Source organism: Alosa alosa, chromosome 11 (genome assembly GCF_017589495.1).
Source record: "Alosa alosa isolate M-15738 ecotype Scorff River chromosome 11, AALO_Geno_1.1, whole genome shotgun sequence".
NCBI lineage: Eukaryota > Metazoa > Chordata > Actinopteri > Clupeiformes > Clupeidae > Alosa > Alosa alosa.
The window spans coordinates 2,771,057-3,059,414 of record NC_063199.1 but is presented as its reverse complement, the minus strand read 5'-3'; the positions used below and the strand labels follow the sequence as shown (position 1 = coordinate 3,059,414).

At 40.0% G+C, this 288,358-nt stretch overlaps 16 protein-coding genes across 26 annotated transcripts in view; 7 read left to right on the top strand and 9 right to left on the bottom strand.

Annotated features, from left to right (window-relative positions):
• The window catches only part of alx4b (ALX homeobox 4b), a 17,885-nt gene extending 7,373 nt beyond the window's left edge, over positions 1-10,512 (bottom strand). Inside the window, 1 exon segment of the mRNA XM_048257668.1 lies at positions 10,167-10,512. Within this exon segment, the coding sequence (XP_048113625.1) occupies positions 10,167-10,512 (346 nt within the window).
• A 25,659-nt stretch (positions 10,513-36,171) lies between these two features.
• Positions 36,172-40,093, bottom strand: lmo2 (LIM domain only 2 (rhombotin-like 1)). Of its 3 annotated transcripts, none has more exons than XM_048256100.1 (4): positions 38,993-40,093; positions 38,616-38,874; positions 37,630-37,845; positions 36,172-36,790 (listed from the first exon to the last, which is right to left on the bottom strand). In XM_048256100.1, exons 2-4 carry the CDS (start codon positions 38,678-38,680, stop codon positions 36,571-36,573), a joined length of 501 nt encoding a protein of 166 aa, XP_048112057.1. In that variant the 5' UTR covers positions 38,681-38,874; positions 38,993-40,093; the 3' UTR covers positions 36,172-36,570. The 3 variants fall into 3 exon arrangements, with proteins under 3 accessions (XP_048112057.1, XP_048112056.1, XP_048112055.1); XM_048256099.1 differs by having other exon boundaries at positions 39,047-40,093; XM_048256098.1 differs by having other exon boundaries at positions 38,616-40,093.
• A 14,907-nt stretch (positions 40,094-55,000) lies between these two features.
• On the top strand, positions 55,001-72,877 carry caprin1b (cell cycle associated protein 1b). Its single transcript, XM_048257574.1, has 18 exons — positions 55,001-55,150; positions 56,280-56,459; positions 57,941-58,003; positions 58,357-58,443; positions 59,563-59,801; positions 61,948-62,030; positions 64,744-64,905; positions 65,082-65,134; positions 65,279-65,362; positions 65,540-65,707; positions 65,960-66,068; positions 66,172-66,233; positions 66,384-66,494; positions 66,785-66,928; positions 67,863-68,016; positions 71,044-71,247; positions 71,524-71,630; positions 72,285-72,877. The coding sequence occupies exons 2-18, from the start codon at positions 56,280-56,282 to the stop codon at positions 72,369-72,371; spliced, it is 2,097 nt and encodes a 698-aa protein (XP_048113531.1). The 5' UTR covers positions 55,001-55,150; the 3' UTR covers positions 72,372-72,877.
• A 1,612-nt stretch (positions 72,878-74,489) lies between these two features.
• tmem17 (transmembrane protein 17) lies at positions 74,490-76,507 on the top strand. Of its 2 annotated transcripts, none has more exons than XM_048257752.1 (5): positions 74,490-74,721; positions 75,060-75,163; positions 75,603-75,716; positions 75,800-75,965; positions 76,064-76,507. In XM_048257752.1, the coding sequence occupies exons 1-4, from the start codon at positions 74,607-74,609 to the stop codon at positions 75,959-75,961; spliced, it is 495 nt and encodes a 164-aa protein (XP_048113709.1). In that variant the 5' UTR covers positions 74,490-74,606; the 3' UTR covers positions 75,962-75,965; positions 76,064-76,507. The 2 variants fall into 2 exon arrangements, with proteins under 2 accessions (XP_048113709.1, XP_048113708.1); XM_048257751.1 differs by having other exon boundaries at positions 74,492-74,721; positions 75,800-75,943.
• Positions 76,508-76,538: 31 nt separating this feature from the next.
• Positions 76,539-91,348, bottom strand: agbl2 (AGBL carboxypeptidase 2). Its single transcript, XM_048257750.1, is given in 23 exon segments — positions 76,539-76,968; positions 78,789-78,917; positions 80,858-80,999; positions 81,388-81,602; positions 81,724-81,757; positions 81,945-82,079; positions 82,440-82,485; positions 83,181-83,261; positions 83,348-83,443; positions 83,546-83,612; positions 83,725-83,846; positions 84,082-84,182; positions 84,415-84,541; positions 84,931-85,090; positions 86,345-86,487; positions 86,572-86,907; positions 86,910-87,213; positions 87,302-87,446; positions 87,840-87,947; positions 88,603-88,788; positions 90,484-90,621; positions 90,798-90,861; positions 90,989-91,348. Coding segments are annotated over 23 exon segments (3,099 nt in total). The 5' UTR covers positions 91,025-91,348; the 3' UTR covers positions 76,539-76,784.
• A 5,785-nt stretch (positions 91,349-97,133) lies between these two features.
• On the bottom strand, positions 97,134-114,619 carry fnbp4 (formin binding protein 4). Its single transcript, XM_048257163.1, has 15 exons — positions 114,440-114,619; positions 113,244-113,321; positions 112,834-112,964; positions 111,589-111,760; positions 110,234-110,381; positions 109,979-110,087; positions 107,966-108,283; positions 107,575-107,770; positions 102,727-102,824; positions 101,789-101,893; positions 99,888-100,021; positions 98,758-98,912; positions 98,392-98,626; positions 97,851-97,986; positions 97,134-97,318 (listed from the first exon to the last, which is right to left on the bottom strand). The coding sequence occupies exons 1-14, from the start codon at positions 114,615-114,617 to the stop codon at positions 97,854-97,856; spliced, it is 2,190 nt and encodes a 729-aa protein (XP_048113120.1). The 5' UTR covers positions 114,618-114,619; the 3' UTR covers positions 97,134-97,318; positions 97,851-97,853.
• A 2,960-nt stretch (positions 114,620-117,579) lies between these two features.
• lrrc10 (leucine rich repeat containing 10) lies at positions 117,580-119,935 on the bottom strand. Its single transcript, XM_048257632.1, has one exon. The coding sequence runs from the start codon at positions 119,285-119,287 to the stop codon at positions 118,427-118,429; it is 861 nt and encodes a 286-aa protein (XP_048113589.1). The 5' UTR covers positions 119,288-119,935; the 3' UTR covers positions 117,580-118,426.
• Positions 119,936-121,262: 1,327 nt separating this feature from the next.
• On the top strand, positions 121,263-134,928 carry cnot2 (CCR4-NOT transcription complex, subunit 2). 3 transcript variants are annotated; one of them, XM_048257689.1, is made up of 15 exons: positions 121,263-121,343; positions 123,216-123,338; positions 123,571-123,643; positions 123,814-123,961; positions 124,144-124,326; positions 124,846-124,925; positions 127,065-127,190; positions 127,301-127,425; positions 130,038-130,158; positions 130,489-130,645; positions 131,787-131,848; positions 131,967-132,016; positions 132,305-132,405; positions 133,392-133,536; positions 134,624-134,928. In XM_048257689.1, exons 2-15 carry the CDS (start codon positions 123,228-123,230, stop codon positions 134,708-134,710), a joined length of 1,569 nt encoding a protein of 522 aa, XP_048113646.1. In that variant the 5' UTR covers positions 121,263-121,343; positions 123,216-123,227; the 3' UTR covers positions 134,711-134,928. The 3 variants fall into 3 exon arrangements, with proteins under 3 accessions (XP_048113646.1, XP_048113645.1, XP_048113644.1); XM_048257688.1 differs by lacking the exon at positions 121,263-121,343 and adding an exon at positions 121,370-121,469; XM_048257687.1 differs by lacking the exon at positions 121,263-121,343 and adding an exon at positions 122,430-122,944.
• Positions 134,929-136,300: 1,372 nt separating this feature from the next.
• washc4 (WASH complex subunit 4) lies at positions 136,301-161,402 on the bottom strand. Its single transcript, XM_048257374.1, has 33 exons — positions 161,232-161,402; positions 160,506-160,645; positions 158,851-158,904; positions 158,675-158,740; positions 158,525-158,570; positions 154,142-154,209; positions 153,839-153,921; positions 153,714-153,756; positions 153,466-153,569; positions 153,087-153,207; positions 152,859-152,982; positions 152,526-152,653; positions 152,256-152,416; positions 151,315-151,441; positions 147,850-147,975; positions 147,628-147,735; positions 147,268-147,414; positions 142,611-142,690; positions 142,364-142,469; positions 142,162-142,278; positions 141,866-142,034; positions 141,460-141,614; positions 141,299-141,373; positions 141,082-141,186; positions 140,778-140,912; positions 140,519-140,627; positions 139,476-139,542; positions 139,059-139,145; positions 138,822-138,969; positions 138,642-138,738; positions 138,320-138,516; positions 137,618-137,714; positions 136,301-137,405 (listed from the first exon to the last, which is right to left on the bottom strand). The coding sequence occupies exons 1-33, from the start codon at positions 161,290-161,292 to the stop codon at positions 137,344-137,346; spliced, it is 3,513 nt and encodes a 1,170-aa protein (XP_048113331.1). The 5' UTR covers positions 161,293-161,402; the 3' UTR covers positions 136,301-137,343.
• Positions 161,403-161,808: 406 nt separating this feature from the next.
• slc41a2a (solute carrier family 41 member 2a) lies at positions 161,809-169,740 on the top strand. Of its 2 annotated transcripts, none has more exons than XM_048256067.1 (11): positions 161,809-161,861; positions 164,113-164,556; positions 164,641-164,748; positions 165,025-165,096; positions 165,207-165,351; positions 165,584-165,730; positions 165,830-165,977; positions 166,153-166,232; positions 166,924-167,055; positions 167,582-167,730; positions 168,107-169,740. In XM_048256067.1, exons 2-11 carry the CDS (start codon positions 164,257-164,259, stop codon positions 168,290-168,292), a joined length of 1,467 nt encoding a protein of 488 aa, XP_048112024.1. In that variant the 5' UTR covers positions 161,809-161,861; positions 164,113-164,256; the 3' UTR covers positions 168,293-169,740. The 2 variants fall into 2 exon arrangements, with proteins under 2 accessions (XP_048112024.1, XP_048112023.1); XM_048256066.1 differs by having other exon boundaries at positions 161,816-161,861; positions 164,094-164,556.
• A 616-nt stretch (positions 169,741-170,356) lies between these two features.
• On the top strand, positions 170,357-181,075 carry amn1 (antagonist of mitotic exit network 1 homolog (S. cerevisiae)). Of its 2 annotated transcripts, XM_048257482.1 has the most exons (8): positions 170,410-170,458; positions 170,647-170,711; positions 171,910-172,045; positions 177,415-177,544; positions 177,719-177,936; positions 179,022-179,078; positions 180,692-180,803; positions 180,935-181,075. In XM_048257482.1, exons 2-8 carry the CDS (start codon positions 170,683-170,685, stop codon positions 181,006-181,008), a joined length of 756 nt encoding a protein of 251 aa, XP_048113439.1. In that variant the 5' UTR covers positions 170,410-170,458; positions 170,647-170,682; the 3' UTR covers positions 181,009-181,075. The 2 variants fall into 2 exon arrangements, with proteins under 2 accessions (XP_048113441.1, XP_048113439.1); XM_048257484.1 differs by lacking the exon at positions 170,647-170,711 and having other exon boundaries at positions 170,357-170,458.
• Positions 181,076-181,311: 236 nt separating this feature from the next.
• etfbkmt (electron transfer flavoprotein subunit beta lysine methyltransferase) lies at positions 181,312-182,974 on the bottom strand. The gene is made up of 3 exons (XM_048257485.1): positions 182,452-182,974; positions 182,127-182,257; positions 181,312-181,954 (listed from the first exon to the last, which is right to left on the bottom strand). Exons 1-3 carry the CDS (start codon positions 182,709-182,711, stop codon positions 181,605-181,607), a joined length of 741 nt encoding a protein of 246 aa, XP_048113442.1. The 5' UTR covers positions 182,712-182,974; the 3' UTR covers positions 181,312-181,604.
• On the top strand, positions 182,876-187,716 carry kxd1 (KxDL motif containing 1). Of its 2 annotated transcripts, none has more exons than XM_048257486.1 (5): positions 182,876-183,565; positions 183,777-183,879; positions 186,611-186,763; positions 186,846-186,892; positions 187,159-187,716. In XM_048257486.1, exons 2-5 carry the CDS (start codon positions 183,785-183,787, stop codon positions 187,398-187,400), a joined length of 537 nt encoding a protein of 178 aa, XP_048113443.1. In that variant the 5' UTR covers positions 182,876-183,565; positions 183,777-183,784; the 3' UTR covers positions 187,401-187,716. The 2 variants fall into 2 exon arrangements, with proteins under 2 accessions (XP_048113443.1, XP_048113444.1); XM_048257487.1 differs by lacking the exon at positions 182,876-183,565 and adding an exon at positions 183,612-183,630.
• A 1,713-nt stretch (positions 187,717-189,429) lies between these two features.
• Positions 189,430-206,567, top strand: ergic2 (ERGIC and golgi 2). The gene is made up of 14 exons (XM_048256391.1): positions 189,430-189,756; positions 190,094-190,262; positions 195,650-195,758; positions 195,920-195,966; positions 196,073-196,140; positions 196,244-196,284; positions 197,298-197,399; positions 198,532-198,627; positions 200,466-200,521; positions 201,142-201,240; positions 201,340-201,437; positions 202,369-202,531; positions 202,645-202,724; positions 205,073-206,567. Exons 2-14 carry the CDS (start codon positions 190,157-190,159, stop codon positions 205,136-205,138), a joined length of 1,131 nt encoding a protein of 376 aa, XP_048112348.1. The 5' UTR covers positions 189,430-189,756; positions 190,094-190,156; the 3' UTR covers positions 205,139-206,567.
• A 771-nt stretch (positions 206,568-207,338) lies between these two features.
• On the bottom strand, positions 207,339-209,802 carry si:ch211-127m7.2. Its single transcript, XM_048256392.1, has 3 exons — positions 209,380-209,802; positions 209,181-209,277; positions 207,339-208,979 (listed from the first exon to the last, which is right to left on the bottom strand). Exons 1-3 carry the CDS (start codon positions 209,487-209,489, stop codon positions 208,713-208,715), a joined length of 474 nt encoding a protein of 157 aa, XP_048112349.1. The 5' UTR covers positions 209,490-209,802; the 3' UTR covers positions 207,339-208,712.
• Positions 209,803-218,054: 8,252 nt separating this feature from the next.
• met (MET proto-oncogene, receptor tyrosine kinase) lies at positions 218,055-280,708 on the bottom strand. 3 transcript variants are annotated; one of them, XM_048256389.1, is made up of 21 exons: positions 279,989-280,708; positions 275,918-277,115; positions 259,927-260,118; positions 258,039-258,173; positions 255,521-255,694; positions 255,242-255,396; positions 254,825-254,927; positions 254,497-254,633; positions 252,412-252,576; positions 250,430-250,523; positions 245,000-245,221; positions 240,659-240,805; positions 240,348-240,504; positions 238,879-239,019; positions 238,393-238,629; positions 237,063-237,143; positions 222,651-222,823; positions 222,304-222,413; positions 221,578-221,743; positions 220,981-221,117; positions 218,055-220,623 (listed from the first exon to the last, which is right to left on the bottom strand). In XM_048256389.1, the coding sequence occupies exons 1-21, from the start codon at positions 280,066-280,068 to the stop codon at positions 220,413-220,415; spliced, it is 4,215 nt and encodes a 1,404-aa protein (XP_048112346.1). In that variant the 5' UTR covers positions 280,069-280,708; the 3' UTR covers positions 218,055-220,412. The 3 variants fall into 3 exon arrangements, with proteins under 3 accessions (XP_048112346.1, XP_048112345.1, XP_048112347.1); XM_048256388.1 differs by having other exon boundaries at positions 222,651-222,832; positions 279,989-280,705; XM_048256390.1 differs by lacking the exon at positions 238,879-239,019 and having other exon boundaries at positions 222,651-222,832; positions 279,989-280,707.
• Positions 280,709-288,358: the final 7,650 nt, after the last annotated feature.

The following is a 288,358-nucleotide window of genomic DNA, read 5'->3' as shown; positions in this document are numbered from 1 at the left end:
TGCGACACACACACACACACACACACACACACATACTCACACATACACACATGCACATGCACATGCACACACACACACACACACACACACACGCACACGCACATGCACACACGTACACACACACACACACACGCACACACACCAAACACTCTTGAACCTGGCAGACAGTACTTGCATACAAGACAACAATGGTCTCCAATGGATTCCTGCCAGTGTTTGAGTTAACCCTCAGTTGACCAGATTTATGCAGTCCCCGAGCCCTCCAAAAAAGCCCTCATACTGCGATAAACTAAACACAGTACTGTGAATAAACAGCTCCAATAGTCGACTGACCTGTACCCGGGCCTCTGTGAGGTCAGTCCTCAGGGCGAGCTGCTCGCGGGCGTAGACGTCGGGGTAGTGCGTCTTCTGGAAGACTTTCTCCAGCTCCTCCAGCTGGTAGCTGGTGAAGGTGGTGCGGTTGCGCCTCTTCTTGCCCTTGTTGCTCTCGGCCTCGCTCTTCTCCATGGGGCTGGTCAGCTCAGAGCCGGGCCGCTCCGAAGGGCCTTTCACACCCGGGTCCTTCACGTTGAGGTAACTGCCATCCATCCCCGTGGGGTCAGAGCTCGGGGGCAATTCTGAGTCTGTCAATCCAGTGCCGTCTTTACCTATATGGGGTCATTAACAGAGATGTTAGGAGAGGACACAGTTGGTTGGTAAGTTGGTTACAAAAGTAATGATATCAAGATTTTTTGGTGTAAATGTGTCAGCCATGTGGTCGATAATGAGAGATATATCCATAAACATCCATTGTAAAAACCAACAACAAAACATAAAATTGTACAGATAAATAAGGGCATGGACAACCAATCACATTGTTGAGTCAATATGAATTCTATTACATAGGCTGGAGCAGCAATCAATGCTGTCTGCCTATGCTCCAGTGCCCAGTATCTTCCAACTGAGTCAAATGCCACTATAGTGCCACTTTAAGCTCCATGCCTACTCCACAGTCAAAAGCCAAGCCTCCTCCACACACGCACTGCTTTACTTTTTGTCACCCGAGATTTCAAGAGAGACCGTTCTGTCACAGACCTCTCTTTGTCCCGCTCTTTTAAAAAATACAGTTTTATATGGCTGAATCAAGCGCCCTCGCTCTGTGTACACAAATAGCCGTATAAATAAATCATCCAGGAGGGGTCTGGTTTGGATTCGGGAGCACAGCACTTTTCTGTCAGACACCGCAGAGGCTGCAGCCAATTCCTGCAACCTGTCAGAAACAGAGATGGGAGTTTTTTTTTTTTTTTTTTTTTTTGAGACTGTACTGGCCCCCACAATGGCCCCACCTGCCCAGTGCTGACACATCCTGTTGCCCCTGGTGGAAACAGGCATATTTACATGAATGTATTTTTTCCTTGTCCTTTGCTTCTTTCAAACATAAGTGTTTACTCAACTTTACTCAACTGCAGTGCGGTAGTAGTGAGGGACATGGTGAGGGAGAACTAGAGACCCGGAATGGCTGTCTCCTGTCTGTTGTTGTGTGCTCCACCATATTTGGAGCAGACCTCCTCTCCTCTCCTGAGGAGTAGGAGCAAGAGAGGGAATGAAAGACTGATTCTGTCTGCTCCTCCCCATGTCAAGCCCAGCACAGACAAGAGGCTTGCTTTTGTCTGTTCACAAATGTGTGGCGCCTGGCCGTGAGAACAGTTTCATGTGGGTCCAAGCGTATAGTTGGGGCTTTAGCAGAGATAGAGTGAGAGTACCGTTTTTACTGATGTGAGGTTCCCCCCTCTGTTCAGACACCTAAGTGATCCAGCAGGGGTGAGACAATCCCCCGGAGGATAGGGAGAGTACAACTCAGGACATCCAGCTGGATGCAGTGATCTCATCCGCATGTCACTCACCTACGCTGACCACACGTGCTAGCCTCCTATCTAAATTACCTGTTTCCTCTCACTCTCATTTCAACACCTTTAATCGTTGGTTTCATTGTACTTCTCTTACTTCCTCCCTCCCTAGTTTTCTCTCTCTTTCTCTGAGACTCTATCCCTCTCTCGCTCTTATGGTTTGGATACTAACTGAAGTGCAGAGAATGCACATTGTCTTCATATTTCAAAGGTGCAACCAGTGAGGCGTCCAACACATGAGGACCAGCCCTGCATTCCCCCTCCTCAGTCCCTTTCCCCTCCAAAGACTTCCTCTGCCTTTGCTCGGTTCCTCCAAGGATTCCTGGCATGGCAGCGTGAGGATGCTTGTGGTGAACTCTTCAAATCCCCACTCTTTAAAGTCTCAGAATCCGCACATTGATAGTTGTGCTGAATCTGCTGCAACCAAACAATGTGTTGAAACAGACCCAGAGCACATTTTTCACTCGGAGCCGAGGCTCCCAAAGTGTTGCTTCAAGTTCTCGCACTGACAGCAGACTAAGTCAGGATTTGAGAGCGATTCTCTGAACATTTTTGTAGGTTTTGTAGGATCCAAAAGAATGCCATTCCTACACTCCAGATGGATCAATTAGCTGAAACCAGTGTTGAGATGAACATGGAGAAATCAATTTTCAGATGAAGAAGAATCACTGCCATCTGATGAGAAATGTGGCTTTAGGTTTCTAGACAGATCTCCTGAAATTACATATGACAATGCTTGATAATAAACCAGCCTGTGTGCTATCTGTGGAGGGTATTTTCATGCACTTGTCATTCCTTGGAGGAAATGAAATTATGCCGTAAGGGAACCGTCTACTTCCCAAGTCCTCTTTCGAATGGTGTATTCCCAGTTTAAGCCTTCCAATTGCTCACAAACTGGAGATTGGCAACTTGAACCTGAGAGAACAATGACGACGAGGCTCACCTCTGTACATTGGCAGACCCTTTGAGTTAGCATAGGTCAAATGTTTAAGGGGGTCAGACATTTAATCACTGTTAGAAACAAGAGGAAAACATCAAAGTGTAATTTAACTGGCTGTTAAGCGGCAGGACGTCCCCTCTGCTTTTATGGAGAGTGATGGGCAGGGTCAGCTAAAGGCAAATTAAAGAAACGCTATAAATTAGGCACTCTTAAGATGCCTGGGAAGGGTTAATGACCTACCATTCCAAAATTAAAGGACGTTTTTAACACACATATAAACTGAGGGCTTTTTTTTCTTCACCAGTGACTGTTAAGCGGGCATGGACGGCCCTAGATCATCTGGCACAACTGAGAAAATATGTTAGCAGTTCGGCAACTCTGTCTTTTTAGTGTGTGGTGATTTCACAAATAGTTTTCTAAGATTTGTTTCTTTGCTGTCATCTAGTCAGCCAAACCTATAAGTCTGGGGAGACTGTGTGTTGCTTCATACAAGAATGTGTTATGACTTCAAATCCTTGTAAAGCTACATTGTTTTTTCCTTCACTGCTGATGTGCAAGGAAGGACTCCATCTGAAATCCCTTTTTTCTGTTTCTGTCTCAGCCTTACAAGATGCAGTAAAACAAGTTGCTATTGTCAAATGTATGCGAGCAAGACACAGGTAGTTCTGAAGTTCCCAGATGTTTCCAGCAGAAGATCTATGCCAGCAGATTGCACAGGAATGCAGATTCCATGGGAAACGAGCGGTGTTTCCGTTAAACTGTAGAATGTGATAAATTGCCTCTCATAAGACACCCCTGTCCTATAGAGATCTCACCCAGTCAGGTTTCAGAACATGACTGGCATTGATCCAGCATGCTGTGTCCATCTATTCAACAATGAGGAGCATTCTAGGACACAAAGCAACAAAAAGAGCTGGTAAGAGGTGTCCTGTTCACGGCTGAGTTGTCCTGCATGTGTTCAATGTTCCCCTGTTCTTACAAACAAAAGGTTTGATCTGTGGCTCTGATAAGGTGGAATTTTTTCATCAACGTCAGGGGTATTTGTTGCAGCAGTCCATATTTGATTTATCATGTCTTTAAACCATTTACAGCTTACTGTTATGACATCATGCAATCATCAAGCTCAGGTTTTTGGAATACTTCCCAGTGTGCTTTGCACAAACAATTTGTCTACTCCCATCGAAAAAGAATGTATGGAAAACGCAATTTAGCCTCCAGGGCTTTGGTAATTTGTGTGGTTTTGCACTCACTTGAAAGTTCTGGTCCTCTGATAGCATTCTGGTATTGCACTACAGCACTGCACTGCCCGCGCTTGGCTTGGCTGAATTTGTGCAAAATCACCGGAGCTGGAGGGGAGCACGGAAACTTCTGTGGGTCCCACAAAAAATGCCAGTGTTAACCCAGAGGACAGGATCTCTGCACGTTTACCACCTGGGTAGAACTACAAAAATCACTCTTTCTCTGAGAAAGCGAGGGAAGAGATAGAGGAGCAGTGTATTTCTGATAGAGCAGTTCTCAGAGAAGCTGAAGTCTCACCATGCCTGAGTCATGACGGGCAGGAAGGCAGATGAGCAAGAGACAGATGAAACAGTTATTGTTTTGGAGTGGTGATGTGCATATGTGTCAAGTGGGGATGGCAGGCCGCCATGCTTTGTTAACATTAAGAGTGAGAAGACACACACACTCATATGGTGACATACAGTTATAAACATACTGTATCTAAATACTCCTGACCTTCCCGCACACACACACACACACAAACACATACACACACACACAAACACACACACACACACACACAGACAGACACACACACACAATCAATATATCTGTAATCTGCAAAAATAATTATTATAATAATATGGCAGACAGCTCATCTCCAAAATTAAAATGCTTGATAAACATCAATCAATAATGTACATGACTACATGGAAAACATGGAAAACAAACAAGTTGCTCTACATTTTCCAAAGCTTACTCTCATATGCCACAGATGATCAGAGGAAACTTGTTAAAAGTTGTCAGTTTTGTGCGTTGAAGCGACAACGTCTATGATACCTTCACCTTATCCTACTGCCCAAGTCTTTTCTCTTAATCTCTTCCCTTGTCTTTTCCTTTGCACATATATGTTTGCCTTCGCTGAGTCTACATCACATTTTTCTTTTTCACAATATGGTAGTCATCAGCACATACACTACCCCTGACATCATCCTCCAGATCCTTAAACACATACTTACAGTGTGCCCTTTTGACAGGATGTCTTTGAACTTATGCTTTGTGAAGCTCCTCCAGCTCCCACGCTGGTAAAAGTATGTATTCTACTCTGTGTCCCATTGAACATGCCTTGCCTTTCGAAGATCATATGTGAAGTTTAAGAATCCTATCTTCAAAATAAATATGATTTTCTGGGAGCAGATATCTCCAATCTGCATGACCAACCGCTCACTGAAATGCACATGGAAAACTCAGAAATTCATATGTGAACCAAAATGTGCAACTTTCAGTTCAATGGCTTGGTTTAAAATAGTAAATCCTGTTTGTATTCTCCAGTCACGGTTTCTGTCTCATTAATATTGTTTTTAGGGTATCAGGAAAAGTGACTTGATTTTGGTCCGAATAGTGTAGCTGCAGCTTCTCTTCTCAACCATCTGACAACAAGCCAATCAGGCGCTCCTCAGAATTTCCAGTGATGCTTCAACTCTGCAAGCATTTTGCTGTTTCTGCGCCTGTCTTCGCTCTAGGCTCTCAGTCCAGCACAGTGACAGCTCAGAACGCTTCTCCTGATGTTACATAAATACCGTGTACCGTGATGTAAGGGAAAATGCATGTTCATATTTACACAGCCCAAAAATACAAATAAAAAATAAAAATGCAGAAACACACACTGGCGCATCTGTCAACCAAGGCTGCATTAACACCTTGAGGAGCCTGCTTGGATTTCTCCAATCACTCCAAAGTAAGCTCTCCCTAAACAACCTGTTTCTAACTGTGTTTATTGATGTGGGGCATTATTTAAGGCAGGGTTACGCAAACCAGTCGCCCCATGTCATTTCAGGGGGAGTCCCTAAGGTATTGGGGGGGCTATACTCTTTGAGTATGAATAATGGTTTTGGGAGCATGAGCTAGCACATCTGCCACAGATTAATAGCAAACTCTCCTGTAATGTTGGCCTGCTTTCCTGTCTACTCCTGAGTGCTTGACCGGTCTGTGCCTTTAGATTTTAATCAGCACTCTGGTCAGGTACAGGCCGTCACTCTGCATGAGACTCCTCCTGTTCGCATCCCTCATCCCCACAGGTAGGAGTTCCATAGGTGTACCACCCACTTTTGTCTGCTATGGCATCAGTGTAGCAGTTTCACAAAGATCTTTGGCCTTCCATCGAAAGTCTCACACTCATTTGACCTATTCGATATCAGAAATGCCACAATAGCCACAATGACCTCGCCCATACATGCAGTCTTTAAAACAAAACTTAAAACGTAAGCGCTAAATAGCAGTGAATGAAAAGCATCATTTGCCAGGATAATTGTGGTGCAGGTGTGCTCCAGCAGAGGTGTGAACATATAGTAATACCCACTTGCACTCCCATGCCAAGTGCTTTACATTTACCAGTACTGCTATTATTCTTAATTCACAGCTCCCTCCAATAATTGTAAGAAATGTGTTTCCACTTTTGTCAGGCAGTACAAAGCAGAGGCTCAGCACATACTTAATCCTTAAAGTCTAGCTTGTCTTCCCGTTTAGTCTCAATTATTTGTTGAATGCAGAACTTTCTCCTATCAATTATAGTTACCCCTGCCAGGTGGGACCACGATGTATTTTAAAGGTTGTGCTGACCACAGGTAGGCCTATGGCAGCATTTCTCAATATAGCCCATACCTCCAGGCAAAACCGGCCACTTCCTGCAGGAACCATGAGCATTTCTTTTTTGGCTTACAGGGCATTATTCAGGTGGATGTCACTGCACGGGTTGAGTTCAGACTAGGCCTAGCAGTTGTGCAACAGTCTATCTTGCAGTGACTCCAAGACCACAGTTTACAAAAAGCCTGTTAACGCTTGAGGCTTTGGCCATCTCCCAGCACAACCATCCTCGCTAAAAAGATGTAATGCATGCATCTGGCTGACGCCTTGACTCCACTTAAAAACAACAGCATAACGCTCCACATGGGAGACGTTCCGTCAATAATGACTGCAAATCGCTAATTGTGCTTGCCAAATATCCTGCTGTTGAGAGCTGGCTTGCTCCACTTTTGCTAGTGGTAGCACAATGTTATGAATTCATGGCAAAAACACTCAGAAAACAAATAGTGATCAAAATTAGGCTATAGAACATGGTTAGAAAATTTGTGAGAGGGCAGTTGCTCATTGTATGACAAGTAATGACAAAACCAATCCATTCTTAGTGATTAAGTATAAAATATCAATGATGGCTGATAACACTGCAGTTTGACGCACCAATCGGAATGTAAAGTCTATCTGTCAATAACAACATTTATGCTTATCTACTTTTTTCTATATATTTTATGTCGTTTATTTTACGAATCCTATAACAGTTAATTAGCCTGAGCCAAACACTGAATGACAATGGTTAACAACATCAATAATAATAATAATAATAATACATATTTCAGTTTTCAGCCACCAACACTCCATAAATTGAAGAGTTAATTCGCTATTCCACATTTTTTTTATGTATTCCTGTCTTTAGTGGCTTCAACTTAAATCTCCCAAGGCCCTGTAAAAAAGATGAAGTAATTCGGGAAGATAAGAGTCGTGCATTCTCTTCAAATGTCGCGTATTTGTTCACCAAAGCGCGGTCTATTAAAATAACATCTGCACAACAGTCCGCCTTTAAAACGCATTTTATACTTAAATGTAAATGAAGATGAGAGACAAGAGGAATTGATTGGTTTTGCTTTATATGGTAATTAAAAGTGTATTAAAATACCGCAATGTCACGTTCACAATATCTATTTTGCTATTTGTTCATATTGCGTTAGTAACCCTATTTAACTTGTCTTTATTATTATTATTATTATTATTATAATTATAATTATAATTATTATTATTATTATTATTATTATTATTATTACTAGCATAATAATACTAATAATGATAATAATAATAATATCAATGTTATTGCCTTGTGTGAAGTGTAACAGCCATAAGGAACTGCCTTCAGCATGGACATGTCTAATGGATAATTTAAGGCGAGAGTAGCCCCACTGCGCATAATGCTGTCAATCCCAAAGATTTATTGTGAATTTCGCGACTTCATCAGCCTGCTTATTGTATTAACAACGTGAACAGGATTTGATTAAAAGGGAGTAGCCTATTCATCCTTTCCTTTTACAGTAGGCTAACTTTAATTTAAAGTATTGTTCATATATTTACTTAAAGAAAACAAATAGTGATCAAAATTAGGCTAACATGGTTAGAAAATATGTCACCTTATGCAAAGAATCCTAAAATGGCCCTGCATCTTCTCGTGTGCTAACACAGGAGTCTATATTAAGCATGCAGTTTTCATTGGGTCATGATAATTGATATTGATCACAGGTCTGGTCCAACAACTAAAAATGATTTTTTTCTACTCATCACATGAATGAAACGGGTAGTGAATTGTGAATTGTGTTTTGCTCTGTTTTACCGTCATGCAGTTTATTTCCATTTCATTATATTTCCAACATTATGCAATTTATTTCCATCTCCATTTTGAATATTTCCATGCGTCTAGGCCTGCTATTTTACATACATTTTAGACCACAAACTAATATACTTTTATAAATCAATGCTTGTTTTACCTTTCATCCATGCATTTTGTGAATTGCAAAGCCTGTCCTTGCACTTAGATTTCAACTTATCAAATCAGAAGCGGCAAGCAAAGATGATTTCGATCCATAATCTAAGCCGAATTTTCATGCATGATGGATATACCCAAATAGGCTTGGCACATGGGAAAAATGTATGAATATTTGTAAGTAAGCCTGTGTGTAACAATAGAGAAAATACGCGATATTATGCTATCGGCTATATTATAATTGTTCTATAACCTGTTCCCATCTGCTCGCATTGACCAACTTTTCACACGCCCCTTGTTTGCTTTCTATTCTTAAGGGCCTCGACCTTTTAGGCTATGGTCAGTCGTCTTGGTTTTATGTTGTCAGGATTAATACTAGCCTATTTAAAGTAATGTGATGTTAGTAAAATTGCTACATTTCGAAACGTATCTTCATTTTCTGTTGAACTGGTGGACACACTAAACCTGCGTGTTTTACATTATCTCCTGATTTATGACCACGGTGAAGGGTTTTCATGCTCTTTTGGTCCTCAGAAGATCAGATGATCATGAAACATGCCATTTTCTTTTGTGACTGAAAGAAACCATATTACGTGGAGACGCTTTTCTCTGTGCACAGGCAAAATCAGAGTCGGCACTATAGTTTATCCGTCTTTTTAGGCCTTTTCGCTGGCCTGCTCTTTCCTGACAAAGCTACTAAAATGAGCATAGTAAACATCTGTGTAACAGATATAGACACAGTCAATCATTGTGCAAATTAGCCCAGAGTGTGTATGGTAAATATATCATTTCTGAATAACATATTCACTGCCATGATAAATCAATTGCATCGGCTTTATTGCTGTGGTAGTGATTGGGCACACTGCATGTAAAATATAGCGCCATAAGGACTCAAGTAGGATGTGCGAAACAACACGGGTAAAACAACGATAGCCAATAGGCTATGTTATTAAGTTCAACAGTGGGCCATGGTGACTGCAAACTATTATGAATCAACACTATTGCCAATTCTATTTCGAAAGATGTTTTAATATCTTAAAGTAAAGTTCAAGTGAAAGCCTGTGCTACTTGTTACCACGCCGACGCATAGTGTTTCTATTGCTATCTGCAAACTTGTTAATTCAATTGTCTGATTCATTTCCAATAATGAGGATTGTAGTCCAGATTATCGCATTACTTAATTCAATTTCATTGTCGAAGAGAAACGTCAATGGTGAAGTCAATGATGTCGTCCACATAGCGTTAATTGTGTTGACGGCTAAATGAGGTTGTACAATAAAGCAAATATGATTAGATGCAGCAAGTGAATGACAGCCAACGTAATGATAGACTACTACTGCGAAATCGGAAAATGGTTGCAGGCGGAATCACATTTAAAGACCCCGGCCACTAAGAAATCCCGGGATAACTTCTGCGAGAAGCCATTACCATTTCGAGCCAGACATATTCTCACAATAACAACGTTCTCGTATACAAACAGTGAGCATAAAAAAACAGTATCAATGCAGTTTTATTTGAGAAGGAGTCTGGAAGAACGTACCATAGCAGGAGATGAGTGCGCCGTTGTGCCCGCTGTCCTGGTGGAGTTTGTTGCCTTCCGGGGGTGTTTTGCAAGTAGGTCTCTGCATGAAGAGGTGGTATTTGTTAAAGGTGCCTTCCCCACCCGGCGCATCCAATGACTGGCACTCCTGTTGGAAAGGACTCCGCGACTTCTCCCCGTAAGCTTGACCTTTGCTGGGGAGGAAAGCGGGGCTGTATTTGTTGTCACTTGGCTGGAATGTCCTGAAAGGATTGGCCTGCTGATCCCTACCTTGCGCCGTGGACGGGCTATAATATGAATCCATGGATGTCATATCGCAGTATGAAACGCACGTATCTGCGTTCATTCCTAAAAAACTTGGTAGCAAGTACGTCCAAACTTTTTTTCTGTCTTTCCTGAAGAACGCCTCACACGCTCATGCACAGACAACCACGCACTCGCATGGATTCACACACGCACGCACACACGCACGCACACACCCACACTGGAGCAGCAGCTGGAGTTGGTTAAAAATGATTCCGATGTTTTCCAGAGACTAGGCTGAGCAAATGCTAAAAAGCCCCCTTAAGGTTTAGTGGGGTAACAAAATGCGTGTCTACAGAGGATGCTGCGAATACGGCCCCTACCATACTACTCAATGTACCACTCGAAACGGAATGAAGTCTTTACCCAATGTTGCTGTGTAACTTAGACGCGATAAATAGGGAGGTTAGGCCATTGCACACAGGAAAAGAGGGACACTATTTTTTTCTACAAACACGTGGGACACACAACACATGACATTAATGCGATTAAGACTGAATATATAACTGACACAACTTGCAGAGGGAGGGCGCGTGTAATCGTTCTGAGATTCTGAGCTTGTGTAAAAATAAATCTGTATTAGAGACAAGAGAGGATTTTTGTACACATCTGGATGTGACTGTTTTTTGTCATTCAGTGTCAAAAGGAATACTCAAATCCCACATTTGTTTCATAGGAAACAACATGTTGGAAAGCGATGTCAATGTTTTAAATTTGGGCGATGCTTGAATAATCTTTCAGATGTAGCCTAACTTTGTTTTTACGCAATCCGCAAACCCCACTTAATGCACGTTCCATGTACGGTTCCCTTAATAAATAAGCCATAGGGTCCGCTGATAAAGAACCACCTAACCCTGCATTTGGGCCTATTAGCCCTATATTTTCAATATTTTTTTTATTAAGGTAAGATACAAAGTACTACAACAGTAGCACTTTTAAACTTACATAGTCGATCAGGTGTTTAATTGATGACAATTACTGTCAAAGGCATCACATCTAAACATGCGTTGCGTTATTTGCTTCTGACTATTGAGTATGAAAAATACTTTTCCAGACATTAATATATAAACGGCAATCTTGGCTTGTGGTAGCCTATTAATTGCAAAACAATTTGCAAAGACCGACGCGTATGGCACGTTTAGGTTTCTTACTGGTGCCCCTAAAATCCCAGTGCAGATTGGGATCAGCTAGAAAACACGGCAGAATTATAGGATTGTAGGCTATCTCTCATTTTTCGTCTTCAGTAAGAAGGTTACTCGACAAAAACATCAAATGTAGTTTCTCAGCATGTCACCAGTCAATTTCCCTAATGTCATTCTGCGTTTGCAACAGAACACTCGGATTCTTCTCATTTTCTAATTTATGATAAGATGCTTTAGTGAGTGGAGAACCAATTGGATTGCAGATTGGACTGATCGGCCACATTTTGTCCCTGTCTAATCTTTAGACTATTTGTATGATCACTTATTAACTAACCTTTAGACTGACGGGAATATAAATAATCATATGTTAATCCACGAAAAACCTTTTGACATTTCTTCCTTTTTGTCGGCGACAGTGGATTACTATTTTGCAGAACCAATTCAACGAATATTACTTGTGTTATATTTAATGCATTTGGTTAGTGTTTCTTCAACCAGTGTATCACTTCGCAAGTCAAAGAAATAGGGTTATTCTGCTATTGTATGGGTTTGTTATTCCATGTGCATTAGCTCCGTGTATTTTAATGTAAAACGACAGAACACCCTTATTAGCACACTTGTATTGTTATATTTATTGCAATAAATGTATTATTTTACAGCCCTCTGCACACAAAATGTATCGCAAAAAACGAAGTCGCAAATGGCTACAGCTCTTGTATCTGGTCTGATGTGATTATCTGTCTCTGTTTTATTATGACATGTCATGTGTAAACGTTATAAGCATTATAAGGTCTTGCCCTACACAAATTAAATTTAGGCCTATTATTATTATAATCTGAATAGACTACACTATACTATTATAGGACTATTGTGTTCTGTACCAGTTTCCTCCTTATTTAAATGAATAATAAATAAAAAGCAATTTATAAACATAACATTTTATGTCTTAGGAGATACTGTCATCCTATTTATAGGTATAGGTAGGAAGCTGCTCTTTTATTAGTGGACTGTTGTCCTCCTAGATTACACTGGAGCAGATTAGATCAGTCCAGGTTCTCATTTCATTTGTCACTGGGCTAAATCTGAGCAGGGAAAACAACTGCCAACGAGGGGGTCGTCAGGAGTTTTTCACTGAACATGGCAGCTGTGTTTCTTTAGGTTCTCCATTACATCTGTTACTTTGTATATATGTACTACAACACTGGGTAGTCTTAACCAGGGCTGCTACTAACTGTTTGTGATATATGTTATTCATTACACATGTATGATCAACATAACCGTATTCAGTTCCATTTATATCTTTACTAGAGCATAGGCAAGCTTGCCTTCATCTGAATGGTGGTAGACATTATGCAATTGTTATTACGTAGGCCTATAAATATGATGTATATCATGATGTACAATTCTAGCTATTCAAAATGAATCATATAATATTGCTGATGTCTATTACAAGGAGAGGGTATACACTGTCTATATGCTTTTGTTCAAATCAATATAACCTTACTTCCCTCCTGTAAACATCAAACTACATACAACTCTAACAAACTACATACAAATTCTAACAAATAATATTTTTTGTCAGAGCATGAAACTTATTCATTGGAACCAATAATAACAGCACATAAAGCACATTTGCCTCACTGTTCTTTTATGCTTTTCTGTTTCTTCTCTTATTTATTTATTTATTTATTGAAGAAGTATTCATTTTAAAGGGGTATAGTCATTAGAATAGAGCTAGCCATAAGCCTGTCTGGGAAGAAATGCTTTGGTTAAATATAAGATATAGAGCCCCAAAGTTTTTGCAGTGAAAGAAAAATGGTGAAAATGGTTGGTCCCTTGCCCACAGTGGAGTCACTGGTATTACTGCTGGCACCTCTCATGCTGTGCAGGTATTCATTAATGAGGCTTTGAATGTATGTTGTTTTTCTATAATTGCTGACCACCATTAAATGTAGTGTTTCCCCCAGCCAACATAATGAGACAGATTTGGCAGTAAAGGTACAATTCTCTTTTTGTTTTAGTGATGAGTGTACCCGATGTTAGAAGGTCACAATGCAGCATTGAGAATCCATTTGTTGTATGAGGCTGCAGTAGGAAATGCTAAATAATGGAGTTCAATATTCAATGTTTTCAAATACTGTGTTCACTTTATGATGATAGGAGTTTAGCAAATTCTGAATAACATTAGAAAATAGTCTCCTTATGTATTTTTACGACAGATCTGGACAGAATGAGGAGAACGAAGCCATTTTTTTTAAAAAAGGGAACTCTGTGTCTACTTACAGAAAACTAGCCTTTATGAAGTGTACTGTCCTGTTGCATACAGCATTTTTACTTTTATGTAGAATCATGAAAAGGGAATCAAGAGGACAGGTTGTTCCCATCAGTTTCTCAGCCGTGTCAGCCTACTCCACCAGGTCAGAGACCAGCCCAGCGCATTGAGCAATAGCCTGGAGCACAGTTGTCTTTCTCTGGCCTATGACTGCAATAACAATCCAATGTTACAGGGAGGGATTCATCTACAGTGTTCTACATCAGTAAGACTCAGACGATTAGCTTAGAGGACGCTAATTAACAAAGAGACAAAACAAAGATTTAATGTGTGTAACACAAACATCGTAACAAGGAACTATGATGAAACTGTAAGTTACCATAAGGTTTTGTAGGCCAGATATTTTCCTTCACTCTGCTAATAAGTCCTCCCAAAAGATTGTGGAGGGAAAGCTAGTCAGGAAAAAAGAAAGAAAGAAAAATATTGTTCTTTCATTACATTTATTTAATGTTTCTATTATATTGCTACTTTAATATTGCTAATAATAAAAGCTGTAATATACTGTGGTCTTTTCCCTTATAGTTGAAGTCTCTCAGCTTTTTACAAAGACTTAAAAGGTATACTTAGAGATGATTACTTGGTACAAGTGTTTCCCAAACCATCTCTTAAAACGTAAAATGTTTACTAAAGACATAGTTTTCTTAGTGCCATGACCGATGCCTCTTAATCGAGTAGGCTACTACAGGACTGAGGTAGGAGCTCATTTAGTTTATGAAACCACAGCCACATCGCTTGTGTTGGGTCAGACATTATGGTGTGACTGAAAGGAATACCTCAATGCGAGAGAGGAACTGCAACTGTAGGTCCTTTGAAGAAAGCATTTGTTTAAAATATCATGGTTGAATGACACACTGATCTGTGGTGACTTGGTTATGACCTAGTGGTATGCTTTGTGTTAACTCACTTTCTTTCTCTCTCCCTCCCTTCTCTCTTTCCCTACTCTGTATATGTGTGTGTGGTTAGTATGTAGGCCCCTAAAGTGCAGAGACAGAGAGAGATTGGTTCAAGGATTTATATGAGACCTTGGAGCAGTGTAGGAAGTCAAAACAGACACTATAAGTGAACATCTCTCAAGGCATCTCAGCTCTGTACATATGCTCAATGATAATACTGCTCACATAAAATTCATGGTTAAACCAAACACACTCAATTTTATTTATGTAAAGGTATTTTGTTCACACATACACAATCCCATTCAGGTTCCATTGGAAAACAATTCAAAGTTTACAGTATTAGATGTGTGTTTCCTAGAGCCTTCTTGACACTGCTTCATTTTAAGTTTCCCAGAGCATCTTTGGCCAAGATACACCTTCAGTAAGACATGCTTCTATGGTAGGTCGGGATTATTCTTATCTATGTTTTCATAATTAAACCGTTTCAAGCTGTGTCAATCTCTAGTGCTATGCATTGACTGCAGTGTAAGACCAAGTTTTTGCTACATTACATTGTTTTGTTTCATTAGGCTACACAATAAAAAAACATGGATATTAATCAGCCCTTCATTTGTATTCCTTATAAGCTTCAAGCATACAGCTGTCTATATATAACTTCAACTTTTGATGTTCTTTCTAATTATGACCACCTGAGCGCCAATCTGAGTCATGCCCATCATACTCATGCACACTTAAATCCAATTGGAACTTGATCGATTTCAGAAGCATGCACTCAGCCTCTTCAGGTATATGTTGGAAGGTGTCTCTCAGAAAAACATGGACATGTTATAGTTGTGGATAAGAGCGAATGCTTCATAGTATAAACAAACACCTATATTCAGTCTTCATGGGATAGATAGTGTTGTGATGTGCTCATATTATAATACATTCTCAAATAGATTAAAAGTCTGCACGTCAGAAATTGTCCATCAGACACAACACCCTCACTGGCCTTGGCATCACTGTCCCCTCTCACTGGGACAGGGAGGAAGACATAGCCATAGAGAGGGAGAGCAAGAGAGAAATGAAGAAATATGTTCCCTCTTATGCCAGTGACAGACACCAGGACTGGTCTTGGACCCTGTGAAGTCAGGCCAGCCTCAGCTCCTGATGTCGGACTAATTAAAGGAACGCTGAGAATTTGTGAAATACCAGCTGAACTTCAACAAATAGCCATTCAGTCCGCACCCAGTATCCCCGCACAGAGGAGGCCTATATGGGCCAGCACAGATGGAATCAGTCAGTCATTTGTACCCGGCTTTATTTGATACTGGCCTTTCTGAGTTTATCACACTCCACTTAAGTGCTATCTTGACCTTGTTTTGTTCTACCAGTCTGCATGAGCAATCACAAGAAAAAATGTTTGATGTGCCCTCAAAATTTCCATTGGCAACAATTCAAGGAGCAAACATTAGCACCAGGCCACATCCTAATTTTAACCTCTTAACGGATAGAAATAGTATTATGCGTTGGACAGTAGCTACTTTGAAACTGTAGTCAAAGCACTCACTGAAATCTTGACAGAAGCGTTCATTCTATAAACATATGAATTTCTCAGGAAAATTATATTTGTATATGTAAGTTTAAGACTTATTGTGATAACATTTTGAGATCAGATTGGAATTAAACATCTACTGTGCTTATCTTGAATTAATCTATGCAACACAATGTAAGACATATGCAATTACATCTCTTTCAATCAAAAACTGTAAAACTATTATATTATAATTTCAACATGACAGATCTGAATATATTTTAGGTTTATATAATGACTGATTATTAGGAGCTGTTAAGTAATCAACATAATCTCATAGAGTATACATATGATAACACATTTGAAAAAAATGTATTCTGGATTCATTGATGGTAACTCTTCGCTTTTGGTCAACTTCATGCAAAAATCCAACACTCAAATCAATATGCTTTCAGCTGATTAAGGAGTTCATTTTGTATGTGATAAAGCAATCATTTTAGTTGACTTCATTTGATTTATTAAATCGATTTTTCCAGATAGCTGTTTTATCTGGACGGCACAAGATAGACCCATTATATGGTGGCAGTTGGACATATATTTTTCTGACTAGAAACATTGATGATCTAGTTTGTATTATGTTTCATTATGTTTAATAGTGTTTTTAAATCAAATTGAGACAATGTCTGAGAAGACTAGTGTTTCTCACAAAGGTGGATGTTATTGTGTAAATTTAGCTGAATTGAACTTACATAAATACCACAATGCAAGTAACACACATGGAATCTCGCGCAAAAATAATTTAAATAACCACAGAGCCACATTTCAGCGCATTACTTCCTAGTGGACAGTGCTTTGAGCTGGAGTGCCTCCGTCTGGCAAACTGTTAAGTAGCCTCCCTAGCTACAGTGTTGACTTCTCACTGTGGTAACTAGACAGGCCAAGACATAACACAGGGCATCACACGCCTGTTTATCGGCATCCCAAAGCCAACGTTGCTCAGCGATGCTCATTACTTTGTCATCGTTGACTATGTAGTGCGTGTCATCATCACAATCGCCCACCCTATGCGCCTTTGTTGACGACGCTGAGGTCATGCTGCGATTTTTCAATTTGTGCATCCACCATACGCAGTGACAATCTGTGTGAAACTTTAATTCCCCGCTTCTTTGAGGGGCTTTTCAAGTGCACGATATTCAGTCAGTGTCTGATTCATCACAGAAAAAGGACTCACTCTGTGTCTGTGTGGATGACAAGCGGATGCTGCGTAGGATGCACACAGTGACCTCTACTTACATGGAACGCAAAGATCTAGCCCAGTGCTTTTTTTTTTTTTGTTCACAGGGCTGGGCCTTGTCCGGAGGGGCCTGTAGCAGTCAATCCCTCTCCCCTCTCTCTGTCTCTCAGAGAGGGCCGTCTCACTGCCCCTCCATGCCGATTCTTATGTGAAGCTGAAATTGGTTTCACATGAGTTGGGCACAGACTGCGTCAGCAGATTCTCTGATCAAATTAAACAGGGAGGAGGGTGGGGGTGGTTGGGGGTGTGGAGGGAGGGGAGAAAAAGAGCCAGTGGTTGTACTGATCTTTAATTTAATAAACAGTGCCACGTCTAGAGACAGAAAAGTGCACTATTCTGTCTGCATCTGAGCACTCGTACACAAGCAAATATGCCTTAGTGGAGAAACACACAGGGATGCTCTATGTCTTACCTCTTAAGCACAATTGTAACTTCAAGTTAAAAATAACAGAGACCATTCTCATATCATACTTAATTAAGTTCCTGAACCTCATATACTGTGGAGGAATCACTTATAAGAGAACTGACAGACAGGTCTCACTTGCAAAAAAAAAAAAGATGTTTCCCATATGTGGCAGGCATTCTCATTTTGGCAGCCCCCTCAAGTGCAACAATCCCTACAGTGATATGATCTGTTGGGGAAATCATCGAGCTTCATTAAATTCAGAGCACACACCACTCAGAGGCTCAGAGAAATGAACAGACGAGGGGGGCATGTGCAACAAATTGAGGTCTTGTCATCTGTATTTTCTTTTCCACTCACCAGAGATCATCAAAGAGGATGAACAGTGTGTTAAGTGCCCACTGAGAAGAACTCAGTTCACTTGTGTTGTGAAGCAGAGACAGAGTGGACAGAGAGGTTCATGGTTAGGATTGTTTTTTTATTCACAATATTTGACTAATATGACTAATTCATGATACAATGTTGCTTTAATGTTATAATTTGATCATTTGACATGATCTTCAGTGTTATTCAGCAGAGCGTTTTTTAATTTACAAAACACCTGTCCAATGGAATCACTATTATTGTAATCACTTCAGTTAGTATGTGAATTGCCTGTGATTTCTATAATGGCTTTAATTTTTGGAGAGATCAGCAGAAAAATTGCCCAGGAAATCCCAAGGCTTGTTTAAGTACTTTTGTTTTTTACCTCATGCTTGAAAAGTAGTAGAAGCTTCAAACAGGCATTTTATAAATAATATTCCCTAAGCACTAAGGCATCCTCAGTTTGAAAACATAACTCACTTAGGGAATTAACTGTAATAATTACAGTATGCAAACATATATGATATTTATCTCTTCTTCAAGCATTTCTTTGTCCCCAAAAAAAAGACGACCTCAAACCTATATGCAGTGTACATAGGAGTACAATTATGTCTGTTTTTAGACTGAAAGGAAACAGAAAACTCTGGGACATCACAAAATGTTTACTTTTGGTTGCAATGAGTGTCATGTGATTTTGCTGTACGTCCTTCTGATAAAAAAAAAAAACATTTAACTGTATCAGAAATGTTACTTAATTGTTTGAATATATATACATAACATTTAAAAGAGCTGTATTTTCTCTGTCTCTTTCTATCTGACTGTGTCCTCCCCTGTGTGTGTGTGTCTGTGTGTCTATGTGCATGCGTACCACATGTCTACAAGTATCTTATGTGTACACCTAATTGGTATGTGTGCGTGTGTTTTCTCTGGTATCTCTCTGTGTTATGTGTGTACCATTGTCACATTCAAGTACTGTGCTGTCATGCATGTATATTATGTAGACTGGATTAACATTTACTGGTGAAATCATTCTAACATGTCCTTAGTAAATGTAGAAGGTTCACTATTCTAAGTCTGTGATGCTGTCAGATAATGTGGAAAAGTGGAAACGGTGAGCTGAGTTTATGCTCCTCTTAACTCATCATTAACACCTACAGTATACGAACGATTCAAGCCCACAGGCATAAACCACCCTCAGACAGTCACCAACAGACAAGGTAAGAGCTACAAACAAACATCCAAAATGCTCTCTGTGTCCCTGGTTGTTCTTCTTACTTCATGTGATGCGGCCCTTCCTGTGTGTTTGGACGGTAACTGAATCCTGCTTGTGTGCTGACCCGGCCTGATCTTCCCACAGCAGTGGAGGGCCGAGGGATCCGCTGGGTACTGGAGAGGCAGGGCGGGGAGGGAGGCCTGGGGCCCAAGGAGCAGGCCTCTCAATTAGAGTTCAGCGTGGCCAAACAGAGCCTGTCCAGCACGCCTCCACACAGACAACGCTCTGCATTCCCCCAAAATGAGCTTCTTTTGGGATAAAAGGTCGGTGTGATCTCACAGGGTGACCCATAACCCTGCTATGTTTTCATAGAGGGAACCTTGATCCCAGGAGCTTTTCTTCTCTCTCCCTGTCTGCTCTGTGAGGCTCTGTAGCAGGTTCTGAGAGAGAGACAGAGGCTGTGCTGAGGGTGGTCAACCTGACTAATAAGATCCTTGTCCTGTGTTTGGCTTGTGGCACAGGAAGACAGGCCCAGAGCCTCCCAGATAGGCAATCAATAGCCACAGGGCTGACCTTCAACCCTATAGGTCTAGAGTCTCGATCAGATGTTGAGGTTGTGACCAGTCGACAAATCTCAGAAAGAGAACCTCTGAAAAGGTTGCAAAAAGTGACCACATTACAAAAAGAACAATTAATGTGAATTTCCTTCATGTTAATTGGTTAAACTTTTAAAGTGAAGAAACGTGATTTTCCTTTGACAATGACTTTTTGGTTGGATTTTACAGTAACATGTATGTGTAGACATGAGCACTGTGACAGAACACAAGGAAGGAGGCTGTCTGTGGTGGTTTACATGTCAGTTGTGTGGAAAGGACCTGTCAGCAGGAAGTTGTTAGTTAGGGTTATCTCCATGCCATAGAGAGGCTGCTGACACCATGATGTACACAGCTACTGGTAGCCCACCCTAGATGTATGAAGAGGAGACTCTCAAAAGATTGCTCTGGGGATTCCTTCAGTGACTGCCACACATGCTTTTTGTATCTGGGCCAAAAGGAACCTCTTACCATGTTCAAAAATGTAAGATCCAGAAACATAGCATTCTTGCTACTGACAACCTATGACAGCCATTTATGTGTAACTTTGGGGACAAAAGTGCACCCAGTGATTTACAGTCTTTTCTCATTATGAGTTCTCAAGGAAACTCCAACATGTTCAGAATATATACTGTATTGCATTATCAAACATGAATAAGCCTTTCACCCTAACCCAGAGAAATCAAAAGTAATGCAAATTCCAGCTTTATTAGAAACAGTCCGGGGAACTTCCTCCACTGCCACCAGGGCTACCATCACCCTTCACAATCCAGCTCCAGGGCCTGGGCTAATCAGATTAGGGATGGGGCCTCTTGTGTGGGTTTAGCAGGAAGAGGATGCCCATCAGGGGCAAGTCAGTCAATCAAAAAGCTCAGACTCAGTACTCTCCAATTTAGCATCTCCAACGTAGCATCATCAGTTCAGTCCTTAATAACTATTCTATTGGTTAATTGATATTTTATTAATATTCAACTATGGTATTGTTTGCTTCAGTATGTTGTTACCTTTTTATATTAGGTTGATTATGTATGTTCTTGAATCACTTGAATCCTTAAATTGTCTATATAATGTCATTAGACACAATACTAATTGTTAGTGCCTTGCAGCAGCAATCCCAGTAATCTCAGTAATTACATTAATACACAGGATTAGGTTATAATCCCTTGTGCCAAAATCCAAGGTAAAAACACATGCCCCTGCCCAAATCAACTTTAAAAAAAGCACGCTAACCACCAATCTGCCAATCAATGGTCACAAACACAAGACAAATGGCCCATCTAATAGCAGTGTGCAGCATGTCATTGGGGTTATCAAATGGGCACCCTCATTCACTGATGTTTCGTTAAATTAGGCCCACGACACCTCATGAAGGCTTAACAGTGAAACCAGCGTCCTGGAGACACTCCCCTACATGTTGCCACCTTTGCTACATTGAAATATCCAATATATATATATCCAAAATTCTCTTACCCAACCTAGGCATGGTCTAGGTTGGTTAGGTTGGTCCATATCAGAATTCACAATTACAGAATCAGAAATCAACTTGTGTTAAATATTTCCAACTTAACTAAATGTAAATTATGAAAAGAGTGAGTTTTGTGTTGTGCTCAAAGATTCTCATATTTGCTTAGTAACAGTCTCTCTCATTTCCACACTCATGCTATACAACTCTTACCCAGAGTTGTTTATTGTCTATTTCCCAGATTGAAGCTCAGTGCTGCCAAGTCTCAGACACACCTTCAAATAGTATGAAAAGGTGTATTATAACTTTAAATATTCTGCCAGTGTTAAATGTGACTGAGCAAATCTGAGTTAAAGTGTTCCTTTGGAGATGAGATAGCCCACTTGTGTTAAGCCACAGACTTTCAGATGGTTGTTTGTTTTTTCCTGCAGAGATTTTAATTGGCACTGTTAAACTCTCTCACATACTTATTTACGTCTGTAAAGTGGTGTTGCTCCCAGTTAATGACAACACAGGCAGCAATTAGACGTAATAGCACTTTAAAACAAACACAAAAAGTAAGTCTTTGAACAGAAAAGATGGCCGCCTCCTATAGCCTCCCATTCATTGTAGCATTCTCTCTCCTCACTAAAGGGTCCTATTTTATACATAATAAAACAAGTACAACTAAAGTGGTCACAGAGTTTGAATGGAAAAATCTTGCACAAGTTAACACAGAGAATTAAGTCGTAGATCATAAAAGTGATCAGTCTATCTACATGTTTTTATATTTCTATCTATTTCTCATGATGTAGTTCTGAGGTGAAAGGTCAATGGATCTCATCCTCTTCATTCCTGAAAGAGTGAAAGGGATTCATGTGTCTTCCCCGCACCTGCACATTCATTTGTGTTGTTTTTTTTGCCTGCTGAATGGTCTCTGTCTGTTTACCCATCCGAGTTGCATGTTTGTACTGATGGGATCATATGGAGCCAGGCCTCTCCTCCGAGCTGCTCCAGGTACTGCAACATCACTGACCCCTGGACCCGAGGTCGCAACGAGAGGAGAGAACAGAGGAGCCTTCTCATGCATCTAATGCCTTGGAATGTCCTGAGAGAGACAAGAAAGGGCCTCTTTCATATAGGCCATAATCAGAATCATGCTGCTTGAGTTAATTTTGGGAGGACACTTGTTGAACAAGTGCCTTGTCTCCATTCAGATGGCTGAGAAAGGGTAGCGCAGGGAGACTGATGCGTCGTGTCCCACTCACCCCTGGACACGGACATAAGACGATTAATGCCCACAGAGTTTAACCCCATCAGTCGACCACCCCCAAACTCCACTCGCTAGACTTTGCCAAACTTTGCGTCCAATACCGGACAGATGCCCGTGCCAACATTACATTCTTCCGGCAAAATTCCATAGGCATACAATGATCGTTGTGTCCATTTACATTCAAACAAAGGGGCGGTATTGCTTGGCACAGTTTTTAACAGGAATTACGGCAACACTCTGGTGCATTAGATTACTCTTGGAATGAAGGAGATGATCCAACTTTTATATTTAGGCTGAGAGCTACAATCATTTGTCCAAAGCCTTGTAATAATGCCCTGCCTGGAGACTCCTCGGAAAACAGCAGGAGAGTAGTATGAGTGTACCCTTAAAAAAGCACTAATGGCATCCAACATTCAGGTTTCCAAAGCAAACGGAGGTCTCGCAAACTTCCAGGGGTTGTGAGATGTATCAATAAAAACTTGGGGGGAAAATCATCAATTAACATAGTGAGATAATGTTCATGCTGTTTGGGGAAAATCTGTTTTTTATGACTTTGTGTGTTTGTTTTCTTCCTTGTATGTTTTGCTGGAGTATTTCAGTCATAGTTTGTAATGGGCTTGTTATCATGTCAGCTATGTGGGGCTGGCCTATTGTTTTCTCTTGTCAAATTAGGGAAAGTAAACATAAAAGAGTTCTGGGCTAAACAAACAAGATATAGAAATCCTCTTCCAGGTGATTCAACTGTATGTTGAAATCTGTTGACGAGTCATTACTCTGAAATTCTTTAAACATAATGTGGCAAAACATAGATACCACTGAATGATAATAATGCACGTATATGGAATCACTAGAGTCCTCGGAATCCTCTCATGGATTTCAGGTGTTAAGCGCAGTCTCAGACCCAACCATCTGTCTTCAACCATTTAGCCATACTGCCTTGTGATGGGCAAGGCTTTAATGACAATCATACAAAAATAACTAGAATATTCATTCCTATGGCTAAGGTCCTGTGTGTGTTGCTGGTAAAGGGAATTGCATTTTGAAGCTCTAATACTTTTCCCAAGCCTCCCCCTGGCCTCAAACATGTCAGTTATTATGATGCCGAGATCAGAGCGCATAGGGCACGATGGGGAAAACCCATAATGGTTACGAGAGCGAATGCTTGTGGAAACACCAAGCCACTAACATTCCCCAAGGAATATCATTCAGACGCCAGTCAACAGGACCTGATCATGGGCCCGCCGACAGCTGAGGGGAAGTGGATGCCACCGAAGCGTGAACTATACGTGTTGGGCTCCAGAGCGGGTCACGATGGACAGAGGCATTTAGGTGCAGTCTGGCCACTGGCCAGTTGCCCAGCAGGCCCCATGATTCAGGCCTTGAGGTTGCAGCCAAGGCCGGGGGTCACAAACAAAGGGCTCACTGAGCCGTGCTCCCTGCTTTACGCCTCAAACTCACGCGCACTGCCCTTCGATCGCTTATTGAATTACACTTAATCCCTCAATTGATGTCACATGGAAGCACAACGAGAAAAAAAGGTCCTCAGCCAAGCCACTGGTCTTGAAATAACTGTTTAAGTGCTACTTGAGAGCTGTTTTGGTTCTGAAAGTTTGTAATCTTTCATATGAAAAATAGCACGGGCAAGTGCATTTCTGTCACAGTTAACCTATACGATAAAATTATATATGTTGCATTCTGACTATGTATGATTATGAGCAAGCTCACACACATTGCATATGTCTTTGCATATATTATATGAGATAGAATAAATCAGACGTTTGAAAATACACTTGTATTATGTATTCCATCCTTCGTCTGCATCACATGGACCTGCCTCAGGCCCTTTGAGGCAAACCAAGTACAAAAGTGATCAGTCAGCTGAGTGTGTACCCTCAGCTTTGCATAGTCACTGTCCTCTGATCTCGTAGGTCTACATCACATATTTCTTTGATATGAATTACTGATGACATATTGATGTAAATACCATGCCTCAGTGAATTTCTGATATCATCAAGTTACTTTTATGACTTAGTTTGCTTGATTCATTTTTTAATAGGAGACTATAATGTCACAAATATTGCAACCTGGCAAGATTTTTTCAAATAAAGTCAAATAGCTAGAATATGCTAGAATAAGCTAGAATCTTGAATGGTCCTCTTATTCCTCCCAAGATGCAATTAAGTAATGGGGGTATATTTATCCAGCAGGCTATAGCAATGGGCAAAAGACAAGCCAACAGTCTCTCTTAAACAGTGTTTATGTCAGAGAAGCTGTTTTGCTTGTGTGATCATTTTGGATTGATTATTGAGAGAGAGCCTTGATTGTTTTCAGGTTTATATCATTAATTTGCTCTTTTCGACCCAAAACAGTCCTTCAGAGTTCACAGAGCCATATTAGTCCAAATTCCCTTGTATTAGTGTTCTGGTTATAAAACGTTTCCTATGACTGTAACTCATTTGATTTCTGGTATGTCACCCTACATTTACTGAGCTATTCCTTCATCTGCCATATGGGCAAAGTTGAAGAGACACAATACCTCTGAGCAGAGCTTTACATCACTGGCTAACTGAAATTAAACTCCCAATAACATCATTTCTACAAACCTTTTCTGTGGACAAAGGTTTCAATTACTGTTTTCATAGCTTTTCTAAGCAGGAGTGTTCTTTGAAATGGTTCACCGCCATTATGAGTCTTGAATCAAGGTCTGTTAGTGGAAATAGATTTTTGGAAAAAAGCTGTTGTGTTTGAACTGTGCTGTTCCTGATCAAATAGGTGCCCTAAGCCCTTACTGGTGTATTAACAGGGACAGAACAGAAAAGGGAAGTTTCCCCCCTGGCCCCTGCCATATTAGTGCTAATTCTAGGGGGGTGAAATTCAAGTTCAAGCTGGGCTCTGTAGAGCACCTTTAGATCTACCCATATGTTATGGTAGCCTGGCAGACACAAGACTGATTCTCAAATCTCAACTGAGATTTAGACTTGGTCTGAGGGTGCTTTGTTCACCTCTGGTTTCCAAAGGGTAAAGTAAAACCTAAATGACATTAAACTCTTACCAAGTATTTTTGGAAACACAGTATACACATCATCTCTTGAATGCAATTGTTGACTCAATTCTAAAGAAAGCACAAGTCTTTGTCGTTTAACACTGATGCCATAAGCACAGCCATAGGTACTGATCAACACTGCTTACCTTACTCCTCTGTCTGTCATCATATGAAGCCCGCCCCATGCCGGATAAGCTGTTATGATTGGTTCCTGGGTTTTTGATCATTTGGAAATCAGCTCGAATGGGAAGGTGGTCAGATGGACCTGTAGAGCACATTAAACTGCGCTCATGGATTTGCCTGGGTTCACCCAGCAATGTTATGTTAACCTGTATAGATACAAATTGAATTGTAGTATTGGTGTGGTCTATTTTTGGCACTATATTGTTGAGTTACACCACCAAAGGAGATAATTTGGATCTGCACACATTACAACCTCGGCCTAAAGGGAGCAGAGGGACAAAACAAATAACACAGTGTTGTGCTGAAAAAAATAGTTCAACATGTCCTCAGTCCCATCTCAGATGAGAGAGAGGGGCCGTGTGAGGGGTGCTTTGGGAACATACCTCCCATGCGTGAAGGTCGGTTGGAATCTGTTCCCTGGTTCCTCCAAGTAGTTTAACTCAACTGTTTGCCAATCACTGTCATATGCGTCAAACTCTAAAAGTTATTTGCCATATATATATATGGTCTGGTATGTACACAGTCTCAACATGCGCGATGGACAGATAGAGCATCTGTGACGATCTGCCAATTCATACACTTTGTTGAGTTGAGTGCAGAAAAAAGTGCCTTTTGTTGTGTGATTTTTTATAGAACCTTCTTCCACACTGCTTGTCAAGAACACCATGTGATATGCTTCCATGCCTGCAACTTCAAGTGAGTTCTCATGAATTGAAAAGCCAGTTCTCCTACAAAAGGTCTTGCCCATACACTAATATATCCAGTATATAAGTTTGGTATCATCCTCCCTCCTCTGTCCTGATCTGTCTCTCCCCGTCGTGACCTTTTCTCTGTCCATGTGTGTGCGCCACATGCTCTCCAGCGCAGCCCCTAATGAGAGAGCAGCCCGCTGCTGCTGCTGCAGGGGTAGCGCTCACCGCGCTGGGAGGAAATGGGGCCTGGCATGTTGACTCAGGAGAAAATCCCTGTGGACCTCTCAATGGGCCGCTATTAAAGTTTAATCGCCCCACTCATCCCCGAGAGCGGAGGGGATCGCTGGGTGGCTGGGCCCGGGGAGCATCTTCGCCGTGAACCCACTGTGGACAGAACCACTGACCAAGGATGAAATGCAATATCGGAGATTTCAGCAAGGACTCTCAGTCATGTTCTCTCTCTCTCCCTCCCTGTTTCTCTCTCTCTCTCTGTCTCTCTCCCTCACTCTCTCTCTCTCTAACCAGAACTATCAGTGCCGCTGTGAAGCCAAGGACGCTCTTCTTTGCAGGCAAAGTGGGTTTTGCGGAATGAGGGGAAGATGTTTAACGTCAGAACCAGGCCTGTTCTGCAAGTCTCTGTTTGGTGCGTCTGAACATTGTTGTGAGAGCCTTTGCATAATGGACACTGATGGGTCTTAATTCCCCTCTGTGCTTTTGTGTCTGAAGATTGCGCAGAGCCATTTTCCAGGGCCATGGCATATGCCAGAGAGGAGGAAAAAGAGGGAGTTGAAAAAGAACCGGGCTTTCATGTCAAGACACTTTGATTGTGTTACAGATTGGTTCCAGGTGAACCAGCTCCTTAGGACGTGGTGAGAGGAAAGTTGTATAAGATTGGAGACAGGATGGCATTCTTTAATTCCAATGTTGTGTTAATCAGTGTGTGTGTGTGTGTGTGTGTGTGTGTGTGTGTGTGTGTGTGTGTGTGTGTGTGTGTGTGTGTGTGTGTGTGTGTGTGTGTGTGCTCTTACTTGTGTATTTGTATGTGTAAGCATGCAATTTAATGTGTGAACTTAAATTGCAGGTGGTTGAAAGTATCAGTGTCATACAGAAACTGGTGAGAATTTATGGTTCATTTAAAATTTCTATATCAATCTGTTTGTGTGGGGCAGGGGTGCTTGAGTGAGTGTGTATGAGTGAGTGGGGGTGTGTCAGCCAAAATTGCACAGGTACATGGACAGTTTGGTGATCAAACCAGCTTTCATGGTCTTCTGAAGCCCAGAGCACCTTTGCCTGGCATGCGAGGTCCAGTGCTTTGTTTTAGGCTGATTAGAAGCAGGTCTAGCGTGGGAAGTCCAATTAGGAAGGGAAATTGCAGTGTGCCCAAATGCAGCAATGCCAAGCCCTTGCCATTTACCATCACTTACCTGCACTTGAAAATGGTCCCAGGCACTGCAACATCTGTATGTATTTTGAGGAAAGAATAGCCTTTTTCCACAATCCTAATTGGACCTTCCCCTCACTTCAGTGAATTACTTATGCCCCATTTTTTTAAGAGAACAAGAAAGGAGAATGAACAAGTGATTATTCCTTTTTATATTAATGATATGGTGGGGAAGTCATCAACTGGACTTCAAAACAAAAGCGTCCACCATAAAATATCCCTGTGAAAGTCAACGCGAGGAGCATAATTCCCTCTGTCACTTATATGGCAATTCCCTACTCCTGCTGTCTCACTGTGGCTTGGCACCTCAGTGCAATCCAATTAGAAGCTGTTGAACAAGTTGTTTGCAATATTGTTTTAACAGAGCTATTGCTGAGAAGAACAAAGATGAATACTGTTTGGGGATGGTTTCTGTCTGGAAAGGTGATGGAACTGTCTTCCCTCTTATACATTTCTTGTTAATGGGAGACACCCCCCCTCTCTCTCTCTATCTCACTCTCACTCATTCTCTCTTTCTCTTTCCCTGTCCGTCTCTCCTCTTCTTTCACAATGACCACTGCACAGCAAGGCCACACAAACTACAGAGACTGTGAGACCTGCTGTTGTTCAAAGAGCAGTCTGGGGATCTGGAGGGACTGATGCGGTAATGAAAAGAACATAAAGGCCTTATTCCCAAGACAGCCAGGCCAGGCCAGGGCAAGTCCCACAGCCAAGGTTCACACCTCTGGTCCTGCCAGAGTCATATCTCTGGCTCCAGCGTCGACATCACTGATGAAGTCATTTCCTGTATGAGCTTACTCTGATCACACATAGAGTCCCAGATGTCGTGATCAGGAGCCAGTCTACATGCAGATGTTGGGTCCATGCTGAAATACCCACACTGTAGATCAGGATGAGATGAATGCCTGAATGCCTTTTTACCAAGACAGGTCATTTCAATGGTTGGATGAATTCTTAAATATGGGTTATTATTAAATGGGTATAGATTTTTTAATTAATTTTAATTAATTATGTACATATGCATTACACCTAACAGTCTATGAATAATAAACTGATAACCTTTCCTTTAAAACACTGACATTTGTCCTGTGAACACAATACATTTTAAAGGATCGTATAACATATTACAAGAGCTTTTGACTGCTTGGCAACTGGCGTAAGGCATCTGGAGAAGTTTTTGGATGGATGTAATGGTGAAAGCTGAGATTATGTTAAATAGCCTTTTATATCTAATATTAGCAAGCACTGAAGTGGAGATGAGCAAACAATGAAGCAACCTGTCACAGTGACAGTGTGATGGAGGAGGTGTGTGATGACGGAGAGAGATAAGGATGAGGAACATCAGAGAGACCCAGAGTGCCGCAGTGATGGGCTGTGTTGGTGAGGAATGGAGAGGCCCAAGTGATGGATCGTACAAAATTCCCAGGATAATGAAAACCATTTATTTCGACATTGTTGGACAGAGCCGGGTTTAGCACTGTTCTTCTGACTCTGTAAATCCCGGTCCTCACGTTTTCAACTTTGACCTGCAACCAATTTCCGCCTTGGGATGGCCGCAGACTGTGCGGTGCTTAAAGGAATGTTTAGCGTGTTGCCATAGAAAGAATAAAATGTAGTCCCTTGTCCAAGTATGCAAAATAATAACTCAGTGGTTCCCAGAATACATCACAAGACCTCCCTTGATTACAGTATTATCCATATTTTGTGTGGTCTCCCCGGTTCAAAGGAGAGCAGATGCATGCAATTATTACTCTACGAGAAGACGCTCTGCGAACAAACAACATGGGGGTAGTGTGTCTTCTGTCTGTGTGTGTGGAGGGTGTGTGTGTGTACAACTGACTGCACATGTGAAGCACCACCACAGAGAGACTTGATTTTTTTTTTCCGTTTAGCATAGTTTTAAGTTCAGTCTAAAAAACGTCACTAAAAAATGTCCCGAAACGTCACATGTGGTGAAAAAAAAGAAAAAAATTAATGGAGCTCTAGTGTGCGGACTTCTTTGTCATTTTGTCATTTTAAGTTCAGTCTAAACCCATCACCCATCGCCCACACACCTACCATGCCCAGGGCTTCCTTGGCTGTTATCTGGTTCAATCTTCAGACACAACATTACGGGTGACCCCTCCATGTGCTCCTGACTCAGTGGTGGCAGCTGACTTTCTAATCACACAGGCAAATCTGTGGAGGTGAGACCCTTTCAGACAGCCTGCCTGACTGACCTGAGACCTTACGGAAGAGAGGCGTCTCACACCAGCCCACTAGTGCCAACAGCTGGAGACAGCAGCGCCAAACCAAAAGAAGCAAAGACCCACCCCAAACTGACATGGCTGCAAAAATTGACAAAGATTCATCCCAAATTGACGAGCAAAAGAAGCTTCTTGTGTGGTGGAAGGACCCACACCAAAACAGAGCAGTATTTTTCCTCTGTTTGTGTATCCCTCCATTGGCACGTGTCTTTGAAAAAAAGGTCACCCTGATTCAGCTGTCATTTCTTGTGTGTCCAGAATGGTATGATTAGAATTTAAAAACTACATCACAAAAAAAGAAAACAGGGAAATATTAACACTGGTATCAACAACAACAAAACTGCCATACTGCCTGCTTCGGATTGAGAACATTGCAATATTCTTGGCAGGGTCTGCTGTTGTTGATGTTTACAATAAGATGCTTTGTGTCTCAAGGGAAACCATTTTTCTTCTTCTACTGAAAAAAACCTTTGAACATGCTCACATTTTTAGCTGAATGAAGCGTCTGGTATGAATCTATTCTGCACACAGTCAGAATCCAGTGATGTTGACGGTCCCAAGTCATTTCTTGAAAAGGAAAGGGACACAGTAATTTTGCCTCTGAGAACACAGACTAGAAAGGTGCTCTGAGGGGCTTATCCAGTAGCACAAAAGCTCTAGCGAGTCTCTGAACACTCTCTCCTCGCTGTGAGGGGGGCCCAGGGGGTGAATCTCCATGCACACTGTCCTTGGGTCAGCTGGAGCCAGCAACCCCTCACATATGGTGATCATTTGAGAGAGAGAAAACGACTTGCTATCCAAGAAACATGTGTAAAAGCCATCGACGGGATTGTGAGAGATTTACATCCAGCGGCAGAGCTGCGTCAGCATTTGTTCTCATCTGTTACACCCCCCCCCACACCCATGTTTGTGAGAGAATGGGTGATGGGAGGGGGTTGATAGTGTCATTTGATCCGCCATCCTCTGAAGTTGATGGGAGTGTGAAAGCCTGCCTACTCTTGTCTCACACAGACACACACACACACACACACACACAACCATCAATGATCCTAAAATGTCCACTCATACACTTAGACACATAGCCGCCCAAGTACACATGCCTATCAACAGTGATGTCAAAACTGATCACCTCAAATCATGCCCTTAAACATTAATCCCTCCAGAAAACTCTCTCTCTTTCTCTTCTCGGCAAACGCCCCATCCCCTACCTCCACAGTCACACACACACACACACACACACACACACACACACACACACACACACGCACCCAATCATAAGCAGGGGAGTACATTTCACTCTTCAGATGCCTGGTGTAGGGCCCTACTTGCTTTATCACTGGGGTGATGATGCTTTGAGAGGGAGAGTGAAAATCACAGCCTAACCGCATGCTAATGGCCTGGCCCGCCTCTGCCTTCTCCGTTTGCACGCGTATGGCTGCGCGCTGTGTGATGGATGTCTGTGGTAATCATGGTTATCCTGCCCAGTCCTCCAGCTGGGCACCATGTCAGACCAGACAAGCCTGGACGCTCACATGTGGCAGGCAGCCACCGGCTCCACATAGTGATTATCTTTATAACTTCTGTATTATGAGAAACAGTCAGCAAGAGATTTCAAAGATTCATTTTTGCTCTAATGCAAGTCCAGTGTGTTTCAAGCAGTCCTGTAGAATGTGTACAGCTGTCCATGGACGCATGCAGGTATCTTGCTTGTAGATTTATTTGTCTGGTCCTGAAGAAGCGATTCTTCCAAAAAGACACAAGGGCGCTGTCAGAATGCCTCAGCTATGCGACTTGGGTTTCAGATGATGTCAAAGAAGCCCTTCATGTTGTGTTTAATTTTTGTCTTCTTGATACTCTGAGGATGGATTGAGATAGGACGAGGAAAGAAAGCAAAAGAAAAGACATACATCAAGTGGGAGAGATTGGAAATAATCAATTAAAAAAAGACAGAAAATAATGTGCGCAGACTTGTGCAGTTTCAACTTTTAGGGAGTATTTTCAGGAAAAACAAACGAAGACAAGAGGTGTGAATGTGAGCCAAAGGACACAAATGAGAGAACACATAAAGAAAGACGCACCGCTTGGGGAAGGGAAACTGGAGAGGACTGGGGATAAGATAAGAGCGCTAGAAAAAAAAAACGAGAAAACCCAGAAGAAGACACTGGGGCCCCACCATCACTTATAACTCTAGCGCAGTGCACAGTCATTGGGTTCAAACATATAACAGTGAGAGCAGTGCATGATGAACTATTATTACTCACCACTCAACACTGTTAATGCAGAGAGATGCTGTTTGCACCCAGCAGCATGCAACGCGCCATCTAGACTGCTCAGTTGAGACTGCTGCTGCCTCCAAAGTTAATCTGAAATAAAAGGAAGACAATGTCTGAACGAGAGGACCCCCACGTTCTCCCTGTTTTTAACTACATGGGACTCATGAAGTGCAAATGCAAAGTCTGAATATGTTCTGAAGGATTACTCTGAAGTTGTCAGTTTGTACATGCTGCAGATCAGTTATTTGACATTGACGATTGCTAAATCTATAGCACTGACATTTGCCTAGGCATGTGATTTGTATTCAGGAAAGGGATACAAATATATAGGTATATATATGTATATGAATATGTAGGTTATTCAGTCAATCATTTACAGCTAATTATCATATAGGCAAACATGTCACTTGAGTTTAAATAAGAACAAAACAATTCACAGACACAAAACCTTTTTCATCCATTTGTATTAGTAATCATTCATACTGCATGTATATCACATAAAAAACACAAGAAGCCTAAAATCACACCACCTCAAATGTTTGTTAGTCAGAGGTATTGTGCCCTCTGCTGATCAAAACATATATTTGTGTCTACCTTGAATATCTTGTTTTTAGTTCTGTCTCTCATGTGTTTCTGTGTGTGTGTGTGTGTGTGTGTGTGTGTGTGTGTGTGTGTGTGTGTGTGTGTGTGTGTGTGTGTGTGTGTGTGTGTGTGTCTGTGCGTATGTGTGTGTGGTGTGCCTGTGAGTGTGTATGTTTTTGTGCCTGGCGACACAAGTAGACAAGCTGCAGGCCTCTCTTGTACACACAAACACGCAGCTACACTCCCTTCCTTGTGTGCAGCTGTGGCAGGGGTGAGAGAGAGAGAGAGAGAGAGGAGAGAGAGAGAGAAAGAGTGAGAGAGAAAGAAAGAGAAAGGGAGAGAGAGAGAGAGAGAGAGAGAGAGAGAGAGAGATGACACAAGACACACAGTGAAGGAGCCCAATGTCTGAGTCAGTGATGGCTTCTGGTAAAGCTCAGCTCCAGCCTGGTGGTTAGAGAAGCAGATCCATAGGATTGAAAGCAGCTCCCCCTGCAAACACAGACCCACCCACCCAAACACCACCCCAATGCTGCCCTCTGAGTCGGTGGCAAACCCAAATGGATCCTGTGGCACGATGACAGAGAAACGAGTCTCCAAGTCACCTTGAACTTCATGAACTCCAGGGATGGGTGGGCCAGCAATATCTGGATCAAGGAACCTGTCAACATACATACAACAGATGCAGAATGGTATGTTTAGATGTCACCAAAGGACTCCAGGTCTTCAAATTCAATCAATGACATCTGTGTCTGTGGGTGTTTTTGAGTGATCTACAACAGAGTTACTGCTTGCTGTACTGGTCATATTTGTACATCGAAATACAATGTATGTACTATTTATGTATATGTAATATTTATTATTTATAATACAAGATCTTGTGTGTGACTATTCAACACTGTATATATTTTTTGTCTATGTTGGGATGGTGCGATATTTTTTGTCTACGTTGGGATTGTGCAATATTGATATTTTTAACACATGTCAGAATTCACTAAATTGATTGTGTGCGGATCATCCCATATTATTTGGAAACATCCAATACAATCCATACTATTACACACACACACACACACACACATATATATATATAGAGAGAGAAATAAAAGCTATAATAATATATATATAAAGACAGATTGCTAAAACATTACTTGGCATGTTTCACAGAACAGGGGAGAGGCCCTGGACAAATGGAATCAAATCAAGGAAACAAGCACACAGGAGTAAGATGGATGATACTTTTATGGACCCAAAAGGTAATGACGATTTCCTGTCAAAGCCATCACTTTGATTATTTGCAGGCTGTGATCGCAGTTTCTCTGAGATATTAGACATCTGTGTGCAGGGCTCAGACCAGCACTGAAACAAACCACTCTTCCTGCTTTACATGCCAGTCACTGCAACCTCTATTGGATGTCCTGCAAAGCCTGTTTTAAAATACACACAGAAATATCTTAGAGCTGATAGCTAAGTAGATATTCCCTTTGTGTTTCAGACTTCTCCTGTCTCCTGAACTACTGCCTAAAAACTAGCTCCAGAGAGAGACGACTCGAGTGTAGCTCCAGTCTTGTACATCCAAATCTTCAATTGCTTGATGGCATCTGTTGGTTTTGCCACTTCCTAATGTGACAGTCACAACTGCTCACAGGACCTTGCATGAACATGCTGATAGACACAATTTGCTATGCAAGCACTTCTCTTCCCGTTAAGAACTGAGAGCTAATTGAGTGTTATTCATTATTACATAACATTGGACAGATGATAGCATGGTCAGGTGGAGCTGAAAGTAGAAAGGGTCACCAGTACAAAGATTAGCAAAATGAGATCTGGTTGTAATGACATGGCAGGAAGTTCATCTAAGTACTGAGTTTCATTTCTCTATTTCTGAAGTAGCTGTCTTTAAGCGTCCCCCTCACAGGAAACTTTTGACCAACTGGGACCAAGAGTTTGTATGTTTCAAAGTCAGGCAATGCTTGAATTGTGAATTCAAAGTTACTACTGAAAGGTTTCCCCTTCATGTCCCTGATTATGGACTCTCCTCAACAGTGTCAGTGGTCATAAATCCGCCTCATGATGTGATGATGTCTGAAGGTAAACTGGTGTGAACTCCTTTAAATGTAAGACAACTATGGAAATGCAGACAGCAAGGACTGGGAAGTAGGGGAAAATCTCCCCTGCAATTATTTATCTTCAAAAAGACATTTGCATGCAGCGAGAATGTTTAATTTACAATTATAATTTAGGTGAAACTTTCCTTTCTGTTTAATGATCACTTCCCCTCCACACCCAACACATAGCTCCATACAGATAACTTGTCTTTGTTGCATTGTTTGTTTGTTGTTGTGTTTCCTTGCCTTCCTACTATGTAAAGCGACCTTGGGTTTGAGAAAGGCGCTATATAAAATAAACTTAAAAAATATTATAATTTATTATAAAGTCAGTTTCATGGAGGATTTCCACATTAAATTACAGTGAGGAGAAATACCCATGACAACACAAGATTTTGTAGTAAAACAGAGATGCCAAATAAAATCCTCTAGTGACCTCCTCTGGTGAATGAAAGAATAGCAGGAAGTGCTTCCACAGAATGTTGTACTACATTCTTCTTTTGAATGATAGTGATTTTGGTAGATGCCATGTTTTTCACCCCTACCAGTAAGTTTGCAATTGCATATTGCAGGCATCAATCATAATAGTAAATATGACAAAATAACAAGATTATTTTCCAGTACCATGTCATTATATTTTTTAGTATTTTGCTAAGAAATAACATTATAAAAACAAATAACTGTAAACTTATTTATTTGAACATTTTAACAAAGTTGTTTCAAATGTTATAGACAAGTAATAAGGATACTCATCAGAAGCTGTCATCTCTTACAATATTTACATCTTTCAACAAAACTCAAATGACTTGCGATGCAGCATTATTGCCTATATCAAAGCACTGTCCTTTTTGCATTCAGAAAGACAAGCCTTTACTAGGGCCTCGTGTCTTGTGGTGTGAGTGCTGGTGAGCATTCTTGTCAACCTGGTGACAAGCCAGCGCTGAAGCTGCCCAAGTTAGCTTCTTTCGGAGATTTCAAAAGTAGCACACTTTTCATACCGCTTCTTCAACACACCGCTATGCATCTGAGGTGGCAAAGGGCTAAATGGAGAGGCGACACGATGCAAAAACATTCCCCTACATATTGCTGTTGAGCTTTGTCCACTCAAAAATATCCTGCTCACAAACAATGTCTGTGTTGATGAGCAGGTAACGGTCTCCCACACAGAAATGCTTCTGGCAGGCTGCACACTTGAAGCACTCCAGGTGGTAGACCTTGTCCCGCACTCGCATGGTCATCTCAAAAGCACGGATCCGCTTATCGCAAGACGCACAGAGCCCATCCTGACCAAATAGCCTGCAGGAATAAGAGAGAGTGTGTTAGGATGAACACTCTATGTGAGATTGGAGCAAATATTTTGCATATGGTTATTCTGGGTTTGAATATGTTGATTTATTGATACTTTTTCATGGATTTCAAAAAGATTCCAAGTATGTAACCTTTGTTCCACTATTGAGTACAGTAAAACACCAGTATCATCAATCTGTCACAGCACATTGATACTAGGCTTGTGCAATACCCTATCCCTAGAGATTAGTCCTTATCTTTTTATGCAAACACAATACGATTTAGTTACTTACTCAATATATTATTACTCTGTTACTCTACAACAATAGTCATATCATCACCAGATTCCTTATGTCTCTACTGTACCTTCCAGGTCGGACTAGAAGAATTCTTAACCCCTCTGACTTAACCCTTTTTCATATCATCAACATGGCCTGCATTGCCATCTTTCCAAAATAAAGCATTGTCCATTCAACAACTTGTCCTATCAGGTGCTTTGAATTACAATATAGGTTTTATACTAACAGTGTATGTTTGTTCAGGTTGTCATAACCAATCAACAACCCATTTGTCACTTTGTCAACAAGGAGAAATGCATAGAGACTTAAGTAGAAGTACAGACAGACTATGGTCAACTTTTGTTCTCTATTCATTGCCAGGAAGTTGAAGGTTAGGCAAGCTTTTGACAAGCATGTGTAAAAAGCTGATAGTTAACTTCTACTTTTACGTGTATGGGCCATAACAAATCTTTTGAAATGTATCAAATGTGTGCAGGAGACAAAGCATTTCAGAAGAACCCAGCTGTGAAAAGACTTGAAACAAAGAGATATTAGTTGTAAGTAGCCTACCTCAGGTAATCTCGTCGGCACAGCTTGCGTCCCAGTTTGTAGTAGAGCCTCCGGCCAACCTCGCCAAGGCGGCATCCACACAGGTCACAGCTCAGGCAGTCCTCGTGCCAGTACTGTTCTATCGCCTTCAGGAAGAAACGGTCGCCAATGCTCTGCTGGCAGCCACCACAAGTCAGCAGCGATGGCGGCATCTGGAGGACCTCATCAACTGGCTCCCTGAGGAAATGAAGCCGGTGTGAATGAAGAAGGCACAAAAGATTGACTGTGCTCCTACTATGCTTGAGCTAGTATGTTGAGTTCATGTCATTAATGTTTCCCCTTTATTTGCATTGAATGCACAAACACAGTGACTGGTTCTCTCGTGCTTCCTACAGCCTATGATGGTGTAACCAACAGTTCATTACACTTTAAGGAAGTTCAGGTTTGTCAGACTAATTTTAATATTTCAGGGTTGTGGTACATGAAACATAAGTGTCAAAATAAAAATGTTGAATGCTGGATTGAAATATAATTAAACAGTTGAACCATATACTTAGGCTACAAAAGTAGGCTTTATGGTCAGTGTAATATGCTATCATATTTCAAGAATATTAATTTTGTCAGTTCAAGCTTTTCTTCATGTTCTTCTTCCTTCTGATAGTAGCCTATCTGTGTTGTATTAATTGTTCCATGTCATTTCAATCAAGTTTTTGAAAACCCTTTCATAGCCATGGTCCAAAATTCTGTAGGCCTAGTTAAGTAGCTGCAGTAAATGCGCAGCTGAAAATGTGGACGCTGAGGTTCACAGAAGAGATGTGAAACAATGTAGGCGGCTAGTGGTTAGGCTATATCAAATTCTGTGACTTCGTTGTGTTGACCACTGGCAAGCTCGCAGGGCAAACACAAACTCTACAGCCTATGTCAAGTGCAGTTTAGATGGTCCCTTGTAACCTGACATGCATTAGAAAAATTAGACTACGTTACTACCAAATGGTTCTGGTACTCACTCGTTTGTCTCCAATGTCTTTCTTTCAATTGTAGATGCCATTCCAAAATGCTTCCGACAGAGCATCAAGCTGCTCTCTGAATAATGTTGCACACTGAGAGCACACCCCCTTTCTCCTTTACATTTAATTTCACGATTTAAAATCGCGGCATGGCATAACGCATCCTTGAGTGTGGTGCGTTTTTGAAAGCAAATAGGGCTAGATAGAAGAAAGCACCTGTCCAGCTACTCAGCAGTCAGTGGATGTCATGATTCCGTCCCTGTAAAGAATTAGATCAGTTAATTATTGCTCTATTAAGAATAAATGTTCCCATTGCAATCCGTTGTTAACACTGTCAACGTAATGTCTGTCTAGCTCTGTGATAATTGATAGACTACCGTATGCCAATTTCCCTCAAGGGTCAATTTTGTGTTTTGACCAGGGGTCTGTACCTGCGATAGGCTATTGACGAATAGACCCGCGCGTTTTTTACGTCCTTGTTATCCCGCGTAATGTTTCTCTGAGAGAGGAAAATCTGTCCCAGTTATTCTACATCAGGTATTTTTAAATGGCCCTGCCCCCTCGGGTTCTGGTTTCGTTCGCCTCTTCCTGCTCACGACTATTTGACAATGGCAGGAAATTGCTCTTAAAGAGGCAGATAGCTAAGCTACAGACTGGCAATGATCACACAGAAATCGGCTATGGAGTCGAGTCGTCGTGACTATAGGCTACTGGGTATGCTACAGCCTAACAGATCACGACTTCAGATCTTATGTTCAGCTGCTGACTGTATGTTCAAAACTTGGTTGTAGGAGGCTCAGATGTGAAGCGATAGATGTGCTTTTTTATTATGCCCATCACATAGCTTAATCGACTACTAGCCTGCCTAATTCGCTATTGATATTTTCTTAGGCCTCCACCGAGATTTTAAAGTATTTCAAATAACGTTTTAGTTGCAATGGAAAAGTCACTAATTTCACATGGGCGATGTGTTTTTCTATAGGTTTCCATGTCAATACAGCTGCAGCTTCCTATGCTGTTTCCTGTTTTGAGTTCTTGGTGTTTATAACTTTATTTTCCTGATGATATTTTTGTTTCTCAGCCCTCATATATCAGCAACATCCAGACACAATGAACTTAGCATTTATCAGCACTCAGCAATCAGCACATAACTGCCTGATTTCCCCTCAATATGTTTTATTAGGCTGACATGAATTTAACAAATACAGTAGCCTAGATTTATCAATCCATTTGACAGGCCTAATTGTAAAGGGGTCTAAGGCATGCAAAAGTTCTGATTTAACTGCTTAAATGTATTTAATGTAAAATAATTTTGTAGATTAGGTTGACAGTATCACCACACTAGGCCTACTTGTTTTTCAAAACACATTACTGTTATGATATATGCTCATTCAACAATTCAACTCATCAAATACACACTTTCTGCTACCGAAAGAAACAGAAAGAGTAAGAGTTGTTTTTTCAGTGTGCGTGTGTGTGTTTTCTTTTTTCAGTCTAATCTATCACTGTACACTCATCTTCAGTTTGTGCTGTTGGGGGGCAACCTCTGTTATCTCCTGCCAGACCCTTGGGGCTGCCTGATGGTGTTGCGGGCTGAGTTTGCTGTTGAACTGGGCTTGCAGATAAAGAACCAGCCATCTAAATGCTTAAGTGATCCCATACACTGGACACCAGTCCATGCCAGCTCCTCTGAGCGAGAGAAGCAACAAGAGTGGCCAACTGGGATGTGCAGCCAGAGTCCAATGTAGATCAAACAGATCCAGGAGTTTTCCACTTCCACTTGTGTATATGTGTATAATTTACAGAAAGCTTTCAAATTTCGCAGAATTAAGAAATAAAATCATGAAGTGTGCCTTACAGGTCATTATCATGAACCTGTATGATGGAAGCTTGAAAGTCCTTATACGGATGTCTTGGTGCAGGGGTGGGAGTGGCATACAAACCAAACCTCGAGCAATAGCAAAATACTGTAATCATACATTTAGCTGTATTTGGGCAAAATGTTTATTACCTCTAGAGGCCTCATAATATTGAAACTAGAGACTCAAAAACTGTTTCCTGCTGGACAGAGCAGCCTGAGAAGCTGTACAGGATGCATGAGTTTTGGCAGGTTGTGGCCTGAGACTTCCTGGTGTCCTGGCCTCGCTATCCTGCTTCATCCTGATAGGCGGGGTTCACCCCAGATGGCACACCTGATAGGAGCATTGGGGCTTCAACCAGTCCCACAGAAACCCCTGTCTGTCAGTCTCGCTATGTGGTTAGGAGGCGGGAAAACCCTTCTCTGGCCCTCCGATTTCCTCTTCATGTCACACAGGAGATGATGGGTCCGAAATGATGGATATTTTCTTGTGCTGAGAGTTGACAGTGCTATAACAGAAACTGGTCTGACCAGCAAGAGGGTTGGATAGAAAGGATGTGACAGGGGGGTGACAGGTGAATGATAGGTGTGTTATATATGCCATAAACCATTAAAATTGGTTTAAAGATGATACAAACTTTGGTTGCCTTTAAAAAAGTGGTATAAATGGCTATGATACCTATATTATTATCAAGTGCTTTACAATGTCACTGAGAGAATTTACTTTGCATTTCACAAAATGTTGGATAATGATAATGAAATAAACAATGCGTTTAATAGGAGTTTCATCTGATACACATAAAAAAAAAATAAGGATAGACTTTCTCTCAGCCTATTATTATTCCTGAAATGAGCTCTAGATTGGTCACATTGCCTTGGGCCAGTGGGAGAGATAATTTCACACGTCATTGTTACTTTAGACGACTTATTGTTTGACGCTGCATGGAATTTCCGGCCATGCGCCTGTGGAAAAAAACACTTGCATGGTGACATTTTCAAGCCTATTTTTTTTGAAGGTGTGATGGTAGGACTTGTAGGACTCAGTGCTAATTACATATTTATCAGTTGTTTTGGCCTGGAGGAGATGTGGTAATCCATCACTAGCTGATTAGAGGTAACAGACTCCTTTCCTGTAAGTAGCGGGCCAAGCATATTGTTGACTCTCCGATAGCACATTCTCTGGAACACAGCAATTGTGAAGCAACTGTTTCCTGTCTAATCTGAAGTAAGATGATTATTGGCTCCACATTGAGTACTGTGTCACTTGACCTGGCAGCTTTGATGAAGGGAAGACCCAAAACTGATCATTCTCCACCCTCTCCGGTCTGCTGTAAGCAGGACGCCTGGACAGTGGGTAGGGGTGCCCTGCACTCTGATTGAAACAAAGCCTGCGGAAATGAGTCACTCGTTGAAGGGAGTTTCTCATGGGATTCTCCACTAATCTGTATTATCCCCTCAAAAACATGCTTTCAATAGGACAGTGCAATCAAAGAGCAGTGCAGCCATGTTAACTGTTTCCTGTATTTGCCTCCCTCATATGGGAGCAGATTCCACATTCCTTGTCTCTGTCTTTTATTTGCACAGCAGAATTTCACAGACAAGAAAAGCCCAAATCTAAATTTCAAAACCTTACCATTATAGATAGATAGATAGATAGATATACTTTAATTATCCCACAGGGAAATTCAGTTGTTTCAGCAGCCTTAAGAACATACAGCAAGCACACATACTGTATAGTCATAAACAAAAAATTACTTTCACCCACAAGACATAGCATGTGGTAGCCGTCAAGGTACCATACACATCCAAGTACTAAAGTGTAACTGCCTAATAAGACATGAATCAAGACAATTGCCTCCATATTAGATATAAAAGATTAAAAGATAAGTCATCTCTCTACTCAAAGGAGAGTCGTTGTACAGTGCTATTGCGGTGGGTAAGAAAGTTTTCTTATATCTGTCCTTACTGCAACTGAGTTGGCGAAACCACCAACTAAAAACACTTTGTTGTTTTGCCAGTGTACCGTGTAGGGGATGTGATGCATTGTCCATGATGTGTAACAACTTCTGCAACATCCTCCTGTCCACCACCAACTCTAGAGGCTCTAGTAGTCCCTAGCACAGAGTCTGCTTCCCTATTTAGCTTGTTCAGTCCGTTAGAGTCACTGGCCTTGATACTGCTACCCCAGCAGATGACAGCAAAGAAAATTGCACTTGCTACCACAGACTGATAAAACATTTGTAACATCTTAGTGCACACATTAAAAGACGTAAGCTTCCTCAAGAAATAGAGCCTGCTTTGATTATTATAATTATTTGAAATGATTATTGTAAAGCAAATGCTCTCTATATCTTTTATAAAAAATGTTCCGGTGTTTCAGCATAGTTTATAAAATACATAAGTGCATTGATTGTTGAGAAATGGGACAAAACATAGCAGTTATGCTATCAGGTTAAATCAAATTTTACATTGTAAATAGAAGGATTAATAATAGAATCAACTCATCCTAAATTCTTAAATCTGTGACACAACTTCTCATGTCCAGATGATTTCAATTATTCATAAATACATTTCGACAATGATTCCAGGAGACTTTTTCATGAGAAAGAAACAAAAAAAAAATGTAAAAATATTTTATTGAACAAGATTGCTTCCCAAATCACACTGTTTCACAGAATCCACACTTAAGAAAAACATCAGACAAAATTTTATAATATTATACAATATAAGAGAAACTGTCAATCTGGAGGTTCCCATGAAAGAGATTGTGTGGTTTAATCACCACATTACAGATTATACTGAAATATATGAATCACCACATAGAGATTATACTGAAATATATGCATGCAACCTAATTTGTCATATCAGGTTTTGTCTCATTTTTTTTTAATAATCTGTGAGAAGTTATTGGTAGGGCAATTATACTGTCAGATTCCCACCTTCTTCAATATGCCAATACTGTTGACATTCTGAAAGCAGTCAAATTGATATGAGTCTGCACAGCCAAAGCAGGCTGCCATATAGGCACCTGGAATAGCTCTCTACTGCCCCCTGCTGACTGAAGCTGGCAAAATAACACTACAGTCACCATGCACAGGAACCAATGAAATCCATTCTGTTGACAACAAATGTGATAATATTTTCATTTTATCATAGCCCCTATTTATTATTTATTTCATTATATGTATTTATTATTATTTATTTACTTATTTATTTATGGCAATCACACAGTTTTCATGGTTAAACAGTTCAATATGACTGGCCAATATTTAGAACATGCTAACTTTTTGGGAAATTAGCTTATTTGCCTTATAGTCTACTTCAGAGTTAGATAAAAAGAGACACCCTTCTCCTCTCTGTGCATGCAATAACCCACGGAGTCTGACACTAGCCTAGCTGAGCATAATTAACAGGAAGTGGGTTACACCAGTTAGCATATAGCTCCCAGCTATGAAATAAACAACGAAAATATATAAAAATAGACAAATATGGACAACAGCAGTGCATAAGCTAGAGAACAAATGTGTACTAAAAATGGCCCCCAAAAAAAAAAAAAAAAAAAAAAAAAAAAAAAAATTGTCAAAGTTCTTTTCTTTGTTTTGTTTTTTTCCCCCCTCATCAACTTACTGAATTTTTGGTAAACGATTCCCGGGACACCAAAACATTGGCGTAGGCTACATGAAACTTGGTGGGCATGTAGCCCCACTGGACTTTTACAGAATTTTTTTTGTTTGGTCCCCATGGCATTTCAACTTCTCAGCCTCTGGGGGTATGCCAAGTTTCGAGAAATGTCATCCATGGGAGGCCATACAATTATATTAATTTAAATCGCGACACTCATATCCACAAACCTGTGTCGCGGTGTGAAAAGGCAGATTCGTGACACACCCCATCTAATGTTTCCTGCAGTGCTTTGTAGCTCATGCGGCCTTTTACTGTCTATGGGCCACATAAGCAACACATCTCCTGCCTTACTTACCGTTATGTTACAGTAAATAAATAAATCATAATTTTGTAGCTTTCATTGTATTACTATGTGTGCAACTTTACCAAACAGTAGCCTATAGAAGTAAACCCCCTTTCCTTGCTCTACTCTCTCGCTCATCTCTCGCATAATGGACACTCGCCACTCGTATGCACATTTAATCCAAATAAAACATTCACAATCGTGAAAGCAAGGACGCACAGAAGACGACTAGCTAAATTACTATTAAATCCGGTTAGTATCATTAGCATGCTGCACACATCTGTTTAAAACTCTAGCATCCAAGTTGACGGATTATCTCAATGCCAATGTTTTCCAAAAGGGCCTGTCCCATGGAGAAAAAGTATTACCTTCAAACTAAACACACATGGGGAAACTGATCAGTCCAACCACTAGACAGACTATGACAGGCTAGCCCACTGTGCTACTTTGTTTACAATATTTCTAGGCTTCAACCTGAATCAATCTGATTTAAAGAGGTAGAGCTAGAAATAGTAGGCTATAACCTGCATAAAGTGTGCCGTCATGAATATCAGAAATTCAGTATTCTCTCTTTATATCAGGATATAATATAATACAGATATACAATATTATATTCTAATCCTCTGGTGTTCCAAGGTAGGCTAGTGAAATATTATTTAATAAAATGTCTACCCCCAAATAAATAAAGAGTTTGGTGTATTGTTACAGCCCTAATATACACACAAACACACACATGCATGCAAACACACACACACACACACACACACACACAGGTACATGCACACACACAAAAACACGCCGCACATGCACGCGCATACACACACACACTTAAAGACACACGTGTGTACTCACACACACACATGTACGCATACACATGCACGCATGCTCACACAGGCACGCATACACTCACATGCACGCACACACACATAAACACACCCACACGCATACACACATAAAGACACACCCACACATAAACACACACACACACACACACAGACAAACACACACCATTACCCCCCCAACACACAGACACTCACAAGCGAACACACACACATACACACAGAAGCACACATATACACAAAAGCAAACACACACATGCATACACTCATTTACATGGAGTAGGAGATGAAGACAAATTGAGAAGCGTGATATATTTTTGTGGAGAAATGTGCAGGACTGAGCGGCGGTCATATTTTGTACTGCTATGCAGTTAACCTTGGTCATTTTGCAGACGTTTTTTATCCTAAGGAATTACCAGAGCATGAAAATGCAAAAAATATGATTTAAATATCATACGGAGTAAAAACAAATAATTCAGATATAGTTACAATAGTGTGTCTAGGGTACATACGATGGTTGTTATGCCAAATTAAGTGGTTTCTATACTGGTTGCTAGGGTTATCCTGTATGTTGCTATGGTGGTTGCTAGGTTGACATTGTGGTGGTTGCTAGGCTGTTGCTAGGGTATTTATCATGGTTGCTATCCTGTTGCTAGGGTACTTGAGGTGGTTGCTAGGCTATTGCTAGGTTAGTTGTGGTGGTTGCTATGCTGGTTGCTAGGTCAAACTCCTTGGTTGCTATGTTGGTTGCTAGATTGTAACTGTGGAAGTGGTTGCTAGGCTGTTGCTAGGGTATTTAACATGGTTGCTAGGCTGTTGCTAGGGTACCTGAGGTGGTTGCTATGCTGTTGCTAGGTTAGTTGTGGTGGTTGCTATGCTGGTTGCTAGGTTAAACTCATTGGTTGCTATATTGGTTGCTAGATTATAACTGTGGAAGTGGTTGCTAGGCTGTTGCTAGGGTATTTGACATGGTTGCTAGGGTATCTGACATTGTTGCTAGGCTGTTGCTAGGGTAGTTATGGTGGTTGCTATGCTGTTGCTAGGGTACTTAAAGGGGTGGTTCAGGATTTTGGACATAGGACCTCATTTCCAAGTAAGCAAGTGTGATATTTATCAGTGGAGACCGTTTTCAACACGTTTCATCCAGTCCTTCTAATTGCAGAGTTAATGAGGTGCTAGGCTAGCGCCAAGTCAGCGGTATGTGCTAAGCCTGCCACTAAAACAGTCTTACCTACTCTAAAGGACACTTTCGAGGCAAATTCCAGACAATCGATGTAAATGTCTGTGCTGATAGAATAGTGTAAGAAATACAACTACCCTCGCATCGCGTTGCAATAGTTATACTTTGTTCCCTGAAGTTGGTAGTGGTCATTTTGCATCTCCGCGGCGGACTGATATTACCAAGGCTACTACTAGGTATCCCCATTGGAGTGTGCTTTACTGTTTACTTTTTGGCGCAGTACTACTAACTGGAGCAAGTATAATTCCGCTGCTGCTAAGACACTAGTCCCTCAAAATAAATGCGATCGTTGAAATGCAAGGATAGAATAATGTTAGAAATAAAACTATCAATACAGACATTTACATCGATAGTCTGGCGTTATAATTTATTTGCCTTGGGTGTACTTTGGAGTGGGTAAGACTGTTTTTAGTGGCAGGCTAGCACATACCGTTGACTTGCGCTAGCCTAGCACCTCACCGAACTCTGCAATTAGAAGGACTGGATGAAAGCGTGTTGAAAAGCGGTCTCCACTGATAAATATCACACTTGCTTACTTGGAAATGAGGTCCTATGTCCAAAATCCTGAACCACCCCTTTAAGGTGGTTGCTAGGCTGTTGCTAGGTTACTTGAGGTGGTTGCTAGGTAGATGAGGTTTAATGTAGTTGGAATGACTGAACAGTTAAATAGATGGATCGTTTAAATGGTTATATTATTTGCTAGGTAGATGAGGTGTAATATAGTTGGAATGCCTGAACTAGGTAAATGAGGTTTAATATAGTTGGAATGACTGAACAGTTAAGGTGGATAGTTTAAATGGTTAAATTATTTGCTAGGTAGATGAGGTTTAATATAGTTGGAATGACTGAACTAGGTAGATGAGGTTAAATATAGTTGGAATGACTGAACAGTTGAACAGTATTTTTGCTTTTAAATCTATGTATATTTTAACCCTAATTTGTTTTTAGGGCATTTTCACTACCTTTATTCATAAGGATTTATTCTGGTCGTTGTAAGTGCCACACACATTATATATTGGGTTTTTTTCCAGCAGAATCTAGGCTATCCAGATCTGCCATCATTTCATGTATTAGTACTAGCATTGATTTTATTTTGATTTTTAAATAATTAAAATATAAAAAGCGTATTATAAAAAATCTTATATTTTGATATGTCTCACCACAGCAAGCTCATAGCTCTACATGCATTTCATGTGTGTGTAGGGCAGACTGTCCTGAATCTGGCAATGTCATTGCCATGGTGGAGGAATTTTCTGGGGCTGAGCAATTTACAGACATATGTGGTGTATGCCTTACAGAAATAGTGATTAGTGATTTAATGACTTTTCTGCGCTCCATATCTGTGACACGAACTGATCTGACCTGACTTGACCCGAGTTTACGTGTACTCATGATTCTCTACAACTTTTTACTGAATTGCCATGAACAAAGTAGCCTAAAGACAAAAAAGGTGTTTATTTGCCGAACAAATTGGGATGCAATACGAGTCTTGAATTGGATGCCATGCAGGAATTTGGTAGGATCTCAAAACCGGATTATGAATATTCTTTGCCATAGAAAACACACAATAGCGTTGGATTATAAAACATGCTTTGCTACAAAAACAGACAAAAACGTGAGGTAAGTCGAGCTATATGAAGTTATTATTTGGCTGTCACTTCGTGTGTTTTATAACCCAGAAGGATGTACTTGATATCAAATGATAGCTCCGTGTCTCCTCTTTCTTCTGACATGCGTGGCATATCTATCCGATCACAGGTCCGCGAGTAATTCAAACGAGGGTAATGGGTGTGCAGCATTGGTTTTTGTACATGACGTAATTATTTTGTAGTCACTTCGTCTGATTTCATAAGCCAGAAGGATCAACATACTTGTTATCAAATGATAGCCCCATGTCTCCTCTTTCATCTGATATGCTTGTCATATCTATGCGTTCACGGGTTCGCGAGTAATTCAAATGAGTAATGGGTGCGCAGGTGAACGCAGAGAAGTAAAGACTGTAAATATGGTGCAATTTGATTTAATTTCATGATTTTTATTTTCATACTTTAACGTACAGACAAGTGCGTTGTCTCATTGGAAAGCCCCACTTCAGCTCTGTCACACAATAAAGGTTTCATCTCGCTGCGATGAACAGTTGCGGAGCAATGTGTGTTTTTTGACGCACTTTGCGTCAATCGGGTTCTAAGGGTTAAAATCTCACGTACCCCCTTGAGTGCCTTCACGTACCCCCATTTGAGAACCACTGGTTTAAAAGGTTAAATCATTTGCGAGGTAGAGGAAGTTTAATATAGTTGGAATGACTGAACTATGTAGATGAGGTTTAATAAAGTTGGAATGACTGAACAGTTAAATAGGTGGATAGTTTAAAAGGTTAGATTATTTGCTAGGTAGAGGAGGTTTAATATAGTTGGCCAGAGCTGGCCATATTTCTCGGCCAGAGCTGGCCGTATTTCTCCACAACAGGTAGCTTAGGCTAAACTTCATATGCATCGCTAACTTCAGCTAAATATGTTACATTGGTTAGAGAGGTATTTTTTGTTTTCACTGTTTCCGTAATGTGTAGCTGGGTCATGGTTGGAGAAACGTTAAAGCAGCTGTCTTCATTAGGCTACATCTGGCAACCCAGAAGAGGCTCGCGTCTGGTAGTCTTGAGAACGTTCACCAGTGTTTTGATTTTGGCCTACAGAACGTTCGGTAACAATCCTACAAATCGCACCTTTAAAGCCTGAGACTGGCAGTTGATCCAGGTGGCCTGACCACCTGGCATAGGATTCTAATTGCTTAATGGCTCTATTGTGATGTCATCAGCCCAATGTTAAGTCTATAGGGAAATTGAGTAGTTTTTAATTAATAGTTTAAAAAGTATAAAAAAAAAAGTTACAAAGATGAAACATACATAGCACTCAAAAGTAAGACCTACGTAACATTGTTTGAATGAAGTTTCTACCTTAAACGGTTGAAGCTGCATTAAACGCGTTAGAAGAAGAAGCAGCCTAGGAAGAACAGTACAGTGCATTTTCATGCACTGTAATAAGAACAGCGATAATAGTCCATTGCATTTACATGCAATGCAATAAGAACAGCGATAATAGTCCATTGCATTTCCATGCAATGCAATAAGCAAGGTGGTTCAGTGAGCAGGCCTATTGTGTAGTAGGTGTAATAGCCTACTGTTGAAGTAGGTCTAATCGTTTTTTTTTTTAGCTAGATGGTCGGTCAATGGTTTTCTTTTTTATTGGTTGGTTAAGTGGTCCTTCGCCTGAAAAAGTTTGAAAAACACTGTACGTAGACCCAAGTATTAATGTTTTACTCCGCCACGCTAGATGGCGATATGCGCCCAAACGCAAAACATTGCCCAAACACTCCGTATAAGCTAACTTGCTAGCGAACTTTCCATATTAGCTTACTTGCTAGCAAACTTGGCATCATCAGTGTAACTAGTTAAATAGATGACATTATTTGCTAAACATTTTCTTATGGACATTCTGGGGATGTTAATTTGTATATGTATAAGAGAAGCTTCAACTTCTAGGTATGTAGTTTTGTGTTGCAGCCACAGGGTTGCAGCAACAGCACGAAGACTAGCCTACAGGAAAGCTGCTGCACATGAAGTCTTTCGGAATATTTTAAAAACGTAACAGCTAGATATTCTGTCTTCTCATTTTGTAGACGAAAATGAAGAGAGATTTTATCTTAGTCTTGTCTTTTTTCGTCAACAATAATGCATCTTAGCATGCATCTTAGTCTGTGTTTCAGGACATTAGTGCAGTCTCGTCATCTTCTCATCTTAGTCATGAAAAAAAAGGTCATTGATGAACATCTTATCTGACAAAATTAACACTAGCCTACATTTCTGGCCAGGTCTGAACTGGAGTCCTTTCTTGAAATTGTTAAAAGATTGGATAACAAAAAAGCTACAACATCGCTTAAACATTACAATAATGTTCTTGTTAATTCCCCTTGTTGATTGGCTTTTCTTTTCCTGTTTTTCGTTTCATTTATTTACTTATTAATTGTTGTCTTTGTTCTGTGCAACTTGTAATTTTATTTTGTATAATTGTAAACGTACTGTTTCACTTTTGTATTATCTTCATTTGTATGTCATAGATAGATAGATGGATAGATAAATCTAGGTAGTAGCATACAGACAACAACACACACACACACACACACATTCACTGACAGCAGAAAAAGTAATTAAAAGTAGATTGCAATGATTGAGGCAGGGACTGAGCCTGTGATTCTCTGTGCATAGTAAGGTAAGGTAAGGTGCTCTGTGTGAGTGAGTGCCATGGTGAAAATGCCATGTGTGAGTGAGTGCCATGGTGAAGCAAATGAGTAAGTCAAACAGTGCAAGAATAAAGTCTATATATCTATATATAACTATATTAAAGAAAAGGTATAAGTGTGGCCACAGTTTGGCTGTGGCATGGAGGGAGGGGTTATGCATGTGCTAATATAGCACGCAAACAGTGAGGCAGAAAGACAATGGTAAAAAGTGGCTAGTGGACAGACAGTATCCAAACATGGAGGGGGTGAAGAGGCAGACAGACTTCTTTGCATAGTCCATCTCTCCTCTCCCCTTAAGTCAGTGTTTCTCAAACTTTTTTTCTGGGGACCCACTTTTTAAAAATGACAGACTATCGCGACCCAACTGACTGTGGTAGTTAACAAACTAGATCCTTATAGAAAGCTGTTAGCTTTCCTAAGCTATATAAGGTATAAGGAACCAATGAGCTACAAATTCCCATTATGTTATTGTGTAGCTAAGTACCCTGTGAGTGAGACAGCTATAAGTTAGTGTCTTGAGAGTGAGACAGTTGTCTGTGTGACTTTCTGAGTCACTCCTTAGAGCAGTGGTTCTCAAACGTTTTCTTTCATTCCCCACTTTGATCAAGGGGGCATTCTCGAGCCCCACCTGTCCCTCATCGCTCTAAGAAAGTGGTAGGTCAAGCTTAAAATTGTCAGATTTATTGAAATAATGACAAGTTCTAAATATATCCTCTTCAACAGAGTTAAAATCAGTTGGTGCTGCAGATATAAAAATAAATAAATAAATAAATAAATAAATAAATAAATAAATAAATAAATAAATAAATAAATACACATATTTCTGTTTTCCAGCAACATATTAGGAAGCATAGGCCATTTTACAGCATTGTACAATATTCAATGAAATACCAACATGCTGCATTAAATGGATCCATAATCCAGTCATACAGAGCACTGCTGGTTGGGAAATATTTTTTAAATAAACTTTGCAGGGATGTGATGTAGGCCTACTGTTTAACACATGGGAATCACAAGAGGCTGCCGAATCAGACGTTTCAGCGATTTCGCTCAGAAATCTCAAAGGCATAATCCTGTAATAAATCTGCTGGGTAGGAAAAGGTCCCCCTCTAGCGACCCCCTTTGTCCCTTCCCCCCTGAGACAACTCAGAGAATGGGTAGACCCCACCCCACCACGGACGGTACAAAAGTAGCTTTATTTATTCCACAAGCACAGCCCGGCAGCTCCGGACATTATAATTAATCAACTGACAGATGATTTGGGGGGGGATCCTCACTCACAATCCGTGCAAAACAGCAATCCAATAAAACACAGCAATTCATAAACACCACAAAGAGGAAAACATCTCCATTCGGGTATCACAGCACACCATTCCAGTGTTCTCAATAAAAGGTTCCCTGCACCCCCGTCACTAATAAATTATATTGCACAAGAGTTACCCGACTTTCAATTATAAAAACAGACACAGATACATATTAGTCAAATGAGTTATTAAAAGGGAGACTTCCCTGCTCCCCGAGACCCTCCCCTCGGGCCTGATGGCAATGGACAGCGAATTGAACCTTCAGGTGGCCAGCGAGGTTCCAGTATGTAAATTCCAGTGTGTAAGTTCCAGAATGTAATTCCAGTATGAAAGTTCTAGTCTGTAATTCCAGTATGAAAGTTCTGGGGAGTTCGTGCAGGGGCAGTCCAGTAGTCCAACTCGCCCGCCAGTCGCGGCGTTGGTCTAGGTTTTAACAAAGGCCTATACTAAGGTTTCCTCCCCCCCTACAGCTATCTTCACTGGCGGCGATCCTACTGACCGCGACCAACACAATTCGTACCCGGTTTTGACCAACGCTCCCCCAGCGTTCCGCCTGGACGCTCCAGATCAGTCTCGGACTCTCTCTCCCTCACGTTGCTCATCTGCATGCTCATATTGTCTCCTACCCAGGTGAGTCCAATTAGGGCAATCAATTAGGCATCAAACGCTCCCTCATTATCTCCAGGCATTGCCCCCTCAGTTTACCACAATACTGTCGCCATGAGGCGCCTGTCTCATACCTCAAGTTTTTTTGGTGAATGCAGTAATCTTATTTGCTAGGTGAGGTAGGTGCTTGTCTTTGCCTTGTAACTGGACATTTAACTCATGTATCGCTAAAATATATCAAATATATCGCTAAGATAGGCCAGCTTCGTCAAGAAATGTTCATTAGTGAACGTACTTGCAGATTCAAACATGCGCTCTTCCTCCAAGAAGAGGCGACTCGGAGCTCAAACACGCGCGACAGCACTTTACCTCGGGAAAGCCACCTTGCCTCGCTGTGAAACAGTACAGCCTTTTGGTCAGCTACCATCTCTTCGCAAAGTGCGGAGAATAGACGCGCTTTTAAGGACCGGGTTTTGATGAAATGTATCACTCACAACAACGTTCAAAATCTCATGTAGGTCGGGACTAACTAAGCTGCCTTGACACGAGCGCTTCCCTATGAATAACACAGTGCGTCCATTGCGCATCGGGTGCTACCTGGTCCTAGGCTACAAATAAAAAATAAAATAAAATAAAACTCCTGTTTTTCACGTCAGTTCGCGCCCCACCTGGCATGTCTCCGCGACCCAGTAGTGGGTCACGACCCACAGTTTGAGAAACGCTGCCTTAAGTGAAGCAACAGTTCAATGGCTCAGGGGACAAATTACTTCCTCAGTCTGTCTGTTGTGCAAGGCAGTGAGTGAAGTCTCCAGCTGATCAGGCTCTTCTGCTTAACAATAGTGCTGTGGAGTGGGTGATTCATTGTCCAAGATGTTGATCAGTTTGTTCAGGGTCCTTTTGTCAGATATTGAAGTGATGCACTCCAGTTCAGCTCCCACTACAGAGCCAGCTTTCCTTACCAGCCTGTGAATTCGCCCCGCATCCTTCTTCTTTGTGCTTCCTCCCCAGCATACCACTGCATAGAAGAGGACGCTGACAACAGACTGGTAGAACATCCTGAGGAGCTTGCTGCACCCATTGAAGGGCCGCAGCCTCCTCAGAAAGTACAGCCTGCTCTGCCCTTTCTTGTAGAGTGCGTCAGTGTTGGCTGACCAGTCCAGTTTATTGTCCAGGTGGAGACCCAGATACTTGTAGGTGCTTACTACCTCCACATTGACCCCATCAATGGGGACTGGTAGCAGAGTGGGCTTAGACCTGCGGAAATCCACCACCATCTCCTTGATCTTTGAAGTGTTGAGTTGAAGATCCTCCACCAGGCTCCTGTACTCCTCCTCCTGCCCGTTCCTGATACACCCCACAATTGCAGTATCGTCAGAAAACTTCTGCATGTGGCATGACTCGGTGTTGTAGCAGAAGTCAGATGTGTACAGGGTGAACAGGACTGGAGAGAGCACAGTTCCCTGTGGCGCTCCGGTGCTGCTGATCACAGTGTCAGAGACAGTTCTTCAGTCTGACAAACTGTGGTCGCTCGGTCAGGTAATCTGTAATCCAGGTTACCAGGTGAGCGTCCACACCCATCTGCAAGAGCTGTCTCCCAGTCTGAGGGGTTGGATGGTGTTAAAAGCACTTGAGAAATCAAAGAACATGATTCTCACAGCACTTTTCCCCTTGTCTTGTAATTCTCAGACATTTGCAACACAACACAGTGATATCCCTGCCCATAGTGTCCAAAAAAGGTTAATAATTTTTGTGTGCACAAGTGAATGATACAGAAAGTTATTATGTTGTGTGCTAAAATGAGTTATCTTGTGGGCACAAGATAGCCTATAATACATATTTTAAAAAAACTGTTCCAGCCATCTATGTGTCTGATTTGAACTTTGTTTCTGTTTCCATGCCTAAACATTTGGGGTGGGCAACTATCAAACATACCCAGGTATCACAAAATATTTGCAGTTACAGTAAATGTTTAGGTTTAACCAGAGAAACTATGCAAAATCATTAAGTCACTCCCATAATGGCAGCACGGCAAAAGTAAGTAAGTAAGCCTACTTCAAGTGCACTGGGCTACTTGTGCAAATACAGTGTAAGTACTTCATCGCCAGTCTGGCAGTAATAGTGCCATCAATTCGAGCTAAGATAATTTCAATTCATTTCGTGGAGAAAATGTAACACCACACGCGCATATGAGAAAGACGATTTACGAAATGTCCTACTTCAGCTCTGGCACATCGAGGGCAGCTTTCCAAAGGGCCCTTCTCGTTATAAAGCGTTTACTCCCCCTCCAGTCGATCTCAGTTGTCGGTGAGGCCGGCGGGGCGGATCCCACAGAAAATTGAAAGAGAAAATAAAGCAACACAACTAAAGCCAAGGCTATTTTGACTCCAGTCGATTATTCAACTCCCTTGTGGACAGATTGACCAATAAGGTAGTAATGGGTACAAACTTAGTTACCCGTTCATCAGTAGTAAACTGGTAGTGTTCAAAATGTGAAAAGTAACATAGTCAAAACGTTGCTTGTTAGCATGTATGGCTAGCCTATTTGCTACTAACCATTCTGCTAACATTAGCTTGCTAGTCAGTTTGACTTCGATGAGCGCATTGCGTTTTATGTTAAATCGTGAGACATGTCGCTGAAATCCAAGATGATCGTATTACTAAGATATCTGTGTTTGTCATACTAATCACAAGTTAAGTGTTAATGAACTGTATATGTAACATGTACTTTAAAATTCACATTAGCCGGTAAAGTAAAACTACCCGATAATATTAGCGTCTTCGTGCTAGTTAGCACAGCATGCTCTGGCTACTAGATACCATTTGGTAAAGAATGAGCTAGAACCTTGTGTAGGATTGGACACGCCGAATGTGGACACTGGACATACGCTTCTTTGCGGGATCTTTCCCCTTACGTTTCGTTAACACCCTGAAAAGGCTGTTCAGACATAGACATTACAATTGATTTTTAAGTTTGACGTCAATGAATGGCTAGGAGTGAAAATCGAAGAACTGATGCTCCTTCATCGATGATGGCTGCAGTCTTCGGTGCCTCGCGTCAACGCTAACGCTATCGTAACAAAACGTAGTTTAAGATCCTCAGAATTGATTATCGTTTTAATACACAATTCTGGATCGAGCTATTTATGCGTATCTACAAGTGAAACAAAACGAATGTTGTGTAATACACTTGATCCTGAATTAGTAACGGGTTCGTTTAGCTTCAACTGGCCTTTGGGAAGCCAGCATCCACGGGATTGCGCATTTGGGCATATCGCTTTGTGTAGCCAGTTACGAATACGATGATGTAGATGGAATGGTGTGAAGGCCTTCTGCTGGTTTTAACCTTAACTCATCCATCTACTTTTATCAAAGCTTTTGATCGGAGCGGTGATCATGTTTGATTCGGCTATAGATACATGGTCATAGATACATAAAGTGGAGTGCCTTTTAAATGTTTCAGCAGCACTCTGGATTTGATCGACATGAACACTGCTTGTCTCTTCAACTTAAAGTGTTTTTGGATACCTTTCCATTCTGATCTGTCAATGTGTTCACAGATGCCCTCAGCGACAAATGGCACCAGGACTGTCAAGTCCGCCAGCCCGGAGGTGGGATCCGCTCCTGGATCAGCGGGCCAGATCCTCATCAATAACCAGACATCTGGAGGCCACACAGAAGCCATGAAGCAGGTGTTGGGTATTATTGAGAAGAAAGTCCGCAACATGGAGAAGAAAAAGGTATGTGCTTTCTTCATGCGTTTGTAAGAATGTCACATCATTACATGTACCACAAGATGGTCTTCGATTAGAGAAAAAGTGCTGAAGTTAAATCCGACAAGTGTAGATGTAGCTAGGCTGCTAACTAATGTTAGCCAGAACTACACGGAGTGACATGGCTCATAGTACTTTATCAATTGTTTACATACGAAATACGAATGTGTTGCAATCAGCATACTGTATATGACAGCTTTGTACGTTTTGATAAGTCTATCATTTGGTTTGGAACTAAGCGCTTCGGGAAAACGGCACATGGGCCAAAACTAATATGGCGGCGCCTCTCCCCCAAAACATGAATGATGTATGACGATTTCGATTAGAAATAATGTCAAACTTGGAGTACATTTTTTTTTTTTTTTTATGTATGAATTAAGGCAGCGCTACGCATTCAAGGTAGGCAGTGATTTTGCTGATAATTGTAATCTTTTCGCTGTGAGTATGATGTGCGTACGACGCTGTGCTGAGATGCCAAGTCTCTGAATAACAGTGCTGTATTACGGCAGGTGCGTGTGTCCTCGTACGTAACGAAGTTAGACTGCTTAAGCGCCTTTGGACAGCATTCTGTGTTTGGCACAGATCTGCAGTCAGGAGTTTCAGCATGGTTACATTGCCATCTTTAAATTGTTCATAAAGCTTCCCGTGTAAATTGGTGTCTGCACTACACACACTATATTTTGCACAATACAAATGTCAAGCTTTGTGTTCCCGCTCTAGCTGCATTGCATTATCTGTTCAGGTGTATTTCCATTAAACCATGAAGTTAAAAACTTATTTTTTTATTTTATTTAAAATATGAATTCTGAAAATAACTTATGTATAACTCGTAAAAAGTTTTATTTTAGTTCCCAGTTTTAATGGTCTAATTTTATGTGTGTATTGGACTTAAAACTGTGTTCATAATTGCTTATAGTGGCTCTGTAATTTCCTGTGACCAGGTGCTCTTGTGTAAGCTGCTTGTTCTGCATATGAGCCAAATGTTAGTGCACAACATTTAACAGATATGTTTCAGTGCATTGTTTTTTTTTTTGCTGCTCACACAAACTGGGAGTTCACAAAATGTTCATAATGGTCCTTTGTGAGTGTGAGCAAGTGCGCTGTGTATCACGGGTTGATCTTCCAGACAGAGGCTTTTCCTCAGATTTACTTGCCAGTGCTGCTGATGAGATTATCTCGAAACACGCTCTGCTCGGACCTGAGCTTTTCATTTTCACTGCAAAGAGTTTTAATTTGATCTGAACAGACTTTTTCTCCATCCTGCCATCTGAAATAAATATTTGTTTGGTTAACCCCTTGCAACAATTTAATAATCCTGTTGTCTTGAAACAACATTTTATCTGTCAGTATCGCGGTGTACTGGTTTGATCATACTTGTTGTGTGATATTATGTCAAAATGTAACTTTATTTGAGTGCTAATCTGAGCATGGTGCCTTTCTCTTTGTAGGGCAAGCTGGATGACTACCAGGCCAGGCATAACAAAGGAGAGCGTCTCAACCAGGACCAGCTGGTGGGTGAAAAAAACTATTGTTCCATGGCAGGTTGTCCTTTGCTCAGCTTCAGTGAGCTAAAAAGCTTCCACTATGTACATGCTTGTGCTTTATGTGAGAACTAAATATAAAGCTAGAGCTCTTTTTAAATGTTCATCCGTCATTGATTACTTTGGTAATGAAATGTCTTGATTTGTATCATTTCATTTCAGTCATTTCGTTAATTTTAGTTGAGAGAAACTCCCGTTCTTGGAAATGAGGCAAGCTAGTGTCATGTGGTCTCACAGCATTTTGTAGCTGCTGTGCAGTCCATTAATTCTGCTGCCGCTGTTAATGCTTTCTAACCTTTTTCCTTCTCATCTCATCCTTGTAGGAAGCTCTTTCAAAGTATCAAGAAGTGACTCATAACCTGGAGTTTGCCCGGGAGCTGCTGAAGAATTTTCTGGCATTGGGGCAAGATGTAAGTACATGGACAAGGTTCTGGATTTCTATCTGGCCTGATGTGAGCATGTTACTGTAGGTTAGAAATAGTCTGGAAGAATATCTGTATTCCACACTTTGATCAGACTGTTTGTGTCTGGTTTCTGACGGTGTGTTCTGATTTTGACTTTGGTTCATGACCTAGTGTTTTCAGTGATGTTGATAGGCATACAGCATTTTTTCAGCTGCACTGGCTTCTTTGAAATAGCTGTGTACACTTCAAGCATCCTCTTGTCTCACAGCAAATGTCTTGAAATCTGAATTGTTCTGTGAATTGATTATGTAAGGGATAATGGACGACACGGTGGTCTGTTCACAGAAGTTAATGCACGGTCGAGGTTGTAAACGGCCCCGACGCGAAGTGGAGGCATTCATTTCTGTGAACAGACCACCGTGGAGTCCATTATCCCGCTTATTCCACTGTTGCCACTTGCGTTGAGTTCATTTCCTGTTACAATTTAAACGTTTTAATCGCTAAAACTGTCTTGTTTGTAGAACTAATTTCTTCTGACACATATCAACTAATTTCTCAACTTGCAGGACAAACTGCCACTACTGTTAATAGTTCTAAATGGATGGTTGCTACGGCCAAAGGCCAGTCGTTAGTTCTATCTCTCCCGTTGTCAAGCGGGCGTATCCCAAGATTCGGATGAACTTTAGCTTTGAAACATCGCTATTTTACTTAGCCTGCTGTCATCCATCTAGCTAAAAGCCACCTCCGTCATATGCTACAATGTTGCCATGTTCTGAACGTCTGCATTTTACAGCTCGGATGCAACGTGACTTCATTTATACTTCACAACGAGTTTGGCGAATTAATATACAAGTGTGATGCGGCCAAAAAAATGGATCTACTTCATAGGTGTGCAAATAACATACGGTTAATGATCGTTCTAAATTACATAGGACAATGGGAAATTCAACCAAGCAGTGGAATAAGCTGTGGTTATATTTGACTCATATTTTATATAAAAAAATATGGCCCTTTTTTTCTCTTTAGGCACACTTTGTTGTCCCCCTCCAAATATGTGTGTGCATGGCTTTGGTTTAATCTGTGTCTGTGAGGCGGATGGTCACTGTCGCTCCTGTCCCCACCCAGATTCAGAAGGCGGTGAAGAAGACGAGCAGGCGGGAGCAGCTGCAGCGGGAGGAGGCCGAGCAGAAGCGCCTGAAGAAAGTTCTGGAGCTGCAGTTCCTCCTGGACCGCTTGGGGGAGGAGAGCGTGAGGCAGGAGCTGTTGCAGGGGGCAGGGGGTCCCTCACTGCTCAATGAGGGGGACCTTACCGCTCTGGACGAGTTCTACAAGTTGGTGGGACCTGAACGTGACCAAAACATCAGGTAAGAGCAAGGGGGTATTCCATCAACCTCGCTAAAGGCTAAACCTGGCTTATTTCGATAAGTCTCGCTAATTGTAGTGAGAATTCCGTTCCATTAATGAGGTTAACGTGAATCCCAGCTTGGTAACTATGGGAATTTATGCCACAGAACTAACCTGCTCCGTAGCAGGTTAACATTCAAGCTAAATTAAGCTGTGCTGCAAAAAAAAAACAATCAGTCGGAAAATGAGTCCAGAAAGATGGTTCCGTCAACCTGTGCTTTCGTCACCTGTAGCTTACAACTTCAAAAATAGAAGTAGGCCTAGAAATGTTTTTTCCGACAGTGTCGCCAAGCATGGATTTACACATCCACTTGCTCCAAAGAATTTATGAAGATTATGCGACTGAAAATGTTTTAACTTCACGTGCGTGTGGTTCTAGGGATCTTGCTAGGCCTACTCTACGCATACGTTCTGTGGGGGTGTAACATGCAGCGAGACGACACGGCAAAGGAGTTATATTCTTGCGTGTTCACAGGTTCGCTTCCCACACGAAATATTAAGGCTACATAGCTTATCACCTTGGTAATGACTTTTTTTAGTTATACTCTTTAATGAGACATATACTGTTGATAAAGGGTCATGCACATTTGGTAGGCTGTTCATTGACAGTAGTATGCTTTGCCAGTGGGCTATATTATATCTGATGCAAGCCAAAGGATAATTCTGTAGGCCTATAGGCAGCTAATAATTAAAACCGCTTCATGTGTCGACGATTGTTCATGAATGTCAAATCAACTGTGTGCTACACAGATTAAATACTAGGCATAAATGACAAATTGAAAGCCATATTGCATTTCAGATAATTATATTTCAAACACTCTGGGACTTATGGGAGACAATACTATTATGTTAATACTAGTTTATTTTATGACCACCTAGATTACTGTGAAAGAGTTCACTCCAAATTATTATCTAAGAACGTAGGCTATAGATAGTTTTGAATATCCATATGCCAAAGTTGTTTTTAGTTTATAGTATTTATTCATTCACTTTTTTATTTCAAACCATTAGCATTGTTGTTTTAAATGTAGGCCTATGTTTTTATTATTCTCCCATTTCTGTAGGCAACTATTTTTTTTTTTTTTTTTTTTTCTCTCGATGTTAAATTTGATGACTTTCGATGAAAATCCTGTAGATGGCGCTTGCCAAATCGAACAGAAATCGTCTGGTATTGTCTTAATTTTATGACATGTATCCTCTTTTCGTCAATCTACTGTTTTGGTCTACTGTTCTACCCAGAGGCGATTCTAGAGTCTGTGGGGGCCCCAAGCAAAAATTCCAAGGGGGCCCTACCGACAAGTGTTATCACCATTATGTTATACCACCATTAGGTTATTATGTTAAATAATAAAAATACAAAAAGCGTATTATAAAAATTCTTATATTTTGACATGTATCTCACCACTGCAAGCTGGACTTGCCTTACATGTGTGTGTAGAGCAGAATGTCCTGAATCTGGCAATATCATTGCCATGGTGGAGGGATTCTCTGGAGCTTAGCAATTTACAGACATGTGGTGTGCGCCTTACAGAAATAAATGGCTTTTTTTTTTTTTTTTATTTAGTGATTAAAAATGACCTTTCTGCGCCCCGTATCTGTGACAGGAACTGATCTGACCTGACTTGACCCGAGTTTGTGTGTTCGCCTGTGTGTGCCTATATGGTGTATGCACTCATCATGATTCTCTACAACAACTTTGTTCATTGCCATGAACAACTCAAGTTTACTGTGATATGTGCAAGTGACTGACAAATTGACATGATTTGTTTGAAGTTATAGAAGTTACATAGTTAGAAAAGGGGTTGATATTAAAAGATCAATCCAATATTGAAGTAACACAAGCAGTTTTGGACCTGAATCATTTGTTTACCCCTGATTTCACAGTTAACTGCTCATACACCTTCTTTTTACTTTTTATTTTGAAGTGAGTAAATATTCTTGTTTGTTAAAGGTGGTACAAGGAAACATTTGTTTTTGTTCCTGAATCTTTTTTTTGGTATTTGGTAGATGAAACAAGACGAGTGGCTGGTCTCATTGTTCTTCTTTTGGTAATGCTGTATGTCTTTTTGCCTACGGTTTTGTGCTATCTCTGTTTACCACTCTCAGGTTGACTGACCAGTATCAAGAGGCATCACAGCACTTATGGGAACTGTTGGAGGGGAAGGACAAACCTGTGGCAGGAACCACATGTAGGTCAAAAAGCTCTATTGCTCCATCTGTTCTGCAGGGTTTTCACGGTCATGGAATTTCTAGAATACCATGGAATTTTAGAAAGTCTATTCCAGACATGGAAAATCAGGGAATTTTATCATTTTAGGGCAAAGTCATGGGATATCAGGGAATTTTGTTATAGCAATTGAACATTTACTTGCCAAAATACATTAATACAAATATTTCCATGAAGAACTGATGTAAATCTTGTTATTTGCTTTACTGCTTCCTTGAGTATTCCAACTTTTGTTTATTCAATGTCTGTTTATTTAATGCCTATTTATACATCTCCCACTTAGAGTAAAATATTCTTGAACGCTATACGTTAGTAAATAGTAAGTCATGAAATTTCATTTTTTTTGTCAGGGAAAAGTCATGGAATTTTACATTTGACCCTGGTTCTGAAAGGCCAGTCGCTACCACTTAAATGTTTGTTACTGTTGGGGAATTGTTCTTGACTTTGTCAAACTCCGTTGTGTGTTGCTTTTAGATTTTAAGGCTTTTTTCAGGTCTACATTAATCTTTCTTACACTTAAATCACAAGCATTTTCAAAGTTAGAAAGAGAGCACAATACAAACATATGAGATGGATGAAACAGATGATCAGAGCTTTAACTTGTAATCATTAAAAGGTGTGTCACTAAGCCTTACTTCAGATTCATCATACTGGAACAAAGAAACTGGGGATTTGCGGGGGGAAAAAAAGAGTTGAGGTAGTCAATGTGCATGAAAGACTAGAAGGGAAAGAATGCGTGCCATGGAGGTTTTAAGAATGGTCTGTCTGGAGTGGTTTGACTGCACTGCAATATGGTAGATCTTGATGTTGAGGATTACAGTTGTCCAGATTCAAAATAAGTGCCTATAGGCCCTAATCTTCCTGCTATGATTTTAGTCAGGTCAGCCTGTAGAGTTATGAGAGTACTGCTGATTGGTTATCCATCATATGCCTTAGATATAACGATGATCCATTATTTGCACTATACTTCTAGCAGACTTGCATAATTTCATTAGGAACCATGTTTGAATACTGCATCAATAACTACATCACTTCTATACGGCCATAATATGAGGTGTGGTAAGGTGTTGAACCCATCATCACTGTAACTTTTAGAATAGTGCTGCTATCCTCATGTAGGTCAAGTGCCAGTGGGTACAATGTGCTATTGTAGGAAAGGATGGCTCATTGAAAAGCATCATTGCTTTTACAGGAGTGTGGGAACTCCTGTATCGAGTCAAACGTCTTGTCTTATTCTCTTACGGCTTCTACACGAACTGAATTGTGGGTCCGTTGCGTCGCATTTCTCCTGTCGCTCGCGTTGAGAAGTTCAGCTGTTGCTGCACCGACAGACGGCACCGGCCAATCAAGCCATTCGACGGACGCCACCAACCAATCAAATTATGCGTTGATGGAAATCAACTGTGTGTAGAAGCCGTTACAGACTCTGTTTTCTGCTCCGAACAGACACCATGTTGGATTTTAGAGACCACAGTGTTGCATTCTGAAAGTATTGGGGTCATAGAGATTAGTATATTGTATGTCGCAACCCATTCCCCTTGTAAGCACTCGGTGTGGAGTGGTATAGAGGCTTTTCTGGCCGAGCTGAGCGGCACTGTGTTGCATTGTGCTGGTGGTCAGTGTAAAGGCGCCCGCCTCTCCTGACTCAGCACGGGGGCAGTGTGCCAGCTGCCTGTGCCCAGTGGCCTGGCCGCACCGGACCAGCACACCAGCAGGAATAGGACCAAAGCATCTTTTAGACCCTCCTGCTGACCCTAGATGGCCTGACCAGGCTTGGCCTCTCTCACTCTGCTCAGATTCCCCCCACCCTGCCACTCGCCATCCAGGGATAACTCCGCAGCAGGTGTTGGTGTCTCGGGGAGAAATATAAATACATATGGAGGACGTGGACAACATGACCGTGCCTCTTTGGACATGAAAAATGCTGACCAGCTCTGTGCAGTAGTAGTAATGGCATGAATACTTTAGCAACAAATCAAGTTACTTTGTGGTCTGTTAAATGAACCTTAAATGAGTCTAGCAGCTTATCTTGTACAACGAATGAATTGGCCATGTTGTTGCTCATTTAGGATGTGCTCACATATGCTCGTTCAAATTGAACTCCACAGTGGAGCAATTTTTCTTAACAAATTCCTTGAATATGCCAGACATAGAAATATTGCCTCTACAATGTCCATGGAGCACACTGAAAGGGACAGCGTGGCATATCAACAAAGATCAATGATTATTTTTCTAAACACACATTGTGTAGTCTAAGGAGAGACTTATCCAGTCAGTGCTTGGTGTAGACTGGTTGTACAGATCAACAAAAGTGCTGGTGGAATGGCAGCATAATTGGATTTCCATGTTTTAGGTCTTGTCCTCCACAGTGGAACTCATGGCCTCTTTCATGGTTCACACCATTTACTAGTAAAATACTTCACCATTGCACCGCACCTTCCCAGTAGAACATGTGACTATTGTCAAGGGAGGAGTAACATGGATGTGTCTGGATCCATTTCTCACCCAAATGACTGAGTGTAGTTATGGCAAAGACCAAAGTATGATAAAGAGGTCATCACAAACAAATAACGGATATGCTCTTGACACAACTAAATAACTCTAAATTACTGGTTAGTGAGGTTTTTTCTTTGTATTTAGTCTATACCTTATGAGATTCTTCTCTTCTCTACCAGACAAAGCCCTTAAGGACACCCTGGAGCGGGTGATGCAGAGTGGTTATTTTGACACGGCACAGAACCATCAGAACGGAGTGTGCGCGGAGGTGGAGGAGGAGGAGCAGGTGACGATGACGGCTGTGGAGTCTTCAGAAGCGGAGGAGCAGGCTGTGGACACAGGTCTGGTTCAAGACTACTCATGAGCGATGGCACTTTAGCACAGTAGTCTAACACAGTAGGACTTGCATACAATAAGCAGCATTAGGCTCGTCATAACAATGTATTTAAATATGTACTTCCTAGTAGCACTGTCTTGTAGCCTTTCACCTTCTCAAATATCATTGTATTATTTCCAGAGGGTGAGCTGGTGGAGGAGTATGCAGAGCCGTTAGCAGTGGAGGCAACAGAGGTGAGTAGTGTTGAGCGCTTATGTTCCAGTCTTCCCTTCCTCTATTCCATGAATACACCAGCATGCCATGGCAGATAGCATTTATCTCTCATAAGTATGAAATTTTTTCCCCTTTGTAGCCTAATATTGGTGTTCTGCTTGCAGTTTGTTAACAGACAGTTCATTCCAGAGAGCACGTACAGCAACAGCAACCAGGAGCAAAGCGAGGAGTGGAGTTCTGAATCAGAGGTACACCTACCCATTTGTGTTAACACTGAAGTCACCTATCTATTCTCACAATATGACATGAGGACACATGTATTGTCTTCTGGTGGTCAAACATGGTCTGCTCTGGGAGATGGGATTGTGTAACTTTTGTCCTAGTCCTATGCCTCATCTGATCAGGAATTATCTTGGATTTTGTAGGCGGTGAGTTCGCTGCAACCGCCCGTTCAGACGGCCCCTTCTCCCGTGGTGTCTGAACCCCATCCGCTGACCACGGTGACTCCCACGCCCCCCGCGGACCCCATCCTGCGGAAGCAGGTGGTGCAGGACCTCATGGCGCAGATGCAGGGGCCCTACAACTTCATGCAGGTAAGAGAGCGTCCTGACGGACCAACACATGGTGCGTTATCTGGCCTGGCATTATGCTGTCAACTCTTATTATGATGATGCTAGTGTTATTCTGGCATGTTCTGGCACATTCCCATAGATTTCGGGGCAACATTCCTTCTGGAGAACTTTAATCATTATCACATCGCAAATTACACACAAGAACTGGTATTGTGGTTGCCCATGAAGTTGCAATGTATCATCTGTAACTGAACCTCCCCTGTTTCCCTCCAGGACTCTATGCTGGAGTTTGACGGCCCACCCATTGACCCTGCCATTGTGTCCGCACAGCCTATGAAGCCTGCGCAGAGCATGGACATGCCCCAGATGGTTTGTCCCCCAGGTTGGTATTGCAACTGGTTGCGTTAGTAGGACTCACTTTTACCTGTAATGATTTTGCCATTTTTGAAGTTGTGGTGGTGATGGGATTTGTGTCTCTCTCGTAGTTCATCCAGACACGCGCCTTGCACAGCCCAACACTGTTTCTGTACAGCCTGAACCAACACAAGTGAGTGGAGAGAAATGTTTTATTGTTTATTAAGAAACGTTTTTTTGTGAACAGTGATCACCATTTTACCACAAGTCTCAAATATGTTTCTGATGTATAGGAGGGAATTAAGAGGTCCTCAGTATTTGATTTGGTTTTGTTGTTGTCCAGGTCCCCATGGGCGCTCCCTCACCAGAGGCCTTCTCCACACCATCCCCCATGTATCAGTCTCCCCACCCTGCTGACCCACGACCACAGCCTGAAGCTATTGACCCCATCCAGGTAAGCTCTCCAGAGCACACGGCGCTAATTGAACATTTTCTCGTTTGGGACAGGCTTCTTGTCTGATTGTTTAATTGTCTGCTACAACGTGTTCTTTTGGTCTGTGTATCCAGGCCTCCATGTCCTTGTCTGATTGTCTGCTATAACGTGTTCTTTTGGTCTGTGTATCCAGGCCTCCATGTCCTTGTCTGATTGTCTGCTATAACGTGTTCTTTTGGTCTGTGTATCCAGGCCTCCATGTTCTTGTCTGATTGTCTGCTATAACGTGTTCTTTTGGTCTGTGTATCCAGGCCTCCATGTCCTTGTCCACAGAGCAGCCCCCTCCCTCTGCTCTGCCCCCCGCCTCCCAGACGCAAGTGTTCCAGCCCAGCTCCAAGCCTTTGCACAGCAGTGGCATCAACGTCAACGCCGCACCATTCCAGTCCATGCAGACGGTGGGTGGAGTCACATCATGTATTCTGTTGTTGTGTGTGTGTGTGTGTGTGTGGGGGAAAACATGGCATGAAAATTTAATTGGTATCAACATTTGATGGTTAACTGTTTAAACATAATATAAATACTATCTGTGTACAAACTAACCAGTTCATTGGTAAGCCTGCAATGCATTTATTTGGTCACTTCTGTTTTAATTTACTTCTAATCTTTTTTCTTCTAATCTTTTAACTGAAGTGTTCGTCCACAAAATGACATTCAAAATATTTTGTATTGGACTAGTGACTCTTGGTGTCTGTGGACAGTGGTCACCCACACATGTGATTTATCCACCAGGATTTCAAGTGTTTGCTCAAATCTGTAAATGTATTTCAGGAGTATGGAAGGAAGGGTGTAACAGGGACTTATCAACAACCTATTGTGAAACTGCACCGTGTACGGCATCTTTAATGTCGATTGAAAAGTGGTGTTGCTATTGCTTTTGCGTTGGTGGATAAGAAGAGTGAGTTGGAACGGCAGCATTTTAGTCCAGATTTTCCAATCCTGGCAACATCTTAGAACAGCGCTGAAACTGAGCTCATTTGTCATCTTTGGTTGTATAAAAGGGGATTTTGATGATCCAGACAATGCTTATCTAAGATTATAAGTTCAGAAGAACTTGAGCCTGATTATACTATTCAGTGTTCCCACGCACCCTGAAACACAGGAGGTTCAGTTGAGGAAAACCCCTCAACCCTAGAGAGATAAATGGCAAATATCATTGTTATATCTTGTTAACAAATGAATGTCTTTATTTCTATAACTCTTTTGGTTGTCCATAATGACTAAATTTTCTGATTGGTTAGAAATGATGAGCCCAGGATGTTTTATTGTGAACAGTGATCACCATTTTTGCCAATTTCCTCTAAACAGTACCTGTCCCTCTGACCCTCTCAGGTATTCAATCTCAACGCGCCTGTGCCTCCGGCCAATGAGACGGACTCCCTGAAGCAGCCCAGCCAGTACCCGAACAGCTACAGCCAGGGATTCAGCAACCAAACGCAGCACCCACTGGAGCAGCCAGAGATGCAGCCGGACCAGCTGCAGTCTGGTGAGCAGGGTCCCTGAGCAAAAGATGACAATCAGCCACTTAAATACCCTAATGCAAGCTTATTTTGTGCACTTGCAGTGCAGTATGTTTGCTTTCATTTTGGTGACCAAAAACCCTCTGGTGTGCATGCGGATTGTCTCAAGTGTTTAAAATGAATGAACCATATAAACACATATATCTGATATGGGCCACTCTCAAAAGTAGATGTAAACAGGCAGTCCAAAAAATCGGATATAGGCGGAAAATTGGAACAACTGCATCAGGTGCATCAAGGCCTGCCGGTGTAAATGCAGCCTTTGGTTCTGCCTATGTGGGGTGATTTGTCAGCATCTATCTATAAATTGCAGGAACGTGTGTGTGTGTGCCGCTTATCTGACAAACTTCGCCCGATTGATTTCAGACTTACCAGGTGTCTCGCTACGGGCACAAGTAAGTGCAGTGCCAAGTTTGACGTTTTGGATAAGAAATGCAAAAGATATCGGTAAATATCTGTAAAATAGGCACATATTGGCTTTCACCACTCTACTGTAGCCACTCCCCCATCTGTGTGTTTGTGTGTTAACCACCGCACATGTACACACATAGGCACGCACACATAAAAACACACATGCAGGCAGACACACACACACACACACACACACACACTCCATTACCCCCCACACACACTCAAAAGCGAACAAACACACACAGAAGCACACATACACAAAAACAAGCACACACTCATTTACATATACAAAAATAGGGGATGGAGTAGGAGATGGAGACATTGACAAGCGTGATTTATTTTTGAGGAGAGAATGTGCAGGACTGGGCTGTCATATTTTGTACTGCTCTGCGGTACAACTACTTATAATATAATATTCAGTTTTAAATGCTTAGCTGAAATAATGTTTTCCCCATCTTATTTTTAAAGGTCCCCTGTGTAACGTTTTCAGTTGTTTAACAAAATCAACATTTCACATACATAAATGTGGCCCCATTCATGTTTAATTACCACCACCAACAACTCGAAGCATACCTATTGGCTTAGAAATCCTCATTTACATTTACATAGCGCCGTGTCGACTAGCCATGTACATGCGCCATGTTAAAATACCGGTGGCCAGCAAGGGACATAATATGCGAAATACAGCTCAGTCTTTGGCGTCTGCATGCATAGAAAAACATTAGCTTGGATTCATCTGCAGAATTTCCTTACATTCAGCAATGTAAGTTCAAGCCCATTTTCTACAAGTCATATCTTCCTAACAGTCCGACAATGAAATTGTATCTTCCAATGAAATAAATAGAGAAAAATAACTTTGTTTGTGATCAGTCACCAGCTCACTTGACCACAAAGTTGCTGAACGTGTTATTTCAGTTTAGTTTGCAACAATATACAAGTCCTTAGCTGCAGTAGCCTACTAGCCGTTCCCATTCACTTTCAGTTTACTGTGCTAACGATAGCTAGCGAGCTCGGTCCGAAAGCGTTTCATTGGCATCACACACAAGCAAGGTAATAAAATAGTACACAATGTTATTAATGTTATTGCTTATTCAAGCGTAACTCACCAAAATGCATTCTAGGGTTTTTTTGTGAATGTACCCCGAGTCAAACTTTCATGAATGGGTGTCGTAGGGGCACTACTATTTCGATACATGGTTGCGTCAAAATTGCTATTTTTAAAACACTAAGAAGGCTCGATACCTGAAACTTTGATCGAAGTATCAACAGTGTCTCTACACATGAACTTGAGCATTGAGAACATTGTTAGTGTACACATAGTTTACTAAAAAGAGAGGTTTTTGACAACTCACTCCTCGAATGGCATGATTGCAGCGAGCAGAAAACCCAAGTGAGTTGTTCAAAACCTTTCGTGTACACGAACAATGTTCTCAATGCTCGAGTTCATGTGTAGACACTGATGATGCTTCGATCAAAGTTATATGTTGTGTCGAGCCTTCTTGGTGTTTTAAAAATAGGGATTTTGACGCGATCATGTATCAAAAAATGGTTCCCATTCAAAACTCCATTTGACCTAAAAACGACAACACGGACAAGCTTGAAAGTGGCGCTTCAGACGTAATTATGCTTTTAAACGAAAGTTTGACTTGTGTACATTCACAAAAACACCCTAGCGTGCATTTTGGCGAGTTACGCTTTCAGAGAGAGGTTTATCCTTCAATGTGCTAGGAGTCCAGAACTAGTGTCAGTTTTGATGTGTGACAGCTCCCGTAGTTCTAAACGAGACGGCGCTTGAGAGGTTGGTTGCTATATAACTTCTAACCACTAGATGGGAGAATTTCTTACACAGGGGGGCTTTAAAGCAAACCTACCTGCGGCCATATAATTGGGCTACAGGTTTTCTACAGGAATATCATGTTTGAACGGACACTGCTCTAGTGTATTGAATTCCAGCACAACTCCTTGAACTTGAGATTTTGTTCCACTAGTATGCCCCCTCACATGGCAGTCTGAACAGATGTGGTTCTAGTTGCTAGTTAAAGGGTTAATGTCCCTGGGTGACCTTCTCAAGGCTCAGACTTGAGTCCCCTCAGACAGTCTGTTGAAAGGCCTGATGTTCATGGTTCACTGATTCCACCCAGTGTAATAAAGCTTGAGCAATCTACAAAGCACTTGGCAAAAACAAATGTTCAAAAATGGCAGTCTGGGCCATGAAACAAAATGGGCAGTTGGGGTGTTAGTGGAGTTCTGATTTGTTTTAAGGGTTGTTTACATGATATTTAAACCAGCAGAGTTCATGTCTGGAAAAAAAACTGGATAAGTCATGGAATTTGTGGCCTGGAAACATTTTTGAAAAATAAATACACCCGTCAAGTTTTGGGGGGAAATAATGGAGATTTGCCTCACACAGTGTAATAATAAGTGGTTAATTTATTCAATGAGAAATCTAATTTTGAACAACATTGTGACTGTGTGCACCCTGATCTTCCTTTACACTTGGATCAGTATAAGACATGTAGTGTTTACCATAAATCTGTCCAGTGTATTTCAACTGTTTTGTCGTTGTGTCCTTTCCCCTGTAGTGGTTGGAGCTTTCCACTCTCAAGACCAATCACTCCCCAGTGCAGGAGGCCACCAAACCATGTCTCCGCAATCTGCGGGACAGGGCACCGGGTTCGGCCGACCCGCCCAGTCTTTCTACAACAGCAGAGCCATGTCACGTGGCGGGCCCAGAAACTCCCGTGGCATGATTAATGGCTACAGGGGACCGTCCAACGGTTTTAGAGGTATTAAGCCAAATGGCAGACAATCTAGAATTTGTCCTTAGAACTTTTTTAATTCGTTTTTTATGAACACTTTCGCTCCACAAACTCTATGTTTTATGACTACTCCGCAGTATTTACTTTCTAAAGCATCGCTCTTAAGGGTTGAGTGATAAAAACGTAAAAAATGTACAGAAATTGAGTGATAAAGGTAATTTTGTTTCTGTGAAATCTTGCGAAAAATTTGCTGTATAGTGTCTATCAAACAGCTTTTTTTAATGGTGTTCTGTATCCTCTTAGGCGGGTATGATGGTTATCGCCCTCCCTTCTCCAACACTCCAAACTCTGGCTATGGACAGACCCAGTTCAGTGCACCACGGGACTACTCCAACAGCAACTATCAGAGGGTAAGTGCTGCTCTTGATGGCTCCTGAACACAGTGAAGAATGCTATCAAAATTGTCTCCTTAATTCCAAATGGAGACACAGTTGACCGAGTAGATTCCAGTGTAGTTAAGAGCAGGTAAAACTTGAGGCTGGCTTGCGAAAGAATAGTTCTTTATTCTGGATGTAACAACAGAGTTCTGGTAACCCTGTTGTACGCACAGCACAGCAGTGTTGCAAGGTGAAGCCAAGGTAAGAAACTGAAGCAAAGATCTGGGAAACTCCTGGATAATTATAATACCAGAATATACATTCACGTCTGGGGTCAAATTGGAGGGGGGGGAAACAGGCAGTGATATAGCCTTATTCAATAAAGACGTCTCTTGTGGGGGAACAATTAGTTAGGTACACCATTTGCTATTGTAAGGTGACATTCTGTCTGCTTACAATAATCGTCCTGTCCCTGCAGTTTCTGCAGTATTAAACAAAGAACCAAAAGAATGACATACAGAAAACCACTAAAATCTAACAGTGAGGACCTCAATTTTAACGATTTATTCCAAAGTTTTGAAGAATGAATTCAGGTTTGTGACCATCTCGCTGTAGCTGAAATGCACTGTGGCTGCTCAGGTTGAATGTGTGACTTGGGGGTTAATCCACTTCTTTTTCTCTCACCAGGATGGCTACCAACAGAACTACAAACGTGGAGCCGGCCAGGGCTCCCGTGGCTCTGCTCGTGGCAACTCTCAAGCCATTCGCACCTGAGGACCTGGCAGACTGACCACTCAGCCCACATTGAACATTCAAAAAATTGCATTTTATCCCAGTTCACCCCTTTTCTTTGTTTTTTGTTTTGTTTGTTTTTATCATCAGTGGTATCTTTTCTCTTCTGGCACCTCTCGAGTAAGCCTGCTTTGACGGTATTTAAGAAAAAAAGAGAACCATTTTAATGAGTCTGAACACAAGCAAAGCTGAGGATACTCAGTTTCAATATTTTAAGCCTGTGTTTGTATCAAATATTCCTGTAAACTTGAAAGATTTCATTAATTTATTTTTTTGTATAAAATAAAAGCAAAAATACCTACCACTGCTGGTCTAAACCCTGGGAGTACTTTTTCTGTCCCCCTTTTTTTTTTTTTTTTTTGTTCTTGCCCACTCGTTTTAGTTCTCAACACACTTATTTTCTTTTTGGTACATTTTGAAGAAGCTCCCAATCTCAGTTTGTAAATTGATGTTGCTTCAGAAGTTTCAATAAAGATGTGTTGCATTAACCACTGTCTCTGTTTGCTGTGCAGTCTTATTGAATTTTGAATTTCTTGTAGTTTAGAAAGTGAGTGACGTTAGACATCACTTCTGTTTTGTACAATTAAAAAAAAAAAAAAAAAAAGCAAGTTGTGTACAAATCACTTCAACAGAGTACATATAAATATTGGAAAAGGATTGCGACAGCTAAAATGGCCAATATGCAGAAAGATGAATAAAATGCTGCCCAGCATTCTCTAAACATCAGGGAACGTTCCCAAAAGGTTCCTTGACAGTTGCACAAAAACAGCTGTAAGAGGACGTTCCAGGAACGTTCTCTGAAGGCTACACAACATGATACCTTTAGAGGATGTTCCCAGAAGGTCTTCTAAAGGTGTAGTTATGTGCAGAATAATAGCAGTATGTTTTTAAAAATTGAATAAAGCTCAATCCTTAGAATAGCTGTTAATTCCATAATATCAAGCATTGGGAACACCACATTCAATTTCAAATCGAAACATGACCAACATTGATCAAGTTTGTTATACCTTTAAAGAAGAAAGTGAAGAATAAGGAATGTTGGGCTGTTCAAAAAAAACAGTGTGTCTCAAGCTTTACTTTGAATCACTGCACTTATCTAGTTGCATTACCATTATTTCTGAGAGTTGCTGAACATCTGTGTTGCATGAGTCGACCAACTAATGGCACCTGTGAACAGGTATTCCAGCCCAGGACGAATTGAACTACATTCCACAATTCCTCTGCATTTTTTGGGTTTTGCCTCAGAAACCGCATTTTTGATGTCACCCCACACGTTTTCTATAGGATTGAGGTCTGGGGATCGGGCTGGCCACTCCATAACGTCAGTCTTGTTAGTCTGGAACCAAGACTTTGCTCGCGGTGTGTTTTGGCTCATGTTGAAACACCCATTTCAAAGGCATTTCCTCTTCAGCATAAGACAACATGACCTCTTCAAATGTTATGATGTATTGAAATTGATCCATGATCTCTGGTGTGCGATAAATACGTCCAACACCACAGTGTGAGAAACATTCCCATAACATGAATTGATGATTGAAGAGAATGCTTACAGATCTAAGCGTCCTATTTCCCTGATATAGCCTAGGCCTATTCTAAACATTTGGAAATGTAGGCATAGCCAACATAGGCTACAGTCCAGTAGAGCAACAGCACTTTGATTCCAAGTGAGAATCCGTCTAGCTCAGGTGTTCCCAAACTTTTCCACGACAAGGCCCCCCAAATACCATTAGGTTATGTTCAAGGACCCCCTTGATATGTTATTAAACCCATCAACAATACTACGGCAAATGAAAAAATACACTAAGCTAATCCTAATAATTATTTTAGCCATAAGCACTTCGTGATTGAGCATACAGTGTATAAAAAATGCATTTGGGGCTTTCTGCTATATGAGAGCTATCACTCTACTATTATTCCCAGTCATTATCATCATATATATTGTTCAGATATGCAACAAATTATTATAATGGCATTGTATAAAAACCCTCATAGTAATAGGTATATTTTACATTTTTAAAATGTATTTATTTGTTGCTTTTATGTTTCCTTACAACTTGCTGAGGCCCCCCTGACACCCCCTTGCGGCCCCGGCCCCCACTTTGAAAACCACTGGTCTAGGTGACTGGAGTCTGTTGCTTACACGCCCCCATCATCCATACTACGCTCGAGGGAAAACCGTCTGCAGTTTGTCTCCACGGTTTCTATGTGGATGGAAACATGGATCTACCTGAGCCGTTAAGGCAACGACTGGGAGGACTCACAAGAACCGTGTTTATTGACCAGAATCGTACACAACCAACGCCAGAAGATCAATGTGTTTTTCTGAGTAAAGGTAACTTAACTGCAATTCGAAATAAAGATAGCATCTAAACAGCGGAGGGACTCATAATGAGCGCAAGTTAACTTAGGCAGATGGGCTGCCTCGGCAGCAAAATAGCAATTGCTAGCTGGCAGATTTGTGTAAAACTTTAGTGACCTGTCACATTTGCTGATTTATTTGTCGTGGCTCTTGAACGGTTAACGTTTAAGTTGGATAGCGTCAGTCGGCTAGTAGCTATGCCTATGGACCAGGCAAGCTAAGCTAGCCTGCTATACTAGTTGGTTAGCATGATAAACATTGCTCATTGGTATCCCTAACAATAAGCACTCCCCATGTTCTGAACTTCTTAGACGATGAAGTTGTCTCCAGTCTCCCTCTTCAGATGTCCCTTTACTTTAACCTGTGGTTTTTCCCTATGTGGTGGGTATGTGAAGTCATCATGCTCCACCTAAAGGTACGGATAGGCTATTTGTCTGTTTGTTAGTCCTGTCCTGTTGATTCACAACCTTTTTGTTTCCAAGGCCACCAGCTGTGTCCACCGAAATATTCCATATGTGCACACTCGTCCAATGCAGTTAGTTAAACATTCAAAACCAACTTTCTCCGTTCCAATAATCTTCAAATATCACGACATAATTTCCACATCGACAGATCATAAAACGTCTATTGTATGATATATGTATTCGTTTATTTCAATTACGTATTATCCTGCTTGAAACTTTATAAAAGGGTCTCATTTGTTACTTTGAAAGTGCATAGGTGCTATAATCTCAAATCAAGGCCTCCCTGACAGCTGTGAGTCAGACCCCCATGTTGAGAACATTAAGAACCCTGCTGCACAAAATGGATCTCCATGTTACTTGAATTCCATCTAACATGTTTCTCCCATGCAGTATCCAGTCCTTCCTGACTACTACAAGTTTATTCTGGTGACTGTCCTAATATTGATGACCCTTATTGAGGGAATTAGGCTTTACCTTGGCTATGTTGGAAACTTACAAGAGAAGGTACATTTATTTCTCTAGAGTAAACATTGTTCGTCAAATGAAATAAAACTGAAATCATTTAACATCTGGTGCTTCCTCTACAGGTACCAGAGCTGGCTGGCTTTTGGTTGTTGAGTCTACTTTTGCAGTTCCCTCTCATTTTGTTTCAACTTTTTAATGAGTCCATCCTTGTTCAGCCACTGGAAAGAGGGGTCCATATAGTGCTGTCCTTGTTCGTTCTTACAGAGGTAACGGGCGATTTGTAAGCTGGTCAGTTCACTCTTCAAAAAGTTGATAGTTTTTATTTAACTAATTATGTTTTCTTATGTAAAAGATAATTGATTTATTTTTGCCCTTTATCTGTACAGGCTCTGTCAGGTTTTGTGGCCCTTCGAGAAATGGTACATCACACAGAAAGCCATTTCCATCTTCAGCAGTTCGCTGGTGTCCAGGAGCTGAGAACATGATTGAGAACTATCAGCAGTGGAGATTTACTAACAGAACGATCACTCTGCACTAATTAAGTGTCCTTGTCATTTTTACATAAATCATTCATGGAGAATGCATTAAACATTTAAATAGAGCTTTTACATTAGTTTGGTGAAGATCATATTGCCAATGAATTTCAGTGGAATTGAACAGAATGGCTTCCAAGGAAATTCATATCCACATGTAAATATCTGAGTGGCCAGCAAGTATCAAAGGTTTTATTTCTTAATTTAATATTGTAAAATAAATTATTTTATTTGTTGAATACAACAGGGACAAATAAATCATAATAATGTTAAATAAACAGACCAACAAACTCAAAAGCAATGGTTGTGTGTTTATTAACAAAAATTAAGTATAGTCTACTGCATACCTCAACAAACAAGTCCTGTGTATTACTAATACTAATTGTGCATTAGTATGTATATACAAATGTGCATTTACCCAAATTATAAAATAAAATAAAATCTACCTGCTCCAATTTGTGTCTGGGTAAAGGCAATACCAACACACATGCATCTGTGCCACCCTTACCTAAAGTACCAGTAGGACTGAGATGTACACTGAAGATAGACCATGCTGGCAAACTTGATCATCAACTCAGTACTTAACAACTTTGTCTATCTGTGCTGCAAAAAGTTCCTTAGGAAGTGGCTGTTCTCCGTTTTTGTCCGGTTTATAGGGTATGTCACACTCTGCAGATGTGTCAGGGGAAGAGACCTGTAGAGTCACCTGCGATAACAGACATGTCTTATGGTCATCTGCCAGAGGTCTTAAGGTAAACCTGTGTAAAGAAATGACACTTATGATTTGCTTACTTTATTGCAAGAAAAAGAAGTTGGGTTTGAAATCATTGGACCAGCCTAACCAAACATTTTGATCAGTCTGGGATTCCAAATGTTCCTTCCTACTTAACACCTTGCAAGCTGATGATAACCCACATTGGCAGTAAGGAAACAATGTATTTAACTTTTAATGTATACATTTACACATTCTTGTTCTTTGATGTTTGCTGGCCTTTCTATTACTGTTCTATTGATTTGTCTAGCTCTAACACTGCCGCCACTGATTTGAATGTGTGAACTGTTCACTGCAATGGCATCCTCACTGGTCGCTGATTGGTCTATCCTGGTGACTGAGTGTATGCTACTACTGTGTCCAAGGCTGCTTAGGGTCTGTGCTGCTGAACTGAGGGAGCCACTGAAGCACATCTTCAACCTGTGTCTCCGTCTCGGAAGAGTCCCAACACTGGAAGACATCATGTCTCATCCCCGTCCCCTAGAAGCCACACCCAAGTGAGCTCAATGACTTCAGGCCGGTCGCTCTTAACATCAGACGTGATGAAGACCATGGAGCGACTGGTTTTGGGGATACTCAGACCTCAGGTACGCCATTCACTAGACCCGCTACAGTTTGCATACCAGGAGAAAGTGGGCGTGGACGATGCGGTCACATATCTCCTACACAGGACACATTCTCCCCTGGACAAGGGGAAAAGTGCTGTGAGAATCATGTCCTTTGACTTCTCAAGTGCTTTTAACAGCATCCAACCCCTCAGACTGGATGACAAGCTTCTGTAGATGGGTGTGGATGCTCACCTGGTATCCTGGATTGCAGACTACCTGACAGAGCGGCCACAGTTCGTCAGACTGAAGAACTGCCTCTCCGACACAGATCAGCAGCATCAGCTGTAGTGTATGTTGTGTGTGGTGTCTTAAAGGTTGTATCAGCGATAGCGGGGATACGTCACTTCTGTTGATGTTCAAACAAAACAGAGCTAGCTCGCTACTCCCTCCCCCTCCCTCCCATCGAATTAAAACTCCGCTAAACGTGCATCTCGTCGGTTATTGGTCGAAACACTTTATTTTGCCTTTGAGTGGTTGCCAACCCTTGTTGGTAGCAATTGTTTTTGTGTACAGATCTTGGAGCCTAGGCTGCCTACAGAGACGCGTTTTTTGATGGCCTGCTTATGGGGCAGACTGCTAGCGGATCGTTTGGAAAGATTAGATGAATGTGATCATTTATGTTTGGGCTTTTTTTGGGCTTGAAATCGCTGATACAACATTTAAAGGTTGTATCAGCGATTGCAGGCCCAAAAAAGGCCCAAACATAAATGATGGGACCTTGAATTTCCCCTTGGGGATCAATAAAGTATCTATCTATCTATCTATCTATCTATCTATCTATCTACTATGAATAGGCGTTCCAGACTGTGATCTCAGTGAGAAAATGAACTGACAGAAGGACAGAGCCAGTCTATTAAGTCTAACCCTTTATCATTTGTCTCTGAAATGTTTGGCGGTTGTAATTGTACTTCCCATAACTACACTATACACACTGATTACTGTATACACAAGCCTCAATTCACGATGACTCAAGGTCATTCTGCATGGCTGACAGTGGAGTAACTGGACTCTCCCTGCTTTAATCATGTATGGAAGAGTTGTTTTTAGCCAAATAGTGAGCTGGGTTTCTTTTGTGATATTTGTATCATCCCTGTAACTGGATAAGAACATGAGCACAATGGCCAGGTTTCAGTTTCAGTGTGTGTTCAAATTAGGGCTCTATTCACAGACAGATGAATAGGAAGCTCTCCGACAGTACCTTTTCTCAGATGGTGCTGGGACCATCCTTGGAATGTTCTGACCGATGCTTCCCCTCAGTTCTGTTAATTTTCCTGTGTCCAGCTTGATCATACCCAATCCTGCCTGGTCACCTGGCGGTTGACCATGGCTGAAAGAGACAGTGTTCGGAGAAAGATAAAAGTTACAAAAACATGGGGAGACAAATTAGTTTTACTTCCCCAATGGGGCATATATGGAAGAGCAAAGTTAAACACTAGCAGAGAAAACAAATGCTACATTCTAATGTTCTATGACTATTTTAATGTTGACAATTTGCGTGTGGTTACCATGGGGGAAAAAAGTTATTCCATAGCTGCCCCAATTTCACAAATTAACTGCTCTCAAAATTGGCTAAATGTTTCTCAAACTATGACTGTATCTAGGACTAAGCTTAAATTAGTGATAAAGCGCTCAAAACAAAATGCAGCTAAAAGGACACTCGGTGAGTGCAGACCTCCAAGGGGCAAATTCCCCATCTCGCAATGTTAATGTAAAATTGCACTGCACTTGCCAAGACTGAAAAATAATTTGTGGAGATTCCTCAAAATGTAATGGGTTCTACCCAGCAAACAATTTTCATCTCGGGGGACGTTTCGCAGACGTTCGCTGAAGGATGCGGCAACGTTCGCTGCTAACTTTCCCTCAAGGTCATTCAGAAAAGTTTTCTTGACAGTGCCAGAACGTTCCTTGAAAAGTCTACTGAGCATGATTTCATTTGAGAGATGGCCTATATCAGCCTACGATAGGAGAGAGACTAAGTGCATATATGAAATCTAATTGTCATTGATTTATTATTAATATTTTTCCTGCTATTTGTGAGTGACAGGTGCTTGAGGTGCTTACCTCATGCCAGTGATAGCGATAACTGCATCCCCCCTCTAAGTTAAAAAGGCAAAGAATCAGCTGGATATTTATACCAGGTTATACCTAGTACTTTCACGTTTATGGTGTCTTTCTTCACAATAAACTAGCCTAACTAAACCATTTTCAATGGGCATATGCAGTCATGTTATTGTTCAAAACACCAGCAAGAGAAGGCTAAACTGTTTCAACCATAAAATCAAAACAATAAATGCATGCTGGGAACTAATAGGCCTAAAAGGCCTAAAGCTAAATAATGGAGTGTTGTAACCTCAACATGAAAGACGCTTCCAAATCAGCACAGCTCCGGTGCTTTAGTGAATCCATTGTCAAACCAGACAGAGAGCTAAAAGTATAATGCTCGCCTATCTTTGGTTGAACCTTTGGGTCGAGCTAACATAATTATTGTTGTCAGGCAACCCCCACGACGAGTCTCTCTCTCTCTCTCTCACACAGGCACGTTAGGCAAAATCAGTTCCGTATGACACGATGATAGATCTACTCCAACGATTATACAAAAGTTCGACCTTAATTAATCCTTCAGGGAACGTTCCCAAAAGGTTCCCTGACAGTTGCACAAAACTATACCTTTAGAGAACATTCTGGGAACGTTCTCTGAAGGCTACACAATACCTTTAGAGGACGTTCCCAGAACGTCTTCTAAAGGTGTATTTTTGTGTGACCTTCAGGGTACTTTTAGGAAACGTTTCCAGAACATCGGGTGTTTCCTGGGTTCCTTGGCTCATGTTTCTTCATAGCCTCAGAGAACCCGGACAAACCTGTAAGCAATGTCAATTGAGCAGTCTGAGGTGCGTTCTAATTACATACAGTACATACTTATAAACATAGGCGAACGTTTGAAAACAGTTTGCCTTGAGTTCTCGGTGAACACTTGCAAACAGTTTGAGAAGGTAGTTTTCCATGAATATACAGTGGAGCTGGACGTCAGCTGGACAAAGTGTTACTGTTACAATGGAATGTAACAAATTGTTAAAAAAAAACTGTTCAGAGAAAACATATTCAGCACAAATGTTCGTCACTGTTTGATGAATTTGAATGCACCTCTGGTGTCATCCAGGCTTGTTCACCAAATGAAATGGAAAAATGGCCCAGTGTGTGCAATCTTGTTGACAAACAGGCAAATCAAACCGAAAACATGATCTCCTTGACGGAGGTAGTGAGATGTACCTTTTACCATAAATGTCCATGCAGTGCAAATCAGGAAGGAAAGTGCTGCTGCATATTTTAGGTTTACTGCTGGCAGCTTCATGGGTCTTTGTCATATTTAAGTCTTTGTCACCATTCTTCACAGTCGTAGACTGGGAGAGACCTGTAAGGAAACATTTAAGGAGATGTCTAGTATTTTGAACTTGGGCCCTGGTTGTAAATTACTTTTTGTGCCTACATTTTTGCTAGAGACACTAACAGACAATACTGGTCTGGCATTAAGTTAGAACACTGAAACTGTCAACCTCGGGAAGGCTAAGAGAGCACATGGGGAAATGTCTAAGTATACCACTAGTTTTTGCCACTGACCAGGCACAAAAATGTTACAGATTTACACAAACTGAAAATTAGGGTTAACATAGATTATGTTATTAGAGAGGATGTCACTAATTTCTATACTCATATTTATATATTTATACAGGTTTACACTTTAAGTACTTTATCATCAAGCTAGCGGTATCTTGTACTGTAAAGTACACATTAATGCTCACCCATAGTATCATTTTCTTGACCTGTCCCGTGTTTTCCCCTCTGACGGATGGAGTTGATGGCTGGTCCTGACTCAGGTAAGTAGTATCTGATGGAGACTTTGGCTACAGTCCTGTGTTTATTGCAGGGAGGTATCTGGCGCTGAGATCTGGCCAAGTAGAAACAAACCGACCTGCAGGTCCCCAGCCAGCTGCTGGGCATGCTCTCTGGGACCACCCTGAGACGGTCACACACAAACATTCAAATCCAGAAACTGGTAACAAGTATCTCAAACAGTGAAGTGCATTTGTGTCTACATATCTGTCCCATATGCTAACAATAAAACCACATCTACTTACCTATGTGCTGGGAGAGTATAATGTCGAGGCTTTCCTGAAGGGGGTAGAATACAGTAACTGTAACAATACAATTGTACTGTAAACTGTAACAATAATTTACATAAAACATGTATGCATCAACTGTGGCACAAATTTAACTGATACACAATGACAACCAAAAAAGCAAATTTGACTTGAGTCACTTGAGTGCTGGAAGAGAATAAAATATTCTAAAATCTGACCTTGGTGGGCTTTAACTCGGGGGCAGAGCGTCATGGCAGACAGATGCATTGACTGTAACTGCCTGTCCTTAACTCCAGACTGCTTTACAGCACCAACGCTGACTGGGCGACGTGGGACAGAGGGCGCAGCCTCATCTACTCGTTTGTGGACCAATGATAAACCAAAAACATTCTTTTAACGTTAGTTATGTGGATTTGTCAAATACACCTATGGGCCCTTATTTAAATAATGGGCAACGTGCGAAGTCTTCAATCTAACTAAAGTTAATTTTATAAAAAGGCAAAATCAACTTGCAACTTTAACACCATGGGTAAGACTTTAACGTGTGAATGGTGATGAGTCTGTTGCAATGCTGCCACATGCAAAATTATATTTATAGTTCTTGCATGAGAACTTTGTTGTCGCACTTTGCCTACCTTTTAAATTAGGGCCCATAAGTTCAATACAATATGTACCAATTTCTCAAAATTCTCAACATGTAAATACATCAGTACCCCCAGTTGCTCCACCTCTGCACAAGTCGTGTGTTGTCTCAGCCTCCTGCAACAGAGTTGATGTTTTCAAGTGCCACTCAAAATCACTTGAGAGGAAAGTCATACAATCACCAATCAAAAACATTTCTATTCTTCCTTGAAGGTCTCTGCACTATTCTTATACACCAACACTTGAGAGATCAGAAAAGGACTGTGCATGCCCCTGGCCACTACTGTGGTCAGCTACATTGACATGGTGAGGGATCCATGCACTTCCGCTCTGTTGTGCTGCACATCTCAAGCGAAGACCACGGTGAGCACAAATGGTGCAGTGTGGTGTAAATGCTTCTGCATACTGTTGATAACCACAAATAATTATGATGTTTTATATTTGGAGAAGTATAAGTTGTATCTGCATCATTCTGCACATGGTTTAACACATATCACTGAAGCAGTACCCAGATAGCAAGAGGCTGGCGGACCGCTGGCATTTTATCAGTTCTCTGGTGGTCTGCTGGCGGGTTGCAGACAAATTGCCAAATATTTTGCCACTAATGGTCTAAAATATTTTTAATTTGTTCAGTTATACTCCATATATCATTTGATTTACTTTTCCTAATATTTATGACAAGTTAAATTTAAGAGATGGTGGTCCAATGGCAGACCACAAGTGGCATACCACCAGCGGTCCACTATCTGCCAATCTGATTTTGTTATCTGGGTAGTTGGTCAGACAAACATAACAAATCACACTTCCCCTACCATCTGTCTGGTTTCTGTCTCTTTCACCATGGCCAAAGTATCCTGAGCCTTTTTCACAGGCACACTGCAGGGTGGAGATTCCTGTACAAAATGAGTATTGTTCATTTAGTCCTGATAAATGTAGAATAGTTGTACTGAGTATGTTGGTGTGAATAGTTTCTGATTACTGTGTTTTTTTGGACAGCCTTAGATATCGTCTTGCGTCCTAGACTGTGATGCAGCCGATCTCTTTCCTTACGACTTCGGAGGTGCCTTTTCTGTGGCTGGATTTGATTTGAACACAGAGAAAAAACCTAGTAGTGTTAGTACTGAAATGCTGCTTGCAACCAGAAGAAATAATAGTTTAGAAAAAAGGCACTACATACCTGGTCTGGGGTATTCATTAGGTGAACTGGGGGGCCATCTGACTCTGAACTGTTAGAGCCGCTGGTGCTGCAGAAAGACAATCCAATTTCAGTCTGATTCATGTGCCTGATCATTTATTGATCAACATAACTTCTAAGTGTGTAAGGGATTTTCTTTTGAGGTAAATCTAGATGATTACCTAGATTCAATGTCAGAGACTGAGACACCACCAAGGGATAAGCTGGAGTCCAAATCCTGACCAAGCCTCCTTCTGATCTCCAGCCTCAGCAAGGCACTCAGCTCAGCTAGACACTGGTTTGTCTGAGAAAAATAAAAAATACTTCTAAAGCTGTTCCTTCTATAATTACTGTCTTACTAATTCAAAGATGAACAAAACAAACTCATTGATTCACAAACCAGCCAAAAACAAACATATACCAGTATATAACTGGTTAAACAGGTTTCTACCGAAGGCACAATGTTAAAATGTGACACATCTATAGACAAGCTCATAATAACGCACATACGGTTTAATATAGTGCATAAACTTGGCTACCTTGGTTGTATCTGGGTCACAGTAGTCCAACAGTGTGTCGCAAAGGTAATACCCTATTGACTTCAGGTCTTGAGTGGTGAAATGTGTACCTGTCCTATTACCTGCAAACAGACCATAACTATCAGTAGGAAGACTTCTTCTTATGGTCCTCCTAACTGTGAAAAAAACATGATAATGATGACATGATAGCTGGTGAACCCTTAACCACCCTACTACAGTGTAGCCTACATCCCACTACTGAAGCTAACGGAGGGCTTCAATGCTAAAAAGAACATTAGAAGATACAAAAGGAATGAGAATAGTATTTAATAGTAGAAGTTAGTGACACCCTACCAAGTGTGGAGCCACCAAAGGTTGACTCCATGGTATAGCTGTTTCTAATTCCAAGCTTCCACATGACAATGCGGCCAGTGCCTTCTTTGCTTTTCTGAACTTTAAACTTACAACTCCTGAAAGAGAACTAGGGGAACAAAAGAAGCACAATTTCACCAAGATCCAACATCAGCATGTAAATCAATAATATCTGTAGTACTTGAACTATGCAACACAGTGGGCCTTAATTTGAATTCTGGGTCTAAAGTCTAAAGTCTAACTAAAGCTTGCTTGCTTGCTTAATAACTATGCAAAATCTATTTACAAATGTAATATCATGAGAAAGGTCCTAAGCAGAAACAGTAGTGGGTCAGCTAAAAGCTGTCTCACATGGTGCCATTACTTCATGCACAGGAACTTTGCCCATAAACTGACTTTGCACTTTTCCCAGAGTTTATATTAAGGCCCTGTATCTTATGAACTCATAAACACAAAGTAAACAGCAGGAGCACACATTCTAGCATGTTTATGTTTCACCTTGTCATGAGCATTCTTGCTCATCATCAGAGGGAAGACCCTTTCCTGGAGGTTTACTGAGCTACTGCTCCTACTGTCACAGCCATACATGAAGACATTGTTTTTCCTGCTGTGTCCATGAAGGTCACAGTACAGTACAACTTCTCTTTCTGACAGCAGCCTGGGGATCAGAGGAACAACTCAAGTTAAAAGCCTAGTCAAATCCTCTATACACAAAACATAAACCCAGTCCGATTTGATTTCGATTTGATTATCGATTATCTCCCTATTAATTGACTAATAGCAATTTATACATGTTGATTTATATATCTGAATGAAAAAAACATGAATTCCTTAACATTGCAATATATGTTTATTGCTCTTCCAAAATAAAAGACTATTGCAAGTGCAAAGTAATGCATTCTTAGTCAGAGGTAGCATTCAATAAAGTTCAGTAGTGTATAGGTCTAATTGAGTGCCTGTCACTTTAAGACGTTCGTGTAACACTAACGCAGTTAAAAGGCTGCTGATTTGTGGATGCAATTCATAATGTGGCCTAGTTAGTTCAAATAACGGTTTGTACTTCTCCTTGGGACAAGCACTTTTGAGTCTTGGAAAATACTTTTCCATTTACATCGGGATTTTGCAAACATTCAGTGTCAGAGTCAATAAAATGAGCCCTGAGTAACGAAATTGACAAGCAGCTGTAAGTAAGCATGCTAAACTCAACATCAAAACAGTATTCTAACGTTAGCTTTGAGATACTGCTTGATTGCATAACTTAACTAAGTTTAGTCTCCTCAATGTACTATGTTAATACTTAAGACCTTAGCAGAGTTAACTTGACTGCAGCAGTTTTGAACAAATTTGCACAGCATGGTCATGATGCTAAGCGGATTTAATATCAATTTAGCCAGCTCTTCGTGGCAACAACAATCCTTCAACAATCGTGAATATTTTGTGTTAAATGCACATGCAGAGGAGGGGCAGCGGGCTCGTTACGAGAGAGCGGGCGGGGCAGGGAAAGGCTGCGTGCGTAAAAAGTGCAGCTCAATGAAAGGATTTTATCTTATCTTTAATTTAAATAGTACAATATAGAACATCAATGTGTGACTACCGGTTTTGAGTTCGTGGCGCCCCACCACAGATTAGTCAACGTATGGGAAACACTGAAGGTGTAAAATTCAAAATATTTGTCAGCACGCGTTTTGGGTCTGACAAATCGACGCACATATTTTGCGTCGACGTATTTTTTGCGTCGAAGTAATCGATTAAGTCGAAGCGTTGTCCCAGCCCTAAACAATAGGCAGCAGCTCCTAAACCACTCAATCATCCCACTATCTAAAACCCTACAACCAGCTGTCTTCAGTGTCAGGTAAAAGCACAATCTTCGACATCGTAAGCTGTTTGTTTTCTACCACAGCTGTCCATTCACCTTTTCACCATATTGCGAGTATGCCAAACACAGGGGAAGGACTCCTGCAGCAGTGTGCGATAGTTGCGGTTGAGGTCACGGCCAGCCAGTGAGCAGCGGTAGTTCCCCACCACCACTCCATCAGGGTTGAGCATGGGCACTACCTTTAACACACAGAGGCACACTGATCACCATGAACATGTGAATATTCATTTATTGCTCGGCAAAATGAACATTGCTTTTCTCACCTTGAAGACAAACATCTCTCGAAGCAAACAGGCATCAGGAGAGTCACCAAGAAGGAAGTCGAGGAAGCCCTGCATTATCCACGAGCTGTTGGTCTCTCCTGGGTGAACCCTCGCTGTCACCACAACAGCCTGCTTAACGTGTCTCTCACCCAAGCTGCCGCCTGGGGCCGTGATGGTCAGCACATAGACCGGGTTTCCTGCCAGGCTACGGCACAACACCCGCAGCTTGCAGCAGGCCGTTTTGCTTGGCTGCCGCATCACGCTACACAAATAGCGCTGGAGGTCTGAGTAGGTATAAGGGTAGCAGTGTGCCAAATAGCACGTGTCCCCCTCATATGTGGGAACTCCAAGGTCCAGGTCAGGGAGTACAGAGGTCGGCCATCCTGCTCCCGATTGTTGCGGTAGTACTTGATGCTGGCCCCTGTTCGGGTCCATCCTTGGCCATGCTCCCTCGCAGACTGCTCTGAGTACAGGAGTGGACGCATGCCTGAGCAGTACAGGCTACTAGACTTGAGCAGGTTGATGATGGTGAAGCGGTAAGTAATGGCAGCTTTCATGTTCTGCACCCGAAAGTAGAACCACTGTGTGTGCTTAGTAGTGTAGAGATCGTGCCGAAGTGTGAGCTCGTAGTCATGGACATCTCTGGACAAAAAAGCAAAATAGATCTATGATTTTAAGTCCTGTTTGTCTTCCAAGTGTAAACTGGCTGACTGCAAAGTCTTACACTTACACCTGCACTGCTTTCTGAAGGTTGCCACTCTCAAAGCGGGACTCAAAGGCCAGGGGAGGCTCCTGGCTGCTGGAACAGTGGACGTCCTTTATAGGGCCCTGGCTGCCTCCCACACGGGAGCATGTGAAGTGAGCCGTCTTTGTAGCTGTAGTGTCAGCATGCAGGGATTCACACAAACAAGACAAACTGATCATCCAGGACATTTTGTTATAATGAGAGAGGCAGGGCGGCTCCATACTGCGAGCGATTAGTCACCTTTTATGTCCAAATTTGTCTAAGATACAAAATAAGAACTTTTTTTTTCCCGAAAGGTTGCACTTGCAAGTATGACTGCAAAGTCATGTCTTACATCACTGTAGAAATACTAGGGTTTCCATTTGTAGCCTATGGTTGATGTGTTTTCCCAAAAGCCACCTTTGCAGAAAAAAAACCCTATGTTGTCAGCTAGATGGTGCAGCATTGGATGTGTCTGAGGTAAATACAGATGTCATTTGTAAATGTTGTGGATCATGATAAATGTGAATATAAAACATCATACCTGGATTGATTAAATAAACTAAATTTCCTTTCTCCTCTCCTACGGTCATTGGTGTCCTTTCGTGACCAGTACACTGGTAGAAAGGCTCTGCCTTTGGTGGGTCCCATTCTACAGAGTATAACATGGTTATAAATGTCATGTGAAACCCACATTAGAACACTCCAAATATGCCTACTCTATCCCTCATAATCGACTATATTCAGGGTTCCCCAATAGGCTAAGCAATATCGAAGTAGAAATCGAAATCCATAAAAGAGTACAATGTCATTCGTTCATTCATTCTCATTAGACCTATATGCTAAATTGCATGGCTTGTCCTTCACATTCTGTGAATTTACAGCATTTCATGACTTTTTCAGTCCTGAAAAAGGGATCTTAAAATGCCACGACTTTTCCAGGATATCCATGACAAGATTTTAAATATACATTTATTCATTTGGCATTCTATTGAGTTACCCCATAATATGCAGACTTTTGGTTTGGTTTACTCTTACAAAAACACAGACTATGTTCTTCCTGTTTTAAGGATAACAAAGCTCTATTCAGAGGCAGCTATTTATTGGACATAACTGTAGTCTCTGACACAGCCTGCCTATAGCCCTCAGATATTGAGTTCCAATAGACAAAGCGATGAATTGCATTGTCTATGAAATGTGCTGTTCAACTGACAGCTTGACTTGCTGACAGACTTACTGATTAATGTCAATCCTTTTTCATTTTGTTACGGACTTCCCTTAAGTATCAATTCATATCAGTAGCCTACCTGTGTGGTAGATGTGTCCAACAGTGACTTCACACTCAACAGGCCAGCGCACACCCTGAAATGGACTGGAGCAGGATGGAATGGCGAAGAGATCACGAGGCTCCCGGAGACGAGGAATGGGGCGACCCCCATCAAAATCAATCAGCAGCTGCCTAGTCCTGAGAGTCTTGGGCAGACGCAAGGGGACTAGCAAAGATGCAACACAGAACATGCGTAAAATAGTCGGTCAAAGTAAGGTAACACGTAACATACTAATTAGCTTAAAATGCTGACATAAAATGATCATCCTGTAAAGGTAATCAGCAACCTCTAAAAGACTAAATCATTTTGATATCCACAACCAGACACATTTGACAAAGAACTGGCAACAGGGTCCCCAGCCCGCCAGTGAAAGACTAGCAAATCGACACTAATATAAACTACTCATTTCTAGACTGAGCAGTAATTTCACAGTATGTAGATCAGGGGTCTCAAACTCAAATGAGCTGGGGGCCAATTCTGCCAACGTCATCTGATTGGAGGTCCGGCTATTTCTGAAAATGCAATGTTCTTTTTTTCAAATACCACACAAAACTGCAAACAGAAAGTGCAAGTGTTTTTATCTAGTTTTAGACACCTGTGCTAGCAACCTTAGCTTATAAATAAAATAATGGTAAACTAAATATTAATACAAATTATAAAACAAATGAAAAGCATAAAAACAGGTATGAGTGTGTTTCATACCAAATAAAAATATTTTCCTCTCATAACTTTTTTAAACCTGGCAAACTATAGGCGTCAGGGTTAAGAAAGCAACACCATTGGATTTTTATATCAAAATTTCAAAAGGCCATGGCTTGAAAGTGGTCAGAGATAAAGTCCTACTGTAAATGTAAAAATCTTTGAGTAAAACAAAAGTTTATGAAGGGGGTAAATTTACCCATCTAATTTGCCACTGGATGGCAAGCACCTCAAATTATGCACCTTTCAGTAAATACTGGATGAACATATTTGAGCAGGTTTACTTTCCTTTTTTTATATTACCCACATAACAAATTAACAGGAAAACACCTACGATGTATACCAACACCTAAGATGTATATGGTTTCTAAACCACAAGGCCTACAATAAAGTATTCTGGTCAAATCAGTTCCTATCGCGGGTAATCTGAGTACCCAGAAGTTCGCATCATATTGCGGGTGACTTTGTAGTTTAGAGCCCTATGTCTACTAGCCCTGCTGTCTGTACCACGTCCATTACGGACACTATCATCACGATTACCACTGCAACCTCCAAGCTATGTTGGGCAGAGGGTCGAAATAAGCATGGTATGCTTAGTGGACACCGTCGTACAGTATACACGCAGACGCACCTCCATTCAATAGACGATCGATCATAATCTCTAAAAGGATACTCCTCCTAACATAGCCTACCTAAGACTTCATCACACGTAAACGTTTTTCAACATTTGGTGTAGGCCTATTTCTGCTTAAATTTCTGCAACACTATGGCCTGCATCGCTTCCGCGTCATTACAAATGCACGTCTTTGTGTTTCTTTGTGTTGTATTTCCTGAAGACTTTTGTCAGCGATTTTGGGTTTGAATGAAGCTCTGGATGTCTAGCACATAGTGGAGCAGAGTACAAATGAGATTTGTCACCGTACTTATCGTCTATTTTAATCAGTATCGTTGTTTGTCGCAATTAAAAAGTCTCAAGGGCCGGATTACATTATTATTTTGACATACGTCGCGGGCCGGGTGTTTGAGACCCCTGATGTAGAAAGGCCAATGTAACATTAAGCCAACATAATTTAACATCAAAACACACAAATGGAATGGACACATCCTCATCCCATGGATCCAAAAAAGGCCACTAACAGGTCGATCAATTAAAGCCCTCACATGTTTTTTCTGTATCTAGTTCATCCCCTGAATTGGAGTCCGGGCTGTCAGTTGAATGGGTGTCAGACTGACAGTCTTGACTAACTGCCCATCTGTCATAGGATGGAGCACTGGTCTGAGGAGGACAGGTAACCCTACCTGAAGAGAATGAAGAAATTAAAATGCTGAGAAAACATAAGATACACATACAGGCTGCAACAGACCCCCCACTAAAACCAAATGAGAGGTGCAACATGCAATACAGAGAATTCACATCCGACTAGGTCTAGCCATGTAACCTTAAAGTTAGAGATATAATAATGCCTCATGCCTACCGGTAAACAGACCGTAGTGCTGAAGGTGTCGTAAAATGAATTTGTCGTATGCATCATCAGAGGTCTAGATCAGACAAGAACTGCATTGTTATAATTGTCAAGCATTTTGTATTGTGAAAGCATTATAGACTATACTATAATGGGTCCACATAGTTTCGAAATTATCTTGTTTAAACGTAAATTAGACCCACCTGCATTGAAGAATCCGGTTCCGACGCGGGATTCATCCTCGTTTGCAAAGGTAAAGTTATACCTGACGGACGATCTGTTGCAAATTAGCAGCTAACAACTTTTGCATGACCCAAATGTCCTAAAGCCAACTCAACTCTTTAACGTTAACTTTGGGTACCATTGAAAAAAGGTTGATAACTTTAGCTTGCTATGGCGATGCAGCATTGTCTGAGTTCCAAAACTCTAAGCTTCCGCATTTAAGGTGCCTTCAATAGTCCAAATATGAAGTTTACTGGATACTACCAACTCCGTTGTTTTAATTTTAAAGTTGCTACCAGATTGAACGTCTAGAATCTACCCCTCAGTTCACCTCAACAGAATCAAAATCTTGCCTGAACACAGTACGTTGCTAAGCAACCATGGTCAAGTCACGTGGTCTATGCAATTACAAGCGCCCCCTCTCTAGATTTTTAAGAACTACTGAAAGCACGATGGGAATAAGTCCCAATGTTAATAATCCCTCAAACCTTGGAAGGTATTGGAAAAAGCTGTACTTACTCAATTGCCCTTCACAGCACAGAAACTAAGGGTTTATAATCATGCATGACTTCTTGCAATGTTAATGCATGTAGCTAATAATAATGACCTATACCTGTAATGCCCCTCATATGGATTTTTTGCTGCCAGAGTCCTTATATCAAGCCCTAAAGAACTTGGGTGTGATCATGGACAGGGATCTAGCATTTGCCAAACAAATAACCTCTGATCAAATCTAGCTTTTCTCCTTTGCTTTCTTGCAAATGCATGAACCCATTCAAGCCTCCCTTCACTGGCTCCCAGTACATTATAGGATTAACCTAAGAATCTTACAATTAACTTACATCTTTGAAAGGTCAAGCCCCCACCTAACTATCCCCAAAACTAATTTCAAATATCGAGGAAATCACACTTTTGCAGCTGTAGCCCTACAACTGTGGAATAATCTGCCCTTTCATGTCAGGTTGGCCCCTACACGGTCCTCAATCAATAAAAGGCAATATTTTGAGTGAAGGTGGGCAAATTCAGAATTTTACCAGCATGTTAATGCATTACATCATGCACACACATTTCTTATTGCCTCCTCAAGAACAAGTTTATTCCAAAAAATTATTTAGCAAAATCTCAAATGCATCACTCTAGGTGCCCCATCTTAAAAATAAATACAATGCACATAAGGTTAACAGAAGTGGCAAAAACTTTATCGTTATTTACACATTAAAAAATGTTTCTTGGCATTTTTAATAACACAAGTTATCTTACTGTAAATAGAGTATAATGTGAGACATACAATGTCAGTGTCCACTAAAATAACATCCTTTGCGGTCTTGGTGTTATAAGGTGGAAATGGACAGAAAAAAAATGGTTCCAGCAGGCATTGGCACATATAGAAGTTGCTTGATACATTTTGTTCATTTGAAAGTGGATAATGGAATTACGTGATATATCTGTGAAAACAGTTATGATTTCCAGACAAAGCTTGTTAATGTACTATTGTAATTGACGAGAAATCACTGCATGTAGCAATAGTGAGTGCTAAACTGGTCCTCGTTTACCTTTAACGTCATAGTTGTACTAATAAAAGTAATATCATATCACCAAAGAGATATTACTTCAAACCAATGTGGAGTGTGTGTGTGTGTGTATGTGTAAAAGGTAATGGAACCCTGTAGAAAAAAATAATCAATTGCTTCATGAGTATGGCATACCAACTGCATAAAAGACTAGGAGCCATAAGTAACTTGAATAGGGCTCTAATGCCTGATGGACACTAAACAGTTATATACAGTAAACTGAACATTCAGATTTCTTCAGGCATATCCTTAAGATACGTTGGGTGACTTGAGCAGGCCACAGAAAGAGTCCACTGATTATTAGTACAAGTATGTGAGCAATTTGATCTGGCTTTCAGTTTTACAAACTCTGCATCATTTTCCTTTTCTTCAGCAGGCGTTCCCTCCAGTCGTCGGGTAGGACCTCAAAGTTAGCGTTTTTCTCTGCCTTCCCCCTGCAAAATTGAACATGCCAGTTGAACATGAAATTAGTCATTCAGCCACCACAACCAAGTGCCACTTTGCCACAATGCCACATTGTAATTCCATTTCCATTATCTGAATCTCTCTCTATGGTAATAAAGGCGGGAAAATGCATACGTGAGGAGTTGCTGGTGCTTCCACTCTTCAATGCGCCGGCTGTTCAACTGGTCACGGTCTTCATCACTAGAGCTGCTCTTCTCCTCCTCATCAAGCTCTTTCTGGATGTTCTGCCACTTCTTCACTAAGGATGGCATCTTAGTCTTGCTTTTCTTTGTCTACAAACAAATTACTGTGATGTCTAACTTTAATACAGCATAATCATCCTATCTTCTCAGTAGCATTTAGCTCTAGTAAGGGAGAACTGGGGAAGTTAAGACACTATTTTCTTAGGTTGACCTATAACTATGGGAGTATGAGGCACAAATAAGACTAAAGCATACAATACATAGGTGTGTCTTCAACCAAAACCTTAGCAGTGTGCCAGACTCAGAGACAAGATAAGAGCAGAGACTTTCTAATGGAGACAGCACTCAAAGAATCTCCCAGAAATGTATGGGGTTAGTTCCTAACGCAAACAGGCAGTCGTCTACACATATTCCGCCGCCATGTGAATACATCATGCCAATCATGGGGTATGGTGTGAATACATCGTGCCAATTATCTGTTGTGATCTTGTAGCTGGAACGAACTTGATGCCGTGAAGCCTTGCGCAAGCATAGTTCTGCCCGAAAAAAGATGCCTGACAAGTGCCCAAAATGCGTTATCATGTTCAATATAGATGCTCAACTGTTTGACAACATTAGCAATATTTATAAACAGATCATAAATTACATCATGCTCTGAATATTTGCAACTGAAAATGGCAAAACAAGGACAGACGTTGCCCGCAAGATGGTAAACAAAACTAGGGCTAACTACTAACATAGCACTATGGGCCATGGATTTTCTTCTGTCATTTTGTGGCACAATAGCTGCTATGCCACATTTAAAATATGAAAAATAATGTTAGTTTGTTATGGGTAGAATGCGTCACACAATTTAAATATTTCACTTAAATGTATGTAAACATGAGCTGGTAAGAACGACCACTGGTTGGCTTAATAAGCCTCACAGCTATGAGGTTGGGAAAAGTGCCCACATAGTTCACACATACAGCAAGTAATGTCTAGAACATTTCTAATGTCTAGAAAAAGGGAAAAAGATTCACGCTGAATTCACAGGGCCCTACAAGGCATCGGCGGAGAGGTTTACTCATTGCGCAGCTCTGTACCAGTACCACTGGCTACCGTAACAACTCCGCCTGGCATCTTTCCCTCGAAATATCGACTGCTCGCCATTAACATTGGATCCAACTTTAGGTCAAACCTAGTATAGATTTCAAGCACTAACGGTGCTTACACACAGTTGCGTTCAGTCACCGCATGCCAGTGGGTGTTCCCGACGGTCAAGGGTGTGTACTGTGCCTACTATGCACAGGGTACCCCCAGAATTGTCAGACCTAAATTTAAGACTTAAGACCTTTTTAATACCACTTCAGATGAAATTTAATACCTACATCGCACACATTCGGATAGAATAAATAATATCAAAGGTAAGATTAAACCTCAAATAATTACTATTTACAAGTGTTTGAACATGCCAACATGAACATTACAGCAGTGCAGTGGCAACGCAAAGATTTGTCGCGGTAGTAATGTGACAATGTCCTGCTTCATGGACAAATTTACACGGAATAGAACCTAGTTGATTTCAGGGATTAAAGTGAAAAAAAAAAACTTTTTTCAGGCCATAAGTCATACGTTGTTCATATCTACCTATAGAGATAGCACCTTTTTTATGCGGTCGCGACCTATTGGTTTTTAATGTACAAAAAGATGCAAACAGCAAAGTAAAGCACCAAATAAACACCAAAACGAGGCTACAGGGTACTCTTAAGTTACTATATAATTAATGCCACCTACAGGTGAATGCATAGAACATAACAATCCTATGATTTGTGTACCCTGTAGCCTCGTTTTAGCCGCCAATGGCCACCATGTGAATAAGGCGATTTGAGAGTGTTCTTGATTGAGATTGAGTTTTCCTGATGAACAAAACAATATTTCAATACCATCCCTGACCATTGCTGATTAGCCATTGCTGTTCTTTTCTACTGCAGCAATATTGTAGCAAGGCTAGTTAGTTAGTTAGTTTATTTGTCCTTACATAGGAAATTTGTTTTCACATACCATACAAGCCTCACAGACATGAAATACATATATACACACAGTCACGGTTTTTCACCCACCACCCTGCCACCACATACCCCACCCCAAGGCTTTAACTTACACTCTTATTTAATTACTTCAGGCCAAAAGTATTGCAAAAGTATTGGTATTGAAATGCAATTCAACACCAAGTAAAATCTATAAAATCAAGTTTGCAAGACTTCACATTTCCTCATCAAAGTAACGAATCAGAACAGTCTAGATATTGTTCATATTTCCATTTGTTGCCTCATCCGCATTTAATGAAAACATGGTAATTTTGAGTTTTACAGATAACTCAGTTTTCCAATGAGCAGCAATACTGTGTGCTCATGCAGGAGGTCTGCGCATCTGATAACGACAATCTGGAGAGGGCGCTTTTGTCTTCAGCAACAGATTGTATAAGGTTGACAAGAGGTTGCGATATGGTGAGGGACAGGTCGTGTTTAAGCTATGAAAGAACATCGCATTAGCCTACTTAAGCATAAAAGCGGTCAGCCATAGATAAGCGTACACAAATCATGACGCTAATATCACGAGGTTCTGGTAGGCCTACTGGTTATGGTTTTGTGCTATAATAGCAAAGTTTTAAGTTGACTATTTTAATTGCATGGTTATTTTTGTCAACATCGCTCACAACCTACTGTCATTAAAAGTGAGGCCTAAGCAAAATAGGCTACAAGGCTGTCTCAAGCGTCATAAAGGCGACTGACCCCTTACTCAACATAAAATAATAATGTCTTGAACTGTTAACACGCCGAGTCAAAACCTTCCATCGCAAATTGTGAAAAACATTGTTGTACGTGTCATAACAGATGGGAGGCATAGGCTACGGTTTATATTGCGTCGCTTTACACATAATGTTAGTTGCATTGATTAAAAACTGTAACACTAATAGTACTTCGGGTGGCATAGCAGGCTATCTGTTCAAGTCATAGGTGACACCCAAAATGAATGACCTCCCCTAAGAAATTGTCTACATTGATGCATGGAAAGAACACAGCCTCCAAATTCGCACATAGAGCTCACAATAGCATATCCAAAAAAGTTAAACGGATTGGGCAACCTCATCAGCTGGCTCGATTGTGTCACTATAAATTTTTAAGCAACCGCCCCAGGCCAATGAGACAAGCGTGTAGCTACAACATAAACAAAGCGAAACTCATGGCTGACGTATCTTCTTGAGCGATCTCTGATTGAGACACAGAAAGTTCTCAAGAACACTATTAGGTCTTTAAACATTTACCATCACATACATTCATTCATCGGACCTAATATTTGTAGTTGCCTTAAAAAAAGGAAAAGAAAAGGTGATAGACCGACCCCCTATTTTTTTTTTTCTCACGGATCTGCATCGATCTCAAATATGACATTTCTAAAATCAAATTGATTTGAAATCCGTCGTACGACGGAGAACTTTAATCCTTGTGATTTACGCTACGTGAGGATATTAGACTAAATCTACTGATCATTTGAAAAATTAAGACCTCCATGAAAAAATTCCAGACTTTGAGGTGAAATTCAATACTTTTTAAGGCCTTAATTTAGGAAAATGAAATGTAATACTTTTAAGACTCCGCGGGTACCCTGTATGCAAATGGCTTGAAGTAGGCCTATAACCGTAATTTGATTGGCTGGTGCCTTCCGTTGCTCTCCGTCAGTGCAGCAAAAGTTGAACTTTTCGACGGGGGCGACAGGAGCAACGAGATGCAACGGATCCACAATTCAGTTGGGCGTCGGATGATGTAAGCCCATGTAAAGTGGACGAGCTGCGTCTCCAGCACTGCAACGCACGCAACTGTGTGTGAACACTAACTCACTATTCTCATCCATTCACAAACACACACCTTTTCCTTCTTAGACTTCTTGGTCTTGTCCACCGGCACTGCCTTGGCCGTCTCTAGTTCCGGAGCAGCTGGCAGCTGGGAGGCTGGAGGCGGGGCTTGAGCTGGAGGAGCTGGGGGAGCAGCGGCCTCAGGGAGCACAGCTGCAGCAGACACTCCCCAGTAGGCCCCTCCAGCCAGCACAGGAGCTGCAGAGTACAAACAGCCCATGAGAACAGTGCAATACTGCAGCAGCACAAACAGCCCATGAGAACAGTTCAATACTGCAGCAGCACAAACAGCCCATGAGAACAGTGCAATACTGCAGCAGCACAAACAGCCCATGAGAACAGTGCAATACTGCAGCTTGTGTGCCACAACTAGAAATATTCAAATTGTAGAACTACTTGTCCGTTTCTCTGAATCTTGTTAATTATCTAAATAATAAAATGAAGGTGTATTAACTTCAAACGTACATTTCAGATTTAAGATTACTTAGTTATGATAACGGTGATATTGGGAAGGACACGGTAAGAGCCATTTGTCTAGCTGGAGCTTTGCATTTTACCATACATTTTCAACCAATAATCTGTACTTTTATTTGCTTAAAGCGGAGTCAACCATGGCTATATGGGTAAGCACTGCAGAAATGTTGTGTAGCTATAGACTACAACCTTAATCTGGCAATATAGCCTGTCAGGACCTATTGTACACTCATTAACACTTAATGACAACCCTCACCTGCTATGGTAGATGACTGGGTATAAAGGACAGCACTGCTCCCAATGGTGACTGTTTTGTTTGTCTGCCCACTGCCAGGGGCTTTGCGTTTCTGAGCTTTGACCGTGATTCCCAATGAGGCTGCTGCTTCTGCAGCCTGCAACACACAAACACAATCATTTTGTTGAGTCTTATCAAAATTTCCTAAAGTATGGTACAAATATGAAAACTCTGATCAGTAGGTATGCTTCCCATGACCTTGGTGTTGTTCACACCATGTTCAACCAGTTGACCTACAGGAAGACAGGCACACCTTTATAAATGGTCCCAGTCTACCCCTAGTAGCGTTGCAATAACATCATACCTCTGCGTTATGTCAAGCTAATCAACTTGACATAGATACGAAATTTACTGCATCACCTGGATTGTCAATCCCAGGGTCATTGCTTGACAAATCAGACAGAGTCCAGGAAAATGGTTGCCGCAGCACACGTTTCACTAATGTGATAATAAACCTGCATAAACCTCATCTTGAGCTAAGATTATTAGAGCACAGACAGACCTTGCTGTCTTCTGTTCCCGGGGCTGGTGGCTCTCCTTCTTCATCCTCCATCTCCACTTCTTCGATCTCTCCATCATCACTGAGGGGGGGAGGGGGAGGAGGGGGAGGCGACTCTGGGGGTGGCGGGGGAGGCGGCGGAGCCTCAGAGGGAGGAGGGGGGTCCTCTGGAGGCAGAGGTGGCTGTGGAGGCTGGGGGGCTGCGAGGTTGGAGCCATTGGCCAGTAGGATGTCGGTGCTAAGGCAATAGATGAGGGGAATGTTAATTATAAACTTTCAAAAGCATTTCTCACATAAAATAACGGATTCATATATGACTGCAACATGTGTTAACACATCAGTGGAGCGTGCCCCCAAACTGGTCTGCACCTGTCAGTGCACTGGTGGAGTTGGTCAGTGCTGCTCCATCTTGCTGGGTGCTGGAATTGGCGGTTTTGTTCCCCTCTTCCTCTTCCTCCACCATGGGGAAGTCCCACTGGGAGGCATTGGTCCGGTCATTCACATAGAAGTATCGCCTTTGTTCTCTAGAGGTGGAGAGACAGAGACACAGGTGCATCTCAAAAGCTGCACTCCCAACCAACCACTTGCACCAGAGCAGGAGAATAAGGGGGTGTCTGTATTACCCCACTGAACTGTGGTTGAAGTGTAGGATGTGCTGAGAGGGTATGTTCCAGCCCAACATAGGAGCCAGGAGGATCGGGGTAAGGATGCTGGGGATACCAATTGGCAACCCACCCTCTAATGTTTTTCTTTTTTTAAATTAACCAAAAAATAATAATAATAATGAAGAAAAAAAAAAAACATTTCCCTGGAGGGCCTGAAAAGCTGATTGACATAACATGTTCAAAGTTTGTTGACATCACACAGTCAGTTTGAAATCATACTCACACAGACAAGCACACAGTCCCCCAAGATGCCGAGAGAAAGCATCTTCAAAACGCGCAGAGGGGGGGGCAACAGGAGATTTTTTTTCTTTACAATGGCATCATGTAAAAGCAGTATGAAACAATGTAAGAGAATTTGTCTGACCTGTTGGATTCCACGTCAAGGCAGTCTTCGGTTGTGACACGCCCCTCTTCCAGGAAGTCACTCAGTGTAACCCAATCTCCTGCATTTGTGGGGGGGCAGTAGTCCTGCAAAGTGCAAAGCTTTCGCACGCGCAACCACCTCTGCTACGAGCTACCACAAAAATTCTGTCCTCTGACACACGAAAGGACAGTCTAGGGGGTTCCTCTCTGTTCTGCTTGGCCAAGAAGGCTAGCCATTTTTGATGCTCCCTTACGTCAGCTAGAGCACACCACCACCACCACCACCACCTCAAGTGTCTCTGAAAAATCCACCGTTCGTTGACACTCCCCTTTTAGGTATGTGAGCACATCGTGGTCAGGGTTTACTTTCTGCCCGCTATCAAGGGCAATCATATCAGAGGTCACAGTTGTACGGGAGGGGCGGAGGGTTCGGGGGAGGGGTGAAAGATGTGAAAGGTAAGGAACGCGTACCTGTCCCAGTGGCAGGACCAGCCTTTAGGGGCGGCGTTAAGTTCATAATGTTTTATATGCTCGGCAGCTTCCTGCAGCCTGCGCCGGAGGTAGGATCCATTCAACGCACCCTCTCGCCAGTCTGCTATGCGCGTCTGTAGAGGGGACAGGGAGGGGGAGGAGGAGGAGGAGGATGAAGCAATGGTTTTAACATAACAAACAGAAGAGTAGGGAGGGGAAAAAGAAGGAGGGGTGGAGAAGTGGGAATGTCAAAACTGCAATATCTGAAATAATTTAACAATGTCTGTTCAACAGGGATGCTCCGATCAGTTCTGGGGCCGATCACTGAAATCAGCATCTGCCGATAACGATTACCTATCACCGCATGGGCATAGAAAGAGAGTGCAGAGCTCTACATTAACTTTGTTTTTCCAGGAGCACTTGTGCCAAAGTTAGCAAATTTAGGCATACAGTCCTGCACTTAACAACTTACACATAATGTAACATTACACTGCAGCCACCAGGTGCAATGGATTAAGAATGACTGACAACATTTACAGGAAACAAAATTTAAGCATAGTAATGCCTACTTTATTTTTGGTCAGTTTTATTTTTCCATATTTTGTTTTAATATCATGAATTCTCATATATTCATTTAGTCTGTCTATCAAGTATCCTGCAAAATGTAATATATTTGTGAATCCATCTGTCCCTACTACTACTACTACTACTACTACTACTACTACATTTTCCCTTCCACAAAACCCAGCATAGCCTAATCAAAGATATTTATTTTAAATGACCCCATAACAGGTTCTTTAATTTAAGCAATGTATCTGTTTATAAATAATATTCTTGATAATGTAGGCCTGATATGCGTTTATTCCAGCAAGGTAACAAGAGCAGAATCAAACATAGAAAGCTAAAGGATTTGGGTTTAGCAACAATGACATCAACTGTAAACTAGCAAACTAATCAACTAATAATCATGTCCGTTCTTTGCCTTAGGCCTAGCCCATTCCAAAATCTTTATTAATCTCATTAGCTCTGCACACACAATGGCACAATAAGTCATTTTTATGATTTGTTTTCACAGACACTAACTTACATTGACATTGGCAAAATATTTTTTCATTATTGTACTTTTGCTGAAGCTTTGGCTTTCCCCCTAAACTCTAATTATTTTAGTATAAAGATCATTTGGGCATGTATCATATTGTCACAATTTTGCTTTCAAATGTTTTCAGATATAGAACTTAGTGTTAGGATGATTATTTTTCAATGTTTACATGTTTGCAGGTGTATGAGTGTTTAATCCTGGATGCTTTGGCCCTTGTTTTGGCATACAGTACTTGACATAATTTGGCCCTTAGGCCAAACTATTTGGGGAACCCTGTCCCCAAACCCCTGGGCTTTTCATTGGAAACGGGCTATCGCGAGGTTTTTTTCTTGAGTTTGCCAATGCTGGATAGCAGTAGTCCCTGTTCGCTACAGCTATAACGTTATAGTTTGCATATTCCAGCCAATAACTAGCGATTGAGAAACTTCAAGTAAAGTAATGGAAAACTTAACATTGATGGGAGGTGCAGTTTTTATGCTACATTTGTGACGTCATTCTATGGTTCAAACCAGTAGTGTTTTTCTATGTTGCAGTGAATTTTGTAGACAAACATTTAGCCTACATGGTAATTCACACCAGTACGACTAAATTTTTTTTTCCACTCGCAGGCCATCATTTTTAGTGAATGAAATGGGCGCAGTGTAGAGAGTCCAGAATTTTGCGTCATTTGGTCGGCTTTTCCAATCGGTCTTCAGAGAGTGCTCCGATCAAACTATTTTGAGTGAATATCGGCCGATAATGATCAGCAGCAGACTGATCGGAGCATCCCTACTATTCAACCAGTGTCTTGACAACAGCTCACCTCTGTCTGTAGCAAAAGGAGTTGAAAGTTAGATATGGCCTTTTTGTTGATCCCCAAAAATTCCATTTTGCTGGTTAAAGTGTTAGCAAGCTCTCCAATCTGGAACTGAGAATAAGATACGAATCAACAACACAGTTACATAGTTACCTTCTTATTTCCACTACCGTTATTGATAAATGCTGAATTTAGAAATAAATTCTGGTTAGCAAGCAAACCAGAAGAAACCATTGTAGTGTAAAATTAAGAATTAATTTGATTAATTCTTGAATCCATCACATTACTAAAGAGATAGTAAATTAAACCAGTAATTGATACAACGTCTGAAACAAGCCCTGGGTCTAAGCCCCCAACATCGTCTTCCAGGAAGCGCTGCATGGAAGGCGTTAGGGTTAGGGTTAGGTGCCTTGAAGTCGACGGTCGCAGCGCTGCCTTGAAGTCAACGGTGGGGGCTTAAAACACCATCAAGCCTGAAACTGCTATTAGGCAATGTTTTAATGAGATCATAAAAGTAAGAAAAAAGTGTTATGTTTGACATACAGGTCACTTTAGGTCAGGCAAAATCTCACAGGCTCACCTGTAAATTGCACATTTCTGGTTACGCCCCTGCTATAGACTACCATTGCCCAACCGTTAAAGTTGTATGTTGCATATGCCCACTAAATCAACCGAACAATATGTAGAATTTTCAAGACTCAATAATGCATCAATAAAATTATGTACAGACAGGTGTCTGGTGATATGCATGAATTGTATTAGTGAGATCATATTGAGTTTGAGTGTGTTAAACTTAGAAGTCCCTATGTACTAAGGCAGGGTTCAGAAAGCATCATTAGACCGAAACATGTCATAGATTCAGTACACCCCAACAAAATATGACAAAGGCGTGCAACCACTCTTACTACAGTGCTATAAACAAACCAAGCGATAATGAGATCTACCTTGAGGTCTGCAGGCTCTTCCTCTTCTTTGGGCTGCAATCTGGAGATAACCTTCTCCTTGTCATCTTCATCGGGCTTGTCCAAAGATTTGGAATGTGCTGGACAGAAGACAGTAGATGTATCAATACCATGCGGGCAACATGGATAAATGTTGTATGCTGTTGATGTAAATGCTTACATTTTGAGACAGATGTCTATTAATATGCCAAGGACTGTTCATTGCGAAGATAGAGGTACTGAGGTAGCCTGGCTCAGACAGTTTTTTGTCAGAATCATTTGGATTTGATTATGGTGAGTGTTTCAACCTTGCCCAAAAGCCAACACGAATTTACCCCACCCCATTTGAGGATGTCAAATGCCTTAATCACTGTTTTCTGTTCGTAAGTTATTGCGCTGTCAAATATCTTGTAGAACAGAGGCTATGACAGAATCTAATCATCTCGTTTCTCCAGTGGCAGCGATTTTGTTCTCAACTAAATCAACTCAAGCGTGCTAAGGTGACGTAGATCAGTGGTTCTCAAATCAGAACGCTGCACCCTGGGTAACGGAAGGCACTCCAGGGGGTGCGTGAGATTTTAACCCTTAGAAGTTTCCATTGACGCAACATGCGTCAAAAAACACACCCTTTCTTCTCTGTTACATTGCTCCGCTGTTCATAGCAGCGAGATGAAGCCTTTATTGCGTGACAGAGCAGAAGTGGGGCTTTCCAACAAGACCACGCACTTGTCTGTACGTTAAAGTATGAAGATTAAAACAAATCATGAAATTAAATCAAAATTGCATCATATTTACAGTCTATACTTTCATGCTCACCTGGCGCACCCATTACTCTCGTTTGAATTACTCGCGAACCCGTGAACGCATAGATAGAACGCAAGCATATCAGATGAAAGAGGTGACACAAGGCTATCCATTGATACCAAGTTCATCCTTATGGGTTATAAAACAGACGAAGTGACAGCAAAATAATAACTTCATATAGCTCGATTTACCTCACGCAGAAAGGGCATTTTTAATCACTAAATAAAAAAAATGGCATTCATTTCTGTAAGGCGCACACCACATATGTCTGTAAATTGCTTAGCCCCAGAGAATCCTTCCACCATGGCAATGATATTGCCAGATTCAGGACAGTCTGCCCTACACACACATGAAATGCATGTAGAGCTATGAGCTTGCTGTGGTGAGATACATGTCAAAATATAAGAATTTGTATAATACACTTTTTATATTTTAATTCTTTAAAAATCACAACATATAAACAGTATATAATATGGGTGTGTGGCACTTACAATGACCAGAATAAATCCTTATTAATAAAGGTAGTGAAAATGCCCTAAAAACAGCTTAGAATCCATGCAAAAATACTTAAAAAACATTTATTTAATAAATATTTCAGGAAAATATAAGTTGTATGTGTCTGTGTTTATCAGTTCCAAAGTTTAATAAATTAGACACTGATGGCACAGTGCTCTGTTTTAAGTCTTTTTTCTCAACTAAAAATGCTTTGCGCTGGTTAGGGGATACTTGGCTGAAAAAATATTTCACAGGGGGTACATCACTGAAAAAAGGTTGAGAACCACTGAAGTAGATGACTGCTACACTGTTGCTCATCTGTCCATTATCATAAACAACCCATCCAAACTAGAGATGCACCGATTGCAATTTTCTGGGCCGATACCGATTTTTCATAGAGTTTGACCTGCCGATACCGATTTTAGCCGATTCCGATTTCATTTCTTCTAACCATTTTACAGCACACACACAAATAGTTATTTTCTATCTTTTCTTTGATAGAACATGTTAATATAGACATCAGTGTTTCCCCTACAGTGTATTTAACAGCGGCGCCGCTGGATTTTCAGCGCCGCTGCAACATAATATCACGAGATTCACTTAACACACTGTAAAAACACAACGGCCAACGCCATCTCAAATTGTTTTCTGAAAAGTCTTGAGTAAGTTAGTGCATCAACCGCGACTTAGCCTCTCATTATTCAGGACATATATGCGGCATGATGTGTCAGGTGATTACAAGCCCAAAGACAAGTCTGCAGCCCATTTGGCTAGCCTACGCTCTGAACATCGGTTACATTGTTTAGCTATCCGACTGATGGGGTCTTGCTCCGCCACAGTGTAGCCCTATGGCCATCGCTCACTTGTAGGTTACACAATAAATAGCCTACTTATAGGCCAGGTGACAATAAAAATGATATTAGTTATATTTCATCACGAAGCTGTTTGTATGTCGGGAATTCGCTTTGTAGCCTATGCCATATGTTAAGCTTGAGCAATTCCTCTGATCCAAAGCCTGCTTTGACACTAATGTGAAACATGCATCCTCCTCTCCTAGCCTACATCAAATAAAAAGAAACCAATTCATGATTACCTAAATGAATTTAACATGGGGAAAAAAGTTTGTTGCATTTAGCCTACTGTTGTGATGCGGTTCTTTCTGCTGATTGGATTTTACGATCCCCGTGTCGCTCTGGAGAACTCTTGTCCGGGCTGACAATTTTATCCAGAGAGCTGATTTCCCAAAGATGAGCCTCCATCAACATTCAACGACAAATTATTAAAACGTAAGTAATGCAATAGAGTAAAACCAATGTGCTACAAGGTGTATGGTCTTAACGCTAATTGTAGCCTAGACTTGTAACGTTAAGCGTGAGGGCTACATGTAATGTTTGCATGGGAAAGCTAGGCTTAACACAGTCTAGGCCTGTTTAAACTTTTCTGATAGTTAAAGGAAATATGAGCATATGTTGGCATATACACGATAGCCTAAATTCTGTCCACTTAGCTATAATAGGCTATCACAAACAGACCTTTTCTAACGCTTATGCATTAGACATAGGAGCCTACATTCTCTTATCAGAAAGACGTTCTCATAACTTCAGCGCTCTTTGATTGGGTGAGATCTAACGGTCCACTTCAATCAAGTAGCCTAGATCCTTTTTCGAAAGTTAATTGTGAGTGAGTTGTATGGTAACTGTGGGAGTGATGTAGAAGAAAAGTGAGTATTTACTTTTTTTATGCGGGTTTGTTGTTTTGGGACTGAGAAATAGACTACAAGGAGAGCATCTGGCTACGTGCATGCGTGTCAGCATTAATGCCCCCCCCACAATTCAATTAAATTACCAAAGAGCCTTAGAGATGTTCTTTGAAAAGCCCAGAAAAATTAAGTGCTCGCAGATTGGGTGTGGCCTTTGTCATTAAGACAAATTTAAATAAATTGTAAATAATCTTTTTCTGGGTTGTGCCATTTCATTTTTCTTCTATCATTTTTAACCAGTAATGTAAAAGAAAGCTGAAAAGGTCCACAAAAGAAACACGAAGGCTGCTGGAAAAATTTCTAGGGGAAACACTGTATAGACATGTAATCAACTTATCAATAATGAAATGGCTGTTAAAAAAAATGGAACTGGTGAGCAGACAGATTCTTCTTCAAGTCTAACTTTAGTTGCAGTATCAAATTATGGATTAAGTTAAGTTATGGAACACCCATTTTATTCTTCTCGCATCCAATATCCAACTAAAGATATAAGAACAAATGTATCATGACAATTTAACATGCTACCATGTAACATATTTTCATATGCATTGATGAATTTATGGGATGGCGAGTGAAAAGTGGTTGAAGCCTAGGCTATCACCAAACACAGGGGAGGAGAAGTGCTAATAGCGATTAGGTGCTCCACCATATATGAAAACAGTGCACGTCTGTTTTGCCGTGAAAAAATTAAATCCAAATTCCGGTTAAATGCATCAATTAGGCTATAGGCCTATAAACTTTCAGAGACGGCTGATTCAGTATTCAGAGCATCAGTTTTCTTCATTGTAGGCTACTATGTCAAAAGCAACTTTAACGTTTGTTTGCCTTTCTAATAGGCTATCATTTGTTCACTTTCACGACATCCACTTCTCAATCTACTAGGGTATTTTAGGGCATAGCCCTAGTCTACGTGCAGTAAATAGTTCCGAGTATTTTTTTTTTTAGTGGAGTAGAACTACTAGGGCTACTGTATGTTGCTGCTTGTTGACATCTTATTATGTAGCCTATGATCGCTAAACTTTGATTATTTTTAATGTCGCAATCGGTTATCTCCGTTCAGCAGCGCTTGTGGTTCAGCTGTGGGCACGCAATTAGCGGCATTGACGGGCGGTGATGAGCGATGTTTACGTAGCCTAATGAAGTGACAGCTTAGTAAATTCCACGCAGTAGGCCAATGGCAAAGCACAGCGTTTGCTGCATAGAAAAACAGTTCATTTGACCGGGATAAAATCGGCATGTCTCAGACTGACCGGCCGGTCGCCGGTCATGGCCGATCACGTGAAAATCGGCCGATTCCGGTCAACAGCCGATCTATCGGTGCATCTCTAATCCAAACGATCTGATTGGCTCGAACACATCCTATTTGAGCATAGAGACTTCTTGATGGAGTGACTCCAGACCAAATTTCCTGCCCTCAAACTTTGTGGGTGGGATAAATTCGGGCTGACTTCCAGGCTAAGACAGAGGCACAAACATGCCTTGAATGCAGTAGTTATAATTTCAGCGTGGTTCATGATGCTACCTATTAGTGAACCGACTGCACAAGCACAGACACACACACAACCCAATCTGCTTGAGTGCAGCTTAAAGAACCAGTGTGCTGCAGGAGTTGATATTGTATCTATTTCTAAAACGCTTTTTCTAAAAAGAATGTTTTTTTTCCTTGATTATACTGAAGACAGAAATACAGAATTTCCTTCTCCTACTGTAAGCTTATAAAAATATACATTTTGGTGTTATTCCAGATCTAATTAGACACCAAGATATCACAAAATCAGTGCATTTATTCTTACTACTGTCACTCTGTTCTTGTGTGTCCAAACCAGTCTTGTCAGAGCTTCGGCTAGTGGAGTCTGGGCTCAGGGGACGCAAGAAAGTCTTCCACTTCTTCTTGGTGGCCAAGTTGTGGGGGCCTTCTTGACTAGCTTCAGAGCAGGGGCTGGAGCCTCCAGCACTGCCATCCCCTTCTTCAAGAGCACGGAGCTCAGCCTACAGTTTTGAAAAAACAAAGGTACGTTTACAACTAATCATTTAGCAGACACTCTAGTCAGAACGTACATAGAATATCATACAGTATCTATGTACATTATTTTTCAAGACCCTGCTCTATCAGCTACAAAAACATGTCCTTTCCATTGTACAGTTTATCAATTTTACATTTTGGACTCCAAATATATGTCTAACCTTTTTCCTCTCTAGAGCCAGCTCCAATTCTATTGTGTCTTCCTCTGCCTCCGAGTTCACTGGTGACTGACTCCTGCTTGGCTGGTTGCTACAGGAGATGCTGTCCAAGTCTCTTGGTGCTGGTGACCCAGAGGGGTGGGTACCATCGTCATCCCCATCGGTGTTGTCCATCTTCCCTTCCACAGCAATCACTCTCTTCCTCCATCTCTCTTCCGCCTCTTTTACCTCATCTGGAATTAATGGTGCAAGGAGAGAGGCTGCAACACCTCTCCTCTCCTCCTCCTCACTGGTCAGGGCCACAACACTCTCCATCACTTCCTAAAAGGAAATTAAACAAACAAAAAAAAAAACCCTGATGGTTCGAGTACTTTAGTGTACTATAGTGTTGGCTACCGTATATATATATATATATATATATATATATATATATAATTAATTTACCCATCACCTACACTTCATAAAAACAAAATACATGGGGGAAATCCTATGCAAGGTGGCACTAGAAAAGGGCCTTAAAGAAAATATATTTGGGGCATATGCTAGGGGGGTCCGGGGGCATGCCCCCCCAGAAGAAAATTTTGAAAAATAACCCTTTAAATGATGACATCTGATGACTTTTACGGGAAGTATTGATACATTGAGATACATATATTTCAAACATTATAGCATATTACAATACAGCCTATAAGGCCTAAAGAAAACTAATTTATAATAGAGCCATGATCATCATGATCATTTTGCCAACAGTGACGCAGAACCATGGATTCTTTCCATTTAAAACATGTTTTGTTTATAACTTAAACCAACATTGAGTACATTATTTACTATAGGCCTACTTGATGATATAGCCTGCCCCCTAACAGTCCTCTGGGCCTACGTACAAAATAGTGAATCATGTGATAGGCCTACTGATATTGATGCTGATTGAAGAGATTGCAACTTGAAGGTTGTTGATATTTCAGTTCCAAAGAGAATCAAATTACATTGATTCCTCTCCTCCCAAAGTAACACTGTAGGTCCTACACCTCTCCTCCTAAAATAAATAAATGGTAGGCTCTGTTTTAACTGCACCAGGATTGTGTAGGCTAACCAGCTACAACACTAGTTTTAAAAGCACACACACTAAATGGAGAGGTAAGATTAAAATGCGGACTGCGCCTTTAAATTGGCGACTTTTTATCTAAGTAAGTTTATTAAGTATGCCAAAGCTTTGATCTCTTAGCACAGTCACCATAACGTTACGTTCTCATGGTTAGATGGCATCCTGAAATATGTTTAAAACTATGAAAACCTGTAAGGTTAGGGTAGTCCGTCACAGCTAACTGCAAGCACAGCTTACACGCGCAGAAATTAAAGCATCACGAGATTCATTATCGGAAAATCCTGACAGCGAACCCTATGCAAAGCCAAAACGAGAAAAAAAAACTTCATACATGATGTCTTTAAATCAATTTGTTGACCTTTGTTTCATTGCTTCTGCTGAGAAACTAGTTTGCCACACACACTGAACTTATCAAGCATTCTTCAGAACGCAGCTGATCAACGCATCCCATCTACTTTCACTTTCAATGAAATCCACTAGTAAACGGAATACACTAGTTGCGGCGTGATATTCGGAAAGATGTGAAGCACAAAACCCGTCGTCATTGTCAGCGGCCTGTTATAACAATGGCCTGTGTTATAGAGAAATATAGCCTACCTCTGACCGACAGACCCCCTTAAAATAAAAACTCATCGGGTCTTTACGAAGTGTGTGGGTCTCATTTTCAAGTCCAAAAAAACGGAATTCCGTTTAAAAACGGAAGAATTACACCCCTGGCTGATATCATTTGAGTTTTTAAACATAGAACTTCAGTTTGTGCATCAGCACTTTATGAACATCAACACATTGTAATATTAATAACCAAGAGAATTTGTCACTCTAATCCCTATAATCATGATAGATTTTCGTACCATTTTATTGTTAACACACTACAAAACCGAGCTTAACCACTCAGCAATACTACAACTTACCTTCTTTTTTGCCTCCTTCTTCACGATTGGGTCGCTGGCAGAAACGGCCGCATGTTGTTCAGAGTAATATGCTGCAGTTTGCGATACACCATTCCCATTGACTGCGGAGCTGTGGAGCCACAAGGGGAACTCATCTTAACACAACATACTTTGCAAAGCACTATCCACAATACGTTATGTAGTCTAATCAAGTTGAAGGTGCAGTCAGTGATTTTAACTCAACACCTTTACCTTCTATCCGCCTTGTGGACTCACCTGTCTGTGTAATGCTGTAGGTCCTGTACCTGGTGGGCTAGGTCATGAGGTAGTTCCCATGCTACCTCATTAGTCTGGGTGTTCCAATAGTAGTAACACCCAGTATTCTCATCCCATACCTCCTGCCAATCACCCATCTCAACACCAACTGCAAAAACCAAACATTTTTACATTGACATTAATTGACAGATGTTATCCAAAGCACCTTAGACAAAATGCACTCCAACAAGCTGTACAGCTGCAGCTCCATGTGTGCTCCCTGGGTATTGAAATCATGTTTTAAGTGTGGACAGCACTTTTCTGTAGAGCTACAGGAGCAAACTAGAATGGCACTCCGTAAGGAGCATATCTGTGCCAACTGCACCTCAGATCTACTGGCCAGATTTTCATGAAGGATAGTGGAAACTTTGCTTTCTGTAATTCTACTGCCACAGTTTAAACTCATGACGCAAGATGGGTATTGATCTTTATCCATTTAATTATGCATTTACAGAGACCTATTACAGTCTCACTGGAGCAACTTGTGGTTAAAGGAGAATTCCGGTGTGATATTGACCTAAAGTGTATTGAAACATGATACCGAGTGTGAACGTATGTCTCATAGCCCATCTCGGCTCGTCCCCTGCACTCCAAAATCTGCAGCTAGTTGGCGATGCTACCAACAGCTTTTCAATAGTGGTGCTTCGGCATCGGGCTAGCCATGCAAATAAAATCACTGTTTTACACCCATATACGAGGCTCAATGTATCTCCACACTTCATTGGTAGACTTCCGAGGGCCCTGACATTTAAAACGAGACATTGAGTGACCAGACAGTGTGGAGATACATTGAGCCTCGTAAATGGGTGTAAAACTGATTTATTTGCATGGCTAGCCCGATGCCGAAGCACCACTGTTGAAAAAGCTGTTGGTAGCATCGGCTAACTAGCGCCAGATTTTGGAGTGCAGGGGACAAGCCGAGATGGGCTATGAGACATACGTTCACACTCGGTATCAAGTTTCAATACACTTTAGGTCAATATCACACCGGAATTCTCCTTTAAGTAACAGGAATCAAACCCATGACTTTTTGGCTTCCGCTTTGTTATAGCAAAGCCAAACTATGTACACATTTACCCCCACATTCTTCTTTCCCCACATTGTTAGCCATCTTGCATCATGCAAAGAAATGCAAAGTCAATCATGTCAATCCTTTCCTGAAACTGTCCGTTTAGATCCTTGCATAATTATGCTGAAGTACATTTTTGAGTATAAAATCCATTGAAGTTTTGGTTTAATCTTTCATCATGGCCGGAATAGTCTTCAAACAAGTTGAAGTGGAATGGCCTGCCTACAGTACTGCCTCCTGCACTCACCACCAGCCAGTGAATACTGCGTGTTGTACTGGAACGCTTGAGCTTCTCCGTTCTGCTCATGTGTCTGCTGCTCTGGTTTGGGTTCAGGGCGTGGTGGAGTAGGGGCTGGAGCAGTGCTCTCAGCAGGAGCCTCATCTGGTGGAGCTGGCTGCGTAGTTATGGCATCAATTTCCTGCACATGACATGACATTTGCATTTACATTTATCCAAAGCAACTCCCTGGGTATCAAACACTGATCAGATCATGATTAGTTTGATGTTGAGATCCCAATTATTCAACTCAATTCAACTGAAAAACACATTAAAAAATATACATGCAAAAGAAATAATGCACACAACAGTTACTGGTGGGAAAAGGGGTGCGACAAAAGCAGGGTATTATTGCAAAACAAAATGCACCAAAATCATTGTTATATTTCCATCATGTTGTATTTTTAACCATGTTGTATTCTTACTCTCAATGAAAGTAATAATTGACGAGTAATCAATTCATTTGATCAACTACACAATTTCGAATTTGACATACAAACAAATGCTGACCCTCAGGCTGGGGAAAAAAAACATAAAATTCCCATCTATATAATGCAGAAAACGAATTGGAACATCAAGCAAATTACTAATTCAATCCAATCCATTAAACCAGGAATGCCAGACTCATAATTCAGTGGGCCGGTTTTGTTGGAATAAGAACTAGTGAGGGCCGTCACTGTCAGTCATTCTCATGGTCGTCATCAATTTTTTGCATGGGTAACATATTGTTGATCGATAATATACTCCTTTACTATACCCACATACGAGCAAACAAGGCATAAAGGTTTATCATGTACTGCGGTCTTTCTTGAATACCTTCCACATTAGATAGAGAGTTTATGGCTACACCAACATAATGTATTTGTTGGTGCAGCTAAATGTTTCCTTTTTCGGCATCTTCTTTCCTGAGGATGTATTTTTGTGCTAGGTTTATTTTATTTATCATATCATAGTGACAAATCTTATCACACATAGTCGATAACAACTGAACTGGATGTAAATATCAAAACCATATGTGTTTTCCCCCCCATATGGACAGTACTCTGTAACTTCAAACAACAGGGCCCTATGTTGAACACAACAGGAGTTCCGCTTGAAGTTCAGTTGAGGTTGAATCACTATCAGACCTATGGCAGACAACAATTAGGAGCTACTAGGAAATTACTTTTTGCAGGTTAGGATGTGCAACAAATGACATGGTGTAATCATACTTACAGCCATAAAATTAGCTAAGGTGCTGTCGATGTCTGCTGACTGGTTGAGTTTAGTCTTTGGAGCAGATGGCTGGATATCCACTTCATCCTCTTCATCACTATCTTCATATGCCCCAAGAAGGGATAAACCCTCTGAAGAAAATAGAAGTAATCTCAGATAAACATACTTTTCATAATTTACATCAACCATTTTGTTCGGCTATGAAACAGCCTACATTTTATTTTATTTTATTATTATTATTATTTTCAGGAAAGGATAACAAAAGTGTATTATTGCATGATTGTGCCCTAACGTTAGCAAGCACCAAAAGTAAGATTAGATTATCGTAGGAAATAACCAGGAGACATCAGGCTTTGGGGTGAGAGAAATCACTTCGAGGAGAATGAAGGGGTTGATGTGGCGATACTCACGTGTGGTTTTCACTGCTGGTGTATTCATCTCTTTAATAGTTTCTCTCAAGATTTCCTGTCCATCACCTTCTTGTTCGTCTGAAAAACACATTGTTCTTATTTAACAACATCGACTTCTTTTTTATAGGCTCTTCGTCAAACGATGCCAGAGGCTGTCGCGACACCGTAGAATACTGTCAACGTTAGATAACAATTAACTGCTACATGTCTAAATATAATGGTTATTTTGATGCATTTCCTGATAGATAAAATAACAAGTGAGGCCAAATGTTACAATGTTACAGCTAGTTGGCTTTGTGAGACATTCACAGCTTCATCCCGGCGCCTTGCTTCGCAAAACCATGCATAGGTAACGTTAACGTTGACTTATCAGCTTGTTAACTACTCAATGGATTTCAGAGAAATGCCGAAATAGCTTCTACAGATCTATATTAATGTAAAAATGATTGAAAATCACATTGATTTGAAAAAATGCGTAACGCCGTTTACCAAATTAACAGGTTTTTGCATAACATTACAAAACACTAACGTAAATGTTACGTTACACTAAAATGGTCATGACTAGCTTGTCGGTTTAGTAAACGTTAGCCAAACTGCATAACTCTGCGCCCATTAATGTAATTTTAAGAAAACATCTGTACATTATGGACAGACTAGAAGAAAACGTTACTTGTATAATACATATATATAAATATAAGTGGTATTGGGCACAATCTAGAGCAGCAAAGATTGGAACTTACATAGTGTTAGCTAAGCTAGGCTTTGACAAGAGGCCCAAATAGCCACCACAGCATTCTTTTCAATATATCATCGCGTGCTGATTCAGGTTAGCCAACTTCAAGCGTAACCGGTGGTCTACACCGCAGCTTTTGTTAAACGATAGATTACGAACGATTCACTAATGTTAGAACTAGTTGTGAGTGGTCCGCATGCTAGCTAGCAACGATCTGCATTGACGAACTCGGCTATCTGAACTTCCTACATCGCGGCCTAGCATGAACACAGCTAAGTTGTCACTTGCTAACATTAGCTGCTAGCTTCTAAACAATAGCATGGAGCGGCAACACTCGTTGCAAGCTGCTGTTGAATATCTTAGGCCTGGTCTTGTATTTGAGACCAAATACCACATATAAGCTAACGCAGCATAATTCACAACAAAACAATAATCTTTACTGAAGTAACTTAACATTAGCTACCATCTGATCCTGATCCCAACACGTCTTCTCGTCCACTCGACGTGCCTGCGCGATGTCCAGGCGGAGAGAGCTGTAGAATTGTTCTTCGCCCAGTTCCTGAGCGATTTTTCTTCCCCATAGTTGAACCTCTAAAGCAAGCCGTCAGATGTCGATGGTTTCGGTCTGAAATTGACAACATCTGTGATGTTCGTCATTGACCACTAGAGGGAGTTCCAATTGTGTAACTGCGCAGGTAATAAATAGGCCTAGAAACTATTTATTCCCAAATTTCCCAAACTACTATCATGTGTGTCACCCTTGCCCGTCGTTTTGTGCCAATGTAGCCTAGCCTACCTGTTATTATGTTAGAATGGTAATGGCCCTTATGGCGAATTATATATTGTGCAACCCCAAAAGTTGGGACGTTGTGTAAAATGCAAATAAAAACAGAATGTCATAATATACAAGTCTTGTAAACCCATTATTTGGCAGCAAAAAGAACATAGACAACATATCAAATGTTGAAAATGAAAATGTGGACTATTTCATGGAAAGTTCATTTTGAATTTGATGCCAGCAACATGTTTCCAAAAAAGTTGGGACAGGAGCATGTTTACCACTGTGCTGCACCTCTTCATTTAACACAATTCTATAAATGTTTAGGAACTGAGGAGACCATTTGCTACAGTTTTGATAATGAAATGTTGTCCCATTACTCCCCGATATAGGATTTCAGTTGCTCAACAGTATGGAGTATTCTTAGTCATGCTTTCCATTCCATTATGCACCTAATTTGACAAATCTGGACTGCAGACAGGCCATCTTAGCATCTGGACTCTTCCTCTATGGAGAAATACTATGTGCAGAATTCATTTTGTCATTGTTTTCCTGAAATATTCAAGGTCGTCCCTGGAAAAGACATTGCCTGGATGGCAGTATATGTTGCTCAAAACCTGTATACATCATTCAGAATTGATTGTGCTTTGCCAAATGTGCAAGATGCCCATGCTGTAGGCATTAATGCTTCTCCACACCGTCATAGATGTTGGGTTTTGAACTGAGCACTAAAACAAGTTGGATAGGTTGGATACTTGGATAGGCCCTCTCCTTTTTAGCCCAGATGAGTCCATGATTTCCAAAAAGAATGGCAAACTTTGATTGGTCTAACCACAGGACCTTTTTCCACGTTACCTCAGTCCATTTTAAACAAGCTCAGGCCCAGATAAGAAGGTGGTATTTTCTGTATCCTGTCTCAATACTATTTTAGCTGTTACAATTTTGGCTGCAGTTTTTGAATTGAGTATCAAACTGGGCACGTAGACAATGGTTATCAGAGGTTTTCCTGAGCCCATACAATGACAGGTCTGGAAACAGGTGTTGATGCAGTGCCATCTGAGGGTCCAAAAGACCACGGCCATCCAATTTGTTTTTCAGCTATTTCCCCTGTTTGCAAAGATTTCTCTGGACTCTCTGAATATTTTAATAATATTATGTCCTGTAGATGATGAACTCCCTAAATACGTCACAATTTCATGTTAAGAAGCATTAAAACGACATTGTTTCATCATTTGTGCACATAGGTTTACACAGAGTGATGAATACCCCTACATCTTTACTTCTAAGCGACCCTACCTCTCTGGGATGCTCTTTTTCATACCCAATCGTGTTGCCAGTTACCCTAATTAGTTGTGAAACATTCTTCCTTTTGTTTTCTTTATCTTTTTTTAAACATGTTGCTGGTATCAAATTCAAAATTAACATATATTTTCCATGAAGTAGTCAAATTTGTCATTTTCAACATTTGATATGTTGTCTGTGTCCTTTTTGCAACTAAATATGAGTTTAAGAGATTTGCAGATTATTACATTCTGTTTTTATTCACATTTTACACAACGTCCCAACTTTTTCTGTTTTGGGGTTGTATATTATATTGTATTGGGGCAGCGGTGGCCTACTGGCTTTGGGCTTGGAACCGAAGGGTTGCCGGTTCGATCCCTGGCCCACTAGGAAAAATGTGGGTGGGGGAAGTGGTTGAGAACTGCTCTCCCATGCCTACATCCACGGCTGAAGTGCCCTTGAGCAAGGCACCTAACCCCTCACTGCTCCCCGAGAGCGCCACTGTAGCAGGCAGCTCACTGCTCTGGGTTAGTGTGTGCTTCACAGCTGTGTGTTCACTGTGTGTGTTTCACTAATTTACGGATTGGGATAAATGCAGAGACCAAATTTCCCTCACGGGATCAAAAGAGTATATATACACTTATACTTATATATAAACACATAATAGGCCTAGGCCTAAAATACTCTTACTCTCTTTCGCCTATAGCACGATCATCGCCTGTTTTCAAGACATCCGTATAATGTTAGCTTAGTATTATTTATGATGACTATGAATTACTAACAGAATAGGACAAAAAAGACTCTATACTATACTACTATACTATACAACTGAACTGATTGTTGGCTCCAGCCAACACACTTTCACCCTCTCCAACGACCTATACCTTGCTGCAAGAGCATTTGTTTCTTCCACAGCATACATGTTTCTCCCAGTACCTTTTTTTTCATCTACGGAATATTGCAAGATTACGTCGCCCAGCCATCTCTCAGCATGGTGCAAAAGTGCTGGTCAATGTTAGGCCTGACTATTCCATCCTGTCTGGCATCCTTAATAAACTAGCCTACTTCACAGGCTCTAATTAAAAACTCTGCAGAAAGGATCATCATGCCCTCCAAATCAACCAGCATCTTACACCTCTGCTCATCCAGTTTCACTGGCTTCCATGTTGCCTATAGTTTTAAATTAAATTTAAAATCCTGCTTCTCACATTTAAGGCCCTACAGTACATAGACCTCATCATGCTCCCACAACCTCCTGAAGAACAGCACTGCCTGCCTGCTCATAAGGATCCTCTTCAGTATGATCCGCACAAATACCAGCCATGAACCTCAACACCATGGATGGAAAATCTTTTTGTCCCACCAGATACGGCATTGTGAACCTCTTCAGAACCCCTCCAGACTTGAAAAGGAATATAAAAACCTAAGAAATCTACAAATCTAGCATGTTCATCATGGTTACTTACAGTATTACTTCTTTAATTAGAATCACTTGTATTTCTGCTGTATTTATTATATAATAATAACAACAACAACAACCATCATTATTATTATAATTGTTGTTATTGTTATTCATATATATATTATACATTTACAGAGATAAGGAAGTCAGGGGCTCATCAACAAAGAAAAAACACAAAAATGAGAAGATCATAAAAATGCATAATTCAAAGCTCACCCCCAAATCTGTCTACCCAGGCTGTCACACTTGTACTATGGGTCTGGAAAAGATTCATTGACCTATGACTTCCAACAGGGGCTTAACTAGCAGTGAAAGTAAACTTAAATTGGTACATTAAACTCTACGTTAAACAAATAATTTCAAAAGTGTAGCAATCTTGTAAATGAAGGTTTGAAATGCAGTTGCTTACTCTATCCCCAAAAAATACACGTCCATGCCGAATTAGCGATTGTATTTGCGTGCCCATGTTTTAGGGACATTGGAAATGGGCTTCAATGGCCTCTTGACCAGGCGGACCAGCAGAGCAAATCCCAAATTTGTCGAAAGGTCGTATGGGTATTCCCAGGCTAAAATCTGTCAAGAATTATACAGGAATCAAGATTACAAATACACCGTAATGTAGGTTAAGTCATCCATTAATGCTGCACACAGGTCTGTTGAGGAAGAATGTTCTGAAAACAATTTATTTAAATCAAAGATGTTTGTGTCACTTTTGCATCCTTGAATATATTTACCTAGACAATATTGCATATGGTTTCGTAAAATAATTTAATCAAATGCAATAAATGTATCATGCAAAAATGTATCATGATTTGTGTCCAAATCAGTTGCATGAAGGGTTACTTTACTATTTGTAAATTAGATTTGATTTTTGGGCATACCAACAAAAATAATACAATTAACATTCTGATTACTGATTTGCTTGACTACTACAAAAGTTCATTGAGGTCAGGGGCTACCACTGTCTCTGATTTTGTGTCATTTTCTGGAATATGCTCCTTTGCCTCCCCAAAAGGCTCTGACAGCACTTTTCCCATATCCTCATCATCCTCATCATCATCGCAGTCTGCCCAGCGGCCAACTCGTCTTACACCCTCTCCAACCACTGGTACATTCACACAGGGGTTATGGTCATATATAATTAGCTTCAGCGCTTGCAAATGGGACAGGCAGGGAAAGTGACGAATGCGATTGCGGTCCACATCAATCACTTCCAGGAAGTGCATCTCTAGTAGCACTGTTGGAAACTCACTCAGCAAGTTGCCTGCCAGCCAAATACTGCGCAGCTCTTCCAGCCCGCTTAACTCAGTGGGCAAGGTACGGATTTGGTTGTAGCCCAGATGGAGTGTCTTGAGGTTTGGGAGCTGACAAATCACGTCGGGAAAAATAGTGAGGCAGTTACTCTCCAACCACAGGGTCTTCAGCTCTTTCAGTTTTGTCATTTCCTGAGGAAGATCAGCCAAACGGTTGTTACCAAGGTAAAGAATATTAAGCTCTGGCAAGCTACATATAGCAACAGGAAACTCTTCAAAGCAGTTGAAGTCCAGGGCCAGCAGTTGTAGCTTGCACAATCTTTTCAAATCTGGCGGAAGGCTGCTCAGATGGTTGTCACTTAGGTACAGCTTAACCAGCTCATTAAAAACACAGATTCTGTTTGGAAAGTGTCTTAACTGGCGGCAACTCAGATCCAGTGTACAATCCAAGGGCATCTCCTTAATGTCACCCACCAAGAATTGCTGACAGCGCTCTGTGGGTATGAAGGCCACAATACCACGCAGGACATTACCCATTCTACCCACTAAAATGCATTGTTTTAAAAGTCAAGTTTCAAGAAAAAGATCGAAAATGTCTCATTTAGATGCTGTTCTCATGTCTACATAGTTCTGACTTGTATAAGCTCAAAATGAATTCCTTTCCATTGTCACTACTTACTAATGTGGATGATTCCATATAAGTTTATTCCAGAGTTAATTCTTCAGAAAAGTTCCAGATGTTGGCATTTACATCAACATTCTCCTCTGTTCTCTGCTCTTGTAAAAGGTTCAGTGGGGAAAAATGTATCCTTCTTCATGAGACCTGCTAAGACCACTGTTTCCTTGGTTCCTATGCCTAAAATATGCAAATGATGATCGAACAGTAAACTCCTTCCTAACAGCAAACTCCTTCCCACTGCCACAGGGTCCTGCCAGCAACCAGACTCACACTTAACCCTTTGGTAGGATTGTCCCAGAGCCAACTAGCGATCCCAAATCAATCCCATCAAATAATGCACCTCTTTTCCAAAAGGATGTCAACAATCTGAATTATGTGTCCTATAAGCACACATTTTCTCATTCCATGTTGACATTACACTAATAAAGTTTGACTCCCAAACTCTTTGCTGCTGCATTTGACAGTGCGAGAGTTTGGTTTTGCACTGCACCTCTGTGGGTAGAGGACTGTTGCTACCCTCCTGCTGTAAGTGTTTGGTGATGGCATTGAAAGGGCTTAAGAGCAGTCAAAAGTCACATGGCCTCACGCTGAACAATGGTGACATATTTTGTCTTGAATTAGCCGACACCTCTTCAAATCATTAAAGTTATAAAATGTTTAACAGCAAAATCAAAGGAACAAACAAAACAACTTCAGTGAATGTGTCTCTGTGGTATCAGCAAAACAGCTATACTCAAACATCTCAGTGACTGCTTAACCACCCTTTATTCTGTCCTGATGGTGTGCTGCATTTATTAATATCTTTAGTACTGTTATTACAGCAATTTTCCAAGTTGATAAAACAGAGGAATTCTGTTTTCTTTATCAGGGCTGTGTCTCAGGTCCTTAGCTTATGCTGATAGACTGTTTTTAGCTGCTACCACTTATAGCTCATAAGAGCATCCCTGCAAGGGCCTCTGTCCCACATGGAAACTGATAAGAAAGAAAATGTAGATAATGTCCAATAAGTGGCTTGTCTTTTTTTATCATACATGCTCAAACTGCATCATGTTACAGAAATATGAGCAAAACAAAGACGTCAAAGAAGACAAAGACAAACAAACAAACAAGTCAATAAATTCCTTTAAATTACAATAAATCAGAAACCATAACAAATAATGCAGCATTGTGCCAAAGTCTTTAACAAAAGACATGATCAAAAAGGAAACAATGTGCATGCATCCTTTATACCTTGCCTTTATTTCATGACATGTGATAGATAACAGAAGCATTAAGATAACAGAAGCATTAATTTCTGAATCACCCTGAGGCTATGACTGAAATCAGCAAGTCATAAACTGAACAAATTTGTAATATCGAATTTATATCACAATTATATAATTTATATATAGTTTAATTAAAATATGTAAGACAAATATGAAGTTGCGTTGAATGTTTGGAAAGTGAACCTGGGATCAAGAAGATGCTTGTCTTCATTGAATATACACTCTTCTTCGGTACATCATTTTTTGTGAAATGTTTAGGCTTCATCAAAGAATAATCACAGACATCCTCTCTGTGAATCCCCTGTTTTTCCCAAGAAGCTTGGAAATTGGACTGTCAATCTAGAGTGGTGCAGGCCTAGTGTCTATGTCCAAATGATGTCTAGGGGAAATGTATCAAACCAAGAGGTCATGTAGGCCTAGGCTATAGCCTACTGTGTGTGTCTGTGTGTCTCTGTGTGTGTGTGTGTGTGTGTGTGTGTTATTAAAGAAAAGTAGACACTAGATGCAACATCACAGCAATACTCATTGAAGGAGTGTGAAGGTCATGTATAATGTTATGATGGGGTCAAAGGGTAAAGGGTGCTCACCCAGGATTCTCTATCGTAGAATCCACAGCCATCTTGGATCTGCGAGAAGGGAAATTGATGTGGTGAGTTCCATGTCTTTCTTTTATCCAAAACGTTCACGCTTTTAGGTGGAGGGACACAATTGCTACATGGTCATTCAGAGCCGTTTGTAGTCAAATTGCGAGTGATGTATAATCGGAGTGAGTGAAGTGAGTAAACATTTCTGAGCATTAGAAATAACAGTTTTGTCTGAGGTACCTGGTTAGCTTGATAGCTAGCTAGTTAGCTACTGTTAGCATGCTTACGAAGTATTGCCTCGAAGCAGGCCTTGCATTTCGAAATATCTGTTTAGTAAAAGACGATCGTAGTGTGAACTAGTGTGAACTATTTAAACTCACATTAACTTACTGCCCTAACAGCTGATGAAGAAACTTAGTTGGAGTCACGCGGACCAGTTGCATTATCCGATAGCTATCTTGCCATAGCTGCCTCGGCACTTGTCCCATCCATAGCTTGGTGTTTAGCTAGTTAGCAACGTAACTACTGTTGATCTGGGCTATCTGTTATGATGGGGTTGTGTAATGTTTTATATGAATTCGAATATAACCAGTAGTTATGTTTTTAGTTAGTGAGGCAATCAGCTTGTCAAGTTAGTCACTGCAGCTCTGTCACTTATGCTGGATTGTAATCGTGTTTGGTTTAATTTGGTATGACAGTATTTTGATGGGTCCTAAAAACAGTGGCAGCTAACGTTAGCCCACTGTCACTGGACATTTCAGCTACCTTAGCTTTGTGAGTTAGCTTAATTCCACTGAAGCCTCAACATGGTTAGATAACTTTTCTTTATTGCAGAGTACTACCTTGATGATTGTAGTGTGGTGGCTGCTTTCGTAGTTAAGTAGTTTACTAGCTTATATGGCATCTGCATTTGTAGTAGCTGCCATTTGCATGTTCACTACTTTACCTATTGTGTGTTACAAAGAGTTAGCATGTTGCATTTGCAGTCTCCGATTTGGTATCAACCCAGAGGAGTCCACGTTATTATTATGTTAAGAGTGATAATTCAGTCCTATTTTAAGTTACCATCAGTTAACTTGATCAAAGCCGGTGTAGGTGAAGGATGCCCTAACTTTAAACAAATAGTATTATTTATTATGATTACCGGCTGGTGTATACTGATGTTACAACTCATTTGTTGTTATGGCTGGTCAGACAATTGATTCAATTGAATCAATTTTAGTGTTCGCCATATTTCCATAACAAACAGATGGATTAATGCTTTCTTCAGTATACCCATGAGTAAGGAATATAGATGATGTAGCATTTAGATGCTTAGGCGAACTCCAGTTTACAATGTATCTTAATAACGGTCTCCTATAATTACCCCTCTACGGCATGAATTTTATTTATTTGTTTCAGAAAAAAATATTTTGCCCCACCTTTAGAGAGCTTGGGGGTCCCTGTTGACATATCAATCATAAAATGAATAAAATAAGATCATTGTTAATGATGGTTTGTATTACAAATAATGAACATGTTTGACCTGTAGTGGTTTTAATGAGTTATGTCAGACATTGAGTTTCACTTTTCCTCATTTCTAATGGAGTACTAGGCCCTGTAATGGAGTACTAGACCCTGTAATGGAGTACTAGGCCTCTTCTGCAGAATGAGATCAAGCTTGCAGGTTTTCTAGTGTTCCCTTCTATCTTTTTTAGTCTTGAATTACACAATCATACACAATCCATCATTTTTCATGTGATTTATAGTGCTAGTGTCACTTATTAATACATATATTTTATAAGGCATGTATTAGGCCTAATTTTATAACTTTGACTGTTATAAAATGTAAAACCTGTTCTCTGGGCTTATGTTGTGCTGTTTTTAATTTAATAATCTTTTTTTTTTTTTTTGAAGATCAATTAATAAGACCAACTGACTCAACATTGTATTACTAGGTGACAAACGGCATGTTTAGTGCTACAAGAAAGAAGTTTGGAGAGGGAGTCGATAGTGACTACCCTGATGACAGTATGTACTATGGCCAGCCATCAATGTTTCAGCATCGATCAGAAAAAGACGTAAGTACAGCTAGGCCTGTGTGTCCTTATTATTTCGTGTTCTTATAAGATCAAACATAAAAAGTAAAATATTAGGTTAGTGTTGCCTCACATTAGTTACAGTAGCTTATATATGTCAAGTATATGTATAAGTGCAGTGTTAGCGCCTGATATTCTATGGGATGACTTTTCCAGTAGGGAGAGAGTCTATTATGCTGTGGTGTAACGAACATCTCTGTTGTGTCCTCTCTAGATGCTTGCATCTCCTTCACCCTCATCATCAGGACAGTTGTCACAACTGGGTGCAAGTCTATACGGGCCCCAAAGTAAGTCAAACCTTGCACGTTATCTGTCTGAACCTCTTCAGTTAACTGGCTTTCAATTAATCCTCTGTGGATGTCTTACAGTGATTGCTACACATTGCCATCTAGTTTGCTGCTCATTAAATTTAGTCAGTTTTGTTGGTAAACTCACAGTAGTTTGTTGTCTGTTCCAGGCGCACTAGGGTTCTCTATAAGGGGCATGAGCAATAATACCCCACAACTAAATCGCAGCCTAACACAAAGCGTCCAACTACCGAGCCATATTACTCCAACAACAGGGGTTCCAACAGTGTCCCTCCATACTCCACCCTCACCTAACAGGTAAGTATTATTAGTTTATTATGGAGTTGAATGCCTTGTTGTAGGGGCTCATTCTCTTAAAGATGTTAAAAGGTTAAAAGACAAGATCCTTCTATGAAAGTGCACACAACTATCAGAATTGTTGTAGATATTGTTTATTCATAACCAGAATTTTCACCCCAAAATCCTGGTGTGGTCAACAGAGGGATCCTGCCCATGAACACCAGAAACATGATTAACCACTCGCAAGTTGGCCCTGGCCTGGGCATGAGTGGCAGGACCAACAGCATGGGTAGTTCAGGACTGGGCAGCCCCAACCGTAGCTCGCCCAGCATCATCTGCATGCCCAAGCAGCAGCCAGCACGCCAGCCATTCACCATCAACAGGTGAAGCTCACACACACACACACACACACACACACACACACACACACACACACACAATGCATGTTGGGAAAGCATGAATGACACCAAAACCTCTACATTTGCACATTGCACTATGACTATGCCTAATAGGTCAAGTCTATTGGAGTTTGTTAATGGGTTGGTCTTCTGCATGTTCTATAAAATAGTACGAGGGTAGGCCATTAATTGAAATGTATTTAATGTAGCCTATTTATGCATGCTATATGTAATAGTTTAAGAATAAGCTCAAAATGATTTGGCAAATAGTCTCTTACACACCAAATGTTTGAGAAATTAATAACTGGCTGTAAGGTATTTTTGCCTGGGACTGTTTCAGTCTGTGATTTTGAAATGTTAATTTTAGATTGAGCCCTGTTTTAAGAAACATTTCAGTCTGTAAACATACTTAATGCATGCCTTGGAAAGTGTCCAACTTGTTTTATTTAAGGAATGGTTTGACTGTTGCTGTCATTAATAGCCGATCATTTGTGTTTCCCATAGTATGTCTGGGTTTGGAATGAACAGGAACCAGGCATTTGGGATGAACAGCTCTCTATCAAGTAATATCTTCAACGGAACAGGTTAGTGTCCAAGTAGCAGAAATCTCAGACCCAATTCATGGTTCCATTACTGACTCTTCTGAGTTCAAACACATTGTGAAGGCACACATTTTTAAGAGTGAGTATGGTTAGAGAAACGTATCTGGTTGTTAAGTCATGATGCAATAACGTGCCAATAATTCTTTCTCCGGGTCCAACTGCTCCCAGCAAGTAATAAAAAAACGTTTTGTTTTTTTCCGCTATTTAAAGTTAGCCTGGCCACGCTCACTTAGTTCTCTTTCAGGGAGATACTAGCCTGGAACACCATCGTTCACTAACGTTTCCATTGGTCGGCAGATTACCTGCCCAATTAGCAACGGGAGAGGATGACGCTATAGTTTTGAAATCGAAAGTGGCTGTGGTAAACGGTAGTAGCAACGCCTGCAAACATCAAAAATTGCAGTTGGTAGAATGTGTAAATTTATTTACAGCAAAGGTAGGCACACATACATTGTTTCCTGACTGCCGATGCTGTTTATTGTCAGTTTGTAAAGTTTAGGTAAAGTAGGAAGTAACGTTTGGAATCCCTGATTAATGTCACTAGTGCAGTGCCTGTTTAAACATGTAGAAACTGTAGAAAACCCGTAGCCCAATTACATGCCCGCAGGTATGCCTGCTTTAAAAATGGGGGGAAAAACATCATTTCAGCTAAGCATTCAATAATGAATACTGAATATTATATTATAATACATTAGCCTATAATAAATGTGCAGTGAGCATAATTTAGGCATGGCTGCATGTGACATTTTTACAGATCAAAAGGACATAAGCCTAACAGCTGTTTTGAGTTAAGGCTATATGTTTATTGTTAAGCTTATTGAATAACTTCCTGATCGAGAGGACAAACCATTTTGTGGAATGATGCATTATTGTATGAAATTTGCAACAATTTGAATCCAAAGCAATCTGTAGTGACATCACGTTCTGTCTGCCACTCGTTGTCTGTAGCTGATCAGAATGACATAAGCCTACATGTAAAGCTTTGATGTAAGGCTATATGTTTAGCCTATTGAATAACTTAATGATATAGAACAGGGGTTTTCAACTGATTTGGAACCAGGGACCATCATTCTGACTAATTACTTAACACCTGGACCACCACTGAATAAAAATACTGTCCTCATGGACCACAAGTGGGCCGCAGACCACTGGTTGACAACCCCTGATATAGAAGACCATTTTGTAGAAAGATGCATCATCATATGAGATTTGCAACGATGTGACTCAAAAACAGTCTTTGGCAGCATAAGTGACATGTCGCTCTGTCTGCCACTCGTTGCTGTAACTGTGTGGCATTCTGAAACGTCCTTAAATTCAAGACCATTTGCCAATCGCTCGTTTCAATTTGGGACCTTGCAGTCGGAATTGTCGTTTGTTTATTCAAAGTCTCAAGTCCTAAGTAACCTGACCTATTCAAAGTGTCAGTGTCAGCACATCAATTTTGCATCATTTTGAATAGCCACTGCGTACCCGTGTTTGGCGTGTTGTTTCAAAATCAGCGGAATCATTTTATGCAAGGGAACTGCATATAGGGAGTTTTTATTGTTGAGTTCAGACACGATAACCATCCAAACATCTTGCATCTTGACCCACACTGTGCCCTGATTCAGTGCTGCCAAAACTCCACTTACCCCCTCTGTCTCTGGTCCTGCGTTGCGCTGTGCTGTGTGAGAGAGGGAGTAGCTACAGTAGAGTGGAGAAAGACAATGTGTGCTTCTTTTACTGATATTTTTAACAATATCTTTTGCATTAATTATTCAATTATTATTGGCTCTGCACTTACTCATGCCTGTAGCACCAGGCTAATTCAGAGTAGCGATAAGAAAATTGGCATTCTACTACTCACTTGCTCCCTCAACCTTACAAAATCCTATTTTTCGTGGAGGCCTGGAAGACGTTACCCTTGATTATATGATATGGCTGCACAGCTACACTAATTACTCTCTTTTTTACCTTCACTAAAACGCAGATGATTGGTAAAACCGGTTTGCCGCGCTAGTAAACGTTTGTGGACGAAAAAGCTGTTGGACCTATTACCAGTTACTATTAACAAAGCTAAAGAGACAACGTTTAAATTGTGTAACACAGTTTTTTTTTTTTATGTTTCTCATTCTGTGACAGATGGGAGTGAAAATGTGACGGGACTAGATCTTTCAGACTTCCCAGCTTTGGCAGACAGAACTCGGAGGGAAGGAGGTGGCAATCCTACTCCATTGCACAACCCACTGGCGGGGAGAGCCCCCTATGGTACGCATACATGGATGTGTAATGTTTACATTTAGTATGTGCATTTTTTTTATTGATTTTAATGGTGATTGTATAGATATCTGATTACACATGGTCTCTTTTGGCTTTAGTTGGGATGGTCACTAAACCATCAAATGAACAGTCTCAGGATTTCTCCATCCACAATGAGGACTTCCCTGCACTTCCTGGGCCTAATTATAAGGATCCCACATTAACCAGTGATGACAGCAAATCAGTAAGTTATACTGTACCTGTATATAAAAGCACCCTAAAAGCAAATGTGTTGTCCAGGTGACAAGTGATGTTTGTCACCTGGACTACAAATTGGCCTTTATACCAAACTCTTTTTCTGTTCGAAAACGTATTAATTAGCAAGCGAACATAGTATTGACAAACCATCATGAAATTAACCACCACACTTTCTCATCATAATCACCTATAATGAGAGAATTTAGAATTAATTAACATCAGTGTTTCCCATACATTGGCTTATTTGTGGCGGCCCACCACAATATCAACAGTGACCACCACACAATGATTTTCCATGTTGTACTGTTTAAATTGTATGGAATTCGTTCTTTGAAGCGCTATGTACACCTTTGCGCAGCCTCTCCTTGTCTCTCAACAAACCTACATTCACATTTAAAGAAAACATTAACAATCCTGCAATTGTTGGCATAAAAATCGACTGGCTAAATTGTGCTTAAATCTGCATCGCTGCAGCCACGCTGTGCTAATTTGTTAAAAACTGTTGCTTTCAAGTTAATTCTGTAAACCTACCACCACAAATAGAATTGAATTCTGTGGGAAACACTTAACATAATGTGAACACAAAAGCAATGGTTACAAAAATGGACCTTTGTATACACTATCTGTCAAGTTTAGACACACCTTTAGACACATTCATGTATGGCTCTTTCTTTTACTTTTTATTTTTGCATTGTAGAACAAAACAAAAAACTCACTAAACTAAATAACACAGATGGGGTCATGTTTCATGAATCAGATTCTTTGTTTACCTTCATGACTGCTTGGTCCACCATTGGCATCATCATAAGCAGATTCATGAGATGGTCATCAACAATGCTTCTGCTTTGTTCACTACATAACCCTACCTGTGCTATTTTATAGCTTTGAGTTTTGACTTCTACAATGAAAAAATAGTGAGGAAAAAGAAAGACCCATAAATGAGTAGGTCTGTCCAAACTTTTGACTGGTAGTGTACATACATTGCTGCTCTTGTTCACACACTCTGGCAGCATTTGTAAAAACGTGTACCATTCTTTTAGAAGACATATTTATTTGTAATTATTTATTTATTGGTAGGGATTAAAGGTATCACAGCATAGATGTAGTATTAATTGCTACCTAAGGTTTGCTATGCATTGGAGCTTGAATGTTTTTCCTCATTTTTGTAAGTGGCTTTGCATAAAAGTGGCTGCTAAATGAGAAAGTGTAAATGTAAATGGGACATCATTGGCACAGAAATTACTTTTTCTAAGAACCGAAACATGCTGCATGTTTATGTGCAAGTCCCTCCTTATTGTGGAAACAGTCACCCCACTTGCTTGCCTGTATTTTAGCTTGAGGATTTTTCTTTGCATCCCGACCAATTTTTTTGACAGTTGAAGCTGAAATCTTTGTTTATTCATGTAGCGAAGTGCTCTCCCTAGCAGTCACCTCACTGGCCTCAAACCCAGACGAACCAAACCTGCAGCTTGAGCGCATCCAGGCTTGTTGATGTGGCAGTCGGAGCGCATACTCAACCATACTGACTGCACTCCGTCACACTACCTTCCCCTTTGTGAACCGTGCCCATGCGCACACTGGCATCTCATACACCCACCAGCCATACTTCTCTCATCCCAGGGTGCCCCCTACACTAGTCCCGCATCTCTGGGGTTCCTCACACAAGGGAAGTCGTGTGGGATGTTGCAGGATATCAGCACTCATGGAATCCCTGTCGTCCAATCCGATACTAATAAATATTTAGATTGGACCTAACTTTTGTATAGTATCACTTATTTTTTTTTTTTATTATCATGCTTGATTTCCATTTTAGCTTTCATTTGATGTGAAACAAGCCATGTCTATTTCTCAAAGTTAATTTACAGTACATTTTGTATGGTCACAGATGGTGGATTTCTTTTTTTTATGCTCAAGGGTGACAAAGTGGCTTTGATGCCTTTGATCAACAGCAACTACTGGTTTTCAGGATGGTGATATACAGGGTTCCCACGGGTCATGGAATTTCTGGAATATCATGGAAATTTGATAAAGTCTATTCCAGGCATGGAAAGTTAGGGAATTTTTTCATTTGTGGGGCAGTCATGGAATATCTTGGAATAATATATTGTTAGCAGTTTAATATGTACTTAACAAAATGCATTAATGCAAATATATTATATATTTCCAGGTAGAATTTATGTATATCTGGTAATTAGCTTAACTGCTACTATAATCTTAAGTGGTTGTGCACTTGCAAATTTGCACTGAAGCATAGCACAACTGTGTTACACCAAAGATGATGCTTATACTCTGCATTAAAACTGCATTGCACAGAGATCACACTTGCAGAAGAACTAGAATTGCAAGGTGCGTGTAAATGCAATTCATGTGCATGCATGTGAATGAGCAAGGCTTCGCACATCAACTTTGACCAGGGCATCGCCCTCCCTCCCTCTCAACAGCCCTGGGTTCCATATATGAACCAGGCTTAAAACACTTTTGATATACTTAACAAGTATTTCATTTAGGATTAATAGTGTCCCTGAGCCATGTTATGCATAACATATTGTTTGTGATTAATGACAGTGAGTCTAACATGCCCTTTTTTCCGTTGAACAGAATCTAAACTCATCAGGCAAGAACAGTTCTAGTGTGGATGGTCCCAAGTTCCCTGGTGATAAGGCATCATCAACACAGAACAACAACCAGCAAAAGAAAGGAATTCAGGTTTTACCTGATGGTGAGCTGTTGTCTAGTAAACCATTAAAACAAGAGTACATTCTAGTAGGTAGTATTAAAAAGTTGTATGCTTGTGTAACATAGCTGGTAGAGAAAGGTGTTTAGAACACCAAAGTCGCAAGTTACATGTCAATGTATCCGACATATTGATTAAATGTACAGTATATTTTTACCACTATAAATATTGAAAATGTCATGAGTAAATTCCCTGGTCATGTAGTGTAGCTGTAGCTGTAGTAGTGATATGATAGACAGGGAATAATACAGATAACGCTAACCATAGATGGACAGCTAATTTTTTTTTTTTATCTGTCACTACTATGATTCTTAGGCAAGGTGACCAACATTCCCTCTGGGATGGTAACAGACCAGTTTGGCATGATTGGACTGTTGACCTTCATCCGGGCAGCCGAGACAGACCCTGGGATGGTTCATTTGGCACTAGGAAGTGACCTAACAACACTAGGACTCAATCTCAATTCACCTGAGTAAGATTTATTTTTGATATATATGCACCACCTCCTCATAATGGCCATAATTACACTGATCTTTACACTGCTTCTGCTGCCTTGGCTAAGTTGGCTATTGTACTTGACCAATCAATATGTAAGTATGTCAGTCATGGTTTCTATGTCCAGGGAAAAGACCCTACCCTGAAGTAGAAGCTAAAATAGTTATAGGAACTGCAGTCAGAGGAACTATTATCGCCCCCAGTTCCATGCAGTGCGAATGCGCAGAAAATGCCTTAGGGGAAGGCCCAGGAGAATTTTTTTGGCCTGGGGAGAGGGCCGAGGAAAATTATTTTTTCCTGATCCATGATATTTTTTTTCCCTGATCAATGATCCGTTTTCGATATTTTAAAAGGTTTGTAGGCCAAAACATGATTCACGTCTCTTTGACAGAGTGGGCGAGTCCAAAAAGTCGCAACCCTACCTGAATCTCCCACAACCCCCCTCGTAAGCTTGTCACCCGCGGTTATGAGTCATAAACGAAATATTTTAATGATATTCGGGTTATTTGTGGGCGGGTCAGTTAAAATTAATTAAATATATATTTTCTACAAATAGGCCTACTTAAAATATCACAAGAAGGCTAGCATCAATACAGTAAAATAAGCGGGTCGGACGGGTATAATTTTGTCCTAATTAATATTAGAGAATATTAGAGCAAATAGAGTTGCGGTCGGGTTGATTAAAATATCGGGCGACTGCGGGCCGCTTGTGACCAAACCCGCGCAACACTGGTGTGTAGCCTACCCGTGTGTGTGTGTATGTGTGCTTATGACATTTGCTGGCCGTTTTAACCATTTTTCGACCAGTTTTATTTGATTCACGTATGGGGGAGGGCCTAGGAGAATTTTTTTGAGCCGGGAGGAGACCCCTGGAAAAAAAAAATTGACCAGGGGGGAGGGCCAGGCAGAACATTTTTAACCCGATCGTCTGGTGACCGGCCCTCCCTCCCCGCTATATCGTACAGTCCCTTAGCCTGTTGTTTTCTATGCAATGCTTCTAAGTTAACCGGTTGTTTTTTCAAAGGTCATAGGTTACTTATTTTTATGCAATGAAATATTTCTGTATTTATTTTGCAAATACAGTAACATGTCACCATAACCAGAGTCTCCTTTGACAGAAATCTGTACCCCAAGTTTGCCTCTCCTTGGGCCTCGGCACCGTGTCGACCACAGGACATTGGTAAGAGCCGATCCTATCTACTCTGAGCCATGGGAGGCTTCACATTTATCAACTTATTCAACATAAATTATTTCATGTCATGTCAAACCCGTTCAACTTTTTTATTTTTATTTTTAAGACTTTCATGTCCCTTCAGAGTACTTGACCAACATCCACATAAGGGATAAGGTATGTGTCCAATAGTATTTGCTTGTTATTTGGTAAACCTATTTGTTTTTAAATGGCTATGTGTAGTTTACATTACTTTACATTCTGTTGCTACTGTATTTCTAGGTCATTTTGAACGTTTTAAACTAAAAACACAGTCACACATAGCAGAATCAGTGAACAGCGTTTCCTCATGATTATGGAGTTATGCATGTTAGGTTATTTTCAGTTTAAAGTGAATATGCTGAATACAGACATGCCTAAAATCACAGGGAATATTTCTAATTCACTCTGTTTCTACTCCAATAGCTGGCTGCCATAAAGTTGGCTCGTTATGGCGAAGATCTTCTTTTCTACCTGTATTACATGAATGGAGGAGATCTCTTGCAACTCCTAGCAGCAGTAGAGCTGTAAGTATAGTTTTGTTCCAAATGTTCACAAGTTGCCAGGGGTGCAATGCACCGATCCAATATCAGATATCAGTATAATACTGGTTCAAATAGCTGGATTGGGATCAGTGACACTGGAGCCAATTCATGGGCCCAATCTATTAAATTGAATTTGCATCTGCACTACTTTTGCTAAAAGGAGAGATAACATTGCATGGAGGGAGCTAAAAATATTTTAAATAAACAGTTCTATGTCTAATTGTTATGGTTATTTAGTCTTAACACTAATAAAATGCTGGTATCAAATAGGTACTTGGAATCAGTTGACCCAAAGTCGGGACTGGAAAAGTCAGATTGGTCCACCATCATAAAAAAGTAAAAAGAAAACAGTATATCATGGTACAAATCGTGGTCTGAGCTTACACTTCCCAATAAAAATAAGCTTACTATGTACTAACTGCATATTTTAAATGAAATTGGAACTGGTTCACCATATTGGATATGCATTAATAGAATATGTCAAGACCAGCTGTATAAGAATGGACACCTCGGCCTTAGTTTACGAGACAAACATACAACATAAACAGGCATTTGGTTGTTTCCACACAAAGCGTGGCATTTATCAATCTGGACATGAGTAGAGGGTATAATGAAAGTCTAAACTCATGTGCACACGTTTTTAATTTGGCATGGGCTTGCGGTATTAAATCTGGCACAGTATTGTAGAGTAGGAGAATAGTTAGTTGGGCAGTTTCTTATTTTTTGGAATCCATCTGATTCCAAACCTGTTTACTCAGTAGATAAAGGCTAAAGATTAGCAATTCTATTCAAAGTATAGAATTTCAAAGTAGCCTCCATTACTGCTCATCATCAATCTATGCAAACATTCCAACTGATATGTGATCAGTTATGTACACCAGACTTTGTTGCCAGTCAGCTCATTTCTGCTTAAAAACAGTATTGCTCACAGATCATTTTTGGTATTGTTTGGCCTTCTGTGCTTAAAGTTTCAATAGGGACTGGAGGTACCATAAGGAGGAGCGGGTTTGGATCACAAGGGCCCCAGGCATGGAGCCCACACTGAAGACCAACACTTATGAGAGGGGGACTTATTACTTCTTTGACTGTCTTAACTGGAGGAAGGTAGCTAAGGTAAAGCCAATGACTTTGCTTTTCTTCCCCAACACTCTTTTCCCCAGGCAGTGCATAGAGATAGGTTGCCTAGAAAACTGATCTCTGGACTGTAGAGTCCAACTGTGCCATGTCTTCTAATCTTTGTTGGCAAAGATGGCAATGACAACAATAAATGATCACAATTGTTTGTTGTCAAGATAATTAAGACACTATGTTAATTAGTCACTTATTAAAAACTGAAAGATCAAAGTAGTTTGTTGTATGAGCATTTCTGACAATTTTCCCCAGTATTCAAAGTGCAGTGTATTCACATGCACGATTCTGCAGATATGATCATATAATAAGTTGTTTGGATTACTCAGTTTACTGGTTTGTGTGTTGTGTTATGACTCATACAGTAGATAGTAGAGATATTTGAAACATTGCAGTTAACAACGTACAAACATTTAGAAATGGTAATAAACCTCATAGTATCACATAAAGCAGTTATTCACAATGTTTGCCATTCAAAGACTTTGAATCAAATACAAAATGTCTTTTTGTGTAAAAAAAAATTATCCATCAAATAAATGTCATAATCAAGACATTGATTAATAGATAAGTTAGAAACAATGCCTTACATTTGACATGGGTTTGTACTCAAAATCCACTTACAGCGATTACATCCTTGTAGACCTTTGACATTCTAGTTCTAGTCTGCCAAAATGTCCCCCAGTGCTTCCTGAAGCACAACCCACAGGTTGAATTGGCTTGATGGGTACTTCATTGGATCTTCCAGTCAGACTGCTAAGTGGTTCTTGTGACTGCCTGTTTCAGACTAAATATCAGCTGACTGATTCTACACTAAATACTTCATCTTCAGATGCACAGACATTACTGTGAAACACTTTTATTGTAATTACTTTGGCTTTTGAGTGAATATTGTAGACAATATTGATATTCTGTTTTTAAAAATCCGCCATTTACAGCTACACAAAAGGGGATATACATGTCATGTAGTAGTGTATATGATCCGATAAAACTGTCAAAATGTTTTTGTGGCTTGAAATTTAGTGTGTGAATTTGAGTAATGATCATGTTTACAGTATAAATGTCTATCTCCCAGGAATTTCACCTTGAGTATGACAAGCTAGAGGAACGGCCACATGTTCCAACAACCTTTAACTACAACCCAGCACAGCAGGCCTTCTGAAGCTGCCCTGCTGCTGAGATGGCGAGTGTAAGCAGAGGGGCGGCCCGCTCAAAGACCACTGCTGCTCAGTGCTTCTGGTTGTAAAGTCCACACCAAACCTGGTAAAGGACTGGGAAGGGCATGGCTGGACTGGATTACCACCAAAGGGGAGAAAGGCCCTGCCTCACCACCTCCATGCTACTCTCCAGCATCCCATTCATTCAGTTTTTAATCCCCCATCCCCATGTTGACTTCTCATTTCATTTCAGCAGGGTCTGTGTTTTGTTTACGCCTCAAGCCAGATGACCATCTGACTCAAGGCACAAGAAATGACCGTATAGCACATGCCTAAGTGACGGAACAAAAGCGGTATGCTTTAGTTTTTCAAAGCGTACAGAACTGAAATCAGCAGCACGGAGAAGTACAGCAATTACAACATTGTCAAAACCGATGGGTTAGAAGACATGCAGTGTTCATTGTTGCTCTACTTTATAATAAAGGAACACGAAAGTTGTCCTTTTTTTACGTGGGAAAATGTTCAGTTCTCTCTTTCATCTTTACTTCTTCCTGACCTATTAGTGTGACACATTCCCACAACTCAGCAGTATGGTCCCAGAAGCACTCTGTGGAGGAACTTGATCTGAAAGGCTACTCAGCCCACCTCAAGTCATTACAAACCAGAGACCGTTTAAGTGACCGTTTCACACAACCTGTGGACAATCCTTCATGGAAAGGTTGTGAAATCACCAAGCGTCATCATTGCAGACTGAATGATAAACACTTTCCAGTCTTTGTTACAATTTTGTAATAAATGTGTACATTTTTTAATTTTTGGACATCACATAAATAAAGATATGTATGTATGAATGTGTATATATATAATATATAAGTGTATATATATATATATATATATATATATATATATATATATATATATATATATATATATATGTGTGTGTATATATATATATATATATATATATATATATATATATATATATATATATATATATATATATATATAGTGATATCTATATATATTCAATGTCTATTTTGGAAAGAAAAAAAAGCCCTGCCGCCTCGTTTTTATGAGGGTAGCAAGGTTGGCATTATGTTGTTAAAAAAAGGATATTGGTGGAAGTGATGGACAAGTGTTTGCATCAGTCACCCTGTGCACTTATGACCAAGACAATTACGCAAGACTGAAAGGAAGGCCTGATTTAAGCTATCCAAGGACATCTAAATCCAAAGTGATCAGGTCGGAGATGTTTCATGACCAGCTTTTAAATTGGCAGCCTTTCATAGGTAAAGCAGAATTGCTAGTACTACTTAAAAAAAAAAACAATCTTGTATTTTCTGGCCACGTTCCAAGTTCTTTTATTTGTAATAAAGCTACAAGTTTTCCTCAATGATTGTGTGAGTTCTATTTTTCAATCTCATTACAAGGTTATACTGTAGTATAGGGTTTTGTTCTCTGATCATGATATCATATGAACATGATGCTGATGACATGTCTATTTGTTCTCATTCTTGTGTCAAGTGCTTAATGAAATAAACATGTGTTTACCAAGCTGGTAAAAGAGGATTCACAGATATGCAAAAACAATCCCATTCTTTTTCATTGATTCTTTACTCATGTTATTTGGACAAATAGGCATATAAATATTTTCAAACATTACAAAAGGCAAGAAAGAAATACTTCGGAATGTTATGGAACAAACTACCCAAAACAGTTTGAGCCAGCAGGGTACTTGGTAGCTATGTTACGCAAATGTCATTAACTATTCATTCATACGGTCTTTTTTTTTTTTTTTCTGATCCACTAGTATGGCCGTGAATAAAATAATTTATTTAATCTTCCAAGACCAAGTGATGCTGAAGAATAAAGGTACATAAGGCATCCATAGAGAGAACAAGAGACATTTTACACAGACAGCCAATGTAGTTTCTGAATGATCTAACTGTGATGTGTTAAACAACAACAAACAAACAAAAAAAGTATGTAAAAGTAACCTGATTATTTGCTGCAATAGCTCCTGTGTATCCTGTTATTATAGATACATATTAAAATGCATAAGTTCAAATAACTGATTACTCAAGTCTAACACATTTTGTGATGGAAAAGGTTTTAAATCATTTGTTTGAGCAACTCCCAACAGTGCTTCAATCTTGGTATATTTAATCTTGATATCTGAAGTAGAAAGTATTATTTGACTATTATGTCAAAGCAGGAGTTCCCCAGACATGTACATGTATATCCGTTTGGATGTGGGGCTATCAAAAGGACAAACAAACAAAGCGTCAGTGGTACCAGCTAATCATCTTTTTAGTAGAACTTACCAAATTACAACAAATGAGCAGAAGCACTGCATACAGACAGAATGATCAAGAAAAAATGTACATTAATATCTATAGTCAAAATAGTCTATTAGTCAAAATCTTCATCTCTCTGATCCAACTGAGAGCTCAGGAACACTTGCAAAGTTAATTTGTTTTTTCTACCCATATCAACTCAGATTTTCCTGTTAAGTAAGTCTTCCTCAGAAACTATCTCTGCTCAGGCAATTTTGACCCAAACTACCGGTGTGTATTGGTCTTCACACTCATAGTAGAGTCCATTCACAGTTCTTAGGCAGTATTGGGCAGAGTTGCAATCATTTTGTGCTTGACTCAGAAGATGTACCCTCAGTAGATGTAGCGCTGCTTTTAGTGACTTCTACAAGGAAACAATCAATTTATTCAGTCATTTACTCAAATCACTGTATTATACTGAACAATTTCACTGCAAATTCTTTTTTGACTATTCTTTACACATACAGCCTCAAAAATCTTATACCAGTAACATTAATTGACACCAGGTAAAATGAAAACATGCCTTGCTGACGTGAGGTAAAATGAACACGCCTTGCTGTAGAACACCTCACTCACCTCTGTCCTTTTTTTCTTGTGTCTCTTCAGCTGCCGTCTTGTCAGCCCTGAAGAAAATCCGTGCACTACTCAAGGAGAAATAGAGTAGCTCAAACTCCTGTAGGCAAAGAGAAGGGTTTGTAGTCCAGTCCATCAATAGTTTTTATTTAAGTTTCACTGAGCCCAATTTTGAAGAGTCTGTCATTACTAGTACAAACACAGCATCAAGCCAGAAGCCACAAAAAAAGCAATTTTCTTAATTTCATAGATGTAACAGATGTGCCGTGGCCTACTGGTTAGCGTTTCGGACTTGTAACCGGAGGGTTGCCGGTTCGAACCCCGACCAGTAGGAAAGGCTGAAGTGCCCTTGAGCAAGGCACCTAACACCTCACTGTGTCAAGATTAGTGTGTGCTTCACCTCACTGTGTGCTGAGTGTGTTTCTATAATTCACGGATTGGGGGATCAAAAGAGTATATATACTTATACTATACTGTAACTACTGTATTGACTGAAAACACAATGGGGGTGGACAGTCTTGCCCCACTGGTCCTTCACCCTTTCCTCAGCATAAGTGCTCCCTGGGTATTGAAGCCACACCCTTGCATGTTGTACTACTCAGCATAAGTGCTCCCTGGGTATTGAAGCCATACTTATACCCTTGCATGTTGTACTACCAGTTGTGCCACAGCATTATTCTCTTTTCATGTATGTCAGATTCCTACCTGCAGGTAGATATCCAGCCTCTTCTGGGTGAGATTCATAGTCTGCATGAGCTTCTCATCCTGGCTGGTGGCCTGGACATTTTGCTCCTTGACCACAGCATTCATCTCCTTCAAATACTTATCCCGCACTGCCTGGAACCAGTGGAGGGAGTCAAACTCCTGGTACTGGTCCAAGAGCTTCAAGATGTAGGCCACTCCTATGGCGTTCACAAACATACATGGCATATCAACCACTGAAATGTAGGACCACTGAAATGCATGCTGAATAGAAAAGAATTACTATTCAGGTCACACACAACCTGGACACAAACAGTTTACTTACCCATGGCAAAGCCATCATCTGTGAAGGCTGCCCCACCCTTGTTTTTCTTGTTCAACTTCTCTTTGCAACCAATTGAGTGCTCAACAAAATTTACAGTCTGAAAAATAGAGTATGGTAGATTCAAACAGAGTCTGAGTTCTTGTCTAGATCAATCAACAGGATAAGAAGTGCAAGACTAACCAGAGGTGGGACAATCATGTAGAAGTTCCTGAGGTGCATGTTCTTCACACTGCGAAATTCTGGAGAAAACACTCCTACCAGCATCTTGAAGTATTCAGTGCCCTCTGCAGAGTTACTGGTCAAATCACCAAGGACGGAGTCTAGAACACTGGAAGGCACAGGATGCGTTGAATGCCACTTCAGAAACATTTAGATGGACACACCCATGTCTTTGGGCAACTACTCAATGAGAATTACCTGGCAGCTTTTTGAGTCTCCTCTGACAGGCCTTCCTCTTTAACCAGTTCCTCAAAGTTTACTATATCCTCAAGGTCTGGAACAAATCTTTTAAAAAGTCCAAAAATGCCCAAACTTAGCCTAGTCAACATCATGTATGTGTACATTTAAATGTTGTAAGCGAATGGGGAAACACTTTCTTGAAGACGGTAAGAAACATGTTGGTGAGAAGATATTATAAACAACCCTTTTTTTTAAATCAATTGATCAACAAGGCCTTCCCTTTACTTACAATTTACCTGATAGGACACCTTCTACAGAGTATACACTTTAGACCAACATAGACATTTTTAGAGATTTTGTTTTTAGAAAAAAAAAATCAAAATAAGACTGACCCTTTCACACTCATCTCTGAAATTCATTTGAATTTATTTTTACCTGATAGCACTGCTGCAGCAATGTAGGCCCCCAGAGCGAATCATCCGCACATAGCCCATCGCATTGCCTGTAAGACACAGAGCCATTTAAAGAGACAATGTAGAGTTTTATAATAAGGCAATATATTTGGCCACATTGTGCTGTAATAACCTGGCCAGCTAGAAGGAACATACAGTCTCTTATCATATCCATATAACAGCAAAATCTATTTTAAAGGGAAACTTGGCAGGATTTCCCCCTCTGCTGGAGAAGTTGTACATTATGCTATTTCATTGTGGGAAAAGGTAAAAGGACATGGATTTGTTTACAAGCTAGCAAACGGTTAGCATAAGTTTGGCAGAAGTAAGTGGATGATACAAGGTAAGAAACTCGATTTAAAACGAGTTTCTTGTTTCTCACTTCTCTTTCCGGGACGGTAGTCTCAATGTTGCAAGGTTGGTTTTCCGCCTGGGCACACTAGGCGCAGCGGGGAAAGTCACCATTTTCACCGGAACAGGTCATTTAACCATCCAAATGATTTCTAAACGGGTTTATTACGTTGAAATAGTTGCCAAGTTCTCCTTTAAGGTAAAACTACAAAGAGCGTCTAAAAATATGTAGTTTCAATATAGGAAGGGAGTAATGCTGAGCCATTACAATATGTTATGATCTGATTATGTGTGTCAGCTTAAAGCAACACCAAAGAACTTTCCCTCTGTCGCACGCACGCTATTTGTTTATCCTGCAACAGCTTTGCAAATAATGATGTCCACAGACAAGGTAGAATATGTTGCATGACTTATAAAAGTACGATGTATTGCGACATCAGATGCAAGTAAAATTTGTAGTTTCTTATGTCTCATTCCATCGAACTACAGATCCGCTACGCGATCTGGCAAACTTACATAGTGCGGTTATAGCCGATAGAGGGCTGCGAAGCGAATGCAGAAGTGCCGTTCACCCTGTTACCAGTTGATGAACCACTGAAACGATTTTGGAAACATTATTTTAAGGTATAAAAAACTCTTTGGTGTTGCTTTAATAGTGTTCTGCAGTTCACTCACCTATCTGGCTAATCAGCTGTCTGAACTGATCCAGGTAGCTCTGGCCATCTGGTGTGATGCCCAGCTTTCTGATGCCTCGGTTGAATTTCTCTGCTCTCTCAAAGGGATACTATAGAACACCCAAAATAAAAAGAAACAGAAAGATCAACCGAGAATCAATCATGTGACTAAAAACAACTACATCAACAGACCATATTATCATACAAGAAAGAAAAAAAAAAAAAAAAAAACACAAAATATACTTGAAACAGGAACTTGCCTTCTGATCTGACTCATCTTTGGTCTCCCTGAAGAAGCGAATGTCCTTGATGAGTCTGGACTTGATATGCTCATCATACATGAATTGACTGAAAATGTAGAACTTCTTCCGAAGAAACTGGTATGTGAAGTTAACCTAGAGATCAAAAGCTTGCTTTAGCAGGGTAATGTTTGAACCTACTCAGGCCAATAAGTAGAACACATTTGCTGAATGTGAACTAGTAAATGATGACATTGGACTATCTGAACTATATAATGTTATCATTATGGCTATGCTCCCATGTCTATTTAATAAAACAAGTTACTGTGGTGTTCATGATTCCAGTTCCATGGGTACGGATAGAGTTAGCAATGTGTCGGATGTTGATTGTGTTCAGATGCTTATTGTTGCTTGTCTTCTCAATGAAGATCTGTATGAAAATAAAAATAAAAACATTGTAAGCTGCTATGTTTATTATTAGTTAAAAACATTCAAAAGTGCCCTAAATCAGCAACAGAATGTGATGAAATGCTTGTACTGACCTGGTTGTTGAGATTGTAGTTGTAGCGTGACACAAATACGTGGATATTTCTCATAATTTCTAAGACATCCAGTCCCTATTAGAAGGTAACAGTACCAAGATTAGAACTTGATAGTAGAATGCAACCATGAGTCATGATTCATGAGTCTCTCGCTGGCTGACCTGTTCTAGTGTTTGGCTGGGGAGATGGGCCTCAGTCATCATCAGTCCATAGCGCTGAGTAGCAAGGTTCCTCATCTCACTGTATGTGGCCCAGTCATGCAGAGCCACAGTAGTAAGATTGTAGAAGGTTTTGTCCAAGTAATGAGTTACATATGCTGTAAAGACAAGCCATTTACAACCATATCAAGCAACCTCCTGAGTCTGAACAAACTCATGAATTTGTGCTCCACCAAAAAAAGATGGCCCAACAGATTCCCTTTCTAGAAAGTGTTGGCGATTAAAAGTTTTAAAGAGAACCGAGACTGCTGTCCTTGCTTACTTCATGCACTTTCTAGAAAAAATACAGAAGTCATTGCTGAATGAACAACTAACTTATGAGTTATGTTGTGTCCCAAAATTTCCCTACCTTTGATATCAATGAAACGATTGAAGAACCGGATGGGTTTCAGGGTGAAAAAGTGGGCCAGGTCTTTCAGGCCCACTTTGAATGGGTTTCGGTCATCTAGTTTGAGGTGTGTATGCACAGAGAGGCGCAAGTCCTTTTCAATTTCCTTGCAAAGCTTGTCCAACAAATGCTGGAAAAGACAGGAGAGGATGGAAGAGGAGGAAAGAAGGAAGAGAAATCAAATGTAAACCCTGAAATCCTGATTGTCCTCCAGAACATTGCAGGTTGCCTTTTGCTATTTCTTTCTTGTCTCTAACCTCCTTGAAAACGTCCATGATTTCAGTGTCATAGCTTTCCAGCAGCTGATCACACGAATCCATGTGCTTGGAATGCATCATTGTTGGCACACTGTCTCTGAGGGCGCTGAACATGTACTAAAAAGTCAAAGAGATAGACAAATGACCAAAAACATTACAGAAACCGAGTGGAACAACTAAACAATGCTTTAAATAGCCTTACATGTATCCGTGCAGCGTCCACAGCATGGTCATACACATCGTCCAAGTAGATGGGGAAAACGGCACGGTGCCAGTACAGAAAACTGCAATCACACTGCACTTTCACCCTGGGAGAAAGAGAGCTCTTAGTCTGCAATGTTGTATCTGAATATTTGTTATCTACCATTAATTATTTAAAATGGTAATGAATTTATCACAGTCAAACAGTGTCTGACTTCACTGTGGAAGTGACTTTTACTGCCTTCTACCTTTCTCTTAGTTCACTGATCAGGTCCAGCTTCTTAAGAACCAACTGTAAGGGTAGAAGCTCTTCATCTCTGAAGGTTTTCTGTAATAGAATAGTATTAAACAAGGAGACAGTATATTTACATCTAGTCATGGGAAGCAGCTGTTATACAAAGTGAGCAACAGTACAATCAGGACAGACATGATCAGTATAGCATTTCCTAGGTATTGAACCCATAAACTTGCTGTTTAGTGACCTTGTAGAGAGAAATGGTTGTAGTCCAAGCTAAAGAATAAGCATGGACTGATAGGAGGTGTGATATGTGTATGTGTGTATGTAGACTAACCAGATAATAGTATTGCACAGTATTTATGTGCATTCTATGCTTGGTGGTTCTTTGTTTTAGGTGTTTCCTAGGGATTTATGATTTGTTTACTTTTGACCAGAGAAATGTAACCGGATGCCATACAAGGCCTAAAACAAAAAAACAAATAATGTGTAGAAAACTATTTAGATAGATAGATACTTTATTGATCCCCAGGGGAAATTCAAGGTTCATGTAAGGTTGTGATTTCATCACACCCTTACAATCACATTGCTGTTTAAACCCTATGGGCCCTATTTTGGCAATCTAAAACTCTTTAGTTTTATTCTATCACAACGCAAAGTTTATTCCTATCTTACACTCAAATTTTTTGCCATGCCCTTCTCTTTTATTACACAATGTGCCCAGGGGTATGACAATTAACAACCTAAGGTCTGGTCTGGCGTGTGATCTAAAAATCGCTATCTTACACCATCTAAAAAGCATGACGCCACTGACCAAGAAAAACCTGTTCTATAGCGAAAGGCGCATATGAAGCACAGCTGAAGACGCACTGTCACGAGATGTAAGCAGCAACTCCTCTGCAGGATAAATGTCCTTTGGTTTTTTATTCAGTCATAAACATTATTGGGGTAAGCGTTGCTTTTTTCGATGGTAACCCATGGTCAGTCAATAGTGAAAGTAATTAACTGTGTATAACTTTTGTTGTTGACTATGACACCACAATGAAGTTAGTTTCACTTTGCTTATGAGTTAAAACTAGATGTACCGCATAGCGGTACAAAATATGACCGCCGCTCAGTCCTGTACATCCGTTCCGCGAAAATAAATCACACTTCAATTTGTCTCCATATTTTACTCCATCCCCCACTCTTGAAACTTTTGTGTATGCTTGTTTGGCATGCCTGAGTGTGTGTGTGCGGCTGCACAGAAAGTACCCTACTGGTGCTGAAAAGGTGAATAGATTGTAGAATAGCCAAAGAAGATGTAGAATTGTTATAAAACCTTTAAAATCTCTAAACAATCACAAGTAGGGCAGTTCATCACAGTTCATCCATTGCAACTGGATTGATGAAAGGTCACTTACACCTGTAGGCTACATTGTATTTGGGAAAAGCAAAAGGTATCAGCATAATGTTATTTATTTATTTATTTATTTATTTATTTTTAATGTATTTTTAAACAAAAACATCTCTGTCAGTTCCATGCCATTTTCAACAGCTATCAAAAACAAAGGTCATTTTTTGGATGGATGGATTTTTTTTTGTGAATGTTTCTTCTTCTACATAAGATTTTAGTAATCTTTAGTTCATGTAATACTTTATTGTCAATGCACAAATTAAGTAACAGTAGTCTGAAGCGTTATTGTTAATGCACAAATTAAGTAACAGTAGCCTAGTCTGAAACGAAATGCTGTTTTACATCTAACCAGTGGTGCAAATAACTGACATGTCCAAATGGGCCTTGATGAAATGCGCCGCTAGACTGTTCATACACATTTTAGCGGGCCAAAGTTGAAGAGCTTTTGTCCGGTATTGTTAGTGCAAATATAGGCTGATTCATGTTCCCTTGCATTGTTTAACTGAGGTCCATGGCTAGTCTGGCTTTCATCAGACCAAGCTCAATCTTTTAAGAAATCAAAAAAATAAATAGCGGGCAGATCAGGCTGGGTTCACCCAGCCTAGTCCATAGGCACCCGATATTGTTTAATTTTTCGATTGAGATATACACGCTCTGGCTATTCTAAATGCAAAAATGCATCAGGGAGTTATGACAAAACGGTAACTAACAAACTAGATCCTAATAGAAAGCTGTTAGCTTCCCTAAACTACAGGTAGGATTATAAGGTAGGCCTATTTACAACATAAATTGTCAATAGGCTATGCTGGCGACACAAATAAAATCTCCTTTGGAAACCAATGGCTTCGCCTTACAGTCTCAAAGCGGACTTAAACGGTCATATCGTGGCGAAAAGTTGTAATAACATTCACGCAGCTCCATGAGTCAAGGAAAGCGCGAATGAAGTAGCCACTTCTAAATGGGACCCACTACACAGTAACTTAAGGTGTTTTGCTAAAGCAGCCATAATGAAATGAAGGTGTCATTGTTTGGATACTTCACACACACGTGCTTTTTAATTTCACAGACTACAACTACCAAGCTGCAATCAAAGCACATCGATTCCCCTCTCACACCCTGCGCACTTAAAACAAAATAAACAGGCGTCTCAGTCTCAATGCATGTATAGGCAAAACTGTATCAGACCCGGTGTAGCGTTGGTAAATCTTCCATTGCACAGAATGATTTTGTAGCACGTGCAATAAATGACAGTCGAAAGATACAAACAGTGCTGCTATACATTTGCTTGGTATAACCGCATTTATAGTTTTCTACAAATGCAATAAATCAAATGCCTCCATCACTCAACCAACGCTCGCGGTAACATTACCTAGGTCCTTATTGATATTACAAGATTAGCATTACCTGCAGTAAAACCAAGCATGTCCGATAAACATCCTCAGATTTATTTCGGCTTCAAGAAGAAATGGGAATTACACTTCATGTGAACATCGTCCTATCCTTATTAGATGTTAAGCTGCGATAAATTACAGTCCTTGTATGGCGTCCATTGTTTTTTTCAACCCACTTTTAACTTCCAACAAAATTACGTCTCACTGCAACGATCGCCATCTAGTGGACAAGCGACTACCTCGCCAATACTGAAAATGCAGCCATGATGATGATGATGAATATTTATTTTGGCTTTCTTTTAATCCTACTGATTTTCATTTTTTTACCGGGGGCAAATCACAAATGAGTGATTATGAGCCAGGTTGATGTGGGCCATTGAGACCAACATACCATAAAAGATTCACAGAGAACTGTGTCTGCCCTACCCTCCTTCGGGGGTCCAGTCCAGCGGGGGCTGCAGATGAAAGCGAAAAATGGCGGTTCCATGCTATCCATGTGGGGGTACATGCCCACCAAGTTTTGTGTACCCGGTCTTTCAGTGTCGGGAATCCTTGTTGGTGTGCGTCACTAAATGTACACATAAATTATTTTATTGTAAGGCCCCCATGAGCGAAAGTACACAAAACTTGGCATGCATTCGGAGGGTGTCATAATGATCCTACACTTTTTAATTTCGTGCAGTTTTGACCTTGTCAGCCAGAGATATTGAGATGAAAACACCTAATTTTTTGCTTTTTAATTTTTAACTAGGTGGCGCTATACATGAAATAAGTGGTAATGGGATGGGTTGACATGCCTCCTTAAGACCAACATACAAAAAAAGGTGGACCTCCTAGGCCCTCACGGTTCTCGAGATATTCACAGAAAACTGTCTCCGGCCACCTACAGGCCAGTTGGTGTATAGTAACATAAATGAATTTATTGTGTGGCCCCCATGAGCGGAATTCCACAAAACTTGGCGTGCATACAGAGGGTGTCATAATGATCCTACACTTCCAATTTAGGTGCAGTTTTGACTATGTTAGGTCACAGATACCTTCAATTACACCACCTCATTTTTACTTTTTTGTGTTTAACTAGGTGGCTATACATGAAATGAGTGGTTATGGAATGGGTTGACATGGCCCCTTGAGATCAAACATAAAAAAAAAATGGTCCTCCTAAACCCTACGGTTTTCGAGATATTCACAGAAAACTGTGTCTGCCCTACCCTCCTTTCGGGGGGTCCAATTCAGCGGGGGAGCTACAGATCAAAACGAAAAACGATGGTTCCATGCTATCCATGTGGGGTTACATGTCCACCAAGTTTCGTGTACCCCGGTCTTTCAGTGTCCCGGGAATCATTGACGGAAATTTGGGCATGCGAAAAAGAAACAGAAAAAAAAAAAATAAAAAAATAATAATCTGACTAAACCTATATGACCGCCGCTTCGCTGCGCGGCGGTCATAATAATAGACGAGTGCAGATGTGTGTAGGCTATACTCTGCTAGGTTTTAGTAAAGCATCGTTTAGTGGAATACCTGTTCTGTATGGTGTCACGTGCAAGCAGATTCATTCAAATGTGCCGCTGACTATCAAAATACCAATGCGCTTTTTGAAGTTGCGCTGCTTGCTGTTAAAGGGAATGACCGATGTCATTTTCATTGGTTTAAAGGATGTTACACCCAAAACACACCCATGACTGATTAAGAAACATAAGACCAACCTTTTTGCACCAGGCGCCCGACGTTTGATAACAAAACCACCCCTAATGTGGACTGGACACACCCCTAAATGTATTTAAGCTATTCGCCAGTGACCATGCGTTTTCGATGGCCAAGATGGAGCCCCACGTGCTTCCCCACGTGCTTCCCCACGGTCCTCACAGGAGCAATGCCTTACCATCTGCGTTCCCACACTGAGTGCCAGTGACACCACCAGTCTACGCTCCTTGGTGCTTGGCCCATTCAGAGTGTTCTCAGCCAATACCAAAGCAGAGAGAACGTCCAGCCGCTGCTCACTGTACTTCTTGTCTGATATTACTCTTTTCTGCCATGGGATTGAAGACAACATGTGAACACTATTTGGCCAGACATAATGAGATCAAAGCACATCTGCTCATTAGCAGGAAACGACTATTGAGCTTTAAAAAGTGAGTGATTTTAGGTTTGCAGTTCTAACAACCAAGCATTCTTCCACATTGCAAATGTTTGGATGAAGAATATCTTTTCTCAGATGATCTCAGGTGCAGTTGATGCTCACCTTGGCAGTGGCAATGGCTGTGAGGGCCTGTGACTGCAACTGCTGGGTGATGTGAGACACAGAATCAGCCACAACCATGGAGCGCCGGTGAAACGTGTGTTCTACCGCCTGAAGAAAAAAAACACCAGTCATCAAATACTCCGACATGCAGACTTATTTGACAATTTACTTGCTTACCCACTTTTTTATTTACTAAATAAGATATCAGTAAACATGGCTTACTTTCAACAGCTCCACCAGCCGACATAAGGCTTTCACCGAGGTCTTGGTCATGGGCCTCTGCATGGACATGTACATGTTCATGGTGGTTTTGATGATGGTGCTCAGGCTGTAGGCATAAAGGATACCCTAGAGGGGGTGTTAATGAGGGTAACTGGGATGAAATACTACGTAAATGTTTCTGACATTGGGCATTTGTGCCACTGGATTAAAACCATAAAGTCAACTCATTTTCACTCCAAAAGTACAACCTAAACATATGACTAACTAGATGTACCACATAGCGGTACAAAATATGACCGCCACTCAGTCCTGTACATCCATTCCGCGAAAATAAATCACACTTCAATTTGTCTCCATATTTTACTCCATCCCCCACTCTTGAAACTTTTGTGTATGCTTGTTTGGCATGCCTGAGTGTGTGTAAAATGGCTGCACAGAAAGTACCCTACTGGTGCTGAAAAGGTGAATAGATTGTAGAATAGCCAAAGAAGATGTAGAATTGTTATAAAACCTTTAAAATCTCTAAACAATCACAAGTAGGGCAGTTCATCACAGTTCATCCATTGCAACTGGATTGATGAAAGGTCACTTACACCTGTAGGCTACATTGTATTTGGGAAAAGCAAAAGGTATCAGCATAATGTTATTTATTTTTTTTTTTTTTATGTATTTATAAAACAAAAACATCTCTGTCAGTTCCATGCCGTTTTCAACAGCTATCAAAAACAAAGGTCATTTTTGGATGGATGGATTTTTTGTTAATGTTTCTTCTTCTACATAAGATTTTAGTCATCTTTAGTTCATGTAATACTTTATTGTCAATGCACAAATTAAGTAACAGTAGTCTGAAACGTTATTGTTAATGCACAAATTAAGTGACAGTAGCCTAGTCTGAAGCGAAATGCTGTTTTACATCTAACCAGTGGTGCAAATAACTGACATGTCCAAATGGGCCTTGATGAAATGCGTTAAGCTAGACTGTTCATACACATTTTAACGGACCCAAAGTTGAAGAGCTTTTGTCCGTTATTGTTAGTGCAAATATAGGCTGATTCATGTTCCCTTGCATTGTTTAACTGAGGTCCATGGCTAGTCTGGCTTTCATCAGACCAAGCTCAATCTTTTAAGAAATCAAAAAAATAAATAGCGGGCAGATCAGGCTGGGTTCACCCAGCCTAGTCCATAGGCACCGATATTGTTTAATTTTCGATTGAGATATACGCTCTGGCTATTCTAAATGCAAAATGCATCAGGGAGTTATGACAAAGCGGTAACTAACAAACTAGATCCTAATAGAAAGTTGTTAGCTTCCCTAAGCTACAGGTAGGATTATAAGGTAGGCCTATTGACAACATAAATTGTCAATAGGCTATGCTGGCGACACAAATAAAATCTCCTTTGGAAACCAATGGCTTACGCCTTACAGTATCAAGCGGACTTAAACTGTCATATCGTGGCGAAAAGTTGTAATAACATTCACGTAGCTCCATGAGTCAAGGAAAGCGCGAATGAAGTAGCCACTTCTAAATGGGACCCACTACACAGTAGCTTAAGGTGTTTTGCTAAAGCAGCCATAATGAAATGAAGGTGTCATTGTTTGGATACTTCACACACACGTGCTTTTTAATTTCACAGACTACAACTACCAAGCTGTAATCAAAGCACATCGATTCCCCTCTCACACCCTGCACGCACTTAAAACAAAATAAACAGGCATCTCAGTCTCACGCATGTATAGGCAAAACTGTATCAGACCGGTGTAACGTTGGTAAATCTTCCATTGCACAGAATGATTTTGTAGCACGTGCAATAAATGACAGTCGAAAGATACAAACAGTGCTGCTATACATTTGCTTGGTATAACCGCATTTATAGTTTTCTACAAATGCAATAAATCAAATGCCTCCATCACTCAACCAACGCTTAACGGTAACATTACCTAGGTCCTTATTGATATTACAAGATTAACGCATTACCTGCAGTAAAACCAAGCATGTCCGATAAACATCCTCAGATTTATTTCGCTTCAAGAAGAAATGGGAATTACACTTCATGTGAACATCGCCCCTATCCTTATTAGATGTTAAGCTGCGGTAAATTACAGTCCTTGTATGAAGCGTCCATTGTTTTTCCAACCCACTTTTAACTTCCAACAAAATTACGTCTCACTGCAACGATCGCCATCTAGTGGACAAACGACTACTTTCGCCAATACTGAAAATGCAGCCATGATGATGATGATGAATATTTATTTTGGCTTTCTTTTTAATCCTACTGATTTTCATTTTTTTACCGGGGCAAATCACAAATGAGTGATTATGAGCCAGGTTGATGTGGGCCCTTGAGACCAACATACCATAAAAGATTCACAGAGAACTGTGTCTGCCCTACCCTCCTTTCGGGGGTCCAGTCCAGCGGGGGCTGCAGATGAAAACGAAAAATGACGGTTCCATGCTATCCATGTGGGGGTACATGCCCACCAAGTTTTGTGTACCCCGGTCTTTCAGTGTCGGGAATCCTTGTTGGTATGCGTCACTAAATGTACACATAAATTATTTTATTGTAAGGCCCCCCATGAACGGAATTCCACAAAACTTGGCGTGCATACAGAGGGTGTCATAATGATCCTACACTTTTAATTTTGTGCAGTTTTGACCTTGTCAGCCAGAGATATTGAGATGAAAACACCTAATTTTTTGCTTTTTAATTTTTAACTAGGTGGCTTATACATGAAATAAGTGGTAATGGGATGGGTTGACATGCCCCTTAAGACCAACATACAAAAAAAAAGTGGACCTCCTAGGCCCCACGGTTCTCGAGATATTCACAGAAAACTGTCTCCGGCCACCTACAGGCCAGTTGGTGTATAGTAACATAAATGAATTTATTGTGTGGCCCCCCATGAACGGAATTCCACAAAACTTGGCGTGCATACAGAGGGTGTCATAATGATCCTACACTTCCAATTTCGTGCAGTTTTGACTATGTTAGGTCACAGATACCTTCAATTACACCACCTCATTTTTACTTTTTTGTGTTTAACTAGGTGGCGCTATACATGAAATGAGTGGTTATGGAATGGGTTGACATGGCCCCTTGAGATCAACATACAAAAAAAAATGGTCCTCCTAAACCCCACGGTTTTGAGATATTCACAGAAAACTGTGTCTGCCCTACCCTCCTTTCGGGGGGTCCAATTCAGCGGGGGGGCTACAGATCAAAACGAAAAACGATGGTTCCATGCTATCCATGTGGGGTTACATGTCCACCAAGTTTCGTGTACCCTGGTCTTTCAGTGTCCCGGGAATCATTGACGGAAATTTGGGCATGCGAAAAAGAAAAAAAAAAAAAAAAAAAAGAATCTGACTAAACCTATATGACCGCCGCTTCGCTGCGCGGCGGTCATAATAATGTATTCACAACCACACCAGATAACAGCGGAAATGGCAACAGCACTCTACTCACCTGCACAAACACGTTGCACCTGCTGCTCAGATCCTCTGCCAGTTTCTCAGGCCGTTGCTCTTTAGATAAGATGGACTCCATCTTCATCATCCAGGATGTCACAAAGACATAATAAGACTGGACGTCCCTGTGTAAGGAACAAAATATGGTGTAGAAAATGCCACTGGAATCTGTCCATTTAATCTGTCCAAGTTATTTTACACATTTTTGAAGAGTTGCTGGTTTGTTTTTGTTATTTCACCATTATATAAGTACCTTATATAAACACTATATCTTTAAGTCTTTTGGAGTGCAGTTGTGGGGAAAAGATTTGGCAGTGACACACATTTTGTATTTTGCAAACTTTGTAGCTTCAGTTTATGTGGTGGTGATTCCCATTGTTTCTAGATTATTGTGCAGAGTGATCAGATGCATGTTACCAGTTATTCATTGCAAATAGCTTCATTAGCATAAAAGTCAACTTTTTTCCCTGTAGGGGGAGTCATTCTGACTGAATTATACAATTATTGCTAAAAATGGAGGGAAGTGCTTAAAATCATGTATTTTCTTGTTAGCAATAGTTACCCCCCAAAGGTATACGTGCACCTGAAATGCTTATAATTGTTAGTATTATAAAAGAATACCTGTAAAATGGGGGGTAACCCCAACAACCCAGTTACACAAACTTTACTGAAGCAGTAACTTTTGGCAACAAAAACAACAGCAGCAGGCAAGCCATATGGAGCGGCATGGCTCAGCTGCTGTAACGTTAGAAGGTAAGAATGTCTTATTTATAAGTATTCTGACCATTATACTGGGTTTTTGTCCTTTAAGACACATTTCCTTTTCTACATAACTAAAATACTTCTACCTATTTCCAAGGCTGGAATAGTTAATGGAAATGGAAACAAAAAGACAATGATCAACTACAAACATCTTCTGCAGGAAGGGCTTTCACTTACTTGGTGAGGGACTGTGCTTTCTGCTGTAAAAAAGTGTCTCTATGTGCGCGGATGCTCTGTAAACTCTTCTTGTCCATCAGTTTGGCTGCAGGAGGAACCTTATTGATGAGAAACGCATCAGGGAACCAGATGATGTTGGCGGTCAGAGTCACTGCAGGGACCTGCAGAAAGGATGTGCAGAAAAAATAAATACTAATACTGTACATGTAGAAGAAAACACACACAAATATTGAAGTAAAATTCCACAAAAATAAACACACTACAAACTTTTTTTTTGCAAACATCCAGCAGAGATTTGTACAGCTTCTTGTCCACAGTCCTGAAAATGTGAAAATGCAGAACAAACAGGCCGGAGACTCCAGCATACTTGTCCCGCTGGTCAATCTCTGAAGGCTCCCCTGAATAGTTCAATCCAAGCCACAAAAGAAAATAAATATAAAAAAAAATCAGAAAGAGTCATTCAAATGAATTCTCAAACTGCATGGCTGTTCGTTATTTTACAAAACACTTGGGTTATAGAATGCCAAGTGCAAAAATGGTGTTTAACAGTTATTTTCTGGACCAAAATATATTTGTGGGGGTATTTCTCGAGTGTACACTTACCAAGCTTTGACTCAACATTGGCAAAAATTGTGCGGATGTTATGACCAAACTCCTCAGCAAACAAAGTGTTTTTAGAGACAGACACACCTTCCCCTGGATCATCAAACCTCTGGTCCACACAAGCCTATTTGAAAAACCATAGGGTAACATTAAGGCCCTGTATCCAGTATACTACAGTACTTCTACAGATCCAGTATACTGGGTTTGTAAGGGCAATGGCAAACCCACCTGAAATATCATGCCATCCAGCAACTGTCCTTCTAGCTTCAGAAGCAGTTTCTCAAATGGCTTTAGCTTCTCTTCTGAGATGGCAAACTTGGATGGGTTGTGATGCACCGATTTCAGTAACCTGAAAAGGTTAAAATACAAAGAATGAACTGACAGACTCACCTGGCAGCCATTTTGATCTTTTGTACCATTGGATTGTCTTGTAATGGGGACGTTGAGAATAATTTTGCTCTGTCATGTTTTTTTGTTTTGTTTGTTTTTTGTTTGATTTTCAGCATTTATAATATTATTTTGTTCTTCTACCAAATATCACTATAACATTACCGTAGACCTGCTGTGCTACTCCACAGAGCTAAACTGCAAATATAGCAGTACTCACCTCTTGTACATCTTCCAGTGGTCTTTCAAGGTTGTGTGATTCTCCATGATCTCATCCAAAGTAATGAGAATCACAAGCAACTCACCCAGGTGCTCATATACTGTCTGCAGACATGAAATTGTGAATTTTACATGAAAAAGCATATGTACAGTAACACAAACTAAATATGCCAATACATTAAACTCATTTTGTTACATCCACTATTTGAAATCTAGAGGACATAAATAGAAGAAACATATCACAAGTACCTGAAAGTGAACACCAGTAGACTCAATAATTTTTGTGGCAGCCCTACAAAAAACACAAAAATTAAATGTGTGCTTAAAAAACACTGGTTTCAACAGTTAAAACAACCAAATGCAAACACACTTACTTATTACTGTTGTAAAGAGCTGCTAACTGATGAACCATGTTGACCACAACCTCGAAACAGCGAGACACAAAACATGACAGCTCCTGAATTGGACACAGAAAAGAAAGATTTTTCAAACTGTCCAAACATTACCTAATGAAAAATAATATCGACTCCATTTTCCTCAGGCTAAAACATATCGGCAAAAAAAATCTGGAATTCTGGAACAAATCACCAAAAAAATAAAATAATAGTAATACATTTGTGCCTTCAGAATTATGTAAATGTAGATCACATTATGAAGCCAGTTGCTACAATACTCACTTGTAAAAAAGAAATGAATCTGCCCATCTGGATCTGTGATTCTCCCTCCACCACACTGGTATCTGATGCTGTAATACATCAAGAACAACTTGTGAACTACACGTCCGCTAGGGTGAATCATCCGCCTTGACATATGCAAATTAATCTGTCCCTATGCTTATTATGTTCCAATAAGCGAAAAAACATTCCTGGTAAATTTTGAAGTAAATTGGATAATATTTAGGTGGCCCACCATCAACCTTTATGAATGGTCAAAATCGTTGCCAAATTCAGGAAATCACCTCGCAATATGGGGGACTATGGGGGTATATTTCACATTATTTGACTATTATCATTTTTTTAGCCAGTAGTTATTTGAATAATAACTGTATTAAGGGCATAAAGCACACAGCTCATTGGATAAACATTGGGTTTCTTTATGTTGTCATACATATTTTGGTGATTTTTCTTAGAAAAACTTTTTTTTTTTGCTATTTTGAATATGTTATTTGATGAAAAACACATTAATGTGTATTGTAACAATTGTCATTAATCATTTAATTTAACTGTTGTTGCTTTGGTGTTATAAAAATCTCATAATTCCAAATCAGATATAGTCTACATGCGTGGGACTATTTTGTTTAGTGTAGAGTAGTAGTTGTATCACACAGGATTACATGAACTTTCTTGCAACATGGCTTCTAGTGGAGAGTGTATTAGTAATGTAGCCTAGAAATCTAGACGCACCCTAGCGGCAGCGAATTACATTTGCTGCCAGGGCTAGTCTAGCAACTCTCCGTTGGCTTGTGAGCTGGAAAATTAAACTTCTATCAGGCCAATCAAAGACTTGTATAAAGACGTTAGGCGGGCTTAACATAATGATTGATGGCAGAGTTGCAACGGTTTGGCTTGAATTCCCTGCTACTTGAAAACAAAGAAGATGGATGTTGCTGTTGACGAACAGCGTGACACGTTAAGCTTTTTTTTAAGTTGGCAAAAGTTTGAACTAGCCAACTAGCTCCACTGGTGGGAAAACGCATGGGACTCGTAGCGCTGTCAGCACTGTCCTATTGTGTGCAGAGGGAATTTGAAAGGCAACCGATTATCCCACCCCTTGGACTGAGCACTGCCAACTGGCTCGTCAGGATATTAGTAATGCCAATCCACAGTCTTCAAAATCTACTCTGTCTATATAATAAGACAATCGTCTTGGATATTTGGTTTGGGCAGTGGCCTTGTTCAGGATGACTCGATTATCACTGGATCCCGTCTTCCAAACTGTCGCCAAGTTCTCAGTTGCTTTGTGTGGTATCTTTCGGATGGTTCATCAGAAAACAGGACAAAGTGGGAATCAGCAAATATCGCACTGTCCCAGGTGTCCAGCTTTTATAAAAAGGCCAACATTCCTTTGATATCAGAAAGGAAAGCCTGTGAAAAAATCATCAAACTTTTAAGTATAAGTATAAATACTCCCGTGAGGGAAATTTGGTCTCTGCATTTATCCCAATCCGTGAATTAGTGAAACACACTCCGCACACAGTGAGGTGAAGCACACACTACTCCCGATGCAGTGAGCTTTCTGCTACAGCGGCACTCGGGGAGCATTGAGGGGTTAAGTGCCTTGCTCAAGGGCACTTCAGCCATGGATGTGGGCACCCTTCGGTTACAAGCCCAAAGCCCTAACCAGTAGGCCACGGCTGCCCCCAAATGGCATGAATGGCATTGATTTGGATGAAAATGCCACTCTGAGCTATCCCACTGAAACGACGGACCAGCCCATCTACACTGGAGAAACTTCAGAAGATGGAGAAAAACTGACAAGTTTTGCTCTGTGGCCAGAGAATGCTGAACGCTTGGTGAAGAACAAGAAGGACTTGTTATTTCTGGAGTCTATGAAAAATTACCGCCAGGCCTCATTTGGTTCATTCGATAAGGCATTAGCTGACCACATATATTTTTTTCCAACCTTCAAATTTTGAAGCATGACAGCAAGCTTTTATTGATAGTTTACTTTCATGTTGTTTATTGAAAATGCCTGGCAAAGGCATTTTTTTATTGCATCTTCCCCGAAAATGTACACTACTGCCATATCTCAGGAAGTAATAAAGATAGAGACACACGACTCACACCAAATTATGCGAAAAGTATTTATATTCAACTTCCATTGACATTATAGGGCTAGACCCATTATTTTTGGCGTTATTTAAGAAAAAAGGATATTTACAGCCTAGCTTTATGGACGTCTTTAGTTGGAAACTTTAGAGGCTCTGTGGGCCACCTAAACATCAATAGAATTCAATAAAATTCCTCATGGAAGTTTTATTTGGTTAATGGAACAAAATTATTCTAGGGACAGATTGATTTTCAAATTTTTTTCAAAAAATGAGGCGGGTGATGCACCCTAACATTGCAAACATGCCAAACATTGCATATTATGATCACAGCAGGCTGTTGCCTCCAACAATATGAATGAAATAGAGTATACCTCTATGCACACGGGTGTGTATGTGCATACGTGTATGTTTACATGTGTGTGTGCATTCCTGTTCCTCTGTGTCAGCTTTTTGGTGAATAGATGATAACATAGAAAGAAAACTGTTTCCACCTTGGCTTTGCTGTATAAGGAGTTTAGTGCATGGTCACAATGCCACCATGAACCAGAAACAATGTTTTTCCTTCTCCATAATAAAATCTTAGACTTTGAAATGACTACTAAAAACGGGTAACTCTGATCACACTCTGACACTCTGACTGTGACACAGACTGTTACGTTACCACTTGAAGTTGGATATTCAAGTTGAAGTCGCCTATGGAACAGCGTAAAGCTTCCTTAATTATTCATTTGGGTGCCAGATAAGCATGAGGGGCGCTAGATCTATGCACCTGAACATGTTTTGCCAGACCACATTTGCATACCCTCTGTGTTAACATTAGAGAACAAGATCAAATACTCTGTTCATCCATTCTCTGTCATCTTTAAGAGTATGTTGTATTCTATATGTATTCATTCATGTATTCTCACCCACTCTCCCCTTCTTCTCACTTTGGAGTTCTGAGACACTTTTAGGGTGTCTTGTCTACACTTCATGTTAAATATTTACACCCGTTTCAATTATGCTTGTGCATTATGGGGCTTTGGTCTAAAACTATATTGGGAACTACAGGGCATTCGAAAATGCCCTTGTAGCATTTTTTCCCTTTACTTTACTTTTTCATTACTTTTTCCTGAAGTAGTTCAAAGTGTATTTATAAGTATGCTAGGGATCACTTGTCCTATTGCAGAAACCATCTTAAAAGACTTCAGTTACTTGAGTGACTATGCTACTGAAGGTTATCGAAGGTTATCAAATCTCAAAGCAGAATAGATTCAACTGCATGCTTAACGGCTATCAATAGGTTATTTTCATTCTATGCTGCTCCTTTTTATTTCAAATATATCTTTGGTGACTGTGGCCAAACAATACCAATTTAACAATTTCAACATTTCACTGATTTCGTAAAGCACCCTGGCTTACACAGATGTTGCTTTGCATATTTCACACATTGATTTTTGTGATTAGGTCTGGTGATTAGGATTGGTAAAGTTGCTCTCTGATGACCCTTGCAGACACAGTTTTGTGTGAGCAATAGGCCTACTGCACTGGAGGGGTGCACCACCACAACTCTCCTGCAGGTCAATTAATCATATGAAGGGTGCCCAACAGACACACACATTTATATTAAAGTTTTCTTCTAGATCTCATGACAATAATATCTTAGTTAGATTTTAGTGTGCTTTATTAGCATCAAACAGCTTCAATGCTTGACCTGACTTAGAAGTTCCAAAGAGTCAAATAATGCCTACTGTATGTTCTTGTCTTTCGAAGTGTAAGAGTGCCCAAAGCTTTTGCACATGATAAAATAACTTTTAATATTTTCTTATTTTTTCTATTACCATGAAATATGCATTCATGCATAAACATTTGGTATGGTATGGCCATGCAAACATTTAATCCATAATTACATCCAGATTTCAGTAAAAGGTCTCATTCTCTCTTTACACACAATGTTCTTTTTGTGGTATGCTGTGGTACTTTTGGCATAATTTGGTTGCATATGGTCAAAGACTGTTTGAAGGACTTGTTTAACACCAAAACTCTGTAATGTTTCTTCAATGAAATGTGCATTCATTATTGCACAATGTAACGAAGGGAGAGAGCAGTGACCCAAACCCAGTCATCAACCCGGGTCTCCGGGGCACTAAACCTGCAGCTTGACCGCAACGCTAAAGAGCCAGGCCCGTTGGTATGGCAGTCAGAGCACATACTCAACTGTAGTGACGGTACACACAACAATACACACACAATAATATCAACAGTAAAAATGTAACAGATGACAACACATCAGTGGAAAAAAAAATATTACCTCCTTCACCATAGTAGAGTAGACCATTATAAAACTTATTCTCAGCCTACAGAGGAAATAATGAGATGTTAATTTATCATGATTCAGGTGTCGAAAGCCACAATTATTTATTATATTGATAATTTGTCGTTTATGAAAGCAATTATATACCTCATATTTTAGCTTCTTTACTTCGCTGCACAAGGCGGCATACACAGTGATTACTTTGTTGAGTACCTTAAGAAAAGAAAAAAAAACAGGCTTGACAAAAGGAAGAGATCACAATAGTGCCATTATTAACCTTGATGTTACAATTGACCAACAGAAATACTTTAAGGAGGATATACCTTATTTTCTGTTTTAATCAACTCCAACAATGATGACTGTTCATGTGGTACAAGCTGTAGGCGAGAATAGATTAAAAAAGCAAATCATGCAAAAGACCAAATTTTTATGTCAACTGTTGGTTACTGTTGGTTTTACAACAGTTAATACAAAAACAATTAGCTGAATGGCAATTTATGAAAAGGCAACAGTTTTTTTTTTATTGCAAAAACATTTCATGGAAGATAACACATTACCCTTACAGTACCAAGTGGCAAATAATATGAATAATTCCTATCTGAGTATTAGGAGCAGGGTTGGGTAGTAACGGATTACATGTAATCTGGATTACGTAATCAGATTACAAAAATCGACTAACTATAATCAACCCAGATTACAATAAAAAAAATTGTGTAATCAGATTACAGTTACATTGTTGGGGATTACCTGATTACATTTTATCATGCAAACAATGCAACTTTTTTATGATAGCCTAGCTATCTTTTAATTTGACAAGCGGTTCATTCGGTTGTTCACTTTTTAGACTTTAAGACTTTTTTAAGAACAAAATTATTCATACCCCTGGCAAATATTGATTTTTTCTCTTAACCAATATGTTTGTTATTACTAAAATGACACTTGCACATGCGAAAAGGTTGCAAGACAATGTGGTAAAAACATGGAATCTAAAAAGTGTTTTTATCTTTAACATTTTTATGAAAAATTGCGTGTTCAAAATTATTCATACCCACCAAGCCTCTTCATGTATCCACAATGATTGTAGACTGCACCTTTTTAGCAGCAATCTGGGTTTTGAGGCAGGAACGATTATCTGCCATCACTTTGGCCTTGTGCTTACTTTTTTGACGGATTGAGGTCCGCTCTAAAATGCTGATATTGTTCTCTGTTAACCATTTATTGCCTTGTTTGGCTGTACAGTATGTTTTGGATCATTGTGTGGTTTAATGTTCAAATGCTGCCTTTTGGGGCAGCCATGGTCTACTGGTTAGGGCTTCGGCCTTTGGGCTTGCCGGTTCGACTTCACTAATTCACAGACTGGGATAAATGCAGAGACCAAATGTCCCTCACGGGATCAAAAGATATACTTACTTACTAACTTACATAGGCTACTATTGGGGGAGGTCTCTCGGCACACTACCTGATCTTTTCCTCCTAATCTTAATGTAGCCTCTTGTTTTAGTGTTACCGTTTACTTTGAGAAAGTCACCAGGCCCCCCTTGTTGAAAAACATCCCAAAATAATAATTTTCTCACCCCCACAATTGAAACGGACATGGTGTCATTTGGATTTAATGCTTCCCTTTTTTATGCCAATCTCAGGCCATGTCCCTGGGTCAAAAAAAATCCAGCGAAAGCTAAATTATTTGTCTAGGTGTGCCCTTATAAAGGTTAAGCCGAGTTGTGCATGTTTGGAGAAGAGTGGAGAAGAAAAATAGAATGAGAATTCTTTCACCAATTCTGTGGTGGTGTCTTTTACTTAATGAACATATTTATTGAAGTAATCTAAAAGTAATCCTAAAGTAATCAGATTACGTTACATGTTTTTGATAATCCACCTGATTACAAAAATTGCCATGTAATTTGTAGTCAGTAATGGATTACATTTCAAAGTAATCTGACCCAACCCTGATTAGGAGTCATTATTTAAGGCGTTTTACCTGTAGTGCAATAGGGTCTAAGGTGAAGTCCCACACATCACCAATAGTATCATCTAAGGCTTCCTCGATGCCCTTAAGTTGTGATGTGTATTCTTCCAGGAACTTCCCATAGTTCTTCAATTGCACTTCGGTGTGTATTTCTGTAAACAGACGATGAGACATATTAGTCCATTTTAACACGTAGGTGTTATATTTTCAGTGGTATGAACTTTTGGTGGCGTTAATTACTTTGTGGTGTAGGCTTAGCCTCATTGCGATGCTATGTTGGCCTTTACAACCTGAACCGAATCAGAAATATGATACTATGTACAAGCGGTCGTTTCGACAACCTGCCTGCGATGTCCGTGGCGCATCATAAAATTTGCAGTATGGTATTTAAAAGAGTCATTTTAACCATTAACGTTACCCTGAAATATAAACAGTTAACATCGCAAAAGGTTAATGCTATAAAATGAAGAATTGCTGCTCACTGGTATTGAATACCGTGACTGCTGCACGAACTGATGACGGCAACCAACGTTTGGTGAATGGCAGGGAATGGAAAATTACCGTCAAATCAACCTGTCACCTGTTCACTGGCAGGTTAATTGTCCTGTGACAACTTAACGATACCAACCACCACTAGCTAGCCTACAATGCAAGCTGGCATGTTAGCTCCCAAGTTAGCATTTAATATTTGGCATCTGCCATACCATAGCCAAGTGTCACTTCACAATAAAGACTTACTCTGTGAACCATCATCAAAACGGTCAAATTCCCAGTCAGGGGAGATAGCCTCCACAGCCATGGTGTTGTTTGACACAATGGGCTAACTATGTCTACATCTAAATAAGATAGGCATACAAAACAGACTTCTCACTGAAAGCTACGATGTGACCACAGGACGTGACGGTCCCATGATTTAACCCATGACGAAAGAATTGGGAAATGTAGTTTTTTTGCTGAGCACATAGTCTGATTAAAAGTCCTCTGCTTGCAAGTAGGCTACTGGCCCACACGTTCTTCTGTATTTTCAATATGCTGGGCTAACCTACATGCAAAAATGCACCACATCAATTATTATCATTATCATTATCATTATCATTATCATTATTATTGCAGGCCTACGTCTAGCTTATGTCGGGAATTATTCAGTAGGCTAGGCAGCATATACATATATATATATCTATGCTAGGCAGGCTATGCGACGCTCCTCATAAATATAAGAAGTTATAGAACTAAGCTGGAGTAGCCTACGCCTTACAACAAAATATGGGCGTGTACTTCAGTTAGGCAAGTTGTCACTTCAGGACTTGTCATTACGGCCGTAAGGAGAAACGAAGAATCCACTAACTTTGATACCAACAATGTCGTCAGGTCAGAGATTTTTCATTCAGTTTGTATATTAACAATAATCTTTTTTTTTCTGTTTTTTTTTTTTTCGCAAAATGACTTTCTAAAGCTGACTAAGTGTAACTGTTATTTTGGATTGCCTTTTCAAATAGATTTCCCATGAGGATAGGCTGTAGCCTAACTATTATTTGACGGACCAAATTTGTGACCAGGTGTGATAGGCTATAGGCAACTAACGCAATTTAGGTGGTTCAGTACCATTTGGCTTCATAACCTTTAGAGGGAAAAACGGATTGTAGAAATAGACCAAAATGAAGGCATTTAACTATTAAGAATACCCGGCTACATGATAGACAACCCCAAAAATGAATAGCCTATAATTAGCTATCCTAACCTTATTTGTTCAATTGATGGAATTATAACAGAATTTCCGCCCGGTTCACATTTCAACCTGTTGGGGGTGTAACAGAGCCATAGAATGGTTTCTTTATAGTTTGTAGACCTTGATGGTAAGACCTAGTTATCTAGCATGCAACCTAAATAACAGTGTGGACTCTAACAGGGTGGAAAGTTTTGAGTCATCAACGTTTAACAAATTGTCCCTCTACAGATGAACATAACTTCTATAATTAGACCCTATACCAAATAGGCTATGTTTTCTTAAATGTTCTGATTGGATCAACATTCTCCATAGGGTGTAACTTTAAGAGTGCTCCAATATGATAGCATTTCAAAAACTACAACAAAAAGGTTAGAGTGAAAGTTTTCCAACTGAAAAAGAATGCTATCACTGTCTGAAAATAGCCAGTAGTCTAGGCTAAACGAAGAAAATGTTGATTTGTATGGAGTCTATCAAACATTTAAAGAATATTTTGATGTTTTTATTACATTTTGGTTAATAGTTCTTATGGAAGTTAATTTGCACTGCATACATAATACAAATGGAATGCATTGCATAGGCTATCATTTAGCAGACGCTTCTATCCAATCCATTTTACAATAGTGTGTAAAATGAGAAAATATGTTTAAGTGTTTAAGTGATCCCCAGGGAAATATAGGATAGGAACCCATAACCTAGTGGGTCCTGTTCCCAGGTGTCTCTGGGAATCGTCTACCAAAAATTGGTATGAAAAAACTTTGACAAAACCCAGGCCTATATGACCACCATAGAGTAAATCATTGGAACCAGGATACCAGGAATCACCCATTTGCTGTTTGATAGTTAATAAGGCTATAGCCTAGGCTTACAATATTTAGCAAAGGAAAAAAAAGTTCCTGAACATACTCCAGTGGAAAAAGTCCACAATTTACTCTACAGGCTACAACCATTATGAAGACAGTAGACCAAGACGAGTCGGCCACAAAGTCAGGTGGGGAGATGTCAGGTGTGAGGGAGCATTGGCCTACACCTCTTTGCATAAAGGATCTGCGTGTGGTATTTTGGCAAGTTATTGAACTATTCATTCATTCATTCATTCATTTTCATTCATTCAACCATCATTTATTGTCGGAGGTTCATTGAGGGTAGTCCTCATTTTCAGTGAACCCAAGATAAAATAGAGAAAAATAGCCAAACAGCATATGGAGCAGCAAAGTCGCCAGTGTACCCGTTAGGTAATCAACATAGGAATTAGATAGGAATTAACCTACGTCATTTTTGCTTGTTGCCTGACTTTTCACTGGAAATTTAGGGTCCAGTGTATTCATTTAAAAGGTGTTTCTTATGTGTTCTGCAATACCTTTATATTGCTTCACCGCTATGAGGCACTGCTGTATTATAAGTGTGCATGTATTTACGTAAAAAGGGAGAAGAAGAATGAATTAAGATGGTGGCTATGTATGAACCTTTACCAAAGTCCTTTTAGGCAAGTCCCTCCACTCAGCGGCCATATTGTGATACTTTTTGGGCACTTATCGGGCATCTATTTTGGCAGACATGCGCGTGTGCAAGGCTTCACGACACCAACCTTGCTCCAGTGGCGAGATCACAACACGTGATTGGAACAATGTATTCACAACACACCACATGATTAGCACAATGTATTCACATGTTGACTTTTTGGACACAGAAGGGGCGGAATATGTGTAGACAACTGCCATATTGCAGTTAAAATCTAACCCCATGCATTTCTATGGAGGATTTATGAGTGCTTTGTTTCGTCATTAGAAAGTCTCTGCCTTTACTGCTTACAGAAGACACTACAATGCCACAGCCTATAATTAAACACATGTATCTGTGCTTCCTTTGTGTTTCAGATAAACATCCAACATATAGGCCTACAAATGAGGACAGTTGCCATGAGGAAATGTAGGGAGATAGCCTCCAGCTTTGTGTTTGTTGCCTAATAAAATCCCAGGCTAGCCCAAAACATGATGGAGAGATGTGTTTGACTGATTGGATGCCCTTCTGATTGACAGTATGAGCACAGCTGTGGCTTATCATGAACTAGGAGAGGCTCTTGAGGGCCCTGAGACACTCACAGGCGGGTCCCTTAGCCTCTCTGATCATGAAATCAGAGACTACTCAGAAATTGATCCTTTGCTACGAAGTAGCCGTTCACACAGGCTGCAGTTGGATAATGATAATGATGACCACAGCTCACTTTCTGGGCATATGCCCAGTGAGTCTGTTCGTGCCATGCTGCTTCAGATCCTGGTGCCCTTCCTGCTTGCAGGGATTGGCACTGTGTCGGCTGGAATGCTGCTGGATGTGGTTCAGGTGAGTTCTGCGAGTGATGTTTCAGAGTGTAGGGTATTGACAACTGTTTATGAACCTGTCTTTCTGTTTGTCTTTGTGTCACAGTACTGGGATGTATTTGTGAACATCACAGAGATCTTCATTCTGGTACCCTCTCTTCTTGGTCTAAAAGGAAACCTGGAGATGACTTTGGCCTCAAGGCTGTCCACGGCTGTAAGCAAACTTAGACACACACACACACACACACTCATAAACAAACTGCCTGTTACATTCTTTCATTTGCATCACATGCTCTCTGCTCCCCTCTGTGAAATCTAACACAGACTTGTTGAGAAAACAATGTGGCTATGCTGTTAAGTTTAGGAATATAGCAGGAGCAGTATAGTATGGTTGTAAAAGGAGTAGGCATGTTCCCCAGGTAATAAAGACAAAACTGGGGGGATTATTCCAGTGTCTGTCTGTGTAATGAATCTGCATTTTTATTGTCAGGTTAATGTTGGAAAGATTACAAATCCAAGAGAAATGCGTAATTTGGTCATTGGGAACCTGGCACTCAAGCAAGTAAACAGTTTTTCCTCATTGTCAATCTGTAATGTTATTTTGATTCCAAAATGAAACACATAACTATGAATGTAGATCTTTTGAGTGGCACCACATGCTTTTGTTCCGAGGTGCAAGCCACTGTGCTGGGCTTCCTGGCTGCTATAGCTGCCTGTGTCCTGGGCTGGGCTCTGACAGAGGACCTGACCGTTAGCCATGCATCAGTGTTGTGCTGTTCCAGTGTGGTGACCGCCTTCACTGCCTCCCTCTTACAGGGTAGGTCACCCTCAACTCACTGCCTGACCTGTCTGCCAAACCCAGTGACACAGCGCATACAATTCAGTGTTGTGCTCTTTAGGATAGCAATCAATGTCTTATATCTGCACAGTAGTGCCAGGTCAGTAGACTCTATGCCACATCATGGTCGACCACGTCAGCAGTTCTACAATGTTCAACAATGTACCATCCATCCCTTACCTTTTAAGGAGAGACTCTGATTTCCCAATAGGCATCCTCATGGTGGGAGTCATTGTTGGGTCCAAGAAGATGGGTATCAACCCTGATAATGTAGCCACGCCAATAGCAGCAAGCTTTGGAGACCTGATCACACTAACAATTTTAGCATTTGTTGGTCAAGGGCTGTATGACTGCACTGGTAAGAAGAATTGGATAAAGATTGAGAAAGGTCATTTAATAAATAAAATACTCTCTCTCCCTTCATTACTGTCTTTTCTGCTCTCACTGTTTGTTATAGGTTCGTACCCCTATGTTTCCTATGTACTTTGTGTACTCTTGCTCTGCCTGATCCCAGTATGGGTTGTAGTATCTTTTCTACACCCTGAGAGTCGAAAACTGCTGTATACTGGCTGGGAACCAATCATCACTGCTTTGTTTATCAGCAGGTCAGTAATTCACATTTTCTGACAGATAGACTTTGACAAGTAAAACCAGCTGTAGTAACAATATTTTGGATCATAAAGTTATGTTTAAATTGCCTGTCACTATGTAATTATGTTTTATATGAATAAAGTGTGCCCCATACCCCAAGAGCCACAGTTCCTTTACTTTTCACCACAGCATGGGTGGACTTATTCTGGATAGAACCGTGTCAGACCCAAACCTTGAGGGAATGGTGGTATACACCCCTGTCATCAATGGTAATGTTAGCAAACACATCAAATATTTCCACAGGAATATCATAACACAGGCCATGCATCCATGTTTTGACTTTGATTTCAGATAAAAAAAAAGTTACCCATTTGGGCAACAAGCACTGAAAGCACTTTTTGAGAAAACCTGCTAAGCAATCTTGCTGCTGGCAAAGAGCATGGGGGCTGTTTTATCCAAAATGACTGCATCAGGTCATGGAAAATTAAGTAGAAATTCGCAACCATATGGAGAATGTAAAAAAGGAATCACAGTTGTCATGTATAATATTGCATGATAAATCTAAAGAGCTTACTATACATTTTATACGATAATGCCCTCCAACATGCAAGGTAGGTATGTATATTTGTATATGTCACTGCATGTGAAAGGGGCCATAATTATGCCTGTTAATACATTGTTATAGTATACAATATAATAATGAACCTATACAGTTTTTCCATTTGTGTTTTTCCTTCATCATCCGAGAGTCAGTAAATGTGATTTACTGAGTAAAATCAGCTTTGCTGAGCTGATCCAATTACTTTAGATGTTGGACTTTATTTGAATTAAATTTGGATCTGTCCAAACCCAATAAATCTGATATGGCATTTTAGGCCAGCAAAATATTGTAGTATGATTTTGTATCACTGGCTAATATCATTAAAAACTATTATCCCTTCCTCTTGTCCTCTCACCAAGGTATTGGTGGTAATCTTGTCGCAATTCAGTCCAGTCGCATTGCCACATATCTACACTTCCACTCTGTCCTTGGAGTCCTGCCCACAGATGCTAGAGGCAACCATTGCCCTTGCCATACCTTCTGTGGCAAAGGTACAGATCTTACCAGTATGATATTATTTGAGTATGTTAACTTGCGTATGTTAATGTATGTATAGTTATAGTTTAGTATGTCAACTTCTATCTGCTAGTTGAACAGTTGCAAATACCCACATTCCATGTTTTCTGGATTTCTGTTGTTTTTGTCACTAATGGAAGTAGGCCTCCTAGCAAATATTAGTGCTTGAAAAGTACCGGAACTCCCCTCTAAATTGGAATGCAGGTCAAATGGTTGCAAGGACCAACATCCTGATTGTGTATCATGTGAAGGTCAGGAAGAGCACTGTAATGTTAAAAATGAGTAGTCTCAATCAATTTTGAAGCTGCTGTATGTTTTTGTCAGTCTTTTATCATTCACCTTTATGGCATTACTTCTTTTCTGAGAGGATTTTCAGCAGAACCTGATCTGTAATATATAAATTAACCCAGTGGTTGTTCAATCATCTTATTGCTTAGTACATTTATCTTATTGTGTATCATTGCTGTCAGACCAAATTGTGTACTGTATGTGTATCATAAGGCCCAAACCAGCGGTCTGCTCAAGTTCTACTGCTGTTGGTGATCCCAGGTCACCTGATCTTCATTTATGTCATTCACCTCATACAAAGTGGCCAAACACCTCTGACGCCCATCTTCATTACACTCTTCTTGACTGCTGCTCTTATGCAGGTGGGTGTACTAAGTGTTCTCAAGCTGTGTTAGTCATTTTAAAGGTGCCAGGGCAAGGTTTTGTAGCCTGTCCTTAATTAGTGATGTTGGTAAAAAGCAAAGGTTAGTTATGCAGGGATCACTGTGAGACATGTTTGGTGAGTTGCTTGCCATGCTGACATGCATGGGTACTCTATAAACTCTTGTCGTTGTGGTGTATGCAAGTGTTAAGCTGACCAGATATCCAACTGGAAAAACATTACATTAAATAGATAAAGCCCATTTTGAAGGATGACCACTGTGGCCAGATTTCACTTGAGTGAGAACACTGAGAAGACATTCAGGTTGTGGATTTGTATGTATTTCTAAACATGCCTTCATATATTATCCTCATCAGGTGTTCCTACTGCTGTGTATAGCTAACTGGATGGTGCACTGTCTGTGGCGAATTAGAAGAGACCCAGATACTTGTTCCATTCCCTATCTAACAGCTTTGGGAGACCTCTTAGGGACTGCTTTCTTAGCTTTAACTTTCCACCTCCTGTACATCATTGTGGACAAGGAAAGTGACACAGGAAACTGAGCTGACTGCTTGTGAAGATTTACAGCTGCACACAGCATCATCTGTACTCCATCTAGACATTATTCTATTTGTACCTAATGTCTTTCTATTCAGGTAGCATACTCCTGGTTTCAAATATGACTATGGACTTCAACATAACACAAACATCAGCGGTTTTGGGGGAAAAAAAATATTGTTTTGTGTTATCAACCTTGTCATGTGTGTCCTGTGGAGGAAATATTTAATTGTTGTGTGTTTTTATGTATGAGTGGCTGATCCTAGCTCACCATGTCTCTGTATTTACCTGTGCCTCCACATCCCAATGCTTGTCACTCAGTTTTTTTTTTTTTATTCCATGCTGTATTATTCCGATGTAGCAAATCAACGTAATATCTTGTATAAGCACATCTTCTATCCAAATGATATATTTGTAGTTCCTTTATTTGAACAAAATGCCATTTGTAACCATTTGTTTGAACAAAATGCCATTTGTTAGGTTGGGCCTGCCTGGGGCTCAGTCCTGGCACCCTACAGGTTATCAGGCCCTGCAGGGGACAGTCATTCTTGCACATCCTCTGTAACACACTTTTCTCGTCCTAATTATGCTAATATAATATTATTATAATAAGAACGAGATATAATAGTTATAGTTATAATAATACTGTATTCCTTATTGAACAATATGAACAATAGTAATAGTGTAGGATATCCCTAAATACTCCACCGTGTTCTTTCTCATAAGGGTTAATGGGTTAGTATCCTTCCATAAAATGAAAATTAATTGATGAAATTTGATGTTTGGAATTTCACCTCACAAAACATGATGGTGTGATTTATCATTACTTTGAAGTAATATATTACATTGATGGTATTGATGATGTGATATTGAGCATTAATGGGATGTTTGATTTTTTATTTGATTTTTAATCAGATTATTTTATTTAAATCCACCATTATTTTATTTAATAATCCACCTGTAGTAAGTAGCCACGTTTACATGGACAGTTTTTTTGTCATTCTGATTAAACTATTCCGATTGAAAAAATCGTGCCGTCTGTTTACATGGGGTACAATCTATTCTGATCTCTCAGTGCTTTAGAATATTTGATCGGAGGCCATTGTTGCCTACTTTTCCTTGAGAAGACACAGCAGTCAATCTGAATGACTGTATACATGGGTGTTAATTCGGAATAGGAGCAGACTACACCACCTCTTTCATTCCGATTAAAATTCTGATGAGATCAGGAATTTTCATTCCTATTGAGGTGTTTATAGAAGTGTCCATGGCTACTGATTGTAGTGATTTTCAATCTGTTGATACCAAAAACATAAACAGATCTTACACTTGGTCAAAAAGTTATAGTACCTAATTACATAATATTTGTGTTGCTTTATTTATACTTTATGTGTTATGGTTTTTATTAAAGGTTATTGACTTTTGACCTCAGTAGGCAAATAAAGCATCTCTCTCTTCCATGCTCCTGAAGCACCATGTTGATTGTTTACTGGTTATGGCTTGGTCTGAGTCACTGCATTTCACCTTTCTGTCAACACTCATATTAGATGCACACAAGGAGCATGCATGCAAGAGGAGTGAGTGAGTACACATAGGCTACACCTGGAGCAGTGGGGAGCCATTGCTGTGGAGCCCAGGGAGCAGTTGAGGGCCTTGCTCAAGCCTTTAGGCCATGGCCCATTCAGGCAGGACTGTGAGAACACCTGGATAGACAGGAAGTGGAGTGACCATTTGTCCAGACATTCCAGCTTTCAAGCCCACTGATCAGACCTGCTGAGGTGGAAAGTTCAGCTTCAGAAAGTAAAAGTCCTACCACATATCTGTGACTTTCACTTAAACCAGCTGATTCTAATGAGCACAACTCTTCATCGAGGTAAAGCAGCTAATTGGTGAGATAACCTGTTTAGTGTAGGCTACAGGTAGATCTAATACATGGTTGAACTTTTACTTTCTGAAGCTGGATTTATTGTTAGGCCTATTGCTGTTTATTCTTATGAAGTAAATAGGACTTTTATTTTGACGAAATCAATTGAATACATGCAGCTGGAAGTCCGCTCATTTGACGTACTGGCAGCTCCGCCTGCAGGAGCGTTTTAAATTCCATTCATCGTGTAGTAGCCTACCTGTTTCAATATTCTTTGCTAGATGGAGGTCCAGTCACTTGTAGATTTGTGAGTATACAAACACTAGGCTACACAAATATGTTCACCTATCCGCTAAATAGTTAAAGGCTAGCTACATATTTCATAGCCAGCCTAACTTAGAGCAAACCACCTAGCCTACTAGCTTTAACATTATTGAAATGATTACTGCATCCTACGGCCAAGTGTGTTGTTCTCTTTACACTTTGCTGCAGCAGGGGTGTCAAACTCAGGCAGTGGTTAGATTTGTTCGAATGAAGCCTAGTGGGGACCGTCATTCATGGTGATTCTCAGTTTTCTGCATGGGTGTTAGAGTGTTGTGTGATATTAAGCTTTATAATAATATATGATAGAGCTATGGCGTTATTTAGCTGACTTAATTATGCGAGTGTAACGCTGTTTACCGATAGACTCTGGGTTAGCACTATTATCAAGTACATTCTGTAATATCTCTCGGTGGATTCACTCGGGAGGGGCGCTGCTAGATAATTTGGGCCAGACAACTTTGAAATCACATCGATGCATGCACGCCACTCAGTGGGGGTGAAAAAAAACAGCCAGAATAATTAAAAAAAATAATAAACCAAAACTGCTCTTCTTGAAAATCTTCAAGGTGTCAGTCACAACTTCTAGTTTATCCTTCTGTGTTGTATCAATGCGATTATGAGCTATTGGTCATAAATCTTATCAAATATTTTTGTGAAATCTCCGTTTCTGGTGGATGTTGGAATAGAGAGGGGGAATAAAGTATCGTTTCTCCTTAAGAGGAGTGTCTTAGGGAATGTCTGACAATACCCCATTACTAATACTAGTCTAAAGTGAGGGACTATTCACTTTAAGTTGGTGAAACTAATGAGTGTCACACGAGCGCATAAAGAATGAAAACAAGCGCAGATACAAGAATCGAGAGCGTTTATACAGAAACTGTATACAAGTACACAAGTGTAACAATCATAATTGAGAGAGCACAGAAATGACATTCGCATTGTTCATACTTTATGTGCTCGCATAATTAAGTCAGCGAAATAACATATATACCCAATTATGAGCAAACAAGTAGAAATCATGTACTGCTGTCATATACTGCTCTTTCTCTCTTGAAAAATACCCTATGCTCATGTCATTGTTTTCAGCCTCTTCCTTCCTGAGTATGGTTAGGTTTAATCAATTGATGGAGATATTGCTTAATTACACATCGTTGAAGACAACTGGATGTGAATCTTTTTTTTTTCTTTCTAATTTTCCCTTCCTTTCCCAAAACTTCTGGGGGGCCATATGAAACTTCTGGCGGGCCTATGTTTGACACCCAGCTATGTTTGACATAGCTTTACAGTATACTGGAATGATCTAACTGCAGCATTAACACAATGTTACATAAGTGCACCACAGTGATGATCCTGTTATAACCGAATAATAGAATATGTTGACTTCTTTTTCACTTGTATGTTTGGCAACTTAATTATCTTAAATTATATCCACAGGAGCGTTGACTATGTAGCCCGGCGCGCCGAAAATTGCTATAAAAAGGACCTAAGAGATTTGCCTGAAAACATCAAGGACAAAGTAGTGCGCATTATGAGCCTCCGTGGAACACTTACCGACTCCAATATCAGCCAGGTAGATCCTACTGAAAACAAACTGGCCTTTAAAGGCCCTGACTTGCATCATGAAGGGAGTATAGTGCCCAGGGTTCTGTTCCCTACCTTATGTTCTCACTTTATTTCCCCCAGGCCAAATGTTGAACGTAGTTTGGATATGCTATTTCTGTGGATCAATGGGATCCAAATCTCCCATCTAGGATATAGATTTGCCTGACAGATTAACCTGTCTTGAAAATCACATTCTGGGGGAGCTTTGGTGCAACTGGCTACAGTGACTGTACCGAATTTGGGTCCAAATGCCCATGGGGACACAAGTTCACGTCCAACCCGGGTCATTTCCCGATCCCACGCCGTCTCTCTCTCCCACTCACTTACTGTCTCTCTCTTCAATGTCCTGTCACAATAAAGGCAGAAAGCCCAAAAATATACTTTAAAACAGAAGGAAATCACAAAATTAAAAGGTCAAGTGTAATATGATATAGGAGTCTTTGGAGGATGTGTTCTTTTTCTTTTTTATGGAAGAGAAGAGGATGGTGTATTTTTGGCTGTAGTGGAGTCATGTACTTATTGGTGTTTTTTTATTTTTATCATCTTTTTTGTGTGTGTGCAGGGGTGGGGTAGCATGGGAAAACCCAGACGAACCTGTTAGTCTGACAAGGAGGCCATACCTAGCGTTCATGGGCTTTGGAAAAACCTTTCTCCGAGTGAAAACATCATCATTCCGCGTCATTCACGTCACTTAAAGGTGCCATGTGTAAGAATTGAGGTAAAAATATCCAAAAGGTGAGCTACACGCATCAAAAGAGTGAGAAGAAATAAGGGCGATGATGTCATTAAAAAAATAACAAGGTATAGTGCTGCAGAGATATCAACCTGAATTAGCATGCTAAATTACTAGCCACAGCCCGACAGGTGTCTCAATACCAGTTTCGGCCATGGGAGGCAGTATGCGGACAACATAACCGCTAGCCAAACTGCAATACACGAGTCTCGGTTGTTACTCTAGGGTAAACCAGCTCACTTTCTGGAGGTATACTGCCCCCATCTTTTATGGAATGTGGAGTATGAATTGATTTTTGGCGGACATTACACATGGCACCTTTAATGTGTGAGTCAGAGGTCGGAAACTGGGGCTAGGTTTTGCTAACAGAGTTGCCCAGTTAGGGGCTCATCACTTTTGTCGTCACGTTGTAGTTCGTTTGTAGTCCATGTGGCCTTTCATGTCCAACAGTTTTAATGTGAACTTAGTTAGGAATTTGCCGTGTTTGTCACTTGAAAGCTGCATATCTTTCTTTCACGAGCATACACTATATTTTAAGCAAATACAGTTGTTTGTTTAGGATTAGTGAGTGTATGTTTTAACCTTTGTTGTGGCATCCGTGTTTGTCACACATTCCGATGGCAAAGCACATGAACACTTGCTGTCGGAAAAACAAAGTAGCCATGGGGGCGGTCCTTGTCATTCCGAGGTGCTCTGAATGCACCAATAGAATACCGAAGTCTTGACGTCACCTTACGTCAGACTTCGGTTCAGTCCCTCCAGGAATTCGCGATGTTGCGATCGCAACAATTGACCGATCCCAAGCCCCTCCTCCCATTGTCAGTCCCATAGTTACTGTTGCTAATAGTCGGACAAGTTTGCAGGAAAGTGTGCGAGAACGCGTGTTCAACATGGGTACGCAGCACCATTTAACAGTATGCTAGATTTCTGGGCGTCAAGTAATATTGATATATTCAAAAAACAGAGGCCAGAAAGGCCTTCAGTATTCGGAAGGACACATTCACAATGTCTGCTGTTATCAACGAGGTGGAACACCACAAATTGAGGACAAACCAATCTGGTGTTATGGATCTTAATGGGATGCATGTTAACTGGGGATAAACAATTAGCACGTTATCACAAGCAGGTAGTTTACCTTATTTGCTGCAGATGTGACTGATTCAATAAACAGGTCTGTGCAAACATATGGTGTTGACGTGTCCATAACAAAATCTAACCATATTTCGAGGATTAATTAAAGACGGGTCCAAGTGCTGCAGATCCAAGTTCCCACGCAACTTGGGAGAGTGGCTAGCCTGTTAAGCAGCTCATGTTGGGGAGGTGGAGAGATAGCTTCGCTTCGGTAGGCTGATAGCCTACTTATTATTTTGAATGGCTGCTTTAGAAGGAAGAGTTCAAATAAACATGATACAAATGTAGGCTATTGAAAAGAAACCACTAGATCTACCCGAGTTTACCCATACAACGCACGACATATCTGCAGTTTGCAGACGAGATTTGTCTTGCACAAGACTTCATCAGTGCCCACTTATGCTATACTTAATTTAAATGTGGGCAATGTAGTAGGCCTAATATTGGCGATTTCGAGACTGCATAGCCTATACAGCAAGGTTTTCAATCGGCACATGATTTGATCTTTAGAAGACATTGGCTATCTCTCGTTCAGCCATCAATGATTCATCACAGTAGTCTATTCCGCTTGAAAAAAAAATGGTCATTAGCTTATTTCTGTGAACAGTCTTCTATCCCAAGTTAAACATGGCAAGGTAGCCTATGCCCATTTTCGTACACACTCAGATTTCTTTACTGAAAAGTAGCAGCCTATCCAAAGTTATGCAAAGTTAGGCCTATGTCTGTCAACGTTTCACACGGTCAGGATATCGGATGTCACTTCTACAAGTATCCCAGGCATATATTTGAACCTTTTTGAGCTCTTTAGTTATTTAGTTACTTAGGCTACTCGCAAAAGAAGCATTAGCATTCACATAACCGGCGTATTGTAGGCTACAGAATGGACACTATAAAATTCAAAATTGACCGAGGTCCTCCGACGTCCTCATTGTGACATAGTAAAAGGGGGCGGGGCTTGGGATCGGTCAAACGCAAATTCCGCAAATCCTCGTGCGACCTCGCAACTTTGTCCAAACACTGCAACTTTTTCGCATATCTGACCAATCATCATGGTTTCCCTGTGAAATTTCACCTACAATAGTCCCTCGCGCAGAATATTGAGTCAGATGCCACACTCACTTCTGCAGACACCAGAGATCTGCCCTATAACTTGTTCACTCCTCTGCAGTTTTGATGACAATAAATGGAAGGCTAACGTTAATGATCTGCTTTACTTGCATCTTTCAACATGGTGTTGCTAACCTGCATAGGCTATACTTGGTTTACTGACATTTGAGTAGGCTACAATATGCAACCAATTGGCAAACGTTTACACCTGGATATGTCCTTTTAACTCGTGTTATGTTTGCTAGCTTGTGGGCTCAGTTTGTGTAGTGCTACCAAAATCATAGAAATTAATAACATTGTAAGAAATGTACCTCTTCTATGATCCAAGAATGATTTCATACGAGTTATTTTTAACATTTATTTTAACTAATGACATAGAAAACATCCCGAATTCCATCCAATACACTAAGCAAAAAGTTATTTCCAGTCGTAGCCGAACACAGTGAGATGCAAGCGTTCCAATCCACTTAAAAATGTTATCACGCTACTCTCACGTCCTTAAAGTGGCAGGCAGTCAATTAGACTTACACACCACCAATGTAATAACATTAAAGAAAAGTGTAGTCTAATAGTTTAAATCAATATGAAATTACTAGATACTTAGTTGGCTATTAGTAATTATGCAAATCACAGAATATGATTTATTATTAAAAATATATGAACTTTTACATTCATATATGTTGAATTACAACATATATGAATGTATTGAAACATATGATATGATGCCATCTCTTTAGGGGCTGTCTTTTTTGGACAGTTCTACCCAGTCAAAATGTTTACACAAAAAAAAGTAGGCCTACTTTGATTTTCTGTTACCATTTACCTTTACTTATCCTTTTTTATAAGCATCAAGATGATCAGTGTAATTTTGGTCTTACTAACCTTAATTATCCTCAGTTAAAAAATAATAATAAAAAAAAATCGCAACTATTTTTGCAATTTTCACTACCTCTCGCAATTTCTTCACAACAAACAGCTAAAAACACCGTAACTTCCATCGCAATTTTTTAGAAAAGTTGTTCCGAAATCAGGCATTTTAAATCCTGGAGGGACTGTCTATTGTCACCCATTTCCAATGTTCTAAAAACCCAGGCACCAATCACAATCGCTAATCTGGCATGGGGCAGGCCACCAATAACTGTGCCGATGGCGACAGGGTTAAACCGATATGGACTTGCATTGAGTAAACAACTGCATTTGAAACCTTTATTTATAAGTAAGAGTTGATTGCTGCACTTTTGAAACAATTTGATAAGAGTTATTTGAACCCAGGGTCTTTTTCACCATGACAAGTCACAGTGAAAAACTTATTTTTAATAAAATCCCGGTACACTTACTATGTTCTTGATGCTTCGTTTTATGTGTGGGGAGTAAGGGACCCTGTTCATACTACTGCAGAAGTGTGGTGCTATTTTGAGCATTATTAGTGGTTTAAAAATGGCAGTTTGGATACGTTTTTACGCACTGTCCTTAGTACTTGCACTTTACACTTTAATGCACCAATTTATGTTTAATTTCACTGGAAGCCATAAGTCCCATAATTTAGTCTTCCAGACCCACTCTCAATCTCAACTGAGATACGATCTGTTGCCAATGAGGCTAGGGGTGGGGTCCTCCGATTCCTATTGCAGACAAGTTTTAGCTCAGTGCTCCTTCACTTGGCAAATGGATCAGCACTTGAACATGAGCAGGACTGTATTGAGAAGCCCAATATTGTATAGGACTAGTGTACCCCCACAAACATTTAAGTAAAATTACAAACTAGCTTGTTACAACTACAGTCACAGTTTTTTTGACAAGTAGCTAATTATTCTATGCCAAGTAAGAAATGTTACAGTAGCCAGTACAATGTCTTGTTACAGTAGCATGCGGGTAGATTGCTGTGCCCTATGGATGTATCTCCCACCCAACGCCTTATAGGGCACAGTATACTTGACACAGTGGTCACTGTGCACGCAAGGTGTGATGTCACTGCGAGTGGGATTTAGCAGATGTTTTTATCCAGAGCATCGGGGACTTACAATTTAACCTGAGCCAACCTTTTTTCAGACAGAGAGGCTACTGCTCCACTATACCTCTAACTACTTAAGTAACTAGCTGCCTCTCCATTATTTCTGCTGCACTGTTGTGCTTTTCCATGAGTTTTCAGATCATCCAATTTAAGATGGGCAACACAGGACACAAAAATAGAGAATCCCATTATCATAGAGACAATACAAAACTGGGGAACAAATCCTGAGAGCATAAAAATAGAACATAAAAGACCCCCTCATGGGTGACTTCAGTAGCACTCATATGATATGATACACTGTCTCATATATCTAAACAAGCGTAGGAATAGAAATATTCTCCTTTTGTGTCTTAAGGTGTTGCATTCAGGAATAAAAACACTTGACTTGCACAACTGCAGGCTTTCTGACGTGGCATTGCAAAAAATCTCCTGCTGGCATTTAAATCGAATATGCCTCTCCAACTCTACAGAAATTACATCAAGAGGTAGGCTACTAGAAAAATATTTCTTTTTCTACTTATTTTATGTAGGCAAATATTTCCTACATTTTCCCAGGAATAACCTTAAATTAGTGAGAAGATATATACATATATAAAAAGAAATGCAATAAAAATATGAATGAATGAAATTACTTTAAAAGTGATGATGTGTCCCCACAGGCTTAGGAGCGCTTGCATCCTCCTGTCCAAACCTGAAATGGGTAGACCTGTCTGGCTGTGTGTCGGTGACAGATTCAGGTGTCCAGATCCTGGCACGCTGCTGCACAGGACTGGAAGTTATCTGTCTTGTGGGCTGCACAGCTCTAAGTGACAAAGCCATTCAAGAGCTAGGAGCTAACTGCCATATGCTCCACACAGTTTCTATCTCAGACACCTTGGTAAGAGATATTTGAGCTACTGAGACTGTCTAAAAACAGTTGTGTTTACTTACAGCCAGAGCCGGACAGTAATGGAGTACATTTACTTGAGTACAGTACTTGAGCACAATTTTGGGGGATCTGTACTTTACTCGAGTATCATTTTTGGGGAGTACTCATGACTTTAATCAAGTACATTTGAGAGGCAAATATTGTACTTTTTACTCCACTACATTTCTATCCATAAACGTGAGTACCCGTTACTTCTAAAAAAAAAAAGGAAAAAATAAAAATCTCGGAAACCCTCAATTTGTTTTTTCCCTCTCAAACGTGATTGGATTGTGCAGGCACCACTGATTGGGATAGCCTATCAGCAATCACCTTCAGCTTTCCGCCAAAGTCAACTCCATGTTCAGATTTAGATAAGAGACGAAACCATGGACGAAACAAGTGACTAATTTTCTGAACAATTTCATGATAGTTTTCGCTTCAAGTGTTTCAATTACAAAATAGTATTTTCTATTTGAAATACGTATTTTAAATACATGTATTAGAAATACTGCCCATCCCTGGCAACATGGTAAAAAGATTAAAATGACTTTATTTTACTTTTAATTCCTTTTACATTCTCCAAGGTATTAAAATTAACATTTTTCATAACTCCATGTAGGACGTTTCTGTACATAAATGTAAGCACTGTGGCAGTAGTAATGCAATATTTAGAAAATGTAGGCTACTCTTGATACTCAAGTACTTTTAAAAACAAGTACTTTAGTACTTTTACTTAAGTAGACATCTGACTGTTGTACTTTTACTTGTACTTGAGTAAAATTTAGCAAAGGGTATCTGTACTTTTACTCAAGTAATGAAGCTGTGTACTCTGTCCACCTCTGCTTACAGCAGAGGAATGCTTGAAAGCTGAAACCATCAAATAATGCTACTGAAACCTGAGTATTGTGTAATAATGTAATCATTATTATTCCTTTTAAGTTCTTTGTTTGTAATGCACTCCTTTTATTTTCTCTGATCCCCAACCAGTTTGATCTATAACAAATGCTCATTAAGGAGAGTGTGTCATAATGCTGTCTTTTCTTGACATGCATTAGTTTACAGATGCGGGTGTCATCAGCCTTGCAACAGGATTGTGCTCCAACAGTTTGAAGGTGAGAGTATGTGAGGGATACAATGCCTTGCAAAAGTATTCAACCCTTTGTCAGTAGGCCTAAATTCTAAAAGATAATTTACTTTATTCTCCTGGCGGCTATTTGTAAACCTAAACAAGGCTGAGGGCCGGAGGGTATGAAAACCAGGAAGTTGTTTAGATGCGAGTCCAGAGTGCGTCAGTCGCACTGATCTATATGTAGCACCATACAAAATGAACTGATTCCGTCGTCAGTTTAACTTGTATTGTATTTAATAATCAAATTAGAACATTACAAAGCAAAGATGTAAGTCATGTGTGGCGTGAGATCGAGTGAGCCAACTACTGTCCAGGGGCTAGGGGACTGCCTTGATAGGCTTGTTTTAGTCAGGCAATGCATACATGTTTATCCAGACACAAACTATTAGTGGCAGGATTCCTACGGGTCATGGAATTTCTGGAATATCATGGAATTTTGGAAAGTCTATTCCAGACATGGAAAGTCAGGGAATGTTATCATTTTTGGGGCAAAGTTATGGAATATCAGGGAATTTTGATGTAGGAGTTTAAAATGTACTTGCCAAAATACATCGATACAAATATTTCCACGCAGAACTGGTGCATATCTGGTAATTTGTTTTACTGCTTCCTTGAGTATCCCAACATTGTTTATTCAGTGCCCATTTATGAATCTCTCACTCTAAAAAGTAAAATATTCTTGAATGCTATACGTTAGTAAGTAGTATCGTAAGTCATGGAAATTCATTTTTTTTTGTCAGGGAAAAGTCATGGAATTTTACATTTGACTTAGAGTGGGAACCCTGTAGTGGTGACCATGTGACAAGGGTCAGGTTGAATAGCTTTGCAGGCAAAGTGTGTGTTGTATGTGTGCTGTATGTGTCCTCATACTGATGAAAATAAATATATGTACTGTACTAAATGAATACATCTAAATAGTGAATCATCTAAATAGTGATTCAGATGTTAATGGCTTGAACATTTGATGTGGATTGATAATTAGGAGACCTCATGGTATTGTGGAATAAATTTTGTGACTTTCCCCTATATGTGTTAAACCTTTCGTTTTTTCCATTAGGCTGTACAATGCATATTATTTTAATTCAGGTTTATTTACAAAATGTTACATATGGGAAGAATTGGTGTTCTCTATTTCAGTATCTCACTAATGCAACACACATGTCTGGGTATCCAACCTGCGCTCTCCAGGAGCTGCTTTGTAATATGATCAAGATGATCATGCAACGTTCATTGTTAGAATAGTGAGGGCTTTCCTCCCGGCAGGCAAATGACTATGTGTGCATTGCCTATACTTCTCCAGACAAAAGTTGATGAAATGTAATTAACATCATGTGATGCAGCCTACAATAGTGAAAGGATTCATATGGTCTGTTGTGCTTGAGTTTTCTATTGTCTCTGCTGGAAACTACAGAGTAATACCTGTAGTTGTGGGGGTTTTTTATCCATGAAGTGTCCATGAATTGTCATATGTATGTATGTAAGGGTTTTATCTACAGATTTGTGTGAGGAACTGGTATAAGATGGGTAATCTTGTGTTGCTGGTAACATGTCCCCGGTCCTGATTGCCTTGACCATCCCCAATCATATGTTTTGCAGGAAATCCATATGTCAAGATGTACAAAGCTGACAGACGAGGCAGTGATTTTTGTTCTCACAAATTGCACCAAGATCAGAACATTTGTCTTCCATGGATGTCCACTAATTACAGGTTGGAACATGTGATCATTTATGCTGGTACCTTAAAAATCATTAAAATATTTTGTATACATTTTTTTTAACTACATGTACTTTTGTTCTTTGTCTCGTGACCATTATCACGTCATCTTATTTGCTTTCAAGATCGGTCCAGAGAGGCCCTACAAACCCACACTGGTAGGGACAAGATAAAACATGTGACCTGGACAATTTACTGAGGAAACATCCATGTGCTACAATATTGTTCATCAGTTCCCCTTTCTGACTTCTGAGTTCAACTTCAACATGTGAAGACGTGCCGTTTGTGTGCATTCCATAGTGGGAATACTATACATAATGGTGACTTGTGTTAATTTTTAAATATGCATGGTAATTTTTGATTGTGCACTGTTCTCATTAGGAGCATTATTTATTTGAAGCTTTTATTGACATGATTTATGTAATTTAAACATTTATTGTGTAACATAAACACATGTATATCCTCTGTTATTTTGTTCTGGTATTATCAGTTTCATTCCAATTCATTGCCATGACTAACTGTGTGCACAATAATAAAATATGAGCTGTCTACCATGGTATAGAGGGAAAAATATGTTTTCAGGTCTGGCAGGTAACTGCCATGATACCTTCTGTTTGAGTTTGTGATTCACAAAGTTAACATTGAGTTTCTAATTTACCCATTGCAATGGTTTTAATGGTCTTACTTTATCCTTCTACAGGCGCCCGATACTTGTGCAAAAGCTAAAAAAAAGAATCCATCAGAATTGATTGACCTGCTCTAAAGAGAGAATTTGGACAAGTGCACTCGCAAGGGTTACACATCTGGTTTGTAAAGCCAAACAGTACTACTGGTTAGTCCATAGTTCTCCTCTCTAACTGATTCTGGTAATGTGTACTGGGCCAGTAATTTGATGAAGTTTTTAATCCTGTGGTTTTCAAACTGTGCACGTCCAGGGTCACCAATGTACACTTGCGTGTTGTGGACTTTGATGCACATCTGCAGCCAAGTATGCAAACTGTCAGCCAGGTCTTCATCATAGAACATGTCTCCAAGCAAGATGAGATCCCAGTGCTCAGGTTCAGATCCAATGAGATTGTCAGTGACACAGGGAATCGGCTCCAGATTGTTAAGTTCACAGTTCAGCTGTATAGCTACAGCAGCAACTGTCATGAGAGAACAGACTTTCATCCTTAGATACAACATGCCTCAGATTTATCTTTCTTTCATTGGCAACTGGCCTACAGGACATAGCCAAGTATTTACATTTGGACCGCATTTGTCTTCAAATGTCATTGTTACATGCAAATTTTGTGCAACTTGGCGACTGGGTTTTACCTGTATCTATGTCATTGGCAACCACATGAGAAGCACTGCACATCTTTGCAGCAATAGCTGATGCTCCACAACCACTACCGAGATCCAGCACTTTTTTCCCTCTGGAGACCTCAGGGTTATCTAACAAATACCTGAAGGATGGATTTGAATCCAAATTAGATACAGTCAAATGTGCCAGAACTATTACTTAAGTGTAAGAAGACATTAAAAAAAAGACATAATGCGTTAAATGCATTAGTAATTATTAAATTAAAGACGGTAATGCGTTAAATGCATTAGTTGTAAAATGACAGCCTCTTTGTCAAAACATAATTCAAATTCATACCTTGAAAGCGCTTGCCCTCCAGGCCAGTATATTGCCCAATAAGGGTCTGAAAAGGGCCATGTATCTGGTCGTGCTTGCCAAAATCGGCACTTTGGAGTGAAGAGGCTCAAACGGATTTCAGGGGTTAAAGTATTGTCGCTAACAATTTCGGTGTTTTCCATGACAAATTGATTTATGTCAGAATTCCTCGTGTAGATAAAACGATAGAGTCCCCTGAAAAGCCAAGTGTCAGCTATCGAATGTCTGAAACTGGCCAACATAATTTGAATCTCTGAAAACAAAATCAAATTCGCGAATTATCTGCGACCATTACTGTCCGTACTGCACATAGGTACTGCACCGTAGCCTCGTGCATTCAATCAGAAAGAGTTCAGGTTCTAAATGTTACTTTTATGCTACATTCCATCCTGGAAATTCTGAAACATTAGGCTCATTCAACTTAATACCCTGCTGCGCAGACCTGGCTGAACGTAATGTATGCTGGACTTTTACACAATAGAAACATACTTTGTGTTATTGTTTCTTTTACTTTCTATGGTGTTATCGTTCAGACCATAGACGGTATCAGTTGCATGAAGTCGAATACGCCGTATGATGACTCAAAACTTCCGGCTTGAAGACACTATACCAAAACAAAAGCAACTACTGGAAAATGGTCAATAAATGCCACACAATGATCACCAAAAATAATGCAAAACAAACCAACTAGCTGGCAATAATATGCTAAAAGCGAAGGAAAGCTAAAAACAAAATATGCTGCTCGGATGAAGGGGGGGAACCTGACATAGCCTATATTATGAAAAGTTCTTGGCCTGATGGCATCGGTCCTTTTGGTTCAAAAAACAAACTAACTATACAGGCTATAGCAGAGAACTTCTAATAAGAGGACTATGTGACCTATATAATTACAGTTACAATTATATGGGTGTTAAAACTGCTTAAGCAATGCTAAAACTGCTTAAGGTCCCTGGTCGTCTTACATTTTGCGTCACATGATTCCTAAAGGAAATGTGTCTTCTGCTACTGTCGGTGGTTGGTTGGTGCTCTTAAACAAGCTTAACAGTTTTTGGCAGTCTTAGCGGATACCGATTTGGACACAGTATATGATACAAAGGTACTAAATACACATTTATTCACTGACCATAAAGGTAATTTGCTAAATTGGTAACTTTGAGCAAGGTAAGCTAACTTGCGCTAGGTCAGACTTTCAGTCACTCCTACGTCAAAACACCGCCGTTTTCTTTAGAGTTAATAACCTTGCAAAATTGCCCCTGTAGATTTTTAAATCGGATATATGTCCTGTGTTTGACGATTTTTTTCTACAGGGTTTCCAATGGATCCAACTGCCTCGGGTGTCTTTTGCAGCAGAATGCTTAGCATGGTCAACTCTGAGGATGTAAATGCTATCATTCAAGCACAAAGACATATGTAAGTTCATAATGCTACATTTAATGTTTTGAATCGAACATGGTTGCGCTCTGATAACAACAAACGTAAAGTTCAGTGTGTTTGGGGAAATGTGATATGTGTTGTGCTTTTATTATTATGTTCATTTGTTTACAATATTGATAACCAAAATGTTGGCGACCTCAATTCTGTCCGTTTCAGTTCCCCATTAACGTTAATGTTTGATTCGTTGGCCTATCGCTGTCTCCAGTGTCTAGGTAGGCCTAGCATTTAGGTAGAGTGTAAAATCGCGTGTTTGCGATGTTGAACGCTAACCTGTCTGTCTGATATAACATTAACCTAATTTAGGATTGAGTTGGCTAAGGTAAGCTACCTTTTAGTCGACTTACAGACAAGGGAATGGATGAATTAAACCAACTCACACAATACCCCCAGCCCCCCACACAATAGTTTTGGGGAAAGCTTGGTGGTCTATCAGTCTGTAATAATGCAGTAATAGTCCAGGCAAAGTAAAGTCTGACCCACAACTAATTGCAACTGAATTTATTTTCACATTTTTATATTTCAATTGGTGATCTAAACACCATAGTTAAAGTCCATGAAAATCAAGTTGTGGAAGTACAGTATGTTAAAATGTGGGTTGTTTTTATGCATTACCCTTCAGCAAATACTCACAAAATTGTAATTAGAATGTCGTAGAATAAGCATGCTAAAGAATATCTGACCCCATCTAACTTAACATGGAATTTTAGAATCTTGCATTGTTGAGGAACATTCTTTTTTTTTTAAAGAGTTAGTGAATTTCTTGGGCTTATTTCAGACTGGTTTGTTGCAAAATGGATGTCTATTTTTACATTTTGGACCTTTGAATAAATGGAAATGGTTGTTGAGTCTTTAAATAGAGCCAGTGTGTTTGCATACAAGTGTTCCACAATGCTAAAGCTGTACAAACACATAGTTTTGTATAACCTTGGTTCGCTGAAGAACATGAGACGTTAACCAAAGGATAGTCCATCTTTGATGATATCATCGATCTGAACCACTCTCCAATCACCCATCTAGGGGAATATTTTTGTACTATATAAAGCAGTGTCTGTGAAATATTCTTCCTCTTTCAACATTCTGAAGTGACCGGCAGGCCGTTAATGACTCATGTTATCCTTCAGAGAACCGAGGTTATATACATAACCATACATTCTCTTTCAGCAGAGTTCACTTGGCGCTACACATATAGCCCTTGTGATTGTGGCCACATAGTTCACTGAGAACCTTTAGCAAAGTGTATAAGCATTCGCCTCTAGTAGAGTAAGTCATTAGCGGAGTCTATCATGTACGCATGACAATGAAAATGACCTCGGCAAAGTATGTAGCGTTTCTGACTGACCACACTCTTCCATGGTACAAAAAGAAGAACCGTGCCTTCCGTAGCAAAATCATCTTTATGCATGACAATGCACCATCTCATGCTGCAAAGAATACCTCTGGGTCATTGGCTGCTTTGGCAGGAAACAAAGGAGTGCGTACACATCACAAGAGTGCAGGTGTTGGACCAAAAAAGTAACTGAGAAGAAATGATAAAGGTCCACACACTGATTAAAGCTCCCAAACGTGGATTTATTTAGCACAACGTTTCGGACATGTTGTCTTTCATCAAAAGTGCAATGAAGTTCTTCTCATTGGCTGCTATGGGCATAAAAGGAGAGAAACTCCTGACCTCAACCCTATTGACAACCTTTGGAGCATCATCAAGCAAAAGATCTAAGAGGGTGGCTGGTAGACAGTTCACATTTCTCTCTGGGAGGCTATTCTGACATTCTGGCAGCTCTGGGAGGCTATTCTGCAAAGACATTAAAGCAGAAACTCTCCAAAAACTTACAAGTTCAATGGATGCAAGAATTGTGAAGGTGATATCAATTTAGGGGTCCTATGTTAACATGTAACTTGGCCTGTTAAGATGTTTTTGATTGAAATAACTTGTGATTTAATTTATATGACCTCCTATATCTATATATATATATATATATATATAATGCTGCAAATTCAACAAATGACCATTTTTAGTTCTTTACAACCTACAAAATTTCTTAAAACTCTGTTGTGCATAATAATTTGGAACAGTGCATTTTGAGTTTTTTTATTTTTGAAAAAAAAAAATACTGTTATCATTGGGAGGTTTGATGACTGATGAAAATTATACTGACTGTCATTTGCATCAACTATTTAGGAAAATCTGAGAAAAATGTAACTTGCATAATAATTTGGAACGCAGTGTATTAGCTCTCAGTCTGGCATAACGTCTTCGTAAATTACGTTTAATTAAAAAGTGTTTCAATCATCCCGGCTCTCCCCTATTTAATAATTTAAGAAAGGCTGCTCCAGTAGCCTGGGTGAACCCAGATAAATCTGTGAGCATATTTGAGTGAATTTGCTCTGCAGATCTATCATCCAATTCACAGCGATTTCCAAAATCAATGAAAACCCAGGAATCACAGCTGCTCTTTTTTATGAGGCAGTGATGGGTGAAGGGGTATGATTAGCACAGTATGGTTAAACACATGAAAATGTTTTTCTTCAACATCTCATTTTTACATAACTGCAGTTAGTTGGATCCACACCTGCCTGGGCATTTGTAACCTGCTTCAGTTCCCTAATACTAGGTTCCAACACCACCCCTTTTATGGAAATGTGCACAAAAAAAGTCTGCTTATGTGTGACTTGTTTCTTATTTCACCCCTCTGTTTATATCTGCCAGGCTTGACCGTTTTGAGAAGACTAACGAAATGCTCATCAACTTCAATGGCTTGTCCAATGTGAGACTTCAGCAGATGAACGACAACTTTCTAGTTCACACTCGGACTCTGCTTGAGATGAAGAAAGATCTAGACAGCATATTCAGGAGGATACGGTCAGTTTCTTGGAATTTGTGTTTGATTTTGTTTGTGTTTTGGTGTACCAACTTGGGCCTTATTTCCTTTTTACCCATCCAGGACATTGAAAGGAAAGGTCGCTAAGCAGTACCCTGAAGCATTTAGCAGTAAGTTTGAAAAATGTGTGTGTGTGTGTATATATATATATATATATATATATATATATATATATATATATATATATATATATATATATATATATATATATATATATATATATTACTCATTTTAGTAATTCTAACATTCTACTAAATACTTCAAGAAACAAGTTAAAACATCATTCTTGTAAATTGTTGGATTTGAACCATACAACTCAAAATACTTTTGGAGATTGTTTTCTTTCCAGTCTTTTAAATTATATTTGAATTTACAGATATTCATGAATCCCCTGTCCTTGAGGAAGAGGATGAAGACTTTGATCCAGTCCCACCCAGTATGGCAACAACTACAACCACTGCCACTTCGGAACAGAGCACAGAATCTTGTGATTCAAGCCCTGATGTCATCTCCCCAACTGTAAGCCGTTGCTCTGATGACCTCTCCCAAGAGCAGCCAGAAACTCCTACCCTTAATAGTCCTGAAAGAACTGAGCTACAGGATGAAGGTCCAGATTAATTTGAAAAATACAGTCTATTAAAAGAACTTTGATGTTTTGATCTGATGTTTGCTAAGTGTCCACGGTGTGGCCATGCAGCCACTTGTTGTTGAAAATGTTTATCGTGGTGACCATGCTAAGGTATAGTGTGTTGTTGTCACTCATATTTATGTCCAGTATTGGCCATCTGTGGTAAAAGCATGAATTTATTTATTTAACATTTATTGACAACTAAGCATGGCTGGGTTAATTTTCATTCAAAATGGCTGTCTGGTTTGTTTCTGAAGCATACTGACACATTGTAATTAAATTTAATTAAGTTGTACAACCTTGAAACATTTCTGTCTGAGTATTGTTTTAAACAGAATATTTCCATTACTCTGGAATCATTAGAATTTACAGAGGAGATTCTTACTGTTGAACAGTGAACATATTTCATTTTCATATTTAAGAGTTATAACCCTGTTTTTTTTATAATAGTAGACTAATGAAGGTAAATTAAGCTATTTTAAAATTACAGGCTTCTGTGGATTGATTGCATATTTCTGCTAAATTTGTTTAATACATTGAGAAAATGTAAATCGAATGGATTTGTGTAAGTACTATTTGAATACCAAAGAATTTCTGATCAAGTCGAAATGTCAACACAGGTGCTGCATGAACCATGGAAGAGGGAGACTGGTGACAGTTGTCTTTTTAATGACTTGTAGTTATTGCAACATTATATCCTTAATGCTATGGAATGTCTATAACATGGTGGAAATTGACAAGAAGTTTACCTACTATGACCGCCGTGGTAGCAAAGCTATAGGTTTAATTTTTTTTCTTCAGAATTATTTTTTTTTTTTATTTCTTTTCTGTAGTAATTTTATGTCAATGACAATTCCTGGGACACTGAAAGACTGGGCTGCATGAAACGTGATGGGCATCTAGCCCCACAAGGATGACATGGAACCATTGATTTTCGCCCACCCACCGCACCTGATCCCCAAAAGGAGGGTAGGACAGGCACCATTTTCTGTGAATATCTCAAGAACTGCAGGGCCTAGGATGTTTTTTTGTATGTTGGTCTCAAGGGGCCATCTCAACCCATTCCATAACCATTCATTTGCGGTATAGCGCCATCTAGTTAAAAATGAGGTGTTGTAATCGCACGAAATTTGAAGCGTAGGATCATTATGACACCCTCTAAATGCATGCCAAGTTTCATTGAATTCCGTTCATGGAGTGCCATACAAAAAATTATTTATGTGTACATTTAGTGACTGTACACCAATTGGCCTGTAGATGGTGCTAATTGAGCGAAGGGTTGCTACACGCACACACAATCACACTCATGCGTACACACAAACACGTAACACGCTCACACATGCAGACACACATAGACGCATTAATTAATGTGTAATGCTACTTGGTTTCTAACAGAAATTCCGTTTTGTGCCAACATATTGTAGAGAAACAACCACGGCCTTTATTTGGTGAACGGAGGTGCAAATCTCCTTACTTTCTTTGGTTATTATAGTCTACGATTCACTTTAACCACAAGTGCATACAAAACGTTTTGCCTTCGCCACATACATGAAATACATCATTTATATGCTATAATGCATTTACCTTCTTATCTAGTGATACTTTTTGCTTCGAATCGCAACATGATTTCCAAGAGGCCTATAGACAGGCTCATTTGACTTCACTAGACTATTAATGCATGACATCGGATAGCCTATGCACAAATTCATCATTCAGTAAATGGACACAGAGAGACCTCCACTATCCAAATTTCGCTATCGTTGCGTATTAGTAGGGCCTAGTTCAACTCCAACGTAGTGCCAATTTAGGGTGAAACTGAACTAAGATGGAATTTACGTTCAACTTACGTAAAAATGTAATGATTTGTAACTTGTGTAATGGGCTGAGGCAGGACTACAGAGCGAGCGAGAGATGCAAGAGTGGAGAACAGCTCATGCGCTTGCTAGAGATTACATTTACATTTAAAGGGCCAGTAAATGACCTCGCGGGCCCGACTTGGCCTGCGGGCCGCCAATTGAATAGCCCTGCCCCTGGCCTACACAATAGCATGGCGAGATTTTTTTTATTTGGCGTTTATCATGTTTTGGAAAAGAGCTCTTCAAATGTTCAACAATAATCGGCAGGGGGCGCCACCTGCACGAACACCTCTCAATTTTCGGGTTCTTCGAACACTGAATCGCAAGCAGGAAGAACTGTGAGTGTTGATCTGGTCAGAGAATGTCTAAGACGTAGACGGGCTCTGATTTGGTGTTGATGTCCATCTTTCACTGACCAACATGAAGTTATGAAGACCACTGAACCACAGTTGGGATAGCGACAAACGTAAACCAATACACGCGTTTACAGGTAAAACTGGTTGTCGAGACTGCAACCCGGTTAGCTGCTAGCCTACATTGTGAATCTAATTCATTGTAATGCTAAATCAATAAAGCCAGAACATGTTGTAAACGTTGCAAGGCAACCTGGTAGCTATATCTAGCCCACGTACACCAAACACCTTTATAGGTAATTCAAGCGACTATCTTATTCTAACTAATTAGCTTTGGGTCTAATTTAAATTGTGTAGTTAACGTAATAGAGGTTGTGTAGAGGTTAACGTTAACGTTACTTGCTTGTTTTTCTTTATCATAGCTTAGCATTCTAGTTACTTAGGAAGTTCCTGACGTTAACCTTGCATCCACAGGCATAGACTTTGACAAAATACAACGGAATTCATGTGGGATCTGTAGGAGAAACCACATGAACGATGAGGAGACTGTCTCGCAAGAAAGCTCTCAACCTGGTGAAAGAACTGGATGCTTTCCCAAAGGTTCCAGAAAGCTATGTGGAGACGAGCGCAAGCGGAGGAACTGGTAAGATGGCTTATGTTTACAACATATCATTATTAAATAAATAGATACTACCAGGGTGTATTTGATGTTTATTGCTTATGTAGGCCTAACCTTCAGCCGTTGGAGCCCACTTGAAATCTCATTTTGTGCAGATAATGATGAATGACATGTCCTTGATAGGACATCAGCTATAGGGCTAGTGCACACAAGGCATAGCCTGGGTAAAACAAGACCAACCTGTTAGCAAATTCGAATTGGGAGAGGAGTAGGAGAGCCCCTGGAAGTACCGCTGTCTCGCTATCCGGCAAAAGATTCTTTGGACGCCGCTATTTATGGTTTTCCGGCTTCCATTGACTTACATTGAACACATGTAAACAAAACGTCAATTATGTGCTCAAACTAACGCCGCTGACTCACAGAATTTGGATCAAGTAATGTGGAGAAATCTTATGCAAAGTGTCAACCCCTAACAATGTGCCCATTGCCCAAATTTATGGTCGACTAATGTCGAATGTCAGAGTAATGACATTGAAAAAGGTACCTTAATGATACACTTCAATTTATAAAGGTACGAAGTATAAAAAGAAAAACACAATTTATCAGATGGATTACCCAAATAATTTGTACATTTAACATTTATTCGAGGGCACATCTATTCCCAGAACTATAATGGGTGTTAAATATTCCACAACCACTAGATGGCAGCATGACACAGCACATAAAGTACACATACGTGTCGCTGCGACCTGAAGGATGGCGTGGTTGAATATCCACTTCTCCTGCACTTCGGGTCTAATAGCGGGTGAATTGTATGACCACAATGTACAACATGCATGTCATATGTACATGTAAGTAATTAACTGGTACACTTAATAGGTTTATTCCACTGTATCAAAGAGTAACAAGGTTGTAGCAGCACATCTGTTACAAGGAAGTTTATTGTCACATGCATATAGTTACTGGAAGTAAGAAATGCAGTGAAATTATGTCTGGTGTCAGCCTATTTGTGCATTTATGGGGGGAGGGGGGTAAAAGGGCAGTAGAAGAGGGGTTTAGTAGATTAAGTGGCAAGGGCTGCATAAGAAAGGTGGGGGAGGATTGGGATTGGGGGTGGGCACCAACAAGGAGCACCCAAAAACATGTACACTGAAGACAATGAGGCCCTGACTGGAGCTAAGAATGGCTTGTATATCAAATCTATCATCACCACATTTACCCCATCCAGCAGGTCTCAGGTCAGCTCTTTGCCTCTGATGAAAATTTAGGCAAATTGGCAAAGTTTTGTAAAATCACTCAGTATTACAATGTAACAACTAAGCTTATATGTAGGTACCCACAAATACATAATGCAAGTACAATGATAGTACCTGATAGTATATGTTGTTACACAGGTTATACCACTGTACCTAATTAGGTAGGTACACTGTAACAGCGACACATGAAAATAAAGTGTTACTATATATATATATATATATATATATATATATATATATATATATATATATATATATATATATATACATATACATATATATACATGCACACACACACACACACATACACATATAAATGTAGCGTGTCAAGTGTGTTTACATGCAGCACTAACTGTTTGTTTTCAAGCAACCTGTTCTTCAGTTCTCTCTCTCTCTCTCTCTCTCTCTCTCTCTCTCTCTCTCTCTCTCTCTCTCTCTCTCTCTCTCTCTCTCTCTCTCTCTGTATATATATTATATAGTTAAGGCCATGTCTTTGGTAGCATAAGTGATATGTTGCTCTGTCTGCCACTCGTTGCTGTAGCTGTGTGGCATTCTGAAACATTCTTAAATTCGGGACCATTAGCCTATTGCTCGTTTCAATTTGGGACCTTGCAGTCGGAATTGTCATTCGTGTCTCAAGTCCAAAGTAGCCTGGGCTATTCGAAGTGTCAGTTTATTGCACATAATTTTTACGTCATTTTGAATAGCCACTGCATACCCGTGTTTGTTGCCGTGTTGTTGCAAAATCCGCAGAATCATTTTATGTAAGAAAACTGCATACAGGTAATCTTTATTGTTGATGTCAGACATGATAATCATCCAAACATCTTGCATATTGACCCGTGCTGTGCCCTGATTCAGTGCTGCCAAAACTCTGCTTACCCTCTCTGTCTCTGGTCCTGCGGTGTGCTGTGTGAGAGCCGGAGTGGATACAGTAGAGCGGAGAAAGCTTCTTTTGTTCTTCTTGTGTGCTTCTTTTACGGATATATGTAACAATTTATTTTGCAAGTATAGTATAAGTATATATACTCTTTTGATCCCGTGGTGAGGGAAATTTGGTCTCTGCATTTATCCCAATCCATGAATTAGTTAAACACACTCAGCACACAGTGAAGCACACACTAATCCCGGCGCAGTGAGCTGCCTGCAACAACAGCGTCGCTCGGGGAGCAGTGAGGGGTTAGGTGCCTTGCTCAAGGGCACTTCAGCCATACCTACTGGTCGGGGTTCAAACCGGCAACCCTCCGGTTACAAGTCCGAAACGCTAACCAGTAGGCCACGGCTGCTCCAGTTGCATTTCTTATCCAAACCAGTTTCCAAAAACTGGGCACTGCACTTACTCGTGCCCAAAGACACCTGCCAAGTTTGAAATCATACGGACAAACGGTTCGACAGATATGCGGTCAACACCCAAACACACACACAGGCAGACAGATGTTCCAAACAGTTTTCTGTTGTTTTATCATGATTTTCTTATTTTATCCTCACCAGGTTTTAAATATGAACCTTGTTTAGAGGGAATTGTGTGAGAAGGCAAAAAATCATGAAATGTGGAATTAATGTACAAAAGTAAGTGAACCCCCAGAAGCATTGGTAAAGTCAAGTAGGTAATCGATTAATGTAAAACATAATTGGGTGCTGAAATAATCAATTAAGCATACTAATCAAACAGACTTCCTGTGGAAAGGGTTTGAGCAGCCATGATTAAAAGAGAGAGGAAACCCACCAAACCACTGTAGTGCCAAGGCACCCACAGGGATCAACAATGCCAAGAGGAGAGGAGGACATAAGGAAGAGAGTAGTGACAGCCCATCAGTCTGGGGAAAGCTACAAGACCCTCTATAAAAGATCCCAGCACCATTTATCCATTTGCAAATGGAGGGCATTCAACATCACAGCAACATTTCCTAGAAGTGGATGCCCATCAAAAGTATGACAAAGATGCACCAGAAAAATAATAAATTGGGTAAAAGCCAACCCTTCTGGATCTGGACCACTCCATATCATCCAGGGAACCATGAATTCTCAGGCCTATCAATAAATTCTTGATCTGAACCTCATGTCAGTCAGGGAGATGAAGCTAGGGAGGAAATAGATTAGGAACAGGACAATGACCCTATAAGCATTCAAGCAAAATGACCAAGGAATGGCTTAAGACAGTGGTCCCCAAACTTTTTCTTCCGAAGGCCAGCTCACTATGCCTGGCTCTAAGAGAGGGCCAGAGACTCGGAGTATATCAGTAACCATAAATAGCTTAGTGCTGTGAACAAAGGCAGTCTACCTTAGTTGAATATTCCATTACATTTAAAGGTAAACTATGCAGTATTGGCAATTTCCTTACTGTTTTCTCGTTTTTTGCTTTTTTTTCGCTGGCTCTGTCATGACGAATGTCTGAGAAACTCCATCGCTACCTTTTTCTAGCCGGTGCCTGGCGTGTATGTGTATTTGAATGCAGTAAAGCAATTCGTTACACTAGTTATACTTCCTGACACTGAGGCCGCCGGCCCACAGTTGCAAGGGTGGTTTTTCCACTCACAGGCGCTAGGGCAGGGGTCGGCAACCTTTTTTGCCTGGAGAGCCACTTTTACCAATTTTTTTTTTTTTTTTTTTTTTTTTTTTTTTATCTCAGAAGAGCCACATAAACACTACCCCCTATTTCCCCAGTGTCCTTTGGTATGCAAAGTAGGCTAATCATAGTTCACAACACAACACTCAATTTTCATTGACATGTCATTGGCAAAATTGAACATTAGGCCTACCAGAGATTAGATTTGGTGATGGCCTTGGAGTCGGGCTGTATTCAGTGAGGTGAAGTTTCATGCAAGTAGCAGTAGTAGTAGTAGTAGTAGTAACGCCAACTAATAGCCTACCATGCTATTAGCAGTAGTAGTAGTAGTAGTAGTAACGCCAACTAATAGCCTACCATGGATGGATGTGACAGTTTTGCGCGGAATTGCCCTTAAACCCGAAAAAAGTCATATAACCATTCCAATGACTCTGAAGCTGTTAAATGAAGGTAAATTAAGCTAAAAAAACTTGCATATTACACTAAAAAACCTGCATAGTGTGCCTTTAATCTATAGGCTATTGTAATTTAATACCATTGTTATCTGTGTTTATATTGTCATCATGCCATATCAGTGTAAAATGTAGCTCAAATGAAATAATACTAATAATAGCATTCTCAAAACTATAAGCAGGGAGTCCCAAAAGTATATTTTGAACTCTGAACTTTGCATACACAGCTCAAGTTGTGAACAAGCAATATCCTACAAATAATTTAAAGTTCTCAAACTATGAGTTTTATGAAGTGGTGGCAGAAACATCTGAAATGACCACCATTCTAACTTTCACTCACCTGATGAGAACTTTGTGTTCGTACTCCCGTGCGGGCCGGATCCTATATACCACGGACATGTTTTGGGGGGCCACCTAAAATGAGGTGGCGGGCCGTATCCGGCCCGCGGGCCGTATTTTGGGGACCACTGGCTAAGATAAAGAGAATTCATACTCTGGATTGGCCTAGTCAAAGTCCAGACCTCAATTCAATAGAAATGTTTTGGCTAGAAGCGGGCATGACATGCCAGTTGACCCTCCAACCTCTCTCAACTGGCTTAGTTCTGCAAGGAGGAGTATGCAAAATCCACAGAACCAGATGTGAGACACTAGTTAATGGGCACAGAAGACGTTTGGTTGAAGTAGTGGTTGCAAAAGGAGGTGCTACAGGAAATTAACTACATGGGTTCACACATAATTTTGCAAATGTCATATTTTTGAAAAAATTTCATATTTTTGTAAAGTTTTTGTAAACTAAACCACTTTTGGTGAATATATAATGAAACTATATAACTTTCTTGTTTCTGTCTTTTATTTTGAAGGACAGCTTTGGAAATTGAGGTTTGGATGTGCATTAAATAAGGTTATTTAGATTTTGACCACTGACCATATCTGAGGGTTCACAAACTTTCAAGCAGCATTGTAGTAGGTCATGGAAATTCAGGTTTTTTGTCAGGGAAAAGTCATGGAATTTTACTGGTTATGTTAGCAAGTGAACCACCCACAACTGCCCACAGTGCTGGTTGCTACAGATATATAGGCCCTGTACATCTAGGTATATATTGCACAGCAACTTACATTAGCTTTCTCTATTTTCAGTGTCATTGATTGCATTCACGGCCATGGCTCTCTTGGCATTCTTCGAATTTTTTGTGTATCGGGATACATGGATGTCCTATGAATATGAAGTCGATAAGGATTTTACAAGGTAAAATATATCAGCCATGAATAGTATACAGTTGAAAAACATGCAATATTCTGTTTAACATGTATAACAAAATATGTTTTACATATATTTGTGATCGATAATGTCTTGAATAAAGTTTGAATAAAGACGTATCTTGTTTTCCCACCTTTTCTCTCTTTCAGTAAATTACGAATAAATATAGATGTTACCGTTGCCATGAGGTGTCAATGTAAGTTCCACCACCAGTACCAAAAACGTGTATACTTGTACAATGTTACTGAAATGTACAATGTAAATTGGACTTGTTTAACCAAGAGATATTGGCTGCTCTGTAGTTGTAGGTGCAGATGTTTTGGATTTGGCTGAGACAATGGTAGCATCTGATGGTCTTCAGTATGAACCAGTGAGTATTGATGGAGAAAGCTTTTGTTGTCATTAATGCATCCAACTTATTATTTCCGCCTAATAATTATTCCACTATCCCTTTGTATTTGAAAACTATTTAGGTTGTTTTTGAGCTGACCCCCCAACAAAGGATCTGGCACAGGTAAACATGCACTTTCTATCTAGACTGAGTACAGGGACGTCAATCTGTCTGTTCTTCAGGTATCTGTTGAACCATTTATCTGACTGACTTCACATTTGGCAGGTGTCTTGCTAAAGGTCTTTTATGTCACCCCCTTTTCCACAATTCTAAATAGTTTCTTGAGGTCTTGCGTATGCGTCTTTGCAACAAACTATAAATATAACTCAATACAATATAGAGGGAATGCACCGACAGCAGTCTGTAGAAAGAGAGAGGGGGGAACACAGTGTTCCTACCCGAACAGCAACTTCCTAAGACTATTTTACAAGCGATAAGACCTGGTCAGAGTGCAGCAGAAGTGCTGTTCGCCCTATTAAGAGTTTATGTGCCATGTAGCACCCACCAACGTAATAACTTCCCACCAATGTAATAAACTGTCTAAGTAATAAAAATATGCACATTTTCAATTTCAATTTCAATTTAATTTCACTTATAGTGCGCCAAAACATTACACATGTCTCATGGCACTTTACAGAATGTTAGACAATCAGAAAAAAGAAAAGTTTTAAAATGGTTTTAAACCCACCAACGTAATAATTTCCCACAAATGTAATCATTTTTAATTTTATTACTTTCCCACCAAAGTAATAAACCAATAATTATTACTTTTGCCGGAAGTTATTATGTTGGTGGGAAAGTTTATTTTAGTTATGGCTCTACCATACAATCTCGTGCTGAAATCACTCTAAATGGAAGAGGTCCCAGATGGATGAGCGTGAAGCTAGGCGGAGCTAAGCGGAACGAAATTCATCTGGCGAGAGTCAGGTTAGGGATTTCCACCACTGGCTTGGTTCTATTCACTTGCATTTATATCTGAAACTTTGGAAATGAATGCTAAAGACATTATAAGAGACTTATATATGTGTTCACTGTCTTGGCAATCCACCAAAATGTTAGTAGTATTTCAGAGAAAGCCAACATTGCACTCTTTGATAACAAAAAAGATGATATTTCTCTGGCACTTCTTGTTGTAGGACTCTGCTGCTCATTCAAAACCGTCTGCGAGAAGAACACGCTCTTCAAGATGTCCTGTTCAAAAGCCTTCTAAAGGGAGGGCCTACGGCACTGCCTCCACGGTCAGTGGTTATTATTGCCTGCTATCTCTAACCTTTCCAACCAAATGGACACACTGCACCTATTTTCACAACCCACACCTTTCATAACAATCATTTCTTGAAACATTTTATAGTATACAATCTGCTGACTGATTGTTTTTAAAAACAAACTAAGCTTTGACTTCTGGTTATTTTTAATAAAGGAATGTTGCACACACCATCATGTGTTAGAAGTAATGCAGAAGAAAGTTTACAGTTGGCATTGGAAACCTTTTTGTTTTCACCCTCAGACAATATTTGTTAATATGAAATCTTTAGCGCCAATATGCCTAGCCTTTGAATTAGTTTTTAATTTTTCATTACTTTTTCATATCCTTAGCCACAATGATGTTTTGTATTAGTGCTGTGACATTTCATTTAAATGAAGCAATTTATTTAATTTGCATTGAATTGAATCTAATAATAATTATTCATTAAATGGAAATTGACATTATGCATAATACATCAAAAAATGTAAACATAACCAGGAGTCCCCCTGTCACAAAGAGAACCCTTGCACTGTGGTGCAAACTGGGCAACAGGGCAGAGGGAGGCAGAAATCTGGTGTATATAGTAGTCCATGGTTATGTTCACATCGATAGCTAAATGTGCCTCAATTCTGATTTGTTATGTTCACATGTGGCACAGATCAGATATGTATTATGAACATGTATATAGCAAACAGGGACACTGGTTGCTATAGGTTATTAGACTATTTTGGGGATGTTTTTATGCCTTTAATCAAACAGGACAGGTATAGTGACAGGAAACGGGCAGGAGAGAGAGGCGGTACGAGATCGGGAAATGACCCGGGTCTGGGTCCTCATGGGCATTTGGACCAGAAGGTGGCACAGATGCTGCAGCCTCCTGTGCCACAGTGACCCCCCATAAGACATTTCTGATAGACAAAAATATGTCATTAGATACCATGCCTGCCATTTACATGTGTGTGCTTTTGTGTGTCAATCTTGCAATACTGTAAGATATGGTACTCATTTTCATTGAATCTGCCCTTATTTTGTTCATGCTAACGGCATTTCTTTATAGATATGCTTTATCCAATGATCTATTTGCATCTAACATACTGTTTTCATTTCTGTCTCTCTCTCTCAAGTGAAGTGGATCCTAATCAGTCCCCAAATGCATGTAGGATACATGGACACCTTTATGTCAATAAAGTTGCTGGGAACTTCCACATCACTGTTGGCAAGTATGTTTAATTGTTGAGACGTTGAGTTAATTGAGAAGAAACAATAAAATTGTAGTATGTCTGTCCTTTTGAATCCTTTTGGATTTCGTCAGTCTAGCTGAAATTAAGTGTTCCGATTCTAACTGTGATTCAGAGTTGTTACACACACCTACCAAATTTGGTGTGCATAGCTGAAACTATATGCCAACCACAGTATGTCAAAATTGTTCTTGTATATCTCACTTCCTAGTGAGTCTAGTTAGCACGCAGAACTTCTCAATTGTAATTGAGAGTGGGTCTGGGAAAGGTTCATTGACTTGCGACTTTTGGAAGGGACATAAGGGGGCGCTAAGACACTAAGTGACATAAGGGGGCACTATGACACTAAGTGACATAAGGGGGCACTATGGAGTCAATAGGCCACACCCGGAGCCAAGTCTTTGTCCATGACAGCTTAATCCGGCACCTGTTGTGTGTGCCAAATTTCATTTAGTTTTGGCCCATGGGAACCACCTAGAAAAGGCAAAGCGCGGCAGGATACCGCCAACTATAATAATAACAATCCTTACAGAAACAATATGGCTTTTGCACCACACAACAAGTCATAAGCAAAGCAGGGCTCTCAACTCATAGCGTGGAACACATCCCAAAACACGCCACATATGCCTTTTTTATCACGTTAATTTTTAGTCCATGCTTTCTTCCTCCAATGTAGATAATAAGAGTTGAGCTAATGACAGGATCTGTGAATTTTGTTCACGTAATTTACAGACTACGTGAATGAAACCTACAATGTGCATATGCGTTTCAAGACACAACACTCAAAACGAGGGAACAATAAATCAAATGTAGCCTACGCATCATGTTTTAGGTTACTTATCAACAAATAACCAAACGACTGAAGTCATAGACTAGAAGCAGAGCCTTTGGGAACATTCCCGGTGGTCCTTAACGTTTTGGGCCAGTCTGAATATTGTGAGCTTAAATATATTGTTTTAGACATTCATTTGCTGCGCCCTCACGGCACTTCAGCAACCTGGACTGTGCGGTCGCAGAGTTCTTGTCTATGTCGCAGCCCCTCTTGCACTCTCTCCAAATATTAACCAAGTAGCAAGCACAAAATCTGCACAAAAAGTCGCCAGCAGTAATTTAGGGGAGTGAACCTGGAGGAAGAATTTGGGTCACCCAAATAGCAAGTCCAATATCTTTGGGGAGGGGAAATATTTGTGTCTATAAAATTAATTAATAATTGTGATAAATAATCATGATCTCAATATAGATCTGCAAATTCTGATACATTAAAAAGTAGAGGTGGGACAATATATTGATGTCATAGTATTCTTTCGCAAGGTGTTTGTGATGTATCGTGTGACTGGATATCTCCATATCATTTTTTGAGTGAGTGAATAACGAGTAAATACCAAATGGATATAGTGCATAACGACTGGATAACAAGTGGCTCGCTTTGAGCTAACTAGGTGTGAAACTACTTTAACAAGAGCTCATGTGTTTACGTATGGTTTTATTAGAAAACTTTCAAATGAAAGATTTTGATGTATTTGAAGCCTTTTGTCTTTGCGTCATAGTCAAACCTGCTCCATTAGTGGCATATAGAACTAAGGAGTGCCACTTAAGTACAGTTACAATTTCTCTAGCACCCATGGAAGAACGGTATGTTTAAATTACAGGTGTGATGTCTATCCTTGAACATTTTTCTGTGAAGTCTGTTCTGTATTTCACTCTGTCCTGAAATCCCTGTCTTGCCCTCTCCCTGACTGACCACACCAATCTCCACCATCCCTGGTGACTGTCTTTGTCTGGTGTGTTTTTCACTGCCATGTCATGTCTGTTTTGTTTAGAGCTATTCCACATCCCAGAGGACACGCCCATCTAGCTGCTCTCGTCAGCCATGAAAGTAAGCTGGTTTTCTATAGCTATTCATGGATCTGATGACTAGGTTGTTGTAATGATGGCTACATTTATTCATTAAGTTATTCATAGACCAAGGTAACTGAACAGCTACACATTTCCATCAGTATGTGTGCTCTGTCAGCACTGAATCCTTAAATGTGGTGAATTTAGCACAGTGCTCTACCATTTTAGCTACCAGAGAGGACACACCTACAGTGCTGCTCGAAAGTTTGTGAACCCTCAGACATGGTCAGTTGTTTTTTACAAAAACAAAATGAAATAACCTTATTTAATGCACATCCAAACCCCAATTTGTAAAGCTGACTTTCCAAATAATAGACAGAAACAAAATAAAGTTATGTATTTTATTACCTATTCAACAAAAGTGGTTAAGATAGCAAAAACTCAAAAGTATTTTGTACTTTTGTACATACATTAATTCCATGTTTCATGATTTTTTTTGGCTTCTCACACAATTCCCTCTGAACAAGTCCATGCATTTGAAAAATGAATATACACACCTGACAGTTCATATTTAAAAGAGATAAGAATCACACTTTCAAGCAGCACTGTATAACTTTTGACTGACTGTTTGTTAATGAAATTTAAACTTTGTTTGTTCAGCTTATAACTTCTCCCACCGAATTGATCATCTGTCCTTTGGGGAGGAAATCCCAGGTGTCATAAATCCACTGGATGGCACAGAGAAAGTGTGCACTGACCGTATGTATAAACTGACAGCTGAGGTTCACAAATGCTCCTTATGTGTGTGTGTGTATTTATATTAATATATGATGTTCTCAATCTCTGCCCACCTTACAGATAATCAGATGTTTCAGTATTTCATCACCATTGTGCCCACCAAGCTGAAAACCTACAAGATATCAGCAGAAACTCACCAGTACTCTGTCACAGAGAGGGTAGGTAGACAAAACTAGGAACATTTCTTCATTTATGGTTATGGCTCTTAGCAGATGCTTTTGTCAAAAGTAATGTACAAGAATAAGTCAAAAGTAATTAGTCATATAGCCCACAATGGTAATAGTATCAAAATAATAATAGCAAATCATCATAATAACCATTACTATAAACATATAAATGTTGACTCTGCAAGAAGAATGAATCGGTTAGATACATAGTACTGAAACTATCAGTAGAATGAAGAGAATTGGGGAAATCATTCCACCACCAATACAAGGAATCACAGACAAAAAGAGTCTTGACTGACCTATTTATGTTAATGGAAGGCTGACATCATAGACGCCCGTTAGAAGACTACAGTGGGCCAGAGGGGGCATAAAGCTGGATCATAGAATTAAGATAGCAAGGTGCAAATTCAGTGTCAAAATCAAGTGTCCTGTAGGCCAGAGTAAGGCTGCTATAGAGAGTCAATGAAGCATAACTAGTTACATGTGTCTTTGGCTGATTAAAGACCAATTCTCTGAAATGGTCTCACTGCACAAGCAGGCAGGCCAACTAACAATGCATTACAATAGTCCAGTTTGAAAAGAACCATGGTCTGCACAGGAAGTTGTGTGGCATATTGTATAAGATAAGGTCTATACCTCTGAATATTGCACAGCATGAACTTTGTGACAGGTTACATACACCTAAACAAGTTCCTCTGGAAATACTGAAGGGAGGGATGAGCTGCCTCTCTGGTGTTTTGTTTGCTCCTGGATTCAAATGTAATGTACATTGTTTTGGACTAAAGCTGCTGAGACATTTAAACAGAAACAAATGCAACGTCATGCACAATTGCCGACGGCACATTTGAAGTAAACATTTGCATCAGTACTTGTTGTCCCTGAGGGTCTGATCTGCCTGATTGCTTGTATGTGTGAAACACAGGAACGGGTGATAAACCATGCTGCTGGTAGTCATGGTGTTTCTGGAATCTTCATGAAGTATGATATTAGTTCCCTCATGGTCACGGTCACGGAGCAGCACATGCCCCTGTGGCAGTTCCTGGTGCGCCTTTGCGGCATTATTGGAGGCATCTTCTCAACCACAGGTCAGAGTTATTCACAATCTACTGCAGAGCAGTTCACAACTAACTGCTTTATGCTGTATGTACATAAGTAATAAAGCAATCATGGGATATACATTTTCGCCTTCACCTTTCAGGCATGCTCCATGGTCTGGTTGGATTCTGTGTGGACATCGTCTGTTGTCGCTTAAAGCTGGGCGTCTATAAACCCAAAGAGGCAAGTTCAATTGTCAAATATATCTTAGAGCCATGCAAGGCCTGGTTTTCCATTACATCACGACAAACCAAACCCTTATACAAATAAAGGTTACTTTTTAAGTAGAACTTGAAAATGTAATTTCGAGGAAATTAACAGTGCATGAAAATATAAACATACTGTATATTAACATAAAATGCCAAACAAACTTTTATTTGGAAACAGTTGGCAGGAGTCATAGTTGATAACAACTGACAGTTGAAATGGCTGAACAGTTAAAAAGTTGAGTAGTTTAAATAGTTAAATTATTTAATAGTGAATTATTGTAGTGAGGACATTTATTTTGAAACAGTTGTGGGCAGAGGAAATAGTAGTCTTAAGAGAGCCAGATTGTATGCTTAAAGCCTGAGACAGAGTATATAGTTTAAAAGTTGAATGTAGATAGTGTAATGGATGTTGATAGACAGAAAGTTGAATGGATGTTGATAGGCAGATTGTTTAATGGATGTTGATGGTTAGTTTAATGGGTGGATGAGTGAATGGTTTGAAGAGGATGAATGGATAGAAAGTTGGATGGCATGTGCCTTATATCCTTGTAGAATGGAGAGACACAGAGAGTTGGCCTAGTTAAGCAGAAAGTTGATACAGGTGCAATCAGTTTAACTGGCCCTTTGATGGGTCCTAGTAGTGAGCAGCTGGAAGTTGATACAGGTGCAAATCAAGTTAATTAGTCCATTGTGATGTCATAGTGCTAATGTAAAGTCTATGGGGAAAAATAAGCTTGTTTTTTGTTAATATCTCAAAAAGTATAACGTTTACAAAAGTGAAAAATACATTCCTCAAGAGTCCTTTTCAAGACCTACGTTACAAAGTTTGAACGAAGTTTCTATGTTAAATGGTTGAAGCTGAATTAGACGCAGAAATTTGGTGGGAAGAATAACTAGAAAATGTAATTTCGAGGAAATTACCAGTGCATGAAAATATAAATATACTGTATATTAACATAAAATGCAAAACAAACTTTTATTTGGAAACAGTTGGCAGGAGTCATAGTTGATAACAACTGACAGTTAAAATGTCTAAACAGTTAAATAGTTGAGTAGTTTAAATAGTTAAATTATTTAATAGTGAATTATTGTAGTGAGGACATTTATTTTGAAACAGTTGTGGGCAGAGGAAATAGGAACAGAATCTGTAGTCTTAATAGAGCCAGATTGTATGCTTAAAGCCTGAGACAGAGTACATAGTTTAAAAGTTGAATTTAGATGTAATGGATGTTGATAGACAGAAAGTTGAATGGATGTTGATAGGCAGATTGTTTAATGGATGTTGGTGGATAGTTTAATGGGTGGATGAGTGAATGGTTTGAAGAGGATAAACGGTTAAAGCTGAATTAGATGCAGAAATTTGGTGGGAAGAATAATAATAATAATAAGAAGAAGAAGAAGAAGAAGACTTCGGATAACAGAACAGTGCATTTTCATGCACTGTAATAATAATAAGAAGAAGACTTCAGATAACAGAACAGTGCATTTTCATGCACTGTAATAATTAATCCAATTATTTATTTTCTATATCCAGAGTCAGTTGATTATTTTTCCAAACTGTGAGAGGCATATAATTTTATAAAGCTGAATCGTCAACATGATGAGCATGAAAAGGCCCCTTCGATTTATGTAATTTGTTTGTGTGTGACAAGGATAAGAAATGCTCCAGGCATTCCAATAGGGCTTTTCATTTTTTTGGAATGACTTGTAGGCGATTTTGTATGCGATATTTTATACACGTGCGGAAATCTTGTGCCCTGAATATAAACATAAACAAAGGGAACTTCCTGTGCAATTGCTGACTGCACATTTAACAAGTGTGCTAGCCTGCTAGATACCTAGTGCTGAATCTCCATAAAGGAACTTTTTAACAAGTGTGCTAGGCTGCTAGATACCTAGTGCTGAATCTCCATAAAGGAACCTTTTTTTTTTAGGTTCAGTAGCTTATCAAAACTTACTTATGGTTCTTCAGTAAGATTGTGTGCTACTGTAACAGACAACAATGTGTCCATTTCTACTACTGAGCTTTACTCAACAAAGAATCTTTGCTTCCATACTGTACAATCATCCTCAAGGATTTCGGTCATGAGGATTTCATACATGATCGTCTTTTATTGTCATGGTTAAAGCCAATTACAAAAGGACTTGCATATCAGTGGCACTGTTTTGCTTGTAGTACTTTTGAGACAAAACAAAGCATTTTGAGCAAGTTATCGACATAATTATGGTTTTGAAAATGTGAAGGATGTTAAGAATGATTCAAGTTATGCACGAAGGCATCTGAGGAAAAAGTAAAATAGCTTATCTCTTCTCATTTTTTAGGTTGGTATTCTTGATGGACACAGCAGCCAAACACCATTACTTACAGATACCAATGAACAGGAGTAAGCTGGCTCATTTGTGGTGGTCTTGTTTCTGAACTGTGTGGCTGCCTACTAGGGTTCACTGCATCCACCTTCACCTGATTTGGTGAAATAAACAGCATTTACAGGGATACACATCCCAATTGAAGACTTTTCACTCCAATAAACTACATAAGGACCCTATTCAAGAGTCACTCAAATTATGTCAATATTAATTTGGTGACAGTGGGCTTTTATTGTTTTGTCATCTATGGATTGTGAACATACCTGCTTAAAATAGCATCCATTTTTCACATGATGAGCATGTAGTGATTATGTGCAAGGCACAAAAGAAATAGAAGCATACTGTATAGCTTGGAAGTGGTTCCGAGTCCTCTTTCAAATGAACTAATAATGTAAATACAAAAATTCCCTTTTGGTTTGGTCCACTTTCTGGTCCCCTTTTAGTGGACAGTTTAATTCTTTTAAAAGGGACTAGGGTGTTTTTACATATAGTCCCTTTTAAAAGAACCGAACTCAGTATCTGCATAGAAAATGTGACCAAGGGGGAGAATGTATAAGCAAAATAAAATTGGTACACCATACTTAACAGAAGATTAAGAACCTTCTATTTGACGAATAGGATGTAAACCATTACAATCCAGTACCAGATAATCCCACCCAATGCCTCAGCCTGTCTAACAGTATGCAGTAATCAATTGTGTCAAAGGCCGCACTAAGGTGCAGAAGTATCAGGACAGAGTCCAAGCCATCATCGGCTATTTTTAAAAGGTCATTGGTAACTTTCAGTAGTACTGTTTCAGTGCTATGATGTTTAGGAAACCAGATTGAAACCTCTTGTAAAAATGTTGTTATCAAGAGCAGAAAGAAGTTGATTGGACACTATTTTTTCAAGAATTTTAGATATAAAAGGTAATTTGGATATAGGGCTGTAGTTTTGAAGAAGAGGGATCAAGCCCAGCCTTTTTTAGCAAAGGGTTCACAGGCCGTTTTAAAATAATCAGGGACATTACCATTACACAAGGAACTGTTTAAGATGGAGAGCAGGCAGGGCCCAACAGATTCCATTACCTCTATTAAGAAACTTAGTTGGCACAATATCAAGAGGGCTGGAAGACACTTTCATATGAGACAGTTTCTAAAAGTTCAGATTAGGTGATGGGATCCAACTTGTTCAAAATATCTTGTTCAGAATGGGGTACCTCAAGTAACTTGGATCAGGAGTAATAGAGGCTCTAATAGCCTCCACCTTCTCAGTAAAAAAAGGACAAGAATTTTCACAATCAGCATCACTTTCAACTGGGGCACAAGGTGGGTTTGGGTTTACCAGATAATCTACTGTTTTGAATAAAAACAGGGTTGTTATTATGGTCAGAAATAAGTTCTGAAAAATAGTGTGATATTGCATTCTTAACCATGTTGTTGTATTGTGATAATAAATCTTTCATAATGTATATTGGAGACCAGACTTTTTCCACCTCTGCTTTCCTGCACTCCCGTTTACAGCTACGACTTGGTGCTAAAATGCTCAGTCAGATCATTAGTACAGTGATGTTCAGATAAGGTTGGACAATCACTATCAAATAAAGCACACCATTTTGAGGCACTAAACTCATTAAAGATAGGGGTGCGAGAGGAGCAGGGTGAGCTATTGTCAATAGTAAGTGGTTCACAGCTACATACTATTAATTTGTGGTCAGAAATAATCATATCCAGGCAATTGACAGAGGATATTCCTACACCCAGGGTAAAAACAAGGTCCAGTGTATGGCCTCGTTATGCGTTGGCCCACGCACATACTGAATGAAATTCAAAGCGGTAACAGTGTTAACAAAATCAGTAGCATAAACATTAGTTGAGTCATAAACATGGAAATTAAAATCACCACAATGAAGAATTGTCATACTTCAGAATAAGATTGGAAAGAAAGTCAGAAAACTCTGCTAAAAAGTAGCTAGTTGATTTTGGTGGGTGATAAATTGTAGCAAAAACAATAGGGCAGAGACCACCAAGTTTAAAAGGAAGAGCTTCAAAGGAACTAAATTTCTCACAAGGTACTTAATAGCATTTCAAATTCTTCCTGTAAACGCCCACTAAGCCACCACCACGGCCACTGGCCCTTGGTTTATTGAAACAATCATACTGTGGAGGGCACAGTTCAGTAAGCTGACAATGATCATTAATTTGCAGCCAGGATTCAGTAAACATAAACTTCACATCAGCAGATGAAATAAAATCATTCAAAAATAAATGTCTTATTGGATAGAGATCTCACATTGAGAAGTGCCATTTGAAGAATTGACTTGTTTGCGGAGGAGTGGGAGAGTTCAAATTGTCACGTGATCCCTCTGAAGCAGCAGAACTTTTGGACACAGGAGCCACAGTCCGTATTTTGATCAGATGTTTACGGCGTGAATGCTCTAGAAACCTGCGGTGAATTGGCAGGAGATCCCGTGGAGATGATGCTGTTGTCAGAGTGGGGATGCTTTCCTCTGTCGCTCGTTGGATGATAAGAGGTGTTATTGTATGGACAGGAGACCTCTAATGCAAGATATATTTTTCTAACACTGTACTTCCATGATTTGTGCAATTAAATGCAGTTGTGAAATTCCATTTTTCGGGAAATGAGGGTAGGTAGGGTTCCCACGGATCATGGAATATCATGGAATTTTAGAAAGTCTATTCCAGACATGGAAAGTCAGGGAATTTAATCATTCTTGGGGCAGTGTCATGGAATATCAGCAATTTTGTTGTAGCGGTTTCAAATTTACTTGCCAAAATACATTAAAACAGATATTTCCCCGCAGAATTGGTGTATATCTGGTTATTGGCTTTACTGCTTGTTTGAGTAGTTGTGGTTAGCCCAATTTTGTTTATTCAGTGCCCATTTATTCATCTTCCACTCTAAAAAAGTAAAAGATTCTTGAACGCTCTGCAGCTGCTCTTAAATCTTTGGTTGGTATGTTATACTATTCATTATATAGTAGTTCATGGAATTTCAGTTTTTTGTCAGGGAAAAGTCATGGAATTTTACATTTGACTTTGATTGGGAAACCTTATAGTCTCATCTGGTAGCTAAAAACAATCAACTTAATCTTTTACAAAAGATGTATCAAGAGGTTTATGGGTATATATTTTGATATTTTAAAATAAAAATGAATTTTGTTTCACATGAAAGTTTTAATGTCTTGACTTATAGGACAACTATATTAATATGATGCTGTCCTACAGAGGGATGTTATCATGCCACTATCATTTCCTAGGACATACAAGCCCTGCACAGTCTGGATTCTAGTGACCATGTGCATAATGAGACATCACAATGCCTTTTGTTTAGCCTGAAAAGAGTTTCACAACAAATGTAGAATAAAGGTCAATTAAAATAGTATGGGTGGTACAGACACACTGACCATTTTGTATTCTGGCCACAACTTGAGTGCTGTGGGCAAACTAAAGTATGTGATATCACCATCCTTCAATACATGTACACATTTTATACAGGAAAGTTCTTATTCCATTCCAGTGCTTTACCTATAAAGATGCAGGCTTCTGTCCGAATTGTGACCAATGAACTTAGTCTTGAAAGATAAAGGCCTCCGTCATTTGAAAAAAATCTCCCTCACAAGCTTCAAAGCATCATCATCAGATGGAGTATCAGGATGCTCTGTCAAAATACTGGTTACACAGTTCTCATTGCCTGATTTGTGCCCCTGGTCATTACTACCATAAGGGAGAGTCTCTAGGTCTGCGGTGTCCAACCATGCTTCTGAAATGCATGTCCTTGCACACATTAAATCAAAGGCACCCTGCTCACAAGAGTTGATTCCTTCTTGTATTCTGTCTTCTGGAAGATCCGTTTTGAATACCTAAATAGATTAGTGAAAAGATTAGTTATAGTCAGGAAAACATGGTAAAGTAAGGCTAATTGTTTTTTGTGGCAGCGACACATAAAATTAACCTACATTTGCTATTTTAACAGATATGCCATCTTTATCTGGGCAGTACAATAAAGATTTCACATTCAAGAGTATGCAAAAAGGCAAGTGACAGGCAGCCGAGCCGAATACCTTTTCTGAAAGTCCTTTACATATTCGGTCTTCCACGTCCCCGAAGACGAGAGCGCTTTGCACGAGTTCACGTTCATTCAGAAGATAGACCGTCATCCTACCAGACAAACATATTTTCAGGATTTCTTTCTTAAAGGTATAATTAAGTTACAGCATGAAGGCAAACCTACTGGGAAATATTGGAATGAACAATAGTTACCTCGGAGAGAGCTTCTTTTTTGCTTTAGTTGTAACTTTTTTGGTGAAGCAGTCGCCTTCTTTACGCATCCTTCCCATCCAGGATGGGAGTTCTCGTTGTTTGTTAGCCATTTACCTGTGTTTGTTTGGAAGGTCTATTCAGTCTGCATCATTTATTATGTAGCATTGAATTGTAACAACCGTACAAAACCTGTCTGTAGCCTATGCCGGTAGGCTACTGGAATACGCTAGTAACAGGAATGGGACCCAGCTGTGACCATTAAATTAACAACACACACAAAAAAACGCATTTCCGTTTCCGTTTTATTGGCAGTTGTTTAGGCTACTGGTGTTTTTTTCAAGCTTCCAGACTCCCTTTAGATAATCCCGTGTTTCGGTTTCACGCCATAACACTAAATTGTAGGTAGGCTCATTCCCTTGAGTATCTTACATAGATGCAGATTTACGGAAAGGGCACAAAGTCCTCAACCACTTCACAATTTCGCAGTGGGACAGCCCTAAACCCTCACGAAGTGGAGAGATGGGATTAAACCTAGAACAGTTTACAGCAGTAGCCTAACGAAAATACGATGAACCTAACGAAAATAACGTTCAAAGCAGATACAAAGGGTAAAACTTCAAAATAAAAGCCGGAATTTCAAAATAAAAACGGGTTGCAGGAAGATAGCTTAGCCTACGATATGAAATCGATCAAGAACTTGTGGGGTGTACTACGAATCTCGATTAGTGGGTTAGCGAGGTATGTTGCGCTCAAAGCCAGGCTATGCTGTGATACTAAAGTGGATCTGTTTTAGTGTCGCTATATCACCACGGTATCTTATGCTGTCAACCAAACCTGGTAGCCTAGTTCGCCGGTCATTATTCATTCATTCTGCATATCTTTGCTATCGTTTTCTTTCAATAATGTCCAATGGCTTAAACATTGTCCTTTATTGTTTGCTTTAGGCATACCTTTATATTTTAGCCTACATTATTCAACTCACGTACTGTCATGTGATCTTGGGCACTGCCAGTCAAAAAAAGCAAACAGGTGCGCGCTCTGGACCTCTTTACGCAACTCCGACGCAACACTAAATATGAAGATGCCCTGCTTTCAGAGGATAACTTCCGTCCCTTGGTTGTGTAGGCTGTATATGATATAAAATATCTATAGCCTACATTGTATAGCTTACATTCAAATATTACCTTTCTGTTACGAAGCTGGGAATGGCCAGGCTAGGGAATAGGCCTATGAGCGCAAATTAGGATGTAGTGGAGGCTAAACGCGAGTAAACGCAGTTTATATCACCTCTGAAATGTCAGAAATAGAGTTTAGGCCCACCCACCTCTTATTAGAGTTTATCCACCTCTCAAAAGAGTTTATTCACTTTTAACACTCATAACTGTAACGCTTTATAAATGAGGCCCCAGGGGCACGCACGGCCTAAGATCAAATCTGTGCGTAAGAACGCTTTAGGGGCCTCATTTATAACGCGTTCTTACGCACAGATTTGATCTTAGACCGTGCGTACGCTCAAATCCATGCCAACGCTCATGCCAAAGCGGCCCGCATCAAATTCAAGTCTCTAACGCTTGCCTACAAAGTAGTCTCCGGTTCTGCTCCCACCTACTTGAATGCCCTCATACAGACTTACACTACCTCCAGACCGCTGCGCTCCTCTGACGAACGACGTCTAGCTCTACCACCGTTACGCTCAAGCCAATCCAAACTTTTCTCATCTGTTGTTCCTCGTTGGTGGAACACACTGCCAGTTCCTACAAGGGCAGGGACATCCTTTTCCACTTTCAAAAAACTCCTGAAGACCCAGCTCTTTAGAGAACATCTACTCTCATAGCAACACTTACAACAAGTCTTACTGATCCTAGCACTCACCAGCCGTTTTAAACTGACAAGTAACTGTTAAAAACAGCACTCACCGACGCACTTATTCTTACTGTACTCTAATGTTTTTTTAAATTGTGAGAATTGTTCTAAAACGTACTGTTTACCATGTTGTTAGTCGCTTTGGTTAAAAAGCGTCAGCCAAATGTAATGTAATGTAATGTAATTTATAAAAACCGTCTTTGACGTGAAAAAGTGCTTATCTCCACGTCAGGTTCAAACTTGACGTACGACCATTTCCTTGTGGTAATGCCTTGGTACTGCAAGTAATCTGAGGTCCAAGTGCGATGCATTTTCAAAATTCCAAGACCAACGATCTCATGTCTTTCTTTGCCATTAGCATGATCAATATCAGAAGATTTTTAAAGACGTTTTTGGACGCAGCTTAATGTTTCATGGTTTGGCATAAAACTGCTAATGAGAACTATAGCCCACTTAAGAAAGTGAAAAGACTTACTTATTTCACAATATCTAAAAAAAAACAAGACCTACGATAGAATAATTGAAACATTCTTACAGGTGATCTAGTATATTTAGTGTTCTCACCAATCTAATATTGACCATCAAATGTCCAATTGCCCTCGTTTAGGAGAGGAAGGCATTCAAAAAGGCATTCGAACAGTTTGATAATGTTGGAGGTTATTGTGCAGTATTGGGAATATAGGATAGTATTTGATCATACAGTTTTGAATGTTAAAAGTGAATAAACTTTTTTTTGAGAGGTAGATAAACTCTATTAAGAGGTGGGTAGGCCTAAACTCTATTTCTGAAATTTCAGAGGTGGATAAACTGCGTTTACTCGCGTTTAGCCTCCACTACATCCTAATTTGCGCTCATAGGCCTATTCCCAGCTTCGTAACAGAAAGGTAATATTTGACTGTAAGCTATAGAATGTAGGCTATAGATATTTTATATCATATATAGCCTACACAACCAAGGGACAGAAGTTATCCTCTGAAAGCAGGGCATCTTCATATTTAGTGTTGCGTCGGAGTTGCGTAGGAGTTGCGTAAAGAGGTGCAGGGCGCGCACCTGTTTGCTTTTTTTGACTGGCAGTGCCCAAGATCAGATGACAATACATGAGTTGAATAATGTAGGATAAAATATAAAGGTAAGCCTAAAGCAAACAATAAAGGACAATGTTTAAGGCATTGGACATTATTGAAAGAAAATGATAGCAAAGATATGCAGAATGAATGAAAAATGACCTCAATGAACTAGGCTACTTTTTTTTCAGCAAAAACATAGCCTACCCTAAAAGAAACGTTAAGCCTACATGACATATCACGCTTATAATTTAGTCCTCTGTTTTGTAGGCTAAATCAGCATATTACCCTGGGTCATATTGGAAACGTACAGTAGCCTACTGTACCATAACGTACAGGAGTATATAGGCCTAGAGGTCTTTCCTTCATAAGCTAGGCCTACCCATTTTTTTTCTACAAAGTAGGCCTAAACATACGAAATGTTGATGATTCACATTACTGCAAGCAAAAGGAATGAAAGCGAGCAGAGGACAATGGACATGGATGCATACGATCTTTTTCCAGAAAGCTTTGCTGGAAAAAACATAATTAGTTAAGCTATTCGAACTGACGCATATAGGCTAGTTAACATCAGATGGCATAGGCTAGGCCTATACAATGTTTTCAATATCTAATTTTACATTAGCTACAGCTTTTAGGCCATTGATTTCATTTAAACATATGCTAATGATATTGATGAGGGGGTGTTTACAAGCCGGAGACCTAAAACCATCCGGCTGCGCACAAGTTGACGTTCATTTGTGATTTATAATGGGCACATCTGGAAGGGTGGCGTACGCACGTTTTTTTGTGCGTACGTTCGTTTTCTCTGAATCACACGTACGATCATTTCAGAAATGATCTAAGATCAAATGAAGGATGGTTTCTACGCAACCCTTTTATAAACGAGGCCCCTGGTCTTGATGAATGAGACGTCTTACCAGTAAAAGATTCTAAGCCAATAGTCACGATCAGCCAACTCTGAAGTCAACCTCTGAGGAAGACACAGTGCTCCAGCTCTCTCTTTTCATCTTAAAGTCTGCTGTCCTACTGAGAAGCACCTGACTGCACAGTCTCCAAAAGATGATGTGTGGAATGCCCTACTTCAATTAGTCTGTTAACTTTGCACTATGTTCTGTTTAGTGCCTATGGTCATGATACATGTTCTATTACCAACCAGGCTCATATGGCTGGTAATATTGAGAGAGACCATGAGAGGATAACGATTTATAAAATATGTTTATTAAAGTAAATAATGATGCACAAGAAAAAAGGAAATGTCAGGATAAGTGTGGTAAGAAACAAAAGTGTCATGCAAGTCTGTATGAATGCAGTGTAGTATAGAAAGCAAAACAAAAGAAACGCAAAAGTGCAATGCGGTCTAAGTGGAGAGGAGGGACACTACCCAGCCACCAGGTAGCCCTTTTATTCTCCAACCAAGCAGTCAAGGCAAGATGACTGAGATTGTTAGTTTAAAGAGGGGAACCCATGTTGCTGATGATTACAGTGATCACAGTGTGCGTGCGATAGAGAGAGAGAGATGCATCTGGGTTATGAAAATGGCCAAGAAGGCATGTTCCTTAGGTACCAAGTTAGAGTAGCAAAATAATTTCCTTTATAAGTATGGACCCCCTTAGAAAGCCCTGCCCACCCTCTGGCCAACCCTTGCATAGAAGTCTAGTTCCATTACTCTCTCTATTTTACCATTCCGTATAGACAAGTGCGTAATTCTCCATATTCAGTATAAAGTTGAACAAATAAATTTGTATGTTGTACAGAAAATTCTCGCCCGTCATGCTGTCAATTGGCTACAGTGCAGTGAAGGGTTTGGAACCAAAGCATGGGCCATACAGTTGACCAAGCCTCTATTTCTTGTAGCCTACCTGTTAAAGGGGAACTGTGCAGGTTTTGACCACTTTCCGCCGATCTGCAAGATAAATAAAAAACAGACCTTATTCATCCATTGTGCCCCCATAAAGAAAGTGCAACCCCCACTTGCTGCAGCTAACACCACGAATACAATTAAATTCTGTGGGAAACCCTGGGTGCCAAAGGTGAAATAAATCCTATATGAGGAAAGAGGAAAATAAGGTAGATTTGTGATAGTTTTGTGAAGAATTTTTGTCATCTTTTCCTAACAGTGGCCTTACAGCAGCACATTTGAATTATATAGCTGTTTTTTTTTTTTATCTCAACTAGAGATGCACCGATTGCAATTTTCTGGGCCGATACCGATTTCCGATTTTTCATAGAGTTTGACCTGCCGATACCGATTTTAGCCTGATCCCAATTTCATTTCTTCTAACCATTTTACAGCACACACACAAATAGTTATTTTCTATCTTTTCTTTGATAGAACATGTTAATATAGACGTGTAATCAATGTATCAATGATGAAATGGCTGTTAAAAAAAATGGAACCGGTGAGCAGACAGATTCTTTTTCAAGTCTAACTTCAGATGCAGTAGGCTATCAAATTATGGATTAAGTTAAATTATGGAACACCCATTTTATGCTTCTCACATCCAATATCCAACTAAAGATTTAAGAACAATTTTCATGATACATTTGAACATACTACCATGTAACATATTTTCATATGCATTGATGAATTTATGGGAGGGCGAGGGGAAAGTGGTAGCAGCCTAGGCTATCACGCAAACACAGGGGAGAAGTGATAATAGCGATTAGGTGCTCCACCATATGAAAATGGTGCACGTCTGTTTTGCGGTGAAAAAATTAAATCCAAATTCCGGTTAAATGCATCAATTAGGCTATAGAAACTTTCAGAGACGACTGATTCAGTATTCAGAGTATCAGTTTTCTTCATTGTAGGCTACTATGTCAAAAGCAACTTTAACGTTTGTTTGCCTTTCTAATAGGCTATCATTTGTCACGACATCCACTTCTCAATCTGCTAGACTAGGGTATTTTAAGGCATAGCCGCAGTCTACGTGCAGTAAATAGTTAGAGTATTTTTTTTTTTTTCAGTGGAGTAGAACTACTAGGGCTACTGTATGTCGCTGCTTGTTGACATCTTTGATTATTTTTAATATCGCAGTCGTTTATCTCCGTTCAGCAGGCTTGTGGTTCAGCTGTGGGCACGCAAATAGCGGCAGTGACGGGCGGTGATGAGCGATGTTTACGTAGCCTAATGAAGTGACAGCTTAGTAAATTCCACGCAGTAGGCCAATGGTAAAGCACAGCGTTTGCAGCATAGAAAAACTCACTAGCCCATTAGCGCTTTCTTTGTAGCCCTACATCCAGCCCTGAGTGTTGGCCTGGTTGCTAGCTTCTTCAAACTTTGCAAACTCAGCTGGGTGTTGTTACAATTGCGGCGCACGAGTGTATTTGACCGGCATAAAATCGGCATGTCTCAGACTGACTGGCCGGTCGCCGGTCATGGCCGATCACGTGAAAATCGGCCGATTCCGGTCACCAGCCGATCTATCGGTGCATCTCTAATCTCAACGTTAAACTCAATTATTTATCTTACTGTGCCTTACACAATCTAGAACACATTAACTGTTATAGTGCATCGAAACATTCCACCACAGTATGGTCTCGCATGTAGGTATAGCAGGCCCAAACGAGTTGTTTTTGTCTTCATCAAGTTCCTCCATTTTACATTTTATTCCAGCTATTTCTGACACCAATATTATTGCAACTTCACTTTGAATTGTCAGACACATGTATACTCACAAATCTTTATTGGAATGAGTTGCATTCCCTAGATGGTGGATAGAAAGAGACTGCCATGTTGTTTTCCTTGCATCACCCCACTTGGTGTTGGCATATTGTTGTCAAGGGTCCCATTTGAACCTAAATAAAATTATCAATGTGCACATACACACAATATAGCATTGTTACCAAATTGTACAAGCAGGTTGCAGATAATTATATTACATTGTTAATGAGAATACATGTGATGTTTACCTGGGCCATAGTTCGGTAAGTAGCTTGATGCTCATGATGGGGATGGTAATGAGGTATTGGTGTTGCTGCTGCTGGTAGGGGATCATTTGACCTGTGCCAATGTAACTGATGCCAGCTAGCTTAGCTGTGCGTGTGGAACGTTGGTAAACCTCACTCCCCCACGCCTCAAGAGTGCTGCTGGCATGAAAGCTAGTAGCCTGGGCTTTTAGCTCGATTGTCAGCACACTCGACTCCCGATCCGAGATGCTGCTGTTTTGCGGGCTCGAGTCCGGGCGTATGCAGGGCCAAACCACTCAGGTTCAATACAACGCAGGTTACACCAACAAACTCAAAATAAAAGGTTACTTTTACAGTGTGGTCATTTATCAAAACTGAAAGGAGTGATGTTAGGCCAGAGACTTTCTAATGAGGAGACACATCACTTAAAAAATCCTAGTTTGTAACGCCAATATGGCCGTTGTCTACACATATCCCACCCCTTCCTCGGCAAAACGTTGACATGTGAATACACTGAGCCAATCATGTGGTGTGATGTGAATACATTGAGCCAAGCATATGGTGTGTTGTGAAGACATCTTCCCAATCATGTGTTGTGAACTCGCCGCTGGAGCAAGATTGGTGTCGTGAAGCCTTGCGCACGCGCATTTCTGCTGAATAGAATGCCGATGAGTGCCCAAAAAGCGTTGCTATATGGCCGCCGACTGGAGGGACTTGCCTAAAAGGACTTTGGTTAGCTCTTTAATCTAGTCTGACATTATTGTAATTATTGTTTTCTTCCGTGTGTAGAATAACCGACCGTTTGTTGAGAAATAAAACAAAGTTTACTAGAAATAACAGGCTGATAGGCATTATGACATAAGGCCACCAGGAGGATAGCATTCTTGTCACTTGAAGTCAAAGTGATAGAGAAGCATGTTTTCCCTGCTGCTAAGGCTTGGCCTACTTGCCTTTCCTTGTAGAAAAAGCATGTGTGAGACGTATTGTGCAGTTGTGTAAAAGGTGTTCAGTTCTATGTGCAACTGCAGAATGGATCAGTTCAGCTAGCATGGACGGGCAACAACAAGGCACTGCAGCTCCTCTCCATCACAAGCTACAACATGCCTGCATGGTGTCACATCGCCCTGTGTAACTATGACCTGTTTCCTTATCAGAATGTGTGAATAGTTTAAAGATTTAAGATATACCTGGATCTGATATGTGATATGTTCTATTGCAGTCAATTAAATGTTGGGCATAATGACATGGTAACAACTAGATGTATTGTTACTACATTATTTTATGATGTAGATGGCCTACCTTAAAAGTAAGTCCACTTTCAATCCAATACACTAATTCAGTGAATTGCTGTCAATTCAGTGTGAGTCAATGTGTGCATTGAAAAGAAGACTTCAGTGTTTGTACATCGGTAATCGCTGTAAAAGGCAACAGACATAGTGTCTCAGACCAACCCATAAACAATTCTAGCCAACTACCGTATGTTGTTTCAGGAGCATGGAAGGAAGGGTTGTTCAACTCAAATACCAGCAATCCTATGCCAGAATCGCAGACTGCATCTGTAACTGGTAAATCGTGTCCTCCTTTGTGAACAGAATTGACCTTGACTACTCTTATTACCTTAATTTTCCACCAGAGGTCCCCAGTTCACAAGAGTTTTCAAGGTAGACACCCATTATCAGTGAGCAGTAAGTATGTACAAGTATGTACTCATCTTTTTTGGTCTAATTGACTGTAGCAAGACCTTGTCATTGAAGTGAACATTTTGACATGCCCCTGCACTTCTACGTCTTTGTTCATGCCAACATAAGAAAAAAAGGTTAAATGAGGATAAACAGCAAAACTTTAGCTCGATTTTATTACAATAATGAATCAAGGAGAAGGTGTAGAGGTAAAAGTCTTTAACAGAAATGCACAAAAACTCCATTCCCCATCTCTTTGGACCAGCTTATGAGAATGTGTTGACTGCTGGAGTTTTATGGATTTGTTTAACTTGAAGGAGAGAGCACTGTGTCCAGCAGTCAGAGCATTCCAAAGGCACCTACTCACCTGGTAGACACACCCAATGCAAGCTTTCCCTAACAGAAGCACATGTCCCTGCCTGAGGATTGGCTGGAACTATAGTACTCAATTATCAATCTGATTGTCTCACACACAAGCACAAATTACACAGGGATGAAACAATGCAGATTTTATCAAACATGATCTTAACAAATACATAGTTATTTTACAGACACATATTAGCTTGTTTTGCTCGATAGTGAATAATGCCTACATGTTCAGTAGCAATTTTGAAGAGAAAAAATGATTACTTGCATCACTTGTTAAAATGTTGTTAAAGCTGTACCTAAATAAAACCGTGCATTTGTACATCATCAGTCACAAAAAGTAGTCAAAAACCCTTAACTACAAGCAATATACATTCATATACAGTATGCAAGCCTTCATTTACAGTGCTGTCACTTGAAATGATTTTCAACATGCTTTTGATCATTCAGAAGTCAAGTACTGATAGTACAAACATTCAACACAGAAACCCATTTGTTACAGAAAATAATTAAAGATCAAATGCATTTTTCCATACCTATGACAAGAGGGTTTTTTTCTTTTCTCAATATCTCCCATGTGTTTTATTAACCTTGATACTTTGTTTAGGCCTCTGTCAGTGATTACTTATCAAGATTCTGGCACTATTAATGAACTGACATTTGACTGAACTCCTGGCAGAATATTGGCCATCTAAACAGGAGGGCACTACAGGCTGTACTGGCTAGATTTGTGTGGCTATTAAGTACTGCAGCCTTGCTCTCCAACTGTAATTATAGCCTAATGTACAGAGCACTACAACGTCCTTATTAAGATAGGCTTAAAACACAATATGCTGTTTCATGATGAGAAACCGATATATTTTCATAACCCAATGCTACAGCTATGTTCATACAGCCTGATATCAAATTCTAAAAGGCTACATTAGGTCAGTAGCTGCCTATCTCAAACCCTTTTTTTCCAACCAAAATATTTGCAGTTACCTAAAGCATAAAAAGGGTCAGATTCATTCTGTTAAACATTTAATATATCCAGTGTACTACACAAGTCAAGCAACATTTTAGCCGAAATTCTGACCTTGTGGGGAAAATCTGGACTTGCAACAACCTAAGGTCTATCTGTGGATGATAACAATCTTCCTTTGGGACCAAAGTATTTTTACCTTTGTAATTGTAAAAAAGGGTATAAAATATGTGTAGTCAGTACATTAACCTTACCCTTCTTCCAGTCGCCACCATCTTGTATGGAGAAAGTCTGTATAAGTCGATTACCAAATGTGACACTATACTGTAGCTACAGTCAATGGACCCAAAAAGAGGAAAGTTCAGTAATAGACTTGCAAAGTTGCATGTTCTGCTCTTACTCAAAACTGCAACATGTGACGTTGTTTTGGTCCTAAACTAAAATTTACACTAGTTGTCATCCAAAAATAGACCCTATGTTGTTATTAGACTTGAGTTGCCTTAAACTTGCTGAAATTATATAAAATGAATGTGAACGCATAGTAATATGTAATGAGACATGCGCACCATATTTAACAATGGGGGAAATATTGTTAAGCACATTCACCTTACCTACATATTTATTGAATTATTATAACAGTAGAATACATTCCCGACAACTTAGTCTATGACTAAATAGTCAAAAGAAGTTGAGTATACTTGATATCAACTACATCTAGCAGAGTATGCTTGAAACTGACCATCCAGAGTATGACTGCTTTAGAATCTTGATTTACTTTGCTACAGACACCAGATTCTTCCTGTCTGAAGGGAGGACAGTCTCAATAGGGGAGTCAGTATGGACCTCTACAACAAAAATATCATCGTCATGTGAGGGGGCATATTTCTGAAATCCGCATCACAAGCCTTGTTACTGTTGCAGGCCACCACACTCTGCTGAACCCTTTGGCACTGCATGTCCTCATCAATGTCGCCAAAACACTAGCCAGGTAAGAGTGCAGATGTTCCAAAATTTTCCTTTGCTCCAGTAGCCTTCATGTCCATGATTGTTCTTTGAGAGAGAGATAAAGCATTCATCTAAAAATGGGGTCCAGTGTGTGTAAAGACAAACAGCAGGTTTGAAAAGGCATGTTTCTCTTGAGTCCATACAAGCCCCCTAACCCACAACGTCCACTGTCTTAATCTCTTCTCAAGTGCAGCAGTCCCGGTCCAAATTGCCTTGAGAGGAGATTAAGGAGGGATATGGTGTCATCTTTTCAATATTGACGTAGGTTGTGTTGAGGAGGACATAGTGCTCTCCACTGAAGCTGGAGAAGATATTGGATATCCGGTGGACCAATTCAGTAAAGGTTGGCCGCCTCTCTGGTTTAGGGTGCCAGCATTCAATCATCACATTATATCTGTGTAATGATAAAGTATAAACACACACTGAATTACATATTTCATTATAGGGTCAGGTCTTCAGAACTTTTGTAATAGTGCAGACCCATTTTACTGCCAAAAAGTGATAGTTGAAATTGAATAAAGGGTCATAACCTAATAATTAAAACAAGAGCATGTCTATCATCACATTGGAGTAAAATTGTTGATGAAAACTCCTATTGCAAGTAGTGTATTGAATTAAGTTACTGAAACACCACCAACAGGAAGACCCTCTCTTAGTAAATCTGGTCCACAGTGGAATTAGGTGGAGTATATATTTTACATCTATAAATTAATGGTTAAACCCCATGAATGAATTCATGTCAAATACTCACAGTCCATCAGGGCAGAACTCTGGTTGAAGTAGTCGTCGTCCTTGCAAAAGGAAAACGGTGATGTCAAAGGAATTGACATCAGAGTATGGTGGAGCTCCTCGGGTCATGAGCTCCCAGAGCAACACCCCAAATGACCACTGCATAATAAAGGTATAAAGGAATAATCACAAATGATTGTGTGCTTTGTATGAGTGGACAAATAAGTTTCAGGGGAAATCTTAGCATATATATACAGCCAACATTTTTGAACACTTTCTAACATTTTAATTATTGCTCTAGAATTATCTCTGTCAAATATGTTATATGACATTATAAAAAGTCTTGCATGCCATCTACATGCCATCAGTCACCACCAGTGTCATCAAACTGGGTTCAGATAAATGTGGTTCTTGAGGACTGGGACACAAAACACCCAGCAATTGTAATGGCTACTTATATGTGAAATCTAATCAAGAATGATCAAGGATAATCCATTTTACATGAATACCTGTAATGGCTTGATTTTGTTAATGGCAAAACAGCAATATTTTTCTCTAAAACATTTACATAGGCATAAAGAAAACATACAAAAGAATAACCAGACAGAGTGTTACTTACAACATCTGACTTTGAGGTGAATTTGTGTGTCTGTAAACTCTCCAGAGCCATCCACTTTACAGGCAGCTTGACTCCACTCTTATTGTGCACGCTGTAATATTCTTTGTCATACACATCTCGGGCTAAGCCAAAGTCTGCAACTTTCACAGTATAACTCTCATCCAACCTAGCAAGGGGGGAAACCGTGGTATTGAAACTGGAAAATGATGTACTACAAAATAGAAAAGTGTATGCAATTTATGAACCCAAACAAAATTAAACATAAACTAGCATATACCTGTAGAATTCTGTATTTTGAGTTAGTCTCAAACACACCCTTATATTTGTGATGATGCTCGTCCAGTGGCTTGCATTGTGCTAAAAAGTGGTAGGCTACTACAACAGAGTATGGCTTGAACAGAGTCTAAAGCTAGCTGTTAAGCATGCTAACTTTGGTGGAAATGTGGGTAACACAGAGCATATAAGTTTCTATTTCTGTATTATTTTTGAATGTTTTGAACCTTTAGATTTAACGTCAGTAATATTTGGCCAAAAGTATTTTCTCATATTTTGTATAATATGGCTAAAATATGTTTGTGTAACTGATTGACAAGCCTGATCCAGAATTGGCTTGTTCTTGCCTGTTTTTTTTTTACTAGCTTATCACTTCATTGTTATTACAAAGTAAAAAGAACTACATTGTGTTTCTTTAACAGTCATACTTGCATGGAAATTTTGTAAACATACATGCAGTTTCTTGCTGCTAGGTCTCGGTGAACAAACTTCTTGCTAGCAAGGTATTCCATCCCTTTCGCAACTTGCAACCCAAATCCCATAAGGTCTTTTACAGTGGGGTTCTGTAAAATATTAAAACATGTTAAAACATGTTTGAGCATTCTCTGATCAATTATAAATTATAATTAAGACCTATTAAAATATAGAGCATATATAATATGTGTATATATATATATATATATATATATATATATATATATATATATATATATATATATATATATATATATATATATATATATATATATATATATATATACACACACACACACATTACAACATCAGAATGCCTAACTTACATGAGTCTCATCCCTGATGAAGTTACGGAGATCCCCATGCTTCATGTAAGGCAGGACCACCAAAGGGGAGCCCTCACTTGGCAAACAAATGCCCAAAAGAGATAATACATTGGGATGGCTGAAATCTTTCATGATGATTCCCTCCTTCAGAAACTGTGTCACTTCTTCAATATCTGTAATACCTTAAACAAACAAAAACTTGAGGTTATTTGTGTACTGTAATTTCCCGCCTTGTAACCAATGTTTACATTGATTTTGCTACATTTTTTCCGCTATGAGGTTAATACAAAGGAAAGGACTATACATTGGAATACAAATCTTTTCTTAATTCTTCTTTCTGATTAAAGCACTGATTTGATTCTAATTAATTGGGCTGTTGGCCACTGGGGTTAGTACACAGGTGTGGCTAATACACCTCGGCGTAAACCTAAGAAGCCTTTATACTAATATGCCAGCGCAATTTGGCCAGCCCTCTACATAGGATGGTTACACAATTTCGTCATGGTTATTCAAAAACAAGCACATCTCTTCTTCACTTAGCATAGCATCACTTAGCACAGACATTTCATCTATGCCGTCAAAGAACCAGGGTATGCAAGTACCCTAAAGTTCTCAGGCATTTGATTTAGTGTCTCGCCATGGGATATCAATTTAATTCAATTTCAATCTTTACTTGGTTGCAATTGCCCTGCCATTAGCACAGCCAAATCTTGACCACACCCCACCACCTTATTCCAAACTCCTTGGAGAGTGGCTTAAAAATTATAATATCGTGAAAAAGTTCATTTTCACCCCCTAATTTAGTGACTCCACTACATATACTCTTCACTACATATATTCATGATCAGAGCTAGTGAGCGGAGCAGAGCGCGAGCGAGGAGCGGATGGAGTTTTGTTGACGCGCGGAGCGCTTTTTAATAGAAAGGCCGGAGCAGCTGCTCTGTTCCGCTCCAATTTCGCTCCGATACCGCTCACACCACGAGTCTGAGGCATGCCCAAATCCACCCAGAAATAATTTCTTCCTAATAAAACCAAGGCTGTTAAATGTAAAAAATTGGCCATTGTAAGCTTGTTGATGGGGATGGAGTTCGCTAAAAATTTTAGAAAGTAAACTGATAAGTCTACAAGTGTACTGTTCTTACAAAACAACGACCATAAACCCTTAAATTACGGCCGGGATTCTATTTAGTCGGGCCTCAGATAATAGCGGGGCCGTGGTCGATTCGGACAAACAAAGGACGGTCCACAAAGACAAGCTGATTGCCTACCAGTAGGGCTTTATTGCCTTCTCTTGCAATTAGGGCTGGGATAAACGATTCTTTTTTAAACGATTAATCTAGCGATTATTTTTTCGATGCATCGATTAATCTAACGATTCATTTTTTCAGTCCGATTCGATTATCAATGATCTCCCCATTAATTGACTAATAGCAACTTATACATGTTGTTTTACATATCTGAATGAAAAAACATGAATTCCTTAACATTGCAATATATTTTTATTGCTCTTAAAATTCCAAAATAAAAGACTATACAAGTGCAAAGTAATGCATTCTTAATCAGAGGTAGCATTCAATAAAGGTCAGTAGTGTATTAGGTCTAATTGAGTGCTTGCCACTTTAAGACGTTCGTGAGGGAATCCTTGCAATTGTAACATTAACACAGTTAAAAGTCTGCTGATGTGTGGATGCCATTCATAACATAGTTAGTTCAAATAACGGTTCGTACTTCTCCTTGGGACAAGCACTTTTGAGTCTTGGAAAACACTTTTCCATTTACATCGGGATTTTGCAAACATTCAGTGTCAGAGTCAATAAAATGAGCCCTGCATGAGTAATGAAATTGACAAGCAGCTGTAAGTAAGCATGCTAAACTTGACATCCAAACAGTATTCTAACGTTAGCTTTGAGATACTGCTTGAAGTACGATGTATTGCGACATCAAACGTCAAATTTGTAGTTTCTTATGTCTCATTCCATCGAACTACAGATCCGCTACCCGATCTGGCAAACTTACATAGTGCGGTTATAGCCGATAGAGGGCTGCAAAGCGAATGCAGAAGTGCCGTTCACCCTGTTACAAGTTGATGAACCACTGAAACGATTTTGGAAACATTATTTAAAGGTACAAAAAACTCTTTGGTGTTGCTTTAATAGCAATTTAGCACGCCGTGTTCTATGCAATGCTTCTATGTGGCAACAACAATCCTTCAACAATCGTGAATATTTTGTTAAATGCACATGCAGAGGAGGGGCAGCGGGCTCGTTACGAGAGAGAGCAGGCGGGGCAAGGAAAGGCCGCATGCGTAAAAAGTGCAGCTCAATGAAAGGATTTTATGTTATCTTTAATTTAAATAGTACAACATAGAACATCAATCAATGTGTGGTGGTCGTGGCGCCCAGCCACAGATTAGTCAACGTATGGGAAACACTGAAGGTGTAAAATGAAAAATATTTAGCGGCACACGTTATGCTTGACGAATTGACGCGCATATTTTGCATCGACGTATTTTTTGCGTCGACGTCATCGATTACGTCAACGCGTTGTCCCAGCCCTACTTGCAATAAACAGCGGGTGGAAATCCCCACACTAGTGAACCATCAAATAACCCCCAGATTTCAGTGCACATCAGTCCAAACATTTAGCAATATAATCAAACAGTCCAAAAGTAAATTAAATCCCAAACCAAACCGAAAATCTTCTGCTTTTGATAGTCTACCGGTATGCCGCTCCAAACAAAATGCATGTCTCACAATAAAACGCACGTAAGAAATAAAGGTTTTGAATACAAGCCTGCCCCAAATAAAGGCCTGTGCTTTGCAGCCTAAGTAAATAAAAGACCCCGGCCATAATTTGAGCCCTAGCAATGTAGAGCAAGAACAACCACGTGGTGACACTGTTTCAGTGAGTAAAGATTAATTTTGGAATCTATGAAGACATTTCGCAGAAACATGAGAGTGTGGTACGGGAACACACGCAGAGCAAAGAAAAACGTTGTTCGTTGTTGCACTTGTCTATGTTTTAAAATAAATGTTCTATGAGTGAAATATATTGCCGTTGCTCTTAGTTCTTTAGGATTTATGTTTTTTGTTTAAAGTGACAATTCGGCTTGTAGATTATTTCTCCCTCTTTTAAATTGTAGCGAGCGTGGAGCGACTTTACTGGAGCAGGAGGATTTTTAAGTGGAGGGGGGAGCGAAATAGAGCGGAGCGACCTGACGCGAATTTGAGCGGAGGAGTGGCCGAGTGAACATCCACCTGAGCGAGGAGCAGGATATTCGAACCACTCAGCTCTGCTCACTTGCTCTGTTCATGACATATAAAATAAACTATTTCAAGCCTTCTTTGTTTTAATTTTAATGACAGGCTTATAGCTCATGACAAAACAAAATCAGGTATCTCAAAATATTGGAACAAAAAGTTCATAAAACAGAAATGTTTAGAAAAAATAATAAGTCGATAAGTTGAGTTAAAGGCGAACTATGCAGGTTTTTTTAGCTTAATATGCAGGTTTTTTTTAGCTTAATTTATCTTAACTTCGGCTTAAAGGAATTATCCAGAGTAAAATGCACTTTAGATCAATTTACGGATGATTGGGAGTACATACGTTGAGTTGACATCAAAATCATGTCATTCGGATGTGTTTTGAGAAAGTTCGATTTTACCGTTTTTAGTCAAAACTCGTTAGCCTGTTAGTGACCAGGGCATGTCATTTCGCCGCTACAAAACGCTATTTTTATACCTAACGTTATAGGCTAACGAGTTTTGACTAAAAACGGTAAAATCGAACTTTCTCAAAACACATCTGAATGACATGATTTTGATGTCAACTCAACGTATGTACTCCCAATCATCCGTAAATTGATCTAAAGTGCATTTTACTCCGGATAATTCCTTTAATAGCTTCGGAGTCATTGGAATGGTTATATAACTTTTTTCGGGTTGAATGGTGGCCGTCTCGCTTCCCCCTAGCGCCTGTCAGCGGGAAAACCACCCTTGCAACTTTGGGCCGCCGGGCTGGCGGCCTCAGTGTCAGGGAGTATAACGAGTGTAAGAAATTGCTTTACTGCATTTAAATAATAATAAGCTTTATTTGTATAGCACCTTTCATACACAGAATGCAGCTCAAAGTGCTTTACATTTGGAGCATGTAACACAATAATAGTCAGTCAGTCATTATCAATCACTTTCACTTTTCTTCATTGCTGTGGCCGTTTATGATCCAATCAGCAACATATCAGAAATATAGAAAATAACATGACCGAGAAAACAGCAAAAAATTGTCAATACTGCATAGTTTCTCTTTAAGATAAGTCAATGTTTGCGCTCAATACTTGGTTGGGGCTCCTTGTGCATCAAAGCAGCGTGGCATGGAGACAATCAGCCTGTGGCACTACTGAGGAGTTATTGAAGCCCAGGTTGCTTTGATTAATGGCCTTCAGCTCGTCTGTGTTGTTGGGTCTGGTGTGTTTTCTTTTTGACAATTCCCCAGGGCTCAACATTAATAGTTGCCTGGTTGCTACCAAATTGTTACAAGTGGCAACCTGATTTGGTTGGCTTTGGCAAACCTGGTTGCCAAGCTGGCAATCACTTTTTAAAGTTAACGTTGAGCCCTCCAATAGGTTTTCTATGGGGTTCAAGTCAGACGAATTGGCTGGCCAAGCACAGCAATACCACAGTCAGCAAACCACTTTGTGGTACTTTTGACACTGTGAGCAAGTGCCAAGTCCTGCTGGAATAGTAAATCACCATCTCCATAAAGCTTGTCAGCAGACGGAAGCATTAAGTGGTCTAAAATCGCCAGGTAGACGGCTGCATTGACTCTGGACTTCATAAAAGACCAGGGACCAACACCAGCAGATGACATTGCACCCTAAATCATCACTGACTGTGGAAACTTCACACTGAACTTCAAACAACTTGAAAGCTGTTGTGCCTCTCCATTCTTCCTCCAGACTCTGGGACCTTGATTTCCAAATCAAATGCAAAATTTGCTGAACAATGGTCCAAATCTTTCTATCCTTAGCTCAGGTAAGACGCTTCTTACGCTGTCTCTGGTTCAGGAGTGGCTTGACATTGGGAATGCAACACTTGCCCATTTCTTGGACACGTCTGCGTAGTGGCTCTTGATGCACTGACCCACTCTGCTCTGTCCACTCCTTGTGAAGCTCCCCCAAGTTGTTAAATCGTCTTCACTTCACAATCCTCTCAAGGCTGCAGTCATCCCTTTTGCTTGTGCACCTACCACACTTTTTCCTTCCAGTGAACATTTCACGCAATTATCTTCTGTGTCTTACTCTCCTTGTGGAGAGTGTCAATGACTGTCTTCTGGACAACTGTCAAGTCTGCAGTCCTCCCCATGATTGTGGTTGTGTGTATTAAACCAGACTGGGAGATTTAAGGCTCAGGAAACCTTTACATGTGTTTTGAGTTAATTAAGATGATTAGAGATTTTCTTATGTTAACATTTCTGTTCTATGGACTTTTTATTCTAATTTGAGATAGCTGATTTTGGTTTCTCATAAGCTGTAAGCCGTAATCATCAAAATTAAAACAAAATATAGCTGCAAGCAGCAATGAGGGGGCCAAGCAGATAGGCCGGAGTAACCATGGCAACAAAATGCTGTTAGCTCAATGCTGCAATCAGACGTATGGCCATAAGCTGTCAAAGCAAGTTTCACGTCTAGCACGTCAAAAGTTACAAGGCAAAATGCATTTTTGCTAACTGCATTGACCCTAGAGGTCAAAGGTCACAAAATCGGCATTCACCTGATGGGGTCATGAGTCCATGTACCAAGTTTGGTTTTGATACATGCAAGGGTTGCTGAGATATGAGCTCACTTCCTGTTTGGCGGCTTCTCCGCAAATTTTGATTGGCTTTTACGGGCTTAACGGTAATACTTCGAAGACAAAAAGTGATAACTTTTGTGAGGCTTGGTCTGAAGATGATCTGTGTCAAATTTGGTGGGAATCAGAGAAAGTATGTGACCCCTGATACATTTTAAGTGTTTTTGATGAAATCCAAAATGGCGGAAAATCCATCATGGCGGAAAATGACGTCATAGGGTGCGTTGAACTCGGCTTGGTCCAAGGATTCCAACAATACCTGACTTTTGAAAATCGGACCAACAGGTCAAAAGTTATGTGCATGAACGCACGTCCAACTTTGGCCTGTTGGTGGTGCTAGAGGGTTCGAGTTGCCGACATGAAACTTGGTGACATGAATCATGGGACCGCCCCCAATCAGTGTGCCAAATTTCCCAACTTTTTACCATACGGTTCTATGGGCTGCCATAGACTCCCAATGCATATAATAATAATAGGAAAACGTAGAAACACAATGAGGTCCTTGAGCTTCGCTGCTTGGCCCCCAATAAGACTTGAAATAGTTTACATTATGTAATAAATATATATGTTGTGAATTGTCACTTTTTGAACAAAATTAGGGGCAAAACAAATTTTTTCCCTGACAAAAAAACTGAATTTCCATGACCAACTTTATAATGAATGACCAAAAATTTCAGAGCAGCTGTGTAGCGTTCAAGAATCTTTTATGTTTCTAGAGCAGGAGATGAATAAATGAGCATTAAATAAACAAAGTTGGGCTAACTACAACTCAAGCAAGCAGTAAAGCTATACGATATACACAAATTCTACATGGACATACAGCATAATTGTATTAATATATTTTGGCAAGTAAATGTTAAACTGCTACAACAAAATTCCCTGATATTCTATGACTTTGACCCAAAAATGATACAATTCCCTGATTTTCCATGTCTGGAATAGACTTTTCAAAATTCCATGACCCGTGGGAACCCTGAATGTAATTATTTCATTAACCTTACCCTGCTAGGGAAGATGGTAAAATTAGTCATAGAAACCAATGGTAGTGAAAGGCAAAGGCAAAAAATCAAGTTAATGATTAAATAAAAATGTAATGGAAGCTAAATATGGGAATAACACAGTTGAATATACCGTGCTAAATACTTGCAAGGAATATCATTCAGTTTTTATTCTATTAGGCTATTGAAACATATGTTTGAGTGTAAAATTGCTATTGTTTGACCAGATGCTAACAACCTGATGTAACTGTCTGTGTGATTCAAAAACTTTAAACCATGCAACAGCCAAAATTGTATTGAGACCTGACACAGAAAATACCACCGTCTTATCTGGGCCTGAGCTTGTTTAAAATAGACTGAGGTAACGTGGAAAAAGGCCCTGTGGTTAGACCAATCAAAATTTTCCATTCTTTTTGGAAATCATGGACTCATCTGGGCTAAAGGGGAGAGGGCCTGTCCAAGTATCCAACCTATCCAACTTGTTTTAGTGCTCAGTTCGAAACCCAACATCTATGATGGTGTGGAGGTGCATTAGTGCCTACAGCATGGGCATCATGCACATCTGACAAAGCACAATCAATTCTGAATGATGTATACAGGTTTTGAGCAACATATACTGCCATCCAGGCAATGTCTTTTCCGGGGAAGACCTTGAATATTTCAGGAAAACAATGCCAAAATGATTCTGCACATATTTAAACAGTATTTCTCCGTAGAGGAAGAGTCCAGGTGCTAAAATGTCTGTCCTGTCTACAGTCCAGACCTGACAAATTAGGTGGCTCGATGGTGTTTTAAGCCCCCACCGGCGACTTCAAGGCACCTAACCCTAACTTTAACCCTAACCCTTGTACTCTAACACTGTAATCACAGTGTTACACTTTTATAGCAACACCAAAGAACTTTCCCTCTGTCGCACACATGCTATTTGTTTATCCAGCACTGGCTTTGCAAATAACGATGTGCACAGACAAGGTAGAATATGTTGCACGATTTATTAAAAAAAAGTAGCTTACGATGTATTGTGACATACAAGGATACAAGGATACAAGGAAGGTTATTGTCACATGCATATAGTTACTGGAAGTAAGAAATGCAGTGAAATTATGTCTGGTGTCAGCCTATTTGTGCATTTATAGTGGAGGGGGGGGGGTAAAAAGTGCAGTAGAAGAGGGGTTTAGTAGATTAAGGGGCCGTGCACACGACGCCGGTTTTTGTGAAACCGGTGAGGTTTTGTTAACGGTTACGCCTTGCATGTACACGACGCCGGCAGTTTAGGAGACTGAAACCGCCGGCTAACTTTCGCCGTGTAGATGCCTGTAGGTGCGAAGCCGGCAACTTTATGACGACATAGCCCCACCTCTCAACTCAGCCACGGCACTCGACCTGACATGTTGCTTGTCAAAACAAACCAAACCTTTTATTTATAATATTAAAATGTTTTTCTTTCCCCTGTCATGATTTATGTGCACAATGTAGCCTATCAGCCTTTAGTGGCTAAGTTAGAAGCACACGTTAGCTTAACTTAGTTAAACATTAGCTTACTGCTGTTAGCTGTTTTCTCCAGTGGTGCTCAGACCTAATGCAATGCGTAGGCTAAGCATTTGAAATTTCACATAGCAGTCACATACCTTGAAAATGAACTTTATTAGTTTAACAGTTGAATTGAAACCCGAATTGTCTGTAGTCTCCTTATTTCATGCGACTGCTTAACCAGAGCACTTATTAGACATTCTCTGGCTTAACAAACTCAACAATGTTTTCTTCTACGCGATTCACGCAAAATGATTGTGAATCTTCTGCACAGCGGCGCCATCGACTGGTCTGGCATATGCACTACAGCACATTTAGCCGGTTACACCTCTGTGTGTACACGCAAGGTTTTTTCTTGCCAGAGTCGTTAAAGGTGTGAAAGCGGTAAGAGAAAATCCACCCGGCGGTGTCGTGTAAACGGCCTCTAAGTGGCAAGGGCTGCATAAGAAAGGTGGGGAGGATTGGGATTGGGGCACCAACAAGGAGCACCCAAGAGCAACAGGGGCAAGGAAAACCCCTTACCAAGGAAGAAACCTTGGGCAGATCCACGGCTCAAGGGGGCTAACCCAACTGCCAGGGGTCTTGTGTGTGTGTTGGGGGGATGACAGGGGAGATGGGATAGTGTGCTGTGTATGTGGGGAGAGGGCAGTGTGCAATATGTGTGTTGGAGAAGCTTCTGAATGTGCTGTGTATTGGGGGGGGGGGGCAGTGTGCTGTAAGTATGTTGGGGATGTGTGTTGGAGAAGCTTCCTGATGAAATAATGTGCTGTGTAGGTAGGGGAGAGGGGGGGCAGTGTACTGCAAGTATGGTGAAGGGACTTACTATTGCAAGCAGAGTACTGTATGTATGATGTATGTGAGTGATGACGGTGAAGATGTGTGTGTGGGCGGGAGGGGAGTGGAGCAGTGACTGTGTGTGTGTGTGTGTAGTGTGTGTGTGGGTAGGTGGGGGCAGTGTGCTGTAAGTATGTAGAGGATGTGTGTTGGAGAAGATCATGAAGACAATGTGCTGTGTATGTAGGGAGGAGGGGGGGCAGTGTGCAGCAAGTATATTGAGGAGGCTTACTGTAGCAAGCAGTGTGCTGTATGTATGTGAGGTGATGACAGTGATGATGTGTGTGTGTGTGTTGGGGATGGGGGGGGGGGGGGGGCAGAAAGGCTAGGCTAGGTCTTCTTGATTTCAGCGGTAGGAATAATCCATTGTTAGGATGAGAAGAGTCCTTCAGAATCTTAGGTCTTAGCTCTTAGGAGTACTCAACTTTGAATTTCCTTAGCTGACGAAGGAAGTAGAGTCGTTGTCTGGACTTCTTCAGAACATATTGAGTGTTAACAGTCCATGTTAAGTCTTCAGTAATGTGGACACCAAGGTATTTAAAACTTGTGACTCTCTACAGGTTGCCCGCTGATCATTAGTGGGGAGTAACTGTAGTTCAGCTGCTTCCTTCTGTAATCCACTACCATTTCCTTGGTTTTATTGATATTCAGTGTCAAGCTGTTAGATTGACACCACTGTGCCACCTCATCAACCTGATCCAAGTAGAGCTGTTCATTGTTGTTACTAATCAGGCCCAAGATCACTGTGTCATCTGCAAACTTGATGATGGAGGTATGACTACTGTTGGCTTTGCAGTCATGTGTGTAGATGTTGTACAGCAGTGGACTCAAAACACAGCCTTGGGGAGCACCAGTGCTGATGGTTAATGAGTCAGATGTCAGACCCCCCACTCTAACCACTTGTGAACGGTTGGTGAGGAAGTCAAATATCCAGTGATACAGGGTGGTGTTCAGTCCTAAGGCCTTCATCTTTGTGACCAAGGTGAGAGGTACTATCGTGTTGAATGCTGAACTAAAGTCAATGAACAGCATCCTCACATAATTCCCATTCCCCTCCTCCAGGTGAGTTAAGGTGGTGTGCATGAGGTTTGAGATGGCATCCTCTGTAGACCTGTTGGCTCTGTAAGCTAATTGAGGGGGTCAAGGAGGCAGGGAGGGATGAGCAGATAATGTTTTTCACAAGCTTCTCAAAACACTTCATCACTGTAGACGTCAGGGCTACTGGGCGGTAGTCATTCAGACATGATGGACTTGTTTTTGGGGTACTGAACAATAACAGACTGCTTGAGGCAAGTAGGAACTGTCTCTTGAGCCAATGATGTGTTAAAGATATAAGTGAACACAGGAGCTAACTGAGCAGCGAGGATTTCAAAACCCTGTTAGAAATTCCATCCGTCCAGCAGCTTTTTCTACAATTAACCCTCCTAAAGGCATTGCTCACATCGACCTCAGAGACACAGAAAGGTGCATCCTCATTTGCTTTACATGCTGCAGCTAGTGCAAGATAGTCTATGTTTTTCATGTCAAAGCGAGCATAAAAAGCATTAAGTTCATCAGGGAGGGCTTTACTCACATTCATCATAGGAAGGGACTTTCTTTCAAAGCCAGTGATGGTTCGGAGTCCTTTCCACACTCGTGCTGGATCACCCTCCAAGAAATCAGCTTCAACTTTGTCTCTATAGCGCCGCTTAGCATCTTTAATAGCTCTATGTAAACTATAAGATGCTGCTTTGTAATCTGTCATATCCCCTGAAATAAGCCCAGCATTATAAGTCATGGTGCGTGTCTTTAATGCCGTTTTCACTTCTCTATCCACCCATGGCTTCTGGTTAGGGAAGCTTCGGATCTTTACAGTTGGGATGATGGAATCAGTTAGCATATTGATGTAACTCAGCGATACTTCCGTAAACTCATTTATGTCAGCAGAGTTCGTCTTGAACATCTCCCAGTCAGCGTTGCTAAGCATGCCCTGTAGCCTGGCTTCCGATTGGTCAGTCCAGCGCTTGACCTCCTTCGTCACTGGGGGGGTCCGTCTGACTTCTCTGTTTGTACATAGGCAGTAGGAAAACAGCGGCATGATCTGATTTTCCGAAAGCTGGTAGAGAGCTGGGCAGTTCCAACGTTATTGATGTGACAATTGGACTCATATTGGTAAACAAAATGCCTTAGAGTGGGGGCAAAATTAGTATCAGTGAATTAATTTGCATAACTTTTAATGTAACCTCTGTCCTCTAAATACTGAGAAATCCTCAAATTTCATATAATCAATTTCATCCTAAGAATACAAGGCATTTTATCAGCGTTATGGATGTGACATGAAATGGACACACTTTTGCGAGAGATTACAGGTTTTCTACAAACTCTGTGAATTTTGAAGTAAACTGCCGAAACTATGATATATGTAGCATGAAGGAGACTTGAATGAACAAAAAAGTGTGTTTTTTGAAACTATCGCGTCATTTTAAGTAATGCATTATGTAGGAAAAACGGGCGTTATGGATGTGACGGTTTCACGTTATGGATGTGACGTGTCTGAACCAGTCCTCGACAAACTACATAAAACACATAATTAAGTAGTGAATTTAGATATGAAACAATAGCAGTAAAAATAGTAATCATGAAAAACTAGCGAAATTATTGCTTCCTCAGTGCCCACTAAGATCCACAGGAAGAATCAGGACAACAAGTCATTTAAAATATAAAAAAAGAATTTTTTTTTTCTTTTACCGTCATCAATTTTGGTCAGTGATTCCCGGGTTACTGAAACACCAGGGAACATGAAACTTGGTGGCCACTCTACAAATAACTAGCCCTACCTGAACCGTTGCACCCAAGATGACAAAATATTTATGGTATGTTAGTCTCAAGAGCCCGCATCAACCTAACCCATACCCACTCATTTGTGATTTGCACACATAAAGTACATGCACGCGCATGTGCACACACACACACACACACACACACACACACACACACACACACACACACACACACACACACACACACACTCGCACACATTCAGACAGGCAAGCACACACACACACACACATGCACAAACACCCACCCACATGAATGCAGACACATAAACACACACACACAGGCACGCATACGCATGTGCGCATGCAAACACACACACACACACACACACATAAACACACAAACACAGGCATGCATACGCACATGCACACACACAGACACACAGACACACACTCTTATAAACAAAAGCAAACTCAGATATGCACACACTAATTTACATGCACATGAGTTGCAGAAGTAGGAGATGGAGACTAATTGACAAGCGTGATTTATTTTTGCGAAGAGAATATGCAGAACTGAGAGGCGGTCATATTTTGTACCGCTATGCGGTACATCTAGTTTATTGCTGCCCTTACTCATGTTACTCTGTGGGTATTAGCTACAGAGGACCTGACACTTCAAATGCTGTCATATCACGTCACATTTAAAATTAAACTGTGTTAAGCAGACGTGAACGGCAGGCTGAACAAATCTGCAACAGGAGGTTGCTATGTTAACTCCAGCTGCAAAGTCAGCCATCTTCACCAGCTAACGGGATAATCCAGTTACTATACAACAACAGTATGACAGTTACAGGAAGATAATCGCTCAGATTTTCATTATTAGGCCACTTGAAAATAGGCTATGGCTAGGCTAATCACTGGAGGTATTTTAATATTATGTTTGTTTTGCTAATGGTTAGGCAAGGCCTCCCTGAGGTTTTGATCATCCTAATAATCTTTGAAATGTCAATTGTAAACACTAAGTTGAAATGCGTTGAAACTGACATGCCACCAGAACAGACGTTTTATCGGCTTTGAGGTATAATAAAGTCCCTAGTCTTGTAAATTCACATTATGTAACATCCATAACGTCACATCCATAACGCACCATTAAAGGTTTTAAAAGTAAGAAAGGGGCACAATTTGGTCATCACACTTTACATTGATATAAATCAGCTTTGCACAGACACTATGGACATTGTCGCATCAACACTGTATGTGTAGCAAACGTTATGGATGTGACATGGCCATGGAACTTGCTGACTTAAAAGAGTTGTGCTCTTAAAGGCAAGCTGAGCATAGACATTGCTCTACCATTCCCTTGTCAATCTAGAATTTGTCAAATGACACAATTTGTTTGAACCTTGGGTCCATTTATCCACTTTTTTCAAATATGTATAATATTACCATGTGAAAAATGTTGTTTCTGTATGGTTGCACACCATATTTATGATGTAAAAAGAGTGTCATTCTCCATCAAATTCAATCAGATCAGTTACAAACAATAAAATATAGACCTAACTGAAGATTTTAACAACAGTTCTATTTGCGTATGCACAACTTTTTTTTTCCGTGGTAAGGATGACCTTTGCATGGAATTGCCCAGCTTTGTAACTGTTCTTGAACTGTGTGTAGCAGTGATCCAGTGTGTTGTCACCACGTGTAGGGAAGTGAATGTGTTGAATAAATTCAGGCATGGACCGGTTCAGATGTACTTGATTGAAATCACCGGCCACAATAAGCGCAGCTTCAGGGTGCGTGTGTTGTTGTCTATTTAACACTTCTTGCAATTCTGAAACCGCAGCATCTGATGCAAGTCAAATTTGTAGTTTATTATGTCTCATTCCATTAAACTACAGATCCGCTACCCGATCTGGCAAACTTACATAGTGCGGTTATAGCCGATGGAGGGCTGCGAAGCGAATGCAGAATTGCCGTTCACCCTGTTACGAGTTGATGAACGACTGAAACGATTTTGGAAACATTATTTTAAGGTACAAAAAACTCTTTGATGTTGCTTTAAATGTAAAGATGATTTTAAAGATGCCACCAAAGTGTAGCACTGTAGCTGCCTGGCTGCTCTAACTGTAATTTTTTCCGTACCAACAGTACTGGGTGACCTTGAGATCTGTGTGAAAAATTTCTTTTCCTTTAAAGATCATAATCGTAATACATATTATATCAGGATGATAATTTCAATCACAAATTAAGTGTTGGCTATAGTTGGTGCGAAACATGTCCTTGAGCTATTGCACAGAAAAGAGGCAATTATAGATAGTTTATGAGGCCCTCACAGCAAGTACTCATTGACTGCTTTGAGAGTGTTTTTACGGTAAATTATGTTTTTATGTGAATGGCAATTTAAACTTTTCTCGGAAATATACTGAATGTGGTGTCTTTACTCACGATTTAGAGATTTGACTGCACAGTGCTGTTTCTGTCCATCTGGGTCAAGCAGGGTCCCGTGGAAAACACAGCCAAAGTGACCTGAGTTAACAGAAATGAACCCATCAAACAGAGTTCCAGTGTGTTCATTGTTAAGGGCTTACAAAACAATATGGAATCCCCAAGACTATCTTAAAATGTGTTGGTTCTGAACAAGAACACCATTGAAATACATTTTTTCCTCTTTCTCTCTCTTCCTTTTTTTCAGTCCATCTGTCAACTATGTTCCAGTGCTTTGTGAAAGAAACAATAATGTTATAAACATTAAACACTAAGATATTATCATTAGTTGCAATTGTTTCTGTATCTGTGTCCATACATATTAAGTAATTTTTGAAAGCTCGCTCTTCCATTAGAGATATTATTCACATAATTTATTCACTAAAATACTAAATATGAATTTATAAAACTTGACATTTGATAGTAAATTGCCAATTTAAGTTCAGAACAAGAGGGGAAAAAACACCAACTGCAAAGGAATTCATTTAATGCTTATGTATGTTTTCTTAATGAAGGATGCATCAATACAAAGTTAATGTATCCCTTTGCAGTGCTGAGGCTGGTGTGTCACACATACATATATATATATATATATATGTGTGTGTGTGTTTTCTTTCTTATGTTGTTTTGCTGTCACTTCAAAATAATCAAGCATAGTATAATCTCCCAGCTGCCCTCAGACACACATCCTCCCAGATGGCCATGGAGTCAGATTTCCAGAGCGGAGCTCCAAGACAGTTCAACAATGAGCTGGGAATTTAACACTGGAACAAATCATCCTACACCACACAAATCATACTTTCCATCACTCCCTAGAGACAGAAAAAAGGAGATTTTGTCCAGAGGGCCTTGCAAGTTTAGTGTGGCAGGGTGCTCTTTTTGAAAAGCCTTGCCTGGAGTGAGGCAGACAAAGTGGGGGAAAGCTTTGTTCAGGTTTTGATGTACCTCAGCTGGATACGAATTTGATATACATATATGAGTTCACACCCCCACTTTTGCAATACAATGAAATGTCTTGATCAGTTGGCAGTTTAATAATATCCATTAAGTTATTTCAGTGTACCATACAGTTATATCACTTTACCCATACTTGGTGATCATCTGTGACAGTCACCTTTTCATACTTGCATTATGCTGCCACACACACTGATTCCAAATTGACACCCTTACATACAGTAGTCTTTAGAATATGAGTGCACTGATTGCCTTAAACATGTGAAAAAATACAATGAGATTAAGCATTATTTATGGGAATACATTTAGTTAATTCAGTAAATGAGAATAGTCACACCTCTCCCAATAATCTCATGGACGTGTAACAGGAGGTCCTCCCTGGCAATGACAACATGCTGGACCTCTTTCAGCAACTCTGGGTTCAGGCTGGCCAGGTCTATGGGAGCACTGGTTGGCAGCAAAGGGGAGGCCAAATCTCCTTCACCTCCCAACAATATGGGAGAAAGGTCCACATGCATTGGAGAGTATGGGGGCGGCCGACATGACTCTGCCTGTGTCATGGTCACACTCTGGTCTACAAACAAAGAAGTTAGAGGTCAATTACTGGCAAACTAACACAAGACACTGACAAAGATCATCAAACAAAGTCTGATGTCTGCTCCGGCCGCTGCTTCAAAGGAAAAGGGAAACCCTAAACCAAACCAAGCAGAAAGGCTGAAATGATCCCCTCTGAGTAGCATAAAGGGACACCAAGATAGAGCAGAGAAACATGCATGAAACAGACACAAAAGAGGGACTTGAAATAGCTGAATGTAAAACATACCCTCAAGCAAAGTAGTTCTATAGTCCACAGATTCGTGGGACACCATTTCATTAGTGGGGCTGACACTCCTTGCATTGGCCAACATGTCCAAATGAGGAATGTGTGCCCGGCCATCGTACCAAACCATAGCCTTGCTTAAATCTACAACCAGAGAGAGAGGGACAGACAGATGCTTAAGAGGACAGGCCACCACAGCAGAGTTGGACTACTTCACCATCAGCCCAACACAATAGAAACACTGAAAATGTGTAACAAACTGATGAAACAGAAGTCATTTAAGCCATACTACTTCATTTCTAGGCATGTGCATCTGTGCAGGCCCTTTCTTGAAAGGAATACTGGCATAGATTTTTCACTTGCCCCAAATGCAGTAGATCATCCAAATATTACAGTCAACAGGTTTTAGTTAATTTTGTTGAGTTAAGTTGTTTTATACATAGTTAAAGGTATCCAATGTTGAGTTAAGTTGTTTTATACATAGTTAAAGGTATCCAATACATTTTGCTACATGGCTTCCCCTACAGCTGCAGAGTATTTGTATTTTATTGTCGTACATATCACTCATGGCTGCCACCCTGGACACGGTACATGTGGATTTGTTTACAAAGATAATCTCCAAAGAGCCATGTCGACTGACAATTGCCGCAAAGCAATTCATGATTCCCCGGGTTGGGAGAGCAAGTTGCAAGGCTGGTTCTCTTTAGCTGGCTAGGCCAGGGCTGCAGATTGCGGGCAATGCTCTCTATTACTAGTTAGTTTAGGTAAAAAACTGCATAGGATGCCTTTAAGTGGATCTTTATCATCCTCTCTACCATTATGTTACAGGAAAATCAAGTGAAGTTTATCTTATTCCTTACTTGATGCAGTTTGGTATAGGTATGTAATTTCAAAATCTAATTTTCTCTGGAGCTGAGCGCTCCTATTATCTATTTTCACTATGTCAACGTCAATACCAAAATACCTTTAACATTTTTGGATAAAATAGTTGATAAAGCATTTGAGGTAGGCAGAAAATCTTTGAAAAAATATTAATTATTCTTGCTGGAATACAAAATGACTATCTGTCGATAAACCCAACAAAAAACAGGGTTTATCTACAGTAAAAAGGGTTAGTAAACCAATCAGTCCAGGGAAGTATATTAAATGCCAGTAATGGAATGAAGCTACCATATCAAACCTGCCGCACAGCTCAAATCATCCAAAGCATAAATCATATTATGTATAACCATAATCATTAATCATAGTCATTAATCATAAGCACAAAATAACTTGAGACTTTATCTTTTCTCTAACAAATATAATAATCTCTAGAGAGAAAGATACATTTTGAGCAATACAAAATAATGTAGAAGTTGTCTGTGTGCCAGTCTGTTTGTCTGTCTGGCTACTAATACATTGGGTACATATCTTCAATCATTTTCATACACCGGTTCACAGATTTACGTTCACCTTTTTTTATTTAGTTTTACCTTCAATATGCTTTCTCCTTTTGACCCAGATGAATATGGCAAACAACAACAGTAGGAATAGGGTGACACAGATGACACCGGTGGTCAGGCTGGTGTAATCCTGCTCATGAGCCAGCATTACACGGCCCAGGCTCACTGAGGAATTGGCCTGCCTCCACTATACAGCCAGAAAAAAACATACAGTTTGAAAGTGATACTGTCTAATGGAAAAGGGCAACAGACAAAAATAAACAAATTTGAACAAAAATTGTGTTGCATAAGTATATGTGTATGTTTGGGTGTGTGTGCTTGAGTGAGATGCATAACTTCACCTTAACCTCCAACTCCTCACTTGCAGCTTGAAACTCTGTGGGAACAATACACTCCAGAGTGTCCCCTACCAGAGCAACAGATTCACAAGTTCTATTGGACACCATCAAGACCCCGCCCTTCACTGCTTCTATGTCCATTTGGGGTACCTGCAAAGTAAGCAGAGAATGATCATCTGTATGAAAGTCTACACTATCTGCCCAATGAACATAATGTGGTGTCTCAAAAGTGATAGTGGCCCCTGACAATCATACACTTCAAAGGCAATAAGTGTGGCATTTAGGTAAGGGATAAGTAATGTATTCAAATATATATAATTAATGGATAAATAAAGGTTGAATAAATGAAAGAAAAAGTTGTTTATCATGTTTTTTTTTAGTTACCATTCATTCAAGTTTTCGGAGCATTGATATGAAATTGTGACTACACTTTTTTATCTACTTCATAGGTGTCAGTCAGAAAATAGTACTTCTCTCCGGGGTATAACTAAAATAGTGTTATCTTTCTGTATACTACAATAAGACATCTAAGCCATGTTTGTTTCCTTCGCAATGGTGCAATGTCTTAGTCAAAGATTGAACTTTAGATTTTTAGACTTTTAGCCTGTTTCCTTCCAAGCAAAAGTTCAGGTAGAAATAAAGAAATCTCTCTGCCACATTCATTTGCATTTTCATGGCAAGTACATATATGGAGGGATGCATAAATCAATGACAAAGATCTGGGCTAAACACCAGATAATTTGCTGCCCCTGGACACAATCCTAATAACATATAATGCAGGCTTCTTTTTCCAGTGGCGATTCTAGACATTTTTAACAAGGGTGGCCCTAGTGGGGCACTGATTAATTCAAGGGTGGCATGAGGCAAAACATCCAGATAAACAGAAACAGGTTCAAGATGTTAAATTAGCACAAACACATTAGGAAAACCATGCACCAAACACCATACTCATCAATTGAAAGGCAAAGACCATACTCTCACATGCAATGTCTTTGTTTTTGAATAAAATGCAAATACAAATAAACAAACATATTAAATCTAAGTTGTCTATTAATGGGTTATGATGTGCAAATACAAATAAACAAACATATTAAATCTAAGTTGTCTATTAATGCTAATGGGTTATGCTGTGCTAAAACAAATTCCATCATGGGGACATTAAAATATATTCTATTCTATTCTATGGCTATCTATGGCCATCTATTTCTGTAGCTGTTAAAATAATTTGACCTGCTTTTTTTGTCTGAGCTGGCAAAGACAAAGTCATCCAAAATCAACAAACACCTCTCAACTAAATGCTTAAAATACTTTTGTATGAAACATGAATGAAATAAACACCAATTAAAGACTAACCTTAATCTAAACATAATGTTACATTCATACAGACCCTAAGGCTCAATCCCATTTGTCATTCTTCCCCTTCCCCTTCTCCTTCCCCTAGCCTACCCCTTGTCCCTCGAAACAGAGTGACAATACATCGGGGTGAGAATATTCCCCTTGGATATAGGACACCTGCCTATAGGGGACAGCTGGGACGATCAAAATACTTTTTAATTAAACATTATTTACAAAGAGACCACACCGAAAGTTAATATTTTGTCACTGGCAATAACTTACATCTGTCTTTTGTCAAATACAGTTGCACTTTCAGCTCTGAACAAAACCGTTCAGAATATATTTAAGCAAAAGTGGAATGTGCGCAATGTTTCATTTATCCCTCCTGGTCGGGACGAATAAAACAGGCATGGGGGACGAAAGAAACATACAGTTTAGCCTAAGCTACGTAAACTTCCCAAAATTTAAATATTTCATAACAAATCCTTGACTGGTTGAATGGTCACCAGAATTCATAGGCACTGGCAGATGCGATAGGTAAATAGATATCTTTGCCTGTTAGCAAAAGCCGTAGCCTGTAGGCCTAAACTCACATGCTAAAAACAATAAGTCATGTATAATGACACTTCAAACTAGCACTGCAGGTGCATCAAGAAAGGTCCCGCCATAGACCGTCATAATGGCCAACCATAGACTAGGATTTTGGGGTGGCACCTGGGGTGGCCAGTCAAATTTTAAGGGTAGCCTGTGCCACCCCGAGCCACCCCTCTGGCTCTGCCCCTGTCTTTTTCCTATACAAGATTTGATCATGCAAGGTTTCCTCCAAAATCTCTAACACAGCAGGGCAAACATTTAAGAGTTGTAGTCTCCACATGACACACCGACCTAAAATCCTGTTAAGGGTCAGGGCAAAGACTACTCTTGAGCTCTAAAGCTCTGAAAGAGAGGTGAGAGGAAAAGTTGCAAATGCAGTTACATGTAATCTTATCTAAAAAGAGTCATCTTGTCTAACCATGCTATCTTTGAAGGATATGTGGGGAAAATACCTCTACTAACAAAACACAAGGTTTAACCCAATTCCTTTATTTTGAGGAAAGCTTTGCAATTGGGAAGTTGAACATGTAGGGATAATGGACATGGTGTTCAGGCATCTTAAGTTAATGGATTTGAGGTGGTAATGCCACCCTGAAGTGCAACACAATGGAATCTACAGTACCCCTTGACATTAATAGTCAACACCATTTAGCACTAAGATGAGATTCAGTTAGTCATAAAATGACTAAAAGGGTTACCTACCCGTTACATAGTGCAATATCGTGAATATTCTTGAATTTCCCCTTGAGGATCAATAAAGTATCTATCTATCACTCTTTCTGGGTGTGCACTGGCAATGTCAGAGACTTCATTTTCCGTATTAGTCAGTGTAGCATCAGAATGAGTTTGAAGCCGTTATTGTACTGCATTGTGTTCCTTTAACTTCTGATACCTGAACGCTGTGGAGTGTGCTGGCTGAGAGTCTTCCATGGGATATAGTCAATTTCCAGCCTTTCATTGTTAAAACTGTTGTATTGTAGAACTACTTCTTTCCGACACACATCAATGCATTTCTCAACTTACAGGACAAACTGTCCTTACTAGTTCTAAATTGATGGTTGCTACAGGCAAAGCCTAGTTGTTAGTTCCATCTCTCTCATCAGTCACGTGCCACAATGTTACTACGCTCTGAACATCTGTCAGATCACTTATTTGTAACTTTGAGTTGCAAGTGGTGATGTTGCCTGTGATGTCTTTTAGGAAAATAAAACATAAATATGGCATGTATACAGTTTACATATTCTTGAAGCTGAACTTGTAGTAAATACAAAGACATTAAATCATTTTAACATGGGAGCCACTGTGGTGTAAAAATGTCTGAATCCCAAAAGAGCCTGAATCTGGCCCTCAACTCCAGAGGGTTCCCAGCCTGCTTTCTCTCGCTCTATTGCATTAAGGAGCAATAAAGGGACTCGCATTCCCTGCCTGACAGTCTCAGCTTTTCAGATTTGACACACACTCCTGCACCTGTTCCTGAGTAATAGGGGCCACCTGAGGCTGCTGCTGTTTTACTACAGCCATGCAGCAGATAAGTCTCAGTGTCCACTGATTTCTTCTGCCTACTACCATTTCTTCACAGAAATAAAAATATCTGTTCTACATGCAGACCATCTAAAAATGCATATCTTAAATGCTATGCTGCAGTAGTGTGGTAACATTATCTAACATCACTGTGCAATCAAGAGTGGTCGGGGGAAGGGTAGTGGCAGGAGTGGGCCTAGGGGTTACAAGGGGATTAGCAGCCTGGACTAGACTTACATGGGAAAGAGCACACATGGATCTCCCACAACAGCTGCTCTACACCATCACACTGGACTAGAGCAAACCCTCCCGTATTTACTTGCTTAAAAGTGTTTTCTTAGTCCACAAAAGACATCAAATTGCAGTCTTACATCATTACACCACAAACCATATCCTCCTTTAAATAAGAAAATTAGATGTTACAATGTGTGAGCATAGTGCACAATGAACTCTCAATGTTTGTGGAGGAACACATAGCCTATCTACTTAGAGGAGAATTCTGGAGATTTTTCACATAGTTCTCTGTTTCTCAAGGTCACAGAGTAAAGAGAAAATCGGTGCTACCTAGCTCGAGTTACTGCAGCCAACAGCTAAAGTAGCCAGGCAGCTACAGTGCTACACTCTGGGGGCATGATTTTAAAGATGTCAGAGTATAGCAATGTAGCTGCCTGGCTATTCTAGATGTTGGCTTCGGCAACTCGAGCTAGGTAGCACTGATTTTTTTCGTTTTAATTCGTATTGACAGTACTTCGTGACCTCGAGAAATGGAAATCAGAGTTTTTCTTTAAGGCTCTGTATTGTTTCCATAGTGAGTGATATGAATGTCAGAACACCTCGTGTGAAATGTGTGTTTTGGCAATCGGAGGGACAGACTTGAACAGGGGAATAACTCACCTTGATCTCTAAGATGCTCTTGTCTCCTTTGATAGTGATTGTTGGCTGCTGAAACTCAAAAAAATCGGGGTCTTCCACATACAGAAGGTCATACTGGTCAGTATAGAATCCATCAAGTTTAAAGGCCACCTTTGTGATGACTGGTGTGCGAATGTCCAGCTCTTTTAGAGAAGGGGTAGTGCACTGAATGCAAGGTCTATCCTTTCCCATCTGACAGAACATCTGACAAAAACATAATGGAAAAAATAAGGTCAAACAGGTTTTGCTAAGAAATGCTAAGTGATTTTACAAAAAGCCAGGCAACTAAATAGACACCGTTGAATTGTTGTTGCCTTCGAAGTCAATATGCGCAGGCGAGTGCAGAATGTGTGCATTTAGCAAAATAATATTTGTCTCCACAATTACAGTTCCAGCACAAAATAACTATAGAAGTTAATGTTAATGGACCATTTCAGCCATCATTCTTGCTGAAGTATGCTATGGTGTTATAACATTAAATGATCCATCAACACATTACAATGGTCTGTTGGCTAGCAATTTATAGAATGTATTCTGGTTAACAATTGTAAAGTTTAGTTTTTTAACCTATTTGGTTACACTTTACTTGACAGTATCGACATAAGAGTGATATTACACTGTTATTAAGTGACATTCGGTTTTTGTCATAACAAGTTAGGGTTAGGATTAGGGTTAGAGTTAGGGTTTGGGTTCATGTGTCATGACAGTGTCATATGTTCATGACAGTGTCATGTCACTCTTATGTCGATAATGTAAAGTAAAGTGTTACCCATATTTGCATATTTGGGGGACATGTCCCCCTCAAAGTACAATACAATCACAGCCTTGGTTCAGGGTCTTAGGGGATAAAATATGTATACCGGTAATCCAAATAACATGGATTAGTCATTGAAGGCAAGAATAGTAGTTTGTAATATGAAAAGTATTGGTAACGCACACCAACTGATTATCAGGGAGGTGCTAGCCACTGGCAATACGTTCAAATGATAAAAAGGTGCCGCACACTCTGACTCCAAAGGACAAGTCTTTACTTACTGTAACAACGTTTTGGCCTATAAGGCCTTCATCAGATTCATCAGAAGAAAAGTTTGTGAAACAATACTAAATGTAGAGTGTCAACATTTATAGGATAATATATACCCACAGGATAATATATATACAAAATGTTGTAGTGGGGAGCTGTGGCAAAAGAGGCTGCAGCGTCCACACTACATTTGTGTCCAAGAAGGACCCAGGTTTGAACTCAACCCGCAGTCATTTTGAGATCCCTCCAGTTTCCACCTGTCACTCTTCACTGTCCTATCTGAATAAAGGCAAAAAGCCCAAAAATACATTTAAAAAAGAATGTTGCTATCAAACCTTCTTGTCACAAGATATTGATCACTGAAGTGCTAGATTGTAGCCCCTAGGGTTGAAACTCTTGTTGGCCTTTCAGTAGGTTTCCGCACTGTGAAACACCTTGCACATTTCGTCCTAGCAAATTTGGGGGAAACAGCAATTTGGCTGTAGTGTGAATTATTAATGGTATTTAACAGCAGAATAGTCTGGCTACGGTGTTGACTACTGTATATCATATTCCCTTACTGCTCTCGTCTCATACTGTTTCATATTGTTATTATATTTTGTTTCATATTATTATATTTTCCTCTTGCTACATACTTCCAAACATGGATGGTAAAGTATTGAATACAGACTTTATAATATACCTAAACAAGCTTTTTACATTCAGATTTGATCTTTAGGATGCCATATTATGTGATGACTGTCATAACTTTCATACTCCACACAAATTGTCCCACAGGAAGCACTGTTTTTCAGCTGGGTTTTCTCAAGGCCTCTTCCTGTATTTTCTCATGCATCATTGCCACAAAAGGCTTGCTCTTGCCTATGCTTCCATTGTGAGCCTTAAGACAATGTGTATTGTTGATGTTTCTATACAAATAAAGTTAATTGAAAATAAAAACATTCAGAATCTTTCCACATTTCAGACCCAGCTGCCCACATCTGGCAGTATCAGAAGTATTAACTGTCAAGAAGACATTTGTGTACAGTGGGAAATGAAAACTGCTGTTCAAAGATGGACTTTCCCATAGATGTTATTCAGTCATTAGCAGAGTTTACATGCTATTACTTTTCAATCATTGTTTACCTTTTAGAGAGCAGCTCCAGAACAGCCAATCACAGTTTTTGAAATCAGATAATATCTTTCTCAATTTATGGCAAAGGATTTTTATGGACACCTTCATGGGTATTTTCTTAATAATAATAATAATAATAATAATAATAATAATAACTAGAAATGTATTTCCTGAGAGAAATATCACTGCTTACACAGCGACAAATGTCCACCGTGTAGTTTCAGACAAAACATAATGTAATGTCCACTGAGTGACTTACACAAAATCTAATGTTACTTTCCGGTTTTACAACAAGGTGTGACTTCCTTGGCTTATAAAATTACAACAACCATCATGAGAAGTGAGAACGGCATTAAAGACACGCACCATGACTTATAATGCTGGGCTTATTTCAGGGGATATGACGGATTACAAAGCAGCATCTTTACGCAGAGATATTAAAGATGCTAAGCGGCGCTATAGAGACAAAGTTGAAGCTGATTTCTTGGAGGGTGATCCAGCACGAGTGTGGAAAGGACTCCGAACCATCAATGGCTTTGAAAAAAAAAGTCCCTTCCTATGATGAATGTGAGTAAAGCCCTCCCTGATGAACTTAATGCTTTTTATGCTCGCTTTGACATGAAAAACACAGACTATCTTGCACTAGCTGCAGCATGTGAAGCAAATGAGGATGCACCTTTCTGTGTCTCTGAGGTCGATGTGAGCAATACCTTTAGGAGGGTTAATTGTAGAAAAGCTGCTGGACCGGATGGAATTTCTAACAGGGTTTTGAAATCCTGCGCTGCTCAGTTAGCTCCTGTGTTCACTTATATCTTTAACACATCATTGGCTCAAGAGACAGTTCCTACTTGCCTCAAGCAGTCTGTTATTGTTCCAGTACCGAAAAACAAAAGTCCATCATGTCTGAATGACTACCGCCCAGTAGCCCTGACGTCTACAGTGATGAAGTGTTTTGAGAAGCTTGTGAAAAACATTATCTGCTCATCCCTCCCTGCCTCCTTGACCCCCTCCAATTTGCTTACAGAGCCAACAGGTCTACAGAGGATGCCATCTCAAACCTCATGCACACCACCTTAACTCACCTGGAGGAGGGGAATGGGAATTATGTGAGGATGCTGTTCATTGACTTTAGTTCAGCATTCAACACGATAGTACCTCTCACCTTGGTCACAAAGATGAAGGCCTTAGGACTGAACACCACCCTGTGTCACTGAATATTTGACTTCCTCACTAACCGTTCACAAGTGGTTAGAGTGGGGGGTCTGACATCTGACTCATTAACCATCAGCACTGGTGCTCCCCAAGGCTGTGTTTTGAGTCCACTGCTGTACAACATCTACACACATGACTGCAAAGCCAACAGTAGTCATACCTCCATCATCAAGTTTGCAGATGACACAGTGATCTTGGGCCTGATTAGTAACAACAATGAACAGCTCTACTTGGATCAGGTTGATGAGGTGGCACAGTGGTGTCAATCTAACAGCTTGACACTGAATATCAATAAAACCAAGGAAATGGTAGTGGATTACAGAAGGCAGCAGCAGAACTACAGTTACACCCCACTAATGATCAGTGGGCAACCTGTAGAGAGAGTCACAAGTTTTAAATACCTTGGTGTCCACATTACTGAAGACTTAACATGGACTGTTAACACTCAATATGTTCTGAAGAAGTCCAGACAACGACTCTACTTCCTTCGTCAGCTAAGGAAATTCAAAGTTTCTACATCCATCATGAAGGCCTTCTACACTTCAGCGGTTGAGAGTGTTCTAACTGGTAGCATCATCACCTGGTATGGGAACTCCACAGTTAGAGATTGTAGTACTCTGCAGAGAGTAGTGCGCTCAGCTGAACGTACTATAAGAACTCAACTCCCTGCTCTACAAGATATCTATTCCAGAAGAGTACTCCTAAGAGCCCAAAAGATTCTGAAGGACTCTTCTCATCCTAACAATGGATTATTCCTACCGCTGAAATCAAGAAGACGCCTATGTAGTCACAAAGCCAGAACTGAGAGACTCAGGATAAGTTTTTATCCCCAGGCCATCCGAACTCTGAACTCACACTATACATCCCTCTCCCTATTATCGCTTTTATTTACTTTCTTATTTCATCACACGTCAAAACACACACACACACACACACACACACACACACACACACACATCTGACTTTCTCCAACTTTTGCACATCTCCATAGAACTTTTTATTTATTATTTTTGATTTCTCCTCCATCTATCTACCCATGTCCTTGATTGCCTAGCCTTTCTGCAAGGCTAGGCAATATAAAAAAATATAAGCGCAATAAGTCATTGATTTCTTATTCTGTCAAACATGGCAGTTCTTTGGCAATATTTGGCAAATGTTTATCAAATAACAAACAGTTGCAGCAGTTGATTTTTGTTTGGCACATACTAATGGAATGCGTCGCCAATGTAATTGTTTTACAATGATTTGAGTGAGGTTCAGCATATCTTCATTTAGGACAGGAACATTTTGTTTTAGTGTAAAACTATGTTAGATGAGTATAACAGAAGTTCTGTTCTATGTTGTTCTTTATTGTGTTACATTTGGATAAGATGCACTTGATTTTTCCTTTTTGTGTCATGTCATTTCATGAGATGTGTATGGTTGTTGAAGGCCTATTTCAATGAAGTTTAACTTAAAGCAATTGTGTAATGTTTTCCTATTAACCTAATTCAGGAATAACCAAATCAATAAGGGATAAGGGATGGCATAGTATTCGGGTATCAGAACTTGCATGCACGTTTGAAGTGGTAATGCTGGTAAAATGCAGCCTGGCTAGCGCCACCACTTCTCAATGAGACGTGGTCTGGGAACCAAACGTTAATTTTCTCGTATTTGTGTGCATAGCTCATCATCGTCTTGCTTTCCCCCTTGTTCTGTGATTGGTCCCCTATCTCAGGCGAAAATTTGCTCCATGGTCTCCAGGCTGCCTTAGCAGCGTGAATCAAATCGCGCGCAAGGCAGCATGGGAACACCCAGGCTAGGTAAAATGGTAGTAAAGTGTTAATGGTTACACCTTGAAGTGCATTAACTTCTGATACCAGAATGCTTTGGAGTTCATTATCCCGCTGGCAGTATACCACTTGTATGCTATTTCCTTGCAAATGCATATTTCAGTCTTACTCAAAACTACTCTGATTAACATAATTTTGGTCCCAAAAGGAAGTTTACACTTGTTATCTTCCAAAATTAGGATGTTTTTAGACCAGTTTTCTTTAAAGAGTTTGCAACAACCTGAACTCACCTCTTTAATGACTTTCCCTTCATGAGAGAGAACCATCAGGGGCTGCTGAGCAGAGTGGAGATAGACCCCGTACACTGACACAGTACTACCTCCGCTGTATGGGAACACATTAAGGGAGGATATTGTTAATTGATGTTTCACACGTTTCATATCATTCTTTTCTCCCACTACAGGTAATATAATAATTTCATTGTTTAGCCAAAAATAAATTCTGATTTTCGACTTACTTCCAGTACATGCGCATACATCTACATACATATATACATGCATACATACATACATGCATATATGCTCGAATCTTTTTGCTGCATCATTCTGTTTTTTTATACTAACAATTAATGATTAAGTAAATTCTATATGAGCACATTGTATATATTATATATATATATATATATATATATATATATATATATTATAAACAATATATATAACATTACATTATGTTTTGTCTGAAACTACGCGGTGGACATTTGTCGCTGTGTAAGCAGTGATATTTCTCTCAGGAAATACATTTCTAGTTATTATTACAGTGCATGAAAATGCACTGTACTGTTCTTCCTAGGCAACAACGTTTTCTTATTATTATTATTCCGCTTACCACTTTTTCCGTACGCAATTTCTCTTGAACAGTTTAACTTAGAAACTTCATTCAAACGTTGTAACGTAGGTCTTCAAACGGATCAGGTTGCTATGTCTTTTCAACTTTGTAACTTTTATACTTTTTAAACTATTAAAGAAAAACTTTTTAAAAATCCCCATAGACTTAACATTGCCGATTGTGACATCATAGTACGGCCATTAAGCAATTAGAATCCTATGCCAGGTGTTCAGGCCACCTGCAGCCTCAGGCTTTAACCCTTAAAGGTGTAGGTTTTTGAACGTTCTAAGTTCCGCAACAATTGTTGAATTCAATGAACCCAGATTTTCTTTAGAACGTTAATTTCTCAACATTCCCGTCACACCAGTGTGACGGTACTCCTTTAAGGGTTAAGCATACAATCTGGGTCAATTAAGACTACACATCCTATTCAACTGTTTCCTCTGCCCAAAACTGTTTCAAAATAAAAGTCCCCACTACAATAATTCACTGTTAAAAATGTAACCCTTTAAACTACTGAACTTTTTAACTGTTCAGCCATTGTAACTGTCACTTGTCATCAACTATGACTCCTACCCACTGTAGCTAGTTAGCATTGTTAGCATAGTTAACATGTTAGCATTGTTATTTTTTAGCAAAACTGCTAGAAAACATTAGCTAAGTTAGCATTGCTAGCATTTTTAGCAAAACTGCTAGAAAACATTAGCTAAGTTAGCCAAGTAGCATGGCTAACATAGTTAGCATATTAGCATAGTTAACATTTTTAGCAAAACTGCTAGAAAAAATTAGCTAAGTTAGCTAAGTAACATGGTTAGCATGTTAGCATCCATCTATTAAACTAGCTGTCTATCAACAACTTTTAAACTATCTACATTCAACTTTTAAACGGTCTACTTTTAAACTATCAACTTTTATTAAGCTATGCAACCACCATGTCTATCCTAGCATCACCGTAGTAACCATCTCTGTATTATCTATTTTAACTATCCATGATATTTTACATCACAACTTTTGCATTTTCATGCACTGGTAATTCCTTGGAATTGCGTTTCTATATTATTAAGATATATATATATATATATATATATATATATTATATACAATACTTTGTTTATAAACTGGGCTCTCTTCACTATATTAATTCCCATAAAAGTGGATAAATGAAAACACAGTTATTGTCCTTGTGTCCTCTACCATTTTATAGCATTCTTCAGGAGAACTGGGAAAGAAAGTCAACAAATGTTCCTTGTATTAAATAAACTCACCATCTTCTCTTATTTATTTTTTAAATGTTTTGAAATATCCTACAAAAGACAATAAATAATATGCGTATAAAGTGCACAGCTGGAAGGCAGGTAGAAATACCACACTCCTAGTGACCCACCTGACAAATGAGCTCTTTGGCTGGATGTTTGTAATAAAGGGATCTTCATTGTATGTGAAGCTTTTTGATGCCTTAAGTGACACTCCATCAATCGTAAGTGTGACTGGTTGAGAAGAAGGCGAGACCTGAGGTGCAGTCTTGCATATAAGTGTACTCGCCGACACACTACGGGCAGACAAATAAAAAAAGGGTTTTAAAAAGTTTTTGGTATTTTGAACCAGGGATTTCGTATTAGTTGCAGCAAGTTGGGCCAAACATGACATCAAAACACTTAATGTGTAGAAAATAGACACAGAGTACCTCAATAATAAATATCTGGGGGATGAATATATTAAAATGAATGATGAATGATGTATGATGTAGTGAAGGAGATGAGGTGGGTTAAGTGAGACAAAACAGTAACAATTAATAATTGACTAGGAATTGATCTGGGAGAGGAAGCTAAATCCTGAACCTTAAACTGAAACAGCTAGGCTTTGAATCCTGTACTTAACACAAACTATGCCCCTGAGAACAAATTAAAAAGTAGTACCATAAGAGAAAGAGTAAAATAATAAAGAGTTAAATAATCAAGTTTAAAATACATAATTGACAGTCCTAAAACACATAACACAATAAACACAATAATTAAAAGTCGTAAAACAGCCTATGTTAGAACTGGATTCAGTGTGAGCATTTAAAAAAATATATATATATATATTATTTGGAATTTTGCTCCAGAGCTGAATTGCATTAAAGCTAAACACTGCTTCACCTTGTTAGGTTTTAACAGCAACAGAATATTTCTCCTGATATCTGAGTGGACTGAACGGTGTATATTGTTGGAGCATGTCTGATAAGTACTTTGATCCAAACCCATTTAGTGATTTGTAAACAAACTTCAGTTTCCTTTTTAAGCTGAAGAATGTTTTGAGACATCCAGTGGTTGATTTTGTCAATTCATTGAAATAGAAAGTCTAGGGGACAATAGTCACAAGGTATTAGGGCCAAGTAGATTTTGGTGTCATCAGCATAACTATGGTACAAAATGTGATTGTTCTTAACCAAGCAGGAGTGTATAGAGGTTAAATAAACGTGGCTCCAACATTGATCCTTGGTGGGGGTGGAGGGGTCCTAGAGAACCATGTCCTGCATGGCTGCACTAAAGGAGGCTAACTGTTTGGACTGCCCGTCTACTACCTCCATAAAATCTGATGACAGAGCTTCTCTCCTCTGCAGCTCATCTGCTAACCCTTAGGATGTCCTACAGGTTGGCAATTTTCTTTACCACTCTATGGAGTAGGATCTCAGAGGGTGAGGTTGACATGGTTGAAACTCCATGCATAATTGTGCAATTGAAACTCTCCTAAATGCGCATCTCATCGGTTATTGGTTGGAACACTTTATTTTGCCTTTGAGTGGTTGCCAACATTTGTTGGTAGCAGTGGTTTTTGTGTACAGATCTCGGAGCCAAGGCTGCCTACAGAGACACGTTTTTTTGACGGCCTGCTTATGGGGCAGGCAGCTAGCGGATCGTTAGGAAAGATATGATGAATGTGATCATTTATGTTTTGGCCTTTTTTGGGCCTGAAATCGAAGTTGAAAAAAGTTACATTTCTCAGAAAAAAACTCTACGTCAAATGCTTTTTTGACAGCTGACCAATTCAAAACTGAGAAGTGAGACTTTTATTTCCCATAACAATCAGCAACACTGGAGTGAAGATGGTATCGGTTGAGAAACTTATTACGATCAATTCAGAGCACAGAGAGCAATATGATATGACAGTTTGCGTGTCCCAAACATTTCTGGTCAGTGTGTGTGTGTTTATGGCAGTACAACTTCGGCTGCTTTCTGAAATCAATACTGTCAGCGTACTGAAAAAAAGGCCCTGGTCAACTTTTCTACTCAAAAAAAGACAGGATGAACACAGGATAAATATAGTTATCCTATATTTATATAAATATAGTTATCCTGTGTTCACACACAGGAATTGTGAACACAGGATAACTATATTTGTTTCATTGTGCAATTTTATGCAGACTTCTGTAAATTTCATAATTTCAAACAATTAATTCCCACAATAAACTTTTCCAAAGATTACTTACTTCTTAATCTCACAGGTTGTATTCCCAACATTGACCATTGTCTCAGTCCCACAGTCTAAGAAGGAGCCATGAATGGAGAGTAATGTTCCACCTGACTTGGGACCAAATTCTGGAAAGATCTTCTTGATAGCAGGGTTCTAATGCAGATATAAATAATATTTGAATGTATATTTAAGTATCAGGCATACAAAAATAGAAATATGTAAGATTACACAATTTTTGTTTTGGATATTTCAGTGTATGTGCTGGAAAATGGACTCCGTTATCAAGTTTCACAGATTCTAGGTCTGATGTAATTAAAGTACTCTTCATGAATGAATAAGCTTACCACATACAAGGGTCCCAATTTTTCTCCAGTCTCTTTGCCACTGTGTACTTCCACAATGTGATTTGAGTGGTTTGCATTCACATGATCCGGAGCACAAACCAACCTTAACATAAAGAGCTCATCAGCATAGTGAACAATAAACAAAATACTGCTTGTGGCCTATCAGGATAAACAAGTTGTTAACTGTAGTAAATACAATAATGACCACACTGCTCCACACATAGTGCACATAAGCAATTATCATGGGGGAAATGTACCCCCCCCCCTTCTTCACAATAGACTGGTTGTAAATGAAAGAGTCCTGAGACAGAGAAGTTCAGTTAAATCTGGAATCTGGCAAAGTCATGTGAAATTGGAAGAGCTAAACAGAATGGAAATTTGCCATCTGATTGCCAATTAATGTAGAATCAGTCTTACCGGTGGCTATTTCCCTCTAGTAGCTTGCAAGTTGTTCCAGCTACTGTGATGCGAATCAGCTTTGGGTCAAATCGCTCACGCTTGGTGAACCCAAAGTTTCTCCCACAGATGGTGACTTTTGTATCTCCACCAATTGGAATAGTGGATGGGGATATCTAAAAATGTTTCAAAACAACCCCAAATAGCCAAACAATGATCATTATTGTTGTAGTTGTTATTGTTGTAAATAGTAATGCATTATGCTTCAAAGACAAACATCAAATAATCAAGATTGAGTACCATGCTAATAACAGGAGGACATGAGTCTTGAATCCAGTGTGAATCTGCACACTGCAAGGACCTAGTGCAGCGGTTCTGGCACCAGTGACAGCCCATGAAGGAATAGGCCATCAGACACGCACTGCAAGTCATCATCTGTTCACAGCCAGGTCCAATAAATGGAATCTTTGTAATCTGAAAGAAAACTGTTCTTTAGAAACCTAATAATAACGTAAGGTCAACATACACATGCATAAGAAACAGTTGATTACCGGTCAATGCAATTCAGTAGAACAAAATGTCTCTTTGGATAAATAACTTTGGACAGATGTCTTTGAGTAAATAGCAGCAACATGTATACTTAAGCAATAAGCCCCAAGAGGCTGTGGTTTACTATGATTTGAGAATACCTCAGGAGAGCTGTTAGGCACGACGCAAAGCTGAGTTGTTCTACAATCACTGTAAACCATTCGTTCACATTTCTTATTTCATTTGTCACACTCAACAAAATGGCTGCCAATGGCCAACTAAAATTCAGCCAAAAGCCAAATCATGCTTGTGCCAATATCTTGTGATGTGAAATTCCTTGGAGCCACAATTAGCCTAAAATATTCACTACCTCAAGACATGCATAAGTCAATCTTGTTCACAGAATGTTCACAGAATTTGACATATCAAATCACTCTCTGGATGCATCTGGATGCAATCTGTGATGTTACAGTACATGTTACATTGGCTGTTTATAGTCACTCCTTACACTCCCTCAGTTAACCACAGACAAATGAAGAGCTCTTTTCCCAAACGCTAAATAACATGACTTAATTATGTCCAATTTAATTCAAAAATGGATTTATAGCATTTTACACACACACACACACAAACACACACACACACACACACACACACACACACACACACTGTGGTCCCACACACAGAAAAACACATACATACATACACACATATACTGTACACACACAGGCACACAAACACATACTGTAAACACACATGGGCTCACAGACTAACACACACATCCACATAAACACACACAGGAACACATATACACACACAAGCTTTTTAGACTGATACTTAGAAGCCCTCTAGTGCTAATTCTGAGTGCCGCACGAGTGAGTTGTGAAAAATAAGGTTAAAGCACAAGGTTAGATTCACCGCTAGTGAGGGGGCGTGTTGATGACATTTCTTTAATGTGTCTGTGCGGCGTGAAACTGAAAGCACTGAAGTGTAAGGGACAACAGGACAACTAGTCTCAACGTGGCTCCAGTGGGTTTCGCCGATGACGTAGTTTGGCGTATTAATGCAGATTCCACCAGACATAAAACCAACCCAAAAGTACACCAACTCATACAAAAATTACGCATCCTCTGCTGTCCTGTTGTCCACTGTTGCTTGTCAGTCTTCTGTCCTGTACTGTTGTACTTTATATATTTATATATATATATACCTGTCTGCAAGATAAGTTTCCCTTTGGGACAATAAAGTTTACTGAACTAAACTGAACTGTCGGCAGATTACTTGCCCAATCAGTGACGAGGGGGGATAACAAAATCGAAACTTACTGTGGTAAACGGTAGTAGCAACGGCTGCAAACATCAAAAATATGTGAACATTTACTAACGGCAAAGGTAGGCACACATACAGTGTTTCCTGATTGCCGGTGCTGTTTATTGTCAGTTTGTAAAGTTTAGGCGAAGTAGGAAGTAATGTTAGGAATCGAATCAATGTGATTGGTTAGGCTGGACCAATGATTTCAAGTTAACGCAATGTCTACTGTACGCCAGTCACCATGCTTGTAAACAATTGCTTGTAAATGATTCCCAATCGCTAGTGACCAGACTCTATTCACTCATGAATGAGTTTGGTTTTCCAAGCTATAAGATAGGGCCCATAACGTAAATATAATGCTACATATATTTTATTGACAAACTTCAGTGAAATTTTAGAGGAGGCTGAGCCCCCATACAATGCTGTGCAAAGTCTTGGGATACCCATTGATTTGTTATTTTTATAATGACCACATGTGTATTTCTCATTCTCTTTATCAGAACACAAGAAGATACAGGGAATATAATAAACCCAAAAATGTGTGTTAATTCTGGTTCTAGTTTCAGTCTTAGGACACCATTATATTTGTTGTTTTTGCAGTGTTATAATGACCAATTTCACAAGAGGAAGCTGTTGACTGAGCCGGCTGGTTCTGGTTCTGGCTCTGAGTGTTATAAAAGAGAAGGCAACGATGACAATTTCATGTATTAGATCAACAATCTGAAGTTTCGTCAACATCATATGTGAGTGCATTTTTGGAAAACAACATATCACGTAATGTATCACTTATAGATATATTTGCTCCTGAAAAGTATGCAATACATTTTGAACCATGTTTTTGTTTAAAATACATCTGTAAGGATTTTAATGGGTGGAAAATTCAAACAAAAGATGTGTAAATATGTATATTGTTTAGTCTGAACATAAATCAAACCATAACATAAATGCAGAACAATCAAAAATGTTAAGAGCCATTTACCTTGTTTCCTGTGATTAATAATAATGAACCATCCAACTGCTTTTGAGACAGAAGAGCCACTCTTGGAGAGACAGGGTGCATATCTAAGCGGAAATCAACATGTGGCATGGCATCTTTTGTTCGGGAAACCACTCTCTGCACACACAGACAGCCAAAGAAAATGCATCTTACAATCTAAACATAATCATTAAACAGATTTTTCCAAATAATGTATTGTGTAGAACTGATAATTTGTCATTCCTATTTCCTAAGGAGAATCCCTGAACTCTGCTACATTTGTATTTCTTCAACCATGTACAAATCTTGAAATACATGTACATTATATACAGTACATGTACACTATTTGAAAATAAAAGAAAAACATTACCCCAGAAAAGACCAACTCAAGCATAGATGCCCACAATCACTGAGCAGTGTAATCCTACTATTTGAGCTCTATCAACAAGTCTTTCAAAGGCAACCGTGACTGCTCTAAGAAGGCAGGGCAAACGAGAAGACAAAAGACACTGCTGCAGGCCTGAAAACACACAAAGACTATCTGGCATGTTGGGAGGTGTTGGGCCACTGGCCATATTCACACACCTGGACTGACATTCATCATCTGTCACGGCACTGCAATTATAGCCATAGGAGCCATTGAGGTACAAAAGCATATTCCTGACAATGTGTCTAGAATTTCTTCAGTTACCCCAACATTTTTTAATAAAGCCAACTGGCCTAATCAGCCCTCAGCCCTCATGCAACATTTTAATAAACACTTTCATGACTTTTACTTTCAATACATGAACACACGTTTGTATTCTTGATTATTCTCAAGTCATGCTTTCCTGATTTCTATTAGCTTCCATGAGTACAATACAGGGAACTACTGTTTGAACTACTGTTTGATTAAGTACATTGTCGGAAAGCTAGCTTCTGTTCGGAAACATAATTTCTGTGGCAACTGTGAATTTTAGATTACACTGAATATTAAAATAATAATTTACTAGGATTTGTGACAGTTTGTAGCAATCTCATTGTCATTATATACAAACATATATTGACACATCATTCCTATTTCTGTCTGCATATTCTGTGTTTTTAACGGATCTTGAGTGGGGCCCACTCTAGCCTTTAAGTTGTGACAGCTGACCCAAAGCTGGATTCTTCCTGGGCATTTACACAAAGACAATGGGGAGGGAAAGTGCATAAAAAACCCAGCAACAGCTGCGACTGTTCCAAGAAAATTTGACGTGAGGATATGCCAGTGGAGCTCTACACACACAATTAACGCACCACTTTACTCTCCAAAAAAGCTCTTCCGTGCAGCTGTTACCCTTTTTCTGCATCCCCCCTTTTCACACTTCTTCAGTACTGACAGTCATGTACTTACTATTGGGAAAATATGTGATGCACTTTCAGTGACAAAGCTAAATTTCTGCTTCAAGTTAATGACAGCTGCCTATTTTCAAATAAATGAAAACACAATTACTTTTAAAAAAGCACAGTCTTGGACAGGGGCAGTGGCTAGTCTGCAAAACAAGTCCAGGTGACCAGTAAACAATAGCACTAGTCCAGTGAGTGGGGTCAGGGCAAACAGGAAATACCCTACATTTACATCCAGCCTGCCTTGGCATTCTCACATTCTAGTATCACACAGATATAAAAACATATATCTAGGTTTGCATAATTTAGATTTAATATGTTTATTATATATTGTGTATACTATGTATATAAACTGTGTATATACTGAATAAAATCATATACTGTGTATATAAAAAATCATATCAACCACATCAAAATGAGAGCAAACATGTTATTTAACAGAAATGACAGTTCACATATCACACAAAACATAAATCATGTTGACTCTTGCTTGCCCTGATACATCAAATCAAATAATACCCACCTGGATAACTCTTCCATCAATAGTTCCCAAACTAGCCACTGTGTGATTCTGCAGGGGGTATACGGCAATAGATGTGATGAGGATGTTGCTGAACTGGCCATTAAAGTAATCCAGCCTTGTGATGGGAGTTGTTATCTCCAGTCGATAGCCACCTTCATGTTTTCCACAGGCATAAGAGTCATCTGAGGAAGTCTGAAAACATAACCAGTCACATTATCAAGCCATACTAGAAATATTGAAGACCCTCTGTGAGAACATTTAGTATTAAACACTCTGAAAAGTATACTGAAATAAAACTGACCATGCAGTAGGGCCTAACTGTAGCATATTGTTTTTGCTGAAAGAGAATCTGAAGTATTTCAAGACACTGACATAAAGATACACAGCACTGACGTATGTGATGTAGTTTTAATTCCAAATCCAGTCCAAGTTACATCAAACCACTAGATAGATTCATTTTGTAATATGGCAAAAGAAGGATACAGAGCAATATACTGAAAAACACTATCAACATTAATCAAGACCAGGACAATCACACAATTTATTATTCACCATGTAATTGACTTATTCTTGTCCTTTTGTGATGGATATATCTGTGCTTCTATGTTTTTTTCTGGTGAACTGGTGAAAACCTAGAAGGGCACGTAATGGGTGTGACTATGCCTTATGACCGCGATGCCTGTAAAACCTTAAATTACCAACCATGCTAAATTCCTAGCAGCTATGAAGTCCAGGGCTGTAGTCTGGTCAAACTCACCAGGTCATGATCCAGCCATGAAGGTCTAATAGTCATCAATTATTAATGAAACTCAACTCTAGCCCCATGACTTAAACACCAAGAGGTTAATCATTAAAAGTGCACTTGCATCACATTTTATATAGTATAATATTACACTGTATGGTTGAGAGGTCCAGACAAACAAAGTGAAGTGTTCACAAATGCAAATAATATCATGTCACTAGGTTGTGTAAAAGTAGGCTTTAGTCTAAGGAACTTGGCAATACAAGAAGTAACTCTTTGTAGAGCCAACCCTGTAATTTCTCACAGTACCATTGTTCATGATGAGTAAGAGCAGAGTCAGAGTTAGAACGTGACACTAACAACTTTGTTTCAGGGCATATGAGAAGGGGGGCTTTGAAGTTGGGGAACAATACAGAAACATCAATAAATCAGCTCAGTCTACAACTAGTCTGCTCTCTGTAAGGCAAGCCAGGAACAAATATAACACTGGTAATATTCACAGTTGGCTGAACAGGTAGGGATTAGGCAATCTACCCTCAGTGAAGGAGGGTGTATTGAATCTTGGTTACTGGTTGTTTACAGGGAAAGTTTCAACGCACTGAGCACTAACGCATTTAGTATATACTGTAGGTAACAGTGTTGCAACATTCCTTCATGTCCAAATTCACTTTTTAAAAGGTTGCAACTAGAAACAGATGAGTGTTCTGATTGGACTGGATTTGCTTACTGCATATCTATTGACTGAAACACTCCATTTTCATTTGGTCCTTTACATTTAATGCAGTTTGATTTATTCAACAGAAATACAGGCAATGTGCGTTACTGTCAGCTTGTGCCTCCTATTCTCAGATACTTCTAAGAAAGTCAACTTGCCCTTAAATGGGCTCAATATATGTTCATGACTAATATTACAGTATACTTAGAAAGAAAACCTTTGAAATGTCTTTGCCAATTCTCATTTTCACTTGATTACCTGCCTCTGGCTAATAGAGTTACACAGTAATATATCCTCATGAGGATGTCAGGCGCCTAAAGTGCATCAACACTTAACTGTGAATGCCTTTCGAGGTGATAGTATTACCGGAATCCATCACAGTATTGTATTTAGCTATGTGGCCTTTAGCACAACACTGAGGAGGGGTATCTGGATGGCAAAATGTTATCACCACCCATTGACAGCCATGCTCTCCAGCTGGTGAAGAGTAAGCCAACTACATGCAGTATGTCACACAGGAATCCCAATAATCTTTTGCATTGTATGCAAAGTCTACCCTGATGAACACACACTGATTTAGAGCTAAATAAAAACTGAAATTGGAGTGATAAATCTTCCACAACAGACGCGATGGCGAAATCTACATGTCTACCGGGATGAATGAAACACTTTGTAATTAAACATAATTTACAAAGACATCGTACCTTACTGAAAGCTAATATTTTGTCACTAGCAACCTACATCTGTCCTCTGTCAAACACAGTTGTATATTCAGCTCTGAACAAAACCGTTCAGGAGTTCCTTTGGTCCGAACCGCTCTGGTTCGGGCATAGTTGCTTCACAACGGAACAAGTCCAGACCGAACTTCCCGACCTCAAATGTTGTGGACGGGGTTAAGTTTGGCTGGCATCCAGGCTAGGTCCAGGCTGGACCAGCTTGTTTTTGTTGCCATTTTTGGAGCCTGGGCTGTCCACAGAGACCATGTTTTTTTTAAAAGCGTATTTAGGGCACAGGCAGCTAGTGGATAGTGAGGTGATGTTTGCTGTCTGTGACAAAAAATGTTTTAGCTTAGAAACTGCGTAACATTGCTTAGAGCATCTTCAAAATGTGTAATTCTGTTACCGATATGGTATTGACATCCAACCCCCACACACACACACACACACGGGTCATGTTCCTGATTAGAATAACATAGTGCAATGTTATGTTTTTTTCCTGGTTAGAGTAACATAGTGCAATGTCCAGCTGTTCTAGGCAGGCATCAGTATCAACAGTGCTACAATTCTGCCAATATTAAGTCTGTGTATTATCAAAAATAGTTTGAAGACATTATTTTTAGGCACGTATTGCATTGCTTTAAGTTGTCTAGTGCACATTTAATACATTTAGTACATTAGAAATATGCCTCTGTAATTTTCTAATTTGATTTTGTTCTCTGTGGTGGTACAGGAGAAAATAGATTTCCTCCTGACCTTCCAATGAAAACTTCCAGAAAACAAACTTATGGAATGCCACTGTGACAAAGACAGGGACAGAAAGCTATGACAGAAACAGAAAGCTATCAACTATGACAATACACTCTAAAGTTTTTCAACTAGCTCTAAGCATTTTCCTGAGAATTACATTCTGACTTCAGTTACAACTCTACAACAGTCAAGAGTATGCTTTGCTTTTATATGGTAGAAGCGCTGACATATATTTATTTCAACAAATATGTACATTCCCAGTTAATCCAATTAAAGAAAACAGGCAATTTTAAGTAGATAATCAAGTAGCCTATTATAACTAGAAGCTCCCCAAATCCATTTACAAATGGAGCACTTATCTTTTACCAGTGTAGCTAAAAGCTCTATTCATCACAAGAGCGAATACCACAGGAGATCCGCCTGTGCTGCACTGCCTTGATTTTGTCTGCAAGCATATTGAATACTGCAAAGTTATCAACCTTTCCAATTCAGTAGCTACAAAATAGGCATCAGTAACCTCTGTAGCTGGGTATTTGTCATCTACAAATCTAAAACCTTTGTCACACTCACACAAAAAGTAAAATACAGGCCTGCTGCTATGTGACTCTTAATTAAAAGATGAATAGAAGAAACAATATAATTGTACATTTGTTCTCCAGTACACCTATCTATGGTTAAAAGTTAAAAAGGTCAACAGTCTCAAGTACACACACCATGGCCTTGTATAAGACTCAGAGTGACAAGTTTGCACAGCTATGTTTGCCTGTTCATACTCATATCAGCATTCAGATAGAGGACAGATTAAAGAATTTAACAAACACAATCCAGCATGCAGAAGCATGGGCAAATAAATGTTTGAAAGAGATGCATGAACTAGGAGGGGCATAAAGGGAGAGGAACCCATATTGCAACACATCTGGCATGAAGGGGCATGCAAAGAAAACAGCAATTCAAAAGAACACGTTATCACATACACGTGTAGGTTTGGCATCCAAGTTGGTGCCATAATACAACCCCACTTTACAAGCACAGAGCACATTCACAAAAAGTGAGTTTCAATTCCAATGTGAGTTCCAATGCTGACTACTGGCGTTTTTGACGTTTTTCAGATTTATGCATTTGTGAAAATGGCTCACTGTTCACACCACTATTCCCTACGGCTATGCTATTTCAAAGCTTTATCATATTTAAGAGCATGGCTACAACTCTTCAACATTTTTAATTTCATGTAACGTTTCAGTTTGAACTGTTAAATTAAACTGTAATGTTTGCCACAAAACAAAGAATCAATGTAGCCAGATCTAAGCTGTGTACATGTAATGAAACAGTGCTCCATTGTTCTGTGCTCTTACACTACTGGAATGGCATCTGTTTTAGACCCCAGTTGTTCATAGCACTTATTTTCAATCTTTTAGACCTAGTCAGAACAGTTTACTCTTACGTCACACCTGTTTAGTTTTGTTGGGTGTGTAAACCATGAGGCTAACAGAATTCTTTTTTTATTTCTGTGCTACTTCAATGAAGCCCAAAAACTGGATCACTATGAAAAGCAACACCGTGATGTGCAGCCAACAAGTGTGGGCAACACTACCCAGGCCGTTATTTATGAAATCTCCACATTCTAAATTAAATACATCCAAACTAGATGTACCACATGGCGGAACATAATATGAGCACCACATGGTAGAAATAAAGTACACGACACAAGTGACCCCCATCCTTTACTCCTGCAAATCCTTGTAAAACTCAAGTCTACATCCTCTCTGAAGGCACGACTTTACAACCATTCTAAAGGCCACATATCCTAAAACGATGATCACTGATCATTCTTGTCTACATAAACACAATGTGAAAATCCACACATAACAGTCCATATACACTCTTATGCACTCGTGTATGCACTGCCTCACTAACCCTAGTCTGCAACAGCAGTTAATTATACTTTGGTGAAACTATACAACAGCAGCATTGAACTGTATCAATATGTGTGTTTATATGCATTGTGTATACACCTGTGTGTGTGTTTACACGTTTACATTTACATTTATACATTTATTCCTTTAGCCGACACTTTTATCCAAAGCAACTTACACCAATGAGAAATTCAACCTACATTGCAAAGGACACCTTAGGTAACAATTAATCAGTGGCGGACCGTCAGGGCCTGCAATGCCTTCTCTGCAGACCTAACTATTTTCAAACAAATAAAAAGTCATAATCTGTGTCTTTAATAAGCGGCTCAATAATACCAAAATAAAACTATTTACATAAACAGTGCCACTGTATTCAACATGCAATAACACACCTCCACTACTGTACTATGGAGTGATCTTTGGGCCTATGCAGCCCCATTCCCCCCATTGCCTAACTTGGAAATGAGGTCCTATGTCCAAAATCTGGCAACCGATAGCGTAGGATGACAACATGGTGGATGAGCTCTGAAACCTCCTAAATCATCATACGACAGCAAGCTCCCCTGATGTATCTACTCATTCTCAATAGACCATCACAGTCCAGCCCACAGCCGATGCCGGAAGTAAGAATCCAATGCAAATTCTCCATTGACAATTGGGGTATAAGCCATAAAAACCTAACTGTACATGGTAGACTTTAAACCAGCTACGGCTGGACTAAGTGATTGTATATGTTCATATAGACGCCAAAAGTTCATGGGGCACTAACCTTGTTTTGAGATAAATGTCTTTTATTCGCGATGTCTAGGATAAGTACTTCATTATCCCACAATCCTGAACAATCCCACAATTCCACAGTGATGCCTCTGATTGGTGGAAAGTCCGTTACGTAAGGTTTTCCAGCGAAATCTGGGAAATCGCTGACCAAGATGGCGTAGTCTTTTACTGTCTATGGCTATATATAACACGAAAATCTTAATGTGAACTTTCTAGACGAATATTGGTACTTGTATCAACAAGGATTGTGGTTTATACATCACACGAACTTAGTCAGGGCCAATACACTATCAAATAGACCACTGTAAATGTCTATAACGCAGCTAGCATTAGCCTACATGCTGCAACACAGGTATGAAATATATTATGTTTTAGTGAGTATCCAAAGGGGTGAAAACCACTTTAAATCGGGACTTTAAATTGTGTGAGAGTCAGCTGTTGGGTTTTGTAAGGGCCAGCATGAGGGACAAGACCTACAAAGTTGTGGTGAGTTTTGCAGGGAGGTTGGTAATGCTAGTTTACATTAGCTAGGCTACTGTAGTCTTCATACTGTATGAGTCATCACTAACCTAGGAATACTTCTTTGTGCATTTAATGAACATTTTGTGTAATAATTCACGGCAAGTTAATAAAACTGAATATGATGGTCCTAGAGCAGACCATGCACCGGTCCATGCATCAGCCCGACTGAGCGGTGATGGCAGTCAGGTACGAAGCACTGCACCATGTTGCTAATGTTAACGTTAACCGCTTTCACACACACACAATATAAAATACAAAATGATAAATATAAAATTCAATACTAAAACACTATTATTTACACAATTACTCCTGAAATAACTGCTATTAACTGCACATTCACTATATAAAAATCACTGTTTGGAGAAAAAGGTTCACGTGCTGTCGTCGGTTGGAAGTTGTTCAAATGGCAATTTGCGCCGGTTGTGCCTTGGACTTTTACTATATATGTTATTCAGTGAGGCGTGGTGGTTTATGGGATGAGTAGTTCCTTTGCTCGGAAATGAAAATATGTACACAGTCTTGTACCTTTGACTTTTTTTGGATTTTCTCTTCGTTTTTTTTCACTCGAAATGATATGTTGTATGCTTATGAGTTACGCCGTAGCTGGTTAGTCTAAGACATGCTCTAAAACTCTTTAGATACCGATTTTTCCAAAAGTCAATGGCAGAAATGAATGGGAAACTTACTTCCGGCAACTAAGCTCTCTCGGAGGAGGGGCGGGGATGTGAAGCTCTATGGAAGATTGGTCAAATCTAGCAAGTAGAAAAGTTTAAGTGGATGACGTAAAAGTGAAAGTAAGACATTGGAAAGGCCAACAAAAGTTAATTAAGCTTGCTTTGTGTTGTGTTTGACAGGTTCTCTTATTGACGCATTTAAGCGCAAACTGCATTTAACACCTGCTTTTACAAGGCGGAAATATTTAGGCGCAAAATAGAAGTGCGCTTTCATGGGCAGTTTTGGTACATACAGGGGAATAATTAGGCGCATTTTACCCTTCTCCTCCCTTCTTTTTACACGAATCTCCCACTTTCCCCTGACCCTCCTGCATGCATGAGACGGAAAAGCGCAATTTGACATTCTCAGCTCCCGCCACAGGCAGTCTGCACTTGTTTGTACAAATACGCCTGAAGTGGGCGCAAAAGCATTAGTACATCTGGCCCACTGTCTTTATTGAGCAAGAATAGTGTAGAAATGAGAAGCTAGCACTGCTTTCTGTGTGTTTTGTTTATCTATACCACATATAGCACTAGTAGCAGAATGTAACCAATGTGCTAGTTGATGGTGAGCAGTTGTGCTGTATGCGTAGTAGTGCAACATTTTTCCACCCACACAAGAAACACAAAGCAACCCAACAGGACTCAACAGACAGTTGACATCGCAGTACATGTTTTGAAGTTGGCTAGGTGTGCATTCGCTCTTAGAAAGTTGGGGTTTGTTGGGGCAGTGCAAGCACCTTAAAAGTCTGTTTTACATGTCCACATGTATACACACAAACCAGCATTTAAACAAATCTTCCCTTTGTATATTTGTGTGAGCTAAAACACTGTTTCTGTGTGGACGGAATGGCATAGAAATACCCAGGTATGTGTATACAGGGCCTAAGCAAACCTATCTTCATCAAGAAATGTGTTCCAGTCCTTCACAGTAAATCCTATAAAATCATTGGATTGACTCCAAGACAGCAGGTCATCAAGATGCCAGCTGTGACAATGTAATTGAATATTTACCTACCCCAACCTCCTCAAACACTTCCAAATCCATCAATCTGCCTGTCCCTCTTATCAGGTTCTCTTTCTTACCAGGAACGAGTAAACTGAACCTTTACCATAGTGAACCTTTATAATAGTCATTCTTTGTGAAGAAAGTTCCAAGGGAAGGGATATGCACTAGATTCTGAAGCATAAAAACCTCAAATAAATTACTGCCTTTTAAGATCAACTAAAATGGCTAGTTCCTATGTTTGCAATCTCATAGGTGTAATAACATGGCACATTCTTAAGAGTTTTCTGTATTGTTTTGTATTAATAAAAAGAAACATTAAATTAAGCTATCGTTCTGTTATTATAGGGCCACTGGCACACATATGGCTCTCCACACAAGACAGATGTCAAGAACAGACATTGCACAGCTTATCTATTTTATGGCAGTGCTCCCCGCCCATAAAATGTGATAAGATCCAGATAATCTGATGTTATTCCTGAAAAACATATTTAATAAAATACCCATATACTGAAAAATGAAAGTGTGATACATCTGATTCTTTTAGATTTTCCTGTAGGGCAAGGATTTTCTTTTTGCTGGTCAGTGTTTATGGACTTCCAAGGAGGATGTTACGGGTGTAAAATTGATAGGAAGGTAAATGAATAATAGGGATGGGGGGAAAAGAGAAGTAATTTGCACCTGGATGCCAGATGTCACACTCCTAAAAGTCCTATATTTATTCCAGAGGCACGTTTCTTTGGAGGGGCAATAACTATAGACACACACACACACACACACACACACACACACACACATACACAACAACACATACATGGGCATACACACAAACACACACACCTGTGAACCTGTGTCCTTGTACACCTGCACATGGGTTTGTCTAAACAATTATAGGACTAGCCCTGTGGGATACAACAAATGTCAGGAAAACATTTAATTCACTTCGCTTTGGGGTCCTTTTTGCCCGTGTTGGGACTTATTTTTCGATAATGACCAGTGGACAACACATTATCCTCTACTTATTATGTGAAATTCTAAACAACATATAAAAAATAGAACTTTCATCACAAATTGTATATATTGTCCCTCAAACAGATAAAAATATTTGCCACAGACATTTATTGCCTGAAAGGCCTGTATTAAAGTAATATGTAAAAAAATATAAGGAAGTCTGTGGATTTATCATCAAGGTACATCTGCGATATTATCGAGATTTTTGTCCTAGGTTATATGACAGCTTGGTTGGATTACCTATTATTGTTTTAGAGTGTTACCCATAATTTCCCTACTATAAACCTAGGTTTATACACAGATTTTGCCAAATTTCAGCTATGAGGTTAATACACTTTTCTTTATGATTAAAGCGCATTCTGCTTTGTCCATATACCTTTGTTTTTCTCTGTTTATGCATCCTTGTCCACGTACCCTGTGAGTTTGTGTGTATCTACAGTATGTGAAAACTGTAAAGGGTCTTTGAGTGTCTTGAAAAGCCCTATACAAAAGAAATGTGTTATAGTTATTATTATTATTATTAGTATTATTATATTATATACAAGTACATGGCAAATACTGTAACAAACTTTTGATATTTACATACTGTACGTATAAAGTTGTCCCAGTTTTTGGCCATACCTGATTACTACCTAATGCATAGGACTCGCAAAATAACTCAAATGTGCAATATTTATATTTTATATAATATTCAATATTTTCTGCTAACGTTACCTGAACACCGTGCTAACCATTATCCCCTAATTCTCGGTATCTCATTCAGAACAGTCAAGATCTTATAACCATCTTATAAGCAAGCATTACCTTAAAATCTAATTCTGTCAATCAAGTATATCTCTGGGTACATTACATACAATCATCCATCAAGTCTAATCTCAAACTCAAAAGCCATCAGCAATCAATTTGGTTTAATGTGATAAAATATACTGATTGTTGGCAAAAGATAAATTTGAGCTCAAAATGTTCAAATGTTTGAACATTGCATCATAAGCACACCGAAAGACTCATAAATGTAAATGTATTTTCACATTACAATCACTGTGTTACATTACATTCAAACTTCTAAACCTACTATGTTCAAATTTCTATCTATCTCAGTGGACTGTAATAAAAAAAAAATTGAGTTGAAAATACCCTGTGTAGGTTATTAACATAGGCTGCAATGCAATATGTATTATAAAACAGTTCGGTCCTGTCAAACTATTTATTAATTTCTGATTGGACGACAGGCCTTCTATGAGTCATCACAAGTATCTCAGGACATCCCCCCTTGGGCGTTTTGCAGCTAGTAATCACTCCACATATAAATTGCAAAAACTTCTGTCTGTGTGGCAGTGTGTGTGTGTGTGTGTGTGTGCCGCATATCTCTCGAACCGTTCGATTTCAAACTGGGCAGGTGTCTTGATATTGGCACGAGTAAGTGCAGTGCCAAGTTTGACGTTGTTTGGATAAGAAAAGCAAAATATATTGTTAACTAGAAATGCAATTCCGAGGAATTACACGATTAGCTTGATTACACAATTGGGGCTGTTGAGATTGCTGCGAGCTAATTGGTAGGGTAATTGTGATACCTGCAAAGGTGCTTTTGGAGTAACCAAATTTGAATCTTGTGTGACATGGTATTCTTGAGATATCACACTCAAGGTGTTTTTGACCTTGACATTTGACCTTCAACCTCCAACATCAACTCACTTCATCTTTGAGTCCATGAAAACCATAGATATATACACTAGATGTCGCCTTGACTACTGCTGTTCATTGGAACGAATGCGTCAATCGAGACGCCATCTTGCTTCAGTGATCCACTCCTCTATAATGCATTAGCATCAATCTGGGCAAAGATCTAGCGAAAATAAAATCACCATAAATCGTCAAAATCTCAAGCAATTATCTAGTTTTTTGGGTTGTTCCAACTGACAGGCATGTATTTATGGTTGAGTCTAGAGAAAACTAAGCTTAAGACGATAATAAAGATACATTTTACCCGTCTAGCCCCATAGACTCCCATTCATTCTGCACTAGCTAGCGGGCGGCCCTAGAGGAACAATGAGTAAACTGCAACCAGGTTCGATACAATGAAAGTAAACAGGCTCTTCAGAGTAGACAGGCTCTGGTTGAGGCCACATACCCCTCGCCCTCGTTTACTCATGTAAGTTGTAATCTCACCCAGAAGTTGCTGTAGATCTGTAGAACATTTACCTCTGCTACTACATAGGCTCGCCAGTCGTTACTTTTATAATCATGGGTCAGTGCCATGGGCAAAGCGAGATGTAGCTGAATTCATAAAATGACAAAGCCATGAGAAAGGTGATTTTCTTACGTTTCAACAACAAAGAAGCCGATCTGCCATCATTGTGAGAAGTTCCCAAATTTGTCGCTGATCGCTAAAAAGGTTTTCTATCGCTGGGGATGGCCAAACGTCGCTAAATAGGTAACGCTGACAATACAGGAGAACTAGTTTAGCGCTTCAGATCCCTGTACCAAGATGGCGGCGGTGTTGACGCATGCTCAGAAGCAGAAGGCGACATCTAGTGTATATATCTATGCATGAAAACACTCGTACACACAGGAAAGACTTTAACAGGATGTGTAGTTCAGGTAGAGCTAGATTGTATGCTTAGAAGCTGAGACAGTTGGATTCCTCACAGGTGACACCTGTGCCAGTGTTTTGATTAGCCTGGGAACTGCTCTGAGAATGAGCGCAGCTGGCTCTATTATGACATCACAGCCCCCATTCAAGTCTATGGGGGAAAATACACTTTTAATTACAAATATCTCAAAAAGTATAAACTTCTCAAAAAAAAATAAAACGGATAGGTTTCAACGGTTTGGGCTGAAAAGCCTTGGAAGATCAAAGGAATTACATGAACGGTGTTTCAACCAAATTTTGTTATATTAAAAGTTGGTTTGGGCGTTTAAAAGTTGAATGTAGATGAAGTTGTTGGACAGCTAGTTTAATAGATAGATAGTTTAATAATAGTTTAAAAGTAGACCATTTAAAAAAAGGTAAAAAGAATAATAATAATAACTAGAAATGCAATTCCAAGGAATTACCGGTGCATGAAAATGCTAACTAGCATGCTAACAATGCTAATATGCTAACTATGCTAACCATGTTACTTAGCTAACTTAGCTAATCATTTTAGCAGTTTTGCTAAAATGCTAACAACGCTTAGCAATGCTAACATGCTAACCATGCTAACTAGCTACAGTGGGTAGGAGTCATAGTTGATGACAAGTAACAGTTACAATGGCTGAACAGTTAAAAAGTTCAGTAGTTTAAAGGGTTACATTGTTTAACAGTGAAATATTGTAGTGAGGACTTTTATTTTGAAACAGTTTTTGGCCGAGGAAGCAGTTGAACAGGATGTGTAGTCTTAATAGGGCCAGTTTGTATGCTTAAAGCCTGAGACTGGCAGTTGATCCAGGTGGCCTGAACACCTGCCATAGGGTTCTAATTGCTTAACGGCCATGTTATGATGTCACAATCGGCAATGTTAAGTCTATGGGGAAAGTAAAAAGTAAAAGTAAAAGTTTCAAAGTTGAAAAGACATAGCAGCTTGGTCCGTTTGAATACCTACGTTACAAAGTTTGAATAAAGTTTCTAGGTTAACTGTTCAAGAGAAATTGCGTACGGAAAAAGTGGTAAGCGGAATAATAATAAGAAGTTGCCTAGGACAGTGGTTTTCAAAGTGGGGGCCGGGGCCCCCTGGGGGGCCGCGAGGGGGTGCCAGGGGGGCCTCAGCAAGTGGGGAAGGGGGAAATAAAAGCAAGAAATAAATACATTTGAAACATTTAAAATATACTGTACTATGAGGGTTGTTATACAATGCCATTATAATAATGTGACGCATATCTGAACATATTTCCGATGATAATGACTGGGAATAATAGTAGAGTGATGGCTCTCATATAGCAGAAAGCCCCAAATAAAAATTTTACACACTGTATGCTCCATCGCGATGTGGTTGTGGCTAAAAAAATTATTAGATTAGCTTAATGTATTTATACATTTGCCGTAGTATTGTCGATGGGTTTAATTAATAAAACATCAAGGGGGTCCTTAGCCAGAACCTAGTGGTATTTGAAGAGGTTCCATTGAAGTGGCTGCAGGCAGTCAGTGAGAGAGCACAAGTGCAATTGATTGCATTCTAATTCCTTAATAGCCTATTATGATGTCATAAAGCCAATGTTAAGTCTATGGGAATTTTAAGTTTAGTTTTTATTTAAAGGTGCGATTTGTAGGATTGTTACCGAACGTTCTGTTGGCCAAAATCAAAACACTGGTGAACGTTCTCAAGACTACCAGACGCGAGCCTCTTCTGGGTTGCCAGATGTAATGAAGACTTAGCTAACGTTAGTTGACCTGCAGCTGCTTTAACGTTTCTCCAACCATGACCCAGCTACACATTACGGAAACAGTGAAAACAAAAAATACCTCTCTAACCAACGTAACATATGTAGCTGAAGTTAGCGATGCAGATGAAGTTTAGCATAGGCTACCTGTTGTGGAGAAATATGGCCAGCTCTCTGCGTCAGACTTGATATTCTTCGTTTGGCCGAAGGCGTCACCATCTCAGGAAGCTCCTCCGATGTCCACTTAATTTGCTTCTTGTTTTAATTTGGGAAATTTGCCTGCCTCTTATAGGAGTTCATGACTACAACTGACAGCTGTTGACAGTTGGCCTTTGCTAATTTGGCAACCCAAATAGGAGGACGCGCTAGCCCATTATTAATACGATATTCTAGAATGAATCGTTCAAAACATAAACGAAAATTCAAGAGATTCCGCCCGTAACTGATTTTTTTTTCATGGGTTTTACGGGGTTTCACGGGTTAGAGTAATGTTGTCAAATAAGCCATTACTTCAATTCATCGTGTTTCCTCACTCTCTGACAACATATGGTGATCATTTTTGGAATGGTTACAGTTTATTTTCCATTATTTCCTACATACTGGACCTTTTATATCTCAAAAAGTAAAAGTAGAAATATGAAAAGTCATAGAACGAAAATTTGGTTCAAGAGCTACGTGTCAAAGTTTGAACCAAGTTTCTACGATAAGCGGTTCGAGTCAAATTAGGGCCTGGAATAATAATAATAATAGAGAATAAAAGTAAGTCAGAAGAAGCCTAAGGAATAACAATACAGTGCATTTGCAAACACAAAGCAGCTGTTAGGCTTATTCTGATCTGTAGAAATGTCACTAATGCACTAAATGCACATTAATAATTCTAGGTTAATATAATATATTATCATATAATATTCAGTAGTCATTTTTGAATGCTTCGCTGGAGTGATGTTTTTCCTATCATCCTATTTTTAAAGCAGGCATACCTGCGGGCATGTAATTGGGCTACGGGTTTTCTACAGGAATGGCATGTTTAAATGGGCACTGCACTAGTTACACTGAATTAGCATTAGTGAAGTGTGTAGGGTTGTGCACACGGTATTAAATTAGCAAAATGACTTTGCCTAGTATTTAAATTAGCACTGTTAATGCATGTTGTACTTTAGAGCCCATTGTATCAAAATTGGCAACATCAGACATTCACACATTGTACAATACAAGAACCTTTCTTGTTACCAATGTGAAAATGAGCAATGCTGCTTGCAGTTTATTTACAGACAAACGTACACAAATATAGCCTATATTAAACATGGTAATATCTTACAATCAGATACAAAGAGGCAAGTTACATGCAAAAAGGAAGGATTGTCAATGTTCCAAGTGTGTATATAAAATCCAGCTCTCAGCTAGGTGTCAATAACACTAATTTATAGATTAGGGTGAAAAAAGGAAGTGAGGACTGTAAAAGATCCAGATTTCTACCAAATATGCAAAGCACCAAAAGAGATCAACTGCAACTGCAATCTCATGTGCTTTCATTGACCATTGGCTAAGGAGCTGGGCTAGCATGCAGTAGCCTGAAAAGTTGTGGATTCAGAGTTGCTCTGGGGACAATGGCCCTTGTAATATAATTGATATATGTTGTCTGCTACATAAACCTCCAGCTGAAAACACTCTGTTGTCTGACCAGTAGTTTGTTCAGTGGATGTGAGGTGTTGTCCATAATGTTAAGGAGCTTTTGCAACATCCTTTTCTCAACAACTAACTCTAGGGGTTCAAGTGTACTTCCAATTACAGAGCCAGCTCTTTTAATCAACTTGTTGAGTTTTTTTGGTGTCATTTGCCCTGATACTGGTGCCCCAGCAGATGGCTGCAAAGAAAATGGTACTAGAAACAGCAGATTGGTAAAACATGTTCAACATCCTGCTGCACACATTAAAAGACCTAAGCTTCCTCAAGAAGTTTAGTCTGCTCTGTCCCTTCCTGTAAACAGCCTCAATGTTGCACTTCCAGTCCAGTTTGTTATCCAGATGTATACATATTTATTTGTAGTTTTTCCACTACCTCCACCTCTTTCTCCATGATGGAGACAGTGTTCAAATTTGTCCTAGCCCTCCTAAAGTCCACTACCATCTTTTTGGTCTTGGCCACATTAGTTCACGTAGGTGGTTGTTTCCACACCACGCCACAAAGCTGTTCACCAGTTCTCTATACTCAGTCTCCTCCCCATCCTTCACACACCCCACAACTATGCATCATAAGAGATGATGAAAAAGGACTCATGAGATTAAATGTCATTATGCAACATGATTCAGAACCACCTTTTCTTCAGAGGTTCCATTGAGTTCAATTAGAGTTTACTTCAATGGTCACATCTGTACACCAAAAATTACACAACCAGAAGAAACAACCATTTTCACGTAATGCGAACACCTAAAAAAACATCTTTGCCCTGTGTTGTCCAGATATCCTGGCTACGGGCCAGTTATCTTGTTATACCACTTAGTACCTTGTGTGGTGCTGTATTAAATACATTGCAAGTCGATGTGGTTGTGTTCAAGACAACTCAAATCTTACAGAATTCCACATAGCTCTATAGAGAAATGGTGCCACCAACTTGAGTCAGTAATATCAACCACATAAGTTAGTAGCACCAGTGCAACCATGATGAAATGTTAGTCTGGAGCCCTGTCAGTTGAGTGTGATACATAGATGTTCTAAATTTTGTTCAAAGACTTACTGTTATGTTAACACAATAAAACAAATTCTCTCTTACCATGTTGTAGCATTGCTTTTCATCTGAGCCAGTAAAATGATAAAGCTGTCTTGTTTGGCACTCCTGGATGTAGGTTCTGAAAAAGTGGTTGATATTTCCCAAGGAAATGACGCAGACAGCAGAGCTGTTGGTTGGTTCAGGTGAGTTTGGTTTGCTGCGGGCAAAAACAGCAAACAGTACATCTTCATCCTCCTTTATGTCAAGTATCTGTCGGAGGTCATGACCAGCTTTGGAAACATAGGCTGCCTGCAATACATTGAATTCTGTCATGTCTGATCTCTTCTTTCTTCTCTTTTCAGTGAGGATACAGTTGAAGGGTATTTCGACATAACGCCTTAGCTCACGGTCAGACGAACACATGCGGGCAATACGTGTGTGATAGGTGTTTGAGTCTCTGTCCCTCTGTACAGTAAGAAAATATGCATGGGAGCCACTCTGGAAAGCATAAACATATTGCAAATGGTAATTGTCACGAAGGCCTGGCACTAAGTCCATATAGGATTGTTCTGAAAAGAAGCCAAAGCCGTCTTGTGTCTCTTTCATAGCTCGCACAGATATTGTGTGATAAAAATGTGTCAGAGGTGAGTTAGGGTGGGCAACAGTAGCTGAGGCCAGACTAATACGCTCAGAGTTCCCCACAAAGAATCTGACCACACCATCACTTTCCACACTGAGGATCTGTGCACCTGCAGGGCCAGCAACACAGTCTGGGCAGCCGTGACGACCCCAGTTACTGTTTGTTGAATGCATCCATTTTACTTCATCATCAAGCCTTCCCTCCGTTAGAACATGGCGGTGACAGAGGCCTTGGCCTGTTGAACCACAGCTGAAGAGTTCATCATCATAGTAGGTCTCAATGAGAAGGGCTGCGCTGACATCTTTGAACTTGTGTTTGAAGCCCTGGCAGAAGGTGCAGGTATGCTCTGGTTCTATTTTGTACTCTGTTATCTTCTTAAGGTCCCCAGACAGAGAATAAAGCATGTCAGTGGAGGCCACATAGACACTTCCGTTAAACACAACTATGTCTTGTACTACAGTGTCTGATATGAAGTATGGAAGGTCATAGGTCACTGAAAGGTTGAGCTTGGCATTCTCCGTTGGTTCATCACAATTCAGTTTGCACTTGACATTTATGCAGAGTGCAAACAGAACTGTCAGGGTGCAGGGGAAAGTAATCTTCAATAAGACCATTTTGTCCCTAAAACGAGTACAAGGGAAAGTAAATCAGATTATTAATGCACATTTACATCTCGAACCCAACTGTTCATCTATGTACATGTGTCCCTGTCAGCACAAAATGATCCAGTTCGTTTTACATTATAATCCTATGGAGTAGACAGTGTTTTCAAAAAAGTCCTCAGCTTTTTTTAAAACACTGTCGTCTGCATTTTTTCTGCATCTCAAAGCGCCTTTTTAAAGTTGAGAGAGGGTCAACTTCTCAGATTAAAGCGCCCTGCATCACACGTTTTTTTGACAGCTGACCAATTACAAGCTGAGTAATGAGAAGTTCAGATCCAGCAGAACTTGAGACGGTAGCAGTAAAGAAACTTATAGAGAGCTGAAGTCCCGCCCCTTCCGTTTGCCACCATGGGACCTATCTTCGGAAACTTATGAACAGTAGTCAATGGCGAAAGATTAATTATTTTCTGGTCCCCATCGACTTGTGTCTTGAACTATGTATGCTGTTTGCAAATTTTAAAGACAATTTTTCATGTAAAGAAAGTTGCAGTTTGTCTCGTACATTGTCTCAACATTGTGAAAGTTTGTAATTCCAATGACTACAATCCCACCAGTCGCGCTAGTGACATTAGCCCATTCACAGCCTTACCGGAATGTACAAGCATACCACCAAAAGGTCTTACTTGGGTTTCCCTGGCCGATGAAAAGACCATGAGTCAGAGGATAAAACACATCAGGTATTTGTCCATAAACTGTACATAAACTACAAATTTTCTGGTCAGCGTGCAACTATTGCAATTGTTAGAAAAACTAGCATGAAGAAACAGTTCCTAGAGTGAAATGTCCCATTCTTCCAGCAGCTCATCAAGTCTGGAGTCTTCTGAAATCAATACGCACCCAAATTCGTTCAAGGGACTGAACTTGGAATGAATACACACACAGGGGATAAGGGACTAAATTCTAAAGTTTATTTTGATGTCTATGCTTTATTTGTTGTTTTGAAGAGCTCTTCCTTTATTTCATTTCTATATCTCTTAAGTTTTTGTCAACTGTTCAACTCATCAACTCTTCTTGTGAGTTAGTCAATGCATAGCCTACCTCTCTCCCAAGCCTAGTTTAGTGCTTTATACAAGACTACGAGAGCTACACAAAACGTGTTTTATGTTCCATGATACACCTAATGTGGAGGTGTCTGGACTGTAGGCAGGACTTTATCACATGGTCTCTTCTACTATGGAGCCATAGCCTACTGTTTATAAAAAAATTACATATAATAATACATATGTGCAGAATGCAGTTTGGCATTGTTTTCCTAAAATATTAAAGCTGCAGTTGGCAAGTCTGACAGATTGAGGGGACTTAGCCAAAATTTTTAATGTTTACAACTCTCATGCCCCTCCCCCATTATCACAAGCACCCTCTCATCGAGTTTGTGCTCGTCAATGCGCACCAGACTGCACTAGACTGTGATTCAGTCAGATCTCACACAGCCCTGCTCTGATTGGACCAGAAGAACCGGGAGCTGTGGATTTTTGCCAAACAAATAACAGGCTCTAGGTGGAGGTAGAAGTGCTGTTTTTTTTCTAAAACCGGCTGATTTATGTTGTTCTGTCGGAGCATAGTGTCGGTTTCAGTGGATATGATCAAAAGAATCTTGCCAACTGCAGCTTTTAACGCCCTTCCCTGAAAAAGTTATTGTCTGGATGGCAGTATTATGTTGCTCAAAACTTGTATATATTCAGCTTTAACTGTGCCTTTCCAGATGTGCAAGCTGCCCATATACCCCTATACCATCATAGATACTGGCTTTTGAACTGTGCCCTATTAACAAGTTGGATTGTCCTTCTCCTCTTTGGCTCAGAGGTTGTAGAGTCCATGACTTCCAAAAAGAATTATGTTGATTCACAATCACAGGACAGTTTTCCACTTTGGCCCAGTCCATCTTAAATGAGCTTCCGGCCAGATAAGACAGCAGCATTTCTGGATCATATTTAATATGTTTTCCTCTTTGCATGGAGTCTTGACCAGCATTTGTGGATGGAGCATCAAACTGTGTTCATAGATAATGATGAGGCTATCAGAAGTTTTCCTGAGCCCATACAATTATTTCCTTTACAGAAATGACTTTAAGTGCCACCTGGGGCCCCAAAGATCACGACCATCCAATATTGTTTCGCAGCCCTCCCTTGTCCCTGTTTACAAATAGGCCTAGGCCTACTACTCTAGATTCTCTGAATATGTGAATGATATTACGGCTATGTCCTTTTTGCACCGGTTTAGTCTGCAAGATTAGGAGATGATCACATTCTGTTTTTATTTTCATTTTACACAGCGTCCCAACCTTTTCGGAAATGAGATTATAACGAACGTACGAATTACGTTTTTCCTCCATTCATAACATTGTCGACACAATTAAACAAACCAACACGAATAGAATCGAATAGGCTACCTAGCACCATGAGAAAGCCTACTTTTTCAGATGTTCTCATTGCAAAACCTGTGGTTACGTGGTAAAATCAGCATGCCTAGATTTAAACATCAAAGTTCCGCTTTCAATTCAGCTTTTGACCATGTCTTCAATATGTTAATAAACAGGTGACAGGCCTATCCTATATTATGGTTAGAGGTTATAATTCAAAGTAACATATTCCGCAGTAGAATACCGAAAGTCATTTTAAAAGAATAAAGGAACAAATAGCCCCATCCAATTATGTAAATAAAGCGAAAAAGTGAAATTTGATGGAGCTGCAACTTTGGCTTTCATGGCGATGATTGTTAAGTGTTTGGTCTAGATAGCCTAGATTTTGAGAGCTGATAAACAATAGTGACTTAACCTAGTTGACCATTTATAGATTTGGTAAAAAAAAAATAGGCTACAAAGCCAACTCTTACCTATTCACAAGATATTCATAATGTGTGCAGTCCAAAGCATAATTTCGTGAAGGTGTCACAAAGCGTTCCCACTGGATCATTCAGAAAGGTTGGTTTTGTCAGAAACTTGCCTTAGTCCACTGGAATTCGTCTCACAGGATGCGAACATTTATGACTCATTGCCTAGGCTACCGTGAATGACACTTTCGTTCAACCCTGGTTCAACCCCCCCTGTATTTTCTTTTCACTTGCCGTAGGATAAAACGAGTGCCCCGCACCGCACTTGGAGACAAGTTGGACGGCGACGATACTCTGGTCGTAAAGACCACGTCACACGTGATGAGGCAGTAGGGTCAGTTTCATCGGTGATTCAGGGACAGTCCAGGGAACTATGCAGCTTCACGATAGACAAGAGAATTTAAACGGGCTCTGACGATACTGATCAGGTTCAGATCATATGAAATTAAGAATACCGGATAAAAAGTAGCCTACCGGATAATGCCATTGCATGAGACAAAACGTGAAACATTCTAAGACGATAAAAATAAATTGAAATAAACTGTTTCATCAGCCGAGCATGCCGTTGTCCAGAGTGATCCTTGAAAACTCAGAGCATGAAGTTCAGAGTAGCTTTGGCTAGCCTATGAGAAAGAACCTTAGAAGATTACTGACCCTCTGGCTACTCAACCAAGCATCTAAAGAACAAAAGATAGGCCTCTAGCCTACAGCATAGGCATAGCCTACCCAAAATTAAAGTGTCTTTTAACTAAGCCTATGTTCTTTCCATTAAAAATGATAAAACATCTGCCTGAAGTAGACTGACACAAGTAATCGTTTGTAGGCTAGGCTATAGCCTAAGCAATTGTGAAATGGTAGAATGTCTCTCTTTTCAACCTGTTAGAAGATTTGCACCTTCACGTTTCACAAGTGGACACAGGCTACGAGATGCACGAGCGCCACCAAGTGGTTGTGGGGCTTATATCTTTTATCCTGTTTGCATGGACCTCTTCAGTGAATGTTATCTTTCAGTTGCACAAGTAATTAGGCTTAGAAATGTTGACTAGTCTAGGCTGCATGCACTCTTTGCTGGTCTTGGTTGACCTATTTGACCGGAACCATTTGTCATTTGAAGTCTGCAAGCACAGGCATTATGTTAAATGCTGACAGCGCTCCTGTAAGACATGATTTATGCTTTAGTCACTAGAGGTCTCTTGCTGTTCATTTAGTAAATGCACTCTCTATTTTGCATGTATTACTATAACACTGATTACGTTGTATAATCAATGCCTGCCCTGACAGAAAAGTATTTGAAAAAGATGTAACAATTAGGGCCAGGCCTAATTCAATAAACAAGCAGGTCACGTTGAAATAAATACAAACATCAAATCAGAGAGGCCAAGAAATTATACTTGGCCAGGCCATTACTTCAGAGTCGAAAACAATAATCTTGAAAGGTTTTTAAATGATGCCATTTTAAATTATTAATAGCCTGAGGTTAGATTGACATGTTTTCAAATTACTTATTGAGTGTGTCACTGTATGACTACACTAAATGTTACAATATCAGAGTGCATTTTAACTGCTTAAAATATAGAGCAGGTGGGATTAATGCGGTGATTCTTCCAGTCAACAACTGGAAATGCTTGAATGTGTGAGAAATACAAGTGTTCTTCAGCAGAGCAATTTTTTTGTGTCAGCCCTTTTTATGTGTTCCTTTATATGTCCAGGCCTTCTAAATTGTCAACCAAATTTCCCTCACGGGATCAAAAGAGTATACTTATACTTAGGTGAAACATATTAAAACATATAAAGCTATCATCACACACTGAAGACACAGGAGACATCCTGTGTCCCCACCTCGCCAGACTATTTCAATTTTCTGAACAGGTTAATGATAGTTTTCACTTCAAGTGTTTCAATTATAAAATATAGCTGCAAGCAGCAATGTGGGGGCCAAGCAGTGCGCTATAGCAGGAATGGCGTTGCCATGACATGAGCAAGCACTCACAGCAAGTTGAATTGCAATTGGATAAAGAATGGCTGAGAAATAAGCTCATTTACTTTGTTATAGTGCCCCTAGAGGCGAAAATTACACCAATGTCCTTGTGCGTTCTCACACACAATCAGCTACCATGTCCCTGGACTTCATACACCAAAGAGTTGCTGAGATGTGAGCTCAATTTGTCTATTACAGCACCCCTAGAGGCCAAATGAGACCACTTTCCTTGCATGTCTTCACAATCAGCTACTTTGTCTCTGTATTAAGTTTGGACTTCATACATCAAAGCGTTGCTGAGATACAAGCTCACTTTCTGTATTGCAGTGCCCCCTATAGAGGTCAAATGATGCCAATTTCCTATTGAGTCATCACAATCAGATACCAAGTCCATGTACCAAGTCTGGACTTCATACATCAAAGTGTTGCTGAGATACAAGCTCACTTCCTGTATTGCAGCGCCCCCTGTAGAGGCCAAATAATGCCAATTTCCTAGTGCGTCCCCACAATCAGGTACCAAGTCTCTATACCAAGTTTGGACTTCATACATCAAAGCGTTGCTGAGATACGAGTTCACTTTCTGTATTGCAGCGCCCCCTATAGAGGCCAAATGATACCAATTTCCTAGTGCGTCATCACAATATGGTAACAGGTCCTTATACCAAGTTTGGACTTTGTACATCAAAGCATTGCTGAGATACAAGCTCACTTGCTGTATTGCAGCGCCCCCTATAGAGGCCAAATGATACCAATTTCCTAGTGCATCCTCACAATCAGATACCAAGTCCCTGTACCAAGTTTGGACTTCATACATTAAAGCGTAGCCGAGATGTTAGCCCACTTCCTGTTAGGTGGCATCATAACCATGTGTGATTGGCTGTCACGGGCAAATAAACTTGAAATTAAAAAGATTGACAAAATTGACGAAATTTCAAAATCTGACAAGTATCTTTTGTGCGGCTCAGGCAGAAGATCATCTCCGCCAAGTTCCGTGAAAATCGGATGAAATATCTGACCGTTGAAACTCTTCGTAGAGTTTGGAGAGTATGGCGGAGGTCCAATATGGCGGAAAGTGACATAATAGGGGTCATTGAACTTAGGTCGGTCCAGGGATTCCAACGGTGCCTGATATGTGAAAATCGGACGCACCATTCAATGGTCACATGCGTGAATGCAATCCAGGTTCGACCCATTGGTGGCGCTAGAGTGTTGGGCATAGAGTTCTGGAAATTGGTGAGAGTGATCATGGGACAGTGCTGAATCAGTGTGCCAAATTTCATAACTTTAGGCCCAGCGGTTCAATTTTCGGCCAGATTTTGACCTGTTGGTGGCGCTAGATGGCTGGCCCCTGTGTATTCATGATACCTCTTGACGTGTGTGCCAAATTTCACTTGTGGTTGGCATATATTTTTAGATACACACACCAAATTTGGTGGGTGTGTGTAACTCCCAAAAACAAACAACTTTTGTATTAACATGCCATTAGCCCCGCCCATAGGAAGTGAGGTGATTGGGATTTTGTGCATTGTGGACATGATCAATTTTAACATACTCCTCCTAGACGGTTGATCCGATTCATGTGAAAGTTGGTATACATGATGCCAATATGCTTCTGATTCTAAATTGTGAAGCTTTGTTTGATATGTTATAATTTGACGAAATGGCGAAACTATGAATTTTAATACCCTTCCACATAAACAATAAATGTGTCATAATTCACCATGCATGGCTTGAAATGTTTAAAATTTCAGAGGTCATTGAATACCATGTTAATGATAATATTCACATGCCCATAATGCATGTGTGGCATAGCGCCACCAACTGGCAACAGAAAGAATGGCAATTATGCTGATTTCACATGATCAATTTGAACATACTCCTCCTAGATGGTTTGTCAGATTCATGTGAAATTTGGCAAACATTATGCCAAGATGTCGCTGATGTTAAATTGTGAAGGGATTTTTGAACTGTTATATATTTGCTATGATTTTAATATCTCACCACATAAAGAGGAAATGTGTCATAAATCACAGTGCATTGAATGAATGGTCTGAAACTTCTCAGGTTAATAGATATCATGATTATGATGATATCCAGCCACCCAATGGGCCTGCCTGGCATAGCGCTACCACCTGGCCAAGCAGGAAATGTGCCAGAAATGGACAATGCCTTAAGTGATTGATCTGAAACTTTATAAAATATTGGATATCATTATTGTGATGATATTCACATGCATAATTCACAGGCCTAGCATAGCGCCACCATCTGGCCAAAGAGGAAATATGCTAGAAATGCTGTATGCTTTGAATGAATGGTCTGAAACTTCTCAGGTTAATAGATATTATAATTATGATAATATCCAGAGACCCTATGGGCCTGCCTGGCATAGCGCCACCACCTGGCTAAGCAGCAAAATGTGCCAGAAATTGGTAATGCCTATATTGGTTGATCTGAAACTTTGCAAAATATTTGATATCATTATTGTGATGATATTCACATAGATGATATGAAGTGTTTCAGAAATGTTCTTTGCTTAAAATGAATAATCTGAAATTTCTCAGGTTAATTTATATTATGATTATGATGACACACAATGGGCCTGCCTTGCATTGCGCCCCCACCTGGCCAAGCAAGTAAATGTGCCAGAAAATAACATGCAAAAACAAATAGCACACACATCAAATATGTACATTTTACAAATGCACCACGTCGGTGCTTTGTTGGATTCTGAAATGTCACGGGTTGCGGCCCGCAGGTGCTCGGGCCCGCCATTGCCGCTTTCGGCTATATTTTGAAATACGTATTTTATATACATGTATTAGAAATACTGCCCTTCCCTGGCAACATGGTAAAAAGATAAAAATGACTTGATTTTACTTTCCATTCGTTTTACATTCTCCAAGGTATTAACATTAACATTTTTCATAACTCCATGTAGGACGTTTCTGTACATAAATGTAAGCACTGTGGCAGTAGTAATGCAATATTTAAAAAATGTAGGCTACTCTTGTGCTCTTGATACTCAAGTACTTTTAAAAACAAGTACTTCAGTACTTTTACTTAAGTAGACATCTGACTGTTTTACTTTTACTTGTACTTGAGTAAAATTTAGCAAAGGGTATCTGTACTCTGTCCGCCTCTGGTCATCTCAAATCGAACACCAACTCTGTGCACTTAACCAAAGTCCTTTTAGGCAAGTCCCTCCACTAGGGTATCCTATTCGGCAGAAATGCGTGTGCGCAAGGCTTCACAACACCAATCTTGCTCCAGCGGCGAGTTCACACCACGATTGGCTCAATGTATTCACATGTCGACGTTTTGCCGAGGAAGGGGTGGGATATGCGTAGACAACGGCCATATTGGCGTTACAAACAAACCCCATGCATTTCTATGGAGGATTTTTTGAGTGCTGTGTCTCCTCATTAGAAAGTCTCTGACTTAACGGAAACATTTAAGTTTAACTTTATTGGTGTCCTCTATTTGACAGTGACATGGTTGTACTGTGTCAAAACATGAACAGTTTTTGTTCTAACTGCATCTGTAAAGTGTGTTTTCCACTGCTGCTGCTCCAGCTTCCTCAACCGTGATTATCACCATTTTGGGGCACAACACTGGGTAGGCTACCATTTGGGATATCCATGGCCCTGGAGCCTACCAGAGCAGGCAGCACAAGCTCCTGGTCAGCTTGACTATGGGGACACCAAGGAAGAGGCCATCAGTGATCATCATGCAAACTGTATGCAGCTCAATGATGCTGCAGAGTCAAGGAGGTTAATTTTCATGGGGGTGTTGTACTGTATCTGCAGATGGCCTCAAGGCTTACCCTGATGAGGTCAGAGTGATCCTGGATATGCCCAAACCTACAAAAGGCTATTTGCAGTTCATTCCCTGCCTTTCCGAGGTCTGTGTGCCACTATGGCAACTGTTATGGCACACTATTTTACAGCAAAGGGCTAAATACATTTTAATATATAGGGTAAAAGAGAAGTAAATAGTTTAAAAAAAGTGCAAATGAGAGCTTCTAACCAGAGCCATCAAATATATGGAGATTAATTTGTGCCAATATGTTCAAACAATACTTTTTCAAATTCAAACAAAAATAAATGAATCAAACAATAAACCAATTAGGATCCTAAGTTGGGTAATGGCTTGTGTTTGCTCAGTCTTCTGCCTCAAGAATTGTGCAGTCAAAAATCACGCTCACACCTGGGCAGAATATATAGAATAACATTTAAGATAGTGCAGATGAGACCATTAGGAATTACCATTGTATCTGTCAGTAGTACTAGAAGGTAGGAGTGCCTACTGCCTACATTATAAGTACTAATCAAAGTGTGGTAGGAGGAGGTAGAGGAGAGGATGGAGGTAGAGGAGGGAAGAGCATGGCAAGTGCACATCAGCACATCAGAGAAGCGCTAGGACAAGAGATTTCCTTGAAGAGTACTGTAGCTGTGCAGCTGCATCTAATCCCATGTACTTGATCTTCTGTGCCTGCAGTCCTGCTGAAGTCCCACAATAACTCTATACAGAGAAATGACAAGAGATAAACCATGCTGAGCAGTATGACCAAAAAGGCTAAACACCTTTTTTATTATTATTTTGAAGTGCATTATCATTTTTGCATAACCCTTTTGTTTTGAGTATGGTGTCAGAGAGGCTAGTTAGTAACAGTAAACAGGATGATGTATTGGTCAGGAGGATACAAGGAAATGCATTGTTTTACTGAACTTCGTATTATATTCCACATGTGAAATTTGTGCCAAAACTGCCAGCAAAAAGAACGCAAGAGCCAGAAACGCAACTGCAAAGCCAGCAGTAAACAGTAAAAAGAATGTTGTCACTCAGAAAATTGACTGAGTAAGCTCTTTTACAGCAATGCCCTAAGTTTACAAACATACAACAACAACAACAATAATTGAAATAGCAAACAAGAACAATAAATGTGAATTTATTACTGTATTTTCCGGATTACTAAAACTACTTTTTTCATATTTGGCTGGTCCTGTGACATATAGTCAGGTGCGACTTGTATATCAAAATATATATAATTTAATATGTTTTTAGATGTTAGTCAGTATGAATTGACATGAACCCTACATGAAACATTACCGTCTACAGCCGCGAAAGGGCGCTCTAGGCTTGTGGAATGAGATCGTGAGCTTGGTGAACTTGGGACAGGTCAGACATTTTTTCGTACTTAAGCCCAAAAGTTAGAGGGGGTTTGGGGGTGTTAAATATTGTTATGTAAATGCACAAGTTCTGCGCACTTTCAGTCAGAGATTGGGGATTGCACTATGCCTAAAACACGCATGTATAGGCCTACCGTAAATCCTCAAATTATGGCCGGGATCCTATTTATAGCTGGGCCTCAGATTCGGTCAGAAAGGCCAGCCCCCAAATAGCCTACAAGCCAGGGTAATAATTAACCTGACCCTAGCCAGATGAATGTCGTTCCGCTTAGCTCCGCCTAGCTTGATTTCTCCAACCAACTTTATGGTTTAGCCAATCAGGACGCAGGGCGGGAGTTTCATAGATGTGACATAGCGTAGAAGCGACTGTGAGTCTGTTATTAGCGTCACGGGTTGGCTTCGATGTGAGTGGTTGAAGTAGCACGTCAATAGATGACGGACAAGTGGCTTATTCAATCATATGCAAGCATTTTTTGATTAGGCCCAGCCTTCTGAAGCAACACTTCAATGGATCGGTTCCAGATGGATGAGTGGAGCTAGGCGGAGCGAAATTCATCTGGCTATTGCCAGGTTAGGTAATAATTGCCTAGGCCTACATTGTTTCAATTTAACTCAATGAAATAAAAGAGCCCTTCTTCATATTTTGTATTGTTGGTTGGTTTAATATTGTTGCCAATGAAAATCGTTGTCTTACACTGGGTCTCCAACACGTCGCTCTCAAGCTTGCAGTCGCTTGCCGCCCCCTTCTGAGCTTGCCAGAGGCTGGAGCAGCCTATATTTAAACACAATTGTTGCCGCATGGTATTCCAGCCTAAGAATTTAATAAAAAAGTAAATCATGCATAATTAAAAAAAAAAACTCAATTTAGGCTACCGTAGGCCTACGCAATGCACACGTTCAATGAATGAATGAAAGCGGATGCCTTGTCTAGCGATAAACAGCCGGTGGAAATCCCGCCACTCTTTCAACTACATGAAACTTAATAGTGAACCATCAAATTCAGTACCTCCCAGATTTCAGTGCCCATCAGTCCCAACATTTAGCAATTAAACAGTTCAAAAGTAAATTAAATCCCAAACAAACCGATATTTTGCTTTTGATAGCCTACCGATATTCCGCTCCAAACGAAACGCATGTCTCACAGTAAAACGCACGTAAGAAATAAAGGCCTGCCTCGAATACAAGCCTGCCCCAAATAAAGGCCTG

Bases quoted from the DNA above. Each gene is read 5' to 3' on its own strand.
- lmo2 (XM_048256098.1), bottom strand. From the start codon at position 38,680: ATGCTCTGTCGGAAGCATTTTGGAATGGCATCTACAATTGAAAGAAAG. The intron at 37,846-38,615 runs GTGAGTACCAGA...TCATTTCCTCAG, and splicing joins AAGACATTGGAGACAAACGA to GGAGCCAGTTGATGAGGTCC. The intron at 36,791-37,629 runs GTAGGCTACTTA...TTATTCCTGCAG, and splicing joins TGCCGACGAGATTACCTGAG to GCTATTTGGTCAGGATGGGC.
- caprin1b (XM_048257574.1), top strand. From the start codon at position 56,280: ATGCCCTCAGCGACAAATGGCACCAGGACTGTCAAGTCCGCCAGCCCG. The intron at 65,708-65,959 runs GTAAGAGAGCGT...GTTTCCCTCCAG, and splicing joins GGCCCTACAACTTCATGCAG to GACTCTATGCTGGAGTTTGA. The intron at 71,631-72,284 runs GTAAGTGCTGCT...TTCTCTCACCAG, and splicing joins CCAACAGCAACTATCAGAGG to GATGGCTACCAACAGAACTA.
- tmem17 (XM_048257751.1), top strand. From the start codon at position 74,607: ATGGATCTACCTGAGCCGTTAAGGCAACGACTGGGAGGACTCACAAGA. The intron at 75,164-75,602 runs GTACGGATAGGC...TCTCCCATGCAG, and splicing joins TCATCATGCTCCACCTAAAG to TATCCAGTCCTTCCTGACTA. The intron at 75,944-76,063 runs GTAACGGGCGAT...TTATCTGTACAG, and splicing joins CCTTGTTCGTTCTTACAGAG to GCTCTGTCAGGTTTTGTGGC.
- fnbp4 (XM_048257163.1), bottom strand. From the start codon at position 114,617: ATGTTGTCAATTTCAGACCGAAACCATCGACATCTGACGGCTTGCTTT. The intron at 113,322-114,439 runs GTAGCTAATGTT...TGTGTTTTTCAG, and splicing joins GTTGGGATCAGGATCAGATG to ACGAACAAGAAGGTGATGGA. The intron at 107,771-107,965 runs GTTAGACATATA...TCAAAACTGTAG, and splicing joins TGGCTCTAGAGAGGAAAAAG to GCTGAGCTCCGTGCTCTTGA.
- lrrc10 (XM_048257632.1), bottom strand. From the start codon at position 119,287: ATGGGTAATGTCCTGCGTGGTATTGTGGCCTTCATACCCACAGAGCGC.
- cnot2 (XM_048257687.1), top strand. The intron at 123,339-123,570 runs GTAAGTACAGCT...TGTCCTCTCTAG, and splicing joins AGCATCGATCAGAAAAAGAC to ATGCTTGCATCTCCTTCACC. The intron at 132,406-133,391 runs GTAAGTATAGTT...CTGTGCTTAAAG, and splicing joins CTCCTAGCAGCAGTAGAGCT to TTTCAATAGGGACTGGAGGT.
- washc4 (XM_048257374.1), bottom strand. From the start codon at position 161,292: ATGGCTGTGGAGGCTATCTCCCCTGACTGGGAATTTGACCGTTTTGAT. The intron at 160,646-161,231 runs GTAAGTCTTTAT...GTCTGTTTACAG, and splicing joins TTTTGATGATGGTTCACAGA to AAATACACACCGAAGTGCAA. The intron at 137,406-137,617 runs GTGAGTGAGGTG...GTTTCCTTGTAG, and splicing joins ACAAGAAAAAAAGGACAGAG to AAGTCACTAAAAGCAGCGCT.
- slc41a2a (XM_048256067.1), top strand. From the start codon at position 164,257: ATGAGCACAGCTGTGGCTTATCATGAACTAGGAGAGGCTCTTGAGGGC. The intron at 164,557-164,640 runs GTGAGTTCTGCG...TTTGTGTCACAG, and splicing joins TGCTGCTGGATGTGGTTCAG to TACTGGGATGTATTTGTGAA. The intron at 164,749-165,024 runs GTAAGCAAACTT...TTTTATTGTCAG, and splicing joins CCTCAAGGCTGTCCACGGCT to GTTAATGTTGGAAAGATTAC.
- amn1 (XM_048257482.1), top strand. From the start codon at position 170,683: ATGAAGCCTAGTGGGGACCGTCATTCATG. The intron at 179,079-180,691 runs GTGAGAGTATGT...TATGTTTTGCAG, and splicing joins TGTGCTCCAACAGTTTGAAG to GAAATCCATATGTCAAGATG. The intron at 180,804-180,934 runs GTTGGAACATGT...TTTGCTTTCAAG, and splicing joins TGGATGTCCACTAATTACAG to ATCGGTCCAGAGAGGCCCTA.
- etfbkmt (XM_048257485.1), bottom strand. From the start codon at position 182,711: ATGTTGGCCAGTTTCAGACATTCGATAGCTGACACTTGGCTTTTCAGG. The intron at 182,258-182,451 runs GTATGAATTTGA...TCCATCCTTCAG, and splicing joins GGAGGGCAAGCGCTTTCAAG to GTATTTGTTAGATAACCCTG. The intron at 181,955-182,126 runs GTAAAACCCAGT...CTCTCATGACAG, and splicing joins TGCCAATGACATAGATACAG to TTGCTGCTGTAGCTATACAG.
- kxd1 (XM_048257486.1), top strand. From the start codon at position 183,785: ATGGATCCAACTGCCTCGGGTGTCTTTTGCAGCAGAATGCTTAGCATG. The intron at 186,764-186,845 runs GTCAGTTTCTTG...TTACCCATCCAG, and splicing joins AGCATATTCAGGAGGATACG to GACATTGAAAGGAAAGGTCG. The intron at 186,893-187,158 runs GTAAGTTTGAAA...TTGAATTTACAG, and splicing joins GTACCCTGAAGCATTTAGCA to ATATTCATGAATCCCCTGTC.
- ergic2 (XM_048256391.1), top strand. From the start codon at position 190,157: ATGAGGAGACTGTCTCGCAAGAAAGCTCTCAACCTGGTGAAAGAACTG. The intron at 195,759-195,919 runs GTAAAATATATC...TCTCTCTTTCAG, and splicing joins GTCGATAAGGATTTTACAAG to TAAATTACGAATAAATATAG. The intron at 197,400-198,531 runs GTCAGTGGTTAT...CTCTCTCTCAAG, and splicing joins CCTACGGCACTGCCTCCACG to TGAAGTGGATCCTAATCAGT.
- si:ch211-127m7.2 (XM_048256392.1), bottom strand. From the start codon at position 209,489: ATGGCTAACAAACAACGAGAACTCCCATCCTGGATGGGAAGGATGCGT. The intron at 209,278-209,379 runs GTAACTATTGTT...TTTGTCTGGTAG, and splicing joins AAAAAGAAGCTCTCTCCGAG to GATGACGGTCTATCTTCTGA. The intron at 208,980-209,180 runs GTATTCGGCTCG...TAATCTATTTAG, and splicing joins GTAAAGGACTTTCAGAAAAG to GTATTCAAAACGGATCTTCC.
- met (XM_048256388.1), bottom strand. From the start codon at position 280,068: ATGATCCAGTGGGAACGCTTTGTGACACCTTCACGAAATTATGCTTTG. The intron at 258,174-259,926 runs GTGGGTATTATT...CTGTGTGTGCAG, and splicing joins TTGATGGAAGAGTTATCCAG to AGAGTGGTTTCCCGAACAAA. The intron at 221,744-222,303 runs GTATGTTTACAA...CCCCCTTGCTAG, and splicing joins CTAGCAGCAAGAAACTGCAT to GTTGGATGAGAGTTATACTG.